This window comes from Pteropus medius, unplaced genomic scaffold (genome assembly GCF_902729225.1).
Source record: "Pteropus medius unplaced genomic scaffold, Ma_sr-lr_union100, whole genome shotgun sequence".
NCBI classification, from domain to species: Eukaryota; Metazoa; Chordata; class Mammalia; order Chiroptera; family Pteropodidae; genus Pteropus; species Pteropus medius.
In genome coordinates this window covers 18,518,310-18,787,200 of record NW_024356249.1, presented here as the reverse complement: position 1 = coordinate 18,787,200, position 268,891 = coordinate 18,518,310, and the positions used below count along the sequence as shown (strand labels likewise).

Below are 268,891 nucleotides of genomic sequence, written 5' to 3'. Positions count from 1 at the left end.
CTCCAATCCGTTCCCTAAATAATAGCCCCAGCGGAGTGTTCTTTTTATAAGGCATGTCCTGTCATTTCCCTTCCCTGCTTAAAAGTCCTCACTACCCCTTACTAACAAGGCCTCTGCCTGCACCAGTCTCACATCTGCCTACTCTCTTCTTCCCGGCTTAGCCCCTCAGCACTGGCCTCCTTTCTGTTTCTAGAAAGCTTTCTCCTCTAGTTCTCCCCTCACCCCACCACCTTCTCTGACTTCACCCTTCCCATGACTTGTCTTTTCTATTCTTCAGGTCTCAGATCAAATATCACCTCCTCAGGTCTTTCTCAAATGACCGGTCTTAAGTAGTCTTCCCTGCTACCCCCACCCAAGTTATTTATTTCCTAGCCAGTCAAGCAATTTATTCTATTCACATCACTTATAACAATAGCTCATCATCTTGTTTATTTCTGCAGTGGGATGATATTTGAAGTATTGATTATTTTGTTTCTTTATGCTTCTTCACCCTCCCTTTCCCAAATCTCTTTCAGACCAGAAGACAGAAAGCTACAACTGCTTAAGGGGAAAGAAAGAGGGAACTGGGAACAAAGAAAAATAAAAGTTTTGAATTTTACATTCGCAGCCTGGATCTAGGAGTTGTAAGATAATAGATATATTGAAAGAATATTGGCTGAGCCAGGTTTTCTTCCTGCTCTCGATGCTAAATAAGACCTGTAAACTGTAAAAAGGCAGGGCGCAGTGTGTGTGCAGTGTGTGTGTGTGTGTGTGAGAGAGAGAGAGAGAGAGAGAGAGAGAGAGAGAGAGAGAGAGAGAGAGAGAGAGAGAGAGAGAGAGAAAGAGAGGAAACATTAGTGAGGCAACACAGTAGAGGTAGAAAGAACTGTAAATAAAACAAGACAGTTAAATGCTATGTGGAGGATCCTGCACCCCATTCCTTACTCTCGTACAATTGGTCATGATTTCAGGGGCAAGTCACCCAACAGTGGCTCAAACCAGGGGTCCACAAACTATGACCATGGCCCAAAATAGCCAATTCTCATATAGCTGGAGAGCTAAGAGTTTCTGCATTACTAAATGGTTGGAAAAAATCTAAAGATAACACATATAACAAATGATTTAAACTATGCCATGAACTAGAAATCTTTGTACTTGTTAGCTCATTTAATTGTTACAACAACCCTATGAAGTAATTATTATTATTCTTTTTATAGATGAGGAAAATGAAGCTTCTGGATGGGTTCAGTAAGCACAGATCATGCAGCTAATGGTAGTTAAGGTGGAATTCAAACCCAATCTATTCTTGAACCCAGAGCCTATGCTTTTAACTTGCTGCCCCCTATGAAAAGGTATCCAGCACAATGATGATAATATATGAGTGGTAAAAGAAAGATGAGGACGACACATTCTGGTGAGTTCCAGAGAGGGAAGGTCACTGTGTTTCAGACAAGCAAGAAAAGGCTTTGTAGGCCAAAGACATTATGTTTCCATCAGGATGATAGAGAAGACTAACTTTAATCCCAATTAAGTGAATTTTATCTACCTCTCCCCAAAAGAATTCCATTCTTCTCATTAGTAGGCTTTTATTGTACTTAGTTATTATATTTTGTATTTTATCAGTAAAAAAAAGAATGTGAAAAGTTTTTTTTGTTCATATGTAAGTACCTACAAAATACCTTCTATTTTGTCCCTCAGCCTGCGAAGCCTAAAATATTTACTATGTGGTCCTTTACAGAAAAAGTTTGCAGAACCCTGCTTCACACCACAAAGACACTTATAGTTTATTTAAGAGTTCCAGATGTAGATGATTCCAGGGTTAGTTCAGCAGCTCAGTGATGGCATCGAGACTCAGTCTTTTTCTATTTTTATGCTCCACCATTTGTAATATGTGGCATTTTGTTGTTTTGTTGTTTGGTCTTCTATAGTCACAGAATGGCTGCTGCAGCTCCAAGCTTTGCAGCTGATAAAAAGAAAGAAGTTTAGATTGTACATTTAGAGATAAGATATCTGAGCCAGTGTCGAGTAAATGCTGACAATAAGAGACCAGGATTAGACAATTATAAAATATTGCCAAGGTTAGCACAGGCCAGATAGAAGCTGGAAGGTAGATGAGATCTCTCCGTTTAATGGTGAAGCACAGCATAATCCTTAGGCTTAGAACTTATACCAGTGAGAAACAAGGGAGAAAATTCTGAATGTGACCAAATTAATCTAGACATGACTAGAAATTAATCTGGATATGATAAAATTAAGTTGTTAAAGATAATAAAGACGTTTGTTATCTGTCTCCCCTAACGCCGTGCCAGCGGCACAAAGGCAGATCTCTCATCTTGTCTGTCTTGTTCATTACTGTGGCAGATACTCTGGTTGCCTACTCAGAATGCTTTCTTCCTTCTTTCCCTCTCCTTCCTTCTTCCCTCTCTTTTTACCACTTTTTTCTCCTTTCCTCCCTCCTTCCTTCCCTTCACCCTTTTTCCCTAACAGTCCTTTAAGAATGTTGGGAGTAGCTATATGCCCAGTTAAAATACACATTTGCCCAGTTTCCTTTGAAGTCTGCGTTGGCCAAAGATGAAATATAAACAGAAGTAAGTGGGTGGGGCTTTAGGATATGCTCTTTAAAGGAAACAAACTCTTTTGATTTGCTCTCTGGCCTTTTGCCCTCTGCCCTTCCTCCCTGGAATGTGGACCTGTTTCCTGGAGATGCTGTCGCCATCTTGCAGCCATGGGAGTAGAAGCTGCATACTGTACCAGAAGCAGAGCAGACCACAGAGGGAAGCTGCACTTTGGTGACTTCCTGGAGCACCTGCATGAGCCCTAGACTCTGAACGTTTTGTTATTTGGGAAATAAAGACTTCCCCCACCACCAGTTGGCTAAACTACTTCATTTAAATTTTCTGTTATATCAGCTGAACACAGTCTTAATGAAAACAACCTGAATCTGAGCTCTTAAAAAGGGGCTTCTGTAGAGGGCTCTCGTTACTCTTATCGATGTAAGAAATGTCCGAACTTGTAAAGAATTTTTATAAGTTTAGGAGCCAAATTGATGGTATATGCTGGGGAGAAAGATCTCAAATGTTCCTGAGGATAATAGTTTTGCAGCTTCTTTCATGCATTTGAAATTAAGGAGGAATCATAAAAAAGATTGCATGAAAGTGGATAAAGGCAAGATGGGGGAAAAATTACAGGATGGTTAACAAGATTATGTGCTCTATTGAGGGTGGTTATCTCTTATTTCAAAGGTGTGTTAACTCAGATGTACAGAGAGTGCAGACAGGGCTTTCTTAAGGCAAATATAAACCTTTTGCTAAAGAAAGTTTATGCCAGGGATAGACTACCGACCACGACCTGCCCATTTAGAAACTTATGGTCAGATCGCTCTGTGAAATTACTTTCCATAGAACCTCTTTTTTCTTTCACAATCGTTTGCAGAATAAAGGCATCAATGCAAATATAGCACTAAAGACTTGAGACAATAGAATTTTTTAAAATTTATAATAATTTTTTTTATTTTTCAATTACAATTGACAATAATATCATGTTAGTTTTGATTTGCCGATTAGTTGCACATTAGACTATTTTACACTACGTAATGTTAAAAGATGAATAACCAGGATCCTAGCATAAAGGGATTATACTCTAAGTCTAATAGGAAAGACAATACAGGTACAAAAATAGCTATAAAATGTATAAGGATCTTAGAATAGTACACTTATTAAGTTTCAGGTGCGCAACAGAGTGATTAGACATTTATGCAACTTGTGAAGTGATCACCCCGATAAATCTAGTACCTATCTGAGACCATACACAATTATTATAATATCGTCGACCATATTCCTTATGCTATACTTTACATTCCCATGACTCTCTTGTAATTACCAGTTGTACTTCTCGATCCCTTCTCCTCTTTTGTCCACCACCCCCCAACACCCCTCTAATCTGGCAACCATCAAAATGTTCTCTGTATCTATGAGTTTGTTTCTGTTTTGTTTGTTTATTTTTTTTTCTCTAGATTCCACATGTAAGTGAAATCATATGGCATCTGTCTTTCTCTGTCTGACTTGCTCCACCCAGCACGATACCCTCTAGGTCCATCCATGTTGTTGCAGATGGCAAGATTTCATTCTTTTTTAGGGCTGAGTAATATCCCATGGTATATATGTGCCGCCTCTTCTTTATCCTTTCATCCATTGATGGACAACCCGTGTTGCCTCCATATCTTGGTTATTGTAAATAACGCTGCAGTGAACACACGGGTTCACATGTCACTTCAAAGTAGTGTTTTGGGTTTCTTCGGATAAATACCCAGGATTACTGGATCCTTCTTTGTCTCTTGCTTTAGTCTTTGTTTTAAAGTCTATGTTGTCCGGTACAAGTATTGCTACCCCAGCTTTTTTCTTCTCTTAATTTCCATATTCATAAAATATCTTTTTCCATCCCTTAACTTTCAGTCTGTGTGTGTGTTTCGATCTGAAGTGAGTCTCTTGTGGGCAGCATATGTAAGGGTCTTGTTTTCTTAGCCATTTAGCCACCCTATCTTTGGATTGGAGCATTTGATCCATCTACATTTAAAGTAATTGCTGATAGATATGTAGTTATTGCCATTTTATTATTCATTTTTTTATCTTTATTTTTTTCTTTTTCTTAAAGAAGTTCCTCTAACATTTCTTGCAATACTGGTTTGGTGGTGATGAACTCCTTTAGCTTTTTCTTGTCTGGTTAGATCATTATCTTTCCTTTGATTCTAAATGATAGCTTTGCTGTGTAGAGTAATCTTGGTTGTAGGTCCTTGCTTTGCATATTTGAATATTTCATGCCAATTCCTTCTGGCCTGCAAAGTTTCTGTTGAGAAATCAGCTCTCATTCTTATGGGAGCTCCCTTGTAGGTAACTAATTGCTTTTCTCTTGCTGCTTTTGAGATTCTCTCTTTGCGAACAAGCCCGTTCCCGTCTGATCTCGGAAGCTAAGCAGGGTCGGGCCTGGTTAGTACTTGGATGGGAGACCACCCAGGAAGACCAGGTGCTATAGGTGTAAAAAATAAAAAGTAAGGGATTGTAAGATGACAAGGTCCTTGTAATCTGTGAGGTTAACCAAGGGTTGCCTCGCCTAAAAAAAAAAAAAAGATTCTCTCTTTTGGCATTTTAATCATGATGTGTCTTGGTGTGGGCTTCTGTTGGTTCATCTTGTCTTGTTTGGGACTCTCTGCATTTCCTGGGCTTGTGTGTCTGTTTCCTTTGCCAGGTTAGGGAAGTTTTTGTCATTATTTCTTCAAACGGGTTTTTAAATCCTTGCTCTCTCTCTTCTCCTTCTGGTACCCCTATGATGTGAATGTTGGTATGCTTGATGTCCCAGAGACCCCTTAAACGATCCTCATTTTTTTGGATTCTTTTTGCTTGTTGCTCTTCTGATCGAGTGTTTTCTGCTACCTTATTTTCTAAATTCGATCCTCTGCTTCATGTAACCTATTGTTGATTCCTTCTAATGTATTCTTCATTTCAGTTATTGTAGTCTTCATTTCTGACTGGTTCTTTTTTTCTTTTCTATCTCTTTGTTAAAGTTCTCACTGAGTTCATTTACTCTGCCCCTAAGTTCATTGAGCATCCTTATAACCAGTGTTTTGAACTCTGCATCTTGTCTCCATTTTGGTAGTTCTTTGTCTGGAGCTTTGTTCTGTTCTTTCAGTTGGGTTATGTGTCTTTGTCTCCTCGTTTTGGCTGCCTCCTTGTGTTTGTTTTTATGTATTAGGTAGGGCTGCTATGTCTCTCGGCCTTACTAGAGTGGCCTCATGTAGTAGGTGTCCTGTAGGGCCCAGTGGCACAGTCTGCCTGGTCACCTGAGCCGGAGGTTCCAGGTGTGTCCCTTGTATGGGTTGTGTGTGCCCTCCTGTTATAGTTGAGACTTGGTTGCTGTTTGCATGTCAATGGGAGGGATTGACCCTCAGGATGATTGGTTGTGAGGACTGGCCAGTGACGACAGCGGAGAATTTGTTGTGCAGGGGCTGACCCTACTGAGCGGGATTCACTTGGGCGGAGCTCTGGTGCCTTCCCAGGCTGCGCTTTGGGTGTGTGGTCTTTGGACATGGCCCAGGTGGTGCTCCTACTTTTTCGGAAGCCAGACACCAAGTGTGCCTCCCTGGAGCCTCCTCGGAGAGGCCCCGCCATAGGCCAATTTCAACTGCAGCCTGTGCCCTGCCTGGGACCACCTGGCATGAGCCACCAAGAAATCCTCCGATGGCCGCCACTCGCACTGGGCTTGCAGGTGGCTCGAGAGGCCAAGCCGTGAACCGAGGCCAGCTGCCACTAGTGTCGGGCTTGGGGCTGCTCGGCAAGAGGTACGAGGCATGCCGAGGCCAGACGTTGCTTGTTTGGGTTTTGTGAGCCTTTGAGAGATTTTAGGAACATCTGCAGCATGAGCCGAGACAGGCCATTTGTATGGAAAAGCCACTGGAAGTAGCTTGGGTGGGCCTGCAAGTTGAATGAGGCGGGGTCTCGGAGAATCACCAGGGTGGAGCCACCGGTGTCATCCACGTTAATGGAGACTCAGTATGGCGGCCACTGACATCTGCACGCTGGGCGGGGTGAGGGCTTACAAAGAAATAATGCAGGCTATCTGCACTTCTGTCTGGGAGAAAGCTGACCCTCTAGCCGTCTCCCTGAAGCCAGATCACTCAGTTCCTCCCCATATGTCCCTGGTGCCTTTCAAGCTGTTGCCCCACCACCAAGGCTCAGAGAGAGTGAGTCTGTCAGTGAGTAAGTCCTTGTGCAGGCCTTTTAGGAGGATTGCCTGAAACTCTAGCCACCCCTCATCTCAGCCACGATTTCCAGGTTTTCACAGCCAGAAGTTATAGGGATTTCTCTTCCCGGTGCTGGAGCCCTGAGCTGGGGAGCCTGGCATGGGGCTGGGACATCTCACTCCTCAGGACCTACCTCTGTAGCAGAGATATTTCTCCCAATTTTTAACCACCACATGTAGGTGTGGGACCAGGCTGTTTCTCTTCTCTGCCTTTCCTACCAGTCTCGAGGTGGCTTCTTCTGTATGTCCTTAGTTGGAAGAGTTCTCTATATTTAGACTTCTGGTGGTTAGACTTCAAAGATGGTTGTTCTGTAGTTAAGTTGTAATTTTGATGTGGTCTTGAGAGGAGGCGAGCGCAGCATTTACCTACTCTGCCATCTTGATTGGTAAATGGCTCTCAATACATGGTTTAAGGCAGTGGTCCCCATCCTTTTTGGCACCAGAGACCTGTACTCCCATGAGAATCTAATGCCTGATGATCTGAAGTGGAGCTTTGGCAGTGATGTTTAATCAGTTTTGTTCATTGTTGTTGTTTCAGGTGTGAAGGCAAATGGTCTTACAGTCTATTAAGAAGTCCCCCAAATAACTATAACAACATTTATAATAGGATGAGTTTTTTAAGAAAAGTACATATCAAGTATTATAAGAATGTAAAGAAAGAGAGAATATAGCTTGCAAAAAGCTTTTTTAGAGGGGCAGGCTTTAAGGTATGGGTGAATTTGACTTGTAAAAAGGGCATATAGGTAGAAGAAAGAGAAACAAAAAAAATTTGTTTCTCTTGAATTTTGTGCAATTCAGCACATGGATAAGTATGGCTGAAAGTTTTTTGTTCGTTCGTTCGTTTGTTTGTTTGTTTGTTTACAGTATGGATAGTTGTGGAACAATGCTTCTAGGAATAATTCTGTATATTCTGTCAACATAAGAAATGTCCGAACCTAAAAAAATTTTAGTAAGAGTTTATTTAAGCCAAACTGATGGTAAGCAAGATCTTAAATGGTCAAGAAAGTAACAGTTTTGCAGCTTTTTTTGTACATGGAGGTGGGAAAAAGCAAGCTAGGTTTTGGATTACAGGATGGTTAACAAGATTATGTGATCTCTTGAGGGTGTTTACTGCTTATTTCAAAAGTGTGTTAACTCAGATGCACAGAAACAATGGACAGGGATTACTTAAAGCAAAAATAAATCTTTTGATAAAGAAGTAATATATCTGGGGCATGACTATCCAGCACAACCTACTCAGTTAGGAATTTATGATCTAATCATCCTGTGAGGTCACTTTCCATAGAACCCTCCTTTTTGTCCACAATTTTATAACTTATAGTAGGAAGTATTCCTGTTCTATAGATGAAATAATCTATTATAATACTTCAAACACCAATTCTTTCTAGACTACTGGCTCTATACTATGCAATTACACTGCCTTATCTTTCAGTTTATTTGTGTCTTCATTATAAAATATTTATTGAGTGCTGGCCAATGTTCTAGGTGCATGGGCTACATGGTGAACAAAACATAGACCACTGCCCTTGTGGAGCTTACACCTTAGGATAGGTGGGCTGTAGGAGGTCGGAGGGAAGGGAGACAGTAAACAATAATCATAATATACTCAAGACTCTTTCCACATACTGTCTTCATTTTTTAAGGGAAATACCCGTATTTCTTTCACAAAACTCCATAAGGTAAATGGTTTAACCTGCTGAGTGACTTCTATACCAACCTGTTTCTTGTATATATTCATAGGTGCCCTGAGGGGGTAGAAAGAGTTGTTTTAAAAGTGTACTTAATAAAAATAAGCTGTATACTATAAGCCTATGTTTAGAATTCAAATGCAGTTATACATTATACTGTAGATGAATAGGGCTTTATGAGCGAAGAAATAAGTTGTGCTAATTGGTAGGCATGCTGTGGCTGAAAGAAGAATGTCTTTCCATGCTGAGCACTGAACTGTGCTGGCTTCTAACTTGGAAGCTGCTGAACATTTAGTAAGGGGAGGTACAAGAAAGCATATTATTCTGTCTCTAAAATTTATACAGCTATATGATAGCAAAAAATGCCCAGGGCTACGAATAAAAAGTGCTCAAAGGAGGCACCTACCTATTGTGGATTGTGTGGTTAACTCTCTGTGACTGAAAATCTCAAATCTATGTTGCCCTTTAGAACATTATATCTTAGAGCAGGATATTGTTTGATGTCAAACCTGGCCCCACCCTGGTGTTTCTCCGAGACCCCGCCTCATTCAACTTGCAGGCCCACCCAAGCTACTTCCAGTGGCTTTTCCATACAAATGTCCTGTCTCGGCTCATGCTGCAGATGTTCCTAAAATCTCTCAAAGGCTCACAAAACCCAAACAAGCAACGTCTGGCCTCGGCATGCCTCGTACCTCTTGCCGAGCAGCCCCAAGCCCGACACTAGTGGCAGCTGGCCTCGGTTCACGGCTTGGCCTCTCGAGCCACCTGCAAGCCCAGTGCGAGTGGCGGCCATCGGAGGATTTCTTGGTGGCTCATGCCAGGTGGTCCCAGGCAGGGCACAGGCTGCAGTTGAAATTGGCCTATGGCGGGGCCTCTCCGAGGAGGCTCCAGGGAGGCACACTTGGTGTCTGGCTTCCGAAAAAGTAGGAGCACCACCTGGGCCATGTCCAAAGACCACACACCCAAAGCGCAGCCTGGGAAGGCACCAGAGCTCCGCCCAAGTGAATCCCGCTCAGTAGGGTCAGCCCCTGCACAACAAATTCTCCGCTGTCGTCACTGGCCAGTCCTCACAACCAATCATCCTGAGGGTCAATCCCTCCCATTGACATGCAAACAGCAACCAAGTCTCAACTATAACAGGAGGGCACACACAACCCATACAAGGGACACACCTGGAACCTCCGGCTCAGGTGACCAGGCAGACTGTGCCACTGGGCCCTACAGGACACCTACTACATGAGGCCACTCTAGTAAGGCCGAGAGACATAGCAGCCCTACCTAATACATAAAAACAAACACAAGGAGGCAGCCAAAACGAGGAGACAAAGACACATAACCCAACTGAAAGAACAGAACAAAGCTCCAGACAAAGAACTACCAAAATGGAGACAAGATGCAGAGTTCAAAACACTGGTTATAAGGATGCTCAATGAACTTAGGGGCAGAGTAAATGAACTCAGTGAGAACTTTAACAAAGAGATAGAAAAGAAAAAAAGAACCAGTCAGAAATGAAGACTACAATAACTGAAATGAAGAATACATTAGAAGGAATCAACAATAGGTTACATGAAGCAGAGGATCGAATTTAGAAAATAAGGTAGCAGAAAACACTCGATCAGAAGAGCAACAAGCAAAAAGAATCCAAAAAAATGAGGATCGTTTAAGGGGTCTCTGGGACATCAAGCATACCAACATTCACATCATAGGGGTACCAGAAGGAGAAGAGAGAGAGCAAGGATTTAAAAACCCGTTTGAAGAAATAATGACAAAAACTTCCCTAACCTGGCAAAGGAAACAGACACACAAGCCCAGGAAATGCAGAGAGTCCCAAACAAGACAAGATGAACCAACAGAAGCCCACACCAAGACACATCATGATTAAAATGCCAAAAGAGAGAATCTTTTAAAAGCTGAGGCAACCCTTGGTTAACCTCACAGATTACAAGGACCTTGTCATCTTACAATCCCTTACTTTTTATTTTTTACACCTATAGCACCTGGTCTTCCTGGGTGGTCTCCCATCCAAGTACTAACCAGGCCCGACCCTGCTTAGCTTCCGAGATCAGACGGGAACGGGCTTGTTCGCAAAGAGAGAATCTCAAAAGCAGCAAGAGAAAAGCAATTAGTTACCTACAAGGGAGCTCCCATAAGAATGAGAGCTGATTTCTCAACAGAAACTTTGCAGGCCAGAAGGAATTGGCATGAAATATTCAAATATGCAAAGCAAGGACCTACAACCAAGATTACTCTACACAGCAAAGCTATCATTTAGAATCAAAGGAAAGATAATGATCTAACCAGACAAGAAAAAGCTAAAGGAGTTCATCACCACCAAACCAGTATTGCAAGAAATGTTAGAGGAACTTCTTTAAGAAAAAGAAAAAAATAAAGATAAAAAAATGAATAATAAAATGGCAATAACTACATATCTATCAGCAATTACTTTAAATGTAGATGGATCAAATGCTCCAATCCAAAGATAGGGTGGCTAAATGGCTAAGAAAACAAGACCCTTACATATGCTGCCCACAAGAGACTCACTTCAGATCGAAACACACACACAGACTGAAAGTTAAGGGATGGAAAAAGATATTTTATGAATATGGAAATTAAGAGAAGAAAAAAGCTGGGGTAGCAATACTTGTACCGGACAACATAGACTTTAAAACAAAGACTAAAGCAAGAGACAAAGAAGGATCCAGTAATCCCATGTCTGGGTATTTATCCGAAGAAACCCAAAACACTACTTTGAAGTGACATGTGAACCCGTGTGTTCACTGCAGCGTTATTTACAATAACCAAGATATGGAGGCAACACGGGTTGTCCATCAATGGATGAAAGGATAAAGAAGAGGCGGCACATATATACCATGGGATATTACTCAGCCCTAAAAAAGAATGAAATCTTGCCATCTGCAACAACATGGATGGACCTAGAGGGTATCGTGCTGGGTGGAGCAAGTCAGACAGAGAAAGACAGATGCCATATGATTTCACTTACATGTGGAATCTAGAGAAAAAAAAATAAACAAACAAAACAGAAACAAACTCATAGATACAGAGAACATTTTGATGGTTGCCAGATTAGAGGGGTGTTGGGGGGTGGTGGACAAAAGAGGAGAAGGGATCGAGAAGTACAACTGGTAATTACAAGAGAGTCATGGGAATGTAAAGTATAGCATAAGGAATATGGTCGACGATATTATAATAATTGTGTATGGTCTCAGATAGGTACTAGATTTATCGGGGTGATCACTTCACAAGTTGCATAAATGTCTAATCACTCTGTTGCGCACCTGAAACTTATACAATATTGTATGTCACTAATTGAAAAATTAAAACATTTCAAAGAGAAAAAAATAGGTAATTGACTATTCAAACAAAAATAACGATGTAGTGTGTGGGGTTTGTAACAGATTTATAACTTATATAAAGTAAGATACATGACATCGATAGCATGAAGATTAAGAGAGGAAAAATATAAGTGTACTATTCTAAGATCCTTATACATTTTATAGCTATTTTTGTACCTGTATTGTCTTTCCTATTAGACTTAGAGTATAATCCCTTTATGCTAGGATCCTGGTTATTCATCTTTTAACATTACGTAGTGTAAAATAGTCTAATGTGCAACTAATTGGTCTTGGCAGACAAGATTCTTTGTTTTCTATGTCTTCCAGGTAAATGATTGGAAGGGAGAAAGAGCTGGCTAGATTATCTGGTGGCTTTACATGTCTGAGGAGATTTTCTGGGAAAATGGTTTTCTAACAGCATTTGCTTTGAGCCAATGGGCATCGTTATTGGCTTTTCTGGGTCTGCTGGTTACGCTTAGCCTAACCTGCATTACGGATGGCCTTGGCAAACTCATAATGTAAAACTATGGAAATAGGAAAACAGCAGAAATAAGGCGCTAAAAAAAGGCATTAGTCAACTATTAAGGTCTAAACTGGTTAAACTTTTTAGGAGGAGGAAACTAACACTTACCCACTGCTAGAAGCTTTACATAGAAACTTACTTATTCCCATGAGTGATGTGTTATTCCAACCTGACAGAGGAAATAATGGAGATACAGATAAGTAAAGTACCTTGCTCAAGATCACACAGTAGATAACCTCAAAGTTCTACCCACTTAAATGATCCTTAGACTTTTCAGATAAGATAAAAACCAAAGGTAATACTTTAAAGTGAGGCATTCCAAATTTTATTTAAAAGTCTATCTTCAGTAATTACCTCAAATGTGTTTTATTTTTTAACTATAAATAAAAAATTAATATATTTATAAGATGTTTAAAAATTCTTAAATTTTGTACAGATATACACATATTTTTAGCAATTCAAGTAACTAATGTCAAAAGAAGATAACATCAATTAAGTAAATAATATCACAAGGAAAGCTATCGTATTCAAGAAAAGCAAAACTTTATTTGAAGTTACAAGTTCTCTCAGGTATACTTAAAAGGAGAACTCAAGGGAAATATCAGGATTAACAAATGAAAATAATTACACAATAAATAGTATTGTGTTATATTTCTTTGTTAATTGAAATACACTATCTATGGATGCTGAAGATCTGAAGAGCTTTTAAAGAACCAAAATGAAAAATCTCAGTTGGTTTTTGGTTATAATAACCTAATTTCTTTGGTGCCTAAAGTTTAAGTCAAGCATAATAGCTCTTTATTATAAACAGATTTCACATCTTGAGATTGTTTGTTGTTCAGGATTCAAAAAGTGAGAACAGGAATCTGCAGGATGAATGTAATTTCTTGCTCATTAAATGGAGACTGGATTGTATAGTGGATTGAACAGTGCTCCTCCACCCCCCACCCCCCCCAAAAATGTTCAAATTCAATCTGTGGAACCTGTGAATATTAATTTATTTATAATAAGTAATAATAGTAATAATAATGTTAGTAATAATAATAGCCTTTGCAGATGTAATTAAATAAGGTTCTTGAAATGAGATCATCCTGGATTATCCACATGGGTCCTACATCTGATGACAGATATCCTTATAAGAGAAAGGCAAAGGGAGATTTGACACAAACACAGAAGAGAAGACACAGGAGAAGGCCATGTGAAGATGGAGGCAGAGATTGGAGTTATTCTCCCACAAATAAGGGAGAGTCACCAGAAGCTGGAAGAGCCAAGGAAGGAATCTCTCTTAGAGTTTTTGGGAGGAGCACAGCCCTATTGTCACCTTGATTTCAGACGCCTGGCCTTCAGAACTGTGAAAAAACCTCGTGTTATTTTAACCCACCATGTTTGTAGTCATTTGTTAAAGCAACCCTAGAAAATTAATATAGATAAGGTGCTGTTTAACCAGTAAAACTTGTTTCTGTGAAGGGTTGCTAAGAAGGAATTTTCGTTGACTATTTCCTAGCCAATGAATAGGTGAAGACTCTTGAGAGTGAAATGCAATTTCCAAGGGGATAATGTGTCATTTTGATGATGCAGGGTTAAATGTTGCTTGTAGTGTACAGTGATTTAAGTTGGCAAATTTTGGAATTTTTCTAATAGATTGGTAGAAGATGACTTGTTCCCTGAGGATTAAATTATTTTTTATTAAGTTTATGAGAAACTTAGAAGGAACATTTTTTCCTCTTATCAAGTCCACAGTCAGATTTCCCAGATTTCCCCCAAAATGTTCATTACATAGCTTTGAGTAAATAAATGGAAAAGAAAATTAGTTACAATAAGACTTAGTTAACTATTTATCTCACCAGCAGGACTACAGCAGGACTATGGATCTGGTTTAGCTGAATCAGGGGCAAAACTCATAATGCATGTTGCACAACCATTCTCAACCATACTATATCGGTACTTGAGTATTTCGGTGGTAGAATTATCAACCATGCAACAACTTAAAGTTGTGGTTATTTAGGAGTTTATACAGTCAGGATGAGCAGAGTTTTAAGAATTGCTTTCGAAGAGCAACTGGGCAGCATGTGTCATGGAACTTTAAAATGTTCTTAATTTTGACCCCAAATCCACTTCTGCATATCTATCTCAAGAAAATAACCCAAATTTAAAGATGAAAACTTATACATGTGATAATATTCATGATGGAATTATAATAATAAAATATTAGTAGGTATAGTTGCGGAATGATTTAAAAGTTTTATGTCCTATGGAATATCATGCAATCATTAAATATGATGCTTTTGAAGACTATATCCTAAGTGAAAATTTTTTTAATAATAATATGTAAGAGCAGCCTGCAAAAGTGAACATAGAGACTGATTAAAATGGTATAAAAATTATGCATGGAAAAACCAATAAAAAGAAACAATAAAAAGTTAACTAACAGAAGGTATATAGGGTCATGGTTCTTCATTATTTTTATCTAATTTTCCAAATGTTATTGTAATTGTTTTGGCTCAAATTGTGAACTGACCAGTGCCAATTTTGTACTGTGCAACTGCTGGCTTTATTTTTGAGTGCGGTGGGGGTGATGTCAATAGCTTTGAATAGTTGTATGCAGCTATAGGTCTTCTCCCCTTTTCTCCCTTTACAGCCTCTACACCTCTCTACCAGGTAATTTCTTAAAATGAAAGCAAGCCTCAGACCAAATTCTGACATGTGTTCAAGCATTTATTAGAAATAGATACTAAAAGAGTTTATATAACCTGTTTTGTAAGCTGGATAAAGTTCCTACTTTCTGAAATTTTAGGTGCTCTGCCACCCTTACATGAAAAAAACTGCCTGGAAGAAAAGAATTAGGTTAACTATAAAGTTGATTGGCTTGAGGTAATCAGAAAGCCTTCAACTACCAGCTGGGCCCAGAACTGTTTAGGATTCATGCTTTTTGCATCATCTTCCCTGTTTTGTTCTTTTTGGTGTCTTGGGCAGAGTATCTTTAAATACTTTAGCCAATCTCATATCTTGACTGATACTAATTTCATAAATAAAAACTCATTTTTTAACATCCCCACTCTAGTAGAATATAACATCACATGGTGCAGCCTCTATAACTCTTTTCATACACAATGGTAAGCATCCATTAAAAAAATCTTAGACATTTCAAGATAAAGCCAAGAGAGGAAGAAAAAAAACTAAATAAACAATAGCAATGGATTCACAAATGATCCAGATATTGAAGTTAATAGATATGGACTTTAAAATAACTATGATTAGTATGTTCAATAGAGAAAAAGAGGTAAAAAGAATTTCTACACTTAAAAACTAGAATCTAAACAAAGAACAAAATAAAAATTTTAAAGCTGAAGTAAATTGCCATTATAATAGCGTTACATTAAAAAAAAAAATCTCTGAGTGTGAGCTGAAATTTAAAAAGATAAAACTTTCATGAGTTAGGTAACAATCTTCCCCACTCCTGATATCTATTTGCATTCATTGATTTACACATAGGCTAAGGAAACTTCTAGAAATGTAAGTATGGACATTCAGACATAAGCTTATTATGTCTGTATGGAATGTAAGTATGGAAATTCAGACATAAGGATATTAACCTAATTGTTTTCTTTCAGTTCATATGCTGATGAACTGAAAGTCATTACAAGGAAGCTGTGCAGAGATAGGAAGAAGCTCTAATGTAAGTGATACTGCTCTGTGCGTTCAGATGAGCCAACAAAATGAGCTCTCCATCTCAACTTACTGTAGAATTAGCTGCAACAGGCAGCAACGTTGTTGTGTGATTTAAGGGAACTTGACAGTAATGAACAATAGTCAATGTATGAGTTCTCCAAAGTGCTGGTCCTTAAAGTGGGGTGCAGGCAGTAAAGAAGTACATACATGATCTGTTGGATTTTAGGGAGGAACTGCTAAACTTATATTCAGCTCACCTTTGAAGTGTCCATATATTTCTCTTTATTGTGTACATAGTACATTGGTATTATGGAACATATGAACTTATAAATAAATAGATATGTATACTTTGAGAGTGAGTTAAAAATTCTTTTTACTGCAAACCAAAGCTTGGAGACCATTTCTTTAAACCTACATATTTATTTACTAAACTTCATGTTGCTTCTACTATATCATGATTCGAATCTCACCACATATGGTTAATATCTGAATTTGGAGTTTCATTTGCTTATTTCAGTTTTCCCATCTATCATTTCTTGGAACTCAGGTGTTTTGTGAACTAGACTAAAATGACAATCTTAATTTTCAGAGAGGAGAATAGTTTTCTCCAAGTTAAGTTTCTTTCCTGTACATTTTTATTAAACCCTTGCTTATTGCTATTATTTGTTTTCCAGAATCCTAGTAAATAATAAAATGAATAAATAAAAAGTAAATTAGCAATAAAAAGCAATATGGTATGAATCTTTTTTAGCTTGTCTGCTTTTTTTATGGATACATGCTCTTAGCTAGTGATTTTTAAAATTGCAGGAGTATAATATACTCACATATTTATTCTTACCTTATATGATAGAATTAAACTTATCAGCATATTAAGGTTGGGTAAGGGCCTCTTGACTCCCAAAATATGCTGATGCCTGCAAATACTTGAGAAGCATTATTTTATTTTAAGGCTTTGATATCTGGCATCTGTAAAAAGCACTTGGAAGAGTAACTTTCTCAGCTGACATAAATTTTATTTATGCATAAATAAACAAATAGTTGCAAGAGCAGATTTTGACAATGGACGAGGGAAGGAAGTGAAAGCCCTGGGCGGCTGAGAAAAAGAGAAGGCCCACTAGGAGGTGTGGAAAACACATTCCCCCAGCTTCTAGTTTCACCAGAGGTAAGCCCTGCATCTTAGAATATTATAAAACTTGGAAGTCATTTAGCTCAGCTGCGCTGACGGGATTCCCAGGAAGCAGAGGACTTTCAGTTTTAAAACTTGGAAGGTCCCTGCAAATCTCATGCAACCTCCCAGCATTTGTAAGAATCCTTTCCTACCTGATAAACATGCTATTATTGTTCCCAGTTTACAGATGAGGCTGGTGGGCAGCCAAAGCTCTGTTAAATGCTCTCAGTGATGAAAAGCAGCTTAAATATTTTCCGTCATTTATATGCATTGGTCCTGTCTGACGTGAAAATCACATAGAACTTAAATTGTCTAAGTCTAGAAAACCAACTTGTTTGAGATGTCAAAAAAATCAAACAACCTTACCCTTCCACCCCCCAGCTCAACATATTCATTTCAGTTCAATTCTGCACACAAGGCCTGTGCTAGGCTCAGGAGGGTATCTAATAAAAACATGGACCAATGAACAAACCTATAAATAATTCTTGATAAATGTGTTTAAACATGATAGCCCAAGATAAAAGTGTAATATGAAATGCATATGAGAAATAGAAGTATAGATAATTAAATCTGTGCTATAGCAAGTTATTTCCTACAGTTCGTCCAATCAGTCAAACTTGATAAGTTAATTCAAACTGGCTTGATTATGTGGACATCTTCAGTTCAAAGTTTGAATGAAAAATTTGATCAAAGAGAATACTGTAAAAATAATATTATAAAGATAATTTTTGGGGGGAAGAAAAACTTAAGGGAAGCCACAGTTTCAATTATAATCCATATTCACTAACTGTCATTATTAACAAGGAGATAAATTCCATTATAGGTAAATGTGCATAAGGTGCTAAATTTAGCTGCTGTCCAATAGCATTGAAATGCAGGATAGAAGGGAAACCTGAAATAATTTTTGCAAAACAAAGTAAAAAATCTCGTTTAGAATACAATAAGTCCTAAGTTAACTTAGTTGTGGATAGGTTCTTGGAAACTGAGTAAGTGAAAAGACTATACCAATTTTTGCCACAGGCAAATTAATATAAACAAGACTTAGGTTCTTACATCATATTTCCAGTCACAGAAACATCAGCAAACTTCTAAATAAAAACCCCAAACACTTCTAATATTAAACATTGAAATAAATGTGAGCTGTACATACATTTAAGAGAGATCAAATAAAAAAAAAGAGAATTCTTTTCCAATCCATTTATTCCAATTACGGGTCCCTGGTGGCTGGAGCCTATCCCAGTAGCTCAGGGCACAAGGTGGGCACAGGCAGGAAGCCCCTCCATCAGCGGGTGCACTCACACCTACACCCACAGTCATTCACACTGGGACAATGTAGACAGTTCATTTCATGTGTGCATCTTTGGGAGGTGGAAGTAAACCCAAGTCCCTGGAGAAAACCTATGCAGATGTAGGGAGAACATGCAAACTCACACACAGACAATGGCCATGCCTGTGAATAAATCTTTTTTTCTCATCAACGTTAAAATGAGACAACATTGGATGAAATGACATTATCTGAGGACCTGCAGTAATATTAGAAATATAATTAATTTAACTGGAGTGGCCAGGCACATTACTTAATACTAGCCTGAAATGAGCTTTAAGATGAAAATAATCTGATTTTTCTTTCCCTTTTTTAGATTAGGTTTCGACATAAGCCAAATATATCAGATGATTGTGAAATTTCCACTTTAATTTGCATGCCTAAGTATGGTCTTGCACATTAGAAATAAGAACAAAATAAAATGTAACTGATAAAATATAAGAGAATACATTTCGGTTAAATAATGGAATTAATTCTCAAAAATTAAAAAGTTAAATCCTCTGTAAATAAAAATAAATTTAAGCTTATGTGCCACTATCAGATGTTTCTTAATTTTATCAATAATTCTAGAACATCAATCTGACCTGATTTCTGTTTATTTTTTTCAATGCAACAAATTGTTTAACTGATACATTTAAATTTGTTAGGTGCTTTAGTGGTGCGTATGCAAGAGCTTGAAATCTGAAGCCCAGACCACAAAATAACATGCTATGTGCACATCAAGTAAAGAGATAACATATTATTTTTGTTTTTGTCTTGGATTTTTTTCATATGATAGTTATCACTAGTGCCACGTATTTTTGAAATCATAATTTTTAGAAAGGCGATATCTAGCTGTGACTCTTATTTCTGAAATTCTAGACAGTAATAGACCAAAAATATGCAGTTTAAAAATAAAATAATAAAATCAAGATAACTGATGATATTTTATATATATAGAAAATTACGGACAAAGAATTTTTATTTTGAATAAAAGTGTTATAATAAAAAACTCTTGGACTTGAGACTCAAGAATAAAAAGTATACTATTAATTTTTCTACACTACTTAAAGCACAATTGAAAAACTAGCCCATCTTAAAGTATCTTCCCAGAGTAAAGATATTGAGTACCATAGTCAGGAATGAATAAAGTAGGTAATATTGTTACCACTCATGATTGGTTAGCCTCGGAACAAAGGATCAGACAGAACTTCAGAGGGTTCCTTAACATATATTTCTAGTCTTGTTTCGTGTTGAATACGTCTGATTTCTGTTCTCAGAATTATTATTTAAAAAAAAATCTCATTCATCTTCTTTTGGTCTCCTCTCGGTGTTAAAGAGAAGGCTGTGCTGACTTGCTACTTCTTTCCAAAGGAATTTTATGTTTTCTTTTCCCTTGAAAATGGGGAACCATTCTTCACTGGCTAGGGCAGGTTTTTAGGGTGCAGATAGGATTAGGTTGCCTTTGGATTCCTTAGACAAGGCTCTGATTGCTTATTTTGCATTCTTGCTACCAGAATTATTCTATATATTAAACAAACTTATTTTATTAAAATAATTTTGATTTTTTAAACAAATTAGGGATGCTAAAGAATGTCACTAAGACTGTGAAAGGCTTCACATAGAAACTAAGATAACTTTTTTAAGGAATAGAGAGCAAAAGTAAATGTGATTACAATTCATCATATAATTTTTAAACCTAGTCATTGTGAATTTCATTGTAAGATTATAATATATGTATATGTCAATGATGGAAATGCATTCTTCCTTATTCATGCAATATTATATCTTGAGGACCTTCACCCCTGGTCTTTTACCATCTATATCATCTTTTCAACTATATATGGATGTTGAAATTCCATCTCTTCAATACTTTGTGAGAAAGTATGCTATCTTAAAGAAGTAAGAAATGGACAATTCCCTTTCAAAACTGTCTGCTCTATTGATTCTCAAAACTAAACTAGGTTGGATTTGAACTTATCCAATTCTAGGTAAGTCACTAAATAAAGATAACCAGTTAGTTAAAATGTTATCCATAAATTCATAAATTTAACTAATGAATGTGAGATTTTTTTTTGTTTATTTTAAACAAAAGCCAAAAAGTCAGAAGTTATTTCTTGCATTTAAATCTCAGATGAATTATGAAAATAATTTACAAAAATAGTAATAAACTTATAACAAAGTATAAAACTAGAGACTACGACAGCCAATATATACATATATACTTCCAAACACCATTTACGAAATAAAACAAGAAGCAACGAAGTATTAATTTTAAAGAAATTTTGAAGTTCTTACCTATAAAATATCTGTTCAGATATTTTATCAGACTAAGATGTACATTTAACCAAAGATGTAAACCAATTTAAGAGTATATTGCTTTTATATAATTTCCATAAATTAATGATCAATTATCTCCTATTATACAATCCATAGGTGGCTACACCCCCTGAAGCAAACTTCAAGGAAACTCAGCATATGGTAGAAGACCGAATCTTAATTTTACCCCTGAATTAATCCTAACTATAGTATTCTTTGTAAAAGGCAAGATTTGGAAATTCTTTCTTTTTTTTTTTTTTGGTGAGACATCTATATTGTTCATAAAACTGGAATTTCTTTTGATATAATTGATTTTTTCCCTTTATACGACACTCAGTAAGTATTTACTGAGCATGCGCCATGTGCCAAACACACTGTTTGTACTAGGAGGTAGGTACAGAGGACTAAATAAACAATAATAAAAAATTACTTAACATTGAAGTCCTCAATTTACTAACAGAGAGGAAAGATATCCACTATATGCTAAGCATTTTTAGTATGAATCTCATTGAATCTTTCTAACAACCCCATGTAACAGGTACAAGTATACCCCATTGTACAAGCAAAGAAATTGGCTCTGGGAAACTCAATAACTTGTAAAGAGCACCCAGGTGGTGAATAGCAGGATCAGAAACAGAGCCAATCATTGTATGGCTCTAAGCCTATGTTTTAACAGCTCATCATAAGCTTACTGGTGCCGCATCTCAAGGAAGAGACAATGAACTCCAAGCAGGAGGGAGCTGGTATTATTTCAAGTACATCTTTAAATAAGCTGTTCTCAGGCACTTGTGGCAGGGAGAGAAGGTTGAATGGGAAATATAGCACAAAGAAGTATACTATGGATATGTTTACCAAAATGTTAGTGGTATAAAGAGCTCCAAGAGTGGGATATGAGGTTTGGTAGGAGTGCTTTGCAAAGGGCCTTGTGTGCTTATCTAGATTTTATCCTTTTGATAGGTATTGGAGTGGAGTAGGAGTGGAGTGGGTGGGGACTTGAAAGATTTTAAGCAGGGAGTGAATGATCAAATTTGTGCTTTTAAAGGAAACTTTAGCAAAAAAGTGTGGAAGAAGGTGAATTGTTGGGGAGGGGAATGAATTGGGTTGCTGGCGTGGTGATGGTGATGGTAGTGTTGGTTGTGGGGAAACTGGAGACAGGGAGCCCAGTGAATTACTTTGCATGATATATGATTGGGTCATGAGAGCCCAGACCTATTTTAGGAGAATAGAGAGAAGTGACAGATTTGAGACATACCTTAAAGTTTTTGTTTTTGTTTTTAACTTTTTTAAAATTAAGTTTGTTGGGGTAACATTGGTTAATACAATGATATAATTTTCAGGTGTACATTATAATATGACATCTGTATATTCTATTGTGTGTTTACCACCCAAAGTCCAGTTTCCTTCAGCTACCATATATTTGATCCCCTTTACCCACTTCACCCTCCCCCTAATCCCCTATATTTGACCCCCTTTATCCTGTCTTACCTCTCCCCTCCTCCTCCCCCACCCCCCACCCTCTGGTAACCACTAGTCTATGGTCCATGTCCATAAGTCTCTGTTTGTTTGTCCTGTTCATTTGTTGCTTTTAGGTTTATATCCCATATATAAGTGATATCATGTGATTTTCAACTTTTTCTGTCTGGCTTATTTCACTTAGCATGATTATCTTTAGGTCCATCCATGTTGTCACAAATGACAGTATTTTATCTCTTCCTATGGCTGAGTAATATTCCATTGTATATATGTACCACAGACTCTAGCTAATCATCACTTCGGCTGCTTCCATGTCCTGGCCCCTGTGAGTAATGCTGCTATGAACATCAATGTGCAAATATCTTTTTGGATATGGGTTTTCAAGTCTTTGGGGGTAAATATCCAGTAGAAGGATTGCTGGATCATATGGTAGATCAATTCTTAGTTTTTCTGAAGACCCTCCATACTGTTTTCCATAGTGGCTGTACCAATTTGCAGTCCCGCCAGCAGTATATGAGAGTTTCTTTTTCTCCACATCCTCTCCAACATTTGTTATTACTTGCCCTGTTGATTATAGCTATTCTAACAGGTGTGAGATAGTATCTCATTGTGGTTTTGATTTGCATTTTCCTAATAGCTAGTGATGTTGAGCATCTTTTCAAATATTTGTTGGCCATTTGTATGTCCTCTAGGGAGAAGCGTCTGTTTAGGTCCTCTGCCCATTTTTTGATTGGATCATTTGTGTGTTTTTTGTTATTGAACTGTATGAGTTTTTATGTGTATTTTGAATATTAAGCCCTTATTGGGGGTATTGCTTGAAAACATATTTTCCCATTTGTATGGTTGTCTCTTTACCTTGCCGATGGTTTCTTTTGCTGAGCAGAAGCTTTTTGTTTGATGTAGTCCCATTTATTTATTTTAGCTTTTACTGCCCTTGATTTTGAGGTCAAATTCATAAAATCCTCTTTAAGTCCAAGGTCCTTGAGTTTTGTTCCAATGTTTTCTTCTATGCATTTTATTATTTCAGGTGTTATATTCAGATCCTTAATCTATTTTGAGTTAATTTTGGCATGCAGTGATAGACAATAGTCTAGTTTCATTCTTTTGCAGGTGGCTTTCCAGTTTTCCCTGCACCATTTATTGAAGAGGCTTTCCTTTCTTCACTGTATGTTTTTGGCTTATTTGCTCATATAAATATAGGTTTACTTTTGGATTCTTGATTCTGTTCCACTGGTCTGTGTGTCTGTTTTGCTGCCAATACCATGCTGTTTTGATTACTGTCGCTTTGTAGTATAATGTGAAGTCAGGGAGAGTGATGCCTCCAGCCTCATTCCTTTTTCTCAGGATGGCTTTGGCAATTCGGGGTCTTTTGTGCTTCCTTACAAATTTGAAATTTCTGTTCTATTTCTTTAAAAAATGCCAATGGGATTTTGATGGGGACTGCATTAAATCTGTATAATGCTTTAGGTAATAAGGTCATTTTAACTATGTTGATTCTTCCAAGAACACGGAATATCTTTGCATTTCTTTGTATCAATTTTTTTTTAAACAGGGTCTTATAGTTTTCATTATTTAGGTCCTTTACATGTTTTGTTAAATTTATTCCTAGGTATTTTATTCTTTTTGTTGCAATTGCAAAAGGAATTAATTTTTCCACTTCTTTTTCTGACATTTCATTATGAGTATAGGAAAGCTATGGATTTTTTGAACGTTGATTTTGCATCCAGAAACTTTACTGTATTTGCTTATTGTTTCTAGTAGTGTTCTTGTGGAGTCTTTATACCTTAAAGTTTTAATGCCCAGTTGAATGTAGAGAGGAAAGGAGGTGAGTGCAAGAGAGAGAGCTAGCTGGAAGGGTTATGCGTATTCCCTGATGGAACTCTGGAAGGAGGAGTTGAGAGTGAGGAAGTAATGAGTTCAGTTTTAAATGTGATGAGCTTGAGTTGACTGTGGGCCATTCCATTTGGAAGATGGTCAAAAGGCAGTTAGATATATCTGGATTGTCACTATTTAATGAACAGTCCCATTCAAGAGCCACCCTTCACCCTTTATCTTTACCCTATCTGTCCTATTGGTCACTAAGACCTGTTAATTCTACTTCCTTATTATTTCTTTAATCCTCACTTACATAAATCTCTGGATTGGTCATTTGGATTAGTGTGTGCAATGCCAAATCCCTTAGTGCTCCTATAAGGCCCTTCAAAATAAGATCAGCTTAACTTCTCTTGACACCAGTCCATGCAGGAGCTGCACTCCAGTCACACCGGAGCAGCCGCAGTTCCCAAGAGATTATGCTCTCTAGCTTTTGTGTCCAGGCACCAAGACATGTCTCCAACTCCAACCCCCATTCCTAGCTGCACACCAGGGAAAAGTAATGAGTAACACAAGCCTGACCCTCCAGAAGCACCCAGCAATCAGAAAATTGTGGCTCAAATGAGTCATATTTATGTCCTTTCTTAGAGGTTTACTGACAGCAAAATGAGGCCCCAGAATGTTCATTTAAATTGTGAAATCCTATTGCAGAGAATGTGGTGGATTACTTAATCATTACATAAAATAGCTAGTTCATGTGCTCATGTTGTTTCTACTTAGAATCCAGGCATCATTGTTAGATACAAAAATTATTTGGTAGTGTGGTACAATAAATAAGTATAAAAAGTATAAAAAAGTATGCGTGTCAATTTCTCTGATCCTTGCCTGTATCTCACTGTTCTAGCAGATGGAGTGTATGAAAAAACCAGTAGCCAAGAGTGAGGTTGGAATTAGTGAAAACGTGAGTGCAGTTCTAGTAAGTATGCCATAAGTAGGTTCTACGTGTAAAAGTTCAAGGGGCTTGTTTAATTATGGAGGAAACTACAAGTAAGCAAATCAAAATTTATAAAAAAAATATTCTGCTGAATGCTTAGAATTCTAAAAGTCTTGGTGTAGATAAGATCACCTGTCTACAATTGCTTCATTACCCTCCATACATAGGGGGATTTATGGACAGAAACAGACTTTAAATATTCATTTGGTAAAGGCAAGATTTTATTCAGCACAGGAAAAAACATTTATGATTTACTTCTTGTTTAAAGCAGCTGGTTTAGAATAAGCCAAAATTATCCAAGAGAATTGTTTATATTAAAAACAGGTGGAGAGTCCTTTGAACCGTGATTGCCCCAAAAATTGGAGGATAAATATTATTTTTGTCAAAACCCTTCTTTGGACAATCTCGAGTTGCTTCAAGGAAGATAAAATAAAGGTAAACAGCGTGTGCAACCCAAATCTTGCTAACAAGTGATTTCTTTCCAGGCCCACTAACTGGTGACAGGAGCAAATCTATCTTTTTCTTAGTTGACCCAGATTTACTCATCCCCCTAAGCCTGAATTCTGAGAGAAAGGAGTAGAGTGCAGGATTTAAGACCTCGGGCCCTTTCATTCATCGTACTGCAACTGAATTCTGGCTCGAGTTTAAGGTAAATAATCAATGGTCTTGTGCCTCAGTTTCCCTATCAATATAATGGGAACTGTTGAAGGAATTAAATGAGATCATATAAACCTTGAAACGGTGTCTGGCACATAGGAAGCCCTCAACTTATGTGAGTTATTATGTCAAAAATTTCCCTCAGTGATCCCTTGGCTTGTCTTTCTAAATATGACTATAATAAATATAAATGGCATCGGACCATCAGGGGTCAGGTGCCACGTGATCTCCCCACGAAAGCCACTTGTAGAGGCCTTCTGAGAATTAGCAATAAGGCTGGAAAAGGAAAGGCAAGCGTGCCTGCGGCCCGCTCGCGATTTCCCGCCGCGCCCGTGTCCCGGGCGGCGGGAGGGCTCCGGAGACGCTCGGAGCGCAGCGGCGGCGGCGGCGCGAGCGGCGCCTCGGGGCCGGTGAATCATCCCGACAGACACCGAGAGTCGCGGCAGCAGAGAGCAGCGCTGAAACATGGCTGAAGCGGGCACGGGCTTTCTGGAGCAGCTCAAGTCCTGCATAGTTTGGTCTTGGACTTATCTCTGGACCGTGTGGTTCTTCATCGTGCTCTTCCTGGTCTACATCCTGCGGGTGCCCTTGAAAATCAACGACAATTTGAGCACAGGTAAGGCCTGGGCAGCCGGGCCGCGGCGCTCGCCCCTCCCCCCGCCCGGAAAGTTAGTGCAACTCGCGCGGGGCCGCGGCCGGCGGGGGCGGGCGGCCGGGCGCGCGCTCGGGGCCGCGCCGGGCCCGCCCACCGGCCACCCGCGGCCACCCGGCGAGGACGCGGCGCCTCGGGCGGGCCGGCGGGGCGGCCGGGCGGCGGGGCGGCGGGGCGGCGGGGCGGGGGGGCGGCCTTACCGGCCCCGCGGCCCCGCGGCCCCGCGACCTCGCGGAGGAGGCGCCGCGCACACGCCGCGAGGCGGGCCCGCTGGCGGCGACAACAGCTCGGCCCGAACGGGCCACCGAGGGGGCGCATCTGGGGCGCCAGGGAGTTCCCGCGGACGTCCCCTGGGTGTCCCGCGTGAACTCCGAGGGCCCTTAAGAGTTACACGGTGTCCTTCCTCACGCTCTCGGCCGTGGGTGCTGAACGTCCGAAGTGTAGTCGGGCGAGGCGTCTCTCCCCACGCCAGCTGGACTCGACCGGCCGCAGGCGGCCCCGGGGTGCTGCCTCTAGTGCCCGGCGGCGAAGCCCCCCTCAAAAGGGACCGGGACGGCCTGGGGGCTCCCTCCACCCACCCAGATTGGGGCTCCCTGGGTTTGGGGCTACGAAGGGATGTCGTTCCGATTTAGGCTGGCAGAGGGGTTCCCGAAGGTACTGTTATTGTGGATGACGTGTCAGGTTACCAAACGGAATGTCGAAGGGACGAAGGAGAGATCTGTGATCCTCTACCCTTCTCTCTCCCCTTCTCTCTCCCCGCCTACATAAGGTTCTGGTAGTTAAGTCCAGTCTTAGGTAAAGCGCCACATGCTAAGAAGTGAGTCCCGCATGGCTCATATCCATGGCAAATACAGAAAGTAATGAGAACAGGATCTTAATAAACGTGCAGCCAGCCAACCGAATCATTAAAAAACAACCACAAAATAAACAAAAACCTCACTCTTCAGGAACAAAAATTATATTTTGCTGGAAAGGTTACAGTCCTTGAGTTGTTTTGAGATTAGATTCTGTTTTTGTTTAATGTCGCAGTACTTTGGGAAATCCTTATAGTCCTGAATACATGTATATGCAATATCTGTGTATATGTATCTGTGTACGTGTGTGTATTTTTTTTTTTTTTACCTAGTGCGTAATTTACATACCCTGGGAGTCCAGGTCTGGAAATAAATTTTCCTGTGTAGTGTTAATTGCACCAACACAATTTTTAGAAAACTTGGGATAATGTACTTAGTGTGTTAGGTACTTACACTTTTAAATATAAACCTCAGACATCTTGTTTTAACTTGACTCATGTTCATATATACATTGGTTTCATAGTATCCCTTGGGCTAGCACCCCTCAAGGCAGATAGGCTTCTGCACTGTAGAATAATCTTACCATTTTAATAGGTGCTGCTCTACCCTTCAGTCATTCCACAGATCATGGCTTTCTGGCTTTTCCTCTTTTAGAGTGTCTGCTTCTCACAATCACAATACTAGCTTCCCTGTTTTAGGCAAATATATCTCTAAGATATCATCTAGTCCCAAAGTTCTATAATTTTAAGCAGTTGTTTGAATATATGTGGTAAGGAAATCTTATATTTATTGGTAAGTGTGTTTGATTTTTTTCTCCCCCCAAATTGTATTTTAAAAACGTGAATGTTTCTCATTTAGTACACATTAAAACTTTTATTTCAGAACACACATTTGTATACTACATTTTCTTAATGTAGGTTAAATGATCATCTATTTGTGTATATGCGTTTATGTGCCCATATCCGCATAAGTGCTATACATGCCAATACAGAACAGGCAAGAAGCAAAATGCCCACTGAGAATGTGTGTAGTTTTTAAAGAAGGAATTGTTAGGTTTTCTCCCAGCAGCTTTAAATCTAGCATTTCTCACAAATAATTTGTATAGGGTTATTTCTCATTTGGGCTTATGAAAGAGAAAATATGAAAATGAACAGGCCATATGGACTGAACCTCACCAGACATGTGATAGAAGGAGACTGAGCCTGTTTTCCCCAATGATGCTGGACTTCTGTTTTCAGTGTGGTTTTATGCACATTTTAGTCATAAATGAAGGTAAAAGGAGAAGCACACTGGCAACTACCTCTCTTATTTCTGTGAGAAGTAGTGGGAGGTAGGGATATGGGACCTTTTCATGGTGGAGCTTTCTCTTGCAGGGAGATCTAAATGGATTCTAATGGGACTCATTTTGCTGTTCCTAAGCCCTGTGGTGTTTACTCTTCCTGTGAATTGAAGGCCTCCCTGGAGAGGCCGCTGAATCTAGAGCTGCTTTTAGGGAGCTGTGAGTGGTGCCGGCCTTCTTCCTTAGGAAAGCAGGCAGATGGGTGAGGCGGATGGAAGACAAGGCTTCCATGACACAGACCCAGCTCTGCTGTTCTGTTTGTGGGATCTGGTAAAAATGGTCCAGAGTTGTTCTGGATGTCTACTTGGCTTGCTCTTCTCATTCTTTTGGTCAGTTATGTCATCTTTAATATTTTTAACCTCATTAGATCATATTTTGTGGTAAATGTGCCAAATCCATTTTTTTAAAAATAAATGACTGGAATGCCTCCTGTGTATAGGGCACTGTGACAGGTGCTATGATGGAAAAGATATACAGGTTTGTAAAACTCAGCTAAATAAGGTGTTTACAACATGAGTGCAATTTCCCATAATGCAAAGTGGAGCGGGACAAGGCGATGGGAGCCTCTCTTGCAATTCTCCTGTCATGTGTAAAAATACCTTCAAGGTTCTTTTCATGGTGTGCCTTAGTTTCATTGTTCTTTCCTACTTTTATCATCTGGGTTTGCTTGACCTTCATTGCATCGAGCTTGTGCCATTTAGGGTAGGGATAAAGTTCAAAGAATTCCACAGTATTGTTAGACCGCAAAGAGAAAAGTTCACTTGGCGACCAAATCTTATAATGAAAAATGAATTTTAAGAAAAAAGTGGAGAATACACACATATTAGGAATAGCACACACCGATTAGCTTTGATAATTGATTTTTTTGATGCTCTGCCCTTGAGTTGGATGGGAGAGTTTGAAAATAGTTTTATGATTTACTTTAATGAACTTTTAACAAAATCAAAAAATCCTCCAAATTATATCATTACTTGTTAGTTTTCAAGTTAGTTTTCAAGTTAATTTTCAATATCCTAAAACAATGCTTTTCCAGAAGGGCAGAAAATTAATAACTAGGAGTAGTCATGCAGGATATTATTCAAGAAAAACAATAGAATAGATTTTTTAAAAAAATAGTTCCATAACTTACTTTATATTGTTGTGCTGATAGCACTTTCTCATCTACCCTGTGTTCTGAGATTTTAGATGCTGAATTTAAAACACTGCATAACACCTCTTAAAATGTACACCTTTGCCATTTTTGTACCATACAATTTAAGTGATTTTCCAATTCTTTTTCTGTTTCCTGAAAATCAAGTTTTCAAAGATCTTTGAAATCCTATTTCATTCCCTTTGGAAAACAAATGTTAAAAGTCTAACCTGGGCTTAAGGTTGTTTATATTATAAAACTTTTTTTTTTTTTTTTTTTTGCGTTAAGGTAAAAACTAACCTTAAGGTGATGCAAAATGCTCACATGACTTAACTGAAATGATATATAACTTTAGGTATAGCTCAGTGTTGAGTATTATCATGTTGGAAAAAGCCGCTCTAAATTTAATTAACATTCTGGATTTCTCATCTGGAGGTCCTGCTTGCAGTCTGCCTAGGTCTTTTGCCCCTGCTGTGCCTGTTGTCTAAAATGTTCTCCCCATCTATAAATCCCAACAATCTTCCTAGGGCCAGCTTGCATGCTATCTTCCGATTGTTTCAATTGAAAGAAATATTTCCTCCAACTTTCACAGTGCATTATCTGAGAGTTTTATTGGCAGTTTTTATCTAGCATGAATTATAGTTGTGTGTATGTATAAAAATATGTCAGCGTTTGTGTGTAGGTGTCTTCTCTTTTTGTATACATGTTTTATGGCTTCTACTAGACTAGTTCTTTGTTTTCCAGTATCATTCTTTGCACATAGTAGGTCCTTACCATTCACTGGATGAATGAATCTCTAAGTTATTGTGTATCCATTGAATTGGGATCGGAACAATGAAATTGATCAAACACAGTTCTAGGTATATGCCTCATCTGAGTTTTCAGCTTTAGATAAAGGTCAAAAACTGTCACAAAAACTTAAAAAATTATCTGATGGGTCATCTGCATCTAATTCATGAAGGTGCAGTTTATAAACACATGAAAGGACAATTATCTGATTAATGTCAGCTTTGAGTTTAGGATATGTCCCAGACATGTTAGTTGCTCCAACTCGTTTTAGAAACGTTTCTCTCATCCATTAATGAAGCAATCTGAATGATGCTTTTTTCTTAGGTCCTCAGTTTCTGTACATGTATAATGCTAGCTTTACATTGCTTAAGATTCTTTCTAGCTCTAGAATTCTGTTTCAGTGTCTTGGCATAAATTTCATTGAGTGCAGATTGTAGAACCAAGTGAATATATGGACTTAATATGTTTCTTTTTAGTTTGGACTCTAATTCTTAGTGAATGAATACAAGTTCAGATTTTATGTGGCTTCCTTCAGTGGCTTTACCTCACTGAAAATAAAATCCAAATATATTACCCTGGTTTACAAAGTCTGATGATCTGAGTGATTTCTTCCCACCGCTTCTATCTGAATTTCTGCCACGCATCCTTTAGGTAGCTACCCTCCAGACATGTTTTGATTCTGTCTTATTTTTAAGCATCTCTTGCTTGTACCTGTTTATCACATAGCTTTTGTACTAGCTGTTCTCACCACCAGAATGCTTTCTACTTGATTTTTGCATGATAGTCTTCTCAGTATTCACACCTCTGTTTAAATTCACTTCTTTTTGAGGTGTTTTCCATCATGATCCAATCTAAAATGACCATCCAGTCATTGTAATATTACCAGACTTGAATTCTCTGCATAGCATTTAGCATGGTTTGATTTCATTCATTCATTCATTCATTCATCCATCCATCCATCCATCCATCCATCCATCCATCCATCCATCTATCCATCTATCTATCTATCTATCTATTTATTTATTTATTTATTGCATTCTTATAGTTGTCCCCCCCATGTGACTCTAAACTCCATGAAAGTAGGTACTTCACTTATCTTGTTTTTTTTTTCCCTGCCTTTTTTTGTATCTTCAGGATCTCGAACGATGAGTATTTGGGCCTAACATGTGCTCAGTATGTATTCGTCGAATAAATTAAAACCTGTGTCAGTTGATTGTAGTGACTCAGCAGTAACACTGTCCTTTAGGAAATGATTTTAGAATCTATCATGTAGTCATTTCTTATGAGACTGAGAATTGCGTTTACTGATTCAATGATGAAGATTACTCTGAAATGTTTACTAATGTTGCAAAATACTAATATGTTTTGATTCATTCTTAAGGGGTAGAATTTAAGGAATGCTTATTCTTCTGGTTCCTATTGTAAAATAAATTTAATATAAAGAATATTGAGTCAAAATTGATTCCATTGGGAGATAATTTGTGTAATATAACTTCAGATATAGAGATTTGCAGAGTTAAGTATCTCACATTATCTGTAAGAATAGAGCTTGGGGTTCTACCAAACTGGAATAAATTCTTGTCTGTCGGGAATGATGGGGTAATAGAAGAAAGATTTGGCTGTGAAATTTTTCAGAACAATATTGTCAGACATCATGAAATTTAACAAAGAGAAACATAATTTGAAGTGATTAGAAATACTTGAGCACAATTTTAAGTTCACGTATTTGCATTTTCCACCTCTAACCATAGAAACCATTTCTAGGTTTATATGAGAAGCCAGAGTGAAAATAGTTTTAGAATTATGGAAATTGCTTTATTGCCAATTTTACTGAATATTTCTTTCTCCATAAACCACTGCATATTCACTGAAAGAAATACCAGCTGTGACGAAATGAAAAGGAGCATTGGATTTAGAATATTCGAGTATAGATCCCAGTTTGTGATCTGCTAGGTAACATGGACAAATTACTTTGTAAGACTCTCTCCTCATTTATACAACAAAGACAGTAATCTCTATTTTATAGTTTGATTTTGAACTCTAAATGAAATGGCCTTTAGCATCGAGTTCTGAGCATAGCACATAAATAATATTAGCAAGTATATATTGTATACCTGGTTATTCTAGTCCATTTCATTGACTCTGAACAGTGTTCATTCATTGGTTAATTCATTCATCCAGTGGTTTGTTTATTCATTTATTTGAGGAGGCAGGTACCTATAAAATTGGAGTTACATTATTCCTGTCAATTATTATTGGGACATATAATCTCATGTCAGTTATATTCCTCCCAGTTTCTGTATTTGTTTTCTGTGCCGAACAATCAACATTCCCTAATATACTTCCAAGTTCACTAATGCTTCTAAGTATATTTTGTTTCCAATGAGCAAATTGTATCTTAAAAATAAGATTGAGTGTAAATCTGCTGATTGGAACTAGGAAGGGATAAGGAATTAACATTTATTGAGTTCTTACATGAGCCAGGCACTGTGCTGCCTGCTTTATCATTGGCTGTAAGGCTCCCTGGGCTTGTTCACAAGTCTGTTTATATCCCATATAAACAACTATATAGCTGATATTTTCTGTGTTCATGTGGAATGAAAATTGTTTAAAGCAAAACTGGTATTGGTATAATACTAGTTGTCCTATTAAAGGAAGCAATACAAGTGAACACATTAAAGTTGTATTTTGATGAGAAAGCAGCCTAATCTGTGAATGAGAATGAGAACTTGGTAGAGATCTTTGTAAGGGACTATCTCCTTAGTATACCCAGAAGAGCTTGAGAGCGGGGATCATGACTTTTTCATCTTTGAATTTCCATTTGTGGTCATTGCCCAGTGATGATATGTGAAAAGATGAATGCATGGATTACTCTGAGTGTTTTTAGGGCTTTCCAAGATTGATAGCACTGGTGGTTCTTATTTTACTTCATCACCTAAGATTTTTCTTTTCCTTGGTTCAGAGGGTTATTGCTAATACTCAGCATTCAAGACTGGGCTTATTATTTGGATCACGATAATAAGAAACTCAGAGAGATAGAATGATCCTTCTGAAGAAACAGGGGCAAGATTTTGAAGACAATGGAAGGAAAAGGAGCATTCCTTAAGAGGAGGTGATTGCCCGTGGTGGAACTAATGTAGAAATTCAGAACAGGAAAACACTAGGGAAGAAGTAATAGTATGGTATAAGCGTGACTGGTCAGATGGGTCAGGACGACTTAGACATTGCCTAGACGTGGGGCCGGGATGGAATTGATAGAAAGTGTGCAATTGGACAAATACCACTTAAGGGGTGTTTATACTTCTTAAATAACTGTAGTAGGCACAGAACTGGGCATTCTATGAATATCTGTGTGGTTGAGATAGTTGCCTTTGGCTTTCCAGCTTGGTGAAGAATGGCTCCCTTGACCGGAACGCAACTTCATAGGAGATGGTAAGATTAATGAGACAGTGCTTTGTAGATTGTAAACTACTATTTAAATCCAGGGCATTATAGTAGCTTGTTTTTCTAGAAGTTTGTATTCTAGGGGCTTAGTCTCTTATCATGAAATGACAGTTTAAAATATATAATGGGATCTCATCCCGGATCTTCTTTCTAAATAATATCCAAAAATTGCACTAAACGGGACAATGAGTTATAGGGTTTTGAGTTTTGGGGAAGAGAGAGAATATGCAATGTGATTCATTTTAGATGTTACATTGGAGCAGGACAGTTTCCCAAGTGTTACTGTTACCAGTCGTTCAAATATAGCAAGCTTTGCTGCTGTGCTAAAATACCTACTGTGCTAAAATAAGAAACTGACAGGCCCAGTTTGCTCTACCAGTATTTCATGTTAGCTGTGGCTGTGGCCAGAGGAGTCACTGTTTAATTGCAGTTACCAAATCTCTCCGCAAAATAAGGCAACATTTATCTGAGAGAGCATTTTTTCTCTTTATTAATTTTAGGAAACTGAAATTATACTAGTTATGAGCATACTCTGTGGAGAACCCTAACTTAACTTTCTTAAGTTGACCTCCAAATCTAATAAAAGGTCTCGGTGAAGTGTAGTCTTTACGAAGTTTTGAGCAAGCCTATAGAGGAGTTTAAGGAATCTCTGAGCAAGGAATAGTTTTTTTTATTTTTTATTTTTTAGTAAAAAGCTTAACAATTTAAAAGAGCGCAAACAGTGAAACACTGAATCATAAAATAGTCTTTAGAAAAGAAGTGGCTTTTTGTGATCTAGAGTTAGAAAGTGTTTTATGGTTTTGTTTTGCTTAAAAGTCAGTTACACCATTCTAAAGTATTATTTGATTAGCAACAGATAATAGTAGAATGCTTACAGTTCTTTCCTCTGTTAAGCTTGTCCATTTTCTAGGTTCCTTCTCTTGGGAATGAGAGAATGAAATTTACTTCTTTACCAAATTGATCTTTTTCATTTATTAAATAGTACTGTATATTGAGCATTATTAATAGAACTAATAAAATAATGCTGTTTGGGTGTTCTGCAGTTTATTATACCCACTCGACTCAATTGATTTCCTTTCTGTGACATACATTTAGATTCCTATAGTGTCAATAAGAACTCGTGTGAGCTGGTTTGTACTTTTTCCTTGGGCTTTGCTGGAGGGGGAGGGGAATTCCTATCCTCTATCACTGATATCTTTCATTTAAAATAAAACAAAATGAATTATACTTTTCTTAGTTTAGGCTCAGAGTATTTAACATTATGGTTTAGATAGAAAAATCTTTCTTAATATATTTGGCTCTTTTAGCAAAGAGTGTTTTAAATTGCACTTTTACATTTGAAAGATGATGTGTGAGAGGCTGTTATAATTTTTAAATTTTAGAAACTTGTTCTCAGTTTTTTTCTCTAAACTGGAAGTTGTGTGTGTATTATCATTCGGTAAAAGCCTGCAAATATAATGTAAGAAATCTAATAGCAAATCTAATCAGTTGGAGAAAGTCATTATTTTAACAAACTTTATATTTTACATTATTTTAACAATCCAACTTTTGGAGGGAAAGTACAGAAGCGATGATGACATAACATCAATTAAGTTTGAGCAAAGATGCAGATGTTAATTAGTGTTTCTAAAAATATTTTGTTTTCGTATGAATAGTTATTTTTTATTGATTGCCTACAGGAAATAATATAACAATATCTGGTAGATTTTAAAAACAAAGGAACTATAATTCTTAAAAACGAGCATTTTTAGTTTTAATTATGAGAATGTATGTGATGGAGAAGAGTGAAAAGACTTAAAAAAGATAAGACCACACGTTCCTGTTTAAGATGGAGAGGATTAAAACTGAATTGTATAACAGTGGTCACAGCAAGCTCTTTTCCCCCCTCCATGTCTTGAACATTATGGCCATCCTTTGTTTCATGTCTAACTCACTTTCTCGTAGTAAACATGATTTAGAAGTAAAATGTAGAGCCCCTTTTAATGTATATTCTTCTATTTGTAACATCTGTAAAAATAAAAGAAGATATAAAAATATTTAGACATTAAGACATTGTTGCAATCATTTATTATTTTGGTGTTATATTTCATTAAAAATATGCTATTGATATGTGAATGCTATTGATATTTAGCTTTATAGAAATTTCTTTTTAGCATTGACTAGCAACCAGAAGATTGAAAAGTGGCAGCTAGTTGGTGTAAGTCCTTTCAAATAGATTTATTTACTGGAGATTTCACATAGTTTAGACAGTTCATATACCTTCCTAGGGAGGAAGCCCACCTGTATTTGTGAAATGACATTATTATTTTCACATTGCATTTAGATGAAAATTACTCTCTCTCAGTCCTGGCACATTGCTTTTACCCCTCTTTTCTTAGAGGTACCAGTAAACAAGTAACCATTGCTTCTTGCAGCACAATGTTTATGTACACGATCCCCGTCCTAGCTTTCTTACCACAGGATATAGCAAATTATACAAAGTGGAATGGTAAAATTTTTAAATCAATAAAAAAATTAATGTATTACATGTTACTTTTAGAAATAAGATGGTTGTTAGTAAATCAAACCACCCATGATGTGATAAAGTATTGCAGAATATTAAGGGATTCACTTTGATATTTGTGGGTTTCTCATATTTCTGCTTTCTTTTTTTGCCGCTGATCACAAGGTAACTTAGAGAAACCCGGATTTCTCAGGCTGTACTCACATGGTGGTGTAAGACTAAGAATATATTGGTTTGAATAAGTAGTAACAGTTATGAGCCAGAACCGTTCAGCAGGTCTCCCTTTCCCCCTAGTGACAACTGTTAATTCCCACTGCTGCTTGTGAGTGTTCCAGCTACACTATTGTCATTTCTGACTCTTGGTGCTCAGGACAACTGTCCATCTTCTCTTCTCACTGGTTCTCATTGTTGGGGACATTAAAGTGTGGCTTTGGGCAGGCATCCTGTGCAGGTCATCATCCAGGGGGCAGGTCTGCAGGTCCAGTGGGTCGTAAGTGTTCTGGGGGGTCCGTGGGACCTTTCTGTTAATTGTATCTAGCCTTGCCACTCCCAATAAAACGTGATGGCGCCCTTACCACATTTTAGCACAAGGTCAATGTGGATTCAAGTCCTTTACCAGTTCTGTGATCTTAGTACTAGCTCTCTTATCTATAACTGAGGATAATGGGATTATTAGGAGGTTTAATGAAATGAGGAAAGCCTGACACAATTTAAGTGCTGAATACATTTTAGATATTTAGTTGTAGCTACTGTTGCTGCTACTACTATACTGTTCACCTTGTTCTATAATTCTCAGTGCCTGACTCAATCAGCTTTTCTCTTCAGTCAGTCTCTTTTCTCCCTGCCTCCCTCCATCCCTTCATTCCTCCCTGCCTCGCTCCCTCCCTCATTTCCTTCCTTCCTTCCTTCTTCCCTTCCTTCCTTCCTTCCTTCCTTCCTTCCTTCCTTCCTTCCTCCTCCTCCCTCCCTCCTCCCTTCCTTCCTTCCTTCCTTCCTTCCTTCTATTCCTTCCTCCTGCCTGCCTTCCTTCCTTCCTGCCTTCCTTCCCTTATGCCTTCCTCCTCCTCCCTCCCTCCCTCCTCCCTCCTCCGGCTATTCATTTCAGCTATTCATTTCCTTCATTCCTTTCCTTCCTTCCTTCCTTCTTCCTTCATTCCTTCCTCCTGCTACTGTATTCTTTTCTATTCCTCCTTTATTTCCTTCCTGCTTCTTCCTCCTGTATCCCTCCACTCCTCCTCCCTCCTCCTCCCTCCTCCTCCTCCTTCCTTCCTTCCTTCCTTCCTTCCTTCCTTCCTTCCTATGCATCTGTTCTTCTTCATAGTTATTTACATATTTATCCTCTGTAAATTTTCTGTTTCCCTTCAATTTTGAGGAAAAATTTATGACAGTAGCAATAAGAGCTCCATTCCTGGTCAAAATGAATAAGCTTTTTATTATCTATATTTTACCTTTATTCTTTAACTCTTTGTACTCTGTTACACTTTTTCTTATTTTTCCTGCAACTGCTTTAACCTCATGGGTAATTTCAAAGCCAAATTTACTAATCTGTTCCCAGATCTTGTTTTATTGCTTTGTTGCACTTCAGAAAAGGACCTTTTATGTTGAATCTCTAATCTCTTACCATCAAATAATACATTTATTGAGTCATACTGTTAGCAAGTTACTGTACATGGTGTGGGTTTAGAGGAATAGAAGGATGACCAAGACGTGGTTTTTTATCTCAAGTACATAGTGCAGAGAACGAAAGAGAAACACGGTGAACTCAAATCCAAAGTGAAATATGTACAGAACAAAAGAACAAACAAGTACCAAATAAGGAGATGAAAGGAAGCTTTACATGCCTGGTGGTAGTTACTGAGCTGGACCTTGCTCTCAGAAACCCCAGGCTAGTGGAACTGCATGAGCAGTGTCACATTGCTTTCAGAAAAGGAAAGTGTGGCTCAAGAGAGTGTGAAAAAGGGAGAAAAGCAAGAATCTGTTGGGGTTAAATTGGAGATCGTTCTGAAGGATTAAAAAAATTGAAAAAATTATAATTATGATATTCTTATCCATATAGAAAAGGATAGGAATATAATGTGGCGATCCACTGCTCATATTTAAACATTATTTATATTAATGTTTTGTTATAAATAGTCATGATACTTTTCTTTTCTTTTTTAAACTGTATAAATTATATTTGATAGAACACTTTTAGATTTGCAGAAAAATTACTGGTAGTATAGAGTTCCCGTATACCTCACACCCAGTTTCCCCTATTATTAATATCTTACATTTGTATGATATATTTGTTAAAATTAATGAGCCAATACTGATACATTATTATTAACTGAAGTTCATACTTTATTGAGATTTCCTAAACTTTTATTGAATGTCCTTTTATGTTTCAGGATTCCAACCAGGATGCCACATTACATTTAGTAGTTGAGTCTCCTTATATTCTTGGCTGTTAACAGTTTTTCATACTTTTCTCACTTTTGATGACTTTGATGGTTTTGAGGAGTACTAGTTAGGTATTTTGTAGACTGTCTCTTAAATTGGGATTTGTCTGTTTTTTTTTTTTCCTCATGATTTTTCTGGGATTATGGGTTTTGGGGAAGAAGACCGCACAGGTAAAATGCCATATCAGGTATACAAACTAATACCTTGACTTATCACTGTTGATGATGACCTTGATCACCTTGCTGGGGTAGTGTTCTACACTGTAAAGTTACTCCCTACACCCCTCAAATACTGTGCTTAGAATGGAAGTCACTTTGCACAGCCCACTTGTGAGGAGGGAAGAGTTTTGCTTCCCCTTGTGGAAATAAACGAAGGCCACCCAATGAGAATAAATAAAAACTATGTATTCAGAGCTTGCTATAGCAAGGGAAGGAGTCAGCCACCATCACTTGTTTTTGGCAGAGACTCAAGGCAAGCAGAGAAGTAGGAAAGCTTGACAGTAGGAAAAAGAGAAGGCTTCAGGTCTGCCCTGATTGAAGGCTGTTGGCGTGGGGAAGCTGAGGCAGGCCAACTAGAAGCAGGACATCGTACATCATTGGTTAAGGGAGCATATTTAGCTTTTTTGGGTCAATCCTAAATAGAAATTGGGACAAAGATTAGGGGAACTGCCAGTTATTGATCAAGCCATGACTCTTGGGGCTGATACTATAGAAGTTGTGGTTTGGCTTTTAGGACTGGTGTTGCAGGCTGTAGGTCAGAGTTTTGTTTTTACATATGGTCTGGTCTTTGCCTGTTTGTGTGGTCAGTCTCTCACCCACCTTCAGGGTAGAGTATCTACAGCAATTATTTGGAATTCTTCTGCATAGAAAATGTCTCCTCTTATCTATCATCTATCATCTCTCTCTCTCTATCTCTTTATCTATCATCATCTATCATCATCTCTCTAATCTATCTATTTCAGTATGGAATGTGTGATATTTTTTATGTTTGGGTTATAATCCAGTATTGCTTTATTTATTTTGTTGCTCATACTGCTTTATTTTGTTGCTTATGTTATTACAGTTTTGGCCTTTGGGAGCTCTTTCTATTGGCTCCTGTGTCCCTTTGATGTATCTCCATCATGGTGGGTTTTTTTGGTTGTTGTTTTTTTGGTGCTTTTTTACTTTGTAGCCCGACAAGATGCTCCAGGCTCATTTTGTATACTTCCTGCTGCTGTGCTCCCTCCCCTCCCCCGCGATCTCCCTTTTTTTTCTTTTTTCTTTTCTTTTTTTTTTAATAAATAAACTCTTACTTATAAAAGTAAAGCTGTATGACATCCTTTTCTTCCTCCCCTCTTTATTGGTGACTGTTTTCCTAAAGTTGGTATTGTTCTCTTGTATTTAATGTATTCACAAACAATATATAGTATAGTAGATTTTGTGAGTTTGAAAATTTTACATGGACTACTGCACATACCTTTCTGCAGTTGCTTCTGTGATAGAACATTATGTTTATGAGATTTTTTTCCTTGTTGTAGATTTACTCTATTTATTTTAATTGTATAGTATTCCACTGTGTGAATCCATGGCATATCCATTCCACACCAGAAAGACAGTGAATGCTTCATGAACTTCTCCTTATACTTGTATTCTCTTTTTCTAGGGAAGGTGTTATCAGTAATGATAGGATGAATTAGGAAAAGTTTGGAAACGTGTGTGGGATAATTTTTAGTTCTGACATCACTGGGAAAAATTGGTTGGTGGGGCATTTTCAGTTATCACAATGATTGGCATTGAGAGAGTGAGGACAAGAGATGCTTGATGATCTGCAATGTATGTGTCTGCCTGTGTCCCACATAATTTTTAAATATCTTTCTCAGGTATTCATATAGACAAAAATTCTGTTTATAATGATCTGACTTCAGAACCTCCATTCTGCGTGTAAACAGTATTTTTGTCATGGTTGTAGCATATGCTATTGTTTTTAAGAATCCAAACAACCATCTAAACTGACTGAAGACTTTACTTTGTTCACAACTTTACCAAGAATTGTTCACTATTTTGGAAACTCATAACTTTAATAGCACTACCATTTGTAGTATCCGAGCCACTAATGCAATATACTGTATCAGCCTGCATTTGTCGATGTTGCATTTATGCTGATGCTATATGGATGCAAGTGTCTATTTACTTCATTAAGTCTTCTAACAAAGTCATGAATACATTTGCTTTCTGAATCCAATTGTATTATTTAAAAAAGGGCCAGGACTAGGATGAGGCAAGTGAGGTGCTTAGGTACAGAATTTAAGGAAATACTCAGAGTCTTGCTTCAGTACTCATATAGCTTTGCCTCCTTCAATGTACCTTAGGCACCTTGCTTGCTCCATCATAGTCCTGATTACAAATTGTGTTCTTTTTATTTCTTCTTTATATTATAGTTAGGATATTATATATATATTTGAAATGTATATGTGAGAGTAGATAGATTATCTATTAAATTTGTTACCATATAGAAAGAGAGTGTTTAAAATTATTTGTTATAAAAAGGTATTGGATCTGATTGGGCTGAGAACTACTATTTAGGGCACATACTTGGAATTGTTCATTTCTGGGCCATACGAGCATTTTCAACTTGATTGGATATTGGCAGATAACTTTACAGATGAGATGGTTGTATTAGGCAGTGATTGCTAAAATAATGCTACATAAAATAAAAATAAGCAAAATTAGTGGCTTAAAACAGTAAGTATTTGTTTTTCACTTTCAGTCTATGGGTTGGTTGCAACTCAAATGAGCTAGGCTAGATTCCAGACTCCAGACTCCAGACTCTAGTGTGCAGGTTGCAGGTTGGATTCAGGTTGGGTTTAGGTCTGCTCCATGTCTTTCATTCTTTTAGACAGACAACTACCCACTCTCGTCTTGGGAAATGGCAAGAGCAAAAAGAAGGCAAATAAAATTAGATAAAACTTCATGTGGGCCATACTATAACTGGTTCACTGTCACTTCTGCCCACCTTCCATTGGCCAGAGCAAGTTACGTGGCAAGCACATCATCTTGTGGGGGTAGGGAAATATACTCTGTTCATTCTAGTGTGTGGTACTGCAAAGTCATCTGGCAAATATATGGTTCATGATTCTAATACACTGGAGTGTGAAGAATTGTGAACTGTGATTCAGTTTACCACAGTGATCATATCATTATATACTCTACCACTGCTATATGCAAGCTGCAGTTCCTTAACATCTTCACCATATATATTTACTATGTATTTGTTTGAAAGGATTGTTTTTTCTCTACTGTAGTGAGACTAGTAAGACTTTTCGTGGTTAAAAAAATTTGGAATCTGAGATTATGATAGCTATATTTGGATACAAGCTTTAGTGACCAACTAATTTGTTTGTCTTATGTTTACATGTTGTCCAGGATTCCAAGGAACATTAAAAATGTCTAGACTGTTTTTGAAAGGCCCTTTTAGTTCTAACATTCTGATTCTGTGGATGTTATGCATTCACATTTTTTTCCTACTCTAAGTCTGTTGAACCCATTTAGTAAGTAAGGTATAGGTTTTGCATTCCAAACTATTTCTTGTGAAAATGTGACTGTATTCTACAATATGCAGATGTTGCAAGTTTCAGTAAATGGATTTCTGGTGTGTTAGTCTGGGAAGAGGGCTTCCTGTTTATTGGCATTCCTCTGATGTAGGGGCAGCTCTTGCGGGAGAGCTCCATCCAGGTGAAGGAGGGGTGGGAAGGAAGAAAGGCACTCACAGAGCTTCTGCCTTGTAAATATAATCTCATTTATGCCAGATCAGACAGGTTGGTCCCAGAATGGTGGTATTTTTAAAGAAGCACAAGACATATTAACAACAATAAAAAAATGGTTGGAAAGGAATTTTATTCAGTACTGTGGTATCTTGAAGGAGATACAGTTCATAACCCTAGCAGCATTTCTGGTGTTCCCTTTGTCTCCTGTTTCTTATATTTCACTACCCTTCTTAGTTCTCTCACCTGTTTCCAGACAGTTGGGCTTTTACCCTCTTACCCTTTTTTGCCTCAGAGCTTTATTGCAGAGATTGACTCAGCCACTTTCCAATAAGCCTTTTCCCTCCTCTTATTCTCTCAGGTCCCATCTTGCCTCTTAGGTCTAATCCTTCTCTACCTATTTTTTAGACTAAGAGAGTCTTTTGGATTGGTGGGTGGTGGAGTGAAGGTCTGGGTAGAATATCAGTTTGAATTCTCTTAGGCTGTGCAAGAGTGATCACGTCTATGTACATGCTAACATTAACACCTTTTGTGCTGTCACACAAAGAAGGAAAGGCTGGATTTTGGCTCTAGGAGTGTGTCCAGTTCTTCGTGGTACCCAGCAGCCCCTGATCAGGAGCAACCCTTCAGAAAGAAGAATATGGATAGGAGGCAAGGCCTTCAAAGGGACAGCCATTAAGGTGCTGCTAGTTGCTGTAGGGCTGATAGAGCTTGGTATTTCGAGGGCAGATCTGTTCTACAACAGTATCTTCAGTATGTTTCTCTTATAGGTGGGAGGAAGGCCACCTCCTTATCCAGAATTGACACATCCCTTCCTGCTAGAAGAGCACTTCTCATGTGACTTGATACTCAGATGTTAAGGTCTTTTGTGGGTTATTCTTTGACTTTTCAGTGTGATTCCTAGAACTCCCATGGCTTAGTTTTGGTGAATTCTCTCCCACCCGTCAATCCCACTCCTTTGCACCATTGTCTTCACTGCTGCAGAGTCATACCAGCATTCCCACTTGATTTTAGGTGATTTTAATCTGGATTGCAACTGACTGGGGCACCAGTCAAACCGTGAATACTAATGCGGTTTGAATCTTGAGGTTGCAGTTTCAATAAACGGACTATTATATCAGTTCCAGGATTCTCTTTGACAGGCTAGTGTTGGTAGCTTGGTACATTTTTAGCATCAGTAAATTTTATCCTGTCAGGTAAGCAGGGAAAGGGTAGTTTTTGGTACCAGTTATCTGAGTCATTCCTTGGCCTCTTCTGCCTTCCTCGTATCCTTTGATAAGACAAGTGGGCTTACTGGCTGTTGACAAACATCTCCAAAGAGAGAAACGATAGGTCAGGAAGGCTGGGCCAGTGTATGTAGAACAACATGACTCTTGCCGGGGAAGTAGAGGCTGCTTCCTGATTTGCAGGAGTGAGCTTTTCTGGCTTCTGCAGGGGTTAATGAAGATGAATCCCACTTCTGATCTTAGAATCTAGCATCTCGAAAGACAGCAGAGGAGACCATTGATAGAGTGGACCAATCCTAGCAAAGGCAGTTGACTAGAACTTTATGTAAGGATTTTTGAGTGGGGAAATGAAATGTTTTGATGTATTATTATGATAATTGTTGCTGCAAAAGACAGGGCACTCTGTTAATGAAGGTTTCAGTAGGAAACAGATCATACATTCAAACTGTTAATTGAGAATAATTTAATTAAGGGACTGTCTACAAAGAATTAGGCAGGATAATAATAAATTTTAATAATTTTATTACAAATATAAGATATTACAATACCCTGGAGCTAGCAGCAGCAGGGAGCCATTTCCATCTTTAGGTCTGAAGGGACAAGAGGAAGCAGCAGTTTTTGGAAACTGGAGAGGTAGCTGTACAGAAGGGCTGTGGCCTGTGCTGGAGAGTCAATCTGTGACTCTGAGATGACACTGCATTTGAAGCCAATAGAAAAATGCCTTGCCCCTCCCGCCCTCTTAATTCCTTTTTGGGGTCTCCCATGGGCCAAACCCAAGCAGAAGCCAGAGAAAGCAGGGTGGGGGAAGGTGGGAAGTTGACCTGGAGGAGCAAAGGGAAAGTACCTAGCATAAGGCATTTTTCTCTGACTCCTTGAACCACTTGAAAAAATGATCTCTTTTTCCTAACAAGAGGAATTTCTCAAGGTTCTCTTTTTAGCAATTTTCTTTTCTATGCTATATCCTTCAATAATCTCATGTATATAAAAGTCAGATCTATATTTCTTCTCTGACTTTCTTCTAACTTCTGTCTATTGGATATTTTCATTGAGTTGCAGATCACTAGCTCCATCTCTTTTCCTCCCAACAAAGCTCAGTTTCTCTTAAGGATCTCAACACTTTCAAGGCTCATAATAATCTTCATCTGTGCTTTGCTTTACATGTGTTCAGTTGACAAATCCTGTGAAACTTATAGTGCCTCATGAGTTTCTCTTCAATTTCTACTTGTGCCTATATTTCAGCCTTTATAATCTTACTACAATAATCTCCCAGTTGATCTTCCTGCCTCTAATCTCTGGTAATCTATTCTACATACTAGGATTTTGCTTTTAAATTTTTTAATGTCTTTCTGTTGCCTAGCAAATAAAATAGAGGTATTTAAACCTAATATTCTAGGCCTTCCTCCATTAGCTCCAGTGAATTTTCTAGTTTGATATCAAATACTAATCTTCATATTCCATGCTCTACTCAAAGTTTATTTCGTATAACATCATTTCCTTCATGCTCATACTCTTAACTCTCTTAAATTATTCACTTTTCTTATCATGGGGGCCAGATGCTTTATCTGCAAGTCGGACACCTCTAGTTTACCCGAGTTCAAATGGTTCCAAGTACTTAAAATTCTAAATGCTCCACATTACCTGTATATCCCATTGGCTCCTTAATCTCCTTGTCCTGTGGTCCCAAGAACCTTGACCTTTCCTTCTAAAGTCTTACTTCTACACCATGTGCACTCAGGCCTGTCAGCCTGTGGACCCTGGGGAGCCCAGGTCTTCACCTCAGTTCATGTTCCTCTGGAAGCCGAGCCCTTTTGTTTGATGTTGGTCACAAGGAACAACTGATAGTTTATGTGGAAGCACCTCTAAACAGCCCTGACTCAATTTTTTTTTTAGCTAAAATTTTTATTTTAAAATCTCAAACTCACAGAAAATTTGAAAGGACAGTACAGTTATTTTTCTTTCCAGAACCATTGGAGTGTACATTGCTGATGTGATTGATATCACATACTTTAGTGTGTATTTCCTACAAACAAGGATGTTCTGCATAACCATAGTAAAACCATCAAAATCAGAAATTACATAGATTGATTAATTATTCAGAAATTGGTTCAGTGTCACCATCTAGTTTTCAGACCCTATTCAAGTCTTACTCACCGATGGTTCCAGTAGTGTGCTTTATAACGAAAGGATCTAGTTTGCAGTCGGGCACTGCATTTAGTTGCTGTGTTCCAGTCTCTGTTAGTCTGGAACAGATGTGGTTCTTCATGATTAAGCCAGGTTATGCGTGTATCCTTGGCTGGAATACCACAGTAGTGGTTCCATGTTTTCCTCATTGCCTCCTATCAGATATGATTTTTATTTGTCCCATTACTGATGATGCTCATTTCGATGACCTGATTAAGGTGGTGCCTGCAAGGATTCCCTACTGTAGTTATTCTTAGTCCTTTTGTAGTTATTAAGTATTTTGTGGAGAAGTGCTTTGGACTTCTTTATCAGACTTTTAAGGTATTTATTTCTTTATATCAGAACTCCTGGATTCCTGGTTTCCTTTTTTATTTAGTGGGCTATAATTGGTTGCTATCTTTATTTAATTTTCATACTTAAACTATCCTAGATTTGGCCTGTGCGAGCACCTTAAAGCTGGCTTCTGTATCCTTTTGGTATGTCCCTGTCATTCTTTAAAAACTTGATTACTTTCTAATATGTTTCAGTCTCAACTTGTATTTTACCTGCTACAGCCTTAGAATCAGTGTCTTTTTTTTTTTTTTTAACCTTTTTCCATTTACTGGAAAAAAATATTTAGAAGCAGAGATTTGGGCACAAGGTGTGTTATTGCTCTTGGGGCGTTTCTCCTCCCAGTCCTCTCAGAGGACACAGTGAGGGATCTATATGCACATTTACATGTATATTTCCTTATCTGTTCCCTGTCTGTCTTGAAATCATGAGTTCACATTGATACCTCAAATTTCAGCTTAGTCCCTCCATGATTCATTCCAGTTTTCTTTTTTCCATATTTATTCTTTCACCACAGTGAGAACCCGAGTCCTATTATCTATAATATATTTACTTATTTACTCAATATATCTGTATGTAACCAGTATCTCCTAAGATTTCTTCTCACCTCACTCTGGCTCTGACATGCTTGAGTTCTAAACCACATACTGAGCATCCCTCCTCAGGGGCCCTGCTCATGCTGTTTGGGCTTCAGCTCCCAGTACCCTCTACATCTTTCCTTCTTCTCCCAAAAGGATGTCTTCTTTACATTACTCAGCTCTGACACCACATGTGGGGTCACTCCCTGTTCTTTTACCCTCCCTACTCTGCTCGGGCTCAGACACCCCAATTTAGACTGCTCCCATACATAGATGTTATCTTCACCCTGCTTTGAGCTTGTGTGCTGCCTCTATCCCCTACTGTGTGTTACTGTCCCAGCATAGATGCCCTACTATGACTTTAGAACTGAATTATTTAGGAAGGGAAAGAGAAGAAGTGGACCTACATTTATGATTGTCCCTTCCTTCTCTTCTTACTTAAAAAAAATAATCCAAATAATGTGTTAATCCATTTTTTTTAGCTAAGTTTTATTTTTTATTTTTGGAATTTTATGGAATATTAATTTATTTTTAAAAATTTATTTTTCAGTTACCACTGACATACAATATTATATTAGTTTCAGGTATACAAAACATAGTGATTAGACATGTATATATCTCACAAAGTGATCACCCCAATAAGTCTGTACCCATCTGACACTGTACATAGTTATTACAACATTATTGACTATGCTGTATTTTACATCCCTGTGACTATTTTTATAAGTGGCAATTTTTTTGTACTTCTTAATCCTTTTCACCTTTGTCACCCAGCCACCTCCCCTAAACCCTCCTATCTGGCAACCATATTAATTAGTTATTAACCAGTTACTGCAAACCTGCAATTTCAATAGATCTGGCTCCAAGGTATTGTCCTTTTTGATTAAGCTTTGCCACCATCTATTTGTTATATCCTTCTATTCTTAAAATGGAATTGATTCAAATCTGTGACAATGTAAGGATTTGAAGAACCGAACCTTGTTGTAGAGGGCATGTCTGTTGGAAAGCAAAAATTTCAAGTCAAGTCAATAAAGCCCCAGTTTGCACATATGTGTGTGTGTGTGTGTGTGAGAGAGAGAGAGAGAGAGAGAGAGAGAGAGAGAGAGAGAGAGAAAAGAGAGAGAGGAGAGAGAGAGAGAGAGAGAGAGAGAGAGAGAAGAAAGTTTTGAAAGTTGGGAAGACTAATTTATAAAGGCCACTCTTGTGAAGGGAACTATCTTTACAAAATTAAAAATTTTCTAAGAAACTCTGCCTTCTGCCCCAAACTAAGTTATGGATTAAGTGGCCTCTCCCAGTGTGCCCAAAAGACCTACTCATCTGTTATCTTCTCCACTAGACTGAAAATTATTCAAGGGTAGGACTGCAGGCTCTGTGAGAAGTTATGTCTGCATGGACACCTTTGTGTTCTCAGCTCCAACTCTGTGCTCTTCTATGTAGGAGACACTCAGTTAATATTAGTTTGCTAATACTGGTTTGTACTTAGGCCTGACATCAAAGTCCATGCTCTTTCAACCACACCTCACTATGTTTAGGGCTAAGATGGGCTCTGTCTCCTTTTAGGTAGCAGTCTAATTAATTCCAAAGTCTGAGAGATTATCTGTTACCAATGGCACATCTCTCTTGTTCATGTTGGAGTCAGTTACATATGGTCCAAACCAAGTTTAGCTTAGTGAGTTTGTATACACTTCATTTATTCTATAACTTAATTTTTTCCCCAAAGACCCAGTAATAGTTACATGAGCAGTAGATAGGAGGTGATTTCATCACTTAATGTTTGTATGATTACAGATAAATTAATACTTGAGGGTCAGTTCCCGTATTTGTACAGTGGAGATTTTAATAACTTTCTTACTGGTTGTTGTGGGTTTAAATGAGATGTAGCACATGTGAATACGCCCAACACATGGCAGGGTGAGTGCTCACTATAGGCGTTAGTTCATTTCCTTCCATTTTAATTTTAATAGATTCAATATAGAATGTTAAAATAGCTGAACCTGAACTGCCCTAATTACCCTTTAGTCTTACTATTTATCTTAAAACTGGTATTACTCTTGATTTAGTAGCTACATGGTTATTAAACATTTTAACGAAATTGAGTTCTGAATAACAAATGTCTATGATTTAGATATTGGTAGGTAATTTAATTTAGATCTACCATCAATAGTTAACTCTTTACCTGGAGTAATTCTTCCCACTAGATGGTGCTCGTCTATGCATTTGTGAGGCTCTCCTATATAAAGTTATGTTATTTGGGGAAAACCACATCTTGCTGCCCTTTGAGAATTATATATGTGGTATTTATACTCATGTGCAACCTATTGATTAGTTATCTTTAGGTTAAACTAAACTGGAGGGCAGGGGGGAGAATTGAATGAGAGTTTGAAAGACCTTTTAGATCATTCTTTTTATCCATATAATTCCCAACTCCCAAGTTTAAACATATTTGCTAAAAAAGAATGAGATAGGAAGAATTATGTGAATGAATTGGTATTCATATTTTTTAAATGTGCACAAAATTTGACCTAGGCTAAGCCATGAATTAGTTAGAAATATCAAGATAATAAAGTACTTTGTAGGCCCATGTATAATTCCCTCTTGATTTTTCAACATGATCAGAAAGGCTTAATAGGCATTTTATACTCAGATGTATTGATAGTGGATAATTAACATCATATTCAACTCAGAGTGCATATCATTTCAAATATGGTGATTATTTTAAAAATGTGAAGCATTTTCTATATTACTTTCTGATAAAATTAAACTGTTATCAAGTCTGAAGATATAGAAATGAGGAGACATGGTCTCTTACTTTCATGAAGTCATGAATAATTAATTGTGTTTGTCTGAGGTTAGCTGCTGTAATAGAGATTGTGTGGGATCAAAGGAAGGGATTAACAGAATTTGTGGTAAGGGACTATTTTAGATGAGCTGCAGGGGAAGTCCTGTGAGAGATTTCATACTCTTTGTGTATTTCCATGATAGCTGGACAAAGCCAGTTTGGTAACAAATATTCTGGTAAAAAATAACTTTAATTCTTAGAGTTTCTCAGATATCATACAAAACAATTCTGGGCATGTGTGATTAGAGTCTGTTATTATTGAAAGTGGGATAACTCTGTATTTTTATCCTAACTATCAGTGGAAACGAGGACAGGGGACAGGATTAGGTGGCAGATTGGGGTTTGGTGATAGTAAAGCAGAGTCAGTGTTCTGAGAGCTGGTGGTTATACTGACTAAGGGGTTTTAGTTGCAAGCAACAGAAACTGACCCTGGCCGATTTAAGTAGAACTGAAAATTTTTAGGATCTAATGAAAAGCTGAGAAGTAAGAGAAGAAAAGAGGCCCTAGATTGAGTTCTGGGGCTTTCCAACTCAAAGAGGTCTGGAAAAAGAGGAGGAACCAGAAAAGGTGACTGAGAAGGATGATTAAGAGCTTCTCCTGCAGCCAGATCTTTACTGAGAAATGTGTGTGTGTATTCTCGTCCTCGGAGCCCTTTCAAATAGGCTGTCCATCCATGTTTCCCAGTCTCCAGCCTCCGAGCTACCAGTCCTTAAGTATTATTCCTTTCAAATATTGTTTTAGGAGTATGGGCTATTTAACCCTTGTTCTGACCTGTAAAAATCCAAAGTGCTTGAGACATTTTTATAACTCTGTAGAAGCCCTCATAAGTATTTTTCTGAATCAGTCTACCTCCCAATTTCATTAGATGCTTTGATGAATATGGTAGTCAGAGTGTTTATTTGGGTATATTTGGAGTGATAGTGGCAGCAAATTAGATTGCAAGTTTGCCCGCTTTTATAAAATGGAATATTTATTGGGGCTTCCAGTCAAGATGACGGAGTAGGTAACCACTGTGCTTGCCACCTTTCACAACCACATCAGAATTACAACTAAACTACAGAATAGTCGTCATTGGGAGTCACCTGAAGTCCAGCTGAACAGAAGTCCTACAAGTAGGGACACACAAAAGAGGCCAGTAGGAGGGGTGGAGATACAAAATGGGATGGTCCCATTCCTGTGTGTGACGGTTGAGAATTGGGAGAAATACCTTGGCTGTGGAGGTGCCCTCGGAGAAGCAAGAGGCCCTAGCCCCACATCAGGTTCCCCAGCCCAGGGTTCCAGTGCCAGGAAGAGAAGTCTCCATAATGTCTGGCTCTGAAAACCAGCGGAGATGGTGGTTGAGTGAGACAGAGAGCTGAAGGAGTTTCAGAATTTCTTCTTGAGGGGGACTGCATGTGAACTTATTCACAGATGGACTTACTTGCTCTGAGCTCCAGCCCTGGAGTAGCAGCTCAAAAGGCTTTAGGGACATATGGGGGGTGGGGTGGGGGGAGAAACTGAATTGTTTGGCTTCAGGGAGAGGGCTGAAGGGGCAGCTTCTCCCAGACAGAAGTGCTGACAGAAGGCATAGTTCCTTTGTTGAGACTTCCCCCACCTGGCTTGCATAACCAGGTGGGCACCATATCTGAGTCTCCACCAATGTAGGTAACACTGGTCGCCCTGCCCTGGTGAATCCCTGAGACCCCTCCCCTCCTAACATGTGGGCCCAGTGAAGCGGCTTCCAGTGGATTTTCCATAGAAACAGCCTATCTTGGCTCATGCTGCAGATGTTCCTAAAATCTCTCAAAGGTTCACAAAACCTGAATGAGCAGCATCTGGCTTCAGCATGTCCCTTACCTTTTTCTCAGCAGCCCCAAGACTGGCACTAGTGGCAACTGTCCTCAGTTTGCGGCTTGGCCTTTCAAGGCATTCCAAGCCCAATGTGGGTGGTGGCCATCTTCACATTACTTGGCGGCTCATGCCACGTGAACCCAGTCAGAACACAGACTGTAGCTGAACTTGATCTGAGGCAGGAACCCTTCCAGGAAGCCCTGGCCTACATGCTAGGTTGGCTGCAGTCTGAGCTGGAGCACCACCTGGGGTCACATCTAAGGGCAACCACCCAAAGGGTAGACAGGGCAGGCACAAGAGCCTTGCTAAAGCAAATCCTGCCCAGAAGGGTCAGCCCTTGCACAATAGCTCTTCCACTGGTCATGGCCAGTCATCGTAACAAGTCAGTCTGAGGGTCAGTCCATCCCACTGATGAGCAAACAGCAACCAAGGCTCTACTAAAACAGGAGGACACATACATCCCATATAAGGGACATACACGGAGCACCCAGCTCAGGTGACTAGGGAAGACAGTGCCACTGGGCCCCAAGCACACCTACTACATAAGGCCAGCCACTCTACTAAGACTAGGAGATATAGCAGCCCTACCTAATACACAGAAAAAAACACAGTAGGCAGCCAAAATGGGGAGATAAACATGTCCCAAATGAAAGAACAACAAAACTCCAGAAAGAGAACTCAACAAAATGGAGACAAGCAAACTACCAGATGCAGAGCTCAAAACACTGATTATAAGGATGCTCAATGAAGTTAGGGGAAGAGCAGAGGAACTCATTGAGAACATTAACAAAGAGATAGAAAACACAAAAAAGAACCAGTCAGAAATGAAGAATGTAATAACTGAAATGAAGAATACCTTAAGAGGAATTAACAATAGATTAGATGAAGCAGAGAATTGAATCAGAAAACACCTAATCAGAACAGCAACAAGAAAAAAGAATTAAAAAAAAATGAGGATAGTTTAAGGGGCCTCTGAACATCAAGCTTACCAACATTTGCATCATAGGGGTACCAGAAGGAGAATAGAGAGGGCAAGGAATGGAAAACCTATTTCAAGAAATAATTACTGAAAACTTCCCTAACTTGGTGAAGAAAATAAGCCCAGGAAGTGCAGAGAGTCCCAAACAAGATGAATCCAAACAGGCCCACACCAAGACACATCATAATTAAAATGCCAAATGTTAAAAAGAAGAGAGAATTTTAAAAGCAGCAAGAGAAAAGCAGTCAGTTACCTACAAGAGAGCTCCCATAAGAGTGTGAGTTGATTTCTCAAGAGAAATTTTGCAGGCCAGAAAGGATTAGCAGGAAATATTCAAAGTAATGAAAAGCAAGAACCTACAACCAAGAAGACTACCCAGCAAAGCTATCAGTCAGAACTAAAGGACAGATAAAGAGCTTCTAAGACAAGAAGAAGCTAAAGGAGTTCGTCATCACCAAGCCAATATTACAGGAAATATTAGAGGGACTTCTTTTAGAAAAAGAAAGGGGGAAAAAAAGATAAAAAATATGAATAATAAAATGGCAATAACTATATATCTATCAACAATTACTTTAAATATAAATGCTCCAATTGAAAGACATAGGGTGGCCGAATGGATAAGAAAATAAAACCCTTACATATGCTGCCTACAAGAGACTTACTTTATTTATTTATTTTAATTTAATTTTATTTATTTCTATTATGATGACATTGGTTAATGAAATCTAGTAAGTTTCAGGTGTACAATTCAAAAGTAAGGCATATTGAAAGACACACACAAAATAAAAGTAAAGGAATGGGAAAAGATATTTCATGAAAATAAAAACAAACAAAAAGCTGGGGTACCAATTCTTATACCAGACAAAATAGACTTTAAAACAAAGGCTGTAACAAAAAGTTAAGAAGGACCCATTGATCCTACTTCTGGGTATTTATCTGAAGAAACCCAAAACACTACTGTGAAGGAACATATATGAATCCATATGTTCATTGCAGCATTATTTATAGTAGCCAAGATATGGAGGCCACTTTGGTGTCCATCAGTAAAGAAGAGGTGGTCCATATATACAATGCAATATTACTCAGCCATAAAAAAGATTGAAATCTTGCCATCTGCAACAATGTGGATAGATCTAGAAGGTATTGAGCTGAGCGGAGTAAGTCAGAGAAAGACAAATGTCATATGTGGAATCTAGAGAACAGGATAAACAAACAACAGAAACAAGCTCATAGATACAGAGAGCATTTTGATGGTTGTCACATTGGGGGAAGATGGGTGAAGGAGGAAGGAGATTAAGATTTACAAATTGGTAGTTACAAAATAGTTATGGGGATGTAGAATATAACATGGGGAATATAGTCAGTAGTGTTGTAATAGTATGTATGGTGTCAGATGGGTACTAGATTTATCAGGGTGATCACTTCATTAGTTATATAAATGTTTAATCACTGTACTGTATACCTGGAAGTAATATAATATTGTATGTCAACTATAATTGAAAACAAATATATAAAAATTTAAAAAATGGAATATTTATTGATATTTTTAAAAATGACACTGAAGGATATTTTCTCTTCAGCTTCCTTTCATTAAACTGGTTAACTTGAGGCCAGTATGTTAGCTATCTGCAACATTTAGTTTTTACTATATTTTTTTTGAGTCTTTTAACATATTATGTGTGGATTTCATAATGAAATTTATTTGAAATTTTATTGTAAAGCAAATTGATCTTTGTGGAAAATATGTTTATTGTAATAACATATGAGTCCTAGAGGGCAGGCTCTACAAGGGAAAGGCAGTAGATTTCTTTTCTTGGTTTTAGAAATCTCTGTGACCGTATTGTTGAAATAATTCAGACTGGTGATTAAAATGATAGTTGTATTCTAAAAAAGTATATGAGGAATAAATCATGATATATAAAGTATACCAAAATTTTTTTAAGCAATACACAAAAGATGAGAATAGATAATTCAAATTACTTGAATTGCCTGTCCTCCTTGCCTTAGGATGCACTTTCAAAATGCATACTTTCAAAATGATAAGCTTGGAGACTAATGCTGTAAAAACATCCATTATTTGTTTTTCAGCAAATACTTACTGAGAGTCTGCTATGCTTTGGGTGCTCTAGAAGACACAGCAATTGTTTAGATACATCCCTTGTCCTCAACGAATGTATAATCTACAGTAGTGCAATTAATAGAAAGGTAATATACAAGAAACACATGGGCCACATATAAAATTTAAAAATTTCTAGAAGCCACATTAAAAAAGTAAGATGATTACAATAGTCAAGATATTGAGGCCTCCTGAGTGTCCATCAACAGGTGAATGGATAAAGGGGAGGTGGTACATATATACAATGGAATATTACTCAAGCATAAAAAAAGAATGAAATCTTGCCATCTGCAACAACATGGATGGTATTATGCTGGGTGGAGTATGTTGGACAGAGAAAGACAAATGCCATATGATTTCACATACATGTAGAATCTAAGGAACAAAATAAACAAAACACACAAATTCAAAGATACAGAGAACATTTTGAGGGTTGCCAGATGGGAGCAGGTATGAGAGGTAGGTGAAAAAGGGGAAAGAATTAAGAAGTACAAATTTGTAGCTACAAAATAGTCATGGGGATATAAAGTATAGCATAAAGAATGTAGCCAATAATATTGTAATAGCTATGTATGGTGTCAGGTGGGTACTGGACATCAGAGTGATGACTTTGTAAATTACATAAATGTCTAATCACTGTGTTGCGCACCTGAAACTAATATAATATCATATGCCCACTGTAATTAAAAGATAAAATTATTAAAAAATAAATACTAGAGCAAAAGTAAAAAAGAGACAGATGGAGTTAATTTTGATAATATATTTTATGTACCCCAATATATCCAAGATACTATCATTTTAACATGTATTGAATATAAAGAATTATTGAGATAATTACGGCATATATTTTTTGTACTGACTTAGAAATCCTGTCTGTACTTTATACTTTTAGCACATCTCATCTCAGATTGGCCATATTTCAAGTGTTCAGTAAACGCATGTAGCTAGTGGCTACGTTTGTGGACAGCACAGCTCTCATTCCCAGCGCTCTCATCAGACTGCATCCTGGGAATTTTGGTTACAGCGTCACTGTCTTTGTTGAGATAGCATTTATATACTAAGAAATTCACTCACTGTAAGTTAAATTCCGTCATCCCTTTTTAAAAATAGCATCTGTTCTTGTCCAGGGCTCTAATATCATTTCTGAGGATATATATTTAAAAAATTAAAAAAATTTTTATTGCCTGTTTCTTTCATATATTTGTTGTTTTTGTCACTGTGTAGTCTGTTAGAAATTTTCATCATATTTCTGGTGGTTCTTGACTGGTAGAGCTTCTGTGTGTGTGTGTGTGTGTGTGTGTGTGTGCGTGTGTGTGTAGTGTCTTCAGGGCTGGGGAGGTTGGTAATTGGTTTAACCTTTGACTGCATTACACAGAGTGACTGAGTGAAAATGAGCAATTTCTCTCAGCTTTCCTTTTTTCTCTGTTTGGACCAGTTTCTTTCCAGTCTGGGTAAACAATTTCTCTCAGCTTTCCTTTTTTCTCTGTTTGGACCAGTTTCTTTCCAGTCTGGGTAAACTCATCCTTTTGGCATTTGTTCAGCATGCTAGCTGTGTCTATGCTTGAGAATCTCCTTCTTAAGAGTTTAGTCTTGTTTTGTTTGTTCTGTTGTATATACACATAGGGAAATAATCTTTTTAAAAATAATGTTATAATCTAGGTTGTTATAATTCCACTAAAATAAGAAAGAAAGGTAGAAAATAGGTAGACAGTTTTCTCTGTGTTATATAAATTACCATATATAAGCATAGGTTGAACTATATGTTCTATGCACTGTCCCCTGGAAAGCTGCATGGCTCACACCCTCATTTTTTAGATTTCTGGTGAAAATGTCACCTTCTCAGTCCAGTTTTCCTTGACTCTTTAAAACTGTAAATTCTTTTCCATTCCTATCTACATGCCTTGGCACTCCCTATGCCCTTCCCTTTATATTAATTGCACTTATTACCACCTGACATACTATGTACTTTACTTCTGTCTCCCCCCAAAAAATGAGAGCAGAATTCTTTTTAAAGTAAAATGTTAATTGACTATGGCATTCATACAGAAAAAAGGAGAAATTAAAATTTCACAGTTCAATACATTTCTATGAAAAGACACATACCATGTCACTCCAGATCAAGAGACAGAACATTACCAGTACCCCAGAGGCCTTCCTATGCCCCTTCTCATTGCTAGCCCTGAACTAAACCCCTTTCTCAGAAGATACTGCTCTCTGGCCTTTATCATCATATATTAGTTTTACCTATTTCAAATTTTATGTAAATGGAATAATAGAGTACATATTATTTTTACTTGGCTTTCCCTCCTCAGCATTATATTTCCCTCCTCAGCATAGTTTCATCTATGATGTTGCATTAACAGTGTGTTCATTCTCATTGCTGTGTGGTACTCCACTACATTACAATGATTTATCTATCTGTTTTACTGTTGATGTATATTTGGGTGGTTTCCATTTGTAGCTATTGTAAGTAGTTAGTTAGTCTTTTGTTTTGAAAAAGCCTAAAAGGTTCCTAGGCTACTGTTTTTCCCACCAGACACATGCTTTCTCTGAAGCAGTAAACAGGGCTGACTGCCTGCTTGAATTTGGGGAGAGAAACAGAGTTTATTTAGAAGATTTACAGATGAAATTGAGCATTACCGTGTGGATACTTTAAGCCCAACAACAACAGTTCTGAATACATTGAAGATGGAAATTTGGCTAAGGAATTAGTAGTACCTTTTGATGATATTGAAAAAGGTATTTTCAGGTAGAGAAAGCATGTAGCAGAGATACTAAGTGAAATTTTTTTTGCCTTAATGTAAGGTACATGTCAGGAGATGTCATAATTTCTAAATTTCATTTTTTTTAGTGGTAAAGTACATGTAACATAAAATTTACCATTTTAAATATTTTCAAGTATGCAATTCTGGGCATTTTAGGTACATTCACATTTTTGTGCAATGATCAATACCATTCATCTTCAGAACTTTGTTGTCTTTCCCAACCAAAACTCTGTACCCATTAAATATTAAAATGTCCTATTTCCCTTCTTCCTAGCCCCTGGCAACCACTATTCTACTTTCTGTCTCTATGAATTTGACTACTCTAGAAACCTAACATAAAAGCAATCATACAGTATTTGGCTGGTGTGAAGGAAACAGTTGACTTTGTTTAATCCAGATATTCATTCATTCAGCTATCATTTACTTACTGAGAGTCTGGTATGCACCAGACACAGTGTTATTCTCCCAGGATATACTGTCCTCATGGAACTTTAGTTCTTTATTAGTTTTTCTCACCAGAACATAACTAACATATAAATTCTTCATAGATTGTGAGAAGCACCAAGGAAGAACTAAACAGGAGGCTATAATAGAAAATAAAAAGGCATACTTGATAGGTAGGTAGGGCCTGTCTTAAGAAGGTGACTTTTAAACTGAGACCTAAAGAATGAGAAGGACCTTGCTCTATGATCTACCAGGAGGAAAGTGTTTCAGGCAGAAGGAGGAACATGAGCAAAAGTATCATTAACGAAGTGCTTTGGGCCCCTACTGTATGCTAGGCACTTGGCATGGTAGTTCATCTCTTATCCATTTCACAGAGGAGAACCTTGGCTTACCATGCAGTCTGTCTAAGGTCTTGCAGCCTGTCAGTTTATAGTGGAACAGGGGTGAAACTCAGGCATGCCTGTGTTGTACTGCCTTCCAAATTAGCTAAGATTGAAATATCCCCCTCCTCCCTTTCATAGTAGGCCTATTATTAAACTTTGATATACCAATTTAGAAAACTCTGGTTTATAAGGAATTACAATAGAATTACTACCCTGGTCTTAGAATTTCAAATAGTAGAGAAGAAGAAAAATATTTTTATAGTCTTAACAAATGCTTTTTCAAGAATTTACATACTAAACATTGTAGATACTTGGAGTCCAGCCTTCTGAGCCCCTTCTTAAGCAATTTCCAAGGTGTGGTAGTGTGCAGACTACAAACCCTGTGAGAAAGAGCGTCCAGTGACAGATGAAAGAGAAGATGGAACTGGTCTGAATTTAGGAGGAACAAATAGATGTCTATACAGTAGTTCCCTGGTGGATGCTGGAACCTGCGGATAGTACTGAACCCTAGATATACTATTTTTTTCCTATACATACATACCTATGATAAAGTTTAATTTATAAATTAGACACAGCAATAACTAATAATAAAATAGAACGATTATAGCGATATCATTATAACAATATAACGATGTTATAATGATTATAACAATGTGAATGTGGTCTCTCAAAATATTTTGATGTACTGTACTCACCCTTCTTGTGATGATGTGAAATGATCAAATGCCAAACCTATTCCTGAGTCTGTGTAACTATCCCTAACTTGCAGTAAATGGCTTGGTGTCGTTTGTTTCAGGTGATTCCTTGCCAAAATCTTTTATTTAGAATCACTGCTTTCTGGTGAAACTCATTGTCATCAGTCGGAACCCAGTTCTGTTCATGTCTTCCACCCACAGATTTGATGCCTTTTCCATCTCAGCTAAGCCCTGTGGCTGTAACTTTGGCAGTTTGAGGTGTAACAGCAAAACTAGTACAAATTTATTTTTCCTTCTTCACAATTTCACAGATAGAAGATTTGTTACCTTAGATCTTACTGACCTCAGTATATGGTTTTTTCTTTCTTTAAGAAGTCGAGAACTTTTTACGTTTTCACTTAAAGCAGCGGTCCCCAACCTTTTAGGAACAGGGGCTGGTACTCCTATGAGAATCCAGTGCCTGATGATCTGAGGTGGAGCTGAGGCAGTGGTGCTAGCGCTGGGGAGCGGCTGCAAATACAGATGAAGCTTTTGCTGCCTTGCCGCTCACCTCCTGCTCTGCAGCCTAGTTCCTAACAGGGCATAGACTGGTACCGGTCCGCTGCTGGGGGTGGAGGATTGGGGACCCCTGACTTAAAGGAAGCGCTTTATGGCTTCTCTTTGGCCTATCCAAATTGCCAGCATCACTACTCTTGTACTTTGGAGGCTTTAAGTAAAATAACGGTGACTTGAACACAAGTACTGCCGTTCTGGACTGTCTGATAACTGAGACAGAGGCTAAGTGACTAACGGGCAGAGAGTGTAAACAGCGTGGAGATGCTGACAAAAGGCTGAGTCACGTCCCACACTGGATGGAACAAAATTTTATCATTCTGCTCAAAACAGCACACAATTTACTTCTGAAATTTTTCATTTAATATTTTTGGATTGCAGTTGACTGCTGGGAACTGAAACTATGGAAAATAAAACCACAGATGAGGGTGCCTCCTCCTACCCAGAGCTTCCTGAAGGGCATGCCAGCCACGGGACAGTTCTTTTTGGTTAATAAAACAAAGTTTGGCACTTAGGGGATGATATCTGGAGAAGAAAGAAAGGCTAGCCTTCCTAGTATTATTTCGCTAATCAATATTATCTTCTAGAGCAGTTTGTTTAGCAGATATTGTAAGAGCGGATCCATTCTGTAATACTAATCAACTTGGTCTAATACTGAAGTTTCTGGTTTTAATGTTGCTCATGTCCAGAATTTTGTTCCAAAGCCAAATGTTAAAAAGAGTTTGGAGATTAACTGTGACTTTCTGTTACTGCCATTGAAGAATTCTATTTTGCTGTGAACTACCCTCAAAATGGCAATGAAGTGCCTCACCATGTGCTTAGGAAGCCTTAGAGCAGTGCTGTTTAATACAGCTTTTGTATTAAACATATAGAAAATAATGTCAATTTTCTATAATAAAGCATCTGTTGAGCCTATGTGGCTGGTATGACTTAGATCTGAACTATTGATTTAAATTTATCCACTCTATAACTAGTGGATACCATATTAGACAACACAGTCTTAGAGGTAACTTAAATGCTTTTATGAGGGAGAAACAAGTGACCAAAAAGCAAAGGGAATTTGGATACTTTTTCAAGTAGCATGTTAGGAGCTCCTTTAGGGTTTAGTCCCATATTCCATATCATCTTCATTTGTATTTCTGTGGTCGATCAAAATAATTGAGTTATTAAGAAAGCTGCTTTGGAGCTTTGTGTGAGTTGTTTGAGATAGTAGAGAAATACCTTGTAAAGGTTGGGAGGGCAGCACTTTCCCACTAGGGGCATGTGGAAATGTGTGTGTGGACTTTGTGTTGTCACAATAACTGGTCAGTGTTACTGGACTTTAATGCCTAAGGGCCAGGGATGTTAACTGTAATATTATCCTGCTTAAAATACCAAGAGCACCTTCATTGAGAAATGCCATTGGAACTCTTTGATGGTAAGAGTTATATTAAAATTTAGAAATCCTAGCATCCAGAGGGTTAGCTCTTCTTTGAAAAACTGAGACATTTGGAAGACATTCTTTAAAGCTTCTGGCTATGAAGTTTTTCTGTTCTGTAGCCTATGGTGTTGAGAATATAGCACTCCTTTTCGGCACCAACCGATTAGAACATTTGAATGTTGATGTCTGAAAACACTGAAGAAGCTATTTGTTTAGAGCAGAAACAGTCAAACTGGCACCTTATCCAGTATGCATAAAAATCCACAGGGAAGTTTAAATAACTGTTCTGCAAATGAATGAAAGAAAGCAGGAGGTCTAATCATCATCAGCTGAAACCTCACCAAAGGGTATTCACTGGTCAGGCTATTTTTGGTATTATGTAGAAGAATGCATATGTTTATAGAATATATTTCCATATTTAAAGGTCACTTTCTTCTTGAAAGAACATGGTAGTAGGAAAGAAATGACCAGTGCTAACTGCAGTTGAGTGATTGTTCTGCTGTTTTTTGTTAGAGTTCCTTGGACTCAGGTGTTTGTTTCCCTGGAAAGGAATTTTTCACTTGATAAATGAGATGGAAAGATAGGCTTTTCTGCCTGTGTGAGTAACAGAAAGGGCTAGTAGTTAGTAAAGATGATAAAATGGCAGGAATCAGTAAATGATGCTTTCAGAAGTAATGCATGCAGGTTGTTAACAGAGCTGACAGGCCTTCAAGATTGTTCCTGGGCCCAGCTTTTGAGAAAGTACAATTGTGTAACTGTCTTAATAACTGGAGACCATTTTCGATACAGTTCGGTGTTACTATGCTTTTTTTTTTTTTGTGGGGGATAACTGTGGGAAGTAGGCTGATAAATGCATTCATATCAATATAGGTGGTATATTAAAAAGGAAGAGATGACCAATTTTCCTTACTTTTCCCCTCAATGCCATCATAATGGCAGGATCTCGTCTTGTTCTAGCAGAATGTAATTTGATGTCTCTTCTGCCAGAAGGCAAATTATAATAAAATTGTATGGAAACTGAAAAAGACGTCACGTTTTATGAACATACTTTCTTAAACATTGACGTTTGTCTAAGTAATTTTAGCTGGAGATCAAGAATATCAATTTTGGTGGGGGGAGTGGAATTTCAAGTTTCTAAAACAATATTGTTTTTCTACAGTATTTGATTATGTTTACAGGTTTTGTTAATTATTTTCAGTTGCTAGCATGCTATATTTTTAATGCAGTCTATTTCAAATTGATTAGGTACATAGAATCTCTGCTAGCTCCCTAAGGGTTGCAGTGGTTGTATGTGTGTGTGTTTGTGTGTGTGTGTGTGTGTGTGTGTGTGTGCGCGCGCGCGCGCACGCGCGCATGTGCGTTATGGAATACTCTCATTATGAACTGTTAGATGAAAAAAAATGTAAATCAATACCATAAAATCTGTTCTTTTTTCTACAATGCCAGATACATTTACGGAATTAGTTTTTTTTTTTTTTAGAATGCGCGCCCTCTCTCCTCCATGGTGTACTGCAAGGCTTTTTTTTTTCCCCCCGTAGGAAGGGGTTCTGAGTGGGTTGTCTGTAGGCCATAGTTGCTATTGATTTGATTTATGTCACATCGAGAGTGCTTTGCAGGGTGACTGCAATCTCTCTTTTAAATATCTCTCTTCCATTTTCAGTTGTTTCAACAAATTTGAGGTCAGGGTCTCTCAAAATGATACTACTGTTATCTGTTGTCTACATTTTAAAATGAGAAGTCTGACTTAAATACCCCATTGACAGCCATGGATAGATCATCCAAACAGAAAATCAATAAGGAAATAAGAGTCTTAAATGACATATTAGACCAATTGGACATAATCAACATTTACAGAGCCTTTCATCCCCAAACACCAGATTATACATTCTTTCCCAGTGCGCATGGAACATTCTCAAGGATAGGCCATTTGTTGAGACACAAAACTAGCCTCAACAAACTTGAGAAGATTGAAATCATACCAAGCATATTCTCCAACCGCAGTGCTTCGAAACTGGAGATCGACTGCAAAAAGAAATCAGGAAAACCCACAAATATGTGCAGATTAAACAGTGTGCTACTAAAGAATGAATAGGTTAGAGAAGAAATAAATGGAGAGATCAAAAGATACATAGAAACAAATGAGAATGAAAATACAACATATCAAAACTTTTAGGATACAGCAAAAGCAATAATAAGAGGAAAGTTTATATCATTATAGGCCTACTTCAAGAAACAAGAAAAATCCCAAATAAACAACCTAACATTATATCTTAAAGAACTAAAAAAAGAAGAACAAATGAAGCCCAAAGTCAGCAGAAGGAAGGGAGTAATAAAAATTAGAGCAGAATTAAGTGAAATTGAGAAAAAAAGACAATAGAAAAAATTAATGCAACAAAGAGATGGTTCTTTGAAAAGATCAATAAAATTGATAAACCCCTGGCTAGACTCACAAAGGAAAAAAGAGAATAGACACAAATAAACAAAATCATAAACTAAAGAGAAGTTACGGTGGATACTACAGAAATAAAAAAAGATCATACAAGAATACTATGAAAGACTATATGCCACTAAATTCGGTAACTTAAAAGGAATAGATAACCTTCCTAGGCTGAATCACGAAGAACTGGAAAATCTAAGTAGACTGATCAGCAGTAAGGAAATTGAAACAACCATCAAAAACTTTCCAAAAAATGAAAGTCCAGAACCAGATGGTTTCACTAGTGAATTCTACCAAACATTCAAAGATGATTTAATACCCGTCCTTCTCAAACTCTTCCAAAAAATTGAAGATGAGGCAATACTTCCTAACACATTTTATGAGGCCAACATTATCCTGATACCAAAACGTGGTAAGGATGACAAAAAAGAAAACTACAGACCAATATCTCTGATGAATACAGACGCAAAAATCCTAAGCAAAATACTAGCGAATCAAATACATCAATACATTAAAAAGGTTATACATCATGGTCAAGTGGGGTTTATTCCAGGGGCACAAGGATGGTTCAATGTATGTAAATCAATGAATACGATATACCACATAAACAAAATAAAATGATAAAAATCATATAATCATTTTAATAGATGCAGAAAAAGCTTTTGACAAGATACAGCATCCATTTATGATTAAAATACTTAATAAAATGGATTTAGAAGGCCATATACAACAGACCCTCAGCTAATATATACTTAATGGTGAAAAATTAAAAGGTTTTCCTCTAAGATCAGGAACAAGACAAAGATGCCTACTCTCACTACTCTTATTCAATATAGTATTAGAAGTCCTAGCTAGAGCAGTCAGGCAAGAAAAAGAAAGAAAAGACATCTAGAGTGGGAATAAAGAAATCAAGTTATGACTTTTTACAGATGACATGATTCTTTATATAGAAAACCCTAAAGACTCCACCAAAAAACTATTAGAAACAATAAACACATACAGTAAAGTTGCAGGATACAAAATCAATGTACAAAGACCCATTGTGTTCCTATATATTAACAATGAAATTACAGAAAAAAATGAAAAAAATTCCTTTTGCAATTGCAGCAAAAAGAATAAAATACCTAGGACTAAACTTAATGAAGGATGTGAAGGAAATATACACTGAAAACTATAAGACACTATTAAAACAAATTGAAGAAGCCACAAAGAAATGGAAAGATATTCCGTGTTCATGGATTGGAAGAATCAATGTAGTTAAAATGGCCATATTACTCAAAACAATGTATAGATTTAATGCAATCCCCATCAAAATCTCAATGATATTTTTAAAGAAACAGAACAAAAAATCATCAGACTTGTATGGAAGCACAAAAGACCCAGAATCACCAAAGCAATCCTGAGAAAAAAGAACAAGGCTGGAGGCATCGTATCACATTTTCCGACTAAATTATACTACAAAGTGACTCTAATTAAAAAAGCATGGTATTGGCAGAAAAAGACACATAGACCAGTAGAACGGAATTGAGAGCACAGAAATAAATCCACATATACATAGGCAACTAATTTTCGACAAAGTAGTCGAAAACATACAATAGAGAAAAACCTCTTCAATAAATGGTGCTGAGTAAATTGGAAAGCCACAGCAAAAGAATGAAGTTAGACTGCTACTTGTCACCATACACCAAAATTAACTCAAAATGTTTCATGTTTCAAAGATCTAAATATAAGACCTGAAACAATAAATTGCATAGAAGAAATCATATGTACTAAATTCATGGACCTTGGATTTAGAGAGAATATGAATTTGACCTCAAAGGTAGGGGAAGTAAAAGCAAAAATCAATGAATGGGACTATATCAAATTAAAAAGCTTTTGTACACCAAAAGAAACCATCAACAAAACAAAGAGATAACCAGCTGAATGGGAGACGACATTTGCAAACAATGTCTCTGATAAGGGACTAATATCCAAAATATATAAATAACTCATGCAACAGTGTAGAGGTTCCTCAAAAAATTAAGAGTAGAATTACCGTAAGACCCAGCAAACACTCCTCTGGGTATCTACCCCCAATATGTGAAAACATTTATCTGTAAAGATATATGCACCCTGATGTTTATTGCAACATTATTCACCAGGATATGGAAGCAACTGAAGTGTCCTTTGAGAGATGGTTAGATAAAGAAGATGTGGTAGATATACACAATGGAATATTACTCAGCCATAAGAAAAGATGAGGTACTGTCATTTGTGACAACATGGATGATTTCACTCATGTGGGATATAAAACTGAAAACAACAAACAAAGAAGGCAAACAAACAAAAACATAGATACAGATAACAGTTCAGTGGTTTCCAGAGGGAAAGGGGGAAGGGAAGAGGTAGATGAGGGTAAAGGGGGTCAAGTATATGGAAGGAGATTTAACTTTGGGTGGTGAACACACAATGCAATATACAGATGATGTATTACTTAATTGTACATTTGAAACCTATATAATTTTATTAACAAATATCACCTCAGTAAATTTAATTTAAAAAGTAAAATGAGAAGACTGATTTTTGTGGTATCCTACTATAAATTCTATTTAGGTTTTTTTTTCTTTCTTTTTAAAAAAAATTTAGTTTCTTTATGTTTATATGGATGAATATTGTATAGTATGGGTAATATATTTTTGACAGGATTTTCCAGGTGGAAAATGATTGCCTTTTGGATATATAGCAGTAAAACTGTTTAATTAAGGAGGGGAAAAAACCCAACGCTCTGAAGATTTCTTGGACAATGATAATCAGAGGTTTAGAGATAGCTAAAGGGTTCTTTGACCTTGTGTTTATGTTATCAACTTGGCTCAGCATTTTACTATTTCATCATGTTGCCCATGGTCTCTGGAGAGAAAGTATGAAATAGCTTGTTGAATCTCTTAGTTCAGGAACATATTATGTATGTTGAAAAGAAATGAACAGTCTATAGAATGATTTTAACTCTGACAAGATATGCATTTCAATAATTTAGAGCCCTTGATGGACTGTTTTATATCGTTTAACATAGAATCCATTATTTTATGGCAAAGATGGAGAAAATGTTTGTAATAATGTGATATATGAAAGTTTCTATCATAGTGTTTCAGTGTCGAACACATACTAATCACTAAATGTTAGTTTTTTTTCTTTAAAAGCTTTTATTTTGTTGAAAATATAAACATTCCTAGGATAATATTATATAATTTCTACAGTTATATCTTTCAATTCATACAATTACATTTATACTGTAGTACTGAAATGAACTACCAAAAAAGAATGCCTCGGTTTGAAGGCATTGACTCCAAATTCAAAAATTCCATGCCTCCCATATGCTTTATCCCTAATTCTTTGAGTAATTATACTCAAAGAACTCATGCAACCAAGTTCTTGTTCTGTGCTCAAGGAGAAAAATGTAGAAGCTGTCATTGAACTGTCCCTCAAATGACCTAAATATTCACCTTTAATGATTCTAGATGATTATTTGAATGTCAGTGATAGAAATAAAACATTTCTTATACTTATTTTCTATTTTATATTTAGTATACTTATATCTTATATCCATTTTATCTTATAATGCATTAGAGATAAGTTCATTATTATAACTTAAAAATAGTATCTAATTTAAAAAATGTGTATGTTACAGTAAACAATTAGAAAGGTGATTTATCTTTCATGGACTATTTTGAGTAGAAGAAAACATGTATGATACTTTATATCTCTATAAAGACTTGATTCAAGTAGAATTAGGAGTATTTTAGGTAAGTAGTGTGTCGGAACATAACATGTTTTGTCTTTTGATTCCCTCAGATATTTTTGAAACATGGTCATATTTAAGTGTATTGCTACAGTATAATACCTGAAAGTCCACTGGCCTCTGTATTTTGTTCATTGGTGTATCATCTGTCCTTAAGATATAGTTGTGTTTTTTTTTTTTAAAGTAACACACATATATTCCTAGAATCTTTTACATTCTTAATGAAATGCCGGGACATCAGTCTTTTGAATCTAATTTTCCTATGTTATTATGAGGACAAATTTTTGATGTTAGTAATTCATATTATGCAAAAATAAAATCTAATATTGTTTTAATGTTGTACAGAGCAGGAAAATCTAAAAGCTGTTGATCCTAAGTCTAGTTCTGTTTCAATCCATTTCACCTTCAGTTATTTCCTGTGATAAAGAGTCATAAATGATCTCTGTTTTTCTTGTCTTTACATTGGTTGTTACTATTAATATAAAGACATTTCTAGTTTTCACGAGTAGTTGTATGTATCAGATTTTTATGAGGTGATAGACCCTTGAGATTCAATTCCTTCTTTGCATATCAAACTTCCTGCCTAAATGCTGATAGGCTGTGGAAACAATGACTAACATAGAGCCCTGTTTTAAGATCCAGGATGCTGAATTCTAGACATCAATTTAAAAGTAAATTATGTTCATGAAAGTATGTAGGGCATGTTTCTGCTAAACCAACAAACCAACCAACCAACCAACCCAGCGAAACAAGTCCTGGGAAAAAATCTGAATTGAATTGTTATGACTCAGTCAAAGGACAGATATTTATTACTCTTTTATTTTTAATTAAGCATTTAATGTATTAAAAAGCTGATGCATTTTGTTTGTTGAACTTTAACTACAGAGATCATAAATAGAAATGTTTCAGAGATGTTTAATTTAAGTGAAAAGGTCAACAATAGTAATTAAATTAATAATAATACTAACTCCTAACATTTTACCATTTACAAGGAGCTTTCACCTGAATCTCATGTAAACCTCACAGCAACCTACGTCTGTGAAAACTGAGGCACAGTGTTGCCTGAAGCAGGATTCTAAAGTGGATCTTGCTCTAATTCCAGTAATTTTCCCACCTCATACCTTTTTCATGGTTGATTTGTAGCAGAGTCGATGTGCCTTTATAAAGGACACTGTCCATATTTTATTGGAAATAATAAAGCTTTCAAAGGAGAAAAGTTGTCACAAGTCTATCACCCTTTTACTTACATCTTTTAAAGTTTGAGTCACAAACTCTTTCCTTTCCTAGTTATTGTCCTTCCGTTTTTGGGATGCTGCCACCAGTTGGTAGCAGTGTAGTATAATTATCTATTCTGAATGGTTTGTACATTTTCTGAGATTCACAGTTGCTTTCTACTCAAGGTTGTCTATTTATTCACTCAATAAGCATTGCTAGGCACTAGAATTAACAATGAAGTTTTAATTCTTTATTTATATTTTTATAATGCCTTTGTATTCCAAATAAAAATTTAAATAAACTTTGCATAAATGCCATTTAAAGTTAATATTTCTCTATAAATTTAAGATCAGAAATATACTTTATTCTTACCAGTTCTACATCATTCTTTTAGCCAGTTATTCTGACCCTAATTATATGTATAGTTTCTAATTATAGTATTTAATGTTTATGTATTTAAGACTTATTGGGCCCTTAGCTGCTAGATTTTACAACTTTTATTCTTTTAGGCTTACTTCACATATACATTGAAAATTTTTTTTTTTTCTAGGTAGAGTATCTTTCATAGTGAGCTTGTTCTACTTTTACAATGTTTTTACAATGTATGTTTTTACAATGACAAAACATACAAAGTAGAAAGTGAATATTATTAGTAATTCTATTGCCAGAGATATCTACTGTATGTTTTTAAACTCCCCTTTCCCCTTCTCCCAGCCTCTGGGAACCACCATTCTACTTTCTGTCTTTATGATTTGGTCACTCTAGGTACCTCTAGGTAAGTGGAATCATACAGTATTTGTCTTTCTGTAACTGGCTTATTTTACTTATCAAATGTCCTCAAGGTTCATCCATATTGTAGCATGTGTCAGAATTTCCTTCCTTTTTTTCCACTGTATGCTTTTCAAAACAACTCCAAAATGCTATCATATTATTCCTGTTGCTTTGTAAATTATTTTTTCCCCAAAGACATATGTATATGTGTTTGTGTATATATATGTATGTACATACATATATGTATGTATGTGTGTATATATATATGTGTATGTGTGTGTGTGTGTGTGTGTGTGTGTGTGTATGTATATACATAAATAATTATTGCTACCAGGAATAGCATCCCTATTCTACAGGTGGGTAAAATGAAGCTTGGAGGTGAATAACTTTTGATATATAAGTAGCAATGGCAGGGACTAAATCTATGTCCTCTCGATTCTAGAGTCAGACTGCAGTGTGGTCTCTATAGGTCAAGGATGTGGTTATTGTGGAAAAATGAAGCAATTTTGAAGACAGATTTCTATGGTGGCTAAAAGACCTGATTTTGTGCTTTTGTTATAAAATCTACAACTTGGATTTTATGGTTGCAACAGACACAAATGTCTGTCTCCAGAAACATCTTCCAAATATTAAACTGTGCTACGTTTTCTCTTGAATCACCTATATCTATGTCAAGACTGGGTTACTTCTAAGAGGGCAGCAATTGTCCTGATCAGAAATATATTTTCAATGGCCTTTCAAAGAGCCTGAGCTAAAAAAGCAGGGTGGAAATTACCTGCCTCTTATCTGATAGTAATGAAAAATAAAAATGCTGAAATTTTCAGTGGTCTAGGACAGATGTCATGATTAGTGCAGCTGATTACAAGCATTTTAGAGCTAGAAAAGATCACAGAAATAATCTAAATCTACCTCTTAATTTCATAAATGAGATGTTGTTTTGAAATGGCCAACCAAGTAGTTACCTGTGCAGTTAGGATTGAAATCTAAGTTTATTGTTTCTCAAGAATTCTCTTTCAGCTATTGTTGGTGAACGGGCCAGATTTTCTGAAACCAAACTAGCTATTACTTGTATTTTATACTGAGTGTACGTAGTATAATATTTCCTGGCTTATAGTATAATTGAGGAGATTCGGAAATCTTAACCAATGATTTACATTTTTATAGACACTACGAAGGCTAGAGATGTATGTGTGTCGGAAATGTTTTTCTTACTCTGTGTGACAGTAGTTGATTTCTCACAAGTTGACTCCATATTTACTACTAATTTTAATCACTAGGGAATGAACAAGGTTGTGTGGGCTAGATCCCAGGCGATTTTTCCTTGCTGTTTGCTCCTTGTTTCTGTCACAACTTTGATTTATTTGGTCGTCAGAGGGATGAATAAAGCCTCTATCATCTATGCCATTTTTTTTCCCCTCTCGAAACCTGAATTTTGATTGTGATCTTTCTGCTAGAGCTTTAAGTCAAATATATATAAAATGACTCACGCTTTCAAAGTGTAAAATAAACATTTTATTGTTGGATCCATATCTATGGGAAGAAAATCTTAATCTTTTGTTTTTACCAGACATTTTAATAACTTTGGTCATGTTTCTTATGACTCTTAATTTTACATGAAGATTAATTGATATGTATATGTGTGTGTGTGTGTGTGTGTGTATATATATATATATACACACACATACACATATTAGTTAGCCTTAAGCATTTAAACCAATGTCTTTTTTCATAGTCATCTTCTGATGGAGTAAAAAATAAAAGTATCAGTTGTTGGGAGACTATATTCCATCTCTTATAAAAGTTATTTCCCCTTTCTTTCCAGCTGCGGTTACTTGATGTCAGTTCTCTTGGGGCTCATGTAAGAAGGGAGTGGCCCTGCTACTTTCTAAGAGGCCTGAGTTTTGTAGCCACTGAGAGCTTTGGATCCTTCCACTATTGCCACCATTGCCACCATTCTTTTAAAGCATAACAAATAGGTGTTGTCTGTCCAGAAAGAGCCCTTATTTGAAGGTTTGAAGTTTGGAAAAGTAGATCTTCTATCAGGTTTTACCATGCCTTTGGTTATAATTGTGCTTTTGTGCTTGCTGAAGATGACTCTTAACTTTGCCTGGTCTGAGTCACGGTATTGAGTTGAACAGTTGCGATTTACTACTGGCACCCAGGCCTTGTTCTAAAGGTGTGACCCAGCAGGCCATGAACCTGCCAGTAGGTAGGGCCTCCAACAGTTATTTCTATGTGTGCTATGTGTTTGCATTTGCTTACTCATTCCTAGGCTGAGGGCTCATCTAAAGAGGAAGAGTGCACTTATAAACAGTTGGAGTCTCCCTCGGAGCATCAGCCATTCAGTGTAAATGTGCTGGATATAGACAGTGTACCCTGGCTTCCTGGTTTCGCACAATTGAGGTGAGCTGTTTTCAAAGCCTCAGCAGGATGGAAAAGGGGAGGCTGTGGGCTAGAAGGGGAGGAGCAGTTACCTGCAGACAGTTACTTGAGTTTTCTCATCCAGCTGTAATTGGTTTAAAGTGGAATCCTAGATCATTGGAATTAGATGAGATTTTAGGGATCATCCAGTTCATCTTCATTTTATCAGTGAGGGACACTTACGGAGTTTCCAGGGCTTATCTCAGACCAGAGAAGTAATGAGTAGCAGTGTTGAGGCTAGACCCAAGGTCTTTTGATTAAACAATTATACTTCTAGCTTGGATCATGAAGGGTTAAGTTGTAACAAGAATCTGCGATTGAGTTTCTGGGGTGCAGTGTGGGCTGCTGCTGAGTTAGTAAGTTGCAGTTAGGGCAGTGGTCTCTGGGTCATAGGCTATAAGGGGTGACCCGAGAAGAACCTTTAACTCTGGTAACTTGTTACTACGTGGTGGGGAGGACTGTAATTTGATTGTTGCTGTGGACAGGGGTACATCTAGGCATACCAGCGAATCTTTGCTGAAAGTGAGATGGGAATAAAGATTCCATGTGAAGAAAGTTAGAGGGATCTAGTTGAAGTCTCTCTTCCTGAGTGAGATTTGAAGTTAGAGGAAATTGTTCAAACTCTTTAGAAACCAGGAGATTAGTATCTACTGTGACATTTGGAGAACTGAAAAGTAGAGAGGGAGGGACTTAGTGGTCACTGGGAATACAAGGAGTAGTATAGGTCCTTTTATGGTTTATGGCTTTCTGTCCTTGAGTACTTATTTCTGCTTATCTGGCTAGTGCAGCTCTCATTGTATGCTATCACAATGATTGTAAACATCTCTTTCATTCTATTTCTCTTAATTTTTTTAAATATTGGAATTGAACATAGAATATAAAAAGAGATCATTTTTATAAACTCTGAACTGAAATATTTGGCACTCTTCTAAGATTGGTTTTATTGGAAAGAATGAACCTAATTTTTTGAAATGAATTTTCTTGTTTGCTTCCATTTATTGATCACCCCTCTATAGAGAGATTGTCAGTGGTGGTTAAGCACAGGAATCTGAGCTAGCTACTTGGGTTGAATCTTGGGTTTGCTATGTATCGTGTGTGACCTTAGGTAAGTTATTTACCCTCCATGCCTCAGTTTCCTCATCTATAAAATGAAGATAATGTAATACCTCATAGGGTTGTTGTGAAGGTTAAATAAGTTAATATGCTATTTACATATTAGCTGTTATCATGTCCCAGGCATTATCTAGGACCTTTGTCGCTTAATTTATGAGCAAATTGAATCTTAGATTTAAAAACTTACTTAGAATCATCTAGCTAAGAAGTGGCTAAGGTGCAACTTGAACTTTCTCTGACTGACTGAAAGCCTGGCTCTTAACCACACTCTGCTGGATTTCTGAGGTATACAGATCACTTAACTGTGAATTAGATTTTATGGATATCTACTCATTTATTCATCTCTAGCTTTTCATTATGTTCTAATATTGTTATAAAATGCATTTTCTTAAAATATCTGTGACTTAAGGATAAAAATAAAATACTCTCAAAATAATGCTACTCAAATAATTAGATAAGAACTTTAAAAATCCATTCTAATAGTACTGTTCGTGAAAGGCATTTCATGTGACATCTGATAATGGCTATCAGTGTTTCCAACACTTGCAAGTAGTATGGGCAGTTAATATTAGCCATTTTGAGCTTACCATTGTAAAACAGCCATGGCATTAACATTTTAACATTTTGCACATCTTAATTCCCAGGAAGAAACTACTATATAAAATTTTTATAGCTCATGGAAAGCTTCTCAACCTGTACCTTAGAGTAAGATAAAGAGAATTAAGGCCTGGGAAGTGTGAAGGGTCTGCTGAACAACAGTGACAGGTGAGGTTGGTAACAATTAACAGCTTTTGACTGTTAGCAGAATGGTGGTATAATAGGATCAGCTTATGGTGATGGAGCATTGACTACACGGCTGAGTAAATTGCTTTCTCACTTGTTTTATAAAATTATTGGGGAGATCTGTTAAATGATGATATTGAACCCAGAATTTTTAGATTTCTGCACTATACATACTTTTGATATTGTATTGAAAATTAGAAATCATATTTTATAGTATTGTCAACTTTGTAATTATCTTATGGAGAAACTTATTCAGTGGAAAGGAAAGTACCAAAATAAAAGCAAAACAAAACATCCTACTACACCAACAAAACCACTCTAAATAACAAATATCATATTTTCCTCAAAGTATCTGCAATTTGAGGGGAGTATTTAATCTGTCTCTAAATTGAAAATTGTCCAATCATTCAGGCAGCTTGAAAAAAGAAAGCTAATAAAAAATATAAAAATTTATTTATATCTTGTTTCTGGGCAAGGTAAAGAACTGTATCAAGATGAAGTAGCCATTGTTAAAGTTTATTTTAAGTTTTAGCCGGGACACACTCAAGATCAAAACATTTGGCAATGAAGGAAACGATGGCTCAGGGTATGTGGCAATGTGACATTAAAGATTATATCTGATAGAGTCTGTCTCAGGAATGTTATTATGTCCTTTCCATCTGATGTCTGTTTTAGGAGTCAGATAAATGAATTGAAAGTCGTAGATATGCATTAAAGGATTGTTCTTAAATTACCTTTATTAAGTTTGTTTTAAAATTAATCGAATGCATCTCAAATGGATCAAATGTGCATACTATCAAATGAATGAACATACAGGCATGCCTCATTTTAGTTTGTTTTATTATGCTTCGCAAATACTGTTTTTTTTTTTTTTTACAAATTGAAGGTTTGTGGCAACACTGTAGAGCAAGTCTGTGCCATTTTTCAAGAGCATTTGTGTCTGTGTCACATTTTGTTAATTCTTGCAATATTTCAGTCTTTTTTATGATATTTGTTATGGTGATCAGTGATCAGTGATCTTTTTTGTTCATATAATAATTTTTTATTTTTCAATTACAGTTGACATACAATATAGGATTAGTTTCAGGTATGCGACATAATGATTAGACATTTATATAACTTACGAAGTGATCATGCTCGTGGAACTAGTACCCATCCAACATCATATATAATTATTACAATATTATTGACTATATTTCGTATGCTATACTTTACATTCCCATGACTGTTCGAAACTATGAATTTGTATTTCTTAATCCCTTCCTCTTTATCCCCTATTCCTACAACCCCATTTCCATCCAGCAATAATCAAAATGTTCTCTGTATGAGTTTCTGTTTTGTTAGTTTATTTTGTTTTTTAGATTCCATGTATAAGTGAAATCATATGGTATTTGTCTTTGACTTATTTTAGTTAGCATAATACTCTATAGGTCCATCCATCCATGTTGTTGCAGATGGCAAGATCTCATTATTTTTTTAAGGTGGAATTAATATTCCATTGTATATATATGTACCACTTCCTTATTGATTCATCTATTAATGAATACTTAGGTTGCTTCCATATCTTGGCTATTGTAAGTAATGCTGCAATGAACATATGGATGCTTATGTCTTTTAGAGTAAGTGTTTTGTTTTTTTTTCATATAAATACCCAGAAATGGAATTGGTGGGTCATTTTTATCTTTTGTTATAGCCTTTGTATTAAAGTCTATTTTGTCTGATATAAGTACTGCTACCCTAGCTTTTTTGTTTGTTTCCATTTTCATAAAATACCTTCTTTTATCACTTTTAGTCTGTGTTTGTCTTTTGATCTGAAGTGAGTCACTTGTAGGCAGCATATGTAGGAGTCTTGCATTCTTATCCATTCAGCCACTCTATGTCTTTTGATTGGCACATTTAATCCATTTGCATTTAAAGTAATTATTGCGGAGTTCTGGTCAAGATGGCAGAGTAGGTAAAAGCCATACTTGCCTCCTCTCTCAACCACATTACAATTATAACTACAGAATAGCCATCATTGGGAGTTGCCTGAAGTCTAGCTGAACAAAAGTCCTACATTTAGGGACACATGGAAGAGGCTACTTCGAGACTGGTAGGAGGGGCAGAGATGCAAAACGGGCTGGTCTTACTTCCATGTGTGGTGGTTGAAAATCGAGAGTAGTATCTCTTGGCTGCAGATCTCCCCAGAGGAGCAAGGGGTCAAGTCCTACACCGGGCTCCCCAGCCCAGGATTACAGTGTTGGGAAGAGAAATCCTCACAACGTCTGGCTCTGAAAACAGGTGGAGATGGTGGCTGAGTGAGTCAGAGGGCTGAGGGAGTCCCAGATGCTTCTCTTAAAGGGCCCCACATGAACATACGTTATAATGGACTCACTCGCTCTGAGTTCCAGTGCTGGGCAGAAGCTCAAAAGGCACCAGAGACATTATAGGGAGGAACTGAATTGTCTGGCTTCAGGGTGAGGGGCAGCTTTCTCCCAGACAGGAGTTCTGACAGGACATAGTTCCTTTGTTGAGCTCTCCCCAACCCGGCTTGTAGAACCAGAGGGCTGCCATATCTGAGTTCCCACCAATGTAGCTAACACTGGTCACCTCCCACCCCCTGCCATAGTGAGTCCCTGAGAACCCTTCCCTCCCAATTTGCGAGCCCGCCCAAGCCTCTTTAGTGGATTTTCCACAGAAACGGCTTGTCTTGACATTTGCTGCAGACTTTCCTAAAATCTCTCAAAAGTTCACAAAACCGAAACAAGCAGCATCTGGCCTCGGTGTGCCCCATACCTCTTGCTGAGCAGCCCCAAGCTTGACATTGGTGGTGTCCATCCTCAGTTTGTGGCTTGGCCTCTCGAGGCACTTCCAAGCCCAGTATGGGTGACAGCCATCTGTGGATTGCTTAATGGCTCTTGACAGGACACCCTGGTCAGAACACAAGCTGTAGCTGAACTTGGCCAGTGGCAGGACCCCTCCCAGGAGGCCCCAGCCTGCATGCCCAGTGGCTGGATTTGGTCTGAGCCCAAGCACCACCTGGGGTCACATCTAAGGACGACACATCCAAAGGGCAGACAGGGAAGGCACCAGAACCCTGCTAAAGCGAATCTTGCTCTGTAGGTTCAGCCCCTGCACAACAACTCCTCCACTGGTCATGGCCATTCATCAGATCAGTGAGCCTGAGAATAAGACGATCCCTCTGATGAGTAAACAGCAACCAATGCTTAACTAAAACAGGAGGACACACACAACCCATACAAGGGACATACCTGGAGCACTTGGCTCAGGTGACCAGGGAAGACTGCCACTGGGCCCCACAGCACACCTACTACATAAGGCCACTCTACTAAGATCAGGAGACATAGCAGCCTACCTAATACATAGAAACAAACACAAGTAGGCAGCCAAAATGGGAAGACAAAGATACATGATTCAAACAAAAGAACAGAACAAAACTCCAGAAAAAGAACTCAATGAAATGGAGACAAGCAAACTACCAGATGCAGAGTTTAAAACACTGGTTATAAGGATGTTCAGTGAACTTAGGGTAAGACTAGGTGAACTCAGTGAGAACTTTAAGAGATAGAAAACATAAAAAAGAACCAGTCAGAAATGAAGAATACAATAACAAATGAAGAATACATTAGAAGGAATTAACAGCAGATTGAGGAAGCAGAGGATCGAATCAGTAATTTAGAATATAAGGTAGCAGAAAACACTCAATCAGAGCAGTAACAAGAAAAAAGAATCCAAAAAAATGAGGATAGTTTAAAATGCCTCTGGAACAACATCAAGCATACCAACATTTGCATCATAGGGATGCCAGAAGAAGAGAGAGAGCAAAGAATTAAAAACCTATTTCAAGAAATAAATAATGACTGAAAACTTCCCTAACCTGGTGAAGGAGATAGACATACAACCCCAGGAAGTGCAGAGTCCCACACAAGATGACTCAAGGAGGCCCACACTAAGACACATTGTAATTGAAATAACAAAAGTTAAAGACAAAGTGAGAATCTTAAAAGCAGCAAGAGAAAAGCAGTCAGTTACCTATAAGGGAGCTCCCATAAGTCTATGAGCAGATTTCTTAACAGAAACTTTGCAGGCCAGAAGGGATTGGCAGGAAATATTCAAAGCGATGAAAAGTAAGTACCTACAACCAAGACAACTCTACCCAGCAAAGCTATCAGTCAGAATTGAAGGACAGATAAACTTAACTATTCTCATTATTTTGGACTCTTTTTTCTTGTTGCTGTTCTGATTGGGTGTTTTTTGCTACTTTATCTTCCAAATTGCTAATGCGATCCTCTGCTTCATGCAACCTACTCTTGGTTTCCTCTAATGTATTCTTTTTGTGTTCTTCCTTTTTTACTGGTTCTTCATTATGTTTTCCATCTCTGTTTTTATTTTTTCTGTCTCTTTGTTGAAGTTCTCACCGAGATCATTGAACATCTTTATAACCAGTGTTTTGAACTCTGCATCTGGTAGATTGTTTGTGTTTATCTTGTGAGGTTTTGTTTGTTTGTTTGTTTGTTTGTTTGTTTTGGGAGAGCTTTGGTCTTCTTTTTCATTTGAGACATGTATCTTTGTCTCCTCATTTTAGCTGCTTTCTGGTGTTTGTTTCTATGTATTAGGTAGAGTTGCTGTGTCTCTTGGTCTCAGTAGAGTGTCCCTACATAAGGATATAAGGTATCCTTTGGGGCCCAGTGGCACAGTCTTCCTGGTCACCTGAGCCAGGTGCTCCAGGTGTGTTCCTTATGTGGGTTTTTTGTGCCCTCCTGTTGTAGTTGAGTCTTGATTGCTGTTGGAACGTTAGTGGGAAAGATTAATCCTCAGGCTGCTTGGTTGTGAGGACTAACTGTGACTAAAGTAGTGGAGCTTCTGTTCAGGGACTGACCTTACAGGGCAGTGTTTGGTTTGGCAGGGCTCTGCTGCCTGCTCAGACTGCCCTTTGGGTGTTTTTTTGTGGAGGTGAGTGGGTGGTGCTCAGGTGTGGTCTGAAGCTGGCCGCCAAATGCATTGGTTCTGGGGCCTTTTAGGAGGGACTCTGGTGCAGGTCAAGGTCAGTTGCTGCCTATGTCCTGCCACAGGGTTACTTGGTATGAGTTAAAAAGTGGTTTGCAGTTAGTTTCCACTTGTACTGGGCTTGGAGGTAGCTAGGAGAAGCTAAGCTGTGAACTGAGGCCAGCTGCCATTAGTGCTGGGCTTGGGGCTTAGCAAGAGGTATGGGGCAAGCCGAGGCCATATGCTGCTTGGTTGGTGTTTGTGAACTTTTAAGAGATTTTAAGAATGCCTACAGGTAGATTGTATTGAATAGCCACTAGAAGTGGCTTAGTTGGTCTTGTAAGTTGGTTGAGGAAGGGTCTCAGAGAATTACCAAGGTGGGGTGAATGGTTTTAGCCAGCTCAATAGAGACTCGGTTATTGTGCTTGCCTGTATGTGCAGGCTGGGTGGTGTTAGGGCTCAACCAAGGAACAATGGCTTCTACCAGCCCTGCTGTCTGAAAAAATGCTGTTCCTCATGCCCTCACTTTGAAGCTAGACAATTCATTTCCTCCCTGGATGTCTCTGGCACTTTTCAAGCTTCTGTCCCAGTGCAGGAGCTCAGAGTGAGTGAGTCCATCAGCAAGTAAATACATGTGTGGGCCCTTTAAGAGGAACACCTGGTGCTCCAGCTCCCTTCGTCTCAGCACAATTTCTGCTGTTTTTCACAGTTAGAGTTGTTGGGACTTCTCTTCCTGGCATTGGAACCCTGATCTGAGGCTGGGACCCCTTGTTCCTCATGGGGGAACTCTCTTGCTGAGATAACCTTCCAGATTTTTAACTTTTTCACATGGGGTGAGGTCAGCCTATTCCTTGTCTGTGCCCCTCCTACCACTCTGGGTGTGGCTTCTTCTGTATGTTTTTAGTTATGGGACTTCTGTTCAGCTAGAGTTCAGGCAATTCTCAGTGATGGTTGTTCTGTAGTTTAGTTGTAACTTTGATGTGTTGTGGGAGGAGGCGAGCACAGCTCTGCCCTGCCATCTTGACCGGAACCTTGTGATCAGTGATCTTCAATGTTACTGTTGTACAGGCTAAAAAAATATATAGTACTTTTCCTCTTAGCTTCTAATTTTTTATTGCTGGGCTAATAATCAAATTCCCAGAGAAAGGTTAATAGGAGAAAATCAAGTTTTAATACATGTGCATGGGGAACTCAGATAATCATGAGAATTCCAAAAACAGTGAGTCAACTTTGGGTATATATGACATTATAAACAAAGGAGGTAAGAGTGGGAACGGGGCCTTAGATTTCAGAAGTGAGAATGGGTGATTTACAGGTAGTTGAGGAAGAGCAGAACACACATAGCAGGTAAATTCTTGCTAGGCAACTCAGAGATAATCGGTCACATAGGGTATCGCTAACAGGCCCCTGCCTGAAGCCTTCCTATTGACCATACTTAATCATATTAGGTTAAGGTGAACATTCTAAGATTTTTTTCCTGGAGTAGGCCTTTCCATCTGAATCTCTTAGATAGGATGTGGGAGGGTCAAGGTTTATTTTGAGTCTTTTGTTTCTTAATAAATAGCTTAAAATCAGTATCCCAAAAGGCAGCTTTAGAGTGGGAAAACTTTGGTCCCTTTCACTACTGTAATTGTTTCTGGGTGCCATGAACTGTACCCACTTAAGATGGCAAAGTTAATCAATAAATGTGTGTGTTCTGACTGCTTCACTGATGTGCTGTTCCTCATTTCTCTCCCTCTCCTTGGATCTCCTTATTTCCTGAAACACAATAATATTGAAATTAGGCCAGTTAATAACCCCACAATAGCATCTAAGTATTCAAGTTAAAGGAAGAGTCATGTCTCTCAGTTTAAATCAAAAACTAGAAATGATAAGCAAAGTGAAGAAGGCATGTTGAAATCTGAGAGATGCCAAAATATAGGCCTCTTCTGCCAGTTAGCCAATTTGTGAATGCAAAGGAAAAGTTCTTTAAGGAAATTAAAAGTTGTTATCCAAGAAACACAAGAGATAAGAAAATGAAACTGCGTGTTCTGATATTGAGAAAGTTTTAGTGGTCTGAATAGATCAGACCAGCCACAACAGTCCTTGAAGCCAAAGCCTAATCCAGAGCAAGGCCTTAACTCTCTTTAGTTCTACGATAGTTGAGAAAGGTGAAGAAGCTGCAGAGGAAACATTTGAAGCTAGTGGAGGCTGGTTAATGAGTCTTAAGGAAAGAGGTCATCTCCATAACTTAAAAGTGCAAGGTGAAGCAACACATGCTGATGTAGAAGCTGCAGAATGTTATCCAGAAGATCTAGCTAAGAAAATTAATTAAGGTGGCTATACTCAGCAACAGATTTTCAGTTTATATGAAACCTTATTTTGGAAGAAGAGGTCATCTAGGACTTGCATAGGTAGAGAGGAGAAGTCAATGTCTGGGTTCAAAGTTTCGAAGGACTTGTTGACTCTCTTGTTAGGGGCTAATGCAGCTGGTGACTTTAAGTTGAAGCCAGTTCTCATTTACCATTCCAAAAATCCTAGAGCCTTTAAGAATTATGCTGAATGTACTCTGCCAATGCCGTAAATGGAACAAATCTTGGATGATAGCATTTCTGTTTAGAACATGATTTACTGAATCTTTTAAGACCACTGTTGAGACCTACTGTTCAGAAAAAGATTCCTTTCAAAATATTACTATTCACTGACAATGCGCCCAGTCACCCAAGAGCTCTGATGGAGATGTACAGTGAGATTAATGTTGTTTTCATGCCTCCTAAATCGACATACATTCTACAGCTCATGGCTCAAGGAGTAATTTAGACATTCAAGTTTTATTATTTAAGAAATAATTCCATAAGACTATTTAGATAGTGATTCCTCTGATGGATCTGGGCAAAGTAAATTGAAAACATTCTGGAAAGAATTCACCATTCTAGATGCCATTAAGAACATTTGTGATTCATTGGAAGAGGTCAAAATATCAACATTAACAGGATTTTGAAAAAGTTAATTTCAACCCTCATGGGTCATTTGGAGGGGTTCAGGATGTCAGCAGAGGAAGTAACTACAATTGTGGTGGAAATAGCAGAACTAGGATTAGAAGTGGAGCCCTTCTGAAAATGTGACTGAATTGCTGCAATCTCCTGATAAAACTTGAATGGATGAGGAGTTGCTTCTTATGGATGAGCAAGGACAGTGGTTTCTTGTGATGGAAATCTACTCCTGGTAAAGATATTATGAAGACTGTTGAAATGACAACAGAGGATTTAGGCTATCACATGAACTTAGTTGGTAAAGCAATAGTAGAGTTTGAGAGGATTGACTTCAGTTTTGAGAGAAGTTCTGCTGTGGGTAAAATGCTATCAAACAGCATTGCATGCTACAGGAAAATTGTTCATGAAAGGAAGCATTTGTTGATGAGGCAGAATTCATTGTTGTCTTATTTTAAGAAGTTGCCACAGCCACTCCAACCTTCAGCAACCATAACCCTAATCAGTCAGCAGCTATCAACACTGAAGCAAAAAGATTACAATTTGCTGAAGACTCAGATGACAGTTGGCATTTTTTAGCAATACAGTATTTTTAATGGAAGGTATGAACATTATTTTTTAAAGATATAATGCTATTGCACACTTAATGTAGTGTAAAAGTGACATTTATATGCACTGGGAAATCAAAAATTTATGTGACTCTATTGTGATACTTGCTTTCTGTTATGACACAGTTATATTCTTTCTAAAACTTTGGATGCCAACTCCTTTCAGGTTAAGTGGATTTGTAACATTGAGTACCAGGATGAAAGTATAGATATCTTATGTTTTCACTTAGAGAAAAAAGAGGATTTATTCTCCCTCCCCGCCCCCCTGCCCCCAGTTTTAAACTAATAATACAGGAATTAAATGGGAAGAAATAATGGTTCTTTTCTAGAGAGACTTTTCTAAGGATGATTTGAAAAGAGCAGGCAATGGAGAGAAGAGCCACGGCTGTTGTGGCCTGAGTCGAGATAAGCAGAAGTGTGTGTGTGCTTAATGTCACATGGCAGGAGGCTTTCCCCAGAGTGCTCAGCCTGTCCAGGGAGCTGTTTCATTTTGTGTCGGATAGAGTTGTTCCTTGGAAAATATCCGCTTTCCTGCCTGTTGCTTCATTATGGATTATATAGGTAAAATTAAATTTAAATTATTTTGCAGCCATGTGGAATTACTTAAATTATAATTTTAGTTTGAATTTATATCTAAAAATTATGATGGCTGTGTTTGTACTTTAAAAAATATTATGCATGAATTTATTCCTGAGTGCATCTGCATTTGTTATATACAAATTGTGATCATTTAGGATAAGTACTTAAGGGAATTTCTCAGATATACCCTTGTTGTTTCCTATTTCCATTTGGGTCGCAATCAAACAGACTTAAAATAAACTGCAGTCCTAGGTGTAGAGCCATAAGAGAGAAGGAGCAATCAGGACGGTCGTTTCATAAACTACGTAAATGTCTAACCAATGTACTGTATTCTTGAAACTAATAATAAAATGTAAAAAATTAAGTAAATAAATAAGCTACAACCCATAATTAATCCACATTTCTTCCTTCCTGGCCAGAAGGTTTAAAGTCAAGTCATCCGAGTTCAGATTGTGCTACATAGAGAATAAAGTATACACACAGTCTGCAGAGTGTGGCTTCTGTAAAACATTGTTGGCATTGTGGTGGTTTTGTGCATGTGTGCTGCCTGATCTTGTTGTGGAAGTAACATCATAAAGTGAATTGGAGAATTTCAGTTTTTACTCTAAGTTTTCTGAGTGTTAATATGTATAGATTTTTCTGATAGATAACTAGCTTCTTTTTAAAACTATGTAGCCTTGTTCTCAATTTCTAGTTTCACCAAATGGTAAATTGGTATAGATTTAGGAATAAAGTTAAGGTTAGACTAACCATGAGTGGTGGTTGTTGGGAGTTATGTGGGGGATTCTTTTAGTTGGATGGGGCGAGGGTGGGTTTAGAGGTGAGACATTGATAAGGAGATGAGGACATGAGTTTTTGCCCAAAATTTATGCAACTAATTCAAAATTATATTACCCTGAATTTGAACTTTTGGGTAATGGTATATGGTATTCTGACAGATTCCTTTTTAACTAAAGAACAAAGGCCTTTGGAATATTTTTCACTAGGGCAGAGATCCACTTTCTATACCCAGCGTGATGACAAAATCCCAGTGGACGGACCTTTGACAAGACAGCTAATTATGCTATGCAAATAAAATTTTTGTGAAATTGATAATTTAAATATGACTTTTAGTAATTTGCTATGTAAAGGACTTTTGTGGTAAATATTTCTTAGTATATGTGCTGCTGAGGTGAGCAGTGTGGTGAATATTTTTTTGAAGATAAAACAACCTAAAGTAATTAATTACCTCAGATTTTTTTTTACAAATCCATATTTTCCTATTTAAGAGTTCCTTTAAAGCAAGTATACTAGTACCCATCCCTCTCTCTCTCTCTCTCCCTCTCTCTCTCTCTCGCTCTCTCTCATGTGTGTATTTTAAGTTTCTTTTCCTCATAAGATTAGTGTACCAGAATTTTTTGTTCTAGGGCTCTGAAATAAAATATATTTACTTTTTAGAAAGCTTACTATATACGTGGTACTGTGTTGAAGATGGAAGGAACAAACTTAATGCCATATGCAAAAATCAAATTTCTAAAATTATACCTGGAAGCTTTACTATGAGTATGCTTTTAATTATAAATTTGTACTATTTTACCAAAGAACAGAATAATTAATTCTTTCATTTTTCTAGTTTTTATGTTGCCATTAAAACATTCCTTTATTTTCAGTGATGCTTTATAAACATATAGATGGTATTCTAAAAGGCAAAGCTTTACCATGCTGCATAGACCTCAAGAGGAATGCTAAGAAAATAAAACTTTAATGTGAACAAAGGAGATGGCTCCAGAGAAATTCTAGATCTGACACTTTCAAAATTATTATGTGTTCTCTAGAGGGGATGTGGTTTATGTTCTTACCACAATAATAGGTACATTAATTAAACTAGTGTCTGATGTTATAGGAAGCTGTTTTGAATGTTGTCTTCTATGGTGATTTTTACAAACATTTATATATTTGCAAATGTATGTATATTTAGTCTGTTTAAAGAGAAGAACACATGTTTCTAGTTTATGGGAGAGTGACATCTTGGATTAAAAAAGAGAATTTATTCTGCTATCAGCACAGTTCAGCACAACTACTTTTGTATTAATGGCATTGTCTCAGCACTGAAGGGGTTATCTTCCAATGCAAAACTGATTCTTGATGGTTCAAGAATAGGTTTATTTTAATTTTTTTTTTGGAATGCTTTTTATCCTATGTGGTTTCTATGTTATCCATGGCAGTTTCCTTTCAGTTTTTTTTCAGGTCTCTGTTGAAATGTCATCTTTTTAAAAGGCTGTTATTACCTGACAATTTTACTTAAAATACCCTCCCATTCAATCACTCCTCATCCTTTAATTCCTCTTATCTTTCTTTATAACACACACTACCACTTGACATATTGCATATTTGTTTGTCTGTCTCACCCACTGGAATGTAAGCTCCATAGAGGAGAAAGTTAGTTCACGGCTGTGCCTCTGGAGTGCAGAATTGTAGGCTCCCAAGAAGTAGTTGCTGAGTGAACTCATGAATGCGATTTCTGCTGATAGTCCTCTTGACTTACTTTATGATTTCCACTATTACTTTTCTTTATCAATACCATTCTAATTTAACAATAATTATTTGACCACTAATTATTTTGAATATTGAGCTTTTCTTTTACTGCTAACTTTATCCTAAAATTAACAGTACTTGCTTTACTAAGTGGAATGGCAAAGTCGCAGGCAGGCAGGCATAATTAGAATTGATAATCCAAAGATCACTTTGATTTTGGAATGTATTGTGTGATTTTTTTGGTGTGTCCTGGGGGACATCAGATCAGTTTTATTCTTCCTTCATTACATTTTCCTTAGGCAACACATTAAAATTTGTCTTTATTCTCTGAGCTCATACCACCTAACTAGAGGAAGGAATTGGCACAAACTAAAGTTTTGAAATCTACTTTGTCACATACAGAGTTCCAGTGATGTAGATCCCAACCTTCTGAAGTGTTTAGAAATACCTCAGACCTCCGGATGTTATAGAACCTTAGGAGTCAGAGATTGTCATTTGCATCTGGTTTTGCTGGCAAGTGAGATACCTAATATTTTAACATGGTGATAGCTATCTAAAAAGTAGACTTCTTGAAAAATATTGCAGCCTTTTACTTACTCTTGATAGTCTGTGCCAAGAAATAAATATAAGCACGGAGAAAAATGCATTTCTGTATGCATATATATGCCCTCACATATGAGCTGATAAAAGGGGCTTTATCAATGAGCTGGCAAAGCAGTTATTGCATATAGACTATGGCTTTCGGTGGAAAATATCTCTTACCATTTTCTCATTCTGCTTTTCCTCTTGCCTTTCTGTTGGCCACATCCATATATTGTTGGTGTGACTATTCATGTACAATATCTAGTATGCAATTTAAAATAGATCTTACATAAGATAATATTCTGGCTTCAACCCTTTGGAAGTATATTGCCCTTTCCTACTACCTACAGATGTATCTCACCTGGTTATTGACATGACCAATTATTTTGGGAGGGACACATTATTCTTAATTCTTGCAGTCTTTGGTACAATCTTTTTTCTCATTTTTAGTTTTTTCTAGTGATATTTCTCTTTTAAGAATTTTTTTCTCCACATTTTTGATTTCTATTTTCCTTTCATTTTAGTTGAATTCTTAAGATAAAATTTTGCTAATTATTTATTGATTTCTCAAGAGGCGTTATGGAAGAGTAGTTAAGAGCATATGCTTTGAAACCAGACTACATAGATTTGAATCCTAGCTTATCATTTACCACCTGTGTGGCCTTGGTAAATTATTTCACCATCTGTCAAATGTGGATAATAATGGTATCTACCTCATAGGGCTGTTCAGAAGATCAAATAAGTTAATACATGTAAAGTTCCCAGAATACTATCTGGCACATAGTAAAGATTCAGTAAGTATTAGTTATTGTTATACTTTTCTACAACAAAATATTTAATCTTTATCTTATATAGCATCATTGCATTTTCTTATTTTCAATAAGATAAAGTTCAAATTACCTTGAATAGTTATGCTACATTCACACCATGGGAACTTATACAACCATTAAGAGGATGAATGGATCTACGTATACTGACCGGAAGAGCTATTAATGATATTTTAGATAGTAACTTTCAGTTCCACATTCATATCAGAATTTAATGTTTAAAAGCTGTATCACATAAAGACATATCTTTATAAACACAAGAAAATATTGGGAAAAGTATATACTTTGAACGGATGGAGAGGAAACGAGCTTTCGAACTTCCTACTTTATATTATTTAAAAAGTGTGGGATTATGGGAATATGTACACACACATACACCCACATTTTGTACATTTCAGTATTTTTAAAAACATTAAAACAAGACGTTTTTCTTTGTGTCAGATAGACATTCTAAAGAAAATCTATACACTTCTAGCTTTTTTTTTTTAAACCAGATTTCTAAGGGTAAAGGTAATGCAGGAAGACTGTTATTTGTCAAGTGACTCAAGAGACAAAATATTGTCTTCAATTATTTCTCTGCATGAGCAGGCTACAAAGAAATGAGTTTCTTGGTCATAAATGCCTGCTTGCACAGGTGTACAGAGGTGTGTGCCCAGAGCCTTAAAATGACTGAATTACTCTGGAAAATGGTGGGAATTCTCATTAGGGAAAATGAGAAAAAATAAGGCAAAAGGAATAGGATAGGGGAAATTCCTAGAGCAGTGGTTTTCACATTTGAAAAATAGTTGCAAAATTAATAATATAATCATTAACATTTGAGTGCTTGCTGTGTGTGAAGCAGTGTTCTAAGAACTTAATACTGTTATTTTACTGTTACATTTGTGTGTGTATTTATTGCCCAGAATGTGTGTGCAATACTATACATGTTTTCACATGTTTGTGATTGAGTGTACAACCTTTGATCTGTTGATCTCCCATAAGCCTAGGGAAAGAACAGTGAGTTCTGTAGTTATTTTTAAGACAGATTATTATTCTCACTTCCGATATTCTTAATAAATTCTACTTGCTACATAAAACCAAGAGCCCTGATCTGCATATTTTTGTGATGGTTGCTATAAAGCCAATATTTAAATTTCTTTGAGGTCTCCTTTTAGTGTCTGGTATCAAAAGATGAAGATCTTGTCAAGAGGGGGAATATATATGTGGCTCTTGGTTTTGTACGTTTCGTGACAAAGGATTTCCCCTTTGAATTGCCTGCCCCCCTGAAGGCCCTGGAGCCTCTCTGGCTCAGCAGCGCAGTCGGTCTGTGCAGTGTCTCTGACGTCATCAGTGTATGCATAAGCCCTGCTATTGTCTTACTGCTACAGCAGGGCTAGGAATTGCAGTATCCTCTGTTGCTGCTGTTCCCAGTCCTGCCTCTGCTGCTACCTAGCCCTGCCTCACTGCATCCCAGAAGAGCCACATCGGCCTGCCTTTCCCTATTGGATTTCCAAAAGCAGCTCTTCGGTTTTGGGTTTTGGTGCTGTAGGAGATCTTGCTTTTCAATTACACGGGAGAACACTGAAGCTTGTAAGAGGAGAATCTGGCAGCTGGACACAGCTTGGACTGCATTGTCTGTCTTCATGACCCCTGCTGTGTAGAGGCTCATCTTTTCACTCTCACACGTACACTCTCCTCTGTTTTTCTTCCTTTTTCCCCCCTTTTCTCCTAATTTTTTTTTAAAGCAGCCTCTGGAGCCAGCCATGTTTGGCACTGAATCTTCATGTAAGTAAATGGATCCCACTTCTTTGCTATTTAGAAATCTGCTTGCTGTCATGGTTTCATTGGTTTAGAGTTCATATTGCTTTGCCTTAGGTCATTAACAGCCTTTGTGTTTTGGCTCTAATTACAAAGGAATTGGTCTCAGAGAAGGGACTCTCCCTTAACTGGGTTATTCATCCTTAAGTCCAGGGATGTCAGTGTGGTCAAAACCAGGCCTTCAGGAGGGAGGGAGGGACGCAGGAACCAGGCAGCCTCCCTAGAATGTGTTAATTGATGGGATCAGGTCTGTCACTGATCTATTGTTGTGGGTTCTATAATGGTCCTTAAACCCTAAAATAAATACTGGGGTGGTGGGGCGGGGGGATCTGAGATGATAGTGTTTATTAGAAAAGAAACAAGGGCTTATGTATGTATTTTTTATCTAAACGAATAAAAGGGTATCATTATAACCCCTTCCTCTATATTTTTATAAAAACATAGGCATAGATATTTTATATGGATTAAAAAAAGAATAAGAAATATGCTTTATTTTTGAAGATTTTTTTTTAATACAATGGATTCAATTTTGATATGCTGGCTAGCATCATAATCCAGCAGCATCATATCTGTCTTAAAACTTATTCAATGAAATTGCTTTGGTGCAGAGCAGGCCCCGCACAATGGGCTGAGCTGGACAGTACTTGTAGACAGCTAAAATTGGTATTTATAAAATGATAACCAGCCTAAGTAATTTAAGGATTATTTAATGTTGGATGTAGAATAATATAACTTGTCAATGCAGTTGTATAGGCTCTGCGGAATATTTGGTTATTCATAAGCAGAGGTGACAGTTAAGAATTTCTAAAGAAACTCAATTTGCTGGCCTAGAACATTAAAAAATTGGCAAGACACTGTCTTTGAGAGGAGTAGGGGGCTAGGCATAAATTTAAGAAAGACATTTCTTATGAATTTATAATTCGACCATTTCTGATCTCAGGTGGTCAGTGTGACTGTCACAGCTGATGATTATTCCAGAATATTAGTATTTCAAAGGAGCTAATAATCCTCAGTTTTTTTTGTTTCTTGATTGGCTTTTTTCAGGGTTGATTATTTTTGCTGTTTCATGTGGTAGCTTTCTATTTCTGAAATTAACCACATTGCCTAATCAAGATCAAGATACATTAATAATGAGATGCAGTGTCCTGTTCAGCATGTGTCAATATTATTTTCTATTTAAAATTTTTTGAATTCATTTAATGGTACATTGAAATTATTGTTGCAGGGGCTAAATATATATATATATATAAAAGTATATATATATAATACTTTTCCTCCTACCTTCTAGGTTCTAAATATATATATATATTTATATATATATATAAAAAAGTATATATATATAATACTTTTCCTCCTACCTTCTAGGTTCTAGTTGGGCTAATGAATTACCAGAGACAGATTAACAGGAGAAAATTTAATTTTAATACATGTGCATGGGGACTTCACATAAGCATGAAAATTTCAAAGACAGTTGAGGTGAAATTGGATATATAAGACATTTGAACAGGATCTTAGATTTCAAAAGTGAGAATGGGTGATTTACAGGTAATTGAAGAAAGGCAGAACACACATGGTGGGTAAATTTTTGCTAGGCAACCCAGAAACAGTGAGACACGAGGTACTCTAGTAAACAAGCCCCTGTTTGATGCCCTCCCATCCACTATACTCAATTCAAATTAATCTGCCAACATACTAAGATTTCCTTACTGGAGGAGGTCTTTTCCTCCAAATCTCTTAGGCAGGAAAAGGGGGAGGGTCAAAGGTTCTTTCTGAGTTTTTTGTTTCTTAATACTCGGCTTAAAAATCAGTATCCTAAAAGGCTAAACTTTTGGTCCCCTTCATCGTCATCACAGAAATAGAAACAGATTATTAAGAGGCAAAGACTTTCCAGTTTCATTTCAGTCATGGAATTTTGTTTATGTAGGAACTTAGGTATGGACAGAAATATTTATCTACTAAAGGGAAATCAGTCTTATTTGTGTAGCTGAAAGTGGAAGCTGAAACTCAGGGTGGGTGTCTCTGGGTTCTTGGACTAGGGATTCTAGTCTGGCCAGGTTTACTAAGCAGACATAGCCTTTCTTGATCATCAAACATGATCTTTTGATAATATCACCCATGTGATATGTGTTATGTTTGAAAACTGCTGATTAGTTGCCTTTTGTCTACATAGCTGCTAGATTACTGAACAGAGTACCATTCAGAAGATAGAACACTATCATACAAGTTTTTGGCATTTTTTTGACTTTATTGAATATTAAGTTTCTTGCTTGTCACTAGAAGACCGTAGATTGATTTGTACTGTCAGTGGTTAAATGTTGAGATTAGACTGTCTTCTTTACAGAAAGAGATGCCTTAAACCTGTACTCAGAGTTAAGAAAGTATATTTTCTTTGTTTCTTGAGCATAGTTTTCTAGGCCTTTAATTTCCACCTTTTAAAGGCTATATATAGGCTGAAACTATCTATATTTAGAATATTCAGAAAAATAGTCTCATTTGAACCTCTAATTAGTTCAAAAGGGATTTTCCAAACCACCTGGGATATTCTTACTAAATTTTTATGGTAAATACTTGTTTAAGTATATATTCTGTGTACAGTGCTGTGCTAGATCCTAGAAAGGTCAATTTTTCTCTAACATTCTGATTTTATGATTCTTACCCTTGATTCTGGTTAGAGCACTTTACTTCTGTTGGATGCTTTTACTTTTTAAGTTGAGATGTGGTTTATATACAGTTAAATGCATAAGTCAATGTGTGTAGCTCAGCGATTTTTCACCTCTACCCAGGAACCACTACCCAGATACTCATGGAACCACTACCCAGATAAAGATACAGAACATTACTGTTGCTCCAGGAAGTTCACTTGTGGTACCATTCCCAGTTAATATTACTTCTCATCAAAAGTATTCACTATTCTGAGTTCTGTGGATAGAGTCGTGTATAAACGGCTCTTTAAAAAATTTTTTCTCTCTTCCTTGCTCGTTGCCTATAAGAGAAGGAAATGCCAATGTCTTCGTTTTCAAATACTGGATTGATTAAGTCGACTTTATGTTTCAGACCTTGGAGGTCAGGAATTTGCAGTAGTCTGGATATCACATTATAACATGTTCTGCTTCACTGAAATAGTATTGCTTGATTTAAATACCAAAAAGTCCCTCCCTGCTACCACCCCTACCACACAGCCTTAAAAACGACCAAAAAATTTACCTGGAAGAGTAAACCCTTACACCTTCAAGTTGAAGACTTACATAGTTATGGCAACAAAATTAATAAATGCTCTAACATTGTTTTAGTGAATATCTTTTGATATTGTTATAGTGACTATCTCCAACAGTGCTAATCTCATTTTTTTCTGACTTAAGAGAATCTGAATCTCATCAGTGTCTAGTTTGTTTTAGCTCACTTTGAAATAGAAGTGTTCTATGTTGTGTATAGATTAATCATTAAAAAGAAGGAAGAGTGACTTCTGTAGCTTTGTTACCATCTTGATGTAGTTCACTGAGTTTTCCTTTACTGAAATTTCCCATGTCTAAAAATGTGAGTAGTATGTTTGCTCTTTATATGCTTAGAGGAAATGAAATTTTAGTTTCTGTGGTGAGAATAATTTAGGTTTAAGAAGAAAGTACTATCAATAAAGTTTTATTGAGGGGAGTGGTCATTAAAATGCATATTCTGGGTACTTAATTCGATTTAACGATATTTTTAAATCGATAAATGGAATTACAAAAATTTAAAAAGTTTTATTCTTAAAATTTTATAAAGGAAGAGAAAAATTTAATCTTTTGTGGAGTAAGAAAAACCGTTTTTGCTTTTTTGCCATTTGGTTACATTCTTCCTGATAAAGTTAGTTATTCTCCAAAGAGTAAATACTTCAAGTACGACGAATTTATTCAATTAGTGTTTATCCTTCTTAGTCCTTCTCTTTCTCTCCTCCCCTGTTTAATTTTTCAGGGCTCAAGGGTACCATTTAAGATGTGCTGTGCTGGGAATATTAATGTGTCTTGTAAAGCACCTGCTTTATTAGTCCAGTGAAGAGAGCAACATGTCACCTTTTGAGAAACAGGATGCCCCTGGGACAAATAGTCATTTAACCTTTCCCCCAGAATTTTGCTGTAGTAATAATAAAAAGAATAGCTAATGCATCTTTGGAAGGGAACAAGAAATCACCAAAGTACCAGCAAAATGGTAATGTTTAGTGAGGTGAGGGGTGAAGGGGAAATGGTGGACACATGTGTTAGGTTGTCAGTTCTCTTCATTTCTGGTGTGGCTGTCCCACAAGTCTTTCTCGCTATTCTCTGGATGCCTACATCATTGTGGGTAGGTAGCCAGATGCTGAAAAGGATTTGGGGTACTTGTGATGTCCCATGTGATTTGTCTTTGATGGGTACCAAAAGGTCAGCTCCTGCCTTTTATTTTCATTACTGATGAGTGTATTAAGTTAAAACTGACAGCTTTCAGTTTTAATAGTGAGTGTGGTGCCATGTTTCCAAGAACAACAGAATTATCTCGAATTTTGAGCCATTATGTGGGAGATAGTCAAATGAATATGCTCTAGTGATATTAAGTAATCAAGAAACTTTATAATTAAACGGACATCTCTTTCATAGAGAAGCAAATGAGTTACGCTCTCTCTTTGTGTGCATTTCAGGGCCATTCTTGACAACCAATCATAATGTAAGATTAACCTTGGTTCTGTTGGTGTAATTTTGGTGAATTAGTTGAGATGTTACTAGTAACTATAGTCATTCAAAAATGGCTATTCACAACTGGGCGACATTTCAATATAAGCCCCAATACTTATTAAATAATCGTATCAGATATTTGCTTAGTATGTTTTTGCTTAGTATGTTTGGCATTTTAGTACTATATTTTGTTTCACCCTTTATTAGTTTTATTATATGAAACTAAGTAATTTAGGAAAACAGCCATTTTTTTCCTTACAACTTTAATCTGGCAGTTAGTATTTGGCTGTGTTGGATTTTAAATGCTTTCATGTTACTTAAAGCAAAAATACAAATACTTATGTCTACACACACAACAATCACAAAAGTTTACCTCTTAGTCTAGACTCAGAGCACTGAATGTAAAAAAATTACATGACTTTAGATAAGTAAAATATCACAGATTGCTAAAGTCACAAATATTGAAAAATTATATGTCGTAGAGATTTACATGGGATGTGGTCATACAAGAGCCTGGGAAGCTAAAGCTCATATAACATTTTCAACTTGTCTTAGTGTATCATCTTTACTTTCTTTCTGACAATGTAAATTATTATGTGAAGTTTCCTTTTGAGTTTCTTGCCTATTAATGGTTGACATCATAATTTTTAGTATCAAGAGAATATTTTAAAATAAGATACGAATTTTTTTTTTCTTCTAGATATTTATATACTTATTTGGTAGTCCAGAAATAGAATAAAAATACCCAGTGGTTAATTTTAAATTCTCAGATTACTTATTTTCACTTGAGTTTGATTTCCCTCATTGTCAGTCTGTAGTTTGTTCAGCAGAAATTACACATGAATTTTCAGTGATCTGTTGTTTTCATTGTTACAATGGAGCAGATTCATATCCTGTCTAAACTGTGGGGAGTCTTTGGAGAAAAATTACCATATATGGAAACTTTCCCCATAGGATCCCATGGAGTTACACAGGATGTGAATAGAATTTATTGTTGTTATGGGTTCTGAGTCAGAAAAGTGACTGATAATGTGTATTTTTAACATTAATAATAGTCAATGCAATAAATTATGATCAAATACTATTAAACTTTTAATATGAGACCATATGGAATGTAAGAATATGAAATATATGGTCATTTTTAAAATTGGTTTTTGAAGAGTATTGCTATCTTATATTTTTTTCTAATAAGTATAAAGCATTCATAAGCATACTTATTAATGTTTTTAATTAGAAAACAAGTATGTTTTGAATTATTTAAAAGTCCTGTAATGTAGTCACATTTGCTGTTCTAGAATAATAACTTGTAATATTGTCTCTATAGAGATTTTACTTGTATTATAATGGATTCAAATAATCGTGAACTGAAAGACAGAGATACAGTTTAATACATGTTGTAGAAATGGCAGCAACCACATGCCAGGTGCTGTGAGTAAGTGCAAAGACTCTGGTACTTAATTTCCTGGATTCAAATCATGGCTCTACCATGTTCTACCAACTAAGCTCTTCTCGCCCAAGTTGTTGCTTATCCAATGAACTCTTGGCATTAGGGGAATATGCCTTTTGTGGCCAGTGTATCTGTACCAGGGTGGGGATTTTCAAGGGTTATCTGTGGTAGACCCCACCAGTGGGAAAGATTAGCTAACGAAAGAGAAATGTCACTTCCTAAAACTGGGTAGAAATTCCATCATGGAGATCTTTGAAGGGACACAGTAGGAGATCTGCAGGGAGGAGACTGCATGAAACTAGATGAAATGAGCCACAATTGGTAAGTATCCAGTATATTTCTCACTAGTCACCTCTGTGGCAGGCATCACTGATTGGTCACAGCACTCTTGTAGGATTGGCTTAAGCCACTAAAGGTTGGAACGTTTTCCACTTAAAACACTTTATTTGTGCAAGTGTTTCCCATAATAGTGTCATAAAATATATTAAAATAAATTATTGAATTAAGAAAAAATTTAGGAATCTTAAGTGTTTCAGTAATATCTGTTAAGGTATGAAACACAGTATTCTGTGTTACATTATGGTTCTCAGTAATGTCAATAGTTAATAATTCAAGACACCACTGATCTCTTTTGAATGAAATTGATACCAATTGACAATATATCCCTAGAGTGTAGCAGGGTACCTAACAAATACTAAGCAGTCATTCCTTAAAATTTGAATCTGCTGTGATTTAAAGTAGTATGATGTGTGGGCTTTATAGGGGATTAATACTGAGTTTAATTAAATTTTATAGTCTAAGGAGTTTATCACAGATAACTGGTACATATCAGAAACATGTCAGTGAATAACTCTTACCTGTCACCCTTTGTTTGGAGCAGGAGCAGGTGACACAAATGAAATAGCATATAGACTTTTATTACTAAGTCCACATGTGTTAGAGGTAAAGTGCTGTGTACTGATACTGTGCTATATACTGATAACTTGACTACGTCTCATCTAAGCTCACTTATCATTTTTTATAAGATTATTAAGTAAAAATAATGAGGTAGTATAATCACCGGTTTCTTTACAGCATGAAAACTGAGAATTATTTCTTTACCAATTTTGATGTAATTTCAGGAATTGAAAAAATTATTTTCCATTTCTCTATGAGAATTCTAGACTGTTAGGATTCAGGCTTATTAGCATATTTTGGCAGTATAGGAGCCTGATTGGAATGCATATGGATTAGAAAGTCACGGTGATTCCATTAGAGTATTATTTACCACTTAACTTCATCATTTGCTACTTCTAGAATACCTAGGATTAGTGGGAGACTTTGGTTCAGGTTTGGCCTGGTGATATGCATGGATAGTCCAAGGCTGGGCTTGACTCAGAAGTCTGGAATTTCTCATCTGATTCATTCCTAGTTTTATTTTAGTATAATGGTGTTTCAGTTGTCTATTGCTATATAACAGTCCATCTCATAACATAGAGGCTTAAAATAAGCATTTATTATTATATTTCACAGCTCTGTGGTTTGACTGGACTCACTGGTGGTTCTCATGTAGGGTCTTTAAAGCGGTTGCAGTCAGATGCCTGTTGGGGCTGCAGTCATCCCAAGGCTCACCTTGGCTGGAGGGCCAGGGTAGCTCTTTCACATGGATATTAGTTGAGGCCGGCTATTGAGGCTCAGCTGGGCTTGTAGGCAGGAATGGCTGTATTTGGCTACTCTATGAGGTTCAAGTTTCTCATAGCATGGTGCTTGGTTCTCAGAGGAAGCATGCTAGGGCAGGCATTACAGGAACTTTACAAGAGACCTAGCGGGGAAGCTGCAAAGTTTCTTATGACCTAGTCCTAGAAGTCTCAGAAGTTACTTCCACCATATTATATTGGCCAAGCAAGTTACTAAGACAAGCCCAGATTCAAAGGGAATGGAATTAGACTCCTTTTGATGAGGGGGTGACAAGGTCACATTGCAAAAGAACAAGTGGGATAGAAAATACTGTACGGGCCATCTTTGAAAAATACAGTTTGCCATAAGTAGTGTCTGGTCTCTGCTTCATTAAGTTGATTCTGCGGGGATTCTCTAAATCAGAGGTCTGAAGACTTTTTCTATAAAAAACCAGATAGTGAATATTTTAGACCTGTGGACCATACAGTCACTTTTGCAACTACCCAACTCTGCCATTGTAGCACAAAAGCAGCCATAGACAAATGATCATGGCTGTGTTCCATAAAACTTTATTTATGGACATGGAAATTTGAATTTCATGTAATTTTCACATATCAAAAAATGTTATTTTTTCTCAACCATTTGAAAATGTAAAAAAAAAAAAAAATTCTTAAATGAAGGGCCATAACAAAACCAGATGGTAGACAGGCTTTGGCTCATGGGCCTGTAGTTTGCTGCCCTCTGCTCTTAATATTTGATTTCAATTTCATTTTTAATTGCTAAGAAACTAAAACAAAGAACATCAAATACCTTCACATATTGAAAATGACAAATTTTGATCTATTGGGTACTACTGATATATGAACTTATGTTCTCAGTGGTTGACTTTATTATTAAATGTTATAAATTTGAACTTGTTATAAATTTTAAATGTTATAAATATATAAAAATTAAATGTTATAAATTTGTATCTCTGCTTTACATATTGGGTTCTTGCATAATATTTTGTTTGAAAAAAGTTTGTGTTAAAAATGAATAAAAGAAAAAAACCCAAATTCCTAGGACATTTAAAGGCTTTAATTCTAGTCAGTTCTCAGAATAACACTAGGTGACAAAAGTAAAACCGAGTATGGAGACCTGTTTGATTTAATTTCACAGATATTTTTTGAATGCAGAGTAGTTGCATGTGACAAGACATAAGAAACTTAAAGTTCAACTGAATATGGGAGTGTGGCAGTGAGAGAGAGAGAACAGAGAGGGTAATAATAGTAAAACTATGTTTCTCATTCAGTTAAAGCAGTGTAGATGAGGTTATTTTTGACACCAGTGCCCATTATTCAAAGAAAAAATTGGCTTTCAATGGAATTGGTGTTGTATAATGTGCAAAATATATCAAGGGAAATCAATTTTTTCTTTAAATGATTTTATTAAAGAATAATTTCCATATGATAAAATGTATCCATTTAAAATGTACAGTTTGATGAATTTTGGCAAATGTATACATATATGTAACCATTATTATTACATTCAAGATACATATTTCTGTCATCCCCAGAAGGTTCCCTTGTGCTGCTTTTACAGTCATTCTCCATGTCGCTAGAATTTCATATACATGGGATTATTTCGATTGACTTCTTTTGTTCAGCATAATGTTTTCAGCCATGTTGTTGTTTAGATTTGGAGGACTTGTTTGAATTTGTGAAAAGTCTTAAATAGCTTGAAAAATGAGACCTCACTAAACAAATATTTCCATGAAGAAGTATTTTGGGGTTATGTTTTAATAAAGAGATAAGACTGGTTTGTAACCAGAACGCTTAAAATTATGTTCATGTAAAATGCTGTTAAAACATTTACTTTCTCAACAAGTTGAACTAATTCTTTCTTCCTCTTATTTGTTATATCTTAAGAAATCACTTTATTATATTTTAGAAGTAACTTCACTCCAGTTTTTGCCTAAATATTCACATTTCTTTAATTAGAAAGATCTGAATTAATCAAGTTTTATATTTAGAAATAGGATTCCCCCTTCTTACAAAACTGGTTCTATAGTCCTGTTGGACTAACCTTTTAAAAAAATCTAATAAATCTATGGATTTATTATTTCTAGAGATTTGAAGCCAACTGCTCTCAAAAAATAGATTTGGGATGACATTTGTTGCCTTTAAAAATTAAATTGAACTTCAATTGACTTTATTTTTTAAAGAACTTTTTCTAATTATTTGATATTAGTTGTGATAATTTCCAGTCTTCAAACTTCATAAAGCCAGATTTGATCGATTTAACTGAACTGAAATAGTACATTACGTATATGTGTTATAAATATGAGTCTATAAACATTTATCTAATGGTTAAGGCAGCTAATCCTCCATCTTTGTTTTAGGTGGCTTAAAAATGAGTAGTTCTATAATAACCCCCTAGTTAACTAATATAGTCTTGAAAACTATAGGGATGGATATATGTAATGGATTATGAGTTCATCTGTACTGACTTTTTAAACTTTTTTCAGAGTTAGCTCCAGGTAGCTCAACTTTGTTAGTTATTTTTGGTGTATGTATGTAGCACAATGCTTAAGAATTTTGGCTTTGAGACAGGCAGACAAGGAGGCCTAGTTTTATTATGTTGCCTTGGGCATCTTAGCCTCAGTTTGTTCATGTGTAAACTAGGGATATTAGTAACCTCATGGGATTGTTGTAATACTTAAAGGAAATAGGAGGTAAGGTGGTAAGCCCTTAATGACACATGATAAAAAATGAATAGTTTATTTTTAAAGTTTTCCATAACAGAAACACTACACATTATGTGTATATTTGATATACAATAAAGTATAATTGAGGATAGAAATGACAGCACAAACACATATGAATTGAAAAGAATGAGAAAAAGTTATTTTAAAAAGAAAAACTTATTAAATTTGATTCCTGCCCTCTGGCAGCCTACACTCTAGAGGGACAAGATGAATGAATTATAATTCATGCAGATATAGTTTATTTACATTAATATTGATTGGTATAAATGTTTTTATGCATATGATCAGTCCTCTTCTTGCTTCTCTTTACATCTATATTCTCTTCACTGCCGGTATTATTCTCCTGGGTTTCTATAATAGTCATCCTAACTTGTCTTCCTAGCTCCCCTTCCTCCATACCTAGATCATTCTACAAGAGAATTTTTTGCCTTTAAAAAAAATTGAGATATAACTAACATACAATAAAACACATGGATATTAAGTGTTCAGTCTTTTGAGTTTTAACAATTGTGCACACTGATGACTGTACCATCCAATTAATATATAGTGTTTCTATCACTTAGAAAGTTCCATTGTGCCCCTTCCAGTTTTCTTCCTCGCTAGGCAATGATTTTCTGATTTTTATAATTTGAAAGTAGTTTTGCCTTGGACTTAATGTATATGGAATTATACAGCTTGTATTTTTTTTATGTCATCTAGCTTGCTGTTCAATGCCTACCACCTGTCTAAAACACTCAGTGACTTTTTATTGCCTTTTTTCTCATTTATTTTTTATTAAAGTATAGTTGACATACAAGATCCTCATTGTTTTTTGAACTAAGTATAAATTTTTTCTCTAGGTGTTCAAAGCTGGACACTATGGTCCCAACTTTCCTCTCCCAGCTTAACTCCCACTACTACTACTCTGTATGTATTATTTGCTTTTTCCTGAGTGCCTTTTCTCATGTGAAGGCCTATTTCGATCTATCCCTATTTTCAACTATTTAAATCTTAACCACTCTTACTCTTGAAATTCATCTCAGGTACCGTTTACTCCATGAATTTCCCTGGTTCTCCTAATGTGATTCTCAACTCTTTTTTTTAACTTTTAGCCCGTGGTATAATCATAGACACCTCTTTTACAAATAGAACAATTATTCTCAACTCCTTTTCCAACATCTTTCTTCTGTCCTCCCAACACTCCAATCACTGCACCCTACCAAAAAGCATCCCACATTTTTGAATACCCCATTGCACTTTATAATGGAGTGTGCACGGTTCCTGGCTTGCATGCTCTGGAGTTTACTTTCTGGGCTCGAATCCTCATTCTACCAGCTGTGTGGCATTGGGTAGATTAACTAACTTGTCCGTATCTAATTTTCTTCCTCTTTAAGATGGCATATGTGTAGTACTATGTCATGGGGCTGCTGTGAGTTTTAAATGACATAAAATGCTTATTACCTGGTAGAGGCTTAATGAATGTTATCTATTTTTATTCAGTATTATTATACTAGAGCCTTTTAGGTTATTGCTTTACCTTTCCGATTGCATTGCATTTTTTGTAGGACTTGGGTTTACTCATGTTAGTGCCTACCAAACTAAATATTAAATGCAATTTATCCTTTTAATAGTTTTCTATGTGAAAGTCTATGATGTTTTGAGACAGTTACTTAAAGCAAAGACTTAGTGGTTATGGAGTTTTCTGCTTACTTCACCCAACACCTGTGCTTAATTAAACTGATCTCTCTTGCTTATTGAAGTAAATACAATTAATGACATTAAGGAAAATGTGAGTGAAATTCATACCTTTGTAGTGGTACTTATTTAACTGTGGAGAGTTGAAATTGTTTTAGATATAAAATACCCAGGTCCTTGAGTCCTTCTGTCATCATCTGCTGGGTTAACACCACCTTCACACCTGACCGTAGTCCTTTTGTTTTTAATATTAAATTGACCTTTTCCAGGCTCTCTTGTTAAGGAAGTGGGAGTCTGCACAACACCAGCTGTGTGTGGTGTCAGAATGGAACAATAATTTAGGGATGCTGAGTATGCCTCACCTTTGTTTCCTGAAATTGTGCATTGATTTCTTTTGTCAGTAGAATATTTCAAATGAATCAAAGCAATGTTTTCTATTTTTAGTTTTATTTTTTGTGGGGGTAGACTTCTTTTAAAAGCAAATAATTCAACTGCAAATTCAAATTTTATTCAGTATGTCTAATTTGCTGAAAGTGAAACACATATATAGTAGAAATTTTAACTGAGTCAGTTTTAACTGTCAGACCTTTTCTCTTCACAGAAACTTGATTATTTATTGAATATTATTTTTTAGGCTTTTTCGTTCATAATAAAGGAAATTTATTCATTCTAACTACTTTTGCCACCATGAGAACAAGTTTTTCATGAATATTTTCAGGATTTTCTCTACCTGACATTTTTAAATAGGTAAAACTGAATTATGTTTATAGAGTTAATTTCTCTTTTTTTTGACATTTAAATATAGTACTGTCATTTGTAGCTTCAAAAAGTAAAATTAGTCCTCTTTTTTTTTTTTCCTGAGCTAATTCTTTGTAGAATAGACAATCTCAAAGAATTGGTTAGTTCAGGATCTAATTTGAATCAATATTTTCTGCTATCTAATATGAAAACTAGATAATTGGGAATTCTTGAGAAGCATGCAAAGAAATATATAGCTTTGTGTTTATTTCACACATCATTCTGGAGTTTTCTTAGGATATTAGCGTTTTAAGCCTAAGATACTGGTTTTCTTTTTTCTGACCTGGACTGCATTTGTGGAGGTTCCAGGCTGACAACTAAAATAGTTGCTTGCTGTTTAATAAATCTCTCTGGGAATTGTTTATTACTGTTCGGGAAGCTCATTCCATGCATTAAGACTTGAATTTCCTGTGTTTTATTAGAGCTCCTCACTTCTAAAGCACTGAATTTTTTGTTTTTCCTGTCACGCAGTTGAGCCACCTCTATAAGAGTGAACAGTTCTTTGCAGCAATGAAATCACTATTATCAGTGACTGGATGTCAGCCTAAATAGTGCAGCTCATTTTATCATTTGTGTTGCGGGGGCTCCAAAATTGCATCTGGAATAAGGGAAAGCATGACATGTATCATGAATCATTAGACTGGATAGAAAATTACTCAGTATTTTACTTATTTAGGTGACTGGACCTTTATTTATTTATTTATTTTTGCTTTTGAAAATTGATAGCAGAAGGAAGGCTAAGTACCAGCTGCACTAGGTTTTATACTTTTAGCTTCCTTCCCAGCCACTGTGAAAATGAGACATGATCATTTAAACTGCCTTTTCATAGAACTCTGTCCAACATAGAAAGGAAGCATTTAGGTGGCAATTATGTCTTTCCCTGGAGCAACCATATATCATATACTTTAGAGTTTGGCTGCTTATTTTGTATTTTGGAATAGTTGCATAATAATAAAATGTCATACATTTGGTAGAAAAATCCCAATTGCTTGGATCTCCCAATCCAATCTCAGTTTAAAATTCTTTTCTAGGTGTAGGAGCAGGCATAGTAACAATGTCAAAAGTTTTTTTTTTTTTTTTTTGGTTAGGCACTTAGCCTAAAGGCCCGTTACACTCTTACAAAATCTAGCAGGTCACTTCACAATACCTTTCCTCCTTCTAACCAGATTTAAAAGCTGTTGGTTGGACCCATCATTCTGGCTGTAGGAATGCTGGCAATGCAAAGGGAGTGATCAGCTTTGCCCTGAACAGCTGCTGTGGAAGAAGCCTCATTGGCAGCCAGAGCAAATGTCTGTGCCATGTTTTGTGAGGCAGCCTTCCCCTTAAACGATTTATGCTGGTGATTAGAAGAATTTGGCATTTGAGAGCAAGGTCCTGTGACTTTATATTTTGTATGAACATACACAGCATTGCATTTTTATGTTATGCCCTTAATATAACATAAAAATGTTAAATATTAAGTCCTGCCACAAAAGCTTCCTGAAGAGAGCCAATTTCAAGTTAAAAAGGCAAAGATTTTATGATGCTATTTAAGCTGAGCAAGGCACTCAAATATAATGGATTAGAATAAGGTGAAAAACAGGCAAGCCTGTGGAAACAGGCTCATCCAAAAAGGTTGAACCCAGCCTCAGACTATCACCTCTCGCATTGATCAGACCTGGGTTACCAAGAGATCTTTTTTTTTTCCCCAGAATCAAAATAATTGAGTGCTGTGATCTTTTCAAATTTTCCCGTTGGAGATGGCGAGAATATTTTATTCAGTTGTCATGAAACTATTGAAAATATTCATTACATGTTTAGCACATTGTGTTGCATTTATTAAAGATTTTAAAAATTATTCTTATGTTCCCAAAGGGAGTTCACTGCCAGCCTGTGCTTCTGAATGTGTGAGGAAGGATCAGATGAGACTTTTAGTTATATGGCAAATAGCATAATCTTGAATTTCTTGAAATTATTTCCAGATAATGTTGAATCCAATATCTGATATTATGGTTTAGCTTATTACTTTCAATATTAAGCTGTCTAGTTAATAGTAAATGGATGCTTTGGAAAATAATTTGTTGTAGTAAGCTTCTGGGGATGTTAGTGTTGGTCTATAAAGGACCAAGAGCAACTCCAGACTGCAGTGAAATAGTGTTTCAGTTACTTGTGCTCTGTGTGTGGAGATGTGAAGGGAAGATTTTTTGATAAAATTCTTAATGCTCTGTGTTTTTTAGAGGGGGATGATGAGTGGGGAGGAGGCTAGACTTTCTGTCACTATACCCTTAAATGAAAAATATCTGATGATAGATGCTAGGTGTTGAAAAGGTAGTCTAATGTGACCCCTTTTAAAAGAGATTATTATAGGTAGATCTAATGGGATAACTTTTTAAAGGATAATTTTCTGTAATTTATTTGGAGTCCTCTTCATTTCCAAGGATCATTCTTAAGCTAATTGCAAGAGTCCCAGTATGCTAACTAAAGGGGACCACAGCAGCAATGGCAGGGTTAGGCAATTCCTACAGCTGGGAAGGTCCCTGTGTTAACCTCTGCAGACTAGTTTTGGTCTTTCTTATAGGTAAGCTTTTCCCCCAGGGAATATTGATTGATCCCTAATGACATTTTTATATCTCAAGGCTACTGTGAGAGCTATTTTTAAAAGGTAAAATTAGTTTGATTCTTTTGGTCTACATCTAAAACAGCATATTGTTTCCTTGACACATCAGAATTTATTTTCATTGTAGAAACCTTAAATAATATAAATAATGAAAAGAGAGAGAGAAAAGGAATAGAAGGCTCTCTGCTTTGGAGCCAGACAGATTTGGGGTTCAATGCTGGTTCCACCTTTTATTGGGTTAATGATCATTGGTAATTTTATAATCTTTCAATTGAGGATAACACCCAGCCCATGCTGAAAGGGTTAATGACATAGTATATGTAAATGGCTTAAAACAGTGCTCCGTATATAGTAAGTATTGAATATGTAGTTATACAAGTATAAGTACTATTAAATGTTTTGAGCACTTGCAGGACAATGTACTGAAGGATTTACACTATATAAAGATGTGTGTGTGTATGTGTTTGTATATACAAAATCTAGAACATCTCTAGCCCTTTCTTAAAAGTAGAGTGTCTTACTCAATAAATGGGAGATTTTATGACTATTAATAATATTCTAAATTCTCCCAATTGGTGATAACTACTCTTAATCTGTCTTGACATACAGTAGTCTTTGAGCGATATGTATAAAAGGATGTCATTCTGTAGATACTGCTTTGCAATTTGATTTTTAAAAATTTAACAATAACTTATGAATATTTTGCTGCAATGCCGAATTTAACAGCCACAGAGTATTTTGCTGTAGGTTGAAACATTATTAACTAATTCTTTACTAATATTTAAACATTTTTTCTCCTATAAAAAGATGTGGTAAACATTCTTGTGGTTGTCTTTGCACATAGCCATGCTTTTTTTCTTTAGGTTAAATTCCTAGAAATAGAATTGGAGAAGGCATGCCAAAGTTTGAAATGCCTGGTTTCTAGTACCAGATTACCCTAAAAATTTGCACTTCTTTGGTATATATTTTAAGATATCTTTGTGTAAACCCAGAAGTTGTAAGGTCATGGGAGAATGCTTGTAGGTTTAGTTTTTTAAATTTATATTTTTATGTAAAAGAAACATGGCTGAAATTAATCCCTCCTGCCCACTCTGGACCTGCGCATCTTAGGGATAGTTGGGACCTTTGGTTAGCTGATGAGTCTGGCTTGAGCTCAGTTTGGGCCAGTTGGCCTACCTCTTTGTAGTCACAGACCTCACTGCCTGGCCCGGTCAACATCTTGCAAATCTTGGACAAAGTAGTCCCAAATAATATGTCATGGGAACTAGAACTGTCCAAAAAGGTTCATCAGTAGCATCCTTGTATGTGAAAAACAGTTCATTATAAGAAATTCAAACACTATCAATTGGTGAGTAACTGTATATTTACTCTATGCATCATAAATTCCCTCCCTGGGTGACAAGTTTAAACTGAGCAGGTTGGTTCATAATATGTCTCTAGGGAATGGTCCTAGGTAAACTCTACTTTAAAAATTGGAGTCTTAATTTGCTAATCTAGTTCATTTCTTTACTAAGAGTAGTCGGCTTATGCTTCACAGGATGAGAGCAAGTGAGAGGTAGCAGTAGGAGCCTGAGACAGAGGAAGATCTTTTCTTTTTTCCTTTTAAAATGTCAGATTTATTAAGGTAATTTAGCATATAAGAAAGTACAATTGGATGAGTTTTGACAAATGCAGAGTCTTGAAACCATCACCAGCCTAGATGTACACCTGGGCATGGGTGTACCTGTATTTTGTCACTGTGGAATGTTGATAGGTGCAAGTTCCTTTTGGGAAATTATTATTAGTAGGAGAGGTTGCTAATATATTTAGATTTTCATATTTGTATTTAATATAGTCTATGCAATAATATGATTGCCAAAAGGATCTAAAATTAACTCTGAATTAATCCAGTGCCTTGGATTAATTAACTCTGAATTAATCCAGTGCCTTTTCTCTAGTTTCATTGCATAGAACTTGGTTTATGGAAATATACACACACACCCCAATCGAACCTATTATTCACCTTTCTTTTTGCCTCTCTTCTTCCTGATTCTACTACCTACCTACCCCTTCCCCTTTCTCTGGAATGAGTCAGTTACCTTCGGTATAAGACACCTTTTGGAATGTTCGAGGATTTGTCTGGGGAACAGTGTTCAGGAGCTATAGCTGCCTTGTTGTGTGAAGGCTCTGTACATGAGCAAGAAAGCCTTGGTCATGTGTGTGCAAGTGTGTTACTTGATTTCCAGTTAAAGGGCTTAGAAATGCATCATCCTGAAATGCAGGATTGAATTTTTACTGCATATTCATTTTTTTTTTCTACATTGAGAATGAATGTAATTTTTGTAGGTGAGCAGGCAGATTGGTTTTTCGTTGTGAATTCTGTTGCTGGAGTGTTCTGCTTTTCTCCTCCAGTGAAGCCTAGAGATGTTTATGTGCCAAGGATTCATGTTACAGTCACTAAATTAGCCAGAGCTGTAAGACGGTGGTATGGATACTTCTAAAGACTTAATATTTGCAAAGTATGAAAGTCACCAAGCTGTTGCTACTGGGAGAATTTGATTAATGCTTAGTGCTAACTGGAATGTTCCTCTTTTTCATATATTTCCCTATATGTGGTTTCTGATTGTATTATTACTGTGTATTCATATATATCTTCTTTTAAAAAGATTACTGTCTTTTCATACATAAAAGCCCCTTCTGTCTGTATTTGTTTCAGTTTCTCCTAAAATAGCTGTATAGGCAATTTTAGCAAAGTACATTTTGCCTTAAAAATAAGAAAGTCCTTTCACCTAAACTGCATGCTCATATCATGATAGGCAGAATAATGGCCTCCAAAGATGTCTGCATCCTAATATCTGGAACCTGTGGACACGTTACATTAAATGGTAGTGGGAAACTAGGGTATCAGATGGAATTAAGGTGGCTAAAGAGCTGACTTTAAAATACAGAGATTATCCTGAATTTTCTAAGTGGGCCCACTGTAATCACCATGGTCCTTAGATGTGGAAGTGGGAGCAGAAGAAGAGGCCAAAGTAATATGTGACAAGAACTCAACCTTCTGTTGGTTGCTTTGAAATAGAGGAAGACGGCCACGAGACAAGGAACGTGGGCGGCCATGTGTAACCTTCCAGAAGTATTCTTACATAATAAAAGCATGTATAGTTTTCCTCCTTTTATTTTACACAAATGGAAGCTTTTTATCCAGTACTTTTATGTTGAGGTTTTTTTTTTAAATCAAGTGTTGAAAAGAGATATAGAGACCATTGATTAGATTGATTACATTATTTTTTAAAAATAGCTTCATAGTATTCCTTTGTATGACAACTACAATTTATTTAAATAGTCCTCTGTTGATGAACTATTAGGTTGTTTGTGTACAGTTTGGCTCTCGTAAGTTGACAACTATAACAAGATAACATAAGCTGGTTAGCTTATGAATGATAGAAATTTATTTCTCACAGTCTGGTGGTTCAGAAGTCCAAGGTTCAAGGTACTGGCATGCTTTGGTTCTAATGAGGGCCCACTCCTAGTTCATAGACTCCGTTTTCTTGCTCCATCTTAACACGGCAGAAGGGCAAGATCACTCTTTGTAGTCTCTTTTATGAAGGTAGTAGATTCCATTCATGAGCACTTCTTGACCTAATCATTTCCTGAAGGCCTTGCCTTTAAATATCGTCATCTTGGCAGTTAGGATTTAAGATAGGAATTTTGTGGGAACACAAAACATTCAATCCTTTGCTAAGTATATTTGCAGCATAAATTCCTAAAAGTTGTGTGCATGGGTAAGTTCCTAAATTTAAAATTTTCACGCTTATTGCCAAATTACTCTCCAAAGAGGCCATCTAATCTGTACTCTGTTTTACAGCCTCTGTCTGGGCTAGATTGTACTTTGATTCTCAGTCACAATGAAGTGGAAAGTGCAAGACACTAAGAGTCAGTGATCAGACAGAATGTCACTTGTCGCTCTCTTTATTTCCTATTAAATACAATGCTAAACATTGTTTTCTGATAGCCAGGATGATCTGGGTCTTAGAGCCAGTGTGGTTCCTTTGGCAGTGTTGAGAACAGGACAGCAGTTGGAGTGCCCGTGTCCTGCAGCCTAGTTCTTATGGGATGACAGTGCAACTCTAACAGAGGTTGGGGAGATGGTGTGACATTTAACCTTGTCTTTTCCCTTATTTGGGATACCGATATAGACATAGAGACACAATATTTATCTAGTGCACATGATTCCCGCATATAGTTTTTCTGTTTTGGAATTATATAGCCTGTCTGTAGAAGGGGCACAAGACTTTGTCATATCTTAGTTTTTCATTGAGAGATAAGATGTTTATCTCATGAACAGGAGAAATCAGGTAGCATTTTCAGAGGTCGTGGTCGTGGGACATTTTCCTTCAAGAGCCTTCCATAAGACCTTATCAGCAATAATGTATGAAAATACCTGCTTACCTCCCTTTCACCACTGTGGATGAACAAACTTTAAAAAATGACAGTTCTACCATTTCCTACTTCTGTGATCTTAGGAAGATTATATAATTTTCTTACCTATAAAATGAGGATAATAGTATATAGGAAGCATGATAATTTTTTACTATTATTACTATAAATCTTTGTCAATCTGATGGTTGAAAATAGTATCTCATATAATTGTCTTTCTCTAATTATGAATGAGGTTGACATTGTTAAATGTTTATAAAAATTGGATTTTTATTGATGTATAATTGTTTAATTTACATTAAGAAGGTTAATATTTTGTTTGCCATATATTTTACAAATAATGTTTTTCATTTTATCATTTGTCTTTTGTCTTTATTTAAGGTGTTCTCTCATGCAAATGTTTTTAATATTTATATAGTCAAATTTATAATTTTTATTCATGTCTTTTGTGTCTTGCCTAGAAAGGCCTTCTCTTCTCCAGGATTAAAAAATATATATTAAAATCTCCATATTTCCTTCTAGGACTTTTACACTTTTCTTCTTTACTTTTGAATCTTAGATCCACTAATGGATTTTTTTCCCCTCTTTTCAAAGAAAATCATGCAATTAAATATGAGATTTGGCATAATATATAGTGTCTTTATGTTAAATAAATAATATATTTTAGCAGAGTAGTACCATTCAGTATATATTTTTTCATGAATAATGGGAATTAATAATTTTTTCCTACTTTTGACATTTTTAATATAACTGTTAAGAGGTGAGATAAGTAATGTTTTGCAGTGTCATTGCAGCACACAACTCAATTCACCTTTTTGTTTTAGAATTATCGTAGCAATTTGTAAAGAATTAGACATTCAAGGATGAGTCATTATGGAAGCATCACAAAACACGTGCTATTAATAATCAGTCTTTGGAACACCTTGCTATTATCTCCCTCTACTGTATTCTCATGTCTGATTATGGTAATTTGAGTCCAGAAAATATATTCAGTCTTAGTAGTTTTTTATTTTGACTTGAGCTTTCCAGCAGGGGAATAAAGATGAATTATTTATGGGTTTTATAGTCTTACAATTGTTGTTTGAAATTGGTGTCGATAAAAATAGCGACTAATGCAGCAAGCATTGATACACATCGCTGGGTATTTGAGACTATTCCTTTTTAATATTTCCACTGTGTCCTAACAAAATTCCATTCTATATGAAGAAGTCATGTGTTTGAGACATCAAATTTTAGGTCAAGAAATCTTTTCTCGATTAAACATTTATTACTTTTGTGGTCACTGCTTTGTATTCCCAGATCAAGAGGACCTCTCAGGAGGCTGGGAGTTTCCTGTATTCAATTGCTTTTAGGCAATGAAGGGTTGTCATGAGTGAGGTCCAAAGGGAGCCTGACCTCATGTCCCCAGATGACGAAGTGATTGTCTACACTGTCATAATACATAAATGTTTGCTATTCAGTGAAATCCCTCAGAATATTCTATAAATGTTATCTCAGTTCTTCAGATTTTAAAATTAGTGCAATTATTTTTTAAGTCCAGACTTGTAAAATAATACCATGACATCTTTTTGAGATAGCAAATATTATTCCTGTTCTTAATTGGTGGAGATTCCAGTTGAGTGAGTATTAGTGCCTACTTCACCTGAGGATGAAGATGCCAGTCTGTGTTTCTGAACTTACTAGCCAGTTTTCCTTAATTACATTTACAGTTCTCAGAGGCTGCCTTTCTCAGGGTCAAAGAGATTTTGAGAGAAAACACACTCCTTTCAGTGATGGCAACAACTCTGAAGAAAATAATTTATAATACTCTACCTCTTGGACCACCCTTGCCTTTATTTAAGTTTCAACATATATTATTCTTTCACAGTACACAGCCGTGAGATGGGTGCTAAATGCCTTCCTTTTCCCTTCTCTCTCAGATGTCTTCTGGCTTCATGAAGAAAGCAAAGTGGATTGTTGCAGTTTTGATCTGTGTATCTGATAGGACTTTTTCAGGGAAGGCATAAGCAAGCATGAAGGAAAAGAGGGACCCTGTCTCTCTAACAAAACAAATCAGATAACATCACTTGTTTGCTTAAAAACCTGATAAACCCATTACCATTTGAAAACTTGACACCTACCAAGAGGAAATGAACTCAGAAAAGCTTTAAAGAAGCTTGTTTTAGGTGACACAGTGCCAAGAATCAAACCTGGAACTCTATGACTTTGATGTTCGTTTATTCATCTATTTCTTATATTTCTAAATGCCATTTATATGTACATATCTCCTGAATGTGTATCTCTAGGTCTCTAAATCCAGTATGGACTTCTCTAGACTTTAATCTCGTCCAGACCTCTCCTCTGAGCTCCAAACCTGTTCATCCAAGACCTAGTCAGTATCTCCATGTGAATGGCTCATGAATACGTGAAACGCAGCACAGCACCAAACACCTGATTTCTCAGGGCCTCCTCCACCTACTACTCACTCATTCACTTCTTCTCAGGCCGTGACTGTTCCATCCTTCCCGTTGTTCAGGGCACAAATTTCTGGAAGTCATTGATGACTTCACACGTACTCTGTCAAGAAATCTTGTTGGCTTTACTTTCAAACTGTACCTACTATTACCTCCTTGATTCAAGATGCCATTTTCTGCCTGGATTATTGCAAAGGTCTCCTGACTGGCAGCCCCGCTTTCGCCCTTGCTTCCTAGTAAATCTAATCTAAACACATTAACTAGAGAGAGCCTTTGCAAACTTCAGTCAGATCGCTCACTCTTCTGCTCGAACCTTTCAAAAATAACTTTCCTTCACCCTCAGAGTTAAATGCCAGGATCTGGCCCACTACCATTTTGACCTACCTTTTGTTACGTTTCCTCTTGCTGACCCACTCTAGCCACAGAGGCCTTCTTGCTATTCCTTTAACACACCAGGCACAGAGCTGCCTCTGGGTCTTTGCACTTCATGTTCCTCCTTCTTGGAATGCTCTCCCTCCAGATATCTGCTTGGCTCACTCCCTTGTTTCCTTCACTTCTTTGAGCAATTGATAGCTCAAAGAAGTGTCAAAGCCATGTCTGCCTGTGCCTGTGCTTTTCCCACTCTGCACACTGCCTCTCTAATAGCTCCCCATCACCTGTGGAGTGAGCCCCATTTCTCAGTGAGGCTTGACCCTGACCTCTGACACACCCCCTTCTCCCTGTACCCTGTTTAAATATTCCTCATTCCACTTATCATCTTCTAATAGATTACGAAGTTTATTTTTTAATGTGTGTTCTCTCCCCCACCTTGACTCTCCCACCTCCAATAGAAAGCTCCATAAGAGCAGGGATTTTTGTTGTTGTTGTTTTGGTTTGTTTTGTATGCCTAGCAAACAAAGCAAAGCCCCGCACATTGTTAGTGACCAATAAAGTTGTGAGATGAATAAATTTCTTCACAAACATGTAGCAAGCTTTGCTAAGAGTGAGGGACTACAGAGGCCATCCTTGGTTCTCAAGCCTTTAATTGATTCCACTCTTTTAGTCCTGTTACCTTTTAGTTAAAGGGTAATCAGGGTCTAGAGAAGTTGTAACTCCCAGTGGTGAAAGGAACCAGCATTTGTTCAGCAGTTACTTTGTATCAAATGTTTAATACAGATAGATAGAACACATTCATTTACACCTTCCAACAACCCTGTGAAGGATGTTACCTATGTTTTGTAGGAAACTGGTTCAGGGATATATTATCTACCCTACTAAAAGCCAGCTACCTGGTAAGTGACATAAAGAAGAGTCAAAGCCATGTCTGCCTGTGCCTGTGCTTTTCCCACTCTGCACACTGCCTCTCTAATAGCTCCCCATCACCTGTGGAGTGAGCCCCATTTCCTAAACATGGCACGTAAGACTTTTTCAGTCTGCATTCAACCTGTCTGATGACCCTTAGTTTTCTTCTGGGGTACTGCCAGCTCCAGCTTCTCTTTAAAGTCTTTTTTTTTTTTTTTTAACCTAAAAGGCCATATGCTGGTAGTTTTATACCTCTGCAAAGTGTTTTTCCATTAACTGAAACACTTTCTTCCCTTTTTCTTTTGGTCTGGGGAATCTCTGCTTGTTCTTGGAATCCCAGTTCATGAGTTACTTCCTCCATGAAGTCTTTTTTTGACTTCTCTTGTGGAGGTAGTTGATTATTGCACACTGCTCCCCAGAATTCCATGTATCAGCCAGTGATTGCCTATCATTTCTACTATGTTGTCGTTAGTCCCCCAGGAATGGAGCTTTCTTCTATTCTTTGTTTTACTGATATCTAGGACAGGGCCTGGAATATACCATATACTAAGTAAATGTTTTTCTTTAGTTACTTAATAGAGATATGAGCTATAATTGGTAATAGAAATACCTAGAGATTTTGAATTTAAAAACAGAAGAATCACAGTTATAATCTGAGAAAAGTCTAGAACACACCTCAGAAATGCTCTGCAGCGGAAGCTCTCATTCTCATTGCTGTAGGGTAGTTATTAAGTATGTAGACTTAATGGTTCAGCGTCCAGCCTTGCCTCCTACTTCAGGCTTAACCATGTCAAGTTATTTTTCTCTCTGAACTTCCCTGATCTATGAAATGAGGAGTAATATTGGTGCATACTTAAGTGTTGCTGTGGGAGGTATGATGACAATGAATGTAAGGAGATTGCCATATATTAAGCACTAGATAAATAAAAATAATTACAAAAAAGCTTTCTGGAGGAGTTAATATTTTTATTATATTGTCTTAGATTTAAATTACATTCAATAGATTGAGCAAAATACTAAACTAAGGACATTGGTCATTTAAAAAAAGCAAGCCTTTTTTTTTTTAATGTTACCTTGTGGAGTCATCCTTTGGATTTATTTCTGACTCTCATCTTTTGTTTTCCTACATAGAGCCCTTATTTGAAGTGATAAGTTGAATTTTTTAAACATTTAAATAAAGATGATTTGGAAATGGTTATTATTGCAAGGGAAACAGTTGGAACCTGAGAGTTGTGTGTTTCATCAGAACAATGTAATTCTAGGTATGTGACAGTCATAGTGTTGTTTATGAGATGGGTTAGGGAAAGGTTTTACCAAGAAGAGCATTTGATTGCAAGAACTGAAGCTTGCCCAGAATCTGTGTGGTGGGCCCTGTGATATGGTGTCCAGATGGTAGAATTATGTTTAGAGAGTCCTCTATGATGATTTTAAAACTATGCAAATGTACATGCCAGCCTCAATATGATTTTACATTAATTTAGTGTCTGCCACTTTATATCTCTGTACATTGTCAGAAAACTTCTTAGGCTGGCAGTAATTAAAGTATTTGGATTAAATAGATGCAGTGTGAAGTCTGTGGCATCTGAGAGTAGGTGAGCCAGCTTAATACCAGTTGTTTGGAGACTGGAGATGTTGTTTGTGGTTTTAAGTCTCATGCCAAATGTTTATTCTTGACATTGGCCTGAGAGGGCATGCTGAGAAAACAAATATAGAAACAAACAATAACTTAAGCAATTAGCTAGGAAGTCAAATTTATTTTCTCTGTCCCACTAGAGCTTTTATATCATTTGTAGAAATACCACAAATTACATATGAAAGAGTGTTCTTCAGTTCATTAAAACATCTTGTATTTAACTGCTGGAGATCCAACAGTGAACGAGATAAAAATGGTCCCTGCCTTCACAGAGTTTTTATAGTTTGACGAATAAAGCAGACATCAAACAAATATATAACATCAATATTTACCAGAGTACAGAGGTTGAAGGTAATCAGATTTTTACAATAGATGAGGTTGTCAGAGAAAGCTTTTCTGAGGACTTGAGAGTTACGATGCAGTACTCCAGGCCGTCAGCCTTGTGAAGAAGGGCAATTCAGGCAGAGTGGGGCTCAGGCTGTGCAAGGGCTCTGATGGGGTAAGAGCTTGGGCCTTGCCAGTTCAGAAAAGGCCAGTGTGGTTGCAGTGGTGTCGTGAGAGACCAATTAGGAGGCTGTTGTGTAAGATGAGAGGTGGTGGTGGCATGGATCAGGGTGGCTGCTAGTGAAGAGATATTCAGGATGTATTTGGAGGGAAGAACTAGTGGGTCTGTTGAGTTGAGTGTGGAGCATGAGGGAGTTGGAGAACTCAAAGAGGACTCCCAAGTTTCTAGTTTAAGGAACTGAATGGATGGGAGTGCTGCTAACTGACATAGGAAATTATCTGAAGGAAATAGAGGAGGACACACAACAAAGACCAAAGGAAATATGAAGGTTGGCAATGCTTAGCAGACACTAGCCATCCACATGTTTTTATTCCTATTCTCTTGCTTTTTACCAAAATAAAAGCTTTTTATCTGCTGTAGACTCTTTGAACACAGTGCAGCCTCTGTGTCATCAATAATTTATGCAGTGTTCTCAAGTAAAAGCGTTAGTGTCCAAGGCCTTGTGATTATCTGGTTTCTCAGAATATTTCACAGGGCAGATATGAAAAGGGAGATTTAAAATGAAAAATGTCATATTTATTATTATGGCACAATTTAAAAGGCCATAATTAAATTTTGTCCAAGGTCACTCTCCTTTTTGTTGATGTGTAATTTAACTGTAAAGGTTATCCTTTTCCAGGACCTGTTTTACTAACACTTGCATCTGACTTATAGGAAACTAAATAGATTGATTGGTATGTTTTGAATTCAACTGATTTTTTTTTCTATATGTAACATCAGAAAGTCTTTATGAGGTTTAGCTTTGTAGCCTTCCATCTGACTTTTTTAGAAAATTATCCTCATTTGTTCTTATTCTTTTAATAATAAATAACTTCACTTGTTATAAATAAAATATCTTCATTATAGATAATTTGGAAAATACAGAAAGTTATATAATATATATAATCCCAATAATGAAAAGTAATATGTTCCTCACCTTTTTAGAAATCTAATCAGTGTAATGCTTTATTCTTTATGAGGTTTTATATCCTCCATTTCTTCACTTAACATTCTATTGTGACTCTTTTCTATATCTTATTAACTATTATTCAAAGATGACATTTTAAATGGCTTCGTACTATTCCATGGCATGAGACATTTAATCATTTTCCTGTTTAGCATTTAGGTTACTTGCTCTTCTTTGTAGAAAAATTTTAAATTAGGAAAAAAGTTAGATTTTACAGAACACAGTGCTTTAACAAAAGAAGCAATCTTCTACTCAAACCAAAGTTTTTGTAAAAGCTGGTATCTTCTCCAGGCAGCTTTAGAAGAATGATTGGGGCATCCAAGCAATAGCAGTAGAAGCCCCTGTGTCCTGAACTCTGCTCTTGAAGTGCTTTTCTGTGCCCTGGAAGATGCCAGCTCATCAACACCATTGCTCACTGGGATCTTCATCCTGGTTTTTTGAAACCTCTGTATTTCCGTTTGTAGCTGGCCCCTCAGAGTCTTGCTTTGCAACACCTGCCAACACTAGGGGGAGAGATAGGTACAGCTGTCTTACCATAGTTTTGGGCTGCTTGACTTGCACTGCTTCACCCTCAGCCCAGCCCTCCTCTGTGGCATTCTTGCAGGTCCCAGCAAGTCTTCTAGCTATCCATCCACTGAATAACTGTTTATCGGGCACCTACCAAGTTCCAGGTGTTGGGCTAGAATTGGGGATATGCTGGTACGACAGATGCAGCTCTCCTTATAGTTTACGCTTGGTAGGAAGTAATTGCATGAGGGAGAGTAGATTGTTATGTACGGTTTGGGAGACCAATGTACAAAAACAGTCTTCTAGATAGTTTTGACCTTAGCTAGTTTTCCCACACACACTGAACAATCTCTACATATTGTATTTTAGAACCTGTGCACACATACCTTTAGGTATGGCTGCATCTATTAAAACTATAAAAGAAGACAAAAGAACACAGTGGAACAGAGGCATTGCTTGGTAATGCTGCGTCTGTCTTTTGGCCTTTTTGCGTTATTGGAATTATAAGGCTAGACCCTTAGGTGCCACAGTGCAAGTCTGTTATAGTCCTTCGAGGTTCAGGAACTAGCCCCACAGTACCTATGACAGATGCATGCTCCCTGTTAAACATGGAGGTGGGTAGAGCTCAGCTTGAAGTGTACCTAAAAGGTGACATTTATTCTTAGTGTGTTTTCTTAAAAGGACAGCATGAAATCAGAATGTGAGTTTTGCCTTCCCTTCTTCTTAAAAGGACAGCATGAAATCAGAATGTAAGTGAGTTTTGCCTTTGTCTGGTCATTCCTTTATCACACTGGGTCAGTACTATAAATGTGCTATGCTTGGGGGCAGGGCACCATGTTGTGTTTTTTTATTTGTTTTGGTTTGTTGGTAGTTTGGCCAATACATCTACCTGGCTGAGGAACAAAATGGTTTCACCTGCTAAGTTCTATGTGAGCATTTTCCTAGCACATTATTTTTTTTTTATAAAACAACCAGTATTTAAGACAGTTGTAACTGCTGTGGAATCCTCTGCTTGGACACAGCAGGGATATGCAGCAGACATGTAAATGTGGATTTTAGCAACATAGCCATCTCATGATATTCCTTTACAAAAGTGAAGAAATATGGGCTAGATCCAAGGGAAAACATATGAATTAGGAATGTTAGGTATTGTATTTAGTGATGATGTGATTCAACGAACCCTAGACACACATTCATTGGTCCCAAGTTGACATTTTACTCTACCTCACATTAGTCATATGGCCATGGACAGTTTAATGGCGATAATCATAATTGTGTATAGAAGTGGTTGACATTTACTCATAATTGTTCAGTTACTAGGAAGTAATTCACTCTACTAAGGAGTCATTTTGATTGATTTAATCCTCCGTGAAATGTAGGTGCATAATATTCCCCAATTCATAAGTGAAGAAACTAAGGTGCAGAGAAATTGAACAAAGAATCATAGATCACGCAGCTCCCAGTTGCTGGGTGTGGATTTGCACTCAGATCATTGTGACTAAGTAGTCCATGCACCAACCACTATTCTGTACCTAACCTAAGTCTCAGTTTGCTCAGTTTGGTAGTGAGAATTCATTTATCTGATAAAATATCAGATGCTGTTGATGTTCATATTTCCATAAATTCCAAGTCTCCACCTTTCTGGTACTCTTTCTTCTCTATGTTCAAATTGGCAGTAAGACTTTTCATTTCAGCTTAACCAGGCAGGAGAGATGGGAATGTTGATTTGTGCCAGGTGCATTATTGAATAGTGTATTTCTTGCTCAGAGTTGTGAAAGTTACATGAGATTAAATGAGATAAAATAGAAGAGAGTGTAAATTGGAAAGAGATTGGCATGTATAAGGGATTCTTTTACCTCAGAATCACTCTGAGGGACGATTCTGGTGGTATAATTAGGATCCTAACTTACTTCCTGCCTGTTTCAGCAGTGTATCAGTATCTGGGATGAAGAAATAGAGGGGATACTTAAGTTCCACTTGTGGATGACCGAAAGCTGTAGATTTAGTTTTCACTGATTGTTTGTATTTTATTTTCTCTAATGACTTGAAAGGTAGATGATTTAAAATATGATTTTAAATTTCATCCAATTTGAAGCTTTTCATAAACATGCTTAGAGCTGAATTTCATTATAATTATATTCATATTTTAAGTTGACGTGTAACTGACATATAGCATTGTATTAGTTTTAGGTATACAACATAATGATTTGATATATGTACATTCATTCTTAATATGTCTGTCTGAATGTACTTTTCTTTTGCCTGTATCTAAGAATGATAGCTGACCCAGGATAAAATTAAAACTAGAAATTTAGGCCAGAAGTTTCTTCTACATCTCTGTTTTTCATACAGTGTTCAACATTATGTTTTAGGTGTAACTGATACTATTTCCAGCTATTGATTTGATATGAATTTTTAAAAAGTAAGAACAAAGCCTTAGGGAGTTGTAAGATATTTGTTTACCTGTTTTGAGTTAGGGCTTATCCTGATAGAAGATTGTTTGATTGAATTATGTACTAATATGTCTATGCTTGATGAGTTGGCATCAAATGCCTAAACCTAGCAAATAATAACCCAGTTGAAGACCTGTAACATCAACAAGTTATTTTGTTATTTAAGAACTATGCTAAAGCATGAATTTGAATATAGCACAAGGAACTTCTTTACTGGGATTTGTTTTTCTTCTTAACAGAATACTTTTGAAAAAAAGACAGTGATGTAGTAAAGAGTCAAATTTTGTGACTCTGAAGCAGTTAATGTGGAAAGCTTAAAATTTGTTCTATTTAATGCCAGTCGTTACACATCTTTTCTATTGGTTGTTAATGGAGACCTCTCTTTGATGAAGGCACATTGTATTTCTTTACTCAAAGGCTAAATTTGATTTCTTGGTTCATTGCGTTGAAATTGAGTATCATTATTCTTAAGAGGAAGCCAAATATCAAAAAGGAGAAACACTTAAGAATTATAATTCCTATTTTCATATCTATCCTGTATTTTATAAGAAATTATGATACAGAAAAATTTGAACTCAGCTTTTAAGTCAATTGATTGGCGGTATTTATACAACTGCTGTGCAATGGTATCAAAGAAATAGCAAATATAATTTCTGCTTTTGAATAAATTATTATTTAAAGGGATAAAAGAAAGAGGGTTCAAGTCAAGAAATGTTTTTTGTATAACGTGGTAGAATGAGCACAAATCATGGCAAAATTTTCATCTGTGTGTATGTGTGTGTCTGTAATATTTCTGGCATATATATGTATATATGGGAAATTTCTGCTAATTTTAGACATATAGATGTAGACAGGAATTGAGAATTGAGTCACCCTTCAGGCACTTCATTTCATGGAAGTGGTGCCCCTGGTTAGAAGTACTATGGATTGTACTCCTGATATTGAATAAAATTCTTATATATACAAACTAATTGTTAGTTATATTTTAATTTATTTCCAACCTTGGGCCTTAGGCTTCTACCAGTTTTCAGGATTTGTTTAAATATTAAAATTTAGTTTTGAAATTTCACATCCATTTGATCAGTGTAGCCAGTTGACACATGTGCAATTGGATTCTTTGGTGTGAAGGGCTGGGGGTAGTCGAGCAGCTTAACAGGGGAGTATAGATTCATGAGAGACAGCTTGTGGATGGGGCTAGACACTGGCTGGTCAAAGAAAAAGAGCTCATGGATAACAAAGATCTGAAAGCTATGAAATTACTTGAAGCAGGAAATGTCAACAAGGCAAGCAGAATACTAACTCTCGACTGCAACACCACTGTATGAGGGCAGGGTTTCTAATTACAGGGCTGAAACTGATTTCTCTCTACCTCTTTCATGATTCCAGCTGAGTGGAAAACCTTGCCTTTTTCCAGGTGTTTTGTAGCTAGAAGGATGGTGAGCCTTCAAGTATGTTCTGAATTAAGTAAAGGCTGGACGTGGAAATAGAATTACAGAGAACTTGTTATAAACAACAACAGTCTTAAGAAATGGGTGTGAAGCTTCTTTACCTTGAGAGAAACTAAAAACAAGTATTAGAAAGCCAGAGGATTTTTTCTATTAGGAATGGTAGGTATTGTATGTGTGTGTAGCATTTTAATTTATAAATCAACTCCTAATCTTTCAAAGTTATTTATTCATGTAATACCATTTCAGCCAAAACCATTCTGGGATTTTGGGAGGAACTTGAAAAGATAATCTAATGGAAAAATAAACATGAGAGCTTGCCAAGGAACTTTCCAAAGAGAAGAGCAATGAGTAATAATGATTAAAAAGTATAAACACAGATCTATGGAACAATATTTGAGTCTGGAAATAGATTCAACAATATATAAACAGTATTGTAAAATATTTTTTCTCCAAAAAAGGAAAGATTACAGTAGTAGTTTGGAAGCCAAGTAGCAGTTTTGAAAAAAATAATTATATCAACATCTTTTACTATCTACCAGTGTAAATTTGAAATATATTGGTGAACTCGATGAATTAATGAAATTAATGAAAAAAGTCATGTTCTAGAAAGACCAAAAGAAAATAGAATACAATATATAATAGAACCATAAAAGGATATTTTTTATGGTTTTAAAGAAATAGAAAAATAAAAATATAGACTTATGATGAGTTTTTAGTAGGACAGTAGCAAAGTGGGAAAGGAGATTTATACCAACATGACTGAAGAAGAAGATCTAAAAAGTATAAAGTGCTTGTTCATTTTTATCCTGCAAATACTGAGACTTTTATAGATGAGTGGACAGAACAGATAATTTACCTAAAGGGAAATACAATTAGTAAAGTGAACATGAAAAAATGTTTATCATAATTCATGATCAAAGGTCTTCCTTAAATTTCTAACACATAGATATCATTTTATAATTAATGAAGTAATCGCCTTTTCATATCGAAAGAGAACATCTCATGTTGGCAAATTTGCATTAAAATTTGCACAGTCCTTTGGGAAAAAAAGCAAAGCATAGGAAAAGTAAAAATGGTCAAACCCTATGGCCTAGTAATTCCATCCCTAAGGAACCTATCCAAAAGAAATATGTCTGCACACCATGATCAGACCCTGTTTTTTCCCACAACAGCAAATGATCGGAAATAATCTTAATGTTTATCAAGAGGGAACTGGTCTATTAGTGATGCTACATCAACATGACAGAATTTCAGGTCATTACAATGGAAAGTATAAAGAACAAATACTTGGATGATACATTTAAGGTGTAATGTTAAATAGACTGGAACACACAATATGATTTCAACAATAGTAAGTGTGTGTGAAAGCTAATAGGCAATAATGAAAGTAATTCTATTAAAACAATAGCATGGATGAAAAAGAGGCTCTGTAATAAATCTAACCAAAAGTAACCTCACAGGGTGATCTGATCATAAATTCCTAACTGGGTAGGTCTTGGTGAGTAGTCATGCCCCAGGCCTGTAAAAGCTTTATCTTTGCCTAAGCAAGCCCTGTATATTGGTTTTGTGCATCTAGGGTAACATACCTTTGAAACAGTCTCTTTTTGGACCACTCAGAGGGGAACTACCCTCAAGAAATCACATAATCTTTTTAATTATCCTGTAATCCAACCGCAGAGATTTCCTTGCCTTGCTTTCTCCCACTTTTGTGTAATATATATAAAAGAAACTGAACACTGTCATTCTTGGAAGCATTTTTCTTAGTCTGTTGATATCTTGCTTCCAGGCTTGTCCTCTGGCTCTAATACACTTTAATAAACTCATGAAATTTTTCTATAGGTTTGGACATTCTTATATTGACAACAGTTTACAGGATCTATAAAAATAATTAAAATCATATTTAATGTAATACTACTTTCCTAACATAAAAATAGGTGAAGAAATCCAATTCTTGCCCTTGTCAAGCCAGTTGTAAGCATCATGGAATTGAAATTTCAGAACATGGAGTTTCAGGTCCCTGAGGTGAATGGGTGGTAGGGAATCAGACTGACCGTTTGTCTGCTTTCCTACAGTCCAAATTATGCAATTCAGCTCTAACAGGGAAAGCAGGGAAGGCAGGTTTCACAAGATTCGAGCCATTAGCCCAGCCTTTTTCTCTGGCCAGCTTGCTAAAATTTATTTGAACTTTACTCTCTACAACGTGTGTGTGCGTGTGTGTGTTTTGAGAAGGGGAGTAGGGGTAGTAGAAATAACTTATAATGTGTTTTACATGTAATTTATTATGTGAAGTACTTAGATACCCAAAGAACAACTTATGTAAATCATCTGAATCCCAGATTTAGTGCTAAGAAAAAATTAGATGTGAATGCTCTGCTTTCCAGACATTAATCAGGGAATTTGAATTTTACTTCTGTAAAACTACAGAGGAAGACTATAAGTTGAAGTAGTGCTATAAATGGCAGCTCTGGATCAACAGGTAAAGCAGAGGTGGAGGATTACATATAAGTGGGCACTGAAGGGTGACACTGACATTAAAAGGAAATGTGTAGTCATTGCTATGCTAGAAAAAGAAAATAATAGTTAACTGTAGTTGTCACTTGGAAAATTATGAGTAGGACAAAGCTTAAGAATCTAAGCACGTTCTCCAATTATATTTCTGGTTTGTCCTCTATTCAAAAGGGTGCCTTGTTTGTCACTGATTTGATGGAGGTTTAGTCGTCTCAGACTGTCATAACAAAATCCCGTAGACTGGATGGTTTAAACAACAGAAATATATTTCTCAAAGTTCTGGAGACAGGGAACTCCCAGATCAAAATGCCGGTGAATTTACTTCCCTGGTGATGGCTTACTTCCTGCTTTGGAGACAACTACCTTCTTGCTATATCCTCACATGGCAGAAAGAGAGGGAAAGCTGTCTAATGTCTCTTCCTATAAGGACACTCATCTCATCATGAAGGCTCTACTCTCTTGACCTCATCCAAACCTAATAAAACTTCCAAAGGCTCTATCTTCAAGTACCATTACATTGGGGTTTAGGGCTTCAACGCATGAATTTTAAGAAGACACAATTCAGTCCATCACAGGAAGTATGTAATCTTGTCAACAGGGACCCTATCCTATACTTTTTAAAACTCCAAGCCGAGAGCTTATTCTGGTTGTACATATGCTACCATGGAGATCAGAATCAGTGTTGCTTAATTAAAGGTGATAGTTTGTTAATCTCATGCTCATGTCATAGGAAATTCAATCATACTTTGATAGTAATCTGTGGAATTTATTTCAATGAGTTAGCCATCTGTTAGAATGCTAAGCAACAACCGCAGTTCAGTTAATGTGTTTAATTATGTTCTTTTCTAGAACATTAACATATTTTAAATGTGTTAAATTTTCTAGGATACAATAAATTTGTGAATCTCAAAAGATATAATTACATTAGTTTATCATAGGTAAATTAAATTAAATTTAGGTTCTTTGTAGAGAAAAGTTAATATTTATGTTCTCTGAACATCAAACATTGGATGGACTTCAAGACGAGAGGCAAAAGAAGAAACAGTACATCCTAAGCTTGGCCAGTACTTCTTGTGACCAATCTATTCTACCTCTTCTGTGCCAAAGTAATGAGTTAGTTCTGTCATTTCAGTCAAAATTATTGGTGCCTTAATCCCCCACATAGGCAGAAAGAGTGGAACACAAAATGGGAACTTTCCTTCAGTTTTTTACATCTTTCAAGAGGAAGAAAAAGTTAAAAAATCCCTTGGTTTCGACTTCTGCTGAAACTCTCATTAATCGATATCTAATGATATTTTACAGTAGTGATTTTTTTTTAGCAGACTGTAATAGCATAATTCTGTACATGGAAAAATATCACAAATAAAAAAATAACAAAATAGAATCTTAAGTGTTTGCTTTTTTTGTTTCCTTTTGTTTTTGTTTTTCAATGGCATTCAGTTCTCTTTTGAGGTCCTAGGCAGAATTAAATTAGAAAGAAAATATGGGTGATAAGTTTCTTTTTATAATATTTTGATGATTTTATATAAATGATAAAATATAGTCCCAGTTCTTTTTTCTTTTTTCTTTGCTTTAAGCCCAGGACAAGGATAAAAGTTTTTCAGAATGAAAAAACTTTGTTTTCATTCATTTTGTCTTTCCTTCAGTTAAGAGGCAATGAAGAAAGATTTTTATATATGTATCTGTATAAAATAATTCCATGTGCTGCTTTATTGGGGTTTTGTTTTTTCTCTACTTTTTTCCTATGGAAGTATAGTTTATTTGCTTCATTAAAGGAAGCTGGATTTTGAAAACCACACACTAACTTGAAAAATACCTGTGGTATTTATCCTCCAGTGTCTCCTTTACCCAGGGGACATAATTTTATGCCAGCGTATACCATTTATAGCAATTTTATTTATGTTAATCTGTATCAGTGTATAAGATTTGAAGTACAGTAATTTTCAGAACATTAAGCCCTATTCAGGGACATAAGTAGATTTCCTCATATTTATTTGATAATTGTTATAGCTATGACAACATAATATGGCATTTATTTAAAGATGTTTTCTGTTTTGCTACCTTTGGCTTTTAATATGGTATTTTATTGAGCCATAGAACAAAATCTATCTTTTTTTATTGAAGAAATTTATGGTACAGTGTACATGGGAAAGGTTTTCTTTTGTTTTTCTTTTTCATTAGCTGACTCTGTGTACTGGTAAATAAATATATCTTTTTGCTTTTCTGTGTGATATAATATAAAAAGTCAGCAAAAACAATAATGAAATACCAAGGTAATTAAAAAAAAAAATACTTCCCTATAGGCTTCTGTCAGGGGCTTGCAGAATAGTCTCAGAGGAATTTGCTTTTTTCACAATTATTTAATTATCTTGAGAAAAGTCCCAAGTGTATCCTTACTACAAATATGCTTCAGAAAAGGCAATGACTCTAATGTGTACAGGGATATATCTTCACCAGCAGCAAGACGAAAGTGCTGTGTTTTTCAGACGGAATTTGGGTATAATTTGTAAACTTCAGCAGAAGTTTAAACATACAAACAGGATAATTTCATCATGAACTTTGCCAGAATATCTCCTAAAAATCAATCCTCGTATTGGTTGCTCCGTAAATCTGATTTATAACAGAATGTTTACTGCTTTTCTCCAGGTCATTACGTCCCCTGGTTTGGGATTCTTTAGAGAAAAGCTTTCTTTAAATAACACTTGCTCCCCAGGGCTGGGTCTCTGGGAGAGGACTTTCATCTGCAGCAACTATCAGGTTTTCCCAGCAGTAAGTGTAATAGAACAGAAGTAGATGGATTTCTGCTGTGTTCTCTAGGCTGGAGTATATTTAAGAAGCTTAATACATGTTCATTAAATAAAACAAAATAAAAAACAACTTGGCCTTAAAGAGGAACAAATAACTAATCACAATCTGTATTTCGTTTTTGTTTTGGGTGTATCTCTTAAATTGATTGGCACTTACAGAGCACACTCCCTGATACTCTGCAGGTGCTTTAACATAACGTTAAGTCAGTTAAGTCTTAGAGTAACCCTGTGAGGTAGAACTCTGATTCTGATTATACCAATAAGGAACTGAAGCTCAAGGAGGAACTATTTGCCAAGATTCCATAGCTGATTGGGAGTAGAACTAGGAATCTGAGGGCTTTTGACTCGTCTGGTATGGTACATGTTTTTCTACTTCGTGTTCACTCTCCCTTTTGTGTTCTTTCAGGCTGCATATGTAGAACAGAAAGGAAGGCATTCTGCCGCAAATCCTTGTTTTCATTTCTGTGTCTCAGCCCCGTCAAAATTATTGAGATCTCTACCACAGCGTAATCTAAGCCACCATCATCTTTCCCCTGGAATACAGCTGTAGCTTCTAACTGCATGTTCTTCCCCTTTGCAGCAGAGAGTGATCTATTTGAAATATAATTTGGATCATGTCATCCTTTCTGCTTAAAAGCCTTTAGTGATTTTCCGTTGTACTTAGAATAAAATCCAAGATACCTATTTTGGTCTACAAGACCCAGTATGTTCTGGCTTCGGCTTATCTTTCCCTCACTTATTTAGTGTCTCCTGACCATATGACATAGTTCTGGGAAGGCCTCACACCCTTCCTGGCCTCAAGATCTTTGCACTTGCACTTTCCTTTGTCTGTAGTTCTTTTAAGTTCTCTGCGACTACCTTTAGCTGATTGATCTTTCAGGTGTCAGTCCAAATGTCATTTCCTGAAGCGATACCTTCTCTAACCTTCCAATCTAAGCTTTCCTGTTTTATTTATATTCTTTCTCTACTGACATTTATAATTTGCCTTTATATTAACTTAATAGTAACTAACAATTAGGGAGTCCTTCCAATTTGCCATTCACTGAGTACCACCTTTAACCCTGTTTATAGAGAGGAAGTAAGATACTTTCCCAGAGTATAGTAAATCATGAACCAGGATTTAAACCCAGACTTCCTCCACAGGCTATAAACTCTGGGAGAGCAGGAGCCATGTCTGTGTATTGTTTTATTCCCAGTGCCTGGCATATAGTAGGCTCTCAACAAATGCATATTGAACAAATGAATCCATGGCAATGACTTTTTTTTTTTTATAATAGCTTTACTGAAATATAATTCACATACAGTAAAATCTACCCTTTTAAAATATACAATTCAGTGGTTTTTAGGGTTGCGCAACCATCATCACTGCCTAATTTTAGAACATTTGCATCGTCTGAAAAAGGAACTCTGTACTCATAAGCAAGCACTTCCATTCTCACCCCTACCCCTACCCCCGGAAACCACTAGTCTGCTTTCTGCCTCTATGGATTTTCTTCTTCTGGAAATTTTATATAAATGGAATCATATGACATATGGCCTTTCGTTACTATCTTCGTTTATTTTGCACAGTATTTTCAAGGCCCATCCATATTGGTGCATGTTTTAGTGCTCCATTCTTTTCTGTTGCTAAATGTAATTCTACTGTATGGATATACCACAGTTTATGCAGTCATCGTCTGATGGGGATTTGGGTTGTTTCTACTCGCTGGCCTTATGAATAATACTGCTATGAACATTTGTATACAAGTTTTTTTGAGGACATATTTTTTCAATTCTCATGGGAGTCTTGTGATAACTCTATGTTGAACATTTTGAAGAAATGCCAAACTGTTTCCAGAGTGACACAAGGACTAAGACCTGTTAAAGAAAACCAGAGCTGGACAGTCATTGGAGCAGTAAAAACAGGTTTTACTTAGGACTATGCAATAGGGAGAAAGAGACAGTTTAGAACTGGGCTCAGTAAGGAACAGGGTGGGAATTGAGAGAGTGGGGATCAGTGGATGGAATTACTAAGAGAGTTGGATACGTTTTTGCTAAACTGACCTAACAAGATTCATGCCAAAGACAGGCCAGGGTGCTCAGCTATCACTTGGTCAGATGTTGAGGATGATCAGATGTTAACAGTAGGGGGTTCTGGCTAACCCTACTTAACAGGATTCTTGCTAAAACTGGGCTATGCAGAGAGGTGGGTAAGTCTAAAAGTCGAGACTTAGTTGGGGAGAGGATTCAGAGGAACCCGAATAAAGTCTGGTCAAAGAGAAACTTTGTCAGACCCAAGCCACATATTCAGGTATCACCTTGCCAGTGCCTTTCCTCAACTATATTAGCAAGGAAGCTTCCAATAAGTTCTTTTAAATTCCCTTAAATTCAACACAATGACATTTCATTCAGCATCCAACAGATATTATTGACATAGTGTTGGCTGAGCTCGGATACAGCATGTAGAGTATTTTCTTGAAGGTGGTAAAGCTGCTTTATTTTCAACTTCATGCTTACAAATTAGTATTTTTTGTTATATCTGCATAGAAACAATGAACAAATCTGATACTTTAGGCCTCTTTGGAAATCTTATTTGGGCTGTAAAGAGTAAAAGGCAACATCATATATTATTATAGGGTTCACAGTTTTGGACGCTGGTCTCATTTAAGTAAATTACTATTCCCACCATAAATGTACATTTTAAGTGTAATGAACATCTTTTTCTTTCTTCCTTTTCTTTTTTTACTATTCTTTTATAAAAAGCATTTTCTTTTTATGCTTCAGGGTAGGTGGTGGCTCTGATTTAGTATTAAATTGTTTTTATTACTATTATTATTTTATCTCACTTACTGAAACCTTGTTAAAGTAGCTTGTTTATAAATTACCCAGCAACTGCTAAGAATGATTTTAACTTTCTCACAAACTGTTTCATCATATGTTTTTCTGCTTTACCAACGACTCATCTGCAATATGTCATGTATCTTCAATTAATGGAAATTGTTTTGAGAAGTTAGCAATGCTCTTGAAAATAATTGGCTGTTCTGGGGAGCTGGGAATCCAGAGTTGTTACTCACTCAATTAGAAAAATGAAGGCCTCCTCTTCCTAACCTTCAGCAAGGTTAACTGCAGCCTCTTCTGTGTGGTCAGTAACTAATGTGCGCTGGCTGTCATTGTAACGATTATAATTGCTTGGGTTACATTAATATTCATGGCACATGCGCCTCACCTTATGTGGCGCTCATTCTGTTTCTTTGAGTAATGCACCATGTTGCCTTTCATTTTGGTCTGGGGAACCATGATTGAAGGGGATGTAAAGCAGAAAGCAGCTGAGGGAAGAATGCATTTCAAACCCAGTGCCAGGATTAACATACTGATGCAGATATTCTGAGAAGGGATCTAAGGGATCCTTTGAGACAGGTTAAAAGAGAATGCCAAGTGGAGCTGAAGCCAGCCTTGGCCTGTCACGTGATGCTAGTCGAGGAGGTACTCAGCTTCACTCTGCTGCATTTCACTCTCGGGTTGCCAGCTGCTGAGGTACAGCTAAAGTGAAGGCAAGAAAATTATCACTATATATTTTATGTTTGAAAATCCGCCAGTGATTTCTAAAGCTTAGAATGTTGGCAGTAGCATATGTATGAAACTAAAAACTTAGAGATCCAAAACGAGAACAACTTATCCTTCCTGCCTCTGCAGAAGTATTTTTAAAAGGTCGTGCCTTCTATCTCTGGATAATTTTCAGAAGACGGGAAAATATTTTTCATTTTCACTCTTATAATGCAATTAGTTTTACAATTGAATTTTAATAAGTACATTGCAGAAAATGAATGGGCATACAGTATTTTAAGTTTCATGGATTTAGAATTTGCAGAAAGAGGAAGTAGCTAATGGAATTTAAATGCCATTTCTAATGGACCTTCTGAACAGGAGCATGGTATGTAATTCAGCCCTTCTTTTCTGCTACCAACTTCCCTATTTCATCCTAAACTTGATGTCTAGCAATAGATGATATCACTCCTTTTGTGTTCTTTTGGTTGATTATTATTACTGGGAGAATCCCTTAACTTGTTCCTTCTCTGGGGCCTTAAGGATGTGCATTGAGAGACACAGGTACTTAAGAGCATTAGAGTGGACGTGAAGTTTCCAGGTGCATGTGGAAGTACACTTTGGTTCACGGGTTAACAGGGTGCCTCTCTTGAGCTGTGTCCCTTCTATAGATTTTAGGCTCTTTCCCTCTGTCTGGTGCTTCTCGTGCTTCCCTGTCAGAAGTCCTATAAACAGATATGGGAAAGGATGGCCACAGGCCAGTGTAGCTCACAAGTGAAATAAGGCCCCCTCAAAGTGCTTTAAATTAGGTTAACTTTGTATCCTGCTTTGCAATATATTCATGATTATTTTAATATAAAAATATTTAATTATCATTTAATCATCGAGTAAAATTTATGCCCAAGGAAGGTATGGCATGTTTAAATTGGGGCTTCTTGATGTTATGTGCACCCCCGTTTGGAGAATTGTGTACTAAATGTGACTTTGGGAAAAATTCTTAGTCCTTTATCTGAAAATTCTTAGTCCTTTATCTGAAGTGCATCTGGAAGATACCAGGCATTTTCAGAGCATACGGTGGTGGAATTTGGATAATTAATAGCTTATTTATCTGTCACCTTTAGTGTTGTGCAAAGAGGTCAGACTGAAAGCCCAGCATTCTGTGTCTGGACCTGGCTCACTGGTAACTTGTGATATAGGGCAGTTACTTAACATCTTCGGCCCCATTTTCTCATCTATAAAATGAGAGAGTGAACTATCAGAGATAAAGTAGCATTTTACAAAGTGAGTTTTGTGAATTACTACTTGCTAACCATATTTAAGGGCAAGGAGGAGGGAGAAATATGGAATTGTGGTTTAATGTGGGTAGAGTTTCAGTTTTGAAAGATGAAAAGTTCTGGAGGTTGCTTGCGCAACAATACGAACACACTTAAGACTACCAAACAGTACACTTAAAAATGTTTAAGATGATAAATTTTTGTTATGTGAGTTTTACTACAATTGAAAAAAAAGACATTCTAAGGGCTCTACCATTAAGTAAACATAAATTGTGTGTTACGCTCCGCTTCTGCAGCCACCGTGCATTCAGCACACAGAAGCTTCTGAGACATCCTGTACTTAAAAAAAATCTGCCCAAATTTAACCCGGCATTTCTCAAATTGCCCCATCCCAGTTAACACCGCTTCATATACCATAGAACTTCCATTTGGAGGAGCCCCATTTGGGACGTGGTGATCTGAGGTCTTTTCCAGCTCAGACATTTCATCATTCTCGAAAGACACCATGTGTTAATATGGACTATGCCAAAATAAGACCTAAAGAGCCTGATTGACAAATATTAATTCAAGGTTTTCCAACTTTTCCCACATCATGGCAGGCATAGAAAATAATAATATTTGAATGGCACCCTGGGGTCCACAGATAAGATGGCTCAGGGCTGGGAGCTCGGTAACCCAATCAGCACACCACTTGGGTAAAAATCTGGTAATAAGATCTGTAAAAAGTTATTGATCAAACTACATGAAATGTTTTGTTCTTCAGATGTCATGTTCAGCCTGAGAAAGAGGCACTAGAGGCAGAACCTACTTTTTCTGGGCAACAGTTTTTTACTCTAGATAAACTGGAAACTCTCCTGACCATCTGCCTGTATGGCTGTGGTCATTACTGGTCTTTAGATGTAACTGAAAATCTACTTTTGTATAAGAGTGAGGGGAGAGAGTTTTCCAGCAGAATAGTGCTCTTACACAGTTTGATACTCTTAAGTGATTAATTCACAGCCTCTGATTTTTAAAGTGAGAGAGTACATATTGAGGTCATAAGCAGAACAGTTCTCATTTAGTGGGAGAAACTTTTTTCAATATCACATTTCCTAGAGGAATAATTATCCAGGATGTTGATATAGATTGATGTGGGGGAGAAAAATGTGTTCATATTAGGGCATTCTTAAAAGAAGTATGGTACAGATCAGTGAGCAAAAGCAATTTTTCACACTCAAGGCTTCTTATTGAAATCACCCTTTGCCCTCCCCCTCCCCTCAGTTGGTGTCGTTCTGTAATATTATATATTCTGAATGGCTTACTTAAACATTCTAGGCTGAAGGAAAAAGCGAGAGAATAGGTTAAGTTTGAAAATGACCTACATCATTGCTCAGTTAGTGTTTTTATCTGGCTCAGCTAGAAATGGAGAATAGTCACAATCCACTTAGTAATAGATATTTTGGTTTCAGAAATCCAGATCCTTTCAGATGATCTTTTGCACTTCTTGCCATTTTTCCCTTAAAACAACTCTTGTTTTTGGCTTTATTTACTCTTTATGGTTTTCCCTGAGAATCTTATTGGAGAGAGTTCAATTTTTAAAATAAACATAAAATTGCATCCTTGCAATTTTATTATTAGTGGCAGGGATCCACTGAGGAATCCGATTGACAATCTCTTCTGGTTTTTTTTTTTTTTTATTTTTTCCATCAGATTTTTAAAACATTATTTATTTTAATTAGTTTCAGGTACATATTTGATTGAACATCATAGTTAATAAAGCTAATCCCCAATCTCCTCCCTCCTGACTCCCACCTAGATATATTTATTGTTAACTGCATACCCTATGCTGCCCCCATCCCAGTGACCATCCATCAACTACTAATTGTAATTTCTTAACCTTTCAGCCCCCCCACCCTCTGTCCGTCACTAAATTGTCCATTATATTTTTGAGTCTGTTTTTGATTAGTTTCTTCTTTTTATTCCTTGGATTCTGTATATAAGTGAAGTCATGTAGTGTTTATCTTTCTCTGTCTGACTTAAATACCTTCTAGGTCCACCAAAGCAATATCTTTTTCCACCCCCTTCCTTTTAGTCTGTGTGTGTCTTTTAATCTGAAGTGAGTCTCTTATAGGCAACATGTAGGGGTCTTGTTTTCCTTTCCATTCATCCCCTCTGTCTTTTAGTTGGAGCACTTAGTTCTTTTCCATTTGATGTACTTATTGATAGGAATATAGTTGTTATCATTCTTTATTCATGTTTTTGATATGTGTTTTTCCTTCTTAAAGAAGTCCCTCCATTTCCTGTAATACTGGCTTGGTGGTGATAAATTCCTTTAGCTTGTTTTTGTCTGGGAAGCTCTTTATCTGTCCTTCAGCTCTAAATGATAGCTTTGCTGGATAAAAAGTATCTTTGGTTGTAGATCCCGCTGAATATTTTTTGCCAAGCCCTTCTGTCCTGCATAGTTTCTTTTGAGAAATCAGCTGCCAGTCTTATGGGTGTTCCCTTATAGGTAACTATCTGCTTTTCTCTTGCTGCTTTTAATATTCTTTCTTTGTATTTAAAATTTGGCATTTTAATTATGATGTGTCTTGGTGTGGGCCTCTTTGGATCCCTGTTTTTTGGGATTCTCTGAGCTTCCTGGGGTTTTATGTCCATTTCCTTCACCAGGTCAGGGAAGTTTTCCATCATTATTTCTTCAAACAGCTGTTCAGCATCTTGTTTTCCTTTGGGTATGCCGATCAGATGGATATTTGGACCCTTAATAGTGTCCCATATGCTCCTTCAATTATTTTTATAGTCTTGGCATCTTATCTCTTGCCATTCTGATTGAGTGTCCTTAGCTTTCCCATCTTCTAGATAGGACACTTGATCCTTTTCTTTATTCACTTTGTTTATTCCTTTGTTTATTCCATTTAATATACTTCTCATCTCAGATAATGTGTTCTCATTTTAGACTGGTTCCCTCTTATAATTTCCATCCATTTTATGTTATTATCTCTTTGTTGAAGTTCTTGCTGAATTTATCTATACTTCCCAAAAGTTCATTGAGCATCTTTATAACCAGTGTTTTGAACTCTGCATCTGTTAGATTACTTGACTCCATTGTATCTGGATCTCTGTTCTGTTCTGTTCTCTCATATGGTTTCTGCTTCTTTGTCTTCCCAATTGGGCTGCCCTTCCATGTCTGTTTCTATGTACTAAGCAAAACTCCTAAGTCTCCCGGTCTTATTAGTGTGGATGTGTGAAGTAGGTATCCAGCGGCACAGTCCCAAGAGGGGTTCAGCTGCAGGCCAAATTTAGCCCAAGCCTCTACCCCTCCAGGATCACCTGTTAAGATTCAGCAGGCAATCCGCAGATGCTGTGCTTAGAGTTGCCTCAGAAGGCCACACCAGAAACCAAGGCCAGCTGTCTCCAGTGTGAGTCTAGGCACTGCTTAGCAAGGAGCACCTGACTGGCTGAGAATATACCTGGATGTGGCTTGCATGGGACCACAAATTGGGGGAGGCGGGGTTTCAGGGAATCTTCTGGGCAGAGCGACTTCTGTTATCCAGTTTGATTATGTCATGGTTATGGCCGCTCTGTGACCGGAGGGCTCAACAGGGAACAGTGGATACTGACAGCACTTCTGTACAGGGTGAGTCTCTCCTAGGCCCTCACTCCAACAATGTCTCCCTGTAAGTCCCTGGTGCCCGCTGCGCGCAGCCGAATCAGTACTGGTGCTCAAAGTGAGCAGGTCCATCATCACGAAAATCTGCTCGCAGACACGGCCCCTTTAAGAGGCGTCTGCCGTTGCTACAGCCTCTGTCCCACTCAGCCGCTCAAGACTGGTCAGCCCTGTGTCCTCGCTCTGTCCTACGTTCTGCCATTGCAGGGTGAGTTCTTGGATTTCTCCTTGGTTGTATGGTTTGTTCATCTAGACCCCAGGCGAATTTTCCTTGCTGCTGCTCCTTGTTTCCATCACAACTTTGATTTGGTCGCCAGAGGGATAAACAGAGCCTCTATCATCTATACCATTCCCATCCCCCTTCTTGGTTTTTGATGACCATGTATTCATTGAGCTTGAATTTTCACCTCTTGGGATCTGTCCAGGAAGAGCTAATTCATTCTAGAAGAGCAACGCAGCTGGGCAGAAGCCAGAATTGGGAACGGGATGTGGCCACTGCAACTGGTCCCACTTCAGGTGTGGGTGAAGGAAGTGAAGGGTGTCGGATCCAGTCAAGAGATGAAAGAGGAGCTCAGGCTGTGAGGCACATTACAAAAGGGAGTTTGAGATAATGAAAGGAGAGCATAGTAACTTAAAATTTCAGGCTTACGATTCCTAGAAGTCCGGGCAGGCTGTGCTGGAACCCAACAGGGAGCATGGAGACTGAGGTTTAGTCTTTGAAATAGAGGATTGAAAAGGGTGTGATATTAAGCCGGTTACTAGAATGAGACTTGGAGAGAAAAAGTGGAAGAAACTCAGTAATAGAAACTGGGAAATATCAGTAGGCTATTTAACCATATCCCTAGGCCTCCACACAATATAATGCTTTGTAGCATTTTAAATGAATGAGGTAGGTCTGGACATTCTGAAATTATGTAGTACATTATGTAGCATGTATTTTTTTGGGGAAGTGTACAATCTTAGTGGAAAGAGCCTTAGGACAAGGTAAGGTAAAACTCTATTAGATGAATAATACAAACACCTTAGGCATATTTTATGGGGACAGATAAATTGTTTGCCTTTTGTTTTCATCCTTCTACCTGCTCTGTGAATGTCTACATTATTGAATAATTAATGCCCAAAGTGACCAAATGTTGCTGGTACTCCTGAAGAGAGGCATATTGTGTAGGGCAGTGTGCGAATGGTCAGGGCACAAATTCCGGATCCAGACACCCTGGGTTTAAATCCTGCTTCTACCACTGACAACTTGTGTGACTTCAAGTCATTTAACCTCTCAGTGCCTGTTTCCCCAACTGTAAAATGGGGATAATACCAGTACTTACTTCATATGGCAGTTATGAGGATTAAATAGCTAATAGAAGTGTCTGTCTCACACTAAGGTCTATATAAATGTTTGTTAAGCAAATAAACAAACACATACTTCCTCAGCTTTCAGGAATCAGTCAGAAGCCAACCTTAGACTTGTCTTTCCATTTCACTTACATGTCTTTCTTTGAAGACATTAAAATTTTTTAAAGTATTTTTTCAAACACTGTTGAAAAATACAGTTAAAATTCTTGTCAGCAGATCATTGGATTGGATTTTTTAACTTAACCTTTCTGGAATTAAGAAAAAAATCACGCTAGTTACTTTAAACTGACTGTCCTATGCATTTGTACTCTAATGGTATAGTAAGTACTAGATATTGTTACATGATTTCTGATATATAATTATTATAGAATCTGGTTTGGATGGTCGGGCTTTTTTCCCTAATGGGTAAATCTACACCAAAACTTTCTGGGCTCTCCCCTCGGCCTCACACCAGGAGCTAGTCTGACAGAAGGAAAGGCAGTTTACACATTGTGAATGACCAGGCCCGATTGGTGCATGAAAAGAAAAATCAATAGATACACTGACTTCAATTAATGAGGTAGAGTAATAGGCTTTTATTTTAATAAGACTTTGAGAGATTAAACCTCTGTAACCTTTGTGAAGCCATCGGATAAAGTTAAGGAAACCAGCACTAATAATAATGATATTCCACCTGGAACCCCTACAAAATTTCATTGAATGATTTCAAATGAATTAGCATTGCAGCTGAATATGAGATGATACTACAGTTTGGGTTATGGAGTAAATTTAGTAATTTTAAGTACAGTTAGCTTATTCTAGCTTAATCCCAAGAAACTCAATATTTTAAAATTATCCCTGGGTAAGGTGATACCAGTGGTATGCTAATATGGTGAGAATAATTCTTATTTCTTCTCGAGGACTTTAATGACAAGTTAGGATGAAAATAATTACTGTAAAACATGTTGTAAATCTATTCAAATATATTCTGTTTATGAGAAATTTTACTGGCTCGTAAGGGAAGGATAGGTGCATCTCTGTGCACTCCCCTGCTGTCTACAGTCTTCTGCTGCCTGTCCTGTCCTGTGGGGTGAGCCCTGAGCCAGTGCTCAAAGAGCTGGAGGGCAACACTCATCCACTCATCCTTAGGGTTTTCTAGAACATTTGTTACATAAATTGCAGAGGATTTCTGTGACTAAATAATTTCTTCTCATTTTCCTTAGAAATAATGAGAGAATTTCAGAAGATCCTATTTTAAAAATAGATCATAAAACAAAGATGCAGAAAATATCTTGATTACACTGTGGTAAAACTGAAAGTATAGTTTTCATTTCCAGGTTATCAATTCATGATTTAACTAATCCAATATATGTGTGTATACCCCTTTAGTATAAGTATTTCTTACTGGGAATTCTAAGTGATTTATAAATATTGCCTCATTATTTTCTATAAAGTCCTCAGAGAAAGTATAAAATATCTGTGACTGGGCTTGGTTAGCACACCAATTTATTCAAGACCCTAAAGGACTACCCTTTGCCCAAGTACAAGTCACATTCAGAAGCCCAGCAACTCTTGCCTTTATACTCCTGAAGACATTGGGTTAAATGGGTGTTATAAAGTAAGCCAATAATAAGTCCAGATTAGGATTTCATAGAATTTAACTACTTAGAATAAATAAATGTAGCAGTAGCAGTAGTAATAATAACTTCTTATTATAGACAGCATGTGGGCTTGCCTTATTTTAAACAAGTCTAAAAAAATTCATGTTCTCAAGCTTTTGGACTTTTACCAGTCTAATCAGTGAAAAGGGGTTATTTCATGTGGGTTTGAGTTCTCTTATGAAAGAAGTAATTTCTAGGAGCTCTTTATTTATTAGTGAGATTAGTCCTTTGTGATATCAGTTATAAAAGTGTATGATTTTTAGCTTAAATCCATCCTGTGCTAGATTTGTCATTAGAGATTTGTCATTTGTCTTAGATTTGAAAAGGACCTTACAGTCCCCAAACTCTCAATTTATAGACAGGAGAAATTCATTCAGAGACATTAGCTATTGGCTCCAGAGAGCAAATCTGACCCCTGCTTCTATTCTAGGGAGTAGTGTTCCATGTGAGTAGAAGGCAATGAAGGACAGAGGGAAAATCTCTTAGTTGCAGCTCTGTTTACGAGATAGTTTTATACAACGTTGACATGGAATCAAAAGCGTAGTTTGAGGCTTTTTAATGTTGAGAAAGTGCAACTCAGTATTTTCAACAGTTTAATGGTAGAGTAGAAAAAAATAAGGATTTTAAGAACTATAATCATTGTTTTTACAATCTTAGTTTAAGGAACACTGCTGATTAGATATGTTAATCCAGCCATTTGGTGACATAAATTAATTGCACTTATCGAGTTATAAGCATCGTGAATCCAAGTTATGATCTTACTTTCTTTCGAATGGAGTTATTATGTGATTATCAACTTATTACCATGCAGTAACTTACATTATTTAAACAGCACTGCTTAATGCCCAGGGTGAGGCATAGAAATTCTTGCCCAGCTGGAAAAAGTTCAGTGCCAGCTACAATGGCAGCAAGATAGATAGATGCTCTGCATCAGGGTCATTTCTACTGTTATAAAGCTTGAAAAAGAATGGAACAAAAAAGAGTCATGGTTGTATGGATGCCTTTATGGGTGATAAAGTTTGAATTAGCATATGCAGGACATTCTAAGGCAATTAATGTCCACTCTGTAGTTAATTGGTTGGAGTGAATTCTCTCTGAGTGTTTCATTTGCCTTATAATTAGCTGTAGCTCAGCAATTAAGTCATGTCACCAGCCCACTGCCACACTGAAGGATGGTGATAGTGCGTGGGTGGGTGGTACTGCTCGGTGCAGGCTGTGCATATTAAATGAGAGTTGCTGGCTTCCTAAATGCCTCTCCTTCTCTGGCTTGGAAACAGTCTTTTAGGTTCTTGAATAAATCTGTGTGTTAGCCATCTGCAGCTATAAATGCATTGAAACAAATAAGTCCATACAACATTTTGTGATTGTAGCATTGCAAACATTAAAAATTATTCAGTGTTCATGTACCATCTTTTTAAAACTGGAATTCAGATACATATAAATGTGTATCTTTTCATATTTAGTTCTCCTAGAAAGTTTCTTGATAAAAAGTAGGAGAGTTTTGTTGTTTCTGTTGTTGCTGCTGCTACTAATCTGTCAATTTATCTTTAAGTATCACGTTTTAAACTGAAATAAATTGAAATGTTCTTTTTAAAAAAATCTCCTGAATCCCCACTTTAGAAAATGTCTTATTCATTGAAGTAAAAATTAACGTGTATTGGTTGTTTAAAAACTATGAATACTTTTATTGATTACCAGAATAATACATGTGTGTGTAAAAAATTTAAGACTATAGAGAATGTAAAAAGTATAAAATAAAAGCTCCCTGTAACCCTACTCTGTAAAGATGGTTTTATGGTTTTCTAGTTTTCAAGTTGATAATAGCATAATAACTCCATTAGAAGGAATTTGAAAGTAATGTGATAACTTGGATTCACAACTCTGTTTCTAGTTTTATGTCATGCTTTGAAAATATTTTCTCTCCCTGCTTGAAAAACAACACATATAGTAGAAAATTTCTAGTTTATAGTGAAGCAAAACACATATACACACATACACACACACAATTTTACCACTCAGGTAAGCAGTATTGGAATGTTTTGTATGCTTCCACATTTCTTTTCTGTGCTCAGAAACTGTACATATGTTTATATACCTACATAGGTAGTATATGTATCATCTATGAATTGTTTACAAAGGTGTCAAACTATACATAGTTACATAATATACTTTTAAAACTAAAATGTGATTATTTTTTCATGTCACTTATAATGTGATTTTTAATGGCTGCATACTATTCAATCATAGCCATAAAGAGTATTTAACCATTTGTTTTATTGGATATTAGTGGTTTTTTTCTTTTACAAATCATATATTTGTAAATATATTTTGCTGAATATCCTTGAAGATAAATATATGCAGAATTTTGTTATTATCTCCTTAGGATAAATTCATGGATGTATAGTGATGTTTAAAAAACAATAATGTGCCCAATTCTTGTGTACAGACTTCTGTGATTGACAAGAAGATGAGCAAGATCTCATTATATTTTTTGAATGATTTTAGCAAATAAATTTGAAGATTCTAAATTTCAGGCTTTTAATTTATGTAAATAATCTTCTAGGATTAAATATTCTGGATTTAGGTATTCAAATCCTGTAGGTGAATGTATAATCACCACATTTGTGCAAAGGAAACCTATTTTTCATACTTTCATAACATTCTTGTTTATGTTGCTGAGTTTTATGTCCACTTCATGTTTGGAACTGTGTATATCACACCAAAACCCAAATCCAAAGTGAAAAACAGTCAAACTCAGGTTTTATGGGATACTCAGTAATAAGTATCTGAATTTTCTTGGAGAGAAAGGATATGATGACTTCCTAGGATACTTTAAATTTCTTAGCAGACCTCACTCTAGGGGAAGAAAATAAATTATATTACTTTGTTTCAAAATGAAAGAAATAATTATTATAACATGAAAAATGTAATAAACAGATCCTACTTCAAGTGTTGATTAAAGAAATAATTATATGATTAGAAAAAAAACTACAGTTTTGTGACTGTAGTAGCTGTAATAGCTGCTATATAGCGAGCTCATATTATGTGCCCAGCACAGCCCTGGGACCTCCTTGCTGCTCTTACTAGTCCTCCCTCCCTAAGACCAGGATAATAGTACGTGTGTGGCAGGCCTGAGTGCTTCGATTTTAAATGTTTCTCAAATTATTCATCTTTTTGATTTTTTGAATTGAGACAATGTTTGGAAGTCTTTCTATAATTAGACTTTTTCAGTTTATTAAAATTTTCCTTAGACCACAGCATTTTCATAGAAACTGTTTTAGGTGTGATTTGCCGTAACATGTAGCAGAAGTTTTAATCATTTCATCCATCTTCTTACTTCTTAGTGCCATAGTTTATCTAAGACATAAAGACTTGTATGATTTAAATTACCACTCAGTACTCTATGCTTTCAAGTAGTTTTTGTTTAACTTGATTTTACTCTTTTAGCATTTACGGTTTGCCAGGCAGAAGTGAGGAATCCAGATGCAAAGTTTTGAGGAATGGCAAATGGTTATTTAAATCTATGCTTTTCAGACGGGGTTTCTTAATTCTCTTCTGCCATTAGAGGAACGTTAGAAAATACCAGAGAAGCGCTGCTTTTATTTAATGTAGACAAAAGGACAGCAGACTGTTTCTGTAAAGAGCCAAATAATACATATTTTCAGCTTTGGAGGCCACAGAGTTTCTGTAATAACTGTTCATCTCTGCTGTTGTAGTATGAAAACAGCCATAGACAATACATAAACGAATGAGCATGGCTGTGTTCAATGAAACTTCACTTTCTAACACAGGCGATGGGCTGGATTTTGCCTATGGGATGTAGTTTGCCAACCCCTGATTTGCCTATTCCTGAAGTAGATGCTCTGGTATGTTGGTTAAAATATTCACTTACTCTGCTTATAATACCATACATACCTAGTAACAGGATGTATTTTAGCCCAATTTAAAAAGTTAGGAATTGATCAACTTTATTAAACACCTTCTGTTTTTGTGCTGTTTTAATAAGAACCATGGAAGAATCAAAACAAGCCTAGGAATGGGGCAGTGCCCAGCCTTTTTAGGAACTTAAGATTATTATATATAAAATTATTAGCAAACAATGTGTAATAATATAGGGTAGCATGTATTTTACATACTGTATATGTATGATTGTGTAACATTATATATTGACTTCTCTATTATATATATGAAATAAAGTATATTCCCCCAACACTCAAGAAAAAAATGAAGTAAATACATATTTGTGTCTGTTTTGTGTCTCAGCACAGAAACTAAGCCAGGTGTGGAGATTTCCTTGTGAGCATGTAGAGGTTGCACTATAAGGCAAGCTGTTATTGCCCGCTTCTTGACCTTGGTTCTTCCCACCATCTTCTCTATATTAAATAATTAATAATAATAATAATAATAAAAGAAGCTCAAGAATTATTTGAGCATATATATATAGAGGACATCGGCATTTCGTAAACTATCATAAACATCCAAACACTTGAGTTTGAGATTCTAAATTCAGTAGCAGAAATGATAGCTTCTGCTCAAACAGTAGATAATATAGTTTAGGCACAAAATAAGGGATCTGGAGATTTTGCTGATACCTAGAAATATGACCTAAGGAATGATACTTATTATCTTTGGGCATTCTTCATCGGTTTTTAGTCTTGCCTTGGTTAATGCTATTTAAGCTAGAACCTATCAGCTCCCATGTGTTAAAAAGAGGACTAAGGTAGCAGGGTAGGGGATGGGTTAGACAGAGGTGAGAGATGACAGCAAGGAGACAGGTTGGAGGATGCGATAGTCCAGGTAAATGAAAGGAAGATGGGACCACCGAGGAGAGTGCAGATGAAAAGGAATGATCCGTTTGGAGACTGAATGCGAGCGAGCTCCTGTGGGATCCATTCAGTGGAAGATGCCCTGAGGACAGTGGTTAAGAACTCAGACTTCAGAGCAAGTTGTGTCTGGGTCTCTTACTTTCTAGCTGTGTGACTTTGGGCAAGTGACTTGAGTGATTTAATCTTCACTATTCTAATCTGTAAAAATAGGCAGAATAATAACACTTATCTCATGCAGTTGTAAAAGTTAGCAAAGGCAATGAATGTGAAACATTTAACCCATTGCTGGGAGTCATATGAAGGTCTCATAAATGTTTGCTGCCATTATTATTTGTCAGAGAAAAATCAAGATTCAATGTCACTGAAAATTTTCAGTCACTTTAAAATTGTGATTATAAAAGTTTTTTATTTTCTGGATGTAGGACATGCTCTATTTTTTAAATTTAATGGAAATAAAGATACATTTTATGTTCTTACTTTGATCAAAAGTATTAAGAGCAAATTAATTTTAGGTTGTCATTTTTGTTGTTGTTGTTTCCTGCTTGTAGAACATAAGTACCTGTTCTGTATAGTTTGGGTATGAACATCTGAGTAATGTTTAAGTCATGCTGCTTATTCCTAAGGAAGTCAGTGGAAATGAGAAGTGCATAGTAATTCTGTATAAGAAAAAGAAGAAAGGGAGCGGGGAAACACCAAAAGGAAAAAAGGGAGTACTTCAAGTCACCAGTGCTCTGTGACAAAAAGTGCTTTAAACTGAAGTAGACAGTTTATAGTGTTTTTAACCCAATACTCTGCAAGCAGGATTTTTTTTTTTTTCCTGAATATTTCCTTTCAGCAGCTAGGTTTCTTGCCTGCCTGTTTTGAGAAATTGTTTGATTTTCCTCTGCAGCTGTTGATTTGTCTCATGTTATACTCCCATCATTTCTAAATTTGGTTTTGTCCGCGATGAAGCCTGTGAAATAGCTCATTTTAATGGTTTCTGTGTTTTACGGCTGTTTGTTTTTCATTCTTCGGGAGTCACTTAAACCAACAGTCATGCTTTGTCTTGTAGTTACATGCCTTTCCGCATATTCTCCCTTCTGTTAGTGAACAGTATTTATGGTTTGTGTGTGCGTGTGTGCGTGTTATAGCTATTTGCTATGCAGTTGCCTAGAGCACCGTGAAGCTCACTGTATTCAGTGTAGTGGTTTCTTTCTTTTTTTTTTTCCCCACGTGTCATCAAATACTTCTGGAATGTCCCTTCTACTTTCTGGATCATAGACAACTAGAAGATAGAAAAGAACATTCCAGTAAATTTTACTTTCTAGCAAATTGTGTTTAGTGGTTTTTCCCCAGTAATGTTTTCTTTCCAAGCCCTCATTTTTTTTTAAATAGGAAATATTCTGTTAAAATCCTAGAACTAAAATACAACATAAAATTAAAAGACCACCTAGAGAAAATTACATCAACTATGACAGATAAAATGTTAACATACTAGAGAAAGAGCTTTTGTAAATCTGTGACCTTCCAGGAGAAAAATGAGCAAGCAACATGAATTAATAGTTTTCAAAAGAATAAAAGCTAGAGAAAATCAACATGAACAAATTTTAGCTTAGCTGGTAACCAAAGAAATGACTACCTTCCTCCTTTCCTTCCTCTTCCTTTCTCTCTGTCTCTCTGTTCTTCCCTCCTTCCTAATTCGGTAAAGATTAACAACACAATACTTAATTTGATGAGCAGATGCTCACAAACACTGCTGGCATGGAAAGTAGCACATTTTGGAAAGTAATTTGGCAATATAAATTGAGACTTTAAAATTCTTATTTAAAACCTTTAGCCTATTAATATTACTTCTAGGAATGCATTCTAAGGAAATCGGTGATGTCATCAAAGCGTTATATATAAGGATACTCACTGTCATTTGTAATAGTATTGGAAACATCAAAAACTTTAGAAACAACCTACCTTTCTAGTGACAGAAGTGGTTACATAAATTATAAAAACTTTCAGGGAGGCTGTTATTATGCAGCTATTAAAATCACGTTTTCAAAAAATGTTTAATAACATTGGAAAATGTTCACACTATAATTTATGCAAAGAAGAATGAATGGTGCCTGACAAAGAATCAGAGAAAAGAGCCAGATCTTCCAATGTCCACAGTTACATCATGACCATTAAACAGTGCTGCCTCTTTCTGTGTGAAATACCTGGCCCTGGATTTTATCTTGACCCACAATAAGATAAATGAACAAGGTACAGAATGAGGCAGAATACAGAATGGAATGCATCAGAATGTGCAGACCTCGTCCTTTATTGCTAATGATAGCCTTGAAAGAGTCATAGGCCTCTAACATGAGGTTTGTGGTAATGAACGGCTCAGTAATCAGCCACCTTCCCCCTTACCTTCAACTCTGGAGGAAGTCATTGCAGGGCTTGTCTGCCCCAGATCGAGGCTGTGGTTTGGGGCAGCCCCTTGCCCTCAGATCCCAGAGGGCTCGCTGAGCCTAGCCATGGGCCTGGCTCTGGAGCAAGCACCATATTGCCATTTCAAAAGGGGTGGCAAACACTGGAAACCTCAAATAGAAAATCTGACACTTGGGCATTTCTGTTTTCTCTCTCCAGATGTAGTGTCAGTTACCATAAAGAAAGGTATGCCTCAAGGGAAAAGAACACAGCCTTCAGGGTCAGGCAGAGCTGTGTTCCATCAGTGTGCAGCCCTTATAGCTGCATGTCCTTGGCGAGACATTTAACCTCAACAAGCCTCAGTTTTCATCCTCATAAAGTGGGGCTAATAATGCTAACTGCAGGGATGTGGTGGGAATCAGATGATTAAAAAATGTACGCTAAACACCTAAAACAGCGCCTGACATATTATAGCCCTCAGTAGATAGTAAATATTAGCCTTTCCACAGTGTGTGTTTGTTGAGCTGAAACAAGTATTTAAAAGTATGGCCTGATAAGACATTTTTCTTTGTCTCTGTAACTATAGTGTTGATCACTTTGTAGTAATTTGAATTATATTGAAGGTGGAATTTTTGCAGATCACTTACTGTACTTCTATATTGAGTAATCATGTTAAATGTTTCTTGTGCTTTAGTTTCTATATGCCAGTTTGAATGATTTTATCTTAGCAATTATTCCTAAAAAAAAGCCTGTGCATGTTATCATAAGCAGTGCTGTGTGTGTTGGTTTTCCTTTTTCTTTCTTTTGACAGTGGTGGGAATGTTGAGTGATTTAAAATATTTTTCTGTAATTTTTAGAATGTTTTGGAAAAACAACTTTGAAAATGAATTCACTTTTTTCTTTTAAAATGGGGCCGTTTTTATAGTAATGTGGTGGTCGGCCTCCCAGGGGTAATACTTGTTTGTAATACAGCTGGTAAAAAGTGCCTTCTCAGTTTGTGGCACAGAATTTCTTGGTATGAGCTTCACTGACTCATTCAGACCCAGCTCTGTGGCTTCTTAACCCTGGGTTTTAACCAACTACTGATCCGCCTAGAGGTAAACCACCTGGGCCCTAAGGATCTATGTAGTGCATTAGGCAATTGCTAATTAAAAACATGCAAATTTCTGTATATTTACAGGTGAATGGATCATTTGCAGTGAGACATGACAATACCAGAAAACATGCAAATTTCTGTATATTTACAGGTGAATGGATCACTTGCAGTGAGACATGACAATACCAGAAAACTATTTGAGACAGAATAAATTTGAAAGATAGAAAAAGCCCATCCACAGGGATTGGGCATTTGTATTAGGGACAACATAGGGCATCTGGAATTCAGATGCATCTTTTAATAGATTTTTTTAAAATTGGCTTATGAATATTTGAAAATACCTGTGTTCCAGTTCCCATTGACTGTAGACATTGCTTAAAGTGGGGTGCATTTGTGATTTGCCACTTAAAATTTGCTGCCAGCCCTGGACCTGTGCAGATAATTTTAGGTGTCCTCTGGAATAGTAATCAGTCACTTGATGCAAATGCAAAGCCAAATGTAGTTACTGGAATTGAAAATAATGAGGCCAAAGGCTTATTTTGGACAGCTAGGCAGTTGGAGCAGCTGAGTACTAAAGCATTGGCCTGCCTAGTGGTTTCCCCTGTGGCTTCTTATCTCTGTGGGTTATGCACCCTCACCCAGAGGAAAGTAGCCTTAGCACAGTGTCCAGCTGACCTCTGTTGCAAAGCAGCTTTTCACTCAAAGGGGAAGTTAGTTATTGAGCTTTTGGAGAATGTAATCAAAGAAGCGGTTAACTTAAAATCCAATTTGAATTTTACTACCCCATGGTCCCTAGTTGCTTCTCTGGCCCAAACTATTATCTTCTTTTGAGGCAAACTCTTTGGCTGTTATCAGTGTTTCAGAACAGAACAAGTAAATTAATAGAAAGTGCAAAAATCAGAATAGAAAATAGATTTATTTTTGTTTTGTAATTTATTCTCACTGATAAAACAAGAATATACATATGTATAATTGTCAGTTTCAAATCCTGTCAATTAAAGTGCTTCATTCTGTTTCAATCATTCTTTAAGGCATGTATAAAAATACTCTCAGAAAAAGTAAACAAATTTCTGATGATTAACCATATGTCTTTAAAAGTTTGGCGTAAGAATGAACCAGTATTAGATTTCTAAGGAGGCTGATCATGTCGCAGTGGAATAAAGATTTGAGTTTTATTTCTAATTCACTTACTAATTCATACAGTGCTATTTATATTTTCTTTTAACTTAAGTCACACTTAATGATAAACTCTCTTTTCTTTCCTGCTAGACTTCCTGTAGAAGTGGCCTGTGCTTGCTGCCATAATTTCCTTTCCACTCACTATCTTTAATCACTTGCGATTTAACTTTGGCCCCACTTCATTAACGTTTTCCAGACTCTCTCCCTTTAAGTCACATTGTTAAGAGCCACATCCTGTTGAATTTACCTTTGTAATTTATGATATACCCAACTCCCCAGCCGCCCCCCCCCCGGGGGGAGTGGTATTATAGGAGCCCCCTTCTGAAATGACTCCCAAAGCTGTACATTTTCCACACTCCTTCATTACTGTCTCAGTCACCTCTCTGTTCATGAATGGTGAGTATCTTCTCACTGTCTGCCAGGTAAAGTCTAATTTTCACCCCCTGGCGTTTGAGCCAGCATTCTCTCCCACTGCTTCTCCTCATCCACCCTATACTTTAACTCAGTTCCATTGTGTGCGTTGTAATATCTGTCTGGAGTCCATACCCCTTCTTTTCTCCTCTCCAATATCATGTTCAGAGCTAATCTTTTTTTTCAAAGCCCAGAAGGAAGGACATCTCATTCATTAAGCTTCTCTGATTCTTCTAGCTGAAAGTAATATTTTCTTCCTATAGATGTTATCTATACTTCTCGTCTGATAGTTTCATATTCTGTCCTGTTTATTTGTGTGGGAATCTTATTTTCCCTTCTCAAGGGGGAGGGTCAGTCTCATTATCATTTTGTTTTTCGACTCCATGATCTAGTTAAGAGTCTTGTAATTTTCATAAGTTAAGTAAATTTGGGTAAATGAATGAGCTAGTCGATATCAATAAATGTAGAGCATTTACTGAAAAATGTTTTAGAATATGGATGGTTATCATACTTTTGTTACTATTCTTCTTACCTTTCTCAGTTATTTCCATGCATTTTAGATTTAACAGTTATCTGTTCAAACAGCTGAAGCCACAAGTATTTTGAACCTTTTAGTATTTTGAACTTTTAGGTAGTTATCTCTATTCTGGCCCATTAGGTAAAGAATTGCTACTTTGCAAACCTTTTAAGGCTTCTGTATTTTTTTTTAAATAACTTCCAGTGAAGGAGGGGTAAGTAAGAAGTTGGTGACCAAATTCTCCTCAAGACATTGGCAAAGTCCAAGCACCTTTTGCATGACTGATGCTATGAAACACTTGTTAGAGCACTCCAGTGTGAACATAAGAACTACCCAGAGTACTCTTTTACAAGACTCATTACAGCCAGCCTGCGGAAACGTGTATTATAGCTTACGACAATGATACCTGACCATTTTAGAACTCAGCAATCCCGTCATTTTAACTCCCCAAACCACCAAGATCTGAGAAAAAAAGGCCAGTGGACATTGCACATACAAATGGGCATCAGAGAGTTACCAACAAGAGACCACAGGTCTTATTTTACATATTCCAGTGCATATCCTTGGGGCTCTGCATAGCAGCCTTCTCAAAGTAACATTCCTTGATGCACATTCTGTCCCCTAGCTTAGCCCAAGGCTGAATTAGGAGTACGAACTCTATTTCCAGAGCAACACTCAGACTTATAATTGCCTGTTAATTTATTTCCATTTTCTGCCTCTTTTACAAAACCCAGAACTTCTTTAGGACAAGAACTAGGTGTCATATACATTTGTATCTCCCATATTTTACACAAAAGTAAATATTTATCAAATGACCAGAGTTGGAATAGATGTGAAATAGCAATAGATTTTTAAGTAGCATATTAAGAAGGAGAGAGAGCAGTTTGAAGTAGGTACACAATAACAACAAATAATAATTAATACTTGATAGCATGTCAGGTGACAGAAGTTATATGAGAAAGACTCAAAAAACCACATTAGTCTGGGATCACTTCGTTTCGAAGGGAAAAAGCATAGAGTGAACAGATTCTAAAAACATTGCTCCATGTCAGCATAGTACTAAAGTTAATGTTCATTTTGATGACTTAGTGCCATCAATTAAAGATTGAAATATTTTCATGATATTGTTTAAAGATGCAGTCAAATGTAGAATGTGTTTTGGAAAGATTTCCTTGTAATATTGCTTTAAAAATAAAAGTGTTTTTAGTGTTTAATAGAATAAGTCCTTTATTATCCCAAAAGACTCATTTGCTAGGGTTCTGTAGTCAGGGTCTTGCTGTGTGAGTATAATATAAGTATGTCTGTGACCTTTTCTATTTATCAATGAGGAGTGGTCATTCAGTCTACCTAATAAGCATCTCACACAGTACAGGTACTCAGGGGCTAGAAACACACGCACAGACAGACACAGACAGGCACACACACGTGCACGTGCACACCCCTCCCCAGAAGACAAGATCCCAGCCATCAAAGACTTTCAGTTTTGCTAGATATAGGAAGGTTTGTTTTTTTTTTTTTTTAATCAGAAGTCCTGGGGAATGATTGTTACAACTTTATCACCCAGCACTCTGCCCTTGTGCAGTCATTCAGTGTTCATCAAACATTGAGTACCTCTCTGGCCTAGGTTCTGTGCTGGGTGCTGGAGGATTGAGTGCTTATAGGCTAGAGGTGCCCAGAGCCTAGAGACCCTGTCTCCACAAGGCTTCTGTTTCTTTGCTGTATTCCTATGGGGAAGGTGTTCTCCCATTAGAAACAGATCTGTTTTTTGGGTGTTTTTTGTTTTTTGTTTTTTGTTTGTTTTCCCCTAATGTTAAACAATTTATGAGAAACAGAAAGATTTCTGAAATGGTCTGTGACCCTAAATCAAAACATATTTTAAATAGCTAAGAGTGTAGTAAGACTTATACAAGTCTTTATCCTGTTCTTGACCAGGATATAGTTCCTCACTGTCAGCCTCTTAGTAAATAAAAGGGGACAGAATCTGAAATCTTGCTTCACTCGTCCTTGAGGATAACCAAGGTTTGTAGGTAATCGGGCTTTGGACAGCCCTTCATGGCTTGACAGATGGCCTCCCTCCAGCAAGGGACAAGGAGCCACAATGACCGAATACTGCTTCAGTATAGTTTCCCAGATCATAGTTGAGAAAAGAAAGAAAGAATGTGCCCAGCTCCACTCAGTAGAGCCATATGCCTAGTCAAGCAGAAACAATATACCTGTAAAGTTGCCAAGGCAACATCGAGGGCAGGGGGAAGAGTAGACAGAATGATTTATGAGGGTTTCTTGCCATAGGAACGAGTCTAAAAATACACTTCTATGTTGTTTTCCTCACAAGAATAAATGCCACAGGATTTGTCAAGGGAATTGCGATGCATAAAAGCTTGAGACCTTATCAGAGCCCAAGGAAACCAGGGTGAAGGGCAAGGAGAGGGGAAGCAGAAGCAACCAGTGAGAAAAAGTCCTCATGGTGTGCTTTCAGTTTTCTGTTGAACTGATGCTGTGCCCAAGCGTAAAACTGGGTTTTTTTTTGAAACATGCAAATGTTGTGTATTTAAAATGTGCCTGGGGGAAAAAAAAGATGTTTCACTGAGGTAAAATGAAGATACTTGATTTCCATATTTTAAAAAATGTCTTAGCTTCTACTTTAATACTAGTGGATTTGCAAAGACAATTACAGATCAGCATGTGGAATAACAAGTCATGGCAACAGAGTTTGAAGTTGCATTTTATTTATGAACAGTTGAGAAAGAAGCTATTGGGGCAGATACAGTTGGCATGTCTTAACACTCTTTCCTGGCATCTTGCAGTTAGCCAAAGTTGTCAGATGTCCACACTGATTTTCACTTTCATGAATTATACATAATTGGATCAGTTTTATATTGTGCATAACAAATAATCAGATACAGCAGCTTGAAATACATATTTATGATCTCACTGTTTGTGGGGGTCAGAATATAGGCACAGTTTAGCTGAGCCTTTTGCCTTGGGTCTCACCAGGCTACAACAAGGTGTCGACCAGGCTGTGATCTTATCTACGAGTTCAACTGAGGGAGGATCTACTGCCAGGCTCATTCAGGCCATTGGCAGTAATCATTGCTGTAGAACTGAGGGCTTCAATTTCACATAGGCTGGTTGGCGAGAGGCCACCCTCAGCCCCTAGAGGCTGCTTATAGTCCATTGCCACATGGGCATCTCAACATGGCTCTGAACTAGCAAGGAGAATCTCTGCATGTCTCCTACCAAGATGGTCTCTTACATATTTTTGTTACAAGCAAGTTACATGTCCCACACACATTCAGTGGGAGGGAGTTGCATAAAGATATGAATGCCAGGAGGCCATCAGGGGTCACTTTAGGGTTTGTCCATCACAATGTCATTCTTAGAAAAAGGGCAAGTTCTCTAAAACTGTGCAATCTAGAAATCTGTTCAAAATTAGCATGTGTGCAAACTAAGCTGTTAAAACTTCCATTTTCACCATTTTACCCTTTGGGAAATGAGGAAGGGCAGAAGTGAAGTTGTAACCTTAACGGAGGCTGACAGGAAGGAAGAGAAGTTTATTAGGAGGGTTGAAAAAACAATAAAATGAAAGAAAATCATAATTCCTGTTTTCACAGGGAAGAACTGCAAATGGTGGATTACACGATTCCAGTATGTTCCCTAACCTGCTTTGGAGGTCTGAGCAAACGATTTGATAGGAGGTTCCTGCTGTATTAACATTTGCCTTAATGCACTTTCTGTAGACATGGGATGCTGTGTGTACTTTCTGTAACTCAATCAGATATGTCACTTTACATGAAATGGATAATTTCCTAGTCCGCCTTAATATCCCTGTCTCAGGGCCTGGAAGGTTTTGTGGCCTTAATTATTTGTCCCTTCCAATGAAAACATTTGCAAACCAGCATGCTTGGGTTATGATTTAGGGTTTAATATAGCTTATGTCTTAAGCCACCAGGGGACTTGAAGAACACTAAGGGACAGGATTGCAGGTGGTTCCCATGTGGCCTGCGGCTATATTGCTTGTTCCTACAGCATCTAGTAAGGCAGAGATCAGAGATTTAGGAGATCATATGATGGCTTTGGGGATTCAGTAATTTCTTTGCCTTCTAAAATGGCTGCCTTCAAACTCACCCTCAAGCTTAATACCACCTCAAGCAAATAGAATCCCAGTTAAAAGAGCCCTTCCGTTAACTGATTCTTCATTTGTTTTATGGGGCGTCCATGTTTAGCATAAGCTCAAATCACAGTGCAGGTGATATACTCCTTGGACTGCAGTCTGTACTACAGTGCTTGACACATAGAAGGTGCTCAGTAAATGCTAGTATGACTGCTGCTACTACTATTACTACTGCTACTACTACTACTGTTATGTATACATTCAGATCGGTCTCTTCTGCTTTCTACAACTATAGTAATATGCCAGATCACCAAAAGAAGAGTAGCATAAACATAAATAATTCATATTATTTGATGGAGTCCGCTGTTTTAGGCACTTTATGTTATCACATTTAGTTCTCACAATAACCCTGTAAGATACATATTATTATTTTTATTTTATAGACAATGAAACAGCCTCAGAGGTACAGAATTTCACCTGTGTTTAGACATATATTATGCATGTTTATTTATGAAGAAAAGTAAGTAAACCAGAGTCCCCTATTCCTTGAGTATTCTTTTGGTTAGGCTGCATTGTATATCTAACTCATTGTATAAATCGTCAGAAATTCTCTATAAATGATTTTGGAGAAGATCAAATAGCAGGAAACAGCTTTCATTTTTAGAAGTACAATTTTGAACTGTTCTAATTTGTCTCATCTGAGAGTAGCCATTCATTTCTAGTTAATCGATATTTCATGTGCTTGTATACCAGGCACTTTAGGAAGTAATTTCACATATCTAATAGTAATTCCCCACCTCAACTTATACATATAATTCCGTGGCACTTCCTTCTACAGGCACATACCCTTAGGCCCCTGGCCTGCAGTTTTCCACGTGGAACGCACACAGCGCCACAGCTCTACCTCTCACTGTCCCCTCGCCCCTGCAGCCACAGGTAACTTCACATGGGTGACTCCTGATTCGTCATTCTGCAAGTCTCCAGTGGAATGCTTTTTCTCTGGCAGAATTTTTTCTTGATCTCCTAATCCCTTTGGGTTCCTTGTGTCCTCATAAGTCCCTAAGGTGTCCTCTGTGACATTTACTCATTCGTTTACTTGCCTGTCTCACCCATTAGGTCGTGGGACCTTTGGGGGCAGGGATAGTGCTCTGTTTGCTGCTGTTTCAATAGCATCAGGCCCAGGGTAGGCACTCAGCTAATACATACTGCAGTTTTGAGGAAGAGCAGCTCTGGGAGGGTGTGGGGGTGTGGGCCTCTCCTGGGGCCACCACACCACAGCTGGTTTCCCGTTTAGAGACCAAGTCTCCTAACCCTGGTCTTTTTCCCAGGCGTAATGCTTTTACATAAAACTTCTTCACTTTTTTTTATTCAACCAGCCTAAATAAGCTTAGTTTCTTTAACCTTTCTTTCTAGGGACTTCTTTTTTCTCTAATTTTTTAAATGATTACTGATTATTACTTTATAACTTTTTAGTTTTTTCTCTCACATACCATTTTTTAGCCAGGCATTAAAAGGAACACAGGACAAAGCACGCCCATAGTTTTGGGTGTTGTAGACTTTATTATGCTGCGTTTTCAGTTCTCTCTAGTTAGTACCTCCAAGTCTTTGATGCTGCCTTAGCCTCTTCATTCCAGGGCTTCTCTGTGTGAGGTGGACTATGTCTAAGGAGATAAACACACAGGCTTCTGTGCTCACTTTGTTTTACAGAAGTTCTACCCAGGAGTGTAACGTGGGGGTTGTTTATGCTCTGAAGAACATGGAGGAAGGCTCTTACTGTCACAAGGGCCAGAAATGCGGCTGGCTCCTGAGGGGCAGGGCCTCGCAGGGCCATTCCGCGTGATTCCTGAGTAAGCCCTCTGGTATTCTGGTTCCCTGCTCACCGGAGTAATTCTCTGCTTCTCATAATTGATCTCTTCTATTACCTTCTTATTGCCTCTCCTCTGAGATCCATAGAGTTCAGTTAGTTTTCAATTCTTGTATCGATCCCTCCTACCTAATTTTCTTCTAGGGCCATACTCAGTTCCTTCCCATTTACTCGTTAATTAAATGAGAAGACGGTGCCAAGTTGCAGTTCAGCTTCTGCAGACTGCTCCATGATGCAGCCCCGAAGCTGCGCTCACTAACTGATGCAGTACCCTTTGAGCAGTGATCTGTTAGGGGTGCCCAACTGGATCAGATGAAAAGCCTTCTGACTTATTAATTTTTGTCTCTGGGTTGAAATAGGACATTAGGAAAATTTTATGAATTTATTCTTCACAAAGCTAGATTAGTCTTTACCTATTTGTTCTTGAGTTTGTTTTGCCTGGCCCCAGCGGGAGTGGAGGTTTCACTGATGTACTTGTAGGTTTCAGGAAAATCCAGTTTATATTTCAAAGAACACACCCCAATTTTTAGATATTGGTCTAATTTTTAGGTACTTTATCAGGCTTCATATATTTTCAAAAATAATTGCTAGTGAACCTGATGAAACTAGGCAAGATATTCCATGGCTTTAAGGCAGTCTGGCCTGCAGTATGCAGCCCTAATGAATGGGAAACCCCAACTAGATTCTTCCCTCTGTCAGGGTGGCTTCCTGCCATTCCACCCTGGGGTGCACACACCAATGACGAGCTCACAGTGTACTTATTTTTAAAGGTCAGAGATAAAAATAAGTACAGTATTAAAAACATTGATCACTTAGTATTATTTATTTATAGCTTCCTCTCCTTCTAATGAAAAGCTACTATTTTCATTAACATTTCCACGTAAGCCCTGTGATGCGTGAGCCTGAACCTTGGGGACAGGACCACTGGTGTTCAGGTGTTTGTCTTCATCTGTGATATAAGATGAATAATGATACTCATCTCACGGAGGTGAAGTGAGAATTAAATTCTCTAATACGTGGAAGTGCTTTTGTTATAAACTTTAAATGCATAGGTAAATAGATTGAAGGGCAAGTACGAAGCATTGATATTTATGCCTAGAATTGCCAAATGCCATGTCTTAATGATTTTAGCCAGAATATTCAGTAAGACTATAAGATGAATAGGTCCTTAAATGAGCACCTTCCACTCTCTAAATGTTTCTGTTTCTACTTTTCGCTTTCTCTACTTGTGTCTCTATTTCTATTAATGCTCACCATCATCTCTCAACTCTGGTCAGCTTTCTATAACTGGCTATAATAGAGAAGTATGTTTTAATTATTAATTATTATTATTGTATAATCTTAATTAAATAAAACCAAATAAGTGGAGTATTTATTTAAACTTTTAAAAACTCAATTTTTTTCCAACTTATCAATTAATTTTTGATAATGCATCAGTGGATCAGAGGTTCTTTGTAGAAAACCTTTCCTCTCCATTTCTTTATGCTTTGTTGCTGGGGTATTAGCAGCAAGGCTACTTAAGCACTTCTAATTCAGACAAATCTCTTTCTTTTAGAAACGTGGATTTTATTGAATTCTATGTTGTTTTTCCCTAAAAACTTAGCAAAAAGTATATGGTACAGATATGAGTATTCATAACTACAGAATAACAAACAAATATACTATTTTGGTGACTTTTTTTTAATCATGAGAAATGCGGGATCATTCATAGTGTGAGAAGAAATTTTGAGAATTTTTTAGGCACCGCAAAATTAGACGGGCAGTTACAAGCTCTAGGTTTCTAACTAGGGTTACTGGATTTTTTTTTTTTCCTTTTTAAAAATCTACATACTTCTGCTGACTGTTGTGTGGGAAATGGCAAATCACTATGTTTTTCTTTTTGTGATGACCAAGCAAAACCACCTCAACTGTACCTCCTCTTGTCTTATAGTTCTAAGTTGATCTCTCCTTCCATAACTTTTTCTACCTCCCGGAAAAGTCCACTTGGTGAAGTTGTGACTGTTGACCGAGCACATCGTGTTAGTCCAAGACTGTTGTAATTACAGATGACAGACCATAAATCAATTTCATTTTAAGAGTGGGTACAGAGGGAGAAGAGTTTATTGAGAGGGTGCCTGGTAGCCAGGAAGGATAGGCTCAGTGTACCCTTCCACATCTGCATCTTTGCAAAGAGTCCGTAACTCAAGCTCCTTCCCTTCTCAACCCATGCAACAGCTTAGAGAGGCTGTGCTGTTAGCTCAAAACCTCAGAGCAGGCCCCGCTTCCTCTGATCACATTGTCCTCCCATCCCTCCCCCTGCCCACTTTCGTCTGGTTACAGCCTGCTTATTCTCTCGGACCTGTTCCCTGACGCCCAGCCTCAGGTGCGTCCCTTTTACGTGTTTTCATAAAATTCCATGCACAGGACCTGTATAGGCACTTATCAGACGTTGTTAATTGTTTGTTTACTTATCTGTTTCCCAACTAGACTGTGACCTTCTACAGAGTGGGAACTGTCTCTGATTCATGTTTCCATTCTTTGTCCATGGTCTTATTCATAAACAGAAGTATTTTTTGAATGAGCATGGGATCCCCGTTCATGGTTGCAACTTTGCTGTTTTGGACGGGGATCAGGACAGATTTCCCCTTCATGACATCAAAGTCCCTAATTCTAATATCCTTCATTTTAAAACTGACTGGATGTGATCCACAAACAAATTCAGTAAACAAATGCGTGCAAAAAGCCTGTTAGGTCAGTTGTTTTGGTAATAGTTAAAGTTCTGTGCAATATCTAGATACAAATGATGACTAAAATATATTTATAAAATGTATAAGTGAGCCTTTCTTAATGGGCAGCCAGATCAACTATATAATTGACATGAACAGAATGCTAAGAACTGATCAGGAAATTGCCTGGCAGTGAACATTTATTTTTAGTGGTTTATTTTTTTTATTGAATCCAATTATTTTGATGATTAGTCTAGTGGCTTTGTAAGTAAACTGAAAAACTTTTACTAAAGTATGCTAACTTTGTCAATTTGTCCTTACTTAGGTAAATTATAACCTTTAACGATTATTTTATATAGTTATTTTCCATTTGTTCTAGGATTGAAATGTCATTTGTTGGTTCAAGGACTCTGATGTGTGGGTCCCACATCAGAATGGGCTTCTTCCCTTTTTGACTGACAATTTATAACCAGCTTTGATTAGACTCTTCAGTGGTTATGGATCCATGAAAACCATTCACAACAATAGTTTTGGGAGGCAGAAACTAAAAAGCTGCTTTTTTTTTCTTCTTGTATATAGCTTTTTTTCTTTCAGGATATATAACTCGACTGAGCTTGTGTGATACTGAGCCATTTTAATGGGGTTTTATTATTGTTCTGAGAATTTTTATCATCAGAAACAAATGATTTCAACAGAAATAAAAATGAAGCAGTCAGTTTTACTGGCATACTGATGTATTCCTTATTCTTTTTCCTTTTTCTTTTTTTCCAGTGAGCATGTTTTTGAACACTTTAACACCGAAGTTCTATGTGGCCCTGACAGGCACTTCCTCACTAATATCAGGGCTTATTTTGGTAAGTGATGGAATCCTTCCTATTTAAAAACATGCTGATTGCTAATATATATGTTAATATGTACAGGAAAAAAATCTAGAATATACACCAGCAGTTTACAGAGATTATCTTCCATGTGTATATATGCTGGGTGTGGCACTTATAGAGGCCTTTCACTTCTTAGGTTACGTATTTCTAAAGTATTTGAAAAAAATTTTTTAATTCGTTGAAAGAGAAAAACAAGATGTTAATAAAATAGAAAATAAAGAAAAACAATTCTGTGTAGATACTATAAAATAAATGTGACTCAGTTCAACTAAAAATGTTTTCAACTACGCTTTTTGAAATAAATTCTTAAACATAATCAAGATTAGTAGAAATATAACTCACTTTCTTTAAACTTATTGACATGGATGTGACAATTCTAAGCTTCCCCACTCATCTTTTTTTCTCTCAAAATTTACATTTATTTCCCTATTGCTTCCTTAAAAAATCCCAAATAGGCAAAAAGAATTATGATAATCATCTCTATCATTCCATTACCTTCCTTATGTACTAAAATAGTCACCGGTATGATAAATTATAACACCTGAAGTCTCTTTCTTTCATTTAAATGACCTTAATTAGGACCATCTAAACTCAGTGGGATCACTCTAATATAATTACATGGCCTTTAAGGAGAAAGTGGTTTTAGAAAGTTGTTTTTTTTTTTCTCTCTACACATAACCCTGTGATTATGTTAAGAGAAGGTCTGTAGAGAAACAAAAGATTTAGGGGAGAAGGGCACAAAAAATGTAGAGCAAGAGCATACATGAACCTAGATTAATGGAGGATTTCAGAAGCTCGAGCTTATAAAGAGCCAGAGTGAAAGGTGGAGAAATGTGTGCAAGGCAGAAACCTGCAGACAGGTGAAAGGGATGGTGGTGGCGTGGGGAGCAGCTTTTTCTATGGTCAGAGCATATTCAGGTTAATCTTGCTTTACTATAACACGCGGGCTGCTGGGCTCAAGGGAAGAGATGTTTAAAGTTGATACTATTGGACCAGGAATTCGAAAAACATCAGCAAAGAGCACTCCAAGATGGTTACGTACGTGGAAATCCAGATAGAAAGCCCAAGGCGATTTGCAGAGACCAAGCCAAGATGATGGGGAGCATATTAAAGTTCCTTCTTACAGTGGGTTGACGTGAATCCCATATTGCTGCTTAAATGCAGATCTGCATACCCATCTGCATCTCTGAAGTCTTCCCTGTTCTGTGGGGGCATGAGAAAAAGAAAGACCGCATAAGGAATTTATCACGCTGTAAGTGATGTGCCTAAGCAGCTCATGTTGGTTTATGGCAAAGCCAGGCCTAGAAACATGTCTTCAGATTCCCTCCTTAATATTCTTAAATGGACTGAAGAAACTTCAAATTTGGAGACTGCTTTCATGTGCTTGACAAATTACTAATGAGTATGTGCAACGTTTTAGCATATACATTTTTGGGAGGAGGGAGAGATATTACAAGTCTCCATCTAACAATTATTATTTACATTTAAAATAATATTTTAATATTTTTTTTAAAAAGGTCTTTGAAATCTTTTTTGATTAAACAAAAAGAAAAAAGTGAACATTTTTGGATACAGTTGGATTAGCAATTTCATACTGAAACCAGTAAATCACTCTGATGCAGAAAAGTAGGTTTTTGTGCGTTCTTCTCTCAGGGCTGTTAACTTGGGAACATTACCGACATAACACCTACTGTGTACCAGGCACTGATCTAAGCACTTTGCACACTAACTCGTTTACTCTTCACAATAGTACAGTGAGATAATTGCTAGTGTGTTCCCGTTTTACTCATGGGTGAGCTGAGTGGTAGAATAGGCCACTAAGTAACCTGCTGTAGGTCACGCAGCTGGCAAATGGTGAAGCAGGATTTCAACCCAGGCGGTCTTGCAACAGAACCTGAGCTTTTATCACTGATTTCACTGCCTCTCTCACTAAGTTCTCAGCTGTTTTTCTAGCTTGTTGAACAAATGGCAGATCTGGATTATATTCTAGCAATATATTGGTGTGGCAGCATTAGGCTTTAAATCAATTACAAGAGTATGGGTTATTTCACTCTGGTAAGCGATGCCCCAAATAGTCATTTTTTTCCTTCTAACTCAGGGATGGTGTTGTCCCATCAGCATGCTTTTCCTGTCCACCAGATAAAGGGATTTCCCTGAACCGTGACTATTTTTCACAGATCCAGGCTAATGAGGCTTTCTCCCTACTTGTGGCATGCTGAAACTTGGTTACTGCTATGCCACCTTGTGTTATATTTGCCTTGCAGCATTCTCAGGAAGCAGAGGATATTTTTGGTTAATGTGAAATTTTGAGCAAAGGAAAATAATATATGAAGATTTTGAATGGTCTTTCTCAAAAATGCTTGGCCTATACTGAGGGCAAAGTAACTACGATGTTCTTGATAGCATTAGGCTCCTGCTTTATTGTTGACAGTGGTGTTGTCCAGCCTTTGGGGACTCAGTTTTGCCAACCTTGAAATATACCCATAGTGGACATTTCTATTCAGTCAAAACTCTTTTCTGCCAAGTGCATTTCATGGAGAAGCAGCATGGAGCTAAAGGATCAGATGCTTTGCAAAATAACTGTGTGCATAGAACTGCCTAGCAGTGTGTTTCCTGGCACCAAGGAGACGATTATTAGAAGAGCCAGGCAGTGAACATGCACAGTTTAGGGCTGCCCCTGGGGAAATTGGTTGTTTGGGGACCTCAGGATTCCTATCCTAGAGACTAAAATTATCACATAATATGACGTCTTAGGAAAGAGAGGTTAAAAAGAAACAAAAAACCCTGGTATTTCTCTTGTGAAGAAACAGTCAATTAACTGAACAAATAAACATAGAAATAAAATGTTTGCCAAATGCTATTCTCTTTTACAGTAATTTTAAAAATGAATGAGAATTAATCAGTGTGCATTTTACTAGATGTCACTGCTAGTTCTTAATTTTACACGTTGAAAGCCAGGAATGAGTTTGTTATAGCACCTCCCTCTCATTCTTCCCTTTTGGTTCCTGTGCCCATATACCCATCCAAGCTGCTTTCCTGCCTCTCTGCCAACTTGGCACAAGCCTTTTCATCTCAGTCCGTTCCAGCCACAGGAACTGCACCTGTAGTCATAGCTCAAACCTATCAATTTCATCTTTTTTTTTTTTGCTTTAGCAAGGACGTGCCCAGTCTGTTTGAAGTAGTCTCTGTGGGCAATATTTATTTCAATGGAGAAAATTTCTGGGTTTTGTTTTTTTGCTTTTGTAAGTGGTAAGGTAGATTTGTGGAGAAAATGCTCCACTTAATTTTTTCAAAACGTTGGTAAAATGGAAAAAACGCCATATGTTGTATTGATATTCATACATTAACCCCAGGATCATCGGTTAACATAATGTATAGACATGCTTCTACACCTACATTTTACACATATATATTAAATAGATATAAAAAAGGCATCCAGAACATAATTTTAAAAAGTGAGAAGCAAGAACAGAGTAGAGAGAAAATTAGAATAGTAAATAAAATAATTAGTTCATGTAAAAGAATTATGTTTTAGAGAAAATGGTAGAAGAAATGATGATTAGGTGGGATAAGTAGTAACAAAAGGTCCATTTATTGAGTTTCCCACTCCATGCCAGGTACTGGTTTAAGAATTTTGCATATGTTATTTCATTTAATTCTCATTGAAATTCTAAGTGGTAGATATAGCCAGTGCCTTTGTGCTGCTGAATATAAACAGAAACAAAAAATTTAAATAATTTGGCCAAGATAATATAGCAAACAAATGGTTAGATTTGATTCCAGATCTCTCTGACCATGCCCTTCATCCTCTCCTGTTCAAAAGTAAGGGTGTAGGACTGTAGATTTTTATGGCTCCTTTCAACTTTTTTTTGATTCACCTAAAGGACTTAGTCTGTGTACAAGATGGCACTTTAATTGATAGGCATACAGATCACCCAAATGACAGTGATTCTGGACCTAAAAGTGAAAAATATATTCAGAGAAACTTGGTTGGAAGGGCGCCTAGAGTGTGAGAAGTAGCAGGAAACTAAAAGGTAATGGATCTATAACCCATAGCAACTTGACCTTGGTTAATTCCATTTAAGCCCCGAAGATCCTCTCTTGTCAAAAACTGTTTACCACCAGATATATTTCTGAAGACTTAGAGCAGGTGTCAATTTGGCAGTTTTTCCATAGGAGTAGACTGCTAAAAAGTTTCATATTTCCTTTTTAATCTCCACCGTCACTGTATCTATCCTCTTGTGATGTCATCATCTACTTTAATCCTTGGGAAGCACTCAGTCAATTTCAGACTGTGACATCTTTGTATTTCCCATGGATTTAATGGAATTGGTATAGAATTACTAAGGTGCTGCTATATGAGAATCTTGAAGTATTTCTGAGTGTGATATAGGGTATAGTGAAGTCCCTGATTCATGAAGAGAAGTATTCTATATATAGAATATGCAATTCAGAAGAGAAGGTCTTATTGGCTAGGAAGAATCTAGGCATCTTCAGGAGAGATTCAGCTTTTAGGTCTGCAAGAAATATGGAAGGGCCTTGTCTGTTATCCCTTTGTCAGATTTTTTTGTTCCTTCTCTGTGGGAGAAGATGAGACAGGTTTGCACCTTAAGCCAGCTGTAAACCTGGATCTCCAGTCCCCACATCCCAGCCCCAGTGTTCCTTTAGTCATCTTTACTTCTATCACCTAGTAATGGAGGAGGTCACAAGGCGTTAATAACTGAGGCCTTGACAAATACGATCTGGGTCCTGAATATAGCTTACGGCCCTTCTGTGTATAGATCCACCCTACTTCCTCCACCCTCACATTCCCAATTCTATCCCTACTTCTCTTATTCTCAGAAGATAAACCTTACCTGCATCTCTACCGAGGTCAGTGTCACCCACTTTTTATCCTTTTGTTGCCCTTCTTACATGTGAAACAGCTCATATTGCACCCCATTTTCTGAAATAGAATATATTCCTCTGTTCATTCAATCCTTCCCCTTTCTCCTGTCTCAGAGCAAGAAACGGTAGGTTACATTTCCAAGGCAAGGTGGGTGTACTTTCTGGACCCTGGCTTTTGCCTCTTGGTTACTTATACTCTTTTGTATCTTCAATTACTGTCTTTCCACTAGATTCTTTCCACTTCCACAAATATGTGCAGGCTTCTCTTTTTTATAACAAACAAAATGAACACAAACCAGGTCCTGCTGTTTATTTAGATTATATCCCATTAAATCACCAGGTCAGTTCTTAACATCTATCCATTCAACCTTGAACCATTCATCCATCCAGTCTTCTAACTGTTAGGTAGCTAGTCAGACATGAGTGACAGGGGGAACAAAGGAATAAGGGTCCAGCCTAGAGACTGCCCAAAGAACACCCTATTGGTAGTTAGAGAATCACTCTTGCATCCCCAGAGACAAAGGACAGGAGGGTCATTAGCTGGCTTAATCTGGCCACAGATGCCAGCGCAGAAGGTACTACCCTAATTTGCCCACAATTTAATGCTTATTATACTGTCATTATATTACTGTGTTTATGTCTGGAAGTTCATGAATCTAATTATAACAGATTGAATTCTGGGTAAGCATATGTGCACTAGGCAAAGAGTTATACAGCAGCCAAGTGTCAATCAAAATGATCTCACATGCCAGTCACCTAAGAACACCTCTGGAACAACCCATCACGACCCAAATATAATGCAGAAATTCCCACTCTGGGCCCTTTTGTGTTGGTAATTATGATGGTGGTTGTTACAGTGCTCAGTTACATCTCTTCACTGAAATCATTTGCCTCCTTGGGGCATGCTTTGTTTAAGATATACGTTTAACAAACCTTTTCTAAATCTCACTGACCTGTGATTCTTCGCTGCATCAATAAGGAAGAACCGAGGGAAAATGCTAACTATACTTCTGCGCCATTACCCACCCCCAACCCCGCGACACCAAAGTTCAAATCACCCCAGCGGTAACATCCATCCTTCCATCCATCTAACTATCCAGCCAGCCAACCAACATTAACCTAGTGCTTACTGTGACCTTATTTTGCACACCAGATAACAGAGCCCCAGAGAATCAAGAGAACCAACCAAAGTTATACAACTCAGCTATCATGAAGTGTATTAGGGCTTTTATCTTTCAGCTAGATAATAGGGTCACTATTGGCTTCCCAGTTGATCCCTATTAGTTTTCATCTTACTTGATCTGTATAATCCTTGGGGTGGAGCATCAGTAGGAAAAAAGTACTAGATTGTTTTTAGCACTATGAAACGCATAAATTTATATTTTAATTTTATGGTTATTTGTCAAATTAAACACTGTTTTATTCCACTGTGGCAAGCCCAGTAAGCTACTAGCATGTCCAAAGACTAGTTTTAAAATCTAAATTTGTTTATGAGAGCTTTGTGGTTTACATTTTAGGTTATGCACCAGGTAGAAGAATTCAAAGTGACACCAAATATGTGCATGTTAGAGAACACCATCTGCCCATTTGGATCGGTGCAGCGTTTTTAAATATTGTGAGTTGCTGGCCCAAAGCCTGTCATGTTTCAAGATAAGAAGCAGATTATTATACTAAGACCCCAAATTAGAAGACTTGGTTTGAAGTTGAAGAAGGCTTCAAGTCCCTTCCTTCTTCCTTTCATTAGCTGTTCATTCAGTAAGTTTTGGAGCCTCTACTCTAGGGTGTCCAGGACACTAGTATAAAAGAGACAGTGTTGGATAAGAAGCCAACTACTGCTGCGATAAGGCAGGCCTGAGAAGGCACTTCTTTTCTCCCCCAAACAGCTGCAAAAATAATTCAGTCTTAAGGAGGTCCATTATTCCTAAGTTAGAATCCTGGGTGGAAGGTCTGTCTCCTATTATAATGTAAATATCCTGTTAATATGAGTCATTTACACCTTAGGATGAATAGTGTGGTTGATAGACTACTGGATTGGTTTTGACAGCTAAGAAAGCTCCAGAGGTATAGTAGAGTGGGAGGACACTTGGAAATGAAGAGTTGAAAAGAGAAATGATAGATCACTCTATCTGTCTGTGTTTGTTTAAATGACCAAGAATGTTATAAAAGGATATCTTGTTTTAGGGCCCTGGTAAGATTAGTGGCACAGAGCTGGGGCTTCAGACTAAGTAAGCAACTACTTAATTAGCCATGTGATTTTGGTCAGATTACTGAACCTTGATGTATAACCCTCATTCCTTATCTCTAAATGGAGACTGTATGTGGCCTTTAAATTCCCGTAATTTAACTGCTGAAATTCTGTAATTCTGTTGGAGGAACTGAGAAATCTGAAGCATCCCAAAATGTTTTTTGTTTGTTCGTTTGTTTTTATGAAGTGTATAAGTCATGCCAGGAACAACGTGTGAAAGGCATTGTGGGTGTGTGACATGGACTGGTAGTGGCAGAGGCCATGTCTGTGCTCTGTAACCCTGGAGCACAGTTCATGCCTGGTGTGGTTAATGCTGTGTGACTGAATGAATGGACTAAGGCCAGGCAGGCGCCCACACAGCATAATATAGGAAGCAGAGTAAAGACTTTGGGTAAAGAAAGCTCTCTCCCCCAGGTGACAGAGCCACTGTCAGTTCTCTGACCGAAGTTCCGAATCCTTTGGAACCCTCCTTCTCTTCTAATCTCTTTAGGGCTTTGTTGGGTGCTCAGGACTGAACAGTGAGCAATACCCTTTTACACAATGATTTCCAGGGCTGTCAGCCAACAACTTAGTAACAAGACAAGATGCCGTACAGCCTGAATTGTAGACTGGCAAAAAGAGGGGTACATCATAGCAGTGTGTGAGGTGTGCTGCCCACGGGAGGCATGTATATCATCCGCGTAATAAATCATAGCTTTGCTGTCAGTTTTGAGAACCATCTATGCAGCAGGCACTGAATTAAGTCTTTTACATGGGGTTTGAAACTAGGTGTTTTACCTGGCTGTGAATATTGAGGACCCTTAATAATAAATGTATTTTTAATAATAAATATAATTTATGATAAATAATAAATATATGACTTCCACTTTATTGTTGAAGAAACTGATGTTCAAATAGATTAAATAACTCACCTGAGGTTACAGACTCCCTTCTGGATCCATGGTTCATAAATTTACCATCCTTAAACTTTTTTCTTCAAGCAAAATCTTATTCATAGCATTCCAAATGTCCTGTTTCTTCTTAGCTTTCATATCATATTTTCTCATCTGCCCAGTGAAATTACTTAAACTTGAACTGTTAACAAGCAAAATTTCATATAGTCAGAAGAGGTAACTCTTTGGAATTAAATCTAGTTGTCCTATTATAGCATTGGAAACATTTGGTTTGGTGTATAGTTCCTTTTGCTCATTCATAGATATTCTTTCTGCCTTTTTTTAAAAGAAATTTTTGGTAGAGCAGAAGAGAGAAAACATCAATTTTTAAATAATAGCCCCAAAGCCCATTCCAGAGTAGATATCAAAATCTTGTTTTTATGAAATAAGGATAAAGGTAATTAATTAATTCTATGTTAATTTTACATTCTATATTATATTATAAAAATATAGTATAGTTATCCTATGAGACTATGGGATATAGTTAATTCTTAAATTTCTTCTGTGTAAAGATTTGTGACTGCGTAAGGAGCAAATTCCAAATAGGATAGGGAAGAGGGGAAAGGGTTTGGGAGAGCGCAGCTTGCAACAGTGGTGGAAAAGCATCCACTAGAGGTTGCAGGGGGGCCAGGTGAGAAGGGTTGGGAGAGGTTGCTTGCTTTGCCCAGTGCTTAGGGAGTCTCGAGCTCAGTCTAGTCATGTGAGAATCATTTCTTCTTTTCTTTTATTAATGAAAGTAATTTCATTTCTCCTTTGCAATCCCCAGTACATAGCAATTATTAAGCTTGTGAACTAACATTAGTAGTGGAAAACAGACGCTTGTGTTTATGGAGCACTTCTGAGCAAGTAGGACATTGCTGAGTCTCTCAGTAGTTGGGTTCCATCTGTACATGAAATGGGATGCTTTTCAACTCTTTTTGTAAGACCAGCATTTCTCTAAGGAGATACTTTTTTTTTTAATGGAATTTTGTCTGTCTTAAAAATTTTATGCAGGTATGGCTTTATTAGAATGTAAAGTTCCAAGAATTAGAATATTTCATAAGTCATACTTCTAAAACTGGCTTATTTGTATACATTTCTAGAGTTCTCTTTCAGCTATGATGATTTTGTTAGTAGACTACTATGTAAATTTGGAGGAAAATAATATTGAGTGACTCTTGACAGTTTTCTTTTTTCCATGATTATAGTTATAGATTTTTCCTGAAAACCAATATTAAGTAGAGAAAACAACATTAAGAATTTAAAATGTAACTTGGTGTTTTAATTTATTAAATTCTTAAATTTTTAGAATAAATTAAACGTTTTTTTTGAAATAAAAATTGCTTAAATATTTAAGGTAGATATAATTAGTAAATGTAACATATTTTATAGGCATGTGTACACAATCATAAACAGTAACAAGGACCATAATCACGCTTATTGTTTTTCTGTTCTAGATATTTGAATGGTGGTATTTTCGCAAGTATGGGACATCATTCATTGAGCAAGTCTCAGTAAGCCACTTGCGCCCCCTTCTGGGAGGGGCTGACAACAACTCCTCCAACAATTCTAACTCCAGTAATGGGGACTCAGATGCCAATAGGCAAAGCGTCTCAGGTATGGAGAGTCTTTCTGTTTTTGCAACATTATTTGCTTACCCTTACTAAATTATTATGACCATATGACAGTAAGAGTGTTGTTATTTAAATTTAGACTCAGAGAAAATTGCAGTTCATTTTCCCAAGCAGTTGACACTTTCTCCCAGAGAAGTAGAGTGTCAGCCTCCTGGGAAAAGGAAACGTTTATCTTGTTTAATTTTTTTCTTTCATTTAATTTAGCTAATGATCATTTAGGCCGCTGTTTCCACCTTGAGTCTCCAGCCTCCTTGTCCCAGGTTTCTCAGACATTGTTGAATGTATTCATTCTCTTCCATGCTAATTACAGAATCTATGTCTGACTAGAGCAGATCACATGGCTCCTCTGCTTAAAAGGCTTCATTGGTTCTCGAGCCACTGAAAATAAAGCCCAGGTTCCTTAGCATAGTGTAAGCTGCTTCTTACTTATTTTGCCAACCTTGGCTTCTGTCACAATCCAGTCCCTCTCCTTTTCATTTCTTGAATATGCCATATTTTCTCAAGATCCTCTGCCTAGAAGTCTGTCTCCCTCTTTCCCATGTTGGCTCATCTTTTACAACCCAACTCAAATGTTACTTCCTGGGAAGTAACCTTCTTTGATGGGTTGTACGTCTCTCCACCTTCATTGACTCTCACTATTTTTGTCTTTAGCAACATTTATCAACTTGCACTGTAATTTTTAAACTTACTGCTCATTACAGTAGCATTTTTACAGTAGCATTTGCAGTGTCTGCTACATCATTGAAACTCAGTGAATGAATGAATGAGCACATGCAAGGCCAGTGCTTTCTCCACCTATAAAAGAAGAGGGAAGAATATAATTTTCTAGCTGAGTCTCTTTATCAACTCGGTAAACATTTCCTAAGTCCCTAATATGAACCTGGCCTTGTACAGGTTCTTAAGAATTTCATGATTTAAAAAAAAGCCAAAGTCCTTGTCCCCATGGAACTCCCATGTCTACCGAAAGAGACAAAGTGATAAATGCTCTGACTGAGGAAAACACACAGTGCTGTGGAGAACAACAGAAGGGCTCCCGACAGAGCTGGAGGAAGTCATTTGCCTCTTAAAGGAGAGAGCACCAATTCTGAGACTTAAAGGATGAAGAAGAAATTAAAAAGCTAAGTTAGATGGTTTTTTCTTCTTCCCTAGAATAACTCAGTTCACGTTTCATAACTGTCCGGCCAAGTGATAAGCATCAAGGAACACTGTGTATATCTTTTATTCCTGATGTTGTTTAAATGCTCTTTTAATACACCCTTTGCCAGCCAGCCATGAGTGGCAATGGATACCTCTAAGTACACATTTATTGTATCCTAAAGGGTACACATGTGAGCGATGTCATCACTCAGGTAACAAAATCATCTGGGACTTTGTAAACTCATCTACTTTGTGAAAGAAACAGAAAAAGAACTGAGCAAAGTGAACCATGATTTTAACCAGCTACTCTCATGAGTGTGGCATATTATGTTAATGAGGAATCTTAATCATTCAGTCATCATCACATAAGCAGTTGTGGTTAATTGGCATCTGCTGTGAAGATCCCACAGATTAAAAGTGCTCTTGTCTGATTACTGTAGTCTTTGAATGATACAGAACATTGTAGAAAATTAACAGATTGAAAACAGAAAGCAGCCTCATTTGAGGCCATTCTTTATTGCGAATACATTTTTATTTTCATTGAAATTCTCTCACTCTCTACTCAATTTAAATCTCTTGACATCATTCCTTAATGCAGTGAAGAGCTCATGTTCTTCTAATTGTCACTGTTATTTTGCCGTCTCTCTTTGTGGATGCCTTGAGTAAGCTTTATTCACTGAATACCCTTTATAAAAATATAGTCAACTATCATAATCATGGAAATTCCCAGTTTTATTTGTACTGAGTTTTTACTTGGCTAAGACTGAGCTTTTAAATATTATTAATTCAATTCCCCTAGTTTTTGCTGAATGTCTGCTACTATGCATGAGTATTTCTATTCATTTCTAATTATAATAGATATAGCATTTATTATCTGACCTCATAGCAATGTTCAAATAGTTACATTTAAACAAATGGAAATTATCCTAAGTATCTTTAGGGCTCAATCTGTCTACTTCTTAACATTTGGGTTGCTACTATTTGGTGAAATCAGCCCAACAAACACCTATGTTAGTATGGAAATACCGGATGCCATGAGGCTAATACCATTTTCCACTTCTTTTTTATTATGGTGGTTTTTATTTTTTAGTCATAAAAATATTATAAAAGTACTTTGTGTTTATCTCTACCCTTAATCACTTTCTATTTCATAGTTTGGTTTTAGCTAACTATAAAGATAAAAGAAAAAAAAACTGAGGGTAATCAAAAAATTTTCTTAAAATAGAGGAATTTGTTTAAAAATTCCTATTAACTTAATAATAATAAAATGATTGTCGCCTTAAAGCAAAGGGTGAATCTATTGATTTTCTTGGAGCATCATAAGACAGTTCTTTGCTGAATCTTACGTGAACTACAACATGGCTAATGAAGTCCCATGAACATTGGCAAAGGCACTTTAATGACATTGCTTGTTTGAGAATATCATTGAAAAAGCTAAAAATAAACTGAAAATACCAGTTATAAACATTGGTCTATATGAAAACTCATAGTGTAGCTCTTTCCTTAAAGAATCATATGTTTCGATTAAAAGCTAAAAGACCCAGCCTACCTAAGAATAATATGGGGTCCGGGGAATGGAGAGTGAGAGGTTGTGATTGTTACAGGGCAGACTGTTCATATAGTTGTTTAACTTTTGCATCTGTGCAGATTGGCCTGAGTGCAGACCCTGTTAAAATGTGCAGTGATCCTTATCTGTGGGCCAGAGGAGAAATGTAGTTAATTATACACTTTCTTAACTATCTAAACTTAACTATCTAAACTATCTAAACTTTGACTTAGGTTAACATTTATGAACATTTCAATTGTTTTGCTTTATTTGGGAACTAAACTGCAATTTTTCTCACAAATATACAGTTTCTAATAAACCCTGTTGATTTATTTGCCATGTCACCATGTTTCTTGTTGTCATTTCTTAATTCAACTTAGCTTTTGAGTTGATGATGCACAGGGATGTAAAACGTGGCCAACTTCTCCCTGGCTTAAGGGAATGGATTCTCAGGCCCCAGTAACATTCTAAATTTGGGTTTATGGAAACATCTGTTTGATAATTTGCCCTGTTCTCAAATAAGATGCCATAAAGACAAGGTTTGCTGCGTTCAGTTTTTTCAAGATATTTGGAAAAGTGCACGGTGTTCCATCATGTGAGATGTATCATTGCCAAAGTTAAGTTTAAATTCTCTGAGACATTTTAATAGCCTTTTGCATAGAATTGGATTTTTAGGCAAACTCTGGTTATAGTCATTTTGCTTTCTGTTGCAACTCATCTCATTTTAATCTCATTTAATCTATATAAGATATACATACATATATATTTTATATCATTTATAAAAAACTTTAAAAAAGAATTTCACCATGAATTCTAAGTTAATGTTCATTACATTGCTAGAGGCAGTTCAAGCACTGATTAAATACAGATAACAAGTTAAAGAAAAGCATGGAGATGAAGAAATTCAGGGAGAGTGCAAAAATATATATCCAAACAAAGACCTTTGTGGATCCTTGAATTCTCATAACACCAGAGGAAATGATTTTCCCTATAGAAAGCCATATAGTTCTAATAATAATAACTAACAGTGCCTACTGTCATCTTTATGTGCATTATCTCATTTAATCCTCACAGTAACTCCATGAAGCAGATACTATTATTATACCTATTTTATGGTTGAGGAAGCTGAGGCACAGGAAAGTTATCTTCCCTAGACCACATGGCTGCTAACCTGGGTGGTCTCACTTCAGAGTCCAAGGTCTTAAGCACTAACTGAAAAATTTAGTCCAGATCCTCTATTGGGTCTATAAACTCAAGACTGATGTAATTATTTAGCAGTTACAATAAATAATTTTATTAAAACCCTGTAGTACAGTATGTAACATTATTTCTGAAGTAACGCTAGCCAAACACTTTAGAAATAGCTCGGTGGCAGGGTTGGCGATGGTTGAGAGCTCCGGCTCTGGGGTCAGACAGATGTGGCCCTAGTCTTGTGACTTTGAGCCATCCACGTTAACTTTCCTTAATATCTTAATTTGTACACATGGAAATAATGATCTTATCTACTTCATAGAGTGGTCTGAGGATTAAATGAGGTTATGCAGAAATATCAAGTCAGAGGACAACCATTTGGCAGTGTCCTTCAGGTGAACTGACTTCTCTATGAATATGATGGGAAGATTGGCACTGCCACATGGAGATATGGCTAAGGGTTCAGTGAGGCTTATTCACTAGCTCAGTGACGCACTGTATACTCGAGCCTTTCAGTGCCTGCGTTTCAAATACATCCTTCAGCAGAAATGCAAACTGACACGTCAAGGACCCGTGGAATCGCTCTCTAATAGTCTCAATCAGGGCAAACCCAATTTGTAGTTGGCAAATCCAAGTATGTATTGAAAATGATTCTCTGAGCTAATGCTTATTCCATCTTTTAAAATCTTTTGCCACTAAAATTTGTGTTCCAGTATAGATTAGATTTCCAGTTGAATGGTGAAAATGCCTAAAACAGTTTTAGTACCTGGTGAGCATTTACTTAACAAACTTATTTCACAGTTTCTACACTGTTTGGTAGAGTTGATTGATTTAGGTCAGAAATGACCAATGAAAAATGTATGAGAGATGCAATTAAAGATTTAACCATCTTGGCAGTATTCTTGAAGAAAGTAATACAGTATCTTGAATAAAGCAAATCACCAACAATGGTTTTAAAACTCTTAATTATTTACACCTTTTCTCATTTTATAAAAGGATTTGAGGGAGTAACATATTTGTTGAGTTAAAAGCTACCTACATGTTACTTTGTGCCTTCCAATAATATTTTTTACAATAGTTATTTCAAAAAGTTATTTTTGAAAACAAAGCTTAATTATTTAAGAAAGTGGATATTTTGTTACTCTTAATGAATGCTTAAAATTAATCTATATGATGTTCATTTCTGAGATATAAAAGGTAATAAAGACATAGAATCACATGTCAGAAACTGACTGGTTGGGATTAATCTTGATTGTTCTGATACATATGATGAAACTTTAGTTGGGGCCTTTTTCTGTTGTACTTTGGAACTAAAATGTTTAAAAGTGCTGTTAAAAAGTGCCTAACATTTCTCCAGAGGAATTTTCAAAACTATTTCTTTCATGGAAAATTTAATTGATGAAAGCACAAGATTTTTAAAACAGGATGTTGCAAGGTAACGTGTCTGTTGCATGTAGTGCATAATTGTTGGGCAGTCTCGATACCAGGCCTTAATCTCAATTAATATGAACCTTGAGTAAATTATGTAGCTTTTCTATGCTTTACTCTTTACTTCTGTAAAAAGGGCCTACTATATGCCCCTCATTAACTTATGTAAGGGATATAGATGACTTGAGCTTTTAAGCCCCTTTGTGGGAAGAAGGCTCAATGAAAATCAAGCTTATAACTACAACAAAAGTTGCTAGTGCTGTTGTTTGTAATAATAATATTACCATCATTATCAGATTTTAGATTCTGGGGAGAGGTGGTAACTTTTTAGCATAAGAAATTTTCCTAGGCTAGAATTAGTAATTTATATATTTGAGGGCCCCAGGAGTGGGAATTCTATATATTTTTTTAATTTTAGGGAAAAAAAGTTTTTGGAGTTAAATAAGTTAGACGTAGAATAATATTTTCTTTCATGTGATTAAAAGCCATGTGACACTGGTGACTGCTTTTTTTCTTAGAATTAAGTTCTTTTTTCTTTGAGGACTATGACAAAGGGAAAGTCTGCAGTTCTCTCAGAATATTTATTCCTTTTATAGAGCTTCTTCAGTCTGATGCCAGATAATAGCTCAATGTCCTTTTCACTTTTCTGCCATGGCTATTGGCTCCTCTAGGTCAGTTGTAACCTATATCTCTTTTTGTAACCCAGGGCGTAGTGCAGGGACTAATACATTATAGCTCTAACATGTTTAAACCACACAGTCTTACGAGTGATGGGTGGGCATTCTAGAGGAGTAACCGAGTAAGAAAAGGCATGAAATGAGGATCACTGAGATGGAAAGTTTTAGTAGGAATGGTGAGAGGGGTGACTGAAGAAAAGATTGGAGCCTGATTTTACAAGTCCTTGGTGTCAATAAGCTTTTTTTTTTTTTTTTAATGATCTTTGTCTATCACATAGAAACTAATAATCATCCTATTATGACAAAGGTGGGAATCTGTTCTGCAATTGTTGAGAACTAAAGAAGTGCTATTCCATTATTATACTACTCTTTCTCTTGAATTGCATTCTTGCCTGCGTGCTGAGGTATGAACATTTCTGTCAGCATTTGGGGTCAGAGACTCGAACCACAGAGAGTTTGTTTATTGTATCAGGCATATTTTTAACTGAAACTATTAATGACGTGAGCAAGCCCTTGACGGAGTCCCAGTCAACTTTGAGCGCTTCTAAAGAGCACTGAAATTGTTGTTATTAATGGAGAATGGAAAATTCCTTTTGAAATAAGAATTTAGTCCTCAAGGCACAAATAAGGTAAGAAACTGGACCTCACGTGGAAAAACTTGTACCCTCTGGAGACCTGAGTTTAATTTCTTGACTTAAATCTTCACATTCTAATATGTTTGGCATTTACAACCTTTGTCCATATCACGAAACCATCAGTCTGATATTTATGGTGTATGTTCTCTAGAGTGATTCCAGACTAAGAGATTTTGTAATAAAGATAAGCTTATGAAACAGAGCAGCAAAAAAGAAATTCATGTAGGTATGACCTAATTTGAAGTGAAATTTGACATGTGTTCATATTTGACTTCTATGTTGGTTATTTCTTAAAGGAAAATTATATCTGCCTTGTACCCTCAGTTTGAAGGGTACAGCTAATGAAGACATTTCTTATTTATTTTTTCATCATGTTTTTTCTCACTCAGAACATTTCGCATCTGTTACAATTACTTAGATTCTCATTTCTAAGTTTCAGAGATAGCTGAAGAAACCGAGTACTGACCACATGTATGACACTAATGTTAACAATGATTTTTTTCATTTGTTGTTTGATTTTTTTATTGCTATTTCAGTTTAATATTATTGACTTTTTTTTTTTTTTTTTTTTTTTTTTTTTTTTTATGAAAGGTGAAAAGACTGTGCCAGTCTCCCTTTCCAAAGTTCTTGGTTTTGGTTAATTATATTACTATTCCTTTTTTTTAAATTTATTTTTTAATTACAGTTGACATACAATATGTGATTAGACATTTATATACCTTAGGAGGTGATCCCCCTGATAAATCTAGTACCCATCTTGACACCATACATAGTTATTACAATATTATTGACTATATTCCCTATACTATACTTTGCATATAGCAAAGTATACTTGTGACTATATAATTGGCAATTTGTACTTCTTAATTCTTTTTTTTTTTAAAGTTCATTTCTCTAATAGAAGTTATAAAAACAAAATTTCAAAATGTTTGTAGCACCCCCTGCTGGCTATATTGTGACACTTGAAATAAAGAGCATCTTCAGTGCTGCTCAATAATACTTTAGGTTATACACACCATTTCTCTCTCTCTTTTTTTTTAATTTGGAAATAATTTCATTCGCATCCAATATATAAAATTGGATTGAAAATTTAATTGGATGAAATTTACTTTGTAATTTGTCTATTGATATTTGAATGATGCTTATCCTTCCAAGCAATATAATATTATATTTGTTGGAGACAAATTATTTACCATAACTTTTTTACTAATATTTCACATGAAATTCAGTGGGGGAGAGGCATGTTCTTCCCCAAATGTTCCTGTTTTATTAAAAATTATGCCACCATGAGCATCCTTTGTACATAAATCTGTGTGCATGTTTATTGTGTGCTAAATTCAAAGCTTGCAAAATTCATTAAGCTTTAAGATGAGCACTTTAATCTTGAACAACATCCTCTGAGGAGGGATTGGGAGTGGTAAGGACCTAAGAGTTATAATATCCATAAGAACAGCGATTATGGTTGTTTGGCTTGCAACTGTGATTCAAGCCATGATCTGGAGTGCTTTAGGGACACCTGAGGGGCTTTATTTCTGGAAGAAAAGTAATCATTTAAGGAAGGCATAATTTTCTTGTTAGTGCCACATGAAATGACAGCCACTGAATTTCACTTTCTCAAGAATAAAATTCAAAGATATTGAACTCTGAGCAAAGGTCATTTCCTAAATGACAAGTTAAGCTAAATGACAAAAACTTAGAGCCATTGTTTATAAACATTGAGCAGATTTTAAGTGAGATCCTGCCCTAATTTAAAGATAAATTTATCTTTTTTAAATAAAAATGTTTTCCTGTTATATGTACAACTTTATTCACTATTTTAACAAATATTTATTGAAACTACACAGTGTTTCCACAGTGTTTTATGTTCTCTGTTTTCACACTGTATTTTAACTGATGGTTTACTTGTTTGTTTCCCAAACTGGGTGCTCAGTACTCATTGGACAAATGACTGAATGGCCAAGTGGCTGGATGGCTGGGTGACTGGATGGCTGGGCAACTGGGTGGGTGGAAGGATGGATATTGAATGTAACAGAACTGAAAGTAGAATCTTAATGAATCACCCATGGCCTATTATATTCTTTTGATTTCTACAATAATTGTTCACTTTTGTGTGTATATGTCTCTGGGTGTGTTTTTTGGCTGACTACACACACATTGATGTTTTAAGTACTGTTAACTGATTTTATTTTCTAATAAAACATTATTCATCTGAAGAAATGTAGTAGTCTGAATCAGTAGAAAGTCTTAATCATAGGCTGTTTGAAAAGAATTGTAGCTTATTAGTCACACACTACATAACACTCTTTTAAAAGCTAATTGACCTTTCTAAGGTAAAGTCCTGTGGTTCTAAATTTCTATGGTCCTTGTATAACAAAGATGTGTAATCTATTAGTACCTGCTAACATGATATTAGTATGATGAGTAATACATGTATCTGCATAAATAAACAATTTTAAATGCTTTAAAACCAATTATTTTCATAGCATTTCTTCCTACAATAATGGCAGCTTTATAAATTTTCTTATCACTCCCTTATGGCAATGTAAAAGCATTTTGGTGAATTATTGAAAAATCAATATTAACATAGACCCTAATTAAGAATCCATATCATTGCATATTATACTATAGAGCTTAAGTTTAGCTTGTCATGTATGAAATTATTGGAAGATATATTTTAAAGTAACAGAAAGTAAATTTACTTCTACCCATATCATATACCTATAATTTTAGAAGTAAATGCATAGAATTTGTTTAGACCTCTTGAAATGACTGTAGAAGTTATGAATTAGCGGATTTTGGCATGTGCCTTGATTTAATAAATGAGGAAACCTGGGCCCAGAGAGATTAGGCGAAACTTTCCAAAGTCCTGTTGCCTGAGCTACATTTCCTGATTAACCACCCAGAGTTTTTCTACATTGCTTCCCATGTAGAGGATAGAGAATAAAATTATCTTATCAAATAGCCAGGAAGGGTTTTTTGTTGAATTAATTAGCTTGTAGTGTCTCTGAACTATGTGTAACATTTTCATATTTCTCTTTGTTTCAGAATGCAAAGTATGGCGAAATCCACTAAATTTATTTCGGGGCGCTGAATATAATCGGTAAGCATTTTGACAGCTTGGGAAACAAATAGGTCTAGTTCAAAGAGCAAAGACAGCAGCAAATGTTTTTGCTGGTTCATTTAGGGGTCATTGTAAGAGGCTGTTTAGTGCTTCCATTTTTTGATACTATCCTCAAATGTTTTGCTTTTTCCACTTTATAAATATTTTAGCATTGAATTGGGATAATGTACAAAAATGTGTAATTTTTAGAAATTTTCTATTAACATTTATTCTTTTCATTATATATTATAAAATCAAAATATTTTACAGATTACCTGGAACATAGTTATAAAGATGCCACAGAAGTTTAATTTTGCAGAGTAATTGGGCAAATCAGAATTGTCATAGCTTTTGGTAAATGTCTAATCTTAATACTAATCAAGGAAGGTTTTCATTAGTTAGTGCTAGTAAAATTTTATGATAAAAATATAAGAGAAAATGTTTACATCTTTCCTGCTGATATACTTCCTAAAGGGAGAATAGGATGACATATTTTATATATATATATACTTTTTTATTGGCACATTTTGAGTGCTAAGTTAATGGTTTATAGTTCAACTCCTATGCAGCCTAATATTTTGTAGGGCTAACTTTCCTCTTTCAAATGTGTCTGACCATCTTATTTCACCTTTACAGGTACACTTGGGTGACAGGACGAGAGCCTCTAACTTACTATGACATGAATCTCTCTGCCCAGGATCACCAGACGTTCTTTACTTGTGACTCGGACCATCTGCGTCCTGCAGATGCAAGTATGGAAAAATTGTGTAGTTAGTTGCCAAGTGGGAGGGTCTTTTGGTCTATTTTAAGTATCAAGGTTACTACTTTTAGAATATTTGCTCTATAAAAACCCTAATGAATAAAATATTAAATTGGAGATTGACTAGTAGAACCTAGAATTCTGATATCTAAATAAAGCCTTTATCACAATGACATCGATATAGAAATGAGTACCCTCATTATGATTTAAAATACTTTAAAAAATACTAAAGTTGAATTTACAAGTTTTGAAGAAATATAAATTTTATGTGAAGCTAATTAAATCCGTGGTTGAGATAGAATAAAGAGTCATCTCTTCTCGATATTCTAGTTAGAAATTGGGATTCATTGAATTCAAATGATTATTGAACATCTTGTAGTGATTTAAGTGCCTATTTATGAATTTGCTAGTACTGAGAGGGAGCACGGCCTTGGCTGATGGAATCCATATTTGTTTTCCATTCTAGAAAAGACTTGGTTGAAATACATTTGGCACTTCTTGAGTTCTAAATAATACTACTGATATTTTTAATATTATCAGACTTAAAGTAAATAGGTGAAAAATCTTTAAGAAAAGGAATATATATACTCCTAAGAAACTGACTTAGAAGATACAAATTTATAAAACAAATAAGGAGATTGTTACTCTTTTTAAAAAGGTACTCTTTTCATAGTGGAACATCATAGTATAACACATATTCCAAGCATCAAGCTTCCCACAAAATTCTCACACATTGCTCCTGTATATAAAAACTGGGTTTGTAACAAACTTTGGGAACACGTTAAACAAAAGCCTAAAGCACTTTTTTCTGACCCCAGTCCTAATTCTTCAAATAGTTTTAAAATGTTCTAATATCCAGAGCCTGTAGCAAGTGGTAGGGAAAATGAACAATAGAAATTATGCCGTGTCTAAGCAGAAAGAAGAGATTAGTAGTAATGTCATCTCAAAATGTGTAAAATATTATATGTTCTTTAACAACAAATGAGATTAATGAGCAAAAGAAATATTAAATCTCCATTAGAGTACTTCTTTTTGATTAAGAAACCTTAATCAAGATTAAGTGTTTAAGATTATAGACTACAGATTAGTCTATAAAACTTAGATCTGTAGTTTTATGAGCAGAAGAAAGAGTTGATATCAGCAATTGAAGGACAATCGAATAGCAAATTAGAATGTGTTTGTGTGGCTTTGGAGGTTTGGGCTGACCCTCTGGGTAAGTGAAATATTCTCTTATAATTCAAGCTGAAAGCTATTAATTTAACTATTGTCCTGTATTGAGTCTTCTAGTTATGTGCATTGATTGACTTGCTTTTTTTCTCTTTTTCTAAAATAGTAATGCAGAAAGCCTGGAGAGAGAGAAACCCCCAAGCTAGGATTTCTGCAGCTCATGAAGCCTTAGAGATAAATGAGTAAGTGGGGTAAAATCTTGCTCTTAAAAAGGAAATCTCCTTCTTTGCTAAATGTATTCAGTTACCATTGATGGGATACTGATATTAAACTGTGCATTTGAACCTGAGGATTATTTGAGGGGGGACTTAGGTTATAAAAAAATTTGTGAAGGACATCCAGGTGAAGGTGGTTTTAGCTGTTTTAGAGAACAATTCAGTGGTTTTGCTATGACCCTAAGTTAAATCCTTCAAGGGCTATCCATGGGATATTGTGAATATGTAAAAAAACAAAAAACAAAAAACAAAAACAAACCACATTTCTTTACATGTCTAGAATATTCTGACAGGGACATTTTCATAGATGTAGAATGCTCATCTGTGCCATCACATTTTCTGGATAGAACTTTTGCTTTTGAGGGAAAACATAAAAACATAAGATAAAAAAATTACACTTTAAAAATATTTCAAGTTCAAGACAAAGATAAGAGGAAATGCTGTCCGTAGTGTTGTTAAACATTTTGTGGGTTACCAAGGAGGGCTGGGAAATCTCTTCTGGAGAGCTCAGAAAATGAGACAGATTCTTGAAGCTGGAGTCATAAAAGCTCAGGGCTGGCAGAGACCTTAAAGGTCATTTAGCTCAGCCACCCATCTGGTGCTTGAATCACCTCGACACTCTCCCTGCCAAGTGGTCATTGTTAAACTATTTTATGATTTTTTCTGAAGAAGGTTACAGAATCTTCTTCAGCGGTCTTAGAAAAAAATTGTCGCTTCAGAGTTGGAAATCCTGCCATTGTAACCCGTTTATCTTTTTGGTTTCTGATTCTGTCATGAAGCATATTTATTTTTCAGTTTCTTGTCATCTACAAATTTGATATGCCTGCCTTCTGTGTGTCATCCATGTTTCTGATAAAACTATCAGGGTCAGGGATAGATCCCTGTGACATGACATGTAGAAACCACCCTCCAGGGTCATGTCTTCATGAATCGTCATCCTCTGGTATTGTTCAACCAATTACTAGGCCACCAGTTACACTGTGATTCAGCCCATATTTTTCCATTTTGATCTTAAGAATGCCAGTTGTACCTATGGATCTTTAATGGATAGTAAATCTGTTAGAGTAAATGAAGCTAGCACAAACTGATTTGTTCAGTCTAAATGAATATAAGCGAGCTCTGGTGTTCAGTACTTTCTTTTTAAAATGCTTGGAGCCCATCCCTTTAATGATCCATTAGAATATCTTTCCAAATCACTGTTCTAAAGTTTGGGAAGCCTGCCTTCTTCCTCTTTTTCAAGATTTATACACTGTTTATCATCTCATCTTCTGGGTCCTCTCCATTCTTTGTGAGTCCTTAACTATCCATAGAAAGCAATTTCTTGGCCTGCCTTCATCTGTTGGCTTCCTGAGATTTACCCATCCCAGTACAGTAATTCATTTAGAAGAGACCAGTTATTTGCTATCTTACATCTTTTCACCCATTTTAGAGTTTAATTTCTTATCCTTTAATTTCTTATCCTTTTTTTCAATCTGACAATCATTCTCCTTAATAGAAAAGCCAGGAACAAATAGGAGTTAGAGAGTTTTGCTTTCTCTTTTTATTATCTGCTGCTGCTAACTATAAACTTCCCTAGTTTTGATGTTGTTGTTGTTGTTGTATTGTCTCTTTTGCTTATTTATTTTTGTGATGATTTTGGAGAAATGGGGGTAGTGATAGGGTCTTAAACATAAGAACAGGAAATAGATGATTGTGTTTAGTATTTTGTTTTGTTTTGTCTTTATTTTGTTTTCCAAGCTTCAAATTTGGAGTTTTAGCTCTCCTGACATTATTCTTACAAGCTTATTCTACTCTTTTATAGTCCTTTATTACATGCCCTCCTTCCATCTTTTTTCAAATGTTCTTTAAAAATCTGACCTTGTGAGAGATCTTTGTGCAGCTGTATTGGTTACTTAATTGTCACCCCTCTTTCCTTCCCGAGAGGATCATTGTGATTGCCGTTACAGTTGGACGTTTGGTAGCTACCCAACCTTCTAAAGCCATTTTCCCTTCTGATTCTCATTCCATTGAATCATGCCTCTTTTCTTTGAATTTTTTGAAGTCTGCCTTACCCTCTTTGATTACTCCAAACTCCAAAATGACATAGTAACTCTCTCTGAATGTTCCTATCGATTTTCATTTCACCAACTATTTTTTTCTTCTTGGTCAGAATTAGGTCCAGAGTTGAAGTTCCCCTAATTGCTTCCTCTACCATCTGGGAGATAAAATTGTTACCAAAGTAAGTCAAGAATCTGTCGGGTGCCCTGTTTCTAACCAAATGAGACTTCTAGCAGATATCTGGATGGTCGACACCCCCATCACCACACTTTCTTGCTTCTGTATGTGTATTGTGTTGTGACAAGGATGCATCATCTGTATCTTCCATCGAGCTGAGCAGTCTGTTCTGTACTCCCCAACCATTAGCACTTCTACTGCTCTTTCCTTTCTCCTTCACTCACAAGCTCTTAGCATGTTTCTACCCCAGACTCATGAGTTTTCATATAGATGTATGTTTTCTTGGCCGTTAGTGCTACTCTGCCTCTCCTAAGATACTATATGAAATATAAATAAAGCAAGCAAGCTAGCCCCAACCTGTCTTGAGTTCCCAGCCCACCAACTATAATCTTATAGCTAATTCCTCTGACACTGTAGGTACCACTCAGTATTATAATCTCGATTTTCACTTCATTACCCTTGACCCATGTTTATATGTCGGCATCTGAAGCCTTAAGTATTGCTTCCTGATACCGATTAGTGAATTACTGGGCAGTTTCAGTATCATTACTATTCTTTCAAGTCATATCTACTGCCCTCCCTAATAGTTGGTTTACAGCTTTTTTTCTGGGCATTTTTCTCCCTACCTCACCACATTCTGTTTAAAGCCCTATCGATCAGTCCTGCCTGAAATTAGAGGAATTGACTAAAGAATTTACAAGACCCCTCCTCAAGGCTGAGATTAACTAGTAACCCGAAACCTCACATGAGCCATAAGTTCAGCCTCCTTTTCCTAGCTGGCTGTTGCAGTTACATTTGGTATTGCTTTCTGTGTATTTTCTCTCTTGTGGTCTGATGGAGGTTCTGTTCATTAGGGAAATGACCACAAGAGAGGTAGTGGAGAAGAAGGAAACCAAAGGGGTCTGTGTGAATGAGGACCTGTGTGGTCTCGGCCTCAGCGTTTCCCTGTCACATTCCCTTTCTTTAGCAGTTGGGTTGTTCTTATATGATTTGGAAGGTTTAAATTTCCAAGAGTTCCCCCTGTTCATTAGTTAACTGCTTATCCTTTCCAGCTTCCTACCGTCGAGGGTTGTTGAAAAGATTAAATGAGATGATATATGTTAAGTGCCTGGTACAGTGCTTAATATATACTAAGCAACAAGTGTCATCTGTTATTGTCAAAGGCATGAGATTTAACTCTTGTTTGCTATTGAGGCTGAATAAAATTTGAGTTCTTTAGAAATAACACTGCCTAGGTTCTTCTAGTGTTCTTCCCTGACAGAAGATCAGGGCTAACTGTTGAGGCATTGCTTTTTTCAATGAGTGACATACTTGGTTTACTGAATCTGTATTTGAGGATCCTCTATGTTTAGTAAACAGAAGTCAACTTATATATAGTCTCTCTAACTTCGAGTGGTGGAAGGAGATATTTAAGAACAGCTGTTATCATTACCATCATTAGCTGACATTTATGGAGCATGTGCCACATGCTGGCTACTGTACTGAGCACTTACATGCATCACCTTACTTAACCTTCACAATACTGAACAGATTCCATGTCGTTCTCCATCAGGGAGGCAGAGTAATAACTTGCCCTGAGTGACACACTAATCAGGGGCGGAATCCATGTGTGAGCCCCATGCGCCTAACACCATGCATCCTACTTCTCAAGCTAAAATCCAGACATTTCTTTTGTATCATTATTTTGTGTCAACAACTATACACAAGGGTGCATGAACCAGTTGGCTACTCTGCATGTTTTGGCGTTAACTCCTTGCCCTTCTGCATGCACTCCTATAGCTATTACAATGTTCTTGAATTTGTAATTGATGGTGGCTATTATCTGAATGGACAGGTGTGCAACTGCTTATATTCTCTTGGCTGAAGAGGAAGCAACAACCATTGCTGAAGCAGAAAAGCTGTTTAAGCAGGCCCTGAAGGCTGGAGATGGCTGCTACCGGCGTTCTCAGCAGCTCCAGCATCATGGATCCCAGTATGAAGCCCAACACAGTAAGGTTTCCTCCAGGTTGCCGCATTGGGGATCAGAATTGTAACGTGGTTAATCAGAGCAGATTTTCAGGCTAGTTCAAAATGTGATTCTCCTAGATGGGAATACTGGTTTTTGCCTTTCTTTGCTTTTATTAATGTTTTCTTTCCCATGAGAGCACAATATGTAGTTAACGTACTGTTTACAGAAATGTTCAGATGCTCTTTTCTGCCCATAGATTCCTAACTCCAGAAATAAATGGTAATAACCTTTAGTGGTAACCTTTTTTCTCCCCAGAATCCTTGCAGATTTCTGTTTATCAGTTGCTTCTCTGCCTTATAACTTTAAGTCTTAATTTGGAAATAGGCCTTAAATTAGTGTTAACGTTAACAAAGGTTTTATCTTATGGGTCTTCTATGGCATGGATTGAAAGAGGACAATTAAGAATATAACAGTTATTGGTGATTGTCTCAGCATTTAGCTCTTATTTAGGAAGCATTAGTGTTAGTTTCCGGAGAGGAAGAGCCATGAGTTCCTAATTATTTATCTTTTTTACATTAAAAACAATGACTTCTTTTATTAAGATAACTCCTTAATATGAGACCTTTCACTTTAGTGCATTAAACTGAGAGTCAGTGGTATTTTGGGAGAATGATAATTTGTTATTTCTGAAATTCCCCGAGCCCTCCGACTTGTCAGTTTGTTGGTTGTTTAAGCAGAAATTTAGCAATTCTCATGAGAGGGAGTGTTTTCATCATTCATCCTAATTTTGAGTTGTTTCCTTAAGGTAGAATTTCTCTCACCTCCTCTCTCCTTCCTGCCACTTGGAGAGGAGGAGCATATCTCCTTCACATTTGAGATTATAAAATTAAATTTTAGTGTTAAACTTGGATTTGGTGCTGAAACTGAGTGCATTAGTCTCTATGACTAAGGTGCAGTGCAATCTTTGCATTGTGTCTTGTGTATACATGAGTAGGTCCACACAACTCATTAATACACAGGTTTTTATTTTTATTCTGCAGTAAGTATGTGGTAATCAAGACTGTAATCACCATCTATATCTTGCTTCTTAAAAAATAGGTATAACAATGAATTTTGAAGACATATTAGTAAATGTCTATCTCATGAACTAAATGAGGATTAGTACATAAAATTGCATAACCTGTAGTATAATTTAAGACATTTTCTTTTTTTCTTTTCTTCTGTAAATTAAATCTTTTCAACCTATTGCCTAAATCTACCCCCAAAATATAATAACATCTTTAAAATAATTTGTAGGCACTTGGCAGATTTTCAGCACACATCTTGTTCTCATTGTTTAAAACTCGAAATGTTAGGACTTTAGTCTTAACATCTTTTAATAGCTGCATATTATACATGTACTTAATCTATAACAGGTGTGTCATATTTTTCTCAAACATGTAATTTTATTAAGGATTAAGCATATGCATGTTCTCACTGGTCTGGAAATATACCCAAAAAGACATATAATTAAATAAAAGATTAAGATAAAAAGTTGTTAATGTACTTTTTAAGAGCCATTTTGGTGACTATTATTATAACTATTTAGCTTGTCAGTGCTTTCTCTAACACTAGGGTAGTTTTTCATTTTGTTGCATACTTTATTGTCATATCTGGAATGTGTTATATTGCCATCTAAAATCGACTGCTTTGGGGACCTGGAGATGATTATGATGTCACTCGTGTTAGGGAAAGAATAATATAAAACAGAAGTTCAAGATGAGGCTTCTCCAGACTTAATGTCAAGAAGGAAAAAAAAATAGTTCATCAGGATGCAACCTGAAATTCACCTCTTGCATCTTCACCAAAAACATGCACACTTAAAGAATGTGGAATTCTTGCTTGTAAACCACATGCAATGTGGGTATATTCATTTTCCTAGCACTTTGTGGCAGATGATTTTATTTACCAAATATTTGACATCCTAACTCAAAAGCATGGATTAGGTAATCAGTCACATGATTTGACCTTTGAAAGTCTAAGTACTTTGATGATACTCTGTATGCATTCTAGCAAAGTTGGCAGTGCTCCTGGCAGTAAGGAGGATTCAAGGGGCAGGCCTTCTCTCCAGGGGTTTCCTTTAAGGGCATGGCAAATGGGCCTCAGTAGTTCTTCTTGCTGCTCGGCTGAAAGCTCTTATTTTTTTAAATTTTGGTGTTTTATGTCTCCCTTTTCAGGACGAGACACCAATGTCTTGGTCTACATCAAAAGAAGGCTAGCAATGTGTGCCAGAAGACTCGGGAGGACCAGGGAAGCAGTGAAAATGATGAGAGATGTGAGTTTGAATTTATGTTTGAGAGCAATAGCAATGCACCTGACTTAGAGAAGGAAGAGCCCACTGAATGGATGTAGCAGAGTGCCAATGATGGTGTGGTGGTCATGTGGGCATTGGAGCTAGACTGTGTGGGGGTTCAGCTCTAGCTCCCAACTTACTAGATGAGTAATCTTGGGCAAGTTACTCAACTTCTCTGTGCCTTGTTTCCGAATCTGTAAAATGAGGATAACAATAATAATAAAATATTAATACTAATTACTACTTAGGATTGTTACAAAGATTAAATGAGATAACACATGCAAAGCTTTTAGTATAGTGGCTGGCATATTGAAGAAATCGTAATAGATATCCTTATCGTTAAACCTTTGGGGCTGTAGCCAGCTGCCAACAATAAAATCAGCCATTTTAGTTAACTGATATTTTTTGCATGCAATTGTTAGGAAGAATTGAATAAACTATAGGTCAAATTGCTACCCTCAAATTTATTATTATAATCTAGCATTTCGCTAGATTTCTCAAATCAAGATGTTTTATTAGAAGTAGTCAACAGAAGAGAGGAAATAGAGTTTTAAAATGAAAGAGAACTAAGGGAGGTTATTATTATGCAGTTTTAAATAAAAATAGTGTTTTAAGGGAAACCAGTTGAGGAACTTTACTTCTACATTTTTTTAAAGTAAGAAATACTTTCTGTAAAGAAATCGACACCAGTGTCAACTGTATTTATAAGCCATTTTTTAAAAAACAATCTCAGAAAACTCTTGTCAACATTTCATTCTTTGCTATCTTCCCAATTAGGAGACTAGGCAACTAACTGCCCATTATAAAAATGGAAGAACCAAAAGGCAAGGTAAAAGTGGCATCTTGTCTAGTTCTCAGCTTTTGGATTTGAGAATGCAACTGTGTAAACCTAGTGGGTCTTTTCTCAGTTTGTCTCTAGAAGGGCAGTTCTTCATGTGAATTCCCAGTTATTCTGTGGAGGGCAGGGGCCTGCACCAGTTTCACCCCTGGTTATTTCTGCAAGTTGTAGCATGATGTGAAGGCCCAAGTAAGACCCATGCTTGGATTCTGGCAGCTCCATTAAGTAGCAGTGTAGTCTCCAGACCCGAAGAGGAACAAGAGGAGGAAGACTCTGAAGTCATTTTGTTTGACCGAAGGCGATAGTTGCTCCTTAGACAAAGCCACTACAAAGGGGATCTCTCAGGATTACATTTTTTTGGTTGCAGGAAGAATTTAAAGAAAGTTTGTTATAAAATATAAGTGCTAATTTTAAGAAAAAGAGATTTCTGCAGAGACATGAACTTGTCCTCAAACTTTTTAACTTGCAGAAATTTCATTCCTTGATATAGTGAAGGAACTACCCGTCCCTTTGGTTCTGAAAGAGCTGAGAATTTTATGAAGGACAGGGTATGTCTCTAACTTAACCTGGCTCAGCCTTTAATAAGGCGTCATATTTATTCTGTTCTTAACCTTGACAAGGCATGAATGGAGGAGCAGATTTTGGCGATTTTATTATATGCTTATGCAACTTCATAGGAAAATGAACTTGAATCATTTTAATTTCAGTTTTTTTCCTATCGATCTCATTCTGATGATCATTTTTAGTATTATATATAAAATTTCATATGATAAAACCAATACATCTTTACTATTGTTCGATTTTTGTTGGAGATTATTTTATATTTACAATTCCATTTATAGACCTAGTCCAAATACAGGTCTTGGGAGAAAGTCTGGGGTGCAGTGGAATAAGTGCGGGCAGGGAGTCAGAAAACCTAGATGTGAATTCAGCTTTCCTTTTCACTAGCTTCGTGACCCAGAGAAACTTGCTTCCCTTTTATGGGCTTTTCATTTGTCTTCTGTTAATTGGGGATAATGATTCTTACCTAAAACGGTAGTTGAGGGAGTGGTGGGGAGAATGAAATGGGATAATATGAAAACATTTGGCATATAGTAGACATGCTTACAACTTTTTCCCTTATTTTTTTCTACAAAGCCTTAATTTGCTTGCCCATTTCTCTGATGGGCATATAAGGATATTTCTGATTTCTTTTTCTTGAATGAATCAGTCAAGCAATCTCTTTTTTCTTTCTGCATATATGTACACAAGTATTTATGTATGCATGTATCTGTATTTATATGTGTTACTTTTCTAAAAAGTCTTATTATTAGAATACTGGTACATGTTGCTTTCTGTCTGCGTTTATAAAGCATCCAGTAGAGGTAGGCCCTACTGTCTTCATAGTCCTACGAAAGACAGTGTCAGACATGCCGGAGATGTGTTTTGAAGAGAAATGTTGAAAGTACTCTTTCCTTCAGAAACTCCTGGCACCCAAACAGAGGAAGGGAGGCTGAGGAACCCTCTCCTTGTCTCTGTCCCAGCCTTGCAGGAGACAGTTGTTGGCTGGGCCTGGCTCCTCTCAGGTCACGGGGTCATGCATAAACAGAGACTTCACTGAGGGGTTCACTTCTTTAACAACATGCACATAAACCATCTTGCTGAGAAGCTTCCTCTGATAAAAGAGCACACTGGATTCCAGGCAGCCCTGCTGATAAAGCCTTTAGGCAGGAGTATCTAATTTTTTATTAAGACATAGCCATCCTTTTCCCCTATGCCCTGGTTGAAACTTTCCTAGAGCAGATTTTAAAGTGGCAATAGAAATGCTAGAGTCAGAAAGCCTTCTATGTAGAGAATGGACTCTCTAAAAAAATTTCTCTGGAAATCCGTTAAGGAAGAAAAAACTGTTACTTGGTGAGATATCACCAGTTTCCCTACCTTTTCGTAGTTTTCTGCGGACCTCTGAGTCATTCCCTCTCATTATTGTTTCACTCTGTCTCTGCCTCTTTCAATATCTTGTCTTCTCGTTTGACATAGATCATTTAACCTTCTAAAAATATTTTATTTAGTTGATTTCAGGAAACCATGTCCTCTTACTTCTCCTAAAATCTCAGTCTTCTTGGCTAGATTCTCCTCATCTTCCTGACATCTAAAATTTGAAGTGTCCCCTGGCCAGTCCTGAGCCTTCTTTCTATCTCTGTTTACAACCAGGGAAGACTGCATTCAGACTCAGAGTTTTAAATACCATCTAAATGCAAATTAACATTTCTATAGTGTTTACTGTGTTCTAGGCATTGTTTTAAGTGCTTTAGAAATATAAACTCTTAATTCTCATAACAACGCTTAACATAGGTCTTGTTTAAGATTACATAGCTAGTAAATATTTCTGAAAGTGTGGTCTACCAACTGCCTACATCAGAAGTACCAGGATGCTAATTGAGTACCTACTTCATAGGGTTGGTGTGGGGGTAAAATGGAATAATCCATGCAAAACACTTGGCACAGGACTTCATATATTTAGTGTTGCTTTTCTTATCATTATTGTCCAAGACATATTGTTAAATGAAAAGGAAAGACATAAATATTAGGTATAGTTTTATTACTTTTTTTTTAATTAAAAATAGATGTTGATATTGACCAGTGGTTCTCAAACGTTTTGGTCTCCGAACTCCTTTATAAAATTACTAAGGACCCCAAAACTTTTGTTTGTGTGGTTTATCTATTAACATTTCCCATTTTAGAAACTAAAACAGAATTTTAAAAATAATTGTTTCAAAATAGCAGTTATAAATACATGTTAACACAACATTTTCACGAAAGATAATGTTTTTCAAACAGAAAAATTTATAAGAAGGGTGGCATCGTTTTTCACTTTTGCAAATCTTTTAAATGTCCAGCTGAATAGGAGACAACTGGAGTCTCATATCAGCTTCTGCATTTAGTTTGTTGTGATATCAGCCAACATGTGGCCTGTGAGAATGCCCCTGTTTAAATGCATGACAGGGTGAAAAAGTCAAAAAACATATTATGAAAATAGTTTTGAGCTAAGGACCCCCTGAAAAGGTGTTAGGACCCCCCTGACCATACTTTGAGAGCCACTGTATAAGCATAAGAAACAACCTTGAAATATAGAGAAAATTGTTAACAGTAAGATTGTAGCGTCTTTTTATTTTATGAATTTATATAATATTAAATTATAATAAGCATGTTATTCTTATTTTCTCATGATAAAAATAAAACTAAAAAGACTGAGATCACTTTCAAAAAAGCTAAAAAATAGAATAGACAGGGAAATACAGATATTAAAATATTCACCCATCTAAAATTTTAGCTTAAAACCAACTCGTGATTTGTTTATGACTAGGTATATTCATTTCTTAAGAAAGTACCACAAACAGAGTGGTACTTAAATAAACGATTTAAACAATTCTGGAGAACAGAAGTCTAAAATCCAGGCGCAAGCAGGCTGCTTCCTCTGAAGGCTCCAGGAAAGGATCTCCTTGGCATTCCTTGGCTTGTAGGTGCATCACTCTGATCTCTGCTCTGTCTTCACATGCAGTTCTCCCTGTGTATCTGTATGTCTGTGCCCCAATTTCCATGTTTTCATAAGGACACCAGTCTTATTGGATTTAGAATTGGATTGATGACCTCATCTTAATTTGGTTACATCCATAAAAACCCTATTTCCAAATGAGGTCATATTCAAAGGCGCCAAAAGTTAGGACTTCAGTATATCTTTTTAGAGGATACAATTCAACCCACAATACCAGGTCGTATATAAAAGCAAAATATAGATACTCGAGTAGGCTGAAGACATGTTCTCTATATACATGCCTTTGACTATGTCAAACCCATTCTCAGCCTGGCTAGTAAAGATAACTGCTAACCATCCTTCTTGTGTTCTTAGACATGGCTCTTTGTAAAAATTAGCCAGAGGAATCTGCAGTTACTTCATCCCTGGGCTTGTATCCTTACTGCATTTTCAGCATCTTCAGGGTTTTCAGTTTCGTGATCAGTAAGTTATATAATGGGTATTACTATGTGCCAGACATTTTGCTAAGAAGTTTATGTAGAGTATCTTTTTTAATTCACACAGACCACAGGTGTCCTATTAAGTTACAGAAATAATTTATAATTATTGTAGCAAGTCACAGGATAAGGAAGTTATGATATCCCCTCCACTCCTACCATGCCATCTCACTGAGGTAACCAACACTTGTGGTCCACTATATATCTCTCCACCCCCCTTTTTTTTTGCTCCTGCAAGTACATACCTGATCACATAAGGATTTTGAGCAGAGTTGCTTTGTATCTTACACAAGTTTCCACGTGAGAATTAAGCTTTCAGGGGACTGCTCAATATCTGAGCATCTTTTGCGGGGCCTCCCTCACCAAAGAAAACATACAAGTTTTTAAATAATATAGTGCCTTTTCTCCTGACCTCTTTTTTTCCCACAATTATTTTTATTCCTATTTTCAGTTTTTAATCTCAAATCACTTACTCATCTGATCCCTTCATTAAGGAGAGATTAGGGCTAAATGAACAGAGAGAAACAGATGTTTTGAGATGAATTTTAAAAGCATGCAAAAGGATAGTTAAAGTCCACTAGATTTTGAGCTTCTTGAGTGCTGATATGATACTTGTTTTTCTTGCATGTCCCCTTCTAGTATACTGCACGGTATCTTGTAGATAGACACACTTAATAAAATATTTGAATTGGTGAATCAGAGCAATGGCATACAAATTCCCAGTTAGAGCTCTGTACCTGTGACCTTTGATTCCCAGCTTCTTGTTGATTATGACACTTCGATAGTTGTTTAATTATACTGATTTTCTACCTTCCTTAGAAGTACTGCCATTTATTTTTAAACTAATATAAATTTGAATGAATTCCATTTAGAAAATTATTATAGGTGTTCATTATATATCACTGTAAGGTGATTAGAGGTATCCTAGTGTGTGAGTAATTGACCTTTGGGAATTAGTTTAACAGTATTAATAGTAATAGGGTGCCCTTTAAATGATTTGTGAAGAGGAGAACTTCTAACGAAAACATTAGAAAATATGTACCTCAGGGACTAATCAAAGCCTTTGGAGCATTAAGTACTGTTGATTTGCATTTTTAACTACTTATGTTCATGAAAAAAATCTTCATGAAATCAACAATTTGTAAAAGAGAACATTATGCCTTTCCCAAATTATTTTTAAAATTCATTTTTTAATTTACTAAAGATATTTTAATGTAAAATTAAGTTTTCTCAGGATATTTTAAACAACAATTTAAAATAAGATTTCCAAGCCAAGGAAACATGCTTTTGTCTTTAGTTTATTGATTTTTCACTTTTAAAAAAATATTTTTTATTTTTCAATTATACTTGGCATACAATATTATATTAGTTTCTCGTGTACAACATAGTGATCAGACATTTATATAACTCACAATGTAATCACCCTGATAAATCTAGTACCTGACACCATAAATATTTATTACAATACTATTGACTATATTCTTTACGCTGTACTTTCCATCCCCATGACTATTTTTTAACTACCAATTTGTACTTCTTAATCCCGTCCCCTTTTTCACCTCCTCCCACTCTGGCAACCCTCAAAATGTTCTCAGTATCTATGTTTTGGTTTTTTTTTTAATTTTTAATTTTTTAAAAAATTTTTGTTCTTTATTTTCCACATGTAAGTGAAATCATTTGGTATATGTCTTTCTCTATCTGACATACTCTACTCAGCATAATACTCTCTGGTTCAGTCCATGTTGTTGCAGATGGCAGGATATCATTCTTTTATTTATTTCTATGGCTGAGTAATATTCCATTGTATATGTGTACCACCTCTTCTTTATTCATCCATTGATGGTCACCCCAATTGCCTCTATATCTTGGCTATTGTAAATAATGCTGCAATGAACATATGGATGTACATGTCACTTCAGAGTAGTATTTTGGGTTTCTTCAGATAAATACCTAGAAGTGGGATCACTGTCTTTCTTTGTCTCTTGCTGTAGCTTTTGTTTTAAAGTCTATTTTGTCTGGTATAAGTATCGCTACCCTAGCTTTTTTATTTTTTGTTTCCATATTCATAAAATATCTTTTTCCATACCTCTTTGGGTTCATCTTTTGGGGGACCCTCTGAGCTTCCTGGGGTTGTATGTCTACTTCCTTCCTTAGGTTAGGGAAGTTTTCCATCATTATTTCTTTAAATAGGTTTTCAATTTCTTGCTCTCTCTCTTCTCCCTCTGATACCCCTATGATGCGAATATTTGTACGCTCAATGTTGTCCCAGAGGCCCCTTAAACTTTCCTCATTATTTCGGATTATTTTTTCTTTTTGCTGTTTAGATTGGGTGTTTTCTGCTACTTTGTCTTCTAAATCTCTGATTCTATCCTCTGCTTCATCTAATCTGTTGGTTCTCTCTAATGTATTCTCCATTTCAGTTATTGTATTCTTTATTTCTGACTATTTCTTTTTAATGTTTTCCATTTCTTTATTAATGTTCCCACTGAGTTCATCTACTCTTCCCCTAAGTTCATTGAGCATCCTTATAACCAGTGTTTCAAACTCTGCATCTGATAAATTGCTTGTCTCCATTTTGTTGAGTTCTTTTTGCTGAAGCTGTGTTCTGTTCTTTCATTTGGGACATGTTTCTTTGTCTCCTATTATGGCTGCCTCCTTGTGTTTGTTTCTATGTTTTAGGTAGGGCCGCTATTTCTCCCAGTCTTAGTAGAGTGGCTTTATGTAATAGGTGTGCTCTGGGGCCCAATGGCACAGTCTTCCCTGGTCACCAGAGCCATGTGCTCAAGGAGTGCCCCTTGTATGTGTGTGCCTTCCTGTTTTAGTTGAGCCTTGGTTGCTGTTTGCATGTCAGTGTGAGGGATTGACCCTTGGGCTGATTGGTTGTGAGGACTGGCAGAATGAAGGACTGACCCTACAGAGCAGGATTCACTTTAGCAGGGTTCTGGTGCCCGCCCAGGTTGCCCTTTAGGTACGTCCTCCTCAGATGCCATACTGGGTGGTACTCTGGTTCCTGCTTTGGTTGAAGCAGGCCACTGGATATGTTGGCCCAAACAGGCCAAGTTCAGCCTCAGCCTATGCACTTCCAATGTCACCTGGCAACAGTCACCAAGGAATTTGCAGGTGGCTGCTACCCGTGTTGGGCTTAGAAGTTCCTGGAGAGGCCAAGCCAGGAACCAAGGCCAACTGCTGCTAGTGCCAGGCTTGTGTATGGGGCAAGGGGTATGGGGCAAGAGGTACAAGGCCAGATGTTACTTCTTCAGGTTTTGTGAGCCTTTGAAATATTTTAGGAAAGTCCACAGCATGAGCCAAGAAAGGCCATTTGTATGGGAAAAAAACCACTGGAGCCAACTTGGGTGGGCCCACAAGTTGAGAGAGGCGAGGTCTTAGGGAATCACCTAGGCAGGGTGACCAGTGTCAGCCAGGTTGAAGGAGACTCAGATATGGCAGCCACCTGCATCTGCAAATGGGGCAGGGGAGAGCTCAACAAAGAAACAGTTGAAACTGCTGGTACATCTGTCTGGGAGAAAGCTGCCCCTCCAGCCCCCACCCTGAAGTCAGCAATTCAGTTCCTACCCATATGTTCCTGGCTCTTTTTAGGCTGCTGCCCCAACACTGAAGCTCAGAGCAAGTGAGTCCGTCTGTGAGTAAGTCCGCACACAGGCTCTTTAAGAGGAACCTCTGCAACTCCCACAGCCTTCTGTCTCACTCAGCCACCATCTCCACTGGTTTCCTCTTCTTGGCATTGGAACCCTTGGCTGGGGAGCCCAGTGTGGAACCGGGACCCCTCACTTTTCTGGGGGGACCTCTATAGCCAACATAACCCTCCTGATTTTCAATCACCACACAGGAGTGTGGAACTGACTGGGTTTCCCATCTCTGCCTCTCCTACCAGTCTCGAGTTGGCCTCTTATGTATGTGCCCAGTTGTAGGACTTTTCTTCAGTCAGACCTCAGGTGACTCCCAATGATGGTTGTGCTATAGTTTTGTTATAATTCTGATGTGGTCATAAGAAGCATCTACCTTCTATGCCATCTTGACTGGAAGTTTAAAATTCACTTTAAGCAATATTCTACAAAATAAATTCTGCTCATTGTACAGGTGAAAAGATCTTTTTATTTTGTTTATTCATTTATTTTTTCTTTAGATTCCACATATAAGTGAAATTGTATGGTATTTGTCTTTCTCTGACTTATTTCACTTAGCATAATACTCTCTAGGTCCATCCATGTTGTAACAAATGGTAAAATTTTGTTCTTTTTATGGCTGAGTAATATTCCATTATATATATGTACCATATCTTCTTTATCCAGTCATTCATCGATGGGCACTTATGTTGTTTCCATATCTTCCTCATTGTAAATAATGCTGCAGTGAACATAGGAGTGCATATATCTTTTCGAATTAGTGTTTTGGGTTTCTTCGGTTAAATATCCAGAAGCAGAATTGCTGGGTCATACAGTACAAAATAAATGAACAAATGAAACAGAAACAGACTCATAGATATAGAGAACAAACTTATGGTTGCCAGATAGGAGGGGGGTTGGGGAACTGGATGAAAAAAATGAAGAGATTAAGAAGTATAAATTGATAGTTACAAAATGGGCACAGGGATGTAAAGTACAGTATAGAGAATATAGTCAATAATATTATAATAACTGTGTGTGGTGCCTAGTGGGTACTAGACTTATCTGGGTTGGGGGGATTGCTTTGTAAATTATATAAATGTCTAACCACTATCATGTATACCTGAAACTGACATAAAATAATATTAAATGTAAACTCTAATTGAAAAAGAAAAAAAAAAAAGAAAAAAGATCTTTTTAAAAGGAAAATTCTAAGTGAATATATTGAGGGTTAATTTCCATTCCCTTTAATCTCTTTTTGCTCATTTTTAAATCCTCTAATTTTGTTCCTTTTTTCTCTCTGCTTTTCTATTCTACAAGTCACATTATTTCCCTTGTATACAATATTTCTTTTCTTCCTCTTAAAATTGTCATGAATTATTATGGATAACTTGGTTGATAAATTGATTTAGAAGATGTTAAGCTTGATAACTGAAGGAAGTAAAGTACCATTATGTGGGCATGGGGGATGGGAAGAGTAATATACTCATACCTTCAAGCAACCAAGTATCACTTGGTCGCAGTTACTACTTTCAAGCCTTTAAGATAATCAAATGTGTCATTGAACTAAATACAAAGTATACAATGAATTATATTAATTCCTAGTAAGTGTTCCTGAAATGATTGTTGGCATGTTTCTAGATTATGTATTTGTTATAGTTACAAATAAAGGAAAAGTGAACCTTGAAAACAAATACTATAAATAATAACTCACTGACTTTCAAAGTTAGACTTTACGCGAACACTTGCTTTCTTTTTTGTCATAATTTGCTTTTCTTTATTTGCCAAATATGTTAAATTGACTTATTTAGTAAATTACTGGCAATTAGTGATTTATATAGAAAGAAAAAGTGTTTAGTTAATATAGCAAATAATAGACTTATTAATTGATTTACCTTGTTGCATCAGTAATGATGAAGCATGGTTTTATTAGCATTGTACTCCTATTGTATTATATAAAGTGAAAAGCAGGTGGCAAATAATCCCAGATACAGATGAGAGTTTTAGCTAGAAATAGAGTTACTTTATTTACCATTGGGTATTGTCATTCACATGAAAGTCTTACTTGTGGCATAGTAAGTAACAACTGATAACCTGAACTGTCACTATCAGGATTTTCATATTCTGGGCCCACATTTTTTAATGTTCTGAGTAGTATCCACTATGGAGTAGAGCCTTCAGTGTGGATGGCTAGCTCATGAGCAGTTCTAGACATATGCCTGTCATCTAGGAGATTGATTTAGCTTTCTTTCTCCAAATTCCTGTTCTTGACCTTTTTTGCCTGGTATTGGTCTTTGGCTTCTGCTTCTCAACTATGTCTATAACCGTTTTTTCTCTTGGATTCATCATGCAGTTCTGTATTTACCTTCCTAGGACTTTACCCTGGTTTTATTCAGTGGCTCCAGTCATGCCCACTGGTTTCACATCTTTTTTATTCATTTTTACCCCACAACCCTGATTTTGATCTTCTTATACCCTCTTTGCACCAAACCATCTAGTCATTCATCTATTTATTCATTCAGTGAAAATGAATTGAACATGCGCTCCATGCCAGTCCCTGTCCTAGGTGATTGGTCTAATCAGTGGATACCCCTGACCTTATACAATTTATGTTATAGCAAGGTGAACAGACAAAAGGTAATAAACATAATAAGCATGTATTTTATAGTATATTGATAAGTGCTGTGGAAAAATAATAAAGTACAACAAGATAAGGAGGATTAGGACAGCCAATGGGGAGACAGTGAGTAGGCCATAGAAGTCACAGTTTTAATAGGATGATCAGGTAGGTATATGTGAGAGAAAGGGTGACGTTTTAGCAAAGACCACAGGAGGTGTGGTGTGGAAGTTGGTCATGTGATACATGCTCAAAGGCCCTGAGGCAAGATTATATATGCCTGGCATGCTCAGGTAATAGCAAAAGAGTCTTGGGTAGATGGAACTGAGTAATACCAGGGGAGCAAGGGTTGGGTTACAGATCGTGTAGGATTTATCAACTGTAATAAGGTCTTCAGCTTTTACCCTGGGTAAAATGGGGGAACCTTGCAAAGATTTGAGCAGAAGAGTGATATGCCCACTCTTAATTTTTACAGGCTGCTGTGTGGCAAAGGAGAAGAAGGGAAGTCAATCAGAAGGCTCTTATATTAATCTTGGTGAGAGACAGTGGTGGCTCAGGCCAGAGAGATAGCAAAACAAGTGGTGAGAAGTGGTCAGATGCTAGATATATTTTGAAGGTAGGACCAACAGAATTTACTGATCAATCAGTGTGTAGTGTGAGAAAGAGAGAAATCAAGAATGGTTCCAAGGATTTTTCTTTGGGAGTAGAAGAGTTTCCATCGGCTAAGATGTGGAAACCTGCAGGCGGCACAGGTGTTTTGGGAGGTTAGGAGTTCAGTTTTGAACAGGCTGTATTTGAGTAAGCACATATGCATTTTTATCTTAAATAAGGGCTTCATGATTTTTTTGTGGACCATAACAAAAGTTTGCTTTGTTGAGGTGATGAAGCCAAAAAATGTAATGGGGCATCTTGATTTGGTAGAATTCTTCTATATATATTTTGGTGAGGCACTCCTTGTAGTACCATTTGTTTTGAAAATGCCAGGAAGATAAAACTTGGTTGATTTCAGAGAAACCATGACCATAACAGTCTTGCAAAATACATAATGCTGTGGCATACATGTATTTCATTTAAATTCTATAGATTTTCTCTTTTTCTTATTTTCACTCAACACTTTTTCAAGTCTATCCATTTTTACACTATGTACCTTTAGTATACAATTCCTACTTTTTAACTGCTACATCATATTTCAAATTATGCTCTTACTGACTTAACCTTTCCCCTAAAGAAAGACCCCCAGGTTGCCTCCAACTTCCCATTATCCCAGCAGTGCTGCAGTGAACATCCTTATAGACATGTGAGAAGCTCTCACTAGTGTGTGTACCTAGGAGTGGGATTGCTGGATATGAGGGTAAATGCATGTTTGATTTCAGTATGCTCTGCCAGTACACTCTCCAGAATGGCTGCCTATGATTGTTTAAATTCTCATCAGCAGTACATGACTGTGCCATGTATCTCAGTACTAGGCTTTTCTGAGCATTGTATATATCATATATATATATATATATATATATATATATTTATTTATTTATTTATTTTTCAAATTTGTTTCACATAGCTTTCATAATGTTATTTCATAATTTAAAAAATATTATTTCTTTTCTCTTTTCATTTTGTATTGTTTATTTGCCTCTTTTTATTATTTTTCTCTGATTAATCTTGCCAGAGATGTGTCTATTTTATTAGTATGTTCAAAAGAGCTAACATTTGGTTTTGTTTATTTTCTCAACCTTTTTCTCTGAGTCTTTTCTGCCCATATTTGTACTGTTTTGTTTCTTCTCTTTCCCTTCAATTCTTTTGCCTTTTTTCTTTTTTTTTCTTTTTTACCAATTTCTTAAGTTGAACATTGAACTTCATTTGATTTGAAGTATTTCTTTATTCCCTAGTAATTTCATCTTAGCCTATGTTATATTTTTAGCCCCTTGTCATTAATTTATAATTGTTTTTTTTCATCCTGCTTAGAGAAAATAGATCATATGATATTGATTTGGGGAGAATTTATGGAGGCTTCCTTTGAAGCTTGGTACATAGTCACTTTTCATAAATGTTATATCTGTGTTTGAAAGGAACATGATCCCTGTTGGTTATAAAAGTCTCTCTCTCTCTCTCTCTCTCTATATATATATATATATATATATATTTACTAGTTTGAGTTTATTAACCATGTTGTTCAAATCTTCTGTGTCTTTGCTTATTTTGTTTGCTTGTTCTATCAGTTTCTGAGAGAGAGATGATAGAACATTCACTTCCAATTGTTTATTTACCTGCTTTGTTCTTCAATTAATTATTGCTTTATATATTTTCGGGCTATATTGTTTGGTGCATTTATGTTGATTATTATTCTGATGATATATTATTAAGACTATACAGTGCTCCTCCTTTGTCCCTTGTATTTTTCTGCCTTGATTTTCTTTTTTTCTTGTATTAGTAAGATTGGCTACTCTAGCTTATTTGGATTTATATTTGCCAAATATTATGATCAAATATTATGATCATACTTCTATAACTTGTTGATTGACCATTTGGATCTGTAAAGTTTTTGCTGAATATTGTCTTTATTCACATCTGAGAGTTTTGTACTTTTGGTTAGTATGTTTTCCCATTTGTATTTATTGTTATTATTCTTCTGTTTAGTCATTTTTGCTGTCTTTCGTGTTTTGTATCTATTATATTTTCCTTCTTCTTTTCTTTTCTACTGAATAGATCTCCTGGTTCGACATTTAAAAATTCTATTTTATTCTTCTCGTGGTCTCTATTTACTAAGACCCATACTTATATTTATTTTTCTTGATCAGTTATTAAGCTTAACAATATCTATATGTTCTTCCCAAATTATAGTTAACTTACTCTGTGTCTGACCTCTGTCTAGACTCACACAGCAATCAGGGAAATTCATAAACAGATTTTCCTTCTTTGTGATGTGCAGGGAGCACTGATGTCTGAGTCTATGCTCACCTGGCTGGGCTGCTTCTACAACCAAGAGCCACTGAAGCTGTTGACTTCTTTAGTGAACAGATAGATGATCATAGGAAACAAACATATTGGCTGACTTGAGCCAGGAACAGAAACCATAAAGCAGGCAAAGCCAACAATGCATGTGATGACCAGAGAGGACGATGAGTTGGCTCTCGTGGGTTTCCTTTTTAGATAACCTGTGCAAAAGCATTGAAAGTATCTCCTTCCGCAGCAGTTGTCTGTCCTACTTATTAAGAGCAGATACCCTGATAGCCTTCCCCTTCTCCATGGACTTGGGGACTCTACTTTTGTGACTCTAGAGTCCACTGGTACACAAGATTACTTTCTGAGATCTGAGTCTCTTAAGCCCATTAAATGCGAGCTTAATATCTAGTAGGCACCTTGGTAGACTCTCCCACCAGTAAAATTTTTACTGCTTTGGTAAAGGAGTTGCCGTTTCTTTTCCTACTCCCAGACACCTTTGACTCTTCTCTTTGCTTTACCTTACACATTTAGTTAATGTGTGCAAGCCCTGTTGGCTCTAATGCCAAAAAATGGACACAAAGTCTATTCACCTCTTTTTAGCTACACTGCTGTGATCTTCATTGAGGTCACCATTATCTTTCAAATGAACTATGCAGTTAGTTTCCAGGCTTCCTCTGTGGCCCTCTAGAGTCCCTTCTACAGAAAGTAACCAAGTAACTTTTAAAAACTCAGATCAGGTCATATCACTTTCCAGTTAAAAAGCCTTCAGTGATTTACTATTGCATTTAAAATAAGATGCAAACCCTTTATATGGCCTGCAAGGCCCTACATAATCTGTTCCCTGCTTATTTTTCCAAACTCAGCATATGCTACTCTTTTGCTTACATACTAGGCTGTAGCCACATTGAGTTTCTTTTGGAGTGTGCCAAATTTGCTTGCTTCTTTCTTAGGGCATTTGCACAGACACTTCTCTTTACCTGGAATATTCTGTTTCAGATTCTCACTTGACTGGCTCCTTTTTGTCAGTTGGGCTCAGCTGAAATAATGCCTTCAAAGGGTTTTCCACAATACCCAGCTGACAGAGTACTATCCACAAAAATATACACTCATACATACTCATGTACTCTCTCTCACACACATACACACACTCATATACATACTATCATTCTCAGTCAGATTATTGTCTTATTTTTCTTTCACTTTTAAAATTATCTCATTTATTTATTTGTTTACTTATGTATTATATATATCCCACCTCCACTAGAAAGTTAACTCCACAAGGACTTCATCTTATTCTCTGGCACATGATAGCTACTCAATTTAAGTTTTGCTGGATGGATGGATGGATGGATGCCTCAGTGAGGAGTAGACAAGAGCACGTCCTACCCCACACCCCACCAAATGCAAAAATAAGAAGACTTGACTGAGAACTTATGACTCCCAACATTAAAAGTTCTTTTCCACCCAGATTAAATCTTCAGTTTCTTTAGCAAGCACTTGTCTGATTATATAGTAGGCAGTCAGTTTATTTTCATTGAGAAGGCCTGTTCAGCTCAGTTGTACAGTAGTCAGGTGTTTAGTTACTTGTAGTTACTGCCTGACCACCACTCCTGCCCTCTGTGTCTGCCAGCTCCAGATTTGGAGACTGTCTGGGACTCTTCTCAGAACAGCTGCAGCTTCCTCAGCTTCTTTTGCTATGTTTTAATCAAGTCCTATTTGCAGTTTGTCTTAGAGAAATTTCTCAAAATCTCTTGTTCAATGACTCTACCAGCCTATTCCTCCCACTCCTTTTGCTGTTTTCATCACAGGTATATATTTGTCTTCTTTTGTACCACTTGCCAGTCATTTCAGGATATGTTTTGGGGGGTTAGGGTGGAGAGGAGGTAGACATGTTTGTTCAGTCTTCTGTCTTAACTTGTAAGTCCTTTAATGAGTTATTTTTCTACAGTATTGAGATGCATAAGGACTTGTTGAGTAGACTTGGAGTTTATGTGCTAATAAATAACTCAGGTGTTATTACAAGCAGGGTAATTTATTTAGACTTTTCACTAAAGATTAAGAGTTAATTTTGTCCTGCTGCAACTGAGTACATGTCTCTTTCATAAAGAGAGAAACATCACTCCTGTCTTGTACAGTTTTTTTTTTTTTCCCAATCTTGCCCTCTACTCTTCAGTAATGGAGATACAATCACATCCAAATGCTCTGGATTTAATTTAATAGATTCTGGTAAAACAACCTCAAGTGGATTCTAGGTCCAATCTGAGAGATTTAAGCGGTAGAGTTGAGAGAAACTGGATACCAGTTAGATAAATTTTTCTTTTTTTCTTTTCCTTTCAGATGTTGAGTATTATTTGAGAAAAAGAGAGAGAGAGAGAGAGAGAGAGAGAGAGAGCGCGCGCACGTGAGGGAGGGCAGGCGCGAGAGCATGTAAGAAGTCATAGATGACTTCTGGATTTCCTGCTTGGGAAACAGGATAAAATGGTACCATAATGGGGATTGAGATTGTAATATGACTTGCTGTTTGTTTGTTTGTTTGTTTGGTGGGGGCAGGAGGAATTATTTCAATTTTATATTTGCTGCTTTTGTGAAGTTATCTAGTAGGTAGTGGGATATACACACCTTGAGCTCAGGAAACCTGGGCTGGAGGAATTTTTGAGAATGATTATCATGGAAGATGATTAAAACCATAAATGAAGATGAGCTCATCCAGGGAAGAATGAATAAAGGAAAAAAGAAAAAGAATTGGGCGATGCAGAATAGGTTGGTCAAAGGAGATTTGAAATAATCAGTGAAGTAGGAAGAAAATCTAGGCGAATGTTATGAAAACCATAACAAGAGAAGAAAATGAATATAATATCTAAACAATCCTTAATGTGGTACTTGTCAGACAGTAAGTATTCAGTAAATATTTATTATGGAGAAAATATTTGTTACACTTTACTTCAAAGAGGTGATTGGTAATTTGGCTAAAGCAAGATCAGTGGGATATAAAGGTTATAAAATAGATTGTATCGTGTTGTCTCCTGAATGTGAGGTAGTGTATCTACTGGAGATAACTCTTTTAGTATGCTTATATATGAGAAGAAAAGAGAAAAGTGGTAGTACCGAGAAGAGATCATATAAGCAGGAGAAGGTCTGAGCATGTTCAAATGTTGTTGGAAAAAGACTGAGAAGAAAAGAGAAGTTGTACATATCTACAAAAGAGAAGGGGTCATTGATAGAATGAGTTTCTAAGAAGTGCATAGTGATAATTAGGAGCACAGAAGCGGGGATGGATCGACTAAAGGAGAGATTCTGTATGTGGCTGATAGGAATACAAAGATGTTTCTGGATGCAGACAGGGATTGTAGTAGAAAGGTAGGGCTGAAGAATCAAAGAGGGGCCTGCCCACTAAATTTCATTTTCTGCTGAGAGCTAATTGGGAGAAAATTGGTTAGAAGTATGAAAGAAGCAGTGCAATGAAGGAGAGAAGTCACCAGGGAAATTTATTAGAGGTTTACTGGGCAGTATCAGCCCAGCAGAGGTTGTAGATTATTTTATTTCTGTTAATCCTCTGAACCTCACAGTTGTGTCCTTTGGCCTGAATTTTGGGGCAGAGTTGATAGACATCTGGCTTGATCCAAGGTTAGGTGTTGGGTGAGTGAAACAGAAAGACAAGGAAGTTGGAAACATGAGGGATTGTCAAGGAAGTGGTAAGGTGATGAACCATGGGCTCTAGGTTGGAGAGGGGAGGAAGGAAAGGAAAGTAAGAAAGGATGTCGAGTGTCTACAAAGTGTCAAACTGAAAGGCAGGTGGAAGTTGTGTCATTGAGGACTTCACAGGAAATAGTAAGGAGTGTACATTTCATTTTAAGTACAGTGGGAAGCCGTTAAAGAATTAAAAAAAGAGGAAGGATGTGATCTAACTCATGTTTTTATAAGATTACTCGATACCCTGTTGAGAATGAAGAACAAGAATGGAAGCAAGGAGCCCAGGTAAGCAGTTATAATAGTAATCCAGGCAAGAGCTGAACGATGTGGAATTGGGGCTGGCAGTGGAAAAATGGATGGATTTGAGATATATTTAGAAATAGAGTCAACAGGATTTGACTATTGTTTGACTATTGTAAATTTTATTGGCTCTACTGTTAAAATGTGTTTAAAATCCTGCCACTTCTTACTATGTCCACCACCAACCTCTTGGTCTGAACCATCATTATCTCGCACTTGGGTTGTAATAACCTCCCAACTGGTCTTCATGCTTGTACTTTTGTCCCCTTGCATATTCTCTCCACAGAGCAGCTAGAATGAACCATTTAAAACATTAGTTAGACCATGTCATTCTTTGGCTTAAAACCTTCCAGTGGTCTCTCATCTCACTCAGAATTTAAATTCTAAACGTGTCCTACAAGGCTCCATATAATCTAGCCCTGGTTTCTGCTGTGTTTGCTGTGCTTCAGGCACACTGGCCTTGCTGTGTGTTGAACCTTCCAGACTCATTCCCACCTCAGGATCTTGACACTGCTGGAATCTTCTCTGAATGCTCCTCTTCCAGACATTTCTGATGACATGCTCCTTCAGCTGCTTCAGTTTCTGCTCAATTGTTATCTTTACCATCCTGCCTTCCCTATCCCACTGCACTGACTCCTCTATTTAAAATTGTATCTGCCTGCCACACCTGCATTCCCTAACCTCCTTCCCTGCTTTATTTTTTCTCCTGACACTCTGTGTATTTACTTATCTGATTGTTTTCTCTGTCCCTTCACTATAATGTCACTTTTAGATGGGAAATAATTTTTTAAAAATATGTTTATTACTTTATTCAAGTTGGACAGTGCCTGACACGTAGTAGCTTTTCCATAATCAATTGAAAAATGAATTGCTGAATGGATTGGATATGAAAAGAAAGAAATTGTATAATCAAGGAAACCTAGGACTCCACAGGTTTTTAGTCTGAGCAGCTTGGTGATAATCAGTCATACTATTTACAGAAAGGAGTACGACAAAGGGAAGAACAGATTTTCAGGGTAAAGCAGGGATTGTTTTGGCCAGGTTAAGTTTGATATGCCTACTTTACCTGGAAATTTCATGAAGACAGTTGGATACATGTCAGGAATTCATGGTTGAGGAGTTTTGAAGTATTTTTGCAGGATTTAAAGCCATAGTATTGAGTGAGACCATGTATGTAGAAAAGAAGATAGAGAAGGAAAAAGGTTAAGAAGCGGGCCCCAGTGGTCTCCCACATTGACAGGCTGGGTAGAGGAGAGGCATCGTTGGCTTACGAGAAGGAGCACTCGGAAAGGTAGGAGAAACACTAGGAGAATATGGTATCATGGAAGCTAAAAGCAAAAAAAAAAAAAGAGAGTAATGAGAGTGGCTTGAAAAAGATAAGGAAAAAAATAAGTGGAGAGGATAAGACACTGGTTTTCTTAGTGAAGTTAAAGAGGAAGTTTAGTGTTAATAATGGTGTAAGATAAATGGAGATTGGTACATTATAGTTAGAGAGTTGTGCATTTTAGATGGAACATGACTAGATGTCAAGGTTAGGGTTTAGCTGTGACCTTGGGTTACATAATTGTAGTGGAGCGACAGTAGTTTGTTTTGAGACAGTAAAACGATCAGTCTAGGATATTAGATGGAATATTTACATGGACTCTGATCATCTGCTTTGAGAGTAAGGCTTGAGGTTAAGAATAAGAATCTGGAGCCAGGTCCCAAAGTTGTCAGTATATGTGGATCTGTTACCTGGTACAAAACATGGTCAAAGGATGGTGGCAGATGTTGGAGCATTATGTCATGAGCTTCACAGGAGCAGGAACTGCCTCCCAGGGGCTGAGCAGTAATGGTCTGGATATGCTTTGGGCAACTGGGAGAAGCCAGCGCTACATCTTGCCTGGTAGGCACAAGTTTTGAGGGGGAATTTGATAGCTGTAGCAGAAGTGGTAAACTCAGCTTGTGTTCTTGAAATAGTTTATGGATGTGTTGGGGAATTTGTGTATCATGGAGTCAGATTCTAGGAGGGTGTAGAAGAAAGACTCGGGGAGGAAAGAGAACATTGGAAGGCAAAGTGATTACAGAGCAGTGTCGAGATAAATGTCAAAGGTTGAAGTACTGACCTTCCGCTTGCTGCTATAAAAGAATCTTTCATAGTAGCTAACTTTTAGCATGACCCTATTGTGAGATGCCTGCCAGGGTGAGTGTTTGTTAACTGTGCCGCAGGTAACCAAATGAGTTAATCTCTTTAGTAGAATTATTTACCATAACCCATGTGAATGTGGAAGGGTGTCTGCCAAACACAGTTATTGTGGTTTTGGCATAAAAAGTCCTTTCTGACAGTAATTGTTGGCTAGTATGTTTAAGCTGCTCGTTGAGACCACTCCTGGAATAAGAGAGCAATGCCATGTCATCACGGAGGGAAGGATGCTTATCGTTCTGTTTTCGTTACTGGGCCTGCTTCCAAGCCATTTGAAATCTGCATCAAATTTTTCAGATTTGTTCCTGATCTCAGGGATAGAGCACAGCACTAGCTGAAGCTATTTAAGATGATAAAGCAAATGTACTCAAAGTGTTACCTGTCAGTTTTGAAGAGGGTATAAATCATTCTTTTCCTTAAGGCAGGATGAGGCTGACTTCTTCCCTGACCTCTTTTCCACCTTCACCCTTGGGGTTCTCAAAGATGCAGTTTACTATGGAGTTTAGAGTAGGAAAATTTTACCAATATGTAATAATACAGATAAAACAGTGGTGCTATCAGAGCTTTGCTTTTGGAAAGGAAGGTTTTTAAATGTCTTGAAATGAGGTAAAGCATTGTTACTGAGGAGGGTAAAGGTTGAAGAAGAGAATCTGAAGATATCTAATTCTGACTGGGGTTATGCTTATTTTTTCTGATTAAGAAAAGATAGACTGATTAGGGAATTGATTGAGGACCAAGTGGAGGAAGAAATTTTATATTGAAAATATTTTGGTTAGGATCTGTATAAGGGCAAAGCTTTTCTTATTCGCTAGAAAATTTTCAGGAAAATTTCTCTCTCTGGAATAAAATGAGCATAATTTTGACAGGAAAAATAGATAATTATTTAGGTAAGCTTCCAGCCCTTTGAGTCTTCAAGCAGTACAGAACTGTCATTGGGTAATTCACCATTGTGCCTACAACTGTTAGTTCTCCACTCCTCAGTGATACATGTATTTACATCATGTGCTCAGTTCAGTGAAGAACTAGTTAACTTGTAATTTAACTAACTGTCCATGTAGATCTTATATTGATCATGTTACTTTTCAATAGATGCAGCTTAATATTTTCCTTTAGATTAGCTCTGAAAAAGACATTTTCTTATTAATGTACACATAAGCCTCTGAGGACTGCATTTTATAGTGGTCTCTGTAAATGGAACGCTCATGGGCCTCTGAGGATTCGGGTAAACAACTCAGTCTTTCCTTTCCTTTCATGGCCCTTGGTGTCAGTAAAAATCACTGGCAAAATAATAACCATGCAATACAGAGTATCTTTTCTATTTTCTGTTTATGCTTTTATTTGACCTATCTATAATCAAATAATGTCAAGCTTGCAACTATAACAAAATTGTATTTGCTGTTTGAATATAATTCAGGCCAAATTCTATAAACTTTAATTAGGCCAAGCTTGCACTGACCTCAGTAGGAATCTGGCTGAGGATCTCTTTTAATTACCTCTTTCTTAAAATATGTAAGAATTTTCACATTGCTTTTCTCACTCAAGGAACAATGCATGGAGAGCTAAACTAACAAAATGTTTAAATAGATACAAATCAAACTTGAAAGGTTTAAACCGTTGTTTTCACCCTGTAAGTCAGCTGAGAAAAAGCATACACACTGTAGTTCTAAATTATGTCCATAGAGTATTTCAAATCCAGTGAATTAACTCTCTTTTTTTTTTTTCTTATTTGAGCTCATAAATGTTAACCTCAGAAGTGCCTCAAATTCTTCCATTGAAATAAACTTGAACTGACAATAGCCAGATGATGTAAAATTGAAACTGAAATCCTATCCTTGGCCCATCCCATGTTCTTCCCCATAGGTATTAGAGGAATCATAGGAGAATTCGTGTTTTCATTGTATGTGAACTGTAATATTTGGGCAAAACAGGGCATATAAATTTCTTACTGCCAGGAAAAAGCAATTACCAGTATGGAGAAGATAGCTGGCAATAAATAAACAGAGCTATGCTAGAAAGTGAATAAGTTTAAAGATTTATTTAGAATGACTTAACTTATAGAAAACAGGTCTTTATTATATTTATCATATGCCTTCCTTCAAGTTTCTAAATAGAAAGGCCGATTATGTCACCAAGCCTTTTTTTGTATGTTATTTTAGAATAAATAAAGTGAAATATGCTATATTGTACAATTAAAACCAAAAAGGAAACTAGTTGCACATAGCAAAACAAATAGCACTTTGAAAAATGTAGTTTACCTGTATTAATGTTATGGCTCCCCTTTATCAAGCCCCCATATTATGTCCGAGTGCACCGTGAGCTGGGTGTTTGCAGATGAGAAAAGCCAGCTGACCTAGGACTAAGAAACTTCACTGTCCTTGGATGTGAACCCAGGTCTATACGATTCCAAAGGCAGTGGTGCTCTTGATTTCAATATGCGACACCTCTCCTATGAGGAACCAGTGCCTTCTCTTTTGTTTTCAACACAATGTGCCATGGGAATCTTTGAAGTGGTTCTAGAGAGAGGAAACAAGAAGGAATTTTATGATAGAAGAGTTTTCTTATTGGGTAGTCTTGTCATAGCCTAACCCCAACCCAGTGCTAAGGGTTAGAGAGGGAAGGAATTACCTTATAGTCAGTTTAACTCTGAAGCTTCCTTCAAGATGAAATAATAGTTCTTATAATTCCTCACACCACATCTGTCAGTGTACCCACTCTCTGGAACTCAGATGGAAGAGAAGTAAGGAGTGGGACTCAAAACTGTGGTTCATCTGAGAATAGCAATTATTATCTTCATATCATTATAGAATTCAAGTGCAATGTATTAAAATCTATTAGATCAAATTATTTTTTGAGGAATTCCCTAAATGTTGTTTATTCAGACATTGACCTTCTTTTTAGACTCCAGCAATACTTTAAGGAGCTACAGAGTCAAAACTCCACTGGGAAAAAAAAAATTTTGTCTCAAAAGGCATTTAGAAAATAGGAAAACAAAAATTAAGTGATAAAAATTGAACTCTTCTTGACTGGAAGCATTACAAGTGAAAAAGTACATCTAATGAACTTCCTATGTTGGAAGAAGCGACTTTTAAAATATATGTAAAAGAGAATAATGTATTAAAAACAGCCTCACTACCCAGAATTAATAATAACTAGTAATAAATTAATAATTAATTTAAAATTTTGTCATCTTTGTTTGCTTTCTTTACTGAAAAGAAATAAAACAACATAAAGTCGTAGCCCCATGTGACCACTGCTAACCCCGTTTACCTCCTCTGAGTACCGACAAGTTGGCGTTTTTAGTTTGTTTTCATATGTTTCTATAATACATACCCATAAACAATATGCCGAATTGTTTTGTGTGCATTTTAAAATTTAATGAAATAGTATCATATTGTATAACCTGTTTCTTTCTCTACAGAGTATTTTTTCACTCAAAACTGCTTGATATTTGTCTGTATTAAGATCTATGAAGCTTAACTCATTCGTTTTACCTGCTACATAGCATTTTGTCATGCGAGTATACCCTTTTTGATGTATGCATTCCACCATTTATGTCAGTGCTTCCCACCTGTGTGAGTGTCCTAGTAGGAGACTCTTCAGAAACCTGTGTGATTGCTCTCTAGGGAACTGAATGGAGAGGAAGTGTCAGGTTGGAGGGTAGGTCTTTTTCAATTTTATAATGGTCTGTCAAACCAGCTGTGTATAAGAGGTGTGATGTTTTTCAAATATAATATCATTATGAAACTCTTTCTAGGAAGACTTTAAAAAAAATTATCCTCGTTAACCAGGGGTTGGTAAACTAAGGCCAGCAGGCCAAATCTGGTCTCCTGCCTGTTTTTGTAAGTAGAGTTTTATTGGAATATAGCCTTACTAATTTATGCAGGTACTGTTCGTGGCTGCTGTCATGCTACAGTGTCAGAGTTGAATAGTTGCAAGACAGATCATATGGCTCGCAAAGACCAAAATATTACTCTCTGGCTCTTTATAGAAAAAAAATTACTGATAATAGTAATAATATTACCTACTATCACTCTGTTTAGTCTTCTTTGTTTTGCTTATTAAATTATCTAATATTCAGTCAAATAAATAAGGAAGATGATTTCAGAATGTGATAGAACAATGAAAAATAGTGATGTGAGTGGGGTTATGGCATTAGATAGGGTGATAGAGAGAATCTGAGAAGATGCCATGGGAGCTGAGACCCAGGAGATGAAGAAACCAAGGCTCAGAGAGGTTAAGTAATTTGTATAGAGTCAAACAGGTAGTTTAGTGGCAGAGGTGAGATTTAAACTCAGGAATAACTCCAAATATAAGGCTCTTTCCTCGGCTGTCTTTATATATTCTTATAAAAACTATACAAAGCAGATACGATACGTAAGTGTTACAGCAGAGAAGCATAAGCAAAATGGTTTAGTTCTGGATTTGGCAGGCCGGAGACCGGGGTTCTGACGTGTTGAAATTTGGAATCAGTACCGATGACTGGGTTTGAATCACAGTCCAGCACTAACTTTGGCTGAATCACTTCAGTATGCAGCCTTCATTGTTTTTTTGGTGGAGTTGAGGGTGGGAGGGACCGTATCTGTAAATGGAGGAGGGTGTTTGGATGATCTCCATGGGCTCTGCTGGCTCTCACTTTCTGTGATGCTGTGACTTAGGAGGTGGCATTTGATATGGGCTTTGGAGGGTGGGGTGATTTTGACAGGCTGCCTTGTCAGTGAAGAGGAAAGGTATTCCAGGTAGTGAGAACAGTTCAAGCAAAAACACAATGGCTAGTAACTAGAGAAAGAACTCTGAGAGTGATGTGTAATAGTCTAGTCTGACCAGCCTAGAGTTTTAATTCCATAGAAGATAGGAGAGGCGAGGGGAGTCTGGCACTGAGCTGAGGGTAGGCCTGAGAGTTATGCTTAGGAGCTTGGAAGTTTTCCCCTAGAATTACAGGACTGGAAACGTCCTGGGTGTTTTCTTGAGCATCCCTGTTCAGTGACTCTACTCTCTATGTGAATAGTTCCAGTGACGGACGGTTCTCTAGACTGTCTGTTCCATTTTCACGCAACTCTAAGTGCAAAAATTCTTCCTTACATTGAGTCAAAGCTTATGGGTTCTAGCTCTATCGTTACCAAATGTAAATAATGGAAGGCCACTAGCAGATTTTAAAGGGTAGAGGGACATGTTCAGAGACATGTAACCCAAGGGCCTGAATTAGGCCTGTGGCAGCACCCTTATAATATATCCTCCAAAGGAAGAGAACTTTAAAAAGCATTCCATGCATGAAATATGTACTGAAGACCTCTGATGGGTCAGTCAGTGACCAAGAATCTAGTGATGAGAAAGAGTTCCTGCTCTCACAGTCTTACCAGGCTCACGGAGGGTGAACCAATAGACCACTGTGACGACGACTCTGGGAGTTTCAGGCAGGAGTACTTAACCTGGCGGATAGAGATAAGAGGCCAGAGTCAGGGGGCAGGTAAGTTGAGGAGCTGGCCAGATGGACCAAGGAGGCAGAAGGGAGAACACCCAGGGGAAAGGAGAGTGTGGAGATAGAAACATGAGCAAATGTGACCATTTTAAGGAACTGTAAACAGTTCTATGGTGGGAGCATGGTGTGTATATAGGAGAGGCTGACGCAGTGGACAGGTACTCATCATGAGGAGCTGTGTTTGCCATGCTAGGGATTTTATATCTTGAATTTGATGAGAAACCAATATTCTTATATATAGTTTTCCCTCCCCAATCTATAAAGAATATGTATAACCCTAACCTAACTCTAACCCTAATATATATATACATATGTATAATATATATATAATACATATATATATGTATGTATATATATTCCTTTAAAAATATTAGAACATATAGAAAATAGGGAGAAAGAAAGAAAACTCGCCTTTAATCTCACCAGAAATAACTACTATTAAAACATTTGGTTCCTTTTTTACCAAGTGCATTTCTATGCATAGATACAGAAGAAAAGCATGATCTTATTTGCAAAATATATTTGCATACTGCTTTTTCTAATGTAACTTTGTATATCAGCATTTCTCAGGCCGTGCCATTAAGAATTATTTTAGAATTTAACTACAAATGACTACATGTAATAGTCCCAAAGATGACTGTATCTTACACTTAAAAACTTCATAATGGGTTAAATTTTAATTTGCTTGCATTTTTCACTATTATAAATAATGCTATGATAAGCAGCTTTGTTTGTAAATTTTTATTCACATCTGCCTATTTCCTTGGGAGAGGTCCAGCTATGTCAGTAGTTGCCTTTTAAGCAGGGGTGTGATGGACTCAAGTGTGTATATTTGAAAAGCTGTCATGACAGCAGTGTGAAGGGTGGATTGGAAAGAGGTAATCCAGAGGCAAGCAGAGGAAAGATCCTATTTGAGCAATTTAGGCCAAGTATGAAGGCATAAACTAAGATATTGGCAGTAAGGGCAGAGAAAAGAGGAGATGGTAATGATTCTTACCATCACGTTTGCTTGTTTATTTACATCAGAGCTTTCCTCGAACATGAAGGAAGCAATTGTCAATTTTTACACGATACTTCAGAGGTTTAGGGACCTCTAAGGTGGCTGTAGTGGGTAGTGCAAAGAGGATAACAGGGGTTAATGGTTGTCTTCTCCAAGATAGGAAATACCAGAGGGGAAGAACAGGTTTGAAGGGTTCGATTGGGGAGGAGGAATTTATGAGCCCAGGATTAGGTGTATCAGATAAAACTGTCAGGGAGATAGTTTATAAATTGATCTAATATAATAGCTTAGGAGAGAGGTCAGAGCGGGATGTGAGGATGGGGAAGCCATCCCCACAAAAGTAGTCCTAGAGAGCAGGGTGTTTAGGAGACGAGTACTTGGGACATAACCAGGGAAACTACTTACTCCTAAGTAGCAGAGAAGTAGCAAGTAGTAAGATTTCTTTGGGAAACCAGAGAAGGAGCTAAGAGATAAGTATGAAGATAACCAGAAGAGAATGGCATCAAGGAAGCCAGGAGAGACAACAATTTCAAGGAAAAAGTCATCAAACTGTTAAATGTTGCAGAGGTCAAGCGAGAAAAGGACTGTGGAGGGTTCCATGAGAGCAATTTAAGTCACCTGTAAATGTGAGATGAGCAGATTCAGAGGAATTGTGGAGCTGGAAGCCAGATTGTAGCTGTATGATATGGAGTCAAGGGAGCTGAAGGAATAGAATGTTCATGGCTTTTTTCTGACATAGTTTTCTGTGAAGAGCTAGAGAGGACAAGGTTAGAGCGGAGTGAGATGGGGCAGCAGAAGTTTCACTTTTTCTTTTTGTTTATATTAAACAAGGAAAGCTAGATTTCCAAATTCTCATATGACTTTGATTACCTCTCCAACATTTGCTGTTTGCCATATTTAAAATCCTTTTATTGGTGATTATTTTTTTGGGCACAGTATCTTTGTTCAAGTTTCCAATGAAAGCAGTGCTGCCTGGACTCCTAGCATCTTCGAGTTCCGTCGTCGAGTTCCGTGTAAACAAGCCAAGACCACATGTTTGCTCACACAGCCTCATTGGACTTTAATAAGACTCCTCAGTTTTTAAGCTTCAGCATACTAATATTTGGGATTGCAGTTTTAAAATTACAAAATATGACTTGTGTCCTTGAAGTTTGACCTTTACCTAGAGAATTGGTCAAAAATGGTAAATGTTTAAATGTTGCAGTTTAGTGAACATCTTTATTGTGTTGCCAAATGCTAACTGAGGAGATTTAATTCTAACAAGCTCTAATTCGAAAGAGAAAAAAATCAAAGGGTGATGTCAACCAGAATCAAAGTGAACCAGAACAAGAAATACTTTTATTGATTACAGAACATCAGCAATGTGTGGTGTGGTCTTATTCACTTCCTTTACTAGCAATGAAAATACTACAGGCTGTCTCTAGGGGATTCAGACAGTCCTATTGAACACATTTGAATCATTTTGATAGGTGTTTTTTGTTGGTAATGTGATGCTCTTTGGGGCTGCAGAAAATTATTTTTAGAGATATGCTAAATGATTCTTGGCTTAAAATAAAAACAATATGGCAAATGTTTCTAATGTAAGAAAAAATGGGTAGTCTATGCATTGTATCCACTGGTTTCCTGCTTAATGGCAAATTAGCCTATTTTTGAGTATTATTTCTCTCAGCACAGTCGCTTTAAAAATGTTGATGTCAAAGAAAGTTATTTTTTAGAGGTTATTGTGTTATAATAGAAAACAGTTATCCATGTAAGAGATTAAATAGAGGATATATACATATTTTATATGTAATATAGAATATACATATATATAATGTACATGTTATATACGTATATAATTTTGCTTCATAAAGAACCTAGTTATCTTCTCCTTAAGATGAGATTTACCTTTCTCTGAGACAAGATTTTACTCTGAAATCTTGGTCCTTTCTTCTTTCTCTTTGCTTTCCTATGAAATTCAGTATTATATTTTTTAACTCTCTTTAGACCTCTCTTCCTCCCCATCCTGTCCAGAACTTTTAGATCGTTCCTTTAATCATTCTTTAATGATTCTTGTCAACTCTCTTGCTACCTGACTTTTCACTGAATCTCCTTCAATCTGCCCAGGCTCAATCCAATCATTTGATGTCTTTGCTACTGAACTTGGGCTGCTGTCAGCTAAAACTTGACAGTCGTGCCAATTGTATGCTATGTAAATTCATGGTGTCTAATTTGTTAGGCCCTCAAGGCAGCCTTATTAATCCTTGATTATTTCCCTCAGCAGTTCTCCCCTTTGTGGCTATTCTACGCTTTCACCCCCATCTTCAAATTCCCTCCCTGCTACCTATTCCCTCATCCCAGAAAATGATCTTCACCTGTTTTATAGAGGTCACCATGTAGGACTCCTGAACATCCACTTCCTTTACTACCACTCCTCGTCACCACCTACATTATTTTCTCTATTCATATCACCTTCATTATTGTTCTGCGTTTTCTCCTTAACTTTGTCAGCAGGCTGCTCAAAAGAGTAGTGCCTGCTTGCTTAGCCTTCTATTCTGTGGCTCCATCTAAACCACTCTCGATGAAGTTTAACTGTTAACACCTGAGGGGTAGTCGTCAACCTTCTCTTTATTTGGCCTCTGTCGTATTTTCACATCACTGAGCACTACTTCTAATTATCTTCCTCAGTTTTTATGAAACCCCCTCTTCTTTTGGAGGTTCCCACCTTAGATTCTCACAAATTCAAAATCGCCATTTTTTCAAAATAGCAGGAGAAAAATTAAGCATTTAATGCTTTACAAAATAATAATTGGTGTGAATGCTTATAATTCAGTCTTAACTATACTTCTAAAAATTATATTATACTTTCATATTACATAGACATATTGTAATTCAGTATTAGTTATACTTTTAAAAATGAGAAGTATATATTAATCGTTGCTTGGTTTCTTCTTTCCTAGTTAATGAAGGAGTTCCCCTTGCTGAGCATGTTCAACATCCATGAAAACCTCTTAGAGGCGCTTCTGGAACTGCAGGCGTACGCTGACGTCCAGGCAGTCTTAGCAAAGTATGATGGTGAGTCGGTGGGCGTTTTTACCTACTTGAGTATTCCTCTCTTTCTGATATATTTCAGTGATTAGATTGGAAGGATCTTTTCAAATAACACAGCACTTAGATAACTATTCTCTTCTCTAAGAATTCTTTTCTTTTCTATTCTTTTCACCTACAGTTTTATGCTGGCATTTTATAGAATCTTAGAATTTAATGGTTAGTGGAGACCAGAAATGCTGAGTGGCCAGCGCCACATTCCTCTCCTTCTCTCCCCTCAGGTTCCCTTCACACTTTCCCTGTCAACAAGAGATATGCTTGTTCTGCCTTATCACCTCCATGGTCAGGAAGCACTCAGAACCTCTGCAGGCAGCACATACCCTGTTGGGACAGCGCTGAGCTCCTGCTATGACCCCACATTGACCGTGACCACTACCTGTTGCTCATGTTGATCCTTTGAAGCAATTTTGAACAGCTAGTAGCCCTTGCTACAGCCTTTGTGACAGCTTAGTAAACATTTGAAGATAAAATCATGTCCCCTTCATTCCAGGTCTCCTCATTAGTGGAATGCCTCCGTTTCTTCACGTGAGGTACTTTGAAGTCCCTTTGCCACTCTGGTTTCTCACGCATGAGCTTATTTCATTTTGCCTATTCTTAATAAACCATAAAAATAAGCTGACACATCCTAGATATTTGAAAACTCTTCTGCTTATAGTGCCATTGTCTGTGAATCACTATTTGATTAATTGAACAAAAATTATTCGCATAATTACTTGCCATGACCTAGCTGCAGAAGTCTATGCAGAATTTCATACTGTTCTGCCTTATTTTATGGACTCTTTCTCCAAAATAAACATGTTTGCTTATAAAATGGATGTTAGGGAGTGATTTCTTATATTACATGATCATTTTATACTTTATAAAATATTCTTTCTTTAGTCAGCATCTTTAGTGCATTTAAAAAATTATGCAGGTCAAAATTTCCAGGAGTTTATTAAACATATGGAACAAAATGTACTTTTTAAGTCTTATGTTTGATACACAATTCTTCATAAGTAATCTTTGAAATAAGTTGGAGTTTTTACCCCCTAAAGTTGGAGGAACTTAGGCATTATGAGACTGTTTTTGTTTTGTTATTAATTCTTGCTCACACTGATGATGGAAACTAAAAGCCCTCAGCCGGTGATGGCATCTCTTGGCCTGTGAAAACATGAGCACCCTGAGTAATAAGATATATTCTACCTAGCATGAAACTGATTTTAGAAAAAGAGAAAAGTATTTGTGGTGCATTTATAGTAAATAAAGACTAATTGGCCTTCACATAACTCTCTTTTGTTTTCTGTCTGCGTGCTGGAATCTCATCATTTGGCTGACTTTGGGAGTCTAAGTTGTGAGACTACCTTATAGGCAAAATGCTCATACACTAAGGGTCTTTGGTACGAAAGGAACCAAGTCCCATTCATTTGGGTTCAGGTGACCAAGCACTTTTCCAAATGCCACCCTGTAGCCATTAGTGCCAGCAAGGTTTCAGTGTTTGCATCCCCAGTGCCTACCTGTACTCAACCTGGTACTTCAAGATTTAAAAAAAAAGATTTAACCAATTTAACCAAAGATTTAACCCAAAAGATTTAACCTTTGGGATCTGAAATCTCTTAAGGTTCCTTTCATGAAGATCTCAGTTCATTACAGAAATCATCAGCTTTGTGTTATAAGACAGATTGTAAAATAAAGAAATGAACTCATTTGGAGCTTTCTCTCATCTCTATCTATCCCATTGCATGGCCTCTGTTCCACAACAACCAAAAGCTGATTTATTAGATTCTGATAACATATGTTCACATTATTTGTTACAACAGCGTCCCACCCTCCACTAGAACTTGGCTCACACGTTGCAGAATTCCTTTGTTGCAAATGGACAAACTCACCATACCAAGGCCTTTGTGTTGAATTTTGTTTATGTTGTGTACCTGGCAACGGAGATGATGTTCTTACTCATTATTCATGGAAAAAAGAATGTCATTAGTGGCAGGACATATACTGTTGCTGAGATGCCTTGTTAGGAGTTTTAAGTTCAGCAGTTGTCAATAGACTGCAGATGACCTAACTCCGACTGAATTCTGGAGGGTGTTTTGGTGCAGACTTGGCTCAGGCCTGTGTCATTTACAGTAGAAATATAATGAAGTGGCTGCTGAAGTTACTGTTCTTGAGCGAGCTGCAGCCACACAAGACTATTAAAACATGCCTCTTGTTCTTCATCCTGTACCATAAAATGGGCTCTCTCAAGTTCATCCCTGCTGCTTTTCCTGGGGACCCACAGGATCTCTACCGAATTGTCCCATTTTTTGGCCCTGTGCAAGGAAGTGAGTTCTTTAGAGGGCTCTGAGTACAGACAGCAATTAGAGGAGCCCTGTTTGTCACCCTAGTTCAGATGTCATCACCCTTATCCATGAGATGTTAGAGACAGCTCTCTGTATACCAGCTTCTCCATCCCTCTCCATAGAGCCACACCCGGAACAGCAGGATTATATGTTATCTTTGCAAACTGGAATGCTCTAGTTGGGTATCATTTTCTTGGATGGTTTATGGGTACAACAGTCCTTCTTATTACATTTGCTAGGTGGCTGAATTGTTTTAGTAGTATGTTGGGAAGTGACACAGTGGGATTAGTGCTGCTTTAGTGACCTTTTTGCAAAAAGGATTTAGAAATACGGTAAGACATGGCTTTGGGGTTGGGGAAATAACATGCCGTGAGGAAGGGAGGGAGGCAACATGTATTCCCTGTGCCTCACTCTTCACCATTTTTTGGTTTTCTGTATGGTTTTTTTGTTTGGTTTTTTTTTGGCTTAAAGTTTTAAAAGTGACATTCACGGACTCCTTTTACAGTGAAGCTCTTTGGAAGCCCTGGATCCCTAGTAGGATCATCAGTTAAGTAGTCACGCAGTTTTGTAATCTGCAACCTAATTTTGATTTTGCCCCTGAGATAACTTCTCATGTTATATTATTGCAGCCTTTAGTCTAAAATGCTGTTTTGCCATCCTCAGGAGTTTTCATGCTCTTTCATTGTCAATTTGTTAACCAATGTTATGGGTGGGTAGTTTTTATCCAGGTGGTTGGTCCTGGTTTTAGAGTCATTCACACAATGACTAAAATAACGGCAGAAGCAACAGATAGTATTTATTCAATTCTTATAATGTGTTGAGATCAGACATGATTCTAAGTTCCACATGGATGAACTCATTCTCACCACAGCATACGAGGTAGATACTACAATTAGCCCCACTTTACAGCTGAGGTAACTGGTGCAGAGAGAAGTTAAGTTGCTCAAATGAAGAGCCTCAGATGTCAAAGTAAAGCCATGAAGATGATATGTTATGAGAGAAAAGAGATCAACTAGGAAAAAATTTTTTCAATAAGATGTGAATTTTTATTGAAAGGAAAGCAAGGTAAAAACTGAGCTGTTCTGACTCCAGGCCCATGGTCTTAATCATCACACTTCTACCATCTCTGCTGTTGGCAGTAATTTTTTTTTTTTTTAAGTATTGTTCTTGTAATTTTTAGCTACAGTTTGTTGAGAAACTATCATGTGCCAAGCATGTTATACACATTACCTATAACCTTCGCAATAACCTCAGAAGGAGGTAGTTATTCCATTTTAGCAGATGCAGAAACTGAGGCTTGTGAGTACATAACTTTCAAACTACATTCCTTGAAAACTGCAGAACTGGGATTCAAGTCCAGGTTATTGGCTCTGAAAGCCCATGTGTTTTTCATAAACATAAGCCTTACTCAAGTAACTTGCTCTGCCTCTCTCACTCCTCTGAAAAAGACATGAATTAGGCAGGCTGGAGCATGGTGCAGAATTTCAATGATACCAAATTGTCTTTGAAGATTCCTTTTTAATCATTCCTTTAGAATGGGATATATCTATATTTGTTGTTTTTCTGAAACTATCTCTGAAATATGGCTTTCCATCTTCAGTCAACTTGTACCTAATTTCTTTAGTCACAAAGGGGATTTGATGTATGGTGTTCATTTAATTTGAAATTTATCATCTTTTTTTTTTTTCATCATACATTTGCTATAAACACAGAAATGTTTTCAAGATCATTAAGTCTTCAGAACCTTCTTTTAGAAGCCATTGTGAAAGTTGTTACAAGCTTTGGATTGCCTTTCAAAGAAGTTTATAGGCCACCTAGGTTGAAAACTTAAATCTCAGAGATTAGGGTGGTAACATAGAAAAGAATTCATGCCTTTCTTATTTAAGATCATTTGTGCATTTCAATTGTAGAAGAATCTCATAGAACAAGTAAGAATGTGAATATGAGGGCTTACAAGGTACCTTTCGGAGCATCTATTTCTGTACCTAGTTTGTGATCTCTGAGGATACCAAAAGCAGTCATGGGGCAGTGGTGAAGAGTACTAGCCCTGGTGGCAGCCTGCTGAGATCAGGCCCCAGCTCTGCCTTTACTAGCTGAGTGAATTCTGCAAATTACTTAACCTTCTAAGCCTCCTTTCTTCCTCTGGAAATGGAATGGAGGCTTAAAAGGCTAAGTAACATGCCCAAGGTCACACAGCTGGGAATTTGTTTTGAGGATTAAAGCAGTTAATTCATGTTAAGTGTTTAGAACAGTGTGGGGCACAGGGGAAGAGTTCAGTAACTCTTAGCCATTGTAAAGAGCCAAGATTACCACTCCTGAACTTTACCTCTGTTCTCAATCAATTTTGTTTAAATGGAAAATCATATATAAAATGTCAGTTAAAATGGAATAAGAGCCCAGTCTTGTGCCCCCCCAAAAGGCAGTGTTATGGCCTATTATTAAAATTAATTATGGATCTAATAGGGCATATGTATAGATATTTGATAAGAACAGAAATTTCTAGTTTTATCTACAAACAATTCTTAAACTTTTGGAAAACTAACAGAAATGCCAGGGATTTTTACTCCTGATCAAAAGACAAATTGTGTCATCCTTGAGACAATTTGCATCAGTGGAAATACAAACCCAAGCTCATTTGGCTATTTATTCCATTAGGTCATTTAGTGATTGCCCTAAATTTGGGGGCAGAAACTTCCCTGTGAGGGACAGCTGGTCTTTTTTATAGTCACAAATATTATATAAACACAACACCTATATCAAGACCATTTTTACTGATGTTATCAAGCCCATTCTAATTTAGCATTATTATCTGCCATCTGGTAGTGTGCAGAACGTATACTTTTAAGAACAAGCCCTGTTTCTAATATTGGGGAAAATACTTTCATCTCAGTAGATGGAAAACATTTTAAAAGTTCTAAAGAAAGCATTAGAGGATCACTCTATGTTGAGATTATTCAGAAAACAAGCTTTTTGCTGATATTGTTTTGCATAGACACTATGCCTTCATAAGTAAAAATTTTGTAATCTTTGTTCATTGCCCAAGGCCTTATAACTACCACAAGTTACAAGTTACTCAACTATCATCATAGTCCCTTTAGAATGGTCACTGGATAGCCTGTGTTCTGGGTAGGCTGTTTTCCATTTATGTTTGAAGAATAGGCAAGAGTAAGAGAGATTTGAGATGCTGAGAGGACCAATGAATAAAATCTGTATTCAGGCTGTCAGTGTCAAGCTGTCCAGACCAACAAAACAGTGTTTTTCAGTCAAGTATACAGACGTATAACAGATGCCACAGGCCCAAGCAGCTTCCAAAATGTATCCACTACAAAATTAGGCTGTCCTTGAGAGAGTTTTGAACTGCAGTCAGTCCCTAGTGACAGGCTTTAAGCCTAGTCCAGTTCCCAGCCCAAAGTTGGCTTTTACGGAAGAGATCAAGGATATCAGGCAGATGTTGAAGAGAATTCTTGTGTAAAAGAAGGGCTTCAGGTGATTGAGAAATGGTGGCCTTGTGTAGCTTTGCATCGGGTGCTCTGCCAGCTTGGAAACTAAGGGTTAGATTTGAGAAGGGGAGTAAGCCTCTGAGGTTTCAAAATGATTGCCTATCATGCCGTACACTCCATGAGCAGGAGCTGCGATAGTAGATGTTATTTCAGTAAAGACTGTATGCATGAGAAACCTCTATCTCTGATGATGGAAGATGTTTTATGAATATATCTGTAATCTGCATAGTTGGCACATGGACAAACCCTCTAAATTTATGTTGTCTTTAGTAATCCTTATTGCCCAGATAACATCTGGTATTTGACTTTGTAGCATAAGTGAAATCTTCAGGTTGTAGCTGAATTCGTGTTGCCTGCCCCACCTCTCCTCCGAATTACTAAGGTCATGTAATATTTCCCGATTGAATCCTTGAAGTCCCAGGTGGTAAGTCTTTTTGAGGTTCTCGTATTGTCAATCCTTTTTATTTCTTCAGTGACAGTTTCCCCTTTGATTAAAAGGGGACTTTGGATTGGCTTTCTGAAGGTGAGATAAAAAGACCTCACACTGTCTGGAACCAAAAAAAAAGAAAAATCTACATTTCTGTTGTTTTATTTGTATCATATCATGGAGTAAACTGAGAAGTTTTATTGAAGACAAGCAGTTGGAGGACAGTATCACATAATAGGACAGTGATAATACATCATAGTCCACAAACAGGTTAGGAAGGAGAAATGGGCTGCATTTTTGTTTGTTTGTCATTTTGTTGTTGTTGTTTGGTCAGTTTGTGGCTCCAAAAGCATCTGTCAAGGCCACTTGTGTTGGGTTAATACAAACTTCAAGTATATCGATTTGTTGCCTGATTAAGACACTTGATACTCCATAATCTTAAATGATGACAGAGAGTAATTAGGTTAATTATTTTCAAATTAATTCAGCAAGAATCTATCAAACCCTTATGTTGAAGATACTACTTTTTAGGTGCGTCCGGATTCAGAGATGAATATGATCTCTTCTGTGTCACCAAGAAACTTTCAGTTTAGTGAAGAGAGATGTTTATGAAAAAACATACAGACACACACACACACACACACAGTAAGTCGAGGTGGGATGAATCGGTGCTCAGGAAATCTACTGGAAATGTGCTGTGGGGGTGCAGAGAAAGAAACCCCTTGAGAGCAAACCCCATGTTCTCTTCTAGAACACTCACGGACTAGGGTAGGGTTCAGGACACTTGCGGTGAATTGAGTGACTGGTTAGATGAAGACGCAGTGGACATAGTGTCCTCACTTGTGAGGTAACTTTAGATTTATTTATCTGCTAGCTGCTATCATTAAAACACTGTTTTAGAATTATAGATATGAAATAAACCCTCAGTTGACCTATTTCATGCATAGGAACAGTAATGATCCTTTTTAAATTACATCTTGATGATTATTATTGTAGGTGAAAAAAAGGAAATTAGATCAAAAAAGATAATCACAGAAAAAATGTTTTGCTTCGTGGGTTTTTAGACACATCAAATCAATGGTTTCACTCGTAATTACATAAATTTCTTCCAAGATTATTATATTAAATTTCAAGTTTGCTATTATGAGCCATTTTTGACTTTTGAAAGTTAAGAGTCATTCTTCCTGAGATGACCTTTTCTTTCAGAAACATCATTCCCATAAAGGGTCTTTGGGAGCCAAAAAAGGTGTGGTTCGCCTTTCTTGTTTCTGGCCCCAAATTTTTCTACTTTTCTTCAACCTTGTTTTAGCTTTCACTCTTGCTTTCTTTTTGCCCCACTTTTTCATTCCACTGCTGTTTCAAATAGACATCTAGTACAATTTCATGCATTCTGCTAGAATGCCATAAGCAAAAATAAATGCAGTACACATGTTGAGAAAAAACAAGTTACTGATTCCCTCTCAAAACATCCATCAACACTGATCACTTTTGGCTCCTAGAAGCTAAATTAGATATAGATGTTTACATAACGAAGGCAGCTAATATCAAGTAATTTGAGATGTTAGTATATTAATTTAAGATTTCATTTAGCAAACACAGATCACCAACCATGTTTCAGATGCTGTTTTGTGTTACGGGTACAAAGTAATGAAGAAACAAAGCTTTTACTCCTAAAATATAGCATGTAAGTAGGAGAGGGAAATAACAGAACAGTCAAGTGCTATAAAATGTGAAGACTGTGATAGTTTAGCCCAAGACGGAAGGGACAGTTCACCCAGGGGAAGTAAGGGAAGTCTTCTCGGTAAAGGTGGGAGCTGAGCTGAGCCAGACAGTGAGGGTGCTAGAGGCAAAGAGAGCATATTGAAAGATTTAGGGAAAGATTAATATACCTTATGTAAAAAACTCCACATGTCCCACAGAGCAGAGGGCTGGAGGAGGGCAGCAGCAAAGGGCCAAAAGAGACCTCGAAGAACTTTGTGTCTAGCTTGGATTTTATTCTAAAGCCCATGGAGAGACCTGGTAGCCATTTAAGCAGAGGAAAGGCTTCAATCTGACCACAAAGTGAAGAGAGTGGCACAATGGATTCACGTTCTGCCCTTTTTTGACTTGATATGGTTGAAAAATGAAAATGCAGTGTGAAAGCACTAAGATGTGAAGGAGTTGGTAAAGTGATTTCAGACCCTGTGAAGAAGCAGAATTCTTTCCTTTAGGGAGACATTTGCTAGGTTTTGTAGAGTTATTACTGTTTGGTTTTTCTTCTTTAAACAATAAATGGAAATCCCAGTGCAGAAACTTTGTTTCCTGGGTGATTAGAATTTCCTATTTTAAATCATAACCACTTAATTTCATTTGCTCTTTGACGATGTCTTAAGTATAGGAGGTTGAGGCTTCTGTAGACCCAGCATAACCCTTAGATACCCTGTGTAGGGAAGACACGATTAAGAGCCTGCCAGGACTCATGTAACCCATTGAAACCTATCTACTTCTGCTGAGTCATTAAAATGACACAAGGAAAATAAAAGTGGAATGTGGGGAACATGTGGTGTCCACCTAGTCTTCCAAGGTTGTGAATTTGGAGATAGTGGATTATGTGATATAAATGGCTATGTGTGCAAATTTGCAACAAGTCTCATTTGCTAAAAGCAAAGCATCTGATGAATTCCTGCCTTAGTGACACTTCAGTTACTACTAAAATGGACAAAGCCTGGGAGTAATTAATACCCTGGATTTAATTCTTACCAAAAGGAAGAATTTTAAGGGAAGGAGACCATGTTATCTTACTCGTAATGGTAAAAGAAGGGAACAGTAGTTATAGACATAGTCCCTGAATCTAAAAACAAATAACAAGGAAAAGCAAAGCCACACTTTTTTTTTTTTTAATTCAGAGGAAAGAGAAATATAAACTCATAAATGGAGTTTCAATAAATAACTTACTTTGTGATGACACTATTTGGCATAGGAGATAGAGATTTCTTTTTAAAGTGGAAATTGGTTCAAGAAGTATGGGAGATTCTAAAAGATGAAAGTATAGTTTTGTTCCTAATGGAAAAAATGTGAAGGAAACAAATGATTTAAGTATATGAAAATATCAGAATGACATATAGCTAAGTAAGTATATACAAGTGAGGTAGAAACCTGTAAGCAAGTGTTCAGGGTAGCTTAAGTCCAGAGGAAGCAAAAGTCTCAAGACTTTAATTGTGAAGCTATTTTCCAAGCAAATTGATTAGGAAAGTATAAGAGAATGATGATAAGGAAAATAATAGCAAGTACCACACTGGCAGTATGGAATGCCGACAAGGACATGGTACTGATGGTGACGAGGACATGATACTGAAAGACCAGTCTGTCGCTAATTAGTTAAGCAGCTCTTAAGTATATAATTTAGCTTCTCTTGGCCTGTATTTCTTCATCTGTAGAATAAAAGAGTTTTGAGGGACGACCTTCACAGTTGTGTGCTGTTGTCCAATTCTTTGATCTATCTTGTAGTACTACTGTTTGGAAAAGAAAGTAATGTGTTAACAAGTTGATAAAAATATGCAACTGTTTATTTCTATTTTCTATTTCCCCTCAATGCTTTTGATTCTTTTTAAAAAGAATTTAAGCAAGTAAGTCAATCCCAGTAAAATTCCAGAAGTGATGATTATGTGATTTATGAACACTTTAGAAAGAGGTGATTGAAGATCCAATATGAATTTACTAAGGAAATTATTCTAAATAAAAACAGATGAGATAGTGAATGTGAAAATATTTGTTGTCTCTACAATAGTATTTTAATGTTTTTTTTATTTAAATGGCAATTTTTCTTCATATTTCTGAATTAGAGGAATGCCGTAGAAGTACAGTTGACTCTTGAACAACATGGGTTTGAACTGCACGAGTCCACTTATATGCAGATTTTTTTTCAATAAATATACACAGACTTTTAAAAATAAATACACACGGATTTTTTTTCAGTAGATATGCAGTCAGCCCTCTGTATTTCCTGGTTTCATAGCTGCAGATTCAACCAACCACAGATCAAAAACAGTATTTTTGATCCCTCAGATGTAGAGGACCAACCGTATGCATTGTTCTCTGCCATTTTATATAAGGAACTTGATCACCTGTGGGTTTGGGTATCTGCAGAGGTCCTGGAACCAATCCTTCATGGATACCAAGGGATAACTTTACTTAAGTTTTGGGGGAGTCAAAGTTATACCTGGATTTTCTACTGTGTGGAGGTCAGCATCTCAATCCCCCCGACCCCGGTATTCAAGGGTCAGTTGTATTTATATCTTTATTTAAATAAAACATTCGATAATGTTTTTAATGCTATCTTTTTTGGTCATGACACCTATTATGCCATTAATTAATAATATTTAATTATATAAATGTTATAATTCTTATTATAATCATTAATAAATTCCTGGACTTATATCTTTGCAGACCATTGCAAACCATTCCAGATTTAGGGTAATCTCTAGAATATCATCCCCAGATTCTCTCCTTGGTATTGCCATGGTCAGTATTTTTAAAAATCAGGCCTTATAGACAACATAGCACAATTTAAAATCATATGCTCTGGGCACAGCTCATATTTGTTCTAAATATGTGATATTGGCATATTTCTTAACCATTCTGTGCCTCACTTTCTCCATTTATAAAACAGGGCTAACAGTAGGTCCTATCTCATAAGGTCGCTCTGAGGATTAAATGGGATAATGTAAGCATCAACACCAGTGCCTTGTACTTAGTAAGCCCTTGATAAATGTTAGCAGTAATTTTGATGATGATAATGATCATACGGGGAGGAAAGTCATATGTTTATGAAGTGTATGGAACAAAGCTGTGGGTGGTAGCTTGAGTTAGAATGATGACTGACTGGAATAATATGGTTAAGATTTAATGGTTTAGATTTTATTTTAAGATTTAAAATTTAATGGAGTCAAATGGGAGATCCTGCTTATATATTCAAAAAATTTCATGGCTTAAATAAAAAAGACCTGGCTTTGGCTAAAATCAGTTTGGACAGAATCTGGGAGGTTTTGTTGACCACACAGTCATTGGAACAAACATGGAGTTCCAGCCGCTCATCCTCAGGGCCATCCTAGCTTGTATTCAGAGAGGCACAGTGGCCATAGCTCCTCAGGTTGCACATTTCCCTTGAGCTCTGTATTGGTCAGGTTTCAGGGATTTAGAGGATTATTTGCACTTATAATTCTCATATTTTGAAATCACCTATGGCTTTATAACACAAATAAGTGAGAAGTTCTGAAGAACATGTCAGTTTAGGAACTGGAAGTACTTATTCTGGAAAAGATTAGGTTTAGAGGAAATATTTTAACCATCTTAATATTTGAAAAATTGACTTGAGAAATAACCAAATTCTGTTTTTTTATGGAAGGCAAAACTAGTAAATAATTTTTAGATTATGATTTGTAGCAAGAATGGAGGGGGCCAGAATGATAAAAGGCAAGTAAATGTTATGGAGGTTATATTGAAATGTGAGAGAAGACAGCTTCAGGTGGCACAGAATTGTAGATTTGTTTGTTTTTTAATCTTTTTTTTTTTTATTTAGGTATAAGTTACATGTAATAACATGCACAGATCTTAAATAGAGCTGGAAGACTTTTCACTTATGTATACCCCATGTGGTCACCACCCAGGATCATAGAACTTTCCATCATCTCAGAACATTGCCTCATTACCTCCTTCTGGTCAATAACTGCCATCAAACCCAGAAGTAACCATTTTTCTGACCTCTCTCACCATATATTAGTTTTGCAAACTTCATATAACTACTTCAGAGCACCGTTTACCAGTTTAAACATGGCATCTACCTTCTGACTCCACAATCCCATTTTTAGTTACATACCCAAGAGAATTATTTTTTCTTTTTAGAAAAAGCTTACACAAGAATGGTCACAACAGCTTCGTCCATTATAGCCCCAAACTGTAAAATAGTCCAAATAGCCATTAGCAAGAGAATAAACATATTGTGGTATATCCACACAATGAAATACTACTTAGCAATAAAAAAAATGAAGTATTGATACACACTATACTATGGAAGGAACTCAGAAACATCGTGCTGAGTGAAAGAACCCAGACACAAAAGGGTACATAGTCTATGATTCCAACTGTATGAAGTTCAAGATTGTAGATTTTAATGAAGAACTTTTATGACAATCAGATTTTGCATGTCTCAGACACTTGGAGAAAGGTCTTCCCTTTTCATAAAAGGACCTGTATGAACACAAGATGACATAGAAGTGGGAGGAAAATTAAACTCATGCCAGCAGTTCATCTTTGCCTAAGTGAGAAACTTTTATTGAGCATTCTTTATTTCTGCAGTGAGTAATGGAATTATGTGATGGCTCATTCTTTCCTTTCTTTCCTCCTTGGATTCTGATTCTTAAGAGGACTTTTCGGGTAATAATGGTAGCAACATGACACAAAAGACAAAGGCACTCCATAGAGTCTGTTCATACAAAATTGGACTTAGAATGATTTTGAGAGTCTCTTCCTCTGAATAAAATTTCTGAATAAATTACAAGCAATACTGGAAAGGAGCTGATTTGTTATTTCTTGCTCAAAACTTTTGATACTACCATTTTCATCACGGTTGTTAGCCACTCTATTCCCTTTATCATTTTATATATTTTCCTAGTGGTAATAGCATAAAATTATAGTTTGCAGACAAAACTGTAGGGATAGAGAACAAGTGGTCACCAGGAAACAGGTATGGATGGGGAGGGTATAAATAGAGAAGCACGAGAGAATTCCTTTGGAACAGTTGTGGATTTTGATGGTAGTGGTGGTTGCATAAATCTAGCCATGGGATAAAATTGTATAGAACTACACACACAACCACGTAAAACTGAACAAAGTCTGTAATTGACTTAATCGTATTGTACCAAGGTCCATTTCTAGTTTTTTTTATATTATACTACAATTACGTAAGATGTCACTATTAGGGGAAGCTGAAGGAAGCATTCACAAAACTCTGTGTATCATTTTCACAACTTCCTGTGAACCTATAATTATTTCAAAATAATAAGTTTCACAATTATAATAGGCAACAACCAAGTCTCATACTTTTTTTTTTTTTGTTAGAAATGAAAGATGTAGTTCTCATGGGGCAAGCAGCTCATAACAATTAGCATTCTCCTAAAGGTAGTGTCAATGATTTGCAATTAGCAATTAGCATTCTCCTAAAGGTAGTGTCATAACAATTAGCATTCTCTTAAAGGTAGTGTCAAATGAGCCTAAACATGCAGTTCCTGCCTCTGATTTAGATGTTAGGCATTATTAGATGAAAATATGTTCACACTGCAGAAGGAACACACTAACTTTCATAAAGGTATGTAAATACATCCGATAGATCTTCAGGCTGACAACACTTCATGTAAGTTGTACCCTTGTCTATGCTGTCAGTGTCTGGCTCCACCAATATATTTGCCCATGAACTTGCTTCAGACAATTTCTAGAACTGAATTCTTCCATTTAGCATCATTGTTAACTTTTAAAAGTTCTCTTATTACATATACTTCACAGGAAGCTTTGGAAATACAGATAAACAGTAGAAAAAATTGCCTATAATACCACCAATAAACACTTGATATTTGGTACATATAATTCCAGTCTTTTTATCTCTGTGCATATAAATGCTTTATAAAAATTAATGAAACCATAATTTTTGTATACTTGTTTTACTCATTGATGTGTGCACAAAAATACATCTCCCCAGGTCATTTGCACCCTGCGGATATGCAACACCTCAACAAATCTCCTATGATTGGACATTTAGGCTGTTTCTGATTTTCCACCATTAGAAACAATGTAATCATCAATATCCTTAAGGCTAGATCTTCATGCACAGTTAAGATAAAGTCTCAGAAGTGGAATTGCTGGGTAGGTAAAACATTAAAGCTTTTGATTTATATTACCAAACATAAGCATCATTTTTAAAATTACATTATAAACAAAATTTCATTTGAACAACAAAATGATTTATCTGAAGAGACATTTAGGATCAATTTCTTTAGAGTAATTCATTCCTTCTTAGAGACACATTGCCATTACCAAATAGACATATCGCTTTGACAGAATTAAAAGAAAAATATTGAAAATACCATTGACCCTTGAACAATACAGTTTTGAACTGTACTGGTCCACTTATATGTGGATTTTTCAGTATATACGTACAGTGTTGTAAATGTTTTTTCCTTATAACTTTTTAAATAACATTTTCTTTTCTCTAGCTTATTTTATCATAAGAATGTGGTATATAATACATATAACATACAAAACATGTGTTAATTGACTGTTTATGTTACTGGTAAGGCTTCTGGTTATTAGTAGTTAAGTTCTTGGGGATCAAAAGTTATATGCAGATTTTTGACTACGTGAGGGCCAGCACCACCACCACTGCCCCCCGCCCCCATTATTCAAGGGTCAGCTGTTAGGCAAGACTTTCTGCTAATTTTCATTTTTATTAAACAGTGAGAACAAAATAGTTTACTAGATAGAGTAAAAAGCTATCAAATGGAATAAACATACGATAGTGGGGAATGGGGCATTTACATTTCCCCCTTCTCTCTTTGATACTGATTAAAATATATTTTTAGTTATTTATTTTTTAAGTATTATGACTGTGCATATATACTACCATTTTTATATACAATGAAGGAGTAGGGGTAAATTTTTTTTTTAAATGGGGAAAATATACTATAAAGTCATAATGTTGCAGAATTCTGTTGTGTTTTTCTGGTTATGAATGTCCTGTCTGTGGGTGTGAGGGGGTCTGCTTCTGGATCAAAGAACATCTAATTAGGCATCTCTAATATTCTGCTGGAACACCTCAATTTTACCTTCTTCTCCCTTTCCAACTGGATGAATGTGTCCCTTTGTTTGATTAGGTAACCATTAAAACACAATATGATTTTCCTCATTGAAAAGTTAAATCCTTAATAGGTGTTCTTTAATTTATCATGTGAGGCTCCATCTTGTGCTGCCACCTTCAAATAATGATGACCATTGCTTTTAACTTTAACTTCTTCCCAGGAGTTTTCATTGGTCCCAACTTCATAGGGAGGTGCTAGGTTACCACAGAAAGAACACAGATCCCACCAGGAAGGGTGGAAACAAGACTTGGATTATTTTTAAACCAAAGTTCTGAACTTTTAAGTAGAACATGTATCATCTGCAGTTTTTTTAAAAATTATTTTTCAATAACGACCAGTGAATAGACACCAGCAAACAAGATATTTGATTCCTGGATTGATTTCCCACACAAGGAAGTAGTTAAATGTTTAGATGTTGGAAAAGCAACAAGGCAAATCCATGAGTACCTGACATTTTTTTTCTTCTTAGTGATAAACACATCATTTTATACTATGCATATGGTGGTAGAATTTTGTTTGAATATAATATATGATATCAGGGTTACAGAGACCTCTTTCCTTTTCAATTCTATGTTGGTATTTTCTGTGATTACTTTTGTATTTTATCAATGTCTTTGAAATTTCCCCCAAAGAGAAATTCCTCATGCTAGAATTGATGATAAATACTTATTATTGGATGAGGGATTGGTTTTCTTTTATGAAATCATTTTCTTCTGCTGCTGTCTATTGGCTAGTTATGGGACTTTCCTTTTCATTCCTACTATAATGTAATTCTAAGTTGAAAACAGCTCTGCAAAGAAACGTACAGGGCATTCCAGGCGTTAAGAGTTCCTCTAACCTAGAGTAGATTTTGCAACATTAGGAACGGCATATTTTACCTGGTTTGAAATAAGAAGGTATTTCTATACTGTAGTATAAATTTGGTTGAGTAAAAGAAATACTATTCTGATAAGAAATAGAATCATACTATAAAAACAATCACCCCTCCCCCACCCAAAGTTCTAACCTTTTTGAGTTTGCTACCCTCAGCTGTCTCCTGTACTTTCACTTCTGTGTAAACTCAGTATCTGAACCTGTTACTGACTCCCATCTCTCCATCTGAAATTTTCTGTACAAACTGAGAGGAACCATTGTTCTGGAAAACAAATTAGGCTTCATGTTAAAGGGGATATATATACCATGGGTTTGAAGGGGGAAAATAAAGTATAGTTTTCCTAATGATTTTACATATATGAAGATTTCTTATAAACACATATATAAAGATTCCTCATATATGTTTTCTATATAATATTTTATATTTATAACAAAAAATGAATATGACTTTTTGAAATTTAATTCAAAGGAAATCTGATTTAAGATTTTTTTTTTCAAACCAGGTAACATTTTTTCTTCACATTAGTATTTCATATGCCTGTTGGGAAATTTTATAAGTTACAAAGAGGTTTTATGATCTTATTTGACTTTCATGACATCAAAGGTATTCATGTAATATTTAAATTTATATATTTGTAGCTCTTCTCTGTTTAAATAAACTCAATATGAAAATGCATATTTTAAAATAGAAAATGATTGCTGAAGAATCAGTCTGGCTGATTTTAAATATGAATTATTCACAAAAATGCGAATTGATTTTACTTTCACATACCACTCTGATACATAAGGAACAGCTGTGCATACATTAAAATATCCTTAATTTATACTTTATTAAGATTTACATGATTAAAATGCTAGTGTATTAAAAATCATTACTCCTTGTTTCTGCAAACTTAAAAGAATTCCTACTTTCTTTTTCTCTAACAGATATAAGCTTACCAAAGTCGGCAACTATATGCTACACAGCTGCCTTGCTCAAAGCAAGAGCTGTCTCTGACAAGTAAGTGAATGATAACTGTGCAGTACGAAATGCCTGACCCCACTTAAGAAGATGTGTGGCCTCTGAGGGTTTCTTTGGAAGTTTCTTGTAGTCTCTGAGACCCCTGCTTATGAGCATGCATTTTCCAAAATCTGCTGACCTTTTCTTTCACTACTAGAATGAGGGAATGTATATCCTCAGGTATTGTAAGTGTCTGTGGGTCCCTAAAGAAGGATTTATATGAAATTCCATGCCTCTGAGGTGACTTTTTTTGGGGGAGGATAGCAGATAATAGATACTGAAAGGCCTGCTTGGGAGTTCACAAAATGCCTTCCTTTTATTCTTTTTTTTTTTTTTTTTCGCATATGCCTTTTCCTTCAGCAGTCCAAGACTGGGTAGCAGTCATAACAAACATGTAATGTGACAGAAGAGATGGTCGGTCATCTCCCATTCTTTGCCTCATCAGTTCTGAACTAACTCCCACCCAGGGTCTGTTTACTTTGAGTCGCCTTCTCAGTGGGACATTTGCCTACTTTACTCAGGCAGGTGGCTATGACATAGAGAATTTCCATAAACATCCAATCTGACTGGCAGGTGAAAGAGAATAGATGGCTTAACTGTTTTTGAGTTCAGAAACGCTTACACTTCCCCGATACAATTCCTCTGTAGCATTGAAAAGCAGATAACAGGAAAAGAAAACAGCCTCTGCTATGTCAGACAGGTTTGCTGTTAAGTGTGTGTGCACTTCAAGACCGAAGTAATTTTCTTTCGTTCTTTTTTATCCTGTAGATCGCCAGTACCTACTGCAACATCTTTTCTCCCTACACAGCGACTCCAGCTTGGGAGGGCAGGGCCAGGGTTGTCACAGCTTCCCCTGTGGTGTCTGCCTGCCAAGCACAGCTCTGGAGTTAGCCCTGGGTGTGAGGTGAGAAAGAGATTGCATGGTCTGGTTTTTTTTCATTCACTTGGGCAGGTGTCTCGCCCACAGTTTGGGCATGCACACTCCCCTGCCTGAACGGCCCAAGCAGGCTCTCCTGCTGCTGAAGCTGCAACGACTTAACTCTCTATGGCAGCACTGACATTGGGTTGGGAGCCTCCTTTAAAATTCTCCCCAGTTCTATTTTTAACCAAGTGCGCTCTTCTGTAATGTAGTTGTCTCTTTTCCTACACTGTCCGCCCTCATCAGCCCTACCCCCTCCCCTGACCTAAGCAGGTACCCTGTAGAAAATTTAGATTAGCTATTTAGACAGACAGACTTGACAGCTGAATTTAATTCCTGCCGTGATTAGATGCAAGCACGCTTTCTGCTTCTGCTGGGATTTTTGTTGGCCTCGGTCTGAGGGGTTGCTCAGAGGTTTTGTGTAGTAGAGGTTTGGAAAGGTCATGCCATTGGTTCGCTGTGGTTTTATGGGCCCTTGACATGTAGATGCCTTTCTGGGTTGATGCCCAAACAGTGGTCCCAACTGGATGGTGTTTGTCTTTCTGCTTTTCAGGTTTTCTCCCGAGGCTGCATCTCGGCGCGGGCTGAGCACAGCAGAGATGAATGCGGTCGAGGCCATCCATAGAGCGGTGGAATTCAATCCTCATGTGCCAAAAGTGAGTCTGTGGAATCCCCGCAGGAACTTATTATGATAGCGGAGAAAGTGTTCTGTGACCATATTATCATGTCTTGAATACAAACAATTATAAAAAAAATGAATTGCAACCAATGAATGTTGAGGTGCCCGTATAATCTATGATTTTTAGCCTAATTTTTAAGCAAAAGCTACACTCGAGAGGCTTTGGGGCCGATTTCAGGCTTCATTCAATAAGGGTAAATTGATAGACCTGGCTTAGGCAGGCCAGGTCAGGAAGTCTGAAACTGGAAATCCCAAGGGTGTTGATGCATTCGATGGGAGTTTCACACCAGTAATAGTCTTAACTTAGACCCATCTCGGGAAACGAACCTTGTGAATAAAAGTGGTAAAAAAATACTCTCCAATGTGACATTCTGTGTGTCACATAAGTAAATGATAGTTAATAAATATTGGCAATAAAATAATTGGGAAAACTTCAAAGTATGAAGTATTCGTTTTTGGCTTGTGAGTGCCATTTTAGCGGGTATATATGGTAGGAAATATTTTTCTTAATTGTTCTGTTAACCACATGATTGATCATCTTATAACTACTCATTATAAATTGATTTATAATATTTCTAATATATTTTTAGGAATTTAATTTTAAGGGTGTCAGATCATGATAGAGGTGATTTCTATAATCTTTTGTTCAGGAGACAGGTGTGTATTTATGATTTACCTGTATTTGAGTACCTACTATGTGATAGGACATCACCGAGGAACATTTTCAATTTCTTGATAGTCTAAAACATTTTGATCTTAAGGAAACTATTTTTACAGTTCATATCGGGTACTACAGGGTATAATTTTCCTGGCAAAATGTCTGATGAAGACTTTCTTTGGTGAAAAATGACAAAAGAAAGCTATTTTCTTTTTTCTTGTTTTGTTAGAGTTTTGTAGCAAAAGGGTGGTAGTGTGTGTGTGCATGTGTGTGTGTGTGTGTGCGCGTGATGATTTATGGAGTGACCTACTTTACTTTGTTGATATCCATAGAGACAGAGATAAATTACCTATTATCGTTCCTGAGGTTTTAATCAGATCATGGTCACCTTTTCACAAAACAGGAAACTGACAGTGGCACCCAGTGCCACAGTTGCAGAAGGATGTATTTATCCACTCTGGTGCTGGTAAATAATGACCAACATAGAATTAATAGACTTAGGTGTTGAGTATAGAGTGGTATAAAAATATATCTCTTTATTTAAATTAAAGGTGTTCATTCAGGTTTGATTTAAATTTAAAACTAATCATGAAAATTGTGTCCTGAATTTCAGCGAACTTAAGTCATCAATTAATATTTATGGAATGCCTTCTCCAACCAAAGCGCTGTTATTCTACAAGCATAAGTAAGGCTCTTTGAGAGGTAATATTGGGCAATAAGAGTCCTAGATTCTGAGACAAAGACTTGAGTTCAAGTTTTGGCTCTGTCATTTATTAGCCATGGGATCTTGGGCTTGCATTTCTAAACTCAAAGTTTTATCTTTTGAATAAAGATAAAAATATAAGCCTTATCTATCTTCTGTAATAAAGATCAGGTGAGATAATATAGTCAAAGGTTTTCGAAAATACTTGAGCACTATATGCTTGTAAATTATTAACACTATTAATATTTGACTCACTGGTGGCCCCTTTAATCTAGGAACCAGGTCTTAACTTTCCCAATTGTACCTTATAATCCTGGGGCACAAGATAGAAAACTTGTTGGTTAGATATGTTAATTGAAGCTGTCATTTCATTTTTGATAACAGTCTTAATGGTTGATTGAGACTCTAGAAGAGTATTAAAAACCCTAAGAAACAGTCTAAGGCTACCATGAAAGAACTTGACTCAGTGAACTAACACTATCCCTGCAAAACAGAATTCTTCTAAAAGTGGAAACATTTTAAATACTTCATTTCACTCTTCTTTCTAATCGTTAAATGGAGAAAAGATAGGGTATGTAGTATACTGATTCTTCACCACTTTGCTTTGTTGGTGATTGTGCTGAGAGGAAACTTGTTGCCAGATCTTCTTTTGACACATCCATAGGAAAAGGCCGTGTTGGTCACTGGCCTCATATGTTGAGAATTAACCACAAACCTTTGGTGTATGTGTACTGTGTGCAGGCTGTTATAAACATCTTTTATACATGTCTTGCTATTTTTTAGACTGCTTGCTAAACACATGCACAAGCATGCACATTGGTCCCTTTTCAGGTAGAGAATAGCCTTAATTCTAATGAGATATCAAGGAAGAATATCAACTCTTAGACTCTTGGCATAAGAAGGGGCCTTAAAGATTATTTAGGATGGCAGTCCCCAACCTTTTTAGCACCAGGGACCAGTGCTCCTATAAGAATCTAACGCCTGATGATCTGAGGTGGAGCTGAGGCGGTAATGCTAGCACTGGGGAGTGGCTGCAAATACAGATAAAGCTTCACTAGCTTGCCCAGAGCTCACTTCCTGCTGTGCAGCCAGCCCAGTTCCTAACAGGCCATGGACCCGTACCAATCCACAGCCCAGGGGTTGGGGACCCCTCATCTAGGATACCTTCCTATCCTTAGTTTGAATCTCTCCTTATAATGATATTATGGTAGTTATTTTATTATTGGTTTCTATTGAATGTTTACAGTGTGCCAAGCACCATGCTAACTGAACTACATAGTCCATCTCATTTATTTTTCATAACAACATTATGAGTTATATATTATTATCCCTGCTACCTAGATAGGGGTACTGCCAGTTTGGAGAGATTCAGTAACCTGTTTATGGTCACACAGCAAATAAGTGACAGAGCCTAACAGATTCTGGATTCTCTGACTCTTAAACATCACCCTCCGCTGGTGGCAGACCAGTCCAGGCATGAACAGTACAGATGACGGCAAGCTCATCGCTTCCTAGGGCACTGAGTCCCTTAGGGACAATTCAGATTTCTTCAAGATATTATCATATCTTAAACACTTTCATGGCTTCTTTTTCTCTATCACAGGAAGTTGTAGGTAGCCCACCACAGGGCTTTCCAGTATCTATATGTCATTTTACCCAGTTATAGTCTGCCCGGAAGAAGAAAAAATACCAAATATAATAGCTAAGGATTGTCTTCCATAAATTTCCAGCTTAGTTCCATCAGTCCATTAAGCAAAGGTACATAGTTAATATTTCAAAATCCAGTGAAAAATATAATTTACTCCAGGAGGGTTACTCTTAGAAACACTCTTCACCTGCAAACATGAGGAGAAGGAGTGTCTCTCTTAAGTGTCATACCACAGTACTGGGAAATAAATAAAAATAGTAAAAAGCCACAAGTCTTTATTCTGAAAGAGAGCCTCTGAAGTGAACACAGAGCATTTCTGAAGCTTTAGATTGCAGCAGGTTGTACGGAGAAAGCAGCCCCTAGACTCTCGTTATAAATCCAGTTGTGTTACTCCCCTCCTGAGGAGCTGCAGCTGTGTCCCCAGACGAGTGCAAAAAGATATAAACTTCCTGGGTAGTTCTTCAGGACCCTTCGTAATCTGACCCAACTTGTTTTTCATTTTTTTTCCAGCTCCTTCTCACAAGTCTGTTCATTGTTCCAGAAACATTCTCCTCCCCTTCCCTCTTTGCTTCTTCTAAAGAAATCCTACTCATCCTTCACCCCACCACCAAAAGTCACTATCAGGAAGCCTGTACCTTCTTCATCCCCAAATCAGTCTCTCCCCTGTGTGGTTTCGCATTATAGGGCATTGATTACTACTTGGTGTTTACTCCTTTTTGAGGATGGCTAAGGGTGTTAAGATCTTACTGATGCTAGTGATTTTCAAGAACTGGGTACACAATTCAAAAAGACCAAGAAATCTCTAAATCATTAGAGGGTGTTTTCTATCTAATGAGATTAAAAGAGGAGCTTTAAATTTAAAGGAATATCCTTCATTTTTTGAAGAAAATGTCTCTCATGATGCTGGATAAATGAAGAGCTACACTCATCTTGGTTCGATACCTTCATCTTTCTTATATTTTATTGGATTTTTTGCTTTAGCTTTTTATTTTGCTTTCCCTGAAAATATGCTTCTCCACCCACCGTGCTATGCTCCCGAGCAGTTTTGCGATTTCCATGGAGGGGACACCCTTCTCTCAGTGATTCATCACGGCACAGATCCGAGTTTTCATTTGCAGCATGTAGTCTTAGCATGACATGCACATCGCAAGGCTTTCCCTGTGGAAAGACACATTTTTCGTTTAGAGGATTTTACATTAACCTTTCAGGGTGGTAAAGATAAATTTTCATTTTCTGACACATTTTCAAAAAGAAAGAGAGACTAAATTATTGATTTGTTACTCCCAGTATGTTTTTTCCCCCCTCTGTAGTTATATCATAAAAATAAATTCTTTTTAAATTAGATAAAAGTGTAAAGGAATCCTTCATAATCTCATCCTCTAGTCATATTTAAGACTGTTTCCTTCTAGCCTTTTTTTCTGTGCATTTTTAATATATAGGAATCATAGTCACAGCATATTCATATTTAAAAAAAAAACACGGGATTATTAACTTGAAGTTTATGGTTGGCTTTGGGGGGTATATTTGTTCTTTCTTGGGGGAACGATCAAATTTTCATGATTCTTTGACCTTAAAAGGGCTATCCTTTAAATTAACATTAAAATTTAAGTCTTTTAGCCATGTGCCTTCAAACACTTTAAAAAAGTCTCAGTAACTGTTTTCTGAATGATTTACTGCCTTATATTTTTGTCATAAGAAACACATATTATGAAATCCACCCTCTTGACAAATTTTTAAGTACACAGTACAGTGTTGTTAACTATGTGCACATTGTTGTACAGCAGAGCCTAGAACATGTCTGAAACTGTGCCACTGAACAGCAGCTCTCCGTTTCTCTCTTCCTCTAGCTCCCGTAACCACCATTTGACTTTCTGTTTCTGTGAGTTTGGCTACTTCAGAGACCTCCTGTAGGTGGGATCCTGCAGCATTTGTCCTGTGACTGGCTTTTCTCACTTAACATAATGTCCTCTAGGTTCATCCATGCCGTAGCATAGGACAGGATTTCCTTCTTCTTTAAGCCTGAATAATATGTGTGTGTGTGTGTGTGTGTGTGTGTGCGCGCGCGCGCGCGCGCGCATGCATGTGTGTGAGAATGTGTGTGTCACATTTTCTTTTATTCATTGATGGAAACTTAGATTGTTTCCACATCTTGGCTATTGTGAATAATGCTGCAGTGAACATGAGAGTGAAAATATCTCTTCAAGATCTTTTTTATTTCGGTTCTTTTGAAGAAATTCTGAGAAGTGGGATTGCTGCATCATATGGTAGTACTATTTTTAATTTTTTGAGGAAACTCCATATTTCTTTCCATAATGGCTACATTTTACAGTGCACAGGGATTCCAATGTCTCCACTTCCTTGCTAACAGTTGTTATAGTCTGTTTTTTCTTAATAGAGGCCACCCTAATATATGTGAGGTGGCATATCACTGTGGTTTTGATTTGTATTTCGTCGTTAGTGATGTTGAGCATCTTTTCATGTACCTGTTGGCCAGAGAAATGGCTGTTCAAGTCCTTTGCCCACTTTTTAATTAGGTCATTTGAGGTTTTTTGCTATTGAATTATAGCAGTTCCTTTTATATTTTGGATATTAACCCCTTATCATATATCATATAATATAAGTTTTTATATTATATAAAATGCAGTTTTTATTTTATATATAATATATAACCCCTTATATATACATATAGATATACACATGTATATCTATCTATATATATCTATATCTGTCTATATAGATAGATAGATAAAGAGAGTTTGCAAATATTTTGTCCCATTGCATGGGCTGCCTTTTCACTCTGTTGATTGTTTCTCTCTGTTGATTGTTTTAGCTGCACAGAAACTTTTTATTTTGATGTAGTCTTACTTGTCTATTTTTGCTTTTGTTGCCTGTGCGATATGCAAGAAATTACTGTCAAGACCAATGTTATAAAGTTTTTATCCTCATGTTTTATTTTAGGAGCTTTATGGTTTCAGGACTTAGGTTTAAGTCTTTAATGCATTTTGAGTTGGTTTTTGTGTATGGTATAGATAAAGGTCCAATTTCCTTCTTTTGCATGTGGATATTCAATTTTTCTAGCATCATTTGTTGAAGAGGATGATTTAATTCTCGTGTCTTCTATTGTAGATGTCAGGTTGTGGTGAACTCCAATATTGAACCTCCTTGGGCATAAAGTTTTTTTAGTCTTTAGGATCATTTCTTTGGGATAAATGCACAGAATGGAAATTACTGAGTAACATATAGAAGCACTTTAGCACTCTTGATATTTATCGCCAGATTACATATCAAAAAAGATTGTAAGTTTTCACTCCCATCAGCTGGTGACTACTTTACCATTTGAGCACATGCTCACCAGCATTGAATAGTTTGTTTAAAACAGAAAAGAGAAAAGAAAGAAAGAAAACAAAAACATTGATGATTTTATTAGGTACAGATGAAATTCTATTCTTTCAGTTTGCATTTCTTTGCCACTACTATAAGCAAATTATGTTGACTTTATATTATGGAAAAACACATTCATTATAATGATGGGGGTTAGCAGGCCTGTGACGTATTATTGAAAAGTATATGAAAGAAGGACTCCCACTGCTTCCTGTCCATGGGCGGGGGAACTGTGGGAAAGGGGGTAAATTAACTCCTTGCCTATGTCCTTTTTGATAAAATGGGGATAAAAATAAAGGGTTCGTAGGACTGATGAAAAGTAAGTGGAATTATATTGTGTAATTCATCCAGTTCATAGTAGGTGCTCAATACCTGTTGGCCCCTTCATCATCTCTTTTCTTGTACCTTCATCCCTATTTCTGCACTTGTAGGCTAGAGGCTGCCTAGAAACGTACATTAACTGTTATTTCTTGGATTATCCAAGTCAGAAGTATAACCAGAGAGTGTAACAGTGGCACTATAATGCCCTCGACCCTCCCTGAGTATCCACTGGGTCCCTTCAGGCCTCCAGATTTGAGAGAAGCCTCTCACATATTCTAGCTGCAGCTTTTGTCTTCAGGAATAACCGGTTTGTAACTGTTAAGTCTTTTGCTTGTGGCTGATTAATTTCCGACCTCTCTCTTGTATTCCTGTTTTAGCACAGCTCTCCCAGCTCCTTGTCAAAAAAACAAAACAAACAAATAAAAAACTAACTATAATCATTACTGTTACTATTTTTTAAACAATAAACATTTTTGCCTCCGAATACAATCTTACGTGAAACCTTAATGAACAAAGCAAGTAAAAGTAGAACTGCTGTGGTTGAAACTGGAATGAGAAGGCAGCAACCCCGAGGCACCTTTGCATTCCAGTTTTGAAAATAACAGGAGGCCCCACATGCATTCTGAGCAGCAGCAGGGCGCTGAGGGAGCCCCAACTGCCTGGGAGGCTTGGGTGTTATGGGTAGAGCTGTTGAGGGAAACAAATCAAGAAAAATCACCAGCACCAATGGGAGAAAGCTTTCGTCTTCATCTTGCCTAAAATCCTAGCACCATTACACCATGGGCTCAACTTGCTGGGCCCACCTTGGGGGGAGCAGGGGGTGCAGTGGGCAGTCCCTTAGGGTGCTTGCGGAAAGGGGCTCACCATGCTCCTGAAGCTCATTTTACCAACAAGGCAGTGTGAACTTAACAAAATATTGAAGCGAAGACCCTCTAATAGATATTTAGTTCTTAAGTTATAAGTCTAGGAGTGTGGAAAGTCATGACAAAAGAAAGAGGAAAGAATGTAAACTGTTATGACAGAAATGCATTCCCATTAAAAATTTACTTAAAAAAATAACCTCATGTAATGTTAATCTAGAAACTCTAATTTCATGGGAATGGCAAGAGTCTTGTGGGGGAAAACATCCTGGTAATTGTATATGCTAATGGAGTATCCATTGGACCTTGTTAGAGTGATGGAAATTCTATTTCATGGAAACACTAATGCAGTCCCCTCTTTATATCTTGGGAAAGCTGATTGACAGAGTATAAAATTGCTTTTTAATCCAATTTAGGACACAAAACATGTAGTAGGTTTTAGCATTTAAAAATGCTTGAAGCGTGGAAGTGAAAACTCAAAATACCCTGGCAGATTGTATATGATATTTTATATCAATGGTACATTTCAAAAATATTATTTCAATATAAGTTTCTTTGAATTGAGTCATATTTTGTTCCAAAGCTTTTTTGGATTAGAGTAAGGAGAATGTATTGTGGAAATATGACCCAGAGGAAAGAGAACAGAAACCAGTTTTTAGTGATATTTCTCAAAAATAGAAAATTTCTAAGAGGCCTCTTTCTTTAACTAAAAGCACCGTAGCTGCTCCCACCAAGGCCACTGTCACAAAGGCCACCCCCGTCTCAGTCACCAGATTCTTTGGCCTCTTTTCAAACTTTATCCTATTTCATTTCTCCTCAGCATTTGCTCCCACTGACCACTTTTTCTATCTTGGGGCCATGTCAGCTCTCCGCCACCTTTTCTCTCTGTGTCACTCCTGCATCTTTGAGTACTCTCCACTTATATAATTTCCTCCAGTGCGCATCCTTCAGGTTGGCTCTCTGGGCAGCGTCATTGCTTGATGCTCTCCTGGGAGATCTTATGTGCTCCCACTGCTTCAGCTTCTGCCTTTCCCAGCACACCCCAATCTATGTCTCCAGCTTCTCTCCCAAGCTCTAGACCTGCAGAGCGAGCTGCCTTCAGGCCTCCGTTCCAGGGATGTTTTTCAGGCACTTCATCTGTTTTAGTTACCTTCCCACTGCTAAGCCTCTTCTTCCTCGGGTATCTTTATCTTCGTTAATGATCTCACATTATTCTAGTTTCCTAAACTAGAGATTTTATAGTTACCCTTGATTCCTTCTCTCACACTCAGATTCAACCAGGCACAAGTTCTGGGGAAGTGCCTCTCCTGGTTTTGTCACCCCCTCATCCAGACCGTGACAGGAGCTTTCTAGGACTTTGCTAAAAAATGCAGTCTCTTCCCTGTCCAGTGGTCCTACACACGACTTGTCCGTTTCTTTCAAAACCACGAACTATACCAACTCACTTCCCAATTGCCAACTGCAGTGGTTTTCAAACTGTCTTCCTAGCAGCCATAAGGATTCGTCAGACCTCTCCTGGGTTCCCCCACTCAAGAGGCCCTCACAGCTTTGTTTTACATCAATTTCACCTTTTCTGTTTTAAGTTTGTTTTCTCTTTAAACAAATTTTTCTGTGAATTAAAGTTTGAAAAGCCCGAACTCAAGGTAAATGTCACATTCTGAAACATATCATCGAAGTCCTTTTACAACCTACTTTACCAGCTCCACTTCCTTGAGAAGTAGCACAAAACCTGAGTTCCAACACAGATTCTGTTACACACAACTCGTTCAACCCTGGGAGAGCTAATTATGTCCCCAAAGCCTCCATTTTTCCATCTGTAAAACAGGAATAATAATTTTAGCTTTGTCACAGAGTTATTGTAAGGAGTACCTGAGATAATGTTTGATACATGTCAGTGCTTAGTCAGTGTTGGCAGTTACTATCACGTTAGTGCTCAAGTGGCTCAAGATCGCAAGCACATTATCGTCGTTTGAAGCTTTGGTTCCACTGCGCGGCCGTGCAGCCACTTCTGCCAACTCTTACCTTTGCTTATTTGTTTAATAAGACTAACTCATATTTTCCTTTTTCTGTGAAGCCTTCTCAGAGATAATATTCCTCATTTGCTTCCTAAGTACTAAGTATATACCTCTTAACTAAGGCAGTAATTGTGTTGAATTTTCTTGTTTTGTTGTACACACACACACACTTCTACACTCCTACAAAAGATTCAGGATCACCAAGATGGGGACCTGACTGGGTTCATGTCCATGCCCTTGAGATGAATTGCGGATGCTGTCGTATCTGTGCCCTTGGGGTACACTGTGACACTCCTGTATCTTTCCCTGAGATACCCTGTGGACACTCCCATGTTTTTTGAATGAAGCAAAGTAACTGATGAATACATAACTGAACCAGCAAGGAGCAGTCATCTTGTGAAGAGGACCCTGATGGGGACTGCACATCACCAGGTTCAGTTTTGCTTTGTGTTTGATCCCATGTTGGTCAGTTTGTGGCCCCTGGGAGCCAGTTCTCTTCAGCTTGTCTGCTACTACTATAAAATTACTCAGGTATCTTACCTGGAAACAGACTTAGTTATCTGTGGGACATACATACACAAGAAAACTTACCTTTACTGTAATATGAACACTTCAATTTTTTGTTAGCGAAAATAGCCACTGTTTAGTGAACATTTATATGTGAGGTACTGTATGAATGTTTCATGTGTATTGTCTTATATAATCTTCAGACATCAAAACCAGCAAGATGTGTATTTTCATTCTATTTTAGCAGATAAGCAAGCTGACGTTGAAAGAAATTAAATACCTTGTCCAGGGTCTCATAGCGGCGTAGTAGAGCCGGGATACAAACAGTGGTCCAAAGTGGCAGAGGGCAGACAAGGGGAGTGGAGGCAGGGGCCATGCTTTTGTGCACCTCGTTCCCTATTACAGTGAGACCTGAGCGAGCCATAGTGACTCACTGCGTTTTGTCTTATTCCAGTGTGTTTCTTACTGAGGCCAAGGAGTAGGCAATATTGAAACTCAGAATATGTAGCCTGTCTTCCAAATAGCCCTAGTTTTATTTCCAAACACTTTACTGATGTGTTTAAAATATCCTTTCTGAGCTGAGAGCCTCTTTCAGAGCCAGTTGCACCAAAGCAGCAGAGACAGACAAAAAATTGCAATCTCTGGTTATCTCTTTTTGTTTGGTTCACTTTTTTTAAATTTTGTTTTAAATTTGTTCTTCAATTACAGTTGACATACAATATTATATTAGTTTCTGGTGTACAACATAGTGATTAGACATTTATATAACTTACAAAGAGATCACCCCAATAAATCTAGTACCATCTGACACTGTACATAGTCATTACAACATTATTGACTATATTCCCTATGCTGTGCTTTACATCCCCATGGCTATTTTTATATCTGGAAATTTATACTTTAATCCCTTTCACCTTTTTTCTGTGTGGTTTGTTTTTTGTTTTTTTGACACAAGTCTAGAAAATAGATTTGCATTACATATTGTATAGGTATACGTAAAGAGAGAGAGAAAAATAAAAAATGCTTAATACAGAAAACTTGGAAAGCACAGTAAAAGCACAGAAATTAATCTCCCATAAAATTAAACATTTAGCTACCGTTAACATTTAATCTGTGACCTTCCAATGTTTTTAATGCCAAGTACATATTTGTATTACCAAAATCATAATCTGTATGGTACATTTTTAAAAAATTTATTAATATGTGATGAACATTTTCCTCATGCTAGTGAATATTCTACTACCTGATTTTTTGTTAGCAACTTGATAGCCATCATCTAAATGTGCTGTAATTTAACTAACCCATTCTTTCTCATTTTGTTTATTTCCATATTTTTTGCTAATGATTTTCATATGACTTCTGCTATTTTTGATACTGAAAATCCAAAACTCGGGTATGAATTAATTCCTTGGCGTTAATATCTATGTGAAGAATGACTTTGGGATTATTTTCACTAAATTATTATAGAATTTTCAGACCTTAACAAAAAAGACCTGAGCAGTCACTTGGGGTGGCCTCTGATGGGTCAAATCTCACCTGCTCTGCTCGCATAGCTCCATGAGTAGGTACTACTCAGCTCTTCTTTATATGTTCAAAATTTATATGTTCCTATATTGGGCATAAGGACCTAGATTCTGACAAATAGATTTTGAAAAGTTGCTTCCGAACCCTTTAGAAGCCTATACTTGAAGATCAATTTGATTTGAGAATCTGGGAATGAAGTTAGAGGCAGGATGGCAGGCAAGATTGCACAGAATGCTGGCTTAGCTAATAGAAGCCAAATAATTATTATAGACAGACAGAGATGTTCTCTGATTTGCGAGCTACAGTTATTCTAATTGATTTCTGCATACTTGTGGATAGGGATCTGCCCTCTTCCATTTATTTTTCTCTTGACAAGTAAGATGTGAAATGTTGTTCCATGCCTTTCTAATTTAAATGTTGCACATGTTGAGAACTGATCTTGCCAGCCACTTTAAGCCTGGCCAAAACATAACACATCGTTGTTATTAGCCTTCATCATTTGGTCGGAGCCAACATTTTATTTGGAACTGTGTGGGAGTATAAATCTCCTTTATGGGCATAACCTACTTCTGCCACAAAGTGGATGTAACGAGAAGGCAGCTACGTTTCCTTGGTGGGTTGCTCTGGTTAGCCTCATGATGCTGATTAAGCCAGGGATGCTCATTCTGAAAGATACTTGGGAAGTGAGATACGTGCTCTTGAGAATCTTCTGACTATGCTGAGGGGAAGGACACGTGGATAACTAATGTAAGGTGGCATGTGATAAGTACACATAGACAGAGATCAGGAAAAACGGGGCATTACCACACAGCCCACGTTTGGGGCTGTGAACGGAGTCCTTGAAGCCATATGTGCTACGTTCAGCCTGCAGGCCGAGCAAACCATCTGTCTCAGTCACGTGGACTGCAATTTTCCAAATATATGTAGAAGCCCCGGTGCCAACAATGTTTTCAAATGAATTTTTCTTGTATTACATTTATTGTAGCTTTTTGACATATTGTATATTTTCAGTAAATAGATACTAATAATTCCTATCATGGGCGTCTATGAAGTTTTTTCATGTTAGCAATTATTTCAGTTACTTGAAGATTGGAAACGTCCATTGTCGACAGCAGCGCTGCTCGATGGAATTTCTGTGCTAACGGAAACGTCTCTGCATTGTTCAGTTCGGCAACCATTAACTGCATGCAGCCCTTGGGGCCTTGAATAATTGCTTTAAATTTAAATAGCCATATGTGGTAGAAGTTACCATATTGGACAGCACAGATCTATTTAGCCCTTTGTAGATAATTTTCTAAAAACGTCCCCCATCAAGTTTCCTCAGCCCTACCTCCTCCTACTTTGCTTCCACTTCTACCCACCAACGTGAGTGGCTCCACTTCTTCTCAGTGCCCCTATTTGTGAAGGTTCTGTAGGCCAAGAGAAGAGTTTTCTCAAAGATGCTTAACCAAATGACTGAAAGTTTGTCCTAATCATAGAAATAAAAGGAATGTAGTTTAGACTTTTCTTTCAGCTGCCATCTGATTCTCAGGGACTCAAGATTTCTGTATACTTGGGACACATGAGCTAGTGGTTTTTTATGTTTAGTTTGTTTCAAAATTCATACAGCATGACCCTTCTTTAAAAATTAACTATTTGGTAGGCAAGGTAGCTATAAAAAGAGAACTCAGAAGTCAAAATCTTATTCTAGGGCTCTCATTAGGCAAGAAATTTTCCTTTCCTTTGTTCTCCTGGTAATTATTAAGAGGAACAAAATGGTCTTCCTTCTCTAACTTACTCTGAAACAATACAGTTCATAGCACTTTACAAGTTTTATATCTTTCTTATGACTTACAGCTTTGGGGCTTTTTGAGGTCATCGTGGACGTCTAATGGTTGTCACATATATTCTCATGGCTTCTACTGAGGTAACAAACTCACAAGAGGATAACCAGATATCTCTGGATGTAACAACTAGCAATATATTCATAATGAATATTTATGATTGGTATTTATTATGAATATATTGCTAGTTGTATTACTAGGTAATTCAGAATTGTTATTTTTTTCCGAAAGATTTTTTCTTGTGCTGTTTTAAAACAGGATGGAGGAGAAAAGCAGTAACTTGTAAAATTCAAAAAAGCTTATGACCAAAAAATCCTTTTAGAACTCATGCTAGAAGAGTTCCCATCAAAATAATAAACATCTTTCATGGACTGGCCTGGGAAGATGTCTCTCAGTGAAGAAAGCCTCCTCTCCCGACCATCCCCCCAAATGTGATGGCCGTATGCCTGTTTCATACTGCCCTGTGGTGAGCTCTCTCACTTCCTTACTCTTCCTGCTTTGAGGCCTGAGGCTTGGAGGTTTCTTCAGATATCAGACCCAGAGCAAAGAAAGTTTCATTTGCTGAACCAAGAGGCCAGAATGTGCCCTCATCTCCTTCTGAGCAATATACCCTGACAACGTGTGCGCCAACAGGAGAGGAAGCTATGCCCAGAGCACATAAATGCACAGTGAAAAGATAATGAAACACTGACAGGTGTATCATGATCTCCATTCTGTATATCAGCATTCTTCCATTTTTCACCCTCTTTCATAAATTTCGACTGATAGTTAAATCCACAGTTGTTTGTGATGTTAAAATTGTTGAACATCAATTCTCATAGCACTTCCGTTTGCTGTGCTTGTCCCATTTTAATTAAATATATCCCCCCATCATCTGCAGATCCCTGTCTTAAAGGAGAGGTGTGGGCGATTGTGATGGTGGTCGTTGGTGGTGTTTATGAACATGTATTGGGGAAGGCTCGGGAGGGGAGATAATGAGTAACAGAGCACAGGGAGCATGCCAGCCAGCAAGGAGAAGTTAACATTTGCAAATATAAAATACTCTCCTAAATTTGCTTCCTTTTCTGTTTTATAGTAAACACAAAAGAATGCAAATGTAAACTTAGTCTTCTCTGAGCCCCCAGGAATGATGTTCATTCTTGCTCTGTACTCCCATCTCCCTTGCAGAAGATAGGAATGAAGAGGCATAAACCGAAAACCCTCCAGTCTTTGGGAAGGGATTTAAAAGAACTTTGTAGTTTAGGGTCGGTACTGCTCCCCACTTGTGTCTTCCTGTGCTCAGGTTGCTACCCCTCTTCCTTCCAGCATCTGAGCACCGATGTGTGGCTGCCCAAGACTGGGTTCTTCTTCTTGATAGAGCTGTCTAGGTAAAAATAATGGGTGATGCCAGTCAATCTCAGGTCTCCCTAGTGCAGTTGGTTTAGTCATGTGACTTCTTAGCCTTTATGTGCCTGTTTTATGCATTTTCATTCTAATTATAAAATTATAACAAATTATTGTGTCTTCTAAATTTTCCTTTTTTGCTACTTGAGTCTATGTTTCTTTCTTTATTTAGAGTATCTCAGCCTGAAAGTCTCTGATCTTCACAGGCTAATTATCTGTCTGCAAACTGGATTGCTGGATGTTTTAGTAGTTGTTTTCAAATGTAGTAACAGGGTTGTGGGTTCCATGACATGCATATGCATAGTGGCTTTAGGGAAACGTGCCTCTCTGTTTTCAATATTGAATTCCAGATTACAATGTATTAACACATTTGTCTCCTGCTTTTTTTATTTCAGTACCTACTAGAAATGAAAAGCTTAATCCTACCCCCAGAACATATCCTGAAGAGAGGAGACAGCGAAGCAATAGCATATGCATTCTTTCATCTGGCACACTGGAAGAGGGTGGAAGGGGCTTTGAATCTTTTGCATTGTACATGGGAAGGCAGTAAGTAATTTTCTTTCTTTGAAACACTTTTTAAGAGCATGAAACTAATAATATTGAACGTCAACTGTAATTAAAAAAAATTTTTAAATTAAAAATTTAAAGAAAAGCATGAGTGTTCGTGGATAATGAAGATTTGCATGTCTACAGCTGTTCCTTCTGTGATGCTTCATCACTGAGAGATGGCTAATTGCTTGGGCTCTCCAGTGCCCCAGCGGTGGTGGGTGTTGCAGTGACGCCACCGCCATAGCCAAAAAGGCAAATTTGTCCCGTAGATGGGATCAATCTGGACCGTTCTGGCGAAGGAGCCCTCCACAGCCGGAGCACCCTCTTTGGAGAGCTGGACAGCCCTTTGGCATCATGGGAATTTTTGGCCTGGAGGGAAGCCTTGTGCTGGGCTCCAATTACCATTTCTGGATGGTCTCCCTGAGAGGATTGGCTCAAGAGCCACAGTTATCCTTTACTGGAACCAGGTCGGCCAAACACAGATGAGCAGCAGTTATGCTTCAGAGCAAGAGCAGCGGCCACTGGACCCTAGTATTTGTTGGCAGGTGTAGCATTCACATGCTGATGATTAAATGTCTGTTAGATGGCTGTAGGGATGAATCAATCTGCATATGGTCTAGGTACTATCATTCTGTGTAAGGAGAAGCGACTCTTATCACCGGGGAGACATGCCCCCTGCCCTAGAGAAGCACCTCGTCTAGCTGGGAGGAGTAACCAGCAGCATGTAGCAGCTGCCCTGTGGTTTTTCAGAAGGGAAAGGTTTCTGGGGTGGAGTGGTCATGTGTAACCTTAGGGGATTTAAACCAAGTTCCTGAAGAACTAGGACAGTGTTATGAACAAGGACACTACGTGAAGGAATGCCCAGTGCGGGGGTGCTGTTTGGGAGAATGTAAATTAAGGAAAAAGGCCCAGGACTGTGGATTAATGGATAACATGTGCATTGACACTGTTGTAATTATTTTAAGCAAAACAAGTACATCATGTAGCCTGGGTGGTTGCTCTTTTCCTCCCCTCTCATGGGGAAGCAAACAAATATTAGAATCTTCTGATAATTTTTTCTTAGTTCATCCCCACTCTGATCATCCTCACAAATGAATGTCTTTTTGATCGCTTTCACTTTGTATATCTTTGCTGCTTCCATTTTCATTTTGATAATCTTTTGCTCTTCCCTTTTCCTGTCCTTCCCTATCCCAGCAGAAATCCAGGCTGGTACAGGGGAGCGGGTTGGGCAGCCAAGTGGGAGCGGGTAAAAGTAAGTTAACAAAGATGGAATTCAAATTTTTTGTTTAGCTGTTTGGAAAATATTTCTTTAGAGAATTAATAGCAGGTCTACTTAAATAATTTACTGTTTATAACTTGAGGGATGTTGACTTGATCCATGCTTCTCCCCCACTCTGTCAGTGCATTAACATGCTCCAGGTGTCTTGGTCCTGGTATGTGGATGAGTTAGGGCAGCACACTGTATGTAGGGCATGTGCGGGCACATGCATAGTCCCCTCTGGCTTGGGTTTATTATTGTTGCATTTAAGGTGTTCTATCCAGATGAGACAAAAGGAATTTTTATTTAAACATGAGTAAAGACAGAAAAATCCCAGCAAGACTGAACATGAAAGGCCTCACCTAGTGTTAGTTGTGGAAAAATTAAATGGACAGATTGACTTACCAAATAAGAATTAATGATAGTGGGCATCTTGAAAACATAGTAACAGAAGCTCATCAGTTGGATCTGACTGATAAGTTACCAGTCCTACAGAAAGGATCAAAAGGGGCCGCATGGGGGCAAGAACTGATAGAGATACGATGTTAGGAATGACATAACCATAAAAAGAAAACAAAAAGTCATCTCTTGAGGAATAATTGGAAATTCTGTTTGGAAATTACTTACCTATATAGTCAGATAACAATGGAGAGATGCTCTGGATCAACTGGAAGGACAATGACATTCTGAGAAATGTGAAGTAACATAGTGAGCTCCAAAATCAAACAGGGTAGTAAGTTGGGGAAATGTAATGACCTCAGATTATATGGGTGAACACTGTATTATAATAAAAAGAGGAGATGAATTTTTAGACATAAAACAGTACAGCAAGGCAATCAGGAAAGGGAAATTCTGCACTTAATTCTTACAGATAAATAAGAACCACTCCAAGGAAGTTACACTGCTGTTCAGTTTTCGAAAAGAAATCATGAGAATGCTTACTAGGTCCTAAATGCCTTGGGGAATACCAAAGACTTACATGAGTGTTTGTATTACTGGGTAATTTACAGAGGCTTTGCATTTCCACCATTTCATGTACTCCTCCTGATAGTGTTCTAAGTTAGGCAGGACAGAGGTGTCCATCCCAATTGTTCAAGAGAGAAACAGATTCATTGAAATGAGTGACTTGTTGAGCGTCATGCAGCCATTGTTTGTAGAGCCAGGATGTAAAGCCACTTTCACTTTCTCTTCACTCCTCTTTTCTGTAATACCAGCTTTTTAGGCCTTTCTGGAATAGAATAAAGATAAAAGGATCGGTCTTCTCTGAAGCATTTACTTGGAAGTCCTCAACTTACATCGCTACTTACAGGCTAGGGTGTACTTATTTCCTTCCTAGTGTTTATAAAGTTAATCGTTCTATATAAAACCATATTTTTATTGTTGAATATTAAACATTTTAGATGTAGAATGAGCTCGATTTTATAAAAAGTAAATTCTATGTGTAAACAAAGGAAAGAGACTAGAAAATACATCTTCAAATGGATTTTAAGTAATTTTTTCTTTGTATTTTTCAAATTTTCTGCAAGCATATATATGTGTATATATGGATATGTGTGTGTAAATGTATATACATCTATTTAGAAAAATAATCTTTCATTACAAACACTTTTGGTCCTTTTTAAAAACAAAGCTATAAATCTGTTGTACAATTTAGATAAAAGAATAACCACTCCAACTTCAGATAATTGTGTGCAATCTTTTGACACTGCTTCTAGATCTGTGTCCATTTAAAGTGGAAGCGTAAGGGCTCTGAATTTATTTTATTTTTTTACTGAGGTATAATTGATATTTAACATTATATTAGTTTCAGGTGTACAATGTAACAGTTCAATATTTGTATATATTTAACATCAACTCTCTTAGCAACTTTCAAATATGCAATATAGTCACCACACTGTACGTCACATCCCTATGACTTATCTATTTTATAACTGGATGTTTGAACTTTTTGGTCCCCTTCAGCCATTTCGCCCTCCCCCTTCTTCTGGTGACCACCAATCTGTTTTCTGTATTTATGATGAGCTCTGGCTTTTAAATCAGAGGACTTGGATTAGAATTCTGACTTGGCTGCTTACAGTGGTATTCACTTACCCCGGTTTTGAACACTGTGAAGCAGCGGTGATACTGAAAGGCAGCTTCCTGCCCAGGTCGGTGGGCAGCCGCCCGACCTGAGCTGCTCCTTCTCCTTCTCTAGAGGTCAGTGGGCCTCCCCTGGGTAGCCCGTGCCGGAGCGCAGGAGGCTGCACTTCCTACAGTGTACCACGTGGTGGCGCCTTTTTACGTCTCCAGCATCAGAGTTTAGATTTTCCCCTTTAAATCATTTTTTTTCTTTATTCTGAAATTTAAGGCCATTGAACAACTCCTTTCCAACTTGCCCTTTTCATTTGGAAGAGAGTTCATAGAGGAAGATGATAGTACCTAATTTCACTGGATTCCATGTTTTAAATTAATATTTTAGTCAATTTATCTTTTGGAGATTAAAACTTTTTTTTCTGTCAGAAGTGTTGGTTAGGGGTGAGGATGTAGGTATATTTTGCTTTGCTTTTTAATGAGTTGTTTTTTTTTCTGTCGGAGCATTAGTCATCTTGTGGAATTAAGTGAGTTTCTCACCAATCAGGATGAAATAACTCACATTTTTGATAAAACCCCAAAGTCCAGCTGATGCATGGCAGAGATTGTTTGGGTTTGAAACATATGGTGGTTTAAAAAAAAAAATGAGTCCTCAACCACAAATACATCAGCATTTCAAAGGTTTGCAAAATGTTTGATTCATCAGTGTCCCAGCCCCTGAAATTACACAATATGTTCCTCAAAGTCAAGATAATCAAGGAAGGGGGAAAGCTTTAATTTACAAGATTTGAAAATGTTTCTTAGTTCATTACACAGCACCACATTATCTGAATTATACTTATTTTAAACAGTGTAAGTTCTGGTTATACATATACATGCACACGCGCGCGCACGCGCGCGCGCACACACACACACACACATACACACCACTGCAAGTATGAGTTGAATATAAAAAACATATACAAATGAAGGATTTCATTTGAACTTATTTACAATGGTATTATACCTTATGAGGCCCGATTTTAAATGGCACATCTTCTGTTTTACCTGTATTAAATACTGGTGTGGCCATATCTCATATCGAGATCCTATCAAAGCCTCTATTTTGGCAGTATTTATTTTATAAAGCTGGGTAGTCTTCTGGCTTCAACTGTGAACTTTAAGATTTAATTTTCTATATATCAGAAAACTAACAGGCCATAGGTTAAATTATTAGCTATTCTTTGTTTCCATTTTTTCCACTTGACCAAGTAAGACTCTTTATTTTCTTTTCGGAGGTTTTTCCCCAAAGAATTCACTAAATAATGTATAAGATTTGAAGGTGGTGTTTTTTTAATGGGACTAAGGCAGAGTATTTCCTTTGAGAAGAGAAAGTAGCCCATTGTTGAAGCATAGGATGAAATTCTGATTCTAATTTATTCTCTTTGAACCTAATGGTAAGAGCTACTTGCTGTAAGATGTGGTCCTTAGGGCATTTCCTCCAACAAAACCTTTACTCCAAAAGGCTGGCATCTTTTGGAGTGCTAAAGAAAGATCCCACCCGCGCCCCATCACCCCGTACAGCTGAGTTTTGGTTCCTGGGAGAAAGCAATGGTCAGCTAACATTCCTGGTGAGAGCTAATGTTTGCTAATTGCCAGCCTCCAGATATAGGGTGATGCTTTCCCACCTTCTAACTAGTAGAACCAGCTTACTTCTCTCATTTATTCGGTATTGGTGACTGACCACTATTTAGATCTACCTGAGTTTTTAAAAGGAAAAATTCTGTCTCTTCCTGATTGTGCATTAATTTGTTCATTCCTTTACTCAACAAACATTTATTGAGTCCCTCCTTTGTGCCAGGCATTGCGTTGGGGGTCTCAAAGGTAATAAGGCTCTGAAATGCCTTGGTAGAAACATTGATCTATGTGTGATACGTGTGTCCAGATATATTCACATATACATACACACATGTACATGGTATATATGATATAAGCAGTACTGTCACAGAAGTCAGAGCAGTGTGAGAGTGTTGAAGGTCACTAACAAGTTATGAATCTGCTGTAAACTTAAGAATTTCTCTTCAGACTTGGAATGGAACATCATTTAATCTAATCAAGGGAGAACGATTTTCCCAAGGTCACATAACTACATACTGAAAGAACATGGACCAGAACCCAGGCTTTTGACTTTTGTGCTTTCTTTACTGTTGTGCCCAAATGCCTCACAAAAGACAGCCTACGTGGATGGTTTCCCACAATGCAGTAAATGCGACAGCATACAATTTGTATTTTGGTGATAATTTTCTGTACTACCATTTATGCTTTTAATTGCTTACAAACAAGCAGCATTTTTATTTATAAGCTAGAGTATGGCCTAATAGAAAGGGAGGATAAAGAGAAAACTTTTACCGAGCAGTTAGGCACTGTGTTTAGACACCTTGACCTCTTGCTGTCACAAATAGTCCCTTTAACAGCCTCACAAGGGCCATGGTATCCTCATTTTTACAAATGAAGAGACACAGATTAATGACCCCCCACCCCCAGGACATGAGGTGTTAGCCTGGTCATGTTCACCTCATCCTTTACCTGTCACCTCCACTATTCCCCCATTAGACATGCACAGCCTCACGGATCTCTCTTTCCAAGAGCTGTGGAAGTGGGAACTTTCACGTGTATTTTCATGCTTATTGGTTCATTAGTTTTCTGCCCTGGGACGTGAGCTCTATCAGTGCAGGGACCATGTGTGCTTGGCTCACCTTTCTATCCTTGGAGCATGAGGAAGACACTCATATTTTGAGGAGGTCGAGCTGGGATTCACAATCAGTTCTCCTTACTACAAGTAATCTGTCTATATAAAGTTCTCTGAGATCCTCTTTGAAAAGACAACATAGACAAACAAAATATCAAACATTACCTTCTATCTTTGTCTGTATAGTGGGTAGGATAAAGGTCCTTAGAAGTCATTGGGAAAATGAGGAATTAACTTGTTCGTGTATCCATCCTTCTGTCCATTCTTTGGTTCTATTGATTCTTTCTCCTATACTGGTGGAAAGTGTGCTATGCACAGCACTTTCTGGAATCAGAGTCTGGAAAATGTGTCTGGTCAGGGAAAGAAGGCAGAAGTGTTAAGCCTCAGATCTTACTACGGAGCCCAATGTGTTCATTAATTAATTCCTAGTTTCACTTCAAACCCCGCAACAAAGGCACAGCAGAAATCAAGGTAGGGGAAGTGATGGCACACAAAGGAAAACGTGGAAATGTCATTCGTGTGCTGTGTATTAACTCTGAGTGGCCTGGCTCTTTTGTTTTGTTTTGAATCAAATATATGCATATTTTTTATTGCTCTGGAATGTGTGTTTTCTCGGACAAGATTTTTAGGAGGTTTGCGATCACTCATGTAATAGATTAAATAGATCAAATTCATAAACTAGATCAAATGACCTTTTTGTCATTCTTATTTGCACTGCCAAATCAGTGTGTTAATACTTTCTCTTGCAGAATTTCTGGACATTCGGCTAAAGCCACAAGGTTCTTGTCGAGCAATTACATACATATCTTTGTGGTGAAAGGGCCCGGAGTTGGGAGGTGAAGCTGGCAAGGCATGTACAGTGCCTCTTCCCACTCTCTCCACTGCTCATCTCGCCCTTTGCTGGACCGTGCACAGCAGAGTCTGTGGAGGATAGAATTGCAAACAGAAATTGTATTTGCTTTTGTTTAGTGAAGCCAAAAATCTTAATATTATTTTACGAACTCAATGTAGATGACAACTGACGTGAGAAGAGAGCGATTTTTAAGAGCACAATAAGCATCTTTACAGTTATGAGGGGAGAGGGGAGGACAATGCAGGAAATGTTTGTGTGTGCGTGTTCTTTTATAAGTTGTATATAATCAGTGTTTCTACCCGTTCCAAAAAGACCAGATGATTAGAAGAAGAAAAAGACTAATTTGATGCACAAAATTCTCCGTGCATGCCAAATACTAGAGTAGAAAAACATTTGGCATCTGACTGAAAAGACAGCAACCAACCATTTGATGTCTATGGTCAAACACTCTCAAGATCTTGCACTCCTATATTTTATTTAAAAAATTGCTCCCTGAGGTACAAGCTGACTTCAATTTTTGAATAAAATCTAACGTTCAAATTTATAGCCACTTTGAAAACGGAGGGTTTATTTATATCATATAAACCTGAACAGATTCAGATTCTTAATTACAGCAGTCCTGTTGCACTTCTACATAGGTTTTTCCACATTTTTGAGATGCTTTCATAGGAGCCATCATTTATGGGAAATGATATTAAAATCCTGCCATACTGCAGTTTAAATTTAAATGCACTGCTTCCCAGAAGAGATTTGAGTGTATCCTATAAATGCGCTAAAAGGGTTTTTTGGATTTTGTAGTTTTTTTCTCCTTTTGCAAGCCCAGTTCTATTGAGGGAGATGCTGGTCTCTTCAAGTGATCTTTACGTGTTAACAACCTGTGCAAAGAGCAACTCTCTTGGCTTGTTGTTGTAGTGGGCAAAAGTCATCTTTGTTTGCATGAAAGCTAAGGTCTGATTCATTTTAAGAAGAGTTAAAGACTGGGGTGTTTTTGATGTTTTAATCTCTGTTTATGAGGTTTCTGTTACGAGAGGAAAATTGATAACATTTTTACCTCAGCAAACTGCCAGCAAACCAGCTCTGCTCTAACCCCACGTTTACAGTGATTTACATTCTCCACGGCGATGTGCTGTAACCTCAGAATGATACCACCGTGGTGTAGACTGACTGCATTCCAAGTGCTAGAATCACATACATAATGTTTTTACTTTTAAATAATATTCAGACACCAGAATAAATACCATATGTGCACCGACACTGGTTACAATGGAACCTTGTCATTTCTTATGAGGGAGAACATTCTTTGTTTCTGATTCCTGTTTGAAATAAGTATGCAAAAGATAAATATGTACATTGACAGCATTTTAAGAAGGCTTAGGTAATTACACAGCTAAGGGTATAGCTACGAGTCTTTGAAATGCTGCATTTAAAACGAAAAAGAATTCTCTGTTGCCACCACCCACTCTGACACACGTGAAGGCAAGGATTGTTATTCAGCACTCCCAGTGTAGGGTCTAGTTTTGTATTTTATATCTATAGTGTGCTGTAGTTAAAAGACATCTGGGGAAGAAAAATTACCTCCTTGAGCACCGTTCATAGGAACGGTGAGACTAACATGCTGATGACATCGTAACGGAGTAACGCACGTGACAATGGGAACGGATGGATTGATTGGAAAGCCATAATTTAGTGTGAGACTTAATGTTATCTGATGCCACAAAAGCAGAATTTAGGTGGCCTCACATCATCAGAATACAGATAATCAATCTCCCCTAATCCATTTTTTCCCGTATGATATTGAAGATTTAAAAGTTTCATAAAGCTTAGAAATACCTCCCAAATCATGCACTTTTAGATTTTTGTTTTTATCCATCTTGGTTGGAATTCTAATCCACATAGACATATTTTTTAAGTAGACATGGTAGAATGCCTTTCATATTTGTACATCTGTTACAGGCTCCAACAAGCCAATCCACATTTGCTTCTCAGGGAAGCATTTCCATCCAGGTTTGTGCTATTACCATCAGTTGAGCTATATTGCGTTAGTGTTTATGACATTTTAATAATATTTTGTAGATGAGGAAACCCTGGGCATTGGGGTTGATGGCTTCCCTACTTCCCTGCACCCCCATCCCCACCCAGTTCTGTGAGTTTGCCCAGAATATACAGCGTGAGATTAATGTGTGAGTCATACATCATAATGCACCTCTGACAGTTTATCTGGCACATGACTCAGAGTTTGGGGAAGTCTTGCATCCTTTCTGAGAGTAATTTGTAGAAGTGTTCTCCATTATAAAAATGCTCAAAAGGCCCTCTTTAGAAATTGAGAAGTAATGAGACAAACATTGAACCTCTAACATATTGTCTCTTTTTTTCAGCTTTTCGGATGATCCCATACCCCTTGGAAAAGGGGCATCTATTTTATCCTTACCCAATCTGTACAGAAACAGCAGACCGAGAACTACTCCCGTGTAAGTCTCACCTATCTCTATTCCTCCCTCCAACCAGTGAGGCAGTGTGCCTGAGTTGGGGGTGGGGAGAGGTGGGAATAATAAATGTCTATAATGTTCCTTGTCTTTTATTACTCTTCTCCCAAACCCTGTCCTCATTTGATAGCATATCCATTAAAGTGAGTTATGTGAGTGGGTTTGGCTTCTTGCTCCTCCAAGTCTCTGCAGATTCGTCAGAGGGAAAGAACCCAAAGGACTGAAATTTAGATGAAGAGGCATCATGTTGGCCTGAGCACAGAGACCCTAGTATGGGGCCGATGTTGACTGGGCTGGTTGGTCCAGCAGTCAGAGTGCTGCCTGTGCTTTCCAGCTGCTCGGATGCAGTCTGCACAGACCGGGGCTTGGAGAGGAAGCACTGACTTCAGAGGGAGCTGCAGATGAGTCACGGATGGGAGGGCAGCACCAGGACTCTGGCATCGTTGCCAGAGGCGAAGTCGTGGGGCGGGGCGGGTGTGCTCTCTGTGGTGACGCCATGCTCTTGGCCGGAGGAGTTTCCCGTGAGCATCTCAGGGACTGCACGTAGCGGATTGGCATACCATGTGCAGAGCACACGTGCAGCCTCAGCACTGTACACAGCACAAAGCGGGACCCCTGCCCTCGAGTGCCGTACAGCTAGCAGTCCGATGGCCCCCACTCATGTGGAAAGCATGATTGGTTTACTGTAATACAACATTGTCTTGGCGATCCTGGGCAACCAGCAATTATCAAATCGTGCTGTGCGCAAGGGTTGTGTCCAGGCTCTTCACGTGGCCCTGGCTTAGGACATATTTCTGTCCCTCAGATAATAAGCCCCAAATTTTGGCTATTCTCTCTTCCCGGTCCTTTCTCCTGCCACCCCCTCCCTTTTACCAGCCTCAGTTATATCATATCTCATAGCTACAACATGTTTAAATACTTTGCTCAGAGGAATAGTGTAACTTCGGAGCCATGGGTACATGGTAAATTATCCAACACCAGCATTATTGAGCCAGTCGTAAATCTCCAGCGTGGTGGCGTCTGAGTGCAAGATGAAGCACTGTCTCCAGCTGAAGTAGCAGGAGGTAGCTCTCTGGTCCCTTGCTGGCTGGCCCAGTGTGGGCTTGTGACTTAGTGAACTGGGAGATCTCGGTGACATGCTGCCCCTTGCTGTCCGAGTTTTACTGTGAAAGGGCTCTGGTGTCTCACACTGCATTAGATTTGACTTCAGAAACCCCAGTTATGGGCCCATACTTTACCTTTTGACTCCCCCTTCAGGGAGATCCTTGTTAAAGTTTCAGTTTTCTGGTAAGAAAGACAGTTTTCTGAAAAATACTCTGTTTTAAAAAGTTTTAGTTGAGTCCAATTAAGTTTCCGTGGGGATAGATTCACTATTAGAATAAGATTGCAGTTCTTAAGAGAAACTTTATAGGAATAATCTTTATAAGCCTGCAATAGAAAATTCTGAAATAATTTAATTGAATGTGGTAGTCCAAGTCTGATCCCCTCAAAATCTTTTGGGGGGCTGGGTTTTGAGGATAAGGATTTGGAGAGGGTTGGCTGTTTTAAATGCTCCCCACATTTTGCACGTTAAAAGTGTCGTTGTCACTGCAGTGGCCCTGAGTGAACCTCCACACGACATTTGCCTTTCCAGATCGTTTGTGCTTTGCCCCTCCCTCCTGGCCCCTCTCCACCTTCATTTTCAGCAGAGTGGATTCCTAATGTTTAGGGCTCTAAGTAATGAGAGCCGAGTGGTTGAGGAAAGGCCTTTAGATCTTGGATTTCCTGAGGAGAGTGGGGCGCTGGATCCTTTCAGTTCTAGTTGCAGCGTTGCTCACGTGCGTTTCCATGGCTCCTTCACCGGGGCCTCGGGCAGCTGCTTCTCTTCTCCCGGCCCCCCAGTCAGCACCCCGGCTGGTCAGGTCATAGGCAGCCGCCAGCCACAAAGAGCAGAGGAGTCGATTTTCTTGGCTTTGGTCCCATAGTCATTTGGTTTCCCAAACTCAATATTTGAAATGTAAAAGTTGTGAAAGGTACTGTAAAAAGCACCGGTCATTTATTTTATTTTATTTTATTTATTTTATTTTATTTTATTTTATTTTATTTTATTTTATTTATTTTATTTTATTTTATTTTATTATTTTATTTTATTTTATTTATTTTATTTTATTTTATTTGGTGGTGATTAGAAGTGTATTTATCGAGAGTCTCCTACAGTTGTGCCAGGTGACTGCCGCAGCCCTATCCCCAACCCTCGCAAACTGAACAGGCCAGCATCTGAGGTCCTCGCTGAATGTCTCTCAGCGAGGGACACAGTAATGGTGGCCCCCTCCATCATTGTACGGAGAGTGTGTCAGGAAAAAATATAATTTAAACTAATATCACCTCATTATAATGATTAAAAATTACAGGAAGCTGAAAATCTAGAGAGGATTTCTTTTCAGTGTACTTGATTTTGGATTTTCCGGGGTTTGTACAGTGAACATGTGTTTTATAATTTGAATGCTATTTTGTTTTATTTGTGTTTTGAGAAAGGAATATTATATATTAGGCATAAATGGTGTTACTGTCCCTGCCCATGAATGTGTGACATCCCAAATTAGCCTTATGATGGTTGTAGATAGAACACTAAAGCTTTGAACATAGACTTGGGAGAAGCAGGCGGCCAAAGGCTCCGACTGGACTCTGGTTTCTTCAAGTGCCCTACCTTTTTTATTCGTAACAGGCTTCAACCCAACTTCTGAAGAGTCCATCCCACATATAGAAATTCCCTGAGAACACTTTTTATTTCAGCCCTAATATTGCCCTTTTATCTTCTCCACAGCTTTCCATGAGGTCTCAGTTTACCCAAAGAAGGAACTTCCCTTCTTTATTCTTTTTACTGCTGGATTGTGTTCCTTCACAGCCATGCTGGCCCTCCTGACACATCAGTTCCCAGAACTTATGGGCGTCTTCGCAAAAGCCGTGAGTACTTGTCAAGACTGAGGCCTCAGGGAAGGGGCATGAAAAGCAAGAGAAGTGGTGTAAAAGAAACGGGGATTTGTTGTATGAAAATGAACATGCTGGTATTGATTGTTTGTTCAGGGTTTAGTTTTCATTACCATCAGTGGAATCAAAAGGTTGAGTATCAAATGAGAAAGTGTAGTTTGCTTGTTAATGCATGCCTTGCCTTTTTTTACACACGCAAAAAGTTCTCAACAGTTCCCCCAAAATGCACGAGGTCTAAAAGGATTGAATAAATAATTAAGGGAATCCTAGGAAATATTATTTCTAATCTTTAGATATCGTGGGTCTTTTTTCATAATAGATGAGATTTACATTTTCAAAGGTGATTTAAATAAGAAACTTTTAATCGTCACAAACCTTTGGCTTATTTGAGGAATGAACTGAGAGGGGGCGAAGGGCTCGTAGTAGTAAGAAGTATACAAATAGGACATTTAGAAATATAGAAGTCCATTAAGAGTCCTAGAGGAGGGTTTTGGACGAAAGCTTTAATCAGAAAAGCCATCTGCACTGACAGTCAAGAACCATGGTTTCTGTGCTGAAAGCTGGCTGTTTGGAACTGCATGTGCAGTGAGGAAAAGTTTACTGAATTTGCCACAGATGAGTTTCAAACAGAAGGAATAAAGAAAAGGGTATCCGTTGTTTCCCTGGAACTTCATTCTGATTTCAAGGATAGTGGAGTCAGAAAAGATGATTTCTAACTTGGCTGGGCTGATTTAATCCCTTTCCAGATGATTGACATTTTCTACTCGGCAGAGTTCAGGGACTAGAATTGCTAGAATATTCTCATGAGTGTTGAAGATGAACTGGAAATCCCACCGGCACCTCAATCTCAACATTTCCAAAATTGAACTCATCACCCCTCTTCCCCCTCTCCCCCACCACCGCTCCTCCAGTATTCCTGACCTCTACCAGTGGCACTGCCACCCACTCAGTTACTCAAGCCAGAAACTCAGCAGCCCTCCCGAACTCCTCCCTCTCACTCCCACATCCCATCTGTCCCGGCCTCCCCAGTCTGTCGGGTCTAACCTCCTAGCCAGCAGACACTCAGTCAGTGTAATTCCTCTCTTCTTCCCTCCTTCTCCCATAGCCTCTCTCTTACTTTAGGTCTTTATTTCTTGCCTGGACTCCTGCAAAAGTCTTAACTGGTCTTCCAGTCTTATCCTCTGCCAGGCTTTTTTTGTACCGACACAAAAGTGATCTTTCTAAATTGCAAATCTGTGCATGTCACTTCCTGACTTGAATTTTTCCAGTGATTTCCCACAATCTCCAGGATAAAGTCCCAGGTCTTCAGCATGGCGGGCAAGATCCTTTATGATCTGGCCCTTGCTTGCTTCTTCAGACTCATCTCTCTCAGCTCTTGCCCAGACACTGCTCTTGGGCCATAGTAAATTTCCTACCATTCCCAGAGGCACCAGGCTAGTATACACCCCAGTGCCTTTGCACGTGCAACTCGCTCTGCCTGGAATGTTCTTCCTCATCACCACCCCAACTTGTCCACTGTGCTAAAGCCTCTTTATTCTTTTATACTCAGCTTTATTTCTAATTTTCTGTTTAAGCTGAGTTAGAACTCTCTGTGATTCCACAGTAGTCCATGGGTACCTGTGTTATCACATCTGTTGTACTGCATTATAGTTGTGGGAAATTTGTCCATCCCCCTCGTAGAGTGGGAGCTCTTTGAGAGCAGGACCGTGTCTTCCTCATCTCTGTATCCCCAAAGCTTTGCACAACAACTTGCACGTGGTAGATTTTCAATAAATGAGTATTAAAGAAATGAGAGTGGTTTCTGCAGAAAGAATCAATGTAAAACTCAGCTACAACCTAGCATTTCTTCTCTTCTTTTATACTTATAATCATAGACTCTTAAATTTGAAAGGGACGTTAAACAAATTACCTCGAACGATAACATGATGGAGGTCATCTAGACTCCTCTTGAATGCTTTCAGCAATGGGGAGCTCACCAGTTTAACATAGAAGCCCATTTCATTGTTGGATCTCTCAGAACTTTTCTTTATCCTGATAAAATCTGTCTCCCTTCAATTTCCACTATTGTTCCTATTCTGCCCTCGAAACCATCACCTCTAAGTGACCACCTCCTCTTTTCTCTGGGCAGAATACCTTGAATTTCCTTACGTCTTCTGTACACACAATTCTAAACCCAGCATCCCCCAAGTTTCTCCCTGGATATTCTCTAGTTTATGGCCTGTGCTGTTTGTTCTTTTCTTCTGATCCCAAGCCAACCTGTGAATGAAAGTAGTTGCCAGACTTCTGAGTAAATTAGAGTACAACTTAGTAGGATTTTAAATAAGAATATATTTACAGCATTAGGTAATGTTCCTCCTTTTCTGTTCCTCTCTTAAACATTTTTTAAGGCGTATTTGCAAAAGTATGTCATTGGCCCAGTATTCGTTATTAAACTAAAAAATAGCACCTTGTGGGAATTTTGGATCAGAACAGAGATTCTCAGCCTCTAGTGTGCATAAAACCCAGCACCAGAAATTTAGAATCGTGAGCATGAGCACCCAGGAATCCATGTTTTCAACAAGGACCCCAGCAGATTCTGAGGACGGGTTGAGGACCATATATTCTCCCAGGAATATGTGCAGGGGTGTGGTGCGCTGTCAGAGTCGTTGGGGTGAACGCTTTCTAGGAATCAGTGGTTTCACCCTGGCTGCACCTTGGAATCATCTTGGGAGCGTAACAATTATTATTGCCTGCCCCCCGCCCCACGACCCCCGTGACCCCCTCGGGAGTCTGACTTGACTGGCCTAGGGGGCAGCGTGGGCATCTGCGTTTTCAGACACTCCGCAGGTGATTCGAGCGTGGAACCAGGGCTGTGAGAACCACTGCACCGAAATGACTAATCGCCTGACACTGCTTTAACTGGGAGCGGGTTGGGAGGAGGAGGGGAGAGTAAATGGAATAAGACGGGGTGTTCTCTAGGAAAGGCTGTGCAGCCTCCAGAATATCAGAGAGATGTGTTCATTATGGGTGTTAGACAAGGGGCCACTCTGCTCGTTTAATGTTTCCAAGTTTTGGTTTTGAGTCTAAAATCAAATGATTGAATAAAATATGTTTGCCTTTACGGGTCTCATATTTTACACTCTACTGAGGTGTGGTCGTTTGGTCAGCTACTTATAAATTTCCAGGGTGGTTTAGATCAATTTGCTTTTAAACCTCTCTATGGAGGATCATATTCATCTTGCCCTTCATTAAATGTAGTAGTTTCCAAAATGTCTGGAGAGACTTCGTGGGGAAGGAAGATGGATGGCCTGAAGGAGACGAGCCCCATTACCCTCCTCCTCCCCAGCCCGCCCCCAGAATCTTCTCCACATTCTCACCCTGGTCACTTCATAGGCCCCTCATGAAGTCCCCCACAGGTTATCACGGACGCCCTATAGGCTGCCTGCAGCCATTTTCAGCTTGTGAAAATGATTTTCTCAGCCCTCGCCTGAGATAATGTCCCTGGGATAATGACTATTAGAAGGTGCAGAGAGATTGCACTGCCGCCTCCCAGGCCGCTGTGCGGCTTGGGGACTCTCCAGCGTGTCTATATGCTGATATGCAGCCGGTAGGAAGCCCACGGCGAAGTGTGAGCCACTGGAAAACAGTAAAATGGGAGGCTTCAGCTGGCTCTCCCCCTAATCTAATCTACCTCGATGACTTAGGATTAACTCTTCCTAGAATGTTTGGTTGCTGAGATAAGGTCACTCATGTAAATAAGTTATGTTCTAAACCCAGCCCCTCACAGAACGTGGGAAGGTCAACATTCTGACCCCTTCTGCTCTCAGGGCCTGTCTCTACTCCTCTGGCCTCTCTCCTTCCTCTCCGACACTGAGCCCCCTGACTCTGACTCTCGTCTCCACCTATAGGCCCTGACCTCCTTGAAGTCTGATGTCGATTACAGTGAAAAGTCACTTGTCCGCTTGCAGAGGGGCACCTGGAACTTATTCAGATAAGCAGAGGTGTTTCTAATGTTAATGAAGCATTTCGGGGAGCCATGACCTTCTTCTAAATAATGGTCTTTTGGGGAAAAGAGGATCAAGCGATTGAAGTGTCACTCTCTCTTTTTTATTAGTTCAGTTGTTTTTTCTCACCACAAGACGCTGATTGAATTATGGTGCATTTTGAACTGTATCTCCGCCTTCTGGGCAGAAGTTTTGGATACAGATAGCTGAGCTTTTCCAGGGTTCCCTGGTGTTGCTCATTCAGACTTAACCGTTCAGGCAGTAAATTTCCCAAGACTATGAGTGAAACTGCTGTTTATCTGTGTGCATGGATTGAGTCTCTGGCAAAAAAAAAAAAAAAAAAAAAAAGGACTGACTTTCAAACATGTAAAAAAGTATAAATGAGCATCCCAAGCAAGGCAGGTTCCACCACTTTTTTTTCAATGCCTCCTGATGAAAGCCACTGACCTTTATTTTGTTCCCAAATGAAAGGGCTCAGCAGCTTCTGACACCTCATTACATTGTCTGCTTCTCCCTGTGGGTGACAGATGGGGAGAGAATGCAGGGCGGGGTGCTAAGGAAGTAAGTAGCTTAGTTACAAAGGGTGCACATCTCAGCTGGTGCTGCAAGAGACTTAGAGTCTCTAGGAAAAGGGTCAAGAGATTCTTTTCTCAATTTTTCCAGGATAGAACATTCTAGATGTGAGGGAGAGCAGTAAATTAGCACATACACTGGAGGTCTGGGAACTCGGTTCTCTTGTGAAACCTCGTTGAGAAGGCAGACGTAGTCCCGGGAACAGTGTGGGGAAAGGGGCAGCCGTGGGCACAGACAGGGTGAAGCTCACCCCTTGATTCCAGGGGCCTTCCCTTTTGCATTTTTAAATTTAAGTCGGGTTGGTGCCCAAAGCAAACAAACAAACAGTCCGAAATCTGTTTTTGATCAAGTCTTTAGGATACGATCATTTCATAGCAATATTGCTTTGTTCATTGAGCCCCATTTACCAGCCCCTGTCAGAATCTCTGGTTCATCCAGACTCATTTTAGCACCTAGCTCCTCTTTGTGGAGCTGAGTATTATAGGCAAATGCTGTATTTTATAAGGGCTTGATGGTCTCTGAACACAAATAAGTTAAAAAATAGGTGTGTGTATTTTTAATTTCATAATGTTTTCATGTTGGGTTAATGCAATCAGTAGACTTATTCCATGTTATCCTCTCATAACCAGGATTTTACAAACTCTTTCAGAGGCAGCTTGGGAAGTAATTACTCATCCCTGGGCCCAGTGTCTCCTACAATGCCTTACAACTGCATTCAACTCTAAACTGGAAAGGGGTGGGGAGTCCATTCTGTAGGGTGAGCATCCCAGGTGGTTCTGTGCATTCAACAGAGGATAATTTCAGGAGGTACTGGACATTGCCATATATCTAACACCCACTGAGGAAAGAAAGAGCCGTCCACCTTTGCTCAAGTACTAACATGGCTGCTATTTCTTAACTGCAAACCCAGCCTGGCACTCGAGGCCCTCCCCAGCATTCGTCTAGTTACTTTTGAACTCTATCTCTAACTCTTCTAGCTAAGTTAAGCTACTTACTATCTTCTGATCATACCATTTGTTTTACCAATTTGTTCCAATTGTTTATTGAGCCCGGAGGGCCCACCTGCTCATATTTCTTTCCTTATTGTCTTTACCCCATCTCTGTCTTTTGATATCCAACCATCCGTGGGGTCTATTTCAGTTGCCTCATTTTAAGGATTTTTCTGATCCTTTCAACAGAGTGGATTCTTTCCCTTTTCTGAATCCTCCCGGTGCTTCTGTTCTGTCATGGTCTGTCTGGTGTTACTACTTTTCTGTGTGAAGGTCTTAGTGCCCTCCCTGCTTGAGGTTCCTGATAGTACGAATTTTGTCCTAGACTCCTTTATACCTCATCCAACACTCAAGTGCTTTACTGAGGAAATATATATAATTGATGTAAAAGATACAAGGCAGAGAAGTATTCCAAATCTTATACTATCTTGAGTTTTCTTTACACAAATCTCACACATGATGATCTGGCTATAATGTGTTACAGGCCTTATCAGTCTGTATTCTACTGGTTCCTAAAAAAGAAAAAAAAAGAAAGAAAGAAAGAAAGAAAGATTCTAAGGTCAAGTGAATTTGAGAAACTTGCCTGCCATACCCCTTCTTGAAGACCCACAATCCATACAACAGCACAAGTAGTCCATTTTAACTTCATTAAATGCACAATCTACTAATTCGTTTGACCTCAGAACCATGTTCTCCCTCTCTGAAAATATACTCATCCTACACCCCGCTTCTGTGGGAAATTCTTGGTGGTGTAGACAATGATGTGTGATGGACAAGGGATTAGGACAAAGGACAAGGGATTAGGACAAGTGCAAGAACTAGGTTTGAACCTTAGTGAGATGATTCCTTGGTTCTGAACAAGAGAGAGAGAGAGAGAGAGAGAGAGAGCAAGGGAACCATCCAAACACCCCTCGCATGCTTGGCTGGGTTAGGGCACCTCTTCTGCCAAATACTCGATGTTTTGTGAAGAGAAGCTGATTATTCACAAGAACATAATCAAAACAGATTTGAAGTTATGTTAAATGAGTCTCAGGAGTCACTTAGGTTTCTTAAAAGGCACGGATAATGAGCAAAATTATCTCTACATGTAAAGCACAAATGAGTTCAGTAACCAAATGCAGTAGATCCCAAAGGTCTCCTCAGAGCATCACCTTTTCAACAAGGACATGTCATCCACGGACTGACCAGTTTGCTGCCTGCCCCAGGCCCCCATGACTCACACTACAAGGGCATGTAGTTTAGAAGCAAGGGTGGGCTGCACAGCTGTTTGGGAGACAAGAAGACCCCAAAGCAGTTTGTAACCATACAACAAATTTGACTTTTTAAAAATTGCCTTTCCACTTAAAGTGAATTCTGTACCCAGCTAGACAAGCACATGGTCTAAAAGTTGTCACCATTTTTTAACTCTTCTGCGCACTCGCCAGTCCTTTTCGATGGCACTGGCCATCGGCATGAGCAGTCAGCATATCCTGAAATCTAAGTGGAAGGCCTCAGAAATGTGGGACAGCTATCAGAGGGGCAAAGGGGGCTGCCAGCAGAAACTTCTCCCCTTTATCTCTCACAGCTGGGGCCGGGGGAGGGCTGGAATGCAGGTTTGATCATCAGTTGAGAATTTCCTGATGCAGAGACTTAAGATGCAGCACAAGTTGGAGAGGTTCATTTTATAGTCTTGAGTGAGATCTCTCCTGACTTCTGTGCCTTTCCGGTTTCTTTGCAGTTCCTCAGCACTTTGTTTGCCCCCTTAAACTTTGTTATGGAGAAAGTGGAGAGCATCCTCCCGTCCAGTCTGTGGCACCAGCTGACGCGAATCTAGGGCAGACCGTCCATCCTTCCACTCACCTCACCAAGTGGGCTGCCGCCATCTTTTCCGTGCCAATTCCTCTTGGACCGCAAGAAAGCATAACTTTGAAAAAGGGAAGCCATTCCAAGATTTTAAACATTTGTGGACTGTCTATTCCATATTAAAAGCTGTTTTTGTTGTACAAAATTTGTTGATGTTCATTTCTATTATATTTTGCCTTCAGAAAAGAAAAAAAGTTAAAAATAAACTTTTGTGTATTGCAGCAACCAGTTGTTATCTTCTATTTCTTCCAACCCTAAAAGTCTTGGTGTCCCAAATAAACCTACGGGTTTACAATCATCTTAATAGGGACCCATGTCTGCTTAATGCCACACAGTGGCTTTCTTTGCTGCTAGAACCCATCTTAATGGGCCCTTAGAACCCCTACAGTCAGTGGCTTAGAAAAGGGCAGCTCCTTTGCCTCAAAAGTACCATCTTTTTCAACACCAAACTGAATGTCTTCATAAGACAAATGCACCAAAAAAAAAAAAAAAAATTCTTCCAAAATGAATGATAGGAAACGTGAATGAAACGACACATAAGTATGTGCCATAACAGGTTGTTCCAGTTCAGGGACTTTGCTTATTGAATAGAACTCGACACTGCAATTCTAGGAATCATTTTGGTTTTGCTTTCTGAAAATTTGCTATGAGAAAAAAACTTTTGATGAGAAGCTGCAAACTCAAGTCTGCTGTAGAACCTGACCACTTTACCAACACTGCCGTTTTAAAATGTTTTTTTTTTCCAGAAGGGCACTCTTTTTAATATCATGTTTATATCACTTGGAATGTAAGCCTTCTTTGAGTATTTTCGTGATCTAAACCAAAATGATCATTTGTCCTCACCACCTTTAAAAGCCTATATGATTCACACCTGCCAAGCATCTGGCTTTACTTAAGCAATAGAAGAAAAATAATTAAACTTGAATATTCTATCTGAAGTGAAAAGTACCTCTATTTAATCTCAATTTGATGATTAAAAAGAGAGGACTGTCCTTTACACAGATTGTTTTCCCTTTTATTTAGAATTCTGACTCTTT

General features: G+C 37.3%; 1 protein-coding gene across 12 annotated transcripts; it reads left to right on the top strand.

Moving 5' to 3' along the window:
* The first annotated feature begins 25,987 nt into the window (after positions 1-25,987).
* ST7 (suppression of tumorigenicity 7) lies at positions 25,988-268,079 on the top strand. Of its 12 annotated transcripts, none has more exons than XM_039860986.1 (17): positions 25,993-26,346; positions 156,178-156,260; positions 165,788-165,947; positions 175,624-175,678; positions 176,315-176,430; positions 177,772-177,847; positions 180,030-180,098; positions 181,929-182,083; positions 184,259-184,356; positions 195,936-195,995; positions 213,988-214,102; positions 231,066-231,138; positions 232,611-232,713; positions 247,955-248,105; positions 257,393-257,485; positions 260,304-260,443; positions 267,730-268,079. In XM_039860986.1, the coding sequence occupies exons 1-17, from the start codon at positions 26,196-26,198 to the stop codon at positions 267,823-267,825; spliced, it is 1,794 nt and encodes a 597-aa protein (XP_039716920.1). In that variant the 5' UTR covers positions 25,993-26,195; the 3' UTR covers positions 267,826-268,079. The 12 variants fall into 12 exon arrangements, 11 of the variants coding, with proteins under 11 accessions (XP_039716930.1, XP_039716920.1, XP_039716922.1 ...); XR_005652395.1 differs by lacking the exon at positions 195,936-195,995 and adding an exon at positions 231,907-232,042 and having other exon boundaries at positions 26,156-26,346; XM_039860992.1 differs by lacking the exon at positions 25,993-26,346 and adding an exon at positions 82,352-82,535.
* Positions 268,080-268,891: the final 812 nt, after the last annotated feature.

Bases quoted from the DNA above. Each gene is read 5' to 3' on its own strand.
- ST7 (XM_039860986.1), top strand. From the start codon at position 26,196: ATGGCTGAAGCGGGCACGGGCTTTCTGGAGCAGCTCAAGTCCTGCATA. The intron at 182,084-184,258 runs GTAAGGTTTCCT...CTCCCTTTTCAG, and splicing joins CCAGTATGAAGCCCAACACA to GACGAGACACCAATGTCTTG. The intron at 257,486-260,303 runs GTAAGTCTCACC...TCTTCTCCACAG, and splicing joins AGACCGAGAACTACTCCCGT to CTTTCCATGAGGTCTCAGTT.